Source organism: Equus caballus, chromosome 5 (genome assembly GCF_041296265.1).
Source record: "Equus caballus isolate H_3958 breed thoroughbred chromosome 5, TB-T2T, whole genome shotgun sequence".
Classification (NCBI taxonomy): Eukaryota; Metazoa; Chordata; class Mammalia; order Perissodactyla; family Equidae; genus Equus; species Equus caballus.
In genome coordinates, this window is record NC_091688.1 from 70,875,968 (window position 1) to 71,083,983 (window position 208,016).

General features: G+C 40.1%; 2 protein-coding genes across 46 annotated transcripts; both read right to left on the bottom strand.

The window, feature by feature from the left end:
- Positions 1–9,767: 9,767 nt before the first annotated feature.
- Positions 9,768–16,777, bottom strand: GPR88 (G protein-coupled receptor 88). Of its 2 annotated transcripts, none has more exons than XM_023641546.2 (2): positions 13,314–16,777; positions 9,768–12,909 (listed from the first exon to the last, which is right to left on the bottom strand). In XM_023641546.2, exon 2 carries the CDS (start codon positions 12,838–12,840, stop codon positions 11,686–11,688), a length of 1,155 nt encoding a protein of 384 aa, XP_023497314.1. In that variant the 5' UTR covers positions 12,841–12,909; positions 13,314–16,777; the 3' UTR covers positions 9,768–11,685. The 2 variants fall into 2 exon arrangements, with proteins under 2 accessions (XP_023497314.1, XP_023497313.1); XM_023641545.2 differs by having other exon boundaries at positions 13,261–16,774.
- A 12,808-nt stretch (positions 16,778–29,585) lies between these two features.
- CDC14A (cell division cycle 14A) lies at positions 29,586–194,170 on the bottom strand. Of its 44 annotated transcripts, none has more exons than XM_070268633.1 (17): positions 189,249–189,380; positions 187,231–187,321; positions 169,606–169,681; positions 163,638–163,682; positions 156,960–157,052; positions 130,059–130,138; positions 112,727–112,793; positions 109,622–109,684; positions 97,562–97,649; positions 90,110–90,340; positions 83,140–83,278; positions 64,291–64,450; positions 54,040–54,155; positions 51,755–51,802; positions 49,566–49,688; positions 48,506–48,839; positions 29,586–31,578 (listed from the first exon to the last, which is right to left on the bottom strand). In XM_070268633.1, the coding sequence occupies exons 1-17, from the start codon at positions 189,340–189,342 to the stop codon at positions 31,549–31,551; spliced, it is 1,878 nt and encodes a 625-aa protein (XP_070124734.1). In that variant the 5' UTR covers positions 189,343–189,380; the 3' UTR covers positions 29,586–31,548. The 44 variants fall into 44 exon arrangements, 43 of the variants coding, with proteins under 43 accessions (XP_070124734.1, XP_070124737.1, XP_070124756.1 ...); XM_070268636.1 differs by lacking the exon at positions 189,249–189,380 and adding an exon at positions 188,122–188,805; XM_005610397.4 differs by lacking the exons at positions 29,586–31,578; positions 163,638–163,682; positions 189,249–189,380 and adding exons at positions 44,082–44,273; positions 47,307–47,317; positions 188,122–188,810.
- Positions 194,171–208,016: the final 13,846 nt, after the last annotated feature.

Here is a 208,016-nt window from a genome sequence, read left to right on the forward strand (position 1 = left end):
CATCAAGGTGGGGTCTATTTTTAGCTATAGCAAATTACCGTTCCTTTATGCTTTCAGATTTTCGTCTCTGCAGATGAGTTCTCTTGTTCTTACATTTTTCGGAGTAAAATAAGACTCATTTCTTTTAAGAAGAAAGAAGATAGTATTTGAGACAAAAAACATTCCTCCTTTAATCTCCACCCCAGCTCAGAGGTTCAAAGAACCTTCTTTGGGCCGCTTGTTGCTTTCCCTGAGAATAGGCTTGGTCCTCTATCCCTTTTGTAACGACACTGCAGACTCAAACTTGGGTAGAGGAAATTCAGTCCAAAGAGAACAAAACAAAAATTTGACTGTGAGTCTAGTCAGAGACATAATGTTCCACACGATTCTATGCTATTGGTTAATAAGAAACCATTGTATAATTAAAAGGTTTTTTTTTTACTATATTTGTAAATATGGTCATGTCATATAAAAATGAGCTTCAGGCTCCCACAAACAAATGCAGTTTATATAATGTCCTGAAGATGATGGTGCGCTTCAAAGACAAGTGTGGTAGCTTCCTGGGTTGATAAATAATGTAGATGAAGTCAAAGTTGTCAGCTCAACCGTAGTGTCAGCACGAAAGAGGTGTCTCACAGAGAGAACCCTATTTCGTGGTGGTGGGAAGTAGAAAGACAACAGTGGGCCTGCATATAAGGAAGGCTGAGGTGGGAAAAGGATATATAGCTTTTTAAGTATATTTGAAGTATAATTTTCTATTTTAAAAAATATCACTTTTTAATACAAACACTAAAAATTAAAACTTGGTATACATTTCTTGATTAATAAGGATATGAAGAAAAAATTTCAGAATCACTAAGAAGGCCTAAGATCTTTATGTTTAGTCAAGGAAGGCATCAACCTAAGGAGACCAGTCATAAAACTGGCCCCAAAGTAGGATAAGTATAAGCAGTGTGGTTGGATCGGTACAATCTTACCTCCCACCTCATTTTCCCTATTTTAACTTTTTTCTTTGCAGTCAAACACATCATGCAGAGTTCTGCTTCCGTCTGTGGTAGGCAGAATAATGGCTCCCCCAAAGATGTCATGTCTTAATCCTTGGAACCTATGACTATGTTAGCCTACATGACAAAAGGGACTTTGTATTAAGGTTAAAGTTAAGGGCCTTGAGATGGGTAAATTATCCTGGATTATCTGGGTGGGCTCAATCCAATCTCATGAATCCTTAAAAAGTGCAAGAGGGCAGAAAAATAGGTGAGAGAGTTGTGATATGAGGATTCAACCCACCATTGATAGTTTTGAAGATGGAGGAAGGAGACCATGAGTGGGGGAAAGTGGCAGCCTCTGGAAGCAATGAGTCATTGTCAATTTACAGCCAGCAAGAAAACACGGGCTTCAGTCTACAAGTGCAAGGAGCTGAATTCTGCCAACAACTCAAATGAGCAGGAAATGGATTCTCCCTTACAACCTCCAGAAAGAAACCAACCTGCCAACGTTTTGACTTTATCTTAGTGAGTCTGTATCGAACTTCTGACCTACAGAAGTGTAAAATAATAAATTTGTGTTATTTTTAGCCACAAAGTTTCTGGCAATTTATTATGGCAACCATAGAAAACTAACACAATGTCTTTGCTTCTGCCTTTCTCTGTGTTTGCAATGACCTTCACTCTCCTACATTCTTCCAAATCCCACACCCTGGGTGAAGCCATCCTGACTTCACTGATCTCTCGCTACTCTTTTCTACTTTTTTGGGGCACGTATACTTAGGGCAGCTAGTTATTTGTTCTATCTCCATAATGAGATTTTTAAGACCCTTAAGAACAAAGATGATGTGCTAATAACTGTAGTCCATTGCAAAAATGGCCACAAATCCTTTCTCTCCCTGTATCCACACTCTTGCAATGTGACTTTGAAGATATTCCCATCAAAAGATGGACTATATTCCTCCACCCCTTGACTCTGGGTTGGTTCTATAGCTTGCTTTGATCAGTATAGATTAGCAAATATAGCAGAAGCAAAAATTTGACTCTGAGACCACCATCGTGTGAATGAGCCTGGGCGGGCCCAGCCATCCAGCTGCCATCCCAGCCAGCAGCACAGACAGGTGTGTGCACGATATACTACCAGCTGACTGAAGATTCAAGATGGGTTCAGCTGAGACCAGCGGAAGACCCACCCAAATGACCCCATCCAAATTTCTAACCTGCAGAAATGTGAGCTGATCAATGACTGTTGTTTTAAATCACTGTTTCGGGGTAGTTTGTTAAACAGCAGAATCTAACATATGTATAACTCAATGCTGTGCGTTCAACTTTTGGTGAATAATTTTCAATGACGCTCACGATGACGATGACAATGATGATGATAATGACAATAACGATGATAAAAATAATAAAGAAAGCCATATTCACTCCTAGTAAAACAAGAAGATCAGTGGCATCATTTTCATATCCTAATACCAGACATTTCAATGCTTATAAATTGAAGAGTTTTAAAATTTTGTTCAAGTAAATTGGAAAGTTCAATGTCTAACGGTTTCAGGTTTACATACACTAGAGTCTATTATTGGTCTCCAACAAATTCAAAATGACTCTGTATTAAGCTTTGTATTGGTAACTTTTAGTATTTCTTTTTGTTTTATGATTGGCACCTGAGCTAACAACTGTTGCCAATCTTTTTTTTTCTACTTTTTCTCCCCAAATCCCCCCCAGTACATAGTTGTATATTTTAGTTGTGGGTCCTTCTAGTTGTGGCATGTGGGTCACCGCCTCAACACGGCCTAATGAGCAGTGCCATGCCCGTGACCAGGATCTGAACCAGCAAATCCCTGGGCTGCCAAAGCAGAGCGCACAAACTTAACCACTCAGCCAGGGGACCGGCCCCAATTTTTAGTATTTCAATCTATCTCCCATTGTGTCGAAACATTGGGAGGAGCCAGATTGTCACTGTGCTCTGCCATTTCTGAACATACAAGTGGATTTTGGGTTAAATCTACTTGGGACTTTGTCAAGTGAGGAAAACTTAACCAGGAATTTTCATCAAAGGTAGCTCTTACATAGGAGCCAACAATAGATTATTTCTCATCCAAATGCCGTTCTCTAAAATCTGTTCAACTCCCAACAAAGTATTTAAAAGTGTTGTGCTTATAAAAGTTCTTACGTGAATTAAATAGTATCTAAGGCCCTAATATTTAGCTGGAGAAATTTTAAGTATAATGCACTTCGTCCAGCCTATTTTCCTTAAAAGTGTTTAGGAATAAGGTGAGAACAAAAAGGAGATGAACAGAGAGCAGCAGAAATGGGACAAAGTCACCAACAATGTGGAATATTCATGTCCCTGTGCCCAGGGAGGGACATCCCTAGTCACCGAGGCTTGTTTCTCTATTGGACAGTGTGGGTAAGGTTTTTGCCAAACACGTTCTTTCTGACTAATCATTTGAAATATTATAAGCCCAGGGCAAGAAACATGTGACTTCTATGCAGAGGAAGAAATATTATATAATCCTAGAAATTTGACTTGAAAAGCATCTCAGAGCTGATCTGATAAAACTTCCCACATAATACAGACATCCTTTCCAGAGTTTGTCCTCCACACCCTGCTTGAATTCCTCAAGTGTTAGGAAAGTCACAGTTTCCTGAGACAGCCCATACTATTTTGAGAATTTATAATTGGGACAGAGTTCTTTTTCATATTAAACTGAAATCTATCTCCCACCCACTGAGCCAAATTTTGCTTCTAGAACCGCACCCCGCACACGTTTTCTCCCTCCCCTGAATTGGGTGTTGTGTTTACAAGTCCAGGCTTTGAAGTCAGCCCGACTTGAGTTCCCTTGCCAGCTGTGTGTACTTGGGCACGTCTGCCTCTCAAAGGATCAGCATTTTCAGCTATAAAACTGCAGTCGTAATACCCGCCTTTTGGGTCATTGTAAAAATCAGGAAAAGTAACATGTATAAAGTGCATAGCACAGCGTCTGACATAATATGTTATCAATAAATGGAAGCTGGCATTATTATTCTGCTTTTATTTTCTCATTTATTATTTTTTTATTATCATTTATTTTATTCTGGCCTTTCAGATATTTAAAAACAACTTTATCTTTCCATAGAGCCTTCTTTTCTGCAAACCAAGCATCTCCTTCTTCAATCATACTTCAGAATATGGCAAAAATATTCTTTCCCGGAGCTGGATTACACTTGTTTACAGCTTAGGTTTGCATTTGGGGTCTAGTTTAAATGATGCCTGGCTGGCACTCCCTGATACAACTGGCAGTTTACCTGTTTACAGAAACTGGGAGGCATTCTCTCTAATTGATAAAACTGGGTAGGAAAACAGGCCCAGGGCTTATCTGAGTGACTACACCATCAGCCTGGCCGTCCCTCCTGACTGTGCCCTGGTTCAGTATCTCAGGGTCTATACTTTCAGAGGAGAATGCCTTTCCTCATTCGTCTGGTCTCCATGAGAAGGGATTTTTGATAGACGCTCCTGGACTCTTGCCCCATCTTTTATTCTACCCTTTGGAGGCGAAGCGAGTTATCTGGTGGATAGGCGATAGCCACAGCCATGTTGCATATTAGAGTGGAACTAATTTAACAAGGTCTCGAGCCCAAGAGATGCAATCTCATTCTCCTTCCCTTTCTTCCTGGATCAGTGAGAGCTAGTTGACCTGCTTATTCCAAGGACTGGACTGGTAGGGAGGGAGTTAGGAAGCCCATTTTGACATTCACCCTAAGTTACATCCTCTAACCTCACCTTTATCAATACAGAGGTGATATTGTGCTTCACCATTTGCACACTACATGTTCTTCTTTATCACATGATTCAAAACTCAGAAAGTGAAAAGGAGTGCTATTCACTGGCCACGTCCAGACCCCAATATGTTCTGACCATAACCTGGAAACAACCGTCCTGCATGAGTGCTGACGTCTGAGGGAGCCCCAGAGCTGCGCTCGGCTTCCGCCTGCTCCACCCCCAGCAGGAGCTCTCTTTCTGCAATCAGTCAGAACACAGCTATGAGAAGGGTAGAAGCAGAAAGAGGCCTGGCTGGTTGCAGTTTTCCACATGCTCCATCTGTTCACTATCAAAAACTAAGTAATAGGGGCCAGGGAAGATCCTATTTTAACGCAACAGACTTAAAATAAACAACTTCGAGACACTGGAAATTGCACAAGGGCCTACTTATTTTAACCTGCAGGCCAGCTGTAAGTTCTGAAAAAGAGACAAACTCCACTGGGTAGACAGAGAGCAGCACAAATGGCAAACCATAAATCATTTATGTTGACAAGCACTGAATAGATTTCTCATGATAACGTTTTTTATGCCAGATATTCACAGCCCAGCTCCTTTAGGGGTGGTCATGTGACCTACTCTGGCCAATGAGATGAGAAGTCTTTTGGGGAAGCTTCTTTGAGTTTCCTCTCTTATGAAAAACAGAGACAAGCAAAGAGAGGCTTTTTCCCCTCTTCTGTTTTGGGTGCTGTCGTGTGATCAGAGCAGTCATCTTGGATCTGTGAAGCAACAACCTTGAGGTTGGGGGAGCAGAAGGATACAAAGTAACTGGGTGCTTGATGACATCCTGATGCTGCTGAACAATTCTGGAAGCACCTACCTGCAGACTTCTCATTTGTGTGATGATTAAATGTCATCGTTGTTTAAGGCATTTTTAGTTAAATACTCTGTTACTTATAGTTAAACATATCCTAAAAGCTCTAGCAGCAAATACTGTCTGTCTCTAGGCCTCTCTTTATAACATTTTTCTTCTGCTTATCCTTTTTTTTGTATAGATAACTGTACAAACACACACACACACACGTAAAAATATACGACGGTATATAATTTATGCTATAATTATGTAGAATTCAATATATATAGGAAGAGAGAAAAAAGGAGGCGATGAGTACAGTGAAATGTTAAGAGTGGCAATCTTTGGGAAGGGGAAATATGGATGATATAATTTCTTCTATATTCTGCATGTTACAAATTTTCTGTGAAGAAAGACACTAATCTTCAGATGGAAAAAATAAACTGTATTTTCAAGAAATAAAATTTCCATAAGGACAAATTTTTGTAGTAATAGAGGAATTCAACCATGCCAATATCTCACAGAACTTTCATTTGGCTAAAAGCAGAGTATCTGTTACAGCATTACTATACAAAGGATGCTACATAATTTTCTACTCCCCGAAAATAGGAAAATTGGAAATGGGCCTAGTTAATACCAAGAAAAATTAAAAATCAAAGTACTTTCTGTCAAACAAAAACAGCAGGGAATTAGGCTGGATAATCTCCAGGTCTACCATCCGGTGAACTGACAAGGAGAGGTAAAGACATTCCCACAGACATTTCTCTCAGGGTTCTACCAAAACTACCTGGCCATCAGTTAGCAATGTTTAATGCTTTTACATATCAAAAATACACAGCTTTTCTAGGCAAGGCCCTGAGAAATAATTGCACGTACGCAGTAATTTGACCTTGAATTTAAAGGAGTAATTAGGACTGAAACTTCTTATTGTTACTTTTGTTAGTGTGAACAGAGCTTGGATAACAGGAGCATAAATCTCCCCCAAATGACAGCAACGACAGCATGTGATTTATGCACATGGCTCATAATCCCATACATCATTATTCTGGGATATCCTCTGGCAAAATACGAGTTGGGAAGTAGGATTTATTCTCGGGTCTATTTCATTAAGAGAAAAATAAACATGCAAGGGAAAGGACCAAATCTTCTTTCTTTCAAAATTACATTCTTTAACTATAAACATATATTAATTATCTAATATATTTCAGGTAACTGGCTACTAAAAGAAAGACATTATTTGACATAAAAAAAAATCAAAGGATTGAAAAATAAACCAAAAACCTTTCCTATCTAGTTTTGAAGCTGACGCACACATTAAGACAGAGATAATACAAGAAGAGAATATGCGGTAAGATCGAGTGGCGCAGGAGCTCCGTGGAGGCAGAGCTTTACGTTTGCGGGGAGGAAGGGCTCTAATGAGGAGATAGAAATTAAGTGAGCCTTCCTGGAAGGACGGATGGAGGTTGGGCAGGCGATAAGATGCGAGGACACTCCAGGAAGGTCCTTGAATGAACACGGCTCAGACACAGAACATGGGCCATGTTTAGAAGGCAGCGTGCGGACCAACTAAGCTATAGCGAAAGATGCATGTAGGGGAGAGAGATTAGGGAACTGGGAATGGTCACCTTCTAAAGGGAATTCCACGCAACTAAAAAATACTGATTTTATCCTACAGCATGGTCGTTTCCACCTCACGCTCTAAAGTCAGACAAAATCCCAGCTCCTCCATTTAACAGCAGCGTGAACTTTAATTGCTGCATGACTTAAGGCACGTTGATTACTTTCCTTTATTTGCTTTTTTTCTTCCTTCCTTTCTTCCTTTCTTTTTTTTTCCCCCCTCAGTGTGGCTTCACTTTTTTTTTAACTTTTCATCATGAAGATTCTCAAAGATACACACCAGTAAAGAGAACTGGGCCATACATCCCATGTACCCATCACCACTCTCCTTCAACAACCTTCAACCTCTGACCTACCTTGTTTCATCCACACCCTTCCCACTCCCTCCTCACCGTCCTCCTTACCTGTTGCATTAGGCCTGATGGGACTCAGTATCTGGGGAAACCCTATGTGTGGCACCTGTTTAAGGAGTCCCTGCAGGTGGGAGGAGCTAAGAAAGGATGCCTGAGAAGGACCTACGTGAAAGTGGTCTGGCCCGACGCGAGACACTGGGATCTCAACCTGGGTCTCATGCTTTAAAGGGCCTGCTCCCACCCTCCTCTGGCCACTCCCCTTCCCACAGGGAGAGGAGTCCCAAGGAAATGTGCCCACCTGGAGCTTATGCCTCCTTCAATAGGCACTGGTACCTGGAACCTAGGAATTCCCTGCCCAAATGGCTTGAGGCCACTTCCAGGCCATACTCTGACCTCTGTGTGTTTGCTGCTAGTTCCTAGAGGTGGGCAAGGTGGCTGGCTGAGAGCGAGATGTGAGCAGAACTTGGACCCGGGGTTTGAGTCTACACACGTGTATGTAAGGCCCCTCAAAGAGCTGAAAAGGGGGCCGGCTCAGTGGCACAGCGGTTAAGTTCACACATTCTGCTTCGGCGGCCCGGGACTGGCTGTTTTGGATCCTGGGTACAGACATGGCACCACTTGGCAAGCCATCCTGCATCCTGTGGTAGGCATCCCACATATAAAGTAGAGGAAGATGGGCACGGATGTTAGCTCAGGGCCAGTCTTCCTCAGCAAAAAGAGGAAGATTGGCAGCAGATGTTAGCTCAGGGCTAATCTTCCTCAAAAAAAAAAAAAAAAGCTGAAAGGGAGAGTAGTAGTGGAAAGAAAGGCCCCCTCCTTGTTCTGCAGAACAAGACTTCCCATCTGGAGCTCCATTCTTGCCGTACAACACACAAACATTAAAAAACGGCTAAAAGTGAGGGACAGCCATGGTATTTCTCAGTGTTCTTGAATTTTAATTTGTGTCATTGATGCCCGTAGTCAGGTTAGTTCACAGGACTGCTAACGAGCCAGACGAGCACTGTTTGAGTTCCTGGGAGAACAGAACAAAAGCTACACTTCAGACAACGATGTTGGCCAGTACAGTTGTCATCAGAAGAACAGGGTTGCGCTGAATCACAAGGCCAAAGCAGACCAACATTCCCCTGGTAAGCAGATCTCTTCAAGGGCTATCTCTATCAGAGTATTAAAGTAAGTCTCTAGCCCCTTCCTCTGCTCCACCCCATCCTCCCACCGGGTCCTCCTAAAAAGAACAATACCTCCACGAAAGAAATCTTTCTCCCTAATTCTCAGACACAAGGGAACTTGTCCGACCTTGGAAATCTCCCTAAAGTGTTTAAAACAAAAACCAGCTATGGAGGCCTCTGTACAAAACAGAATTCTTGTTTATGCCCATACTTCATTTTGGAAGGAGAGGAGTGCTAGGAACAATACCTATTACATCCTAGAACTTAGCCATTAAAGTGTAAGGGGGGGAGGGGCATGTTTTAAAGGCATATACCTAAAGAAAAAAAGTAGAAAAGGCAATGTAGGGCAGCCCACGACAGCAATTAAGGTTTTTTATCCCTGAGTGGATAATATGTGGTTTCATTTAAATAAGAACACAATCTCCATTAACTTAATTTGTAGAAGCACTAACTCCAGCACTCCCAGCTAGTGCCCTCGTAAGGCATTTTTAGACGCATCATTGCTAATTCGAAATTAAAAGTGAATCATTCCTGTGGAGTTAATTACCAGTAAATATAACCTAAAATAGGTCTCCCACATGGCACTGAGCCAGCATAAGATGGTTCTCGGTGTCAGCCAGAAACATTGCAAGAAATCAGGTACTTGAAAAACTAAGTTTACACATGTGGCAAATGTTTATAGGAATGACAGATGAATCGTTTGCAGCATCCACAATGAGAACAAGGATAAAGGTCTAATTACAAGACCTTTTTGATAGACATTTAGAAAAGAGCCCCGGCATCTCCCCACCCCAAAAAAGGAAACTCCTCAGCTCTCTGTTGTTGTTGCACCTTATTCCCCAATTAATTATGCTTACAGAAAGGAAATTGTCCCTATTTCTTTTTAATGCTGGCATATGGACCCTATTTAAATATACAACATAGAAATAATTTTAGAAACCAAAAATGAAATTAAACAAAGCCAGAAGAAAGAAGTTACTTTCATCACTAGCGCTTTGGAACACAGTGTCTTCGTTATAGTGTTCTCAAGGAGGTATGCACAAAGACCAGAGACGGAAGAAAAACACTCAGAAGAATGGTTGTCTGAACTTTAATTAAATATTTGAATCAAGGAAAATGGGAACAGATGAAACCCTAGTAAGAGAGAAATTATGCATGCGCAAAGGGGATAGATTAATAAAATGACTGCTGATCCATTACTTGTGATGAACATATTTGCTTTGTTTTGTTTTACTACAAACATGTTGAAGTTTCCTGCAGCTTCCATAATTATTCAAATGCATAAGTGTTGCCACTCTCCTGGCCTACAAGGTCCAGGAGGGCAACAAAGCAATTACACAGTTAATTGAGGCTGGGTGGTTAGCAAGATTTGATGTAGTTAGCAATCACACTGATGATAGATGATTATTGAAAATTACTTTCTTCCCATCTTAATTTATAAAGTGATTTCACACGATTGTGTATTTCAACTATTTCTAAATAAATTGAGTAAACCAAAGACAGAAAGGACAAACCTCAAATCAGACATTTTAGAACAGACTCCCATTTGAACTGTTAGATATATATAACCAAGTTTGTTACACCTCTTTTAACAGACACCATATTAATGTTGTGTCACGGTAATATATACGAACTACATAAAAAACAGTGTTGCTTTCTAACATGTGGCTTGTCTAAACCCTAAAAGAGCACAGATGGCTTTGCAGAGCCAAACAATATTATTGATCCATCTTGACTGTGGCTCCATTTGCAAGATAAAGTCCCAACTGGGAGTTTTCTCATAAATTGGGTCAAGACAAGAAGAACTCTAGGTAGCCAGAGGTGTCTCTGTGTCTCTTTTCAAATAATTGCAGGCCACTTCTTCTGGTGTCTGGAAGAAGTAAAACGCCCTTGTCTAATGGGTATTGCTTTAGTATACCACATGCCCAGTAAGTTCTAGCATCTAGGAGCATGCAATAGCAGCTAATAGTAGCTATGCAGTCATGGTATTGTTAGTGTTTAATTATATCATGTGCATTGAGATATTTTAAATGTTAAAGAGAAAACAGAAGGATTTATTCTTCTTAGCAACCAATATAGTACAGAATGTTCACAGCTATGATCGCACTCATAAGGCAAGTAAATTGATTACAAAATGAGGGTAGCAACAAGTTGGCATGCTATATAAAACGTGAAACTGGTACCTAAAATAGATAACCCTCCTATTTGTTTTCAAAGTTCCATTGCTGGCTCAGACCATCAATCACCACAATGGAAATTTTTCATTTTAACACTCAATGCCAATTTTCAGTCTTAGAAGTGCAAAAAGGAGTGTAAAATAATAAATCTGGTTCCCCCCTCCCCCCCCACTGGCTAAGGTTCTATCTCATTCGGGAATGATTTTGCTTTATCAACATCCTTTTAAGAATAAGGGGCTTGAGGTCTTAATGGCAACTCATACTGGTGCGCACATCTGTGGCTTCATTCTTTAGGTTAATATACAAAAGCTAACTATAACAGAAGCATCATCAAAGATAGGTTACTTTCTAAAATACTTAAATATTATTTCTTTCATCAATAGTATTTCTTTTGGCTCATGCACACTCAAGGCGCTTCATATATATCATAAGACGATGAAGGTGAGAATGGTAATACGTTATCAAAGCTCTTTCAAAAACAGAGTTGAAATAAATTAACCGGGTTTTTTTGTGTCAGTTGGCAAGTTCTTGAAGTTTGACTTTAGGATTTGACCGGTGTTTTGACTTTAGGGTTTCTCTAAAACACAGAAACAAAGAGTAAAAGTCAACCGGCCAAAAATGACTTCAAGGACCCCATTTAGGGAGAGACCTTGGTTCAGGCATCCCATGGGGTCGAAGGCGAAATCTTCGCACCAATTTCCCGGTCTCCGCCGCAGGAGTCTTCGTTTGGGCAGGGAATGCTCCGCCAGGGCTGGAGGCGAGGTGACCAAGGACGCTGAATCCGGAACCTCCGCTTCCCTCGGGCCCTGGCCGGGTCACCAGTGCTGGCCGGCGGCGCGGGTGCCCAGTTGCGCCTGGGACACGGCGGGCACAGCAGTGGCGGCAGCGGCGGCAGCCGCCGCGTCACCGACGCCGGGCAGGACAGAGCGCACGGAGCGGCGGAATTCCTCGTTCCTCCACGTGTAGAGCAGCGGGTTGAGCGCCGACAGGGCGCAGCACAGGAGCCAGCTGGCCGCCTGCACGCCCCAGGGCACGGGCAGGGAGAAGCCGCTGGCCAGGCTCACCCACACCAGCGGCTGCGTGGCCAGCAGGAAGACGCAACAGAGCAGCAGCACCGACAGGCCGCTGAGCCGCCGCTGCGCCCGCCGCGGGTGCAGCGCGGGCGGCAGGGGCTGGGCCTGCGCCTGGTGCGCCGCGCCCCCGGGGCCCGGCGCGTGCGGAGCCCCGGGGAAGGCGGCGGCGGCGGCTGCGCAGCCGGGCAGCTGGTGCAGCAGGTGGAAGTTGAGGACGCTGACCCGCTTGACACTGACGCGCACGCGGCGCACGATGCCCAGGTAGCAGTGCAGCAGCAGCGCCGTCTGCGCCAGCAGCGCCGCGGCTGCCAGCAGCGCCGGGTAGTGGACGCGCGGGGGCGCGGCGCCGGGGCGCGGGGCCCAGGGCGGGAGCAGCAGCACGAGGCCCAAGGCGAGCGCCCAGGACAGCGCCAGCATGCCCGCCGTGTGGCGCCGCTGGTACAGCGCCTGGTAGGTGGCGGGCGCCCGGGTGATGAGCAGGTAGCGGTTCAGAGCCACCAGGCAGTGGGACAGGAGGGACACGGTGAGCCCAAGGCCTAGCAGCCCGCCGCGCAGGAGGCGATAGCTGCCCCCCGCGCCGTCCCAGTCCCCGGGGGGCTCCGCGGAGCCGGCAGGCAGGAGCCCGAGCACCGCCTCCTGCGGCATCCAAAGGGCGCAGACGCTGAGGTCGGCGGCGCAGCCGTTCACAATAAAGGCGTTGCTGGTGGTCTGCAGCTTTCGGAAGGACGACACTAGATAGATGACCATGCCGTTGGCCAGCGTGCCCCCGATGGCCAGACCCGAGTACAGGAGAGACACGGGAATGCGCCGGCCCGCCCACGACTCCTCTTCCTCGCAAAGCAGCAGCAGCGATCCCCCGGTGGTGGAGGAGGTGGACGTGGAGGAGGAGTTGGTCATTCTGGCCAACTCTTCACACCTCGCTCGCTAGCGACGGCTTCTCGAAGCGCGGCCCATCCTGACACCCGCCTGCAAAGAGGGCAAAGACATCCCTTCAGCCTTCTGCCACCGACACAAAAGTAGAATAATGGGCTGGGGGAGGGGGGAGAGGGAGCTCGAGGAGAACAACGGGGGTGGCAGATGACAGGTGCTTGCCTCGGAAATGTCTCTAGTGCCAGGGGAAAGGCCTCTTTGCCTTCAGCAGGCACCAAGGAAGCCCTAGGACAGAGCAATGTCAAGAACAGTCTCCTCTTCTCCCCCGACACACACAAATATACACACAGTTGAAATATTGCCAGATGGAGCCCCTAGTTTCCAGGAAAAAGCAGAGATGTCCCACTTGGGAAAAATCCCAGGGGAAAGGGGTTGGGGGAACCTTACTTTGGGGCTGGTCCGTAGCTGGCGGTAGCAGAGGGTGGGATGCCAGGAAATACCTCCTCAGCAGCAGCATCAGTGGTCCCGAAATCAACAGGAGAAACTCAGCTGGGATCGGTGCCAGGAGCAAGTGCCTGCTTCTCCCCAGCAGCATCCGCACACATGGTCCTAGGCACAAACCAGCAGCTGCAGGGAGACTTCTCAGCTGGCAGCAAGGCTGGGGAAAGTAAAGTGGCGGGCTGCAAGCCCCAGACGGGTGGGCAGGCAGGCAGGCAGGCAGGCAGCAGCAGCAGCAAGGATGCTCGGCTGCAAAAGCAGAAGCTGAGCTCCAGAGGAGAGCACCCTGTGCTCAGAAGCAAGAGTGGTGGCTGATGTGGTGAACCCACTCGAAGCTCTCTCCTGCTCAGTTATACATCACCCAGGGAAAAGGCAGCCTTTCCAGGCTTGGCATGAATTATTCAATAGCTTCTAACTTGTGAAAGGAAGAAAAATATCTTGCTCAGAAAATCCTGTAATTAACAAGTTTCTCTCTCCTCTTTTTCTCTTTCTTTCAATCACCTTATTTTCACCCTGCTTCATTTTTCTTTCCTTCCTTTTTTTCCTCCTATCAACATTAGAATAAAATTTAATATAGTCCCAATGTATTTCATTCCAGTCAAATGCATTCTGGAGGCAAGATTTTTCTGAGGGATGATATGCTCCCAATACCCCGGACTGATCTCTTTCATCCCACATTTTCACAGAGAATTAATTTATATTCTAATTGATATTCATCTTTTTTTTGGTAAGGTGGGACATGAGTAATTATCCACAGAAAATCCCCAAATCTCAATTTAAATCATAATTTCTATTTTTTCTTATCACCAAACTCCTTTCCAGAGTTTGGCTTGTGTTTCAGTAATGAAATGGTCAGAGGGTACAAACAAAATGGTCAGAATGTGAAAAGCGAGTGTCAGGAAGGAAGCAAAGGACATGCATTATCCACAGTGTAAACAACAAAGATAGCTCTTCCCTTCAGAACTCGATCTTGTGGTCTTTCTTAGATAGCAATTTGCAGTCTAATGTTGGAATCTGCTTTGGTGCAAGCATTCATTTGTCCATTCCACATGGGAAACTTTTCATAAAGTCACCTCCCCAATAAATCATTTTTCACTAGAAAAATCAGTTCTTTGAAATGTTAACTCAATATGGTATGGTAACAGGGCATAAAGGGAAGAATGCTAGGTGGGGTTTCAGGACACTTGGGTTCTCAGCTGAGCATCCACCAACTGGCCTTATGATGGATCATTCTCATCTTGTCAAATAAGAAGTTTCCACTCAGTGACATCCAAGGCCCTTTCTGTTCAAGCTGTCTATGCATCCCCACACATAAATGTAACATTTCTCTTCCCGAGTGCTGCCCCTTGAATATACCTACACTATCTAATGTGTAATGTAGTCCTGGGTCATATGGCGGGAGTCCTGTCCAGTCTGTCCCTAAGGGTGACATCTCAGGATGAAGTGCAAAATGCACGTCCTCTGCTTTCCTCTCTCTCTTTCAAAAATAGTTTTTGTTAATGACCGTGAAGACCTCTACTGGAGGTAGGGCTAAGCATCACTTGCTGGACTAAGGTCCACTTAGGCAGTATCTAAACAGAATTAGTCAAGTTGGGACATGAAAAGGAAGAACCAGAAATTTGCTCTTCAGAGGACTGAGGGTCAGATAGCAAGTTTATTGATGTTAAGGAGACTTGCCATCGTCCTTTGCCTGCTGTCATTTGTCTGTACTGAGGCTTTGAATCCATCAAGCACAGCAAGGCTGCAAGAGATTCCTTTAATGATTTGTAGTTAAAACTTGTTAAAATAAAAATTTTCCTCTCACATCAGGAGGTATTCGAGTTCCAGGTCCTTGGTTCCAGCTGCCGCCTTGTGTGTTGCCTGTAGGAAAGAGCAGAGTCCCTGCTGAGGGACCCCAGTGCCTTGTAGTCACACACACTCCTGCCAAGACCATGCCCTCTTTAGCCTTGGCCTGGCAGCGGCCAAATTTTTGTTTGGTTTTGGTTTGTTTTTGTTTAGGATTTAATTGTGTTTTTGTTTTAAGCTACTGAACTTACATAATATAGGGTAAGGGTTTTTCTATCTTGCTCCCAACACCAGAAGAGTGCCTGGCACGTAGAAGAAACTCAATAAATATTTGTTAAATCAATGAATAGATGGCTGTGTAAATGATTTCATTTGTTTTTTTCCATGGTGAAACAGTGATTTTGCTTAGCACCACTTCCCTCCTTCCCCCATCAGGAACTTGCTCCATCAACCACCCCTTCGGATGCATCTCCAGTCGCTCTGCTCTCCACTGCTTGCTCTCCCTTGGCCTTACAAAAATGCTGATTTCACCACAACCTAATAAAAACTTTCCCCGCACCTCCCCCTCCTTCTCTAGCTGCCTCATGTAGTTCACTCTCTTTCCTGGAGGAAGTGCTCCAGTTTCTGCTTCTACTTCCTTTCCTCCCCGAATGCCCACCCCATGCTGCTTTTGGCAGTTACCCCCGAGACACTTTCCAACTGGCCAAAGGCCCACCCATATATAAAATTGCCTACTGGACAGCTCCACTTTGGTGTTCCGTGGGCATCTCAAACCCTAAATGTCCAAAACCAATCTCCTCATCTTCTTTCCAAACCAGTGCCTCCTTCTCCTACGTTCCAAATCTCAGTGACCGACTGGCATTATCATTTCCTGGTGCCTTAGTCAGAAGCCCAGCTGTCATGCCTGATTCCTTCTTTTCTCACTAACTCCCTATAGCCACCAGTCACCAGGTGTCATCATTCCACCACATTAATGTTTTTTAAATCTGTATACTTATCTCTATTGACTCTGCTGCTGTCGGCATCAGACAACCATCATCTCTTGTCTAAATTATCCCAACAAGCTCCCAACTGACCTCTACTAAAATAGCAATCTTATCTCTCTCCAGCCAAAATGATCTTTCTAAAACCAAAAGACATCACTTGACATGTCAAATATTTTTACTTTTATCTGTTTCCCCTCTCTGCACTCTAATGTACATTACTTGGAAATAGGAGTTTGTTTTGATTACTACTATTATTGGCAGCTCCCAGAACAATGCTGGACACATAATAGACCCTTAATATTTGTCCGAAAAAATAGTGAGCAAATGTTACTATTATGCTTAAAATCTTTCATTAGGTCCCTACTGCCTTCAGGAGAATCATAAGCATCGTCATTGGTAATGTCACTGAGGACATTCCACGTGCACCAAGCATTATTTTGAGTATTTTTCATCTACTGTTTCATTCAGTCCTCATGGCAGGCCTACAAGGTAGCCAGGCTCAGCCCTAAATTTGTAGGCCAGGCAGTCCAGAGGGAAGTCTACAGGTCGTATGTCTTAATATTTTAAAATCATAAATCAAGCTATCAAACTGTTAAATAAAATATGTTCTATTCTCCTAACTTGACAAATATACTTTCATGACAACCAGAAGGCTGGGTTCCAGTTTAGAATTCTCAGATTCCTAGATTGTTTCATGCCACAGGAATGTGACAACTCCGGGAGCTTGCCTCTGGCCCACAGTCCATCTCCCTACACTGTGCTCTCTCATCACATGCCAGAGGGGCCTCATGTTTAACATAGGACACTCCAGCCTGCCCATCCAAGTGTCATCTACCCCCCTGTCATGCAGCCACCCCTTGGTATCATCTCAGACCTGGGGTGGTACCTAGAAGGCATAGTCAGCCATCAGAAGGACAAAGCCAGAGAAGAGATCCATGCAGATCATGGAAGTGTGTTCATGGCCACTGGGCAGGGAATTCTGGGGTCCTGGTAGTGAACATGGTCTAGAAAGGGGATGTGAGCTCTAAGTGACCTTGTCCCCTTGGCTCCATTTAATAGATGAGAAAACTGAGTCACAAAGAGGTTAAACAACCTGCCCAAGATCATACAGCTAGGCGTAACTAGGATTCAAACCCATTACACCATACTCAACCACTACACTGTACTGCCTCCCTTAGTAAAGTTTAATTTCCTTGACATGGATGAGCCACTATGGATTAAGCTGATGTAACAAGGAGATGCAAAATGATAGATGTTCAAAAAAATAAATAATTGATTTCTTTCTCATGGAGGTGAACAAGCAGTCCAGGTGGAAGGCAGATCTACTCCACAAGGTAATCCAGAAACCAAGGTACCTTCTTAGTGTTCCACCGTCCCTTAGGACAATAGTATTCAAAGTGTGGTCTCTGACCAGCAGCAGCAGCATCATTTGGAAACTTGTTAGACATTATTCAGACCCAATGAATCAGAATTTCTGGTGATGGGGCCCAGTGAGCTGTGTTTTAACTAGCCCTCCGGGTGACTCTAATGCATCCTAAAGTTCGAGAACCACTGCCCTAGGATGTTATATTTGTCTATGTGGCCGACATTGTTTCACCACTACTTCGTTCACATTCCAGCTGGCAGAGGTGGGGAAAAAAGAAAGAGGGGCAACCAGCTTCCTTTTTAAGGATGTGAACTGAAAATTTCACTTATCACTTCTGCACACACCTCACACACTCAAAACTTCAGTCACATGGCTGCTCCTTACTGCAATAGAAGCTGAGGCCACTCTGGCTGACTGCTTGCATGCCCTGCTAAAATGCAGGAAGGGCAGGAGAAAGGAGAAATTATTTTTAAATAGATAACAAGCCCCCCCGACACACACACACATCCCTGAGAGGATCCAGTGTGGACTTTCCTAGTACTCAATTTCATAATCCACCAAACATAGTCAAGCGACTGTCTCACATCCTTGGGAAACCAAAGGGTGAGTGGCAGCAGTAAAAAATTGCTCGCTTCCTGTCGCCCTTCCTGTCTGCTGTTAGCCAAGCCGCAGAGCAACCTCACCAAGCACACGAGACTGTCTCAAATCCCATTTCAAATCCCAGCTGTATTTCCTGAGATCTTGGTCTCTCAGAAGTAACACAACTGAGAAACCTGTTGGTATGGGCCTGTTTGGACCGTGGACGAGGTTTTTCAAAGGAACAACAGCACTATGTTGTTTTATAGCCAAATTTAGGAGTAATTCGACTGCATGTGAGCATTTAAAGCTCAGTGGTAGAGGTTTTAGCAATTATGAATTTAGAGAATGATGGAGCTGGAAATGACCTGTAGTTTGTTCTTTCCTGAAGCCCTTTACCTGGGGTACATGAGACCTTGTAATGATGGCTCCCAACCTTTCTCCTGCCCTATCAGACGCGAGGGATTCCCCGGCCTTGCCTCAGCGACAGCGACTCATTACAGTAGTGCTGTCAGGGGAGAGGACCATGGGGCGTGATTCTCAAGTGGGGGCTGTTTTGCCCCCCAGGTACATTTAGCAATGTCTGGAGGCATTTTTGGTTGTCACAACTTAAGTGGGGGGTGTTATTGGCATCTAATGGGTAGAGGCCAGGGAGCTGCTAAACATGCACAGGACAGACCCCACAACCAAGAACTACCCAGCACAAGACATCAGTGGTGCCCAGACTGAGAAGCCCTACCAGAGCGGTTAAGACCTCAGGCTCAAATCCAGGGCCTATTTGTATTAGCATATGACCTCAGGCAGGTCATTTCACCTTTACAAACCTGTTTTCTCATTTGTAAAATGAAGAGGTCACCTGCCTCTGAGGGGGTCTTATAATGATTAAACTTATGCAAACAGCTTCACAAAGTGGCCAGCATACAATAAGTGTGCCACACATATTAGTGACGGTGGTGACTCCCAGCAGGGGACCGGGAGTAGAGGATGTAAAGGGACACACCCTTCAATGGAATAAATCTGAATAATGGTGGGGGGGGCTTACGAAACATAAATTTAGATAAACCAATTCTCCAGCTCTGAGAGTCACTGCCACAGGAAGTCCCTGGAAGCGTTTAAGGAAATTGTGACCCTGCCTAAATTTGTGTGCAAAAATCTATTGTGTATTTGTGCATTGTCTGGAGAAAAGATTAAAGAATTTTGTTAGCTTCTGAAAGGAGTCTATAATCTCAAAAAAGTTAAGAACCATTGACGTCATCCAATCTCATTTTACAGAAAAGAAAATTGAAACCCCAAGACAGTGAATGACTTACCCAATGTCACCCATACAGTGATGGATCTATGCCTTGAACCATATTGTCCCAAGACCCTAATACAGGTGGCCACACTGAAGAGGACTACGAGATAAATACAATTTATAAACACATAACAAAATATAATGAACACAAATGCAATTTCTCATTGTAATCCTATCAATTTATATATCTCTACAATGAGGAATTAATTGAACTGTGAAATCAGAGTTAATTCAGCTGGGATCTTCAGATCTGTAGGAAATCCACTAGGTCTGGGTCAGAGCTACTGTCTGGGCCAAGGAAGCTGCATTTTTAACAAGCTCCCCAGGCAATTCTTTTCCACATTAGTATTTGAGAATCATCGAAGCAGAAGATATGTAGACTGATCTTGCTAGTTTTTGAGTGTTGATTTGTAAAGTTGCCAAGGCATTTCTTTTCTGAACTACATTTTCCGCTTTTCCAGGAAAATCAATTTGAACTAAAATTGCTTTGGCTTGGTCTCTGTCCAGAAGTGACTTTTTTTCCAGTAAGGGGTTCAATATAGTTTATTTTTTAAAATCTGCTTAAAAAATATTTCTATCTGATGGAGATAGGAACTGGATAGAGAACATCCAGTTTTGTATTTTCAAGCATTTAGGGATTATTTTAGGTAATTTAAACGATGAGGTCAAATTACTTCAAAAGAGTGCTCTGTGTGTGTGTGTGTGTGTGTGCGCGCACACGCGCTTTCTCACATATCACTGATGGGGAAAAAGATCATACACTTTTAGGTGCTGGGCCACAATTATTATCATCCTTAATTAGAGTTCAGCAGGATTGGCAAGATCACAAAGGAATAATTTAAGAAAAATCTAAGCAATGGTAATTCACGTAATTTTAAAGTCTAAATTAGATTAGGAAACAAGACAACTGGGACCTGCTATCCTGTTTCTACTTCATGGAGGTAATCATTGGTGGTTAGAAAAACCAATATATTCTATTTTCCTCATCTCAGAAGTTAGATGCCTGCTTCCTGCTTAGGAAGCAAATTGGCACTATTTCCAGAAGCCCTTTGCTCAGCATATTCCTTTATTTTTAATCCTTGAAAACCTTCTCTGGATGTTGGGCACAGTCCTCTGAGCCTCAGTGGAAGCAACTGTCAAATATACGTTAGAAGCTTCTCCGTTGTGGAATTTAAGAGTTGAGGACACCACCCTATTTCTGACTGCGTGTCAGACATCTCCGCTTAGATGTACCTCAAACACCATAGATACAACCAACCTCCCACACTTTCCTCTTGTTGAGGTGTGAGGCAGGCGGTGCTTCTCGGGTAGTAAACACCCTGTATGCACCACCTCATTTCTTCCTAACCACCTCCACATGTGGTGGGGAACCTAAACTCTGTGGAAAGCCAGCTCCACAGGCCCAGCTTTTATTTGGGTGGGCTACGGCAATATTCTGTACCATTCCTTTGGTCGTTACTTCTGCACCACACTGTTCTCCAGTTCTGTCCTGTAACATCTTTATCTTGCTATACAAATGTAGTGGACACTTTTTTTGTTTGCCCAGCAAACCCCTGCCTCCACACACTTTTTTGGGACTAGAACACCTATTGTTCAGAAAACTACTATCTTCCACTTGATTTCAAAGCGTAGTGCCCTGTTCTTGTGTGAGTCCAATCTCCCCAACCCACTCAGATATGGTTTATCAGTCCAGAAGTAAATGTGAGTCCCTTCCGGGGTGTGGACTTGGGACTGAGAGCCAGGCCAGTATCTCTCCAGGTGCCTGAAGCATAAGTTGCAGCATGCGGCAGCTGTCAGTAGCCATGCTTTCTGCCGTGCAGAGAGAAAAATAGAGCGTTTCTGCTGGTTTTGAGCTCCTAGTTCCAGCTGTATCTGAAAGTCCAGCCACTTCCCAGTCCTTGGGTTCTAAAAGCCTCTTGTTTCCTGAGCTAGTTAAAGTTGAGTATCTCTCACAATCAAAAAAGACCAACCAATACCTGATTATATAATTTCCCCAACTGGACGGTGAACTCTGAAGACATGGATGAAGTCATGGAGAAGACACCTTCTCATCCTTATCACCCTACTTTTTACTTCCCCTCAGTTCCTAGCGCAATCGCTTGAGCAACATATTTGTTAATGGGTAGATAAGGAGGACTATTTAGTCTGTTATTTCTCATCTAAATCTCAAATTTAACAGCCATCTTGAAGAATTAAAAATGTTACTTTAGAAAGACAGTGTTAAGTGGTTGAAAGTTTGGCTTTCTTCCCCCAATTTCTTAACCGTACAGTGCACCAGGCATTACTTGAGAAGCTTAAAAAAAAAAAAAAGGCAATCTCAGGCCGGAATCCACATTCTGCTTTAACTGGTCTGGCGTAGGGCCTTGGCACTACTTTTTTTTAAAAAAAAAATGCTCCCCAGGTGATTTTAATGCAGCCAGAATTAAGAATTATAGCTTCATATGAATTTCACTTTACAATTGTTTTAATGTTAAATTTAAATACATCCCTTAAACACAGCCAGTCAGGGAAAATGACAGTCAGGAAAGTTAAATTTTTTTTTTCCTGAGGAAGATTAGCCTTGAGATGTTAATCTGTGCCAATCTTCCTTCATTTTTTTTTTTTATATGGGGGTTGCCACCACAGCATGGCTGACGGGTGGTGTAGGTCTGCACCCAGGATCTGAACCTGTGAACCCCAGCATGCTGAATCCAACTACTATGCCAAGAGGCCAGCCCCAAGTTAAAGTGTTTTCATGCCTCTGTCAGGTCCATATGACCCCCTCCAGCCTGCAAAGCTGCCCCACTCCCTTAGTCAATTTTGTCCATTTATGGAAAAGGAGTAAGGATCCAGCAGGCAGTTCATTCCATCTTGCGAACCAGCTCTTCTCCTCTTGGGCCCACCTTTAAGTTTGGAAAGGATGGACCCTGCTGGGGCAGAGAGCAGGTGGAAGCCTCAGCACCAGATGGCTCCACTGCTCTGAGGACTGTTGTTTCTTCTAATTCCTTGCTGGGTGAACACATTAGCTTTTTAATTAGGAGAAAGACATCAACACCTACTCCTTCACCTCCCACGCCTTCCAAGCCATCTCAACGAGTGCTCGTTCCTCTGTGAAGCTCCTCTCACCACACGCTCCACAAATTTTATCCACGCTCTCTCCTCAGGACCCAGGAAAAGCGTGTCATCAGACTGGATGGTCATTGTTTAAGTGTCTGTATGAACTCGAGCACAGCAATTTTAGCTTTATATCTGTAGCTCCCTAGTAGCCTCTCAATAAACTTTGTTGAATGAATGAATGAAATATCAACCCACAGTCGACTTTCCAGTCTCTATGGGTCAATATGAGTAAGTTTCTTTCTTATTGTCTCCATTCTTTCTAGACCAGCAGAGTCACCAGAGAGAGCAGCCCATTAAACTTTCCCCACTACTTTCTGATAAAGCCTCTTCAAAGTTCTGCTCCCAGCAGGAAGTGGTCCCAAACCAGATCTCACTCAGACTTTTAGATCTAATGGCTGAGGGCCTCCCCAAGAAAATGAAATCTATGTCACACTTAATTTCTGAAGAACTCAGAGAAGATATGAAAAAAATAAAAGTGAAATAAAGGGTCCCACCTATATCTATTATGAGTCAGGTTCCTCAGGCTACAGCAACAAAAGGCGTACAACCTTGATTCAGGATGTTACAACTTAGTGAGGGGAAATAATTACACTTCACCAAACCCGAAAGAGGAAACGGCTTCCCGAAGAAGGTGGAAAGCAAGCTGACCACTAAAAGGATCGACTATATGTGGCACGTAAAATATGTGAGAAGGAGCCTCAGAGTGTAATTCACAAGAGAGGACAGAGCCTATTTTTATCCAGCACATCATTTGGAACACTGAGCATATTTGTGCAGGAACAAGGAAACACATAATATTTCAGGTGTTCAGATAGAGTCATTATTTAAGTACAGAACATGCTTTAGAAAAAAATCCGGAAGTATAATCTGTTAGTACAGTTACTTCAGGTTAGCAGATTTGAGGAAAAGGAAGATTTGAAGCTTTTGCTCTCATACATCTCTGATTTTTTACAAGAAGTATATTACTTTTTAGAATAAAAATACTACGTTGACTAAAAACCATAATATGTAGTCTCAATAAAAAATTTTATTAAATAGGATTCTAATTATCATATAGTCATGTATATTCATGCACAGCATCTGAAGCTATTAAAACCAAGAGAACAGTACACTTTGGAAAAGAACTGTCCCAGATTTATTATTAGGACTATGTTAAAACTTATATTAAAAAGTCCTCCACTGGTTTGTTTATTAGATGTTACTCATTGCTGTGTGAGCACAAAAAGAGAAGCCTTTACTGGTTCGTGTCAAAAAAGCACCCAGGCATGTTGCTCTGGAAACTTCAAACGTGAACTCTGCCTTCTGGCCAACAAATCTTTTCAACACAGTATTAAAACAATTTTTTAAAATTTCAAGAATTTCATTTTCTTCCCTCGGGTCCCAGTGTATGAATTCTTGGCCTTCTTAGGTTTTTCACGCCAGCTGAGAATCAGCAAGAGATTATTCCTTACACACGTATCTCTAAGACACCTTGCTTCGAAACATGCTCTACTTTCAAAGCAATAATAGCTTTTGACCAAACTTTTTCCAGGCTTACCAAGGTGTGCTCCAACCCAAAGTTTTAAAATGCTGAGAACCGTCTTGCTTGAGGTGTTTCTGGCATTATATTTTGATGTGCTCTTTCACAGCAATCAGGCCGTATTTAACAGACTGGCTACATGTAATACAGCAAAAAATTAGGAGATGGGCTTGAGCGTTAAGGCTGTGTTTAAATCTGGGCTGTACCACTTGCTAGCTGTATGACCTTGGGTAAGTCACGTTGCTTCTCCACTTCTGTTTCCTCCACCGAAAACCTCTTAAGATGATACAAGTAGATAGCTTATAGATTTACTCATAGGTTCATGTCACTTAGCACATAGTCTGGCTTACAGCAATCACTCAAAAAAAAAAACAGTCTTATTAACATTGCCCAAAGGCTGAATAGCTTTTGCAGGTCTGCAGATGCCAGGCTGAAAATCTACTTGGAATAATTAGAGCTGACAAAATGTCTTGCTCATAGGTCCTTTCCTTAGAATATTCTCCCTGGGGATTTTGACTATCATAAGGCCTGTCCGGGAAGCTCAACCTTGGGATTCAGGCCAAATGGGAGGCCTGGGGCATCTGTAACTTTCTCTGTTCAAGCAGCTCTGTTGCTGTGTGAAACAGTGTTTTAATCTTGTCTTTATGTCTTATGTTTTAATTTTTTTATTTTTAAAAGTCCAGGTCTTTTTTGATTTATTCTTAATTTATTTCAGATTATTCTACCTCATTCCTTTAAATCTTGAATTCCTTAGTGGTATTATTTCACTGCATTTTATTCTTTAGATTTGCCTTTTATATTATTTTAAGCAGTTTATCAACTTACATAAATATTTTAATTTACATCTTTATTGTTTAAAGTATATCTTTTTAAAAGCCTCAGTGCTGACTTTATTTTTACTGTAATCATTTTTTTAGCTTTAATTTTCTCTATATGTTTTTACTTTAATATTTTTGAAATTATATTAAAAACTATTAACCCATATTTTTATTTCTTTTGCTTATTAAATAATGGGGAAACAATAGAACAAAAATTTTTAACTAGTTCATCTCTTAAAGGAAAGAAGATTCTGGGAACCTTTCCTACTCTTAGTGATACCAACCCTGGTGTTAGTTTCCCCACATTAAACCCAGCATATATGGGGTTAAAACCAAAACACTCATTCCCTGCTTACTCTCTGGCTTCCTGGCTCCAGAATCCACTATCCTCCATGGAGAGAGACAACGTCAAGGACAAGCACCTGGACTATCTCCTCCCCACAGATACAGGCTGGTGGGAAAGCTCCGACCAGCAAGGCCATATGCTCCCCCTCATCTACCTAAAGCCCCAAATAAAAACCCTTCCTTTTAGCTTTTCGGGGAGTTTGAGATTTGAGCCTTAGCTGCCCTCTCTCCTTGCTCAGTGCTGTGCAAAAATAAAGTTCCTACTTTCTTCCACCACACCCGGTGTCAGAGATTGGCTTGCTGCGCAGCGGGTGAGCGAACTCACTTCAGGTTCGGTAACATTAGTTTGCTCTGAAAGGGTTTGGCATATTGGAGACCTGGGGTCGTGGCATGTGTCCTATGACCAGTAGAGTGTTTACGAAGGGGAGGCTGTACAATTTCTGAATTTATCCATTTAAAAACAAAACAGAAACCAGAATTCTGGCCCATCTGGAGCACCGCAGACCCAAAAGGATAGAGCTCCTGTCTCCTAGCTCACAACGCCTTCCCTCCACAAAGAAGTCTTCTGAAAACAGGGACTTTGGGTCAACTTCGTAAGGTAAAACTGCACATTAATTTAAGCAGGCTTTAGTTACTACAAAATTGGCTAGGATACAGAGTGTACAAAAGGTTACACAGCAGGCCTGAGACGGGTGTCCTCAGAAAGGCCTGCTTTCAAGTTTGGCCTTGGCTTACACTTGGGAGCCTGCTGGTAAACAGCTCCCTACACCAACGTCAAACTCCCCCTAGTGGGAAGGGTGGTTCGTTGCGCCTAGACCGCGCAAAGGTTTATGCGGAACTCCTGCTTTCCTCCTGAGAGTCTGGGATTTCGCTTTGCGCTGGGCAGAGGGTGCTTACCTGACCTTCCTCTGATAAAAAACCTTGGGTGCTTAGTCTCTAATGTGCCGTCACCACTGGTTGCTGGAGAATTGAGCACATTCCATCTGACTCCACTGGGAGAGGACTCCCGAAAGCTTGCACCTGGTTTCCTCCAGACCTCACTCCGGGCACCTTTTCCCTTTGCGGATTTGGCTGGGTCTCCTTTCACCGTAATAAATGTTAGCTGTGAGTGCAACCATATGCTGACTCTGCGAGTCCTTCCAGCAAATCACTGAACTTGGGGGTGACCTTGGGGATGCTGACAAACAGTGCTTCTCCTATCTCTCGACTGCGTGAAAAGTAATTAGTTCCTGACTTAGTAATTGACTTTTCTCTCTCCTCCCGACCAGATGAGTGAACTTTTCCTCTTTTGGTTTACCTCAAAAATTAGCAATCCTAACCACCTGTCACTTAAACAGGAATCCTTAATTAGGGTTGATTATCCCAACAGATTTGACTTTAAAATAGATCAAGATATTCTGCAGTCTCAGTTTGTTAGCTTGGTTGATTATCAAGGTCTCTCTCAGCAGTCCCACTTCTTGTCATGCCAGGATAGCCATCTCGGGGCCAGCGTCCCTTTCAGTCTCTGGGGCAATATCTGAGACAGAGGACTCCAAGGCTGGCTCTGTGGTGATGGGACATGAGAATCTGAGCCCAGTGATTCGGCCACCCATGTCTCTGCTCTGTTTTATGGTTTCTGCTGTGTTGTCATTTAATGTGGCCCCTGGCCATTTATTCCTTGGTCTTTGAAGGCATGTGATATAAGTGGTAAGGTAAGCTATTGGCTAGCTCTTAAGCAGCAGGAAAAGTCTGGGATTGGCTGTTATACTTGTGAAAGAAATTGGTATGAATAGTGGCCAAGGGAGAAAGAGGAAATGAATATTACATATTTCCTCAAATGAGGAAAAACTAGGCCTATCTGACTGTGCTGGGCATGCTCAGCAGCTGTCATATTACTTTACAACCCAAGCTACATGGGAAGCCAAATGGTTACGACTTTCTGGAATTTAAAAAACTGCCTGGAACATGCATCCTGGGGTATGGTATATCTCTTAGAATGTGCAGTGTGGCATTAAAAGTCTGTCTGCAAGAAACCTAGATTTTTAAAAATGCCTCCATCTCCTCCAGAGTTTTACCCTTTTTTTTTTTTTAACAAAGACAAGAATGGACTGGTTCCCTTAATCTCCCATAATGGACCCCTGTTTCTTCCAAGTTTTCTTTTCAGTACAAAAAGTCATATGTTATACTTTACAGCTTAGTCTCCGTTAGTTCTCAGTAAAGGCCAGATCTATTACCAGATGGATGGATGGATAGAGAAATAAATAGATAAATACTTACATAAACTACCATTATCCTATTCCGATCTCTGGTTTCAATTTGTCTTTTGAACTCTATTCCCTGTACCTGACATAGTCACTTTTGGGGATCTGAATGTCAAGATTGACAACCTCACCTGGAGAGAATCTCTTATTTAAACATTTTTAAAACCACTCTATTGAGGCATGACTGGCATACAAAAAGCTGTGCATATTTAATGTGTGTAACTTATTGAGTTTGGAGGAAAGTATACATATGTGAAACCATCACCACGATCTATGCCATAAACATCCATCACCTCCAAAAGTTTCCTCCTATCCTCTTTATTTTTTGTAACATTATTATTTTGTGGTAAGAAGACTGAACATAAGATTTACCCTTTTAGCAAATTAGTCAAAGGGTACCAAGTTTCAGTTATGCAAGATGAACAAGTCCTAGAGATCTACTATATAGCATACAGCCTGTAGTTAATAACAATGTATTGTGGGGCCGGCCCTGTGGAGCAGCGGTTAAGTTCGCGCGTTCCGCTTCTTGGCAGCCCAGGGTTCGCCGGTTTGGATCCTGAGTGCGGACATGGCACTGCTTGGCACAACATGCTGTGGTAGGCGTCCCACATGTAAAGTAGAGGAAGTTGGGCATGGATGGATGTTAGCCCAGGGCCAGTCTTCCTCAGCAAAAAAAGGAGGATTGGCAGCAGTTAGCTCAGGGCTAATCTTCCTCAAAAAAAAAAGTAGTCTTTCAATAGAAGTTTCTCCTTGCACCTACCAAAAAGAGTTTGAAACTCTCTGGAAAAGCTATTTTTCTCCTTCTTGATATGATTATCATAATTCAATCCATAGAGAAGAAACTGGGTGGGAATATATTAACATTTCAATGCCGCTCAAAATAACTTAATACAATTATTTTCTACTTTCCTTTCCCTGCCATGGGTGCCACCCCTATGCAACCTATGTGTAAATAGAAGAGGTTCCTCTTATGCTGTAAATTATATCTTGCTGTAATTGGAAATCTTCCTGATTAATCTTCTGAGGAGACATGCAGTGACCAATTCTTGCTTTGCTGAGTGTCGCAAAGAGAACTGCAAGGCTTTTGTGGGCACCATTAACTCTGCCTTACAAGGGCACTTTGGGAAAGAGCACAGACTTCTTCTATGACAGGAAACATCACAGAGGACAGTTCAGCTTATATACCAACAATTGATTTAAGTAGAAACTTTTAACATATTGATGGTTTAACATGTCACCAAGGAAAGCATACAAATGAAAATAATTTTGAAAATATTTTTGTGTAGCTTATCGTTGGTAAACTCATGTTCCTGCTGTTACCTGAATCACAGCTGAATACATACACATTCGGTAGCTTCTCCAGGTGTGTTTTGAGATTTATAAATCATTCGACATCTAAGGGTAACAAAACCATGTGAACTCAATGACCAGTAGGTGAGAAAATTTGTTGAACTAGTTAATTGATTTTTTTCATAAGAACTAAATTTGTAGAAAAAGATTTTCTGCCCTTCTAGACAGGTTCATGAATTCATGAGAAATCTCCTTCTCTAAGATGTGGCCCCATGACAGCCAAGGTACCCCAGCTGTCTCATGCAGTGTCGTGAGGACAGCTCATTGGCTCATTCTCAACTCAAGAAGTGAAAGGACCTTCCCACCCACCACCTCTCCTCTGTGTTCTGAAAAAATTTACAAGACAAAAGAGAAGGGAAAAAGCTCAGAAACATCACAACCCAAAGAGATCCAGTTTAATGCATAAAAATATTTCCAATAAATAGTGCAGTTTCTTCCAGGTTGGTACGTCAGGGCATAGATCCAACAGAGGTGAGGTCTGTTCCATCTGATTTATTTCTGTAATTTCTCCTTTAAAAAAATACAGCCATTCTTTCTCGAAAGGAACCGATAACCAGTGTATCATACAATAGTCATAAATGACCAAGCAGGACCCAAAACACTGATCATCATCATGTTGTATTAACAGAAAGGAAAACTACAGAGAGAGAAAGACAGCAAGAGGCTGACATTATCTGACTTTTATGAAATTTGAAGTAAAAGATTTCTTTGTGCTCAGTGTCGAGTATTTCAAGAAATGGCCACAACCTGGAAAGTCAATAAAAGATAAACTAAAAGTTCAAAACAGAGATCTTGAGAAACTCAAAAGGCACCAACCAGATTGAATCATCTATAAAATTAGAGACAGACTCCAGTACATTGATAACTGAAAATCCAAATTATAAAAGCCAAGGAAAACGTAAATTGCACAAAACTTTTATTATTTATTAGCAGTGTATTCTTCTACACTTTAAAATAGAACAAAATATCTTTTGGAAGGTAAACTATTCATAACAAAATATGTGTCAAACAATTTTTATTATTGGAGTAGAATTACTATGCTATACTTTCTATATTATATACATACATTTCTTGGTTTGTCTATGTATGCACATGTGTATAAATAATTTTAAGACATACACATGTAGATACATATGACTAATATACACACATAATTGTGGAAAATTTACAGTAGTCAATTTTACGATCATTTAATAGCTGCACACAAATTAGTGTTCACAGAACTAAAACTGTCAATATGGTTCCCTTTCCCCCACTTCTTAAATGTCATCTGAATTACTTTTCACGGATAATTTTTTTAAAAAATACTATCATCTTCCTATACAATTAACCAATCTATTTTTACAATAACTCATAATAAAATATTTTGCTATTTCAGCTTTAGAAAAGGTACACAATTTAATTCCACTTATTTTCGTTTTTGATTCTTAAAACGTACAATTCATTTTTCATCAGTTTAGTGCAATTATTTGGTACTGTAGTTATTGAAGTCAACAAACCTGAGTCAAACATTCATTCAAATGCCTTTTTTAAAATGTAAAACATGAATAAGATGTTTTGCTGAAGCACGTACAATAGTCTCAAGGTAGCCCTCCTAATAAATACATTATAAATAACTCAATGGTTGAGAGAAAAGCACTTCATGTGAATCCATTTAACTGTCTCTGAGTAGTCCATTCGCAAGCAGCACGGAAGAGAATTGGAGTCAAAGGCTCCCCAACTCCCCACAGAAATGAAGCCTACGGGCTTCTGGAGTCTACATACAAGCTAACACTTGCACGGAAGGGCTGCGAGTACCTACAAGGAGTCCCTTCATTTTCATGTTAGGTTTTTGACACGCTAGCTTGTGCGTCAGGGGTTTGCAATCGTTTTAAACATAACTCCTTTAATACAGAGAACTCCTTAGCAGCATCTTTTTCAGTTTTATCTCTTCATTGATTTAAAACTGGTGCCAGACCATGTGTGATTACAGGCAACAACCACCTTGTACCAAAAGCAGAATATTCTAATTGAGTTAAGAGCTCTTTTGAGAGGAGGAAAGAAATAAAAACATTTGGAATGTTGAGTCATTTCATAGAGAAAAACTATGCTTTTGAGGGAAACACCCAACGAATTCTGATCTTCAACCGGATGTGAAATTTTGTTAGAGCCCCAAGGATGCCAAACTAACTGGCTCAGAAGCAAAAACAAAGGGAAAGGAAATGGTCTAAATACACCGAATCAAATCATTATACTCTTGCTAGAGATAAATTTGGATAAACTCGTTAAATTAGACTGACTTCCCAAAAGAATGAACAGATCTGCCATACTCATAGTGGGAACATAAAAATCACTTTCTAAACACATTCTCCCTTACTTTTTCTTAATAAAGAGGAATTATTTATTCATTGTAGACAAAACCATACTAAACAAATTCAAAATACAAATTTTTTGGTAGCAAACGGCAAGAAAATCTAAGTCAAAATATAGTCTAGTTTTTACATAATTTTATATATTTATAAATTTATCAAAATAGTCTTTTAAAGTTCACAATACATACATAATGTAACACTGTACATGTAATAACAAAGTATTACAGAAATACATTAAAAATAACCTTTCGAAATACCAAATTCAACATTGAAACTATCTTAAAAAGTGTTGACGTCTCCATAAACACAGTTTCAGTGCATTTATAGTAGTCATTAGCCCGAGTTTTCTGATTTCAAGTCTCTTGAAGGTCTTATCTTAGCGCTCTCTTTAATTAAAGGTAAGAAGGCAGAGGTATTCTTCCAGCAAGCAGCTGCTCTCCCTCGACATTGCTCGTCCAGATGAAGAAATTGTGTCTAAGGGCGGAACAGCTCTCGCTGGAGTGGCAAGGCCTTAGTAATGAACATACTCAGACTGAAGGGACTGTGCGGGGAGAGATACAAACCGAGGTTAAATTCCATCACATACAAAACATCCAGCACATCATGCAGCTCCTTCCTTCACACAAGGCAGTTTGGGTCTATTATATAAAAGATAAATGAAATACACTAAGAGAAAAACAGAAAAAGATGAGGGAAACAAACCATCTGCTAAAAATGAGATATTCAATTATGTAAAGTGATTACAAGAAAACTTTCTATTTTAAAAGGCTTACTAGTTTATTAACAGTGATTAAAAATTAAATATTAATTGAAAATTGCACTGAACTAACTTCTAAGCTTTCGTGCAATAATATTGAGTTTTACTCAAAAGTATTAAATGACACTTGTAACTAAACTGAAGATTATTAGAGTACACTTTGAGAAGACGTACTTTTTTATTTAATGCAATACATATCAAACAAATGTTAATGCTTCTAATGCAGTAGAATTAGCAGTCATTTAAAAAATTTCCTTAGGAATGTTTGAATTTAATCAATACCTTACAAATCTTTTCCATTTAGGGTGACACAAAGCACTACTAGCCTTGAAATCTGATCTTAAGACCCAAAAGCATTTGTGCAGGAGAAACTTGCAGTCATAACATAATAAACCATGGACAACCTTCAAGAAAAGCAAACAATGCAAGTTCCTCCCACATCATATTAGATAATAACATATAAAAGGAGCATGATTGGGATATGTAATCAGAATGCATTGATAATAGACATAAACAAGGAAAAGAAAAAGAGAGGTACAGAAAATCTGCCAAACAGTTATTTTTGAGCAGTAAACAGTAGTTAGAAAGAGGGAATATAAAGTAAGTCTAAACACTGAAAAATTTTTCACACAATTCTTCTAATCAAATACTTCAGATCAACAAAGTTTACTTGATTTGCTACCAAATGCCCTTTTGTCCTCCCTCAATAATTATTTTTCAAATTGACCTGCAGCATTTCATTAATAGGTCCTAGTAATTCTGAGACTGGTTCATTTTGTTGATGGGATAGGCAACACTAAAAAAGAATCTATCCAGAGCCAGCCCTGATGGCCTAGTGGTGAAAGTTCAGTGCACTCTGCTTCAGTGTCCCGGGTTCAGTTCCCAGTTGCAGAACCACACCACTCCTCTGTCAGTAGCCATGCTGTGGTGGCAGCTCACACGGAAGAACTAGAAGGACTTACAACTAGAATATACAACTATGTACTAGGGATTTGGGGAGGAGAAAATAAAAAAAAGAGAGGAAGACTGGCAACAGATGTTAGCTCAAGGTGAATCTTTCCCAGCAAAAAAAAAAAAAGAATCTGTCTATTTCACAAATAATTTACAAAAGGATTCAAACTATCTTTTTTCAGTTTCAAAACCCCAGTGAATTTTAAACTCTATCAACAGCCATGTATTAAGTAAGTCTCTATCAACACCATGAGTCAAAAATTTATGGTCCCCGCCCTGAAAGGGCAAAAGACCACACTGTCTTACAGACACAAAACGAAAAGACAAACGTATCAACATTAAATAATAATATACGCAGGGTAAGAGTAACGTTGTGCACAAGCAAAGGATTAGGCAAAAGGATGAGGGCAGGTCTGCACAGGGAGGTCTCAAGGCTGCAGGTTTCAAGGGAGAGGGTAGATGTCAAGAACTGCTAGGAAGAATGGAAAAGGTTTGGCAAGTTGACTTTCTCGCTACAGGATGTGGTTTATGCTTCAAAACAGGAGAGATGATCAAGAATAAGGGCACTATAATAAAAATATACCAGAACTCAGACAGAATAAACGAGGTAAGACTCTGAGCCAGTCCAGTGAAACTGGTCCAGTGCCTTGAAGCCCATACACATTCAACTCGCAGGACATCAGGTGCCATCCTGGCAATTAGAGCTTAAAAGCAGACTATCATTTTTCTAGCTGCTTCTTCCCAGTTTCTTCTCTGGTCTGGGAAGCAGGCAAAGAAGGCAGAGCCAGGTGGTCTCCCCGGCTGCAAGAATGCCACACGTGCACGCTGTACATCGGTCAATGCTTTCTTGGAAATATTTAACCTTTCCTTTTGTTCTAATTAGAAAAGTTACTTGTGTTATCACTAACAGAAATTATAAAACTCCTCAGATTGCTTTAAATTTAGAACAAAATGGTTCTGCAAGCACCTCTAAAGTTCCATCAATTCTCAATAAACAGAGATAGAGCAAATGAACAGATACTAGGTAAGTGACCTTTGTTCAACTAACTTTCTTCCAGGGCAAAGTATTTTATACACACATCAACATGTAGGGGGTAAATATGTGTGTGTACATACATTTATTTATTGTATAGAATCATGACACCTACTGAACAGGAAAACAGAAATAGCCTAGAATAACTTTAAAGATTTCTATCATTCATACAAAGCATATACTCATTAGTCTTCTGGCAGAAGCCTTTCCTTACACACAGCAGAGGCCGTAAACTCTGGCTGGTATGTAATCCTGTCTTCAGATACCATTTACCACAGTCCCTCACCCAATCTGCTCACTTATGCTGCCTGAGTGGCTCTGCAGACCTCTGTAAACAAATGAAGACATGATTTGGCCAAAGGACCTTCTGTCACGCCAGTTAATTCATTCAACAAACATTATTGAACATCAGTAGTATACAGTAGGCACTGGGGTATAAAAGTACAATACCCAAGTTCTCAAAACAAAACAAATTACATGGTTTCTTTATATGGTGTAAAGAAAGTTAAAGCAAACGAGAGATCACTAAGAAAGGTTTACCAAATTATTCTATCAGTATTTTGCAACAAATTATCTTCCTTTCATTTTCAATCTAAAACAAAAATCTTAATGGAAGTGGACTTAGGGAAGAAAGAATTAAAAGTTAAATTCTACAAGATCTACCCGCTTTAAAAAATCATAACTAATATTTCAAGGCCTTTTCACTGGAAAAGCAATAGCGTGGGATGATGGTAGCATTTCAATTTCAAGCACCGCATGATGCAGTTGTATTGAGGGTCTCTGGTTCATTTTTTTCCAAATGTACAGATATTCTAAAGTAACTAGTCCCAGAAAACACAATAGCCAGTTATTACCATTTTTAATTTTTATAGTAAAAATTCAAATGTATTTTGTACTCCATAAATAATATCATTATTCAAAAATAGATTAATTGAAGCACAACTATCTGGAATTCTTAATAAATCAGATACATTACTTAACAAGTCAATTATTCGGCGATAGATACTTATTGAGTACTTTCTATACACCAGGCACACTTTAGATGTACTAAGTCATTAAATGCTCCAGACAACTCATTTTACAGATGAGGAAACTGAGGCACAAAGCAGTGAAGTAGGTTGACCAAGATCACGCAACTAGGAAGTGGCAGAGCTGGAATTTGAACTCCAGCAGTCTGGCTGTAAAGCCCAAACTTTTAGTCACCATAATAAGCCTCAAGACACTTCTAGCATTTGTTCTGTGATCACTGCAAATTTAGTCGAATATTCTCTCACCCTGACACAGACAAATAACAACCTGAGGCAAAGGATGATCCTGAGGGAGGCAAGAAATATTAAATTTCAAAAAAGAATGTAATATTTATTAGTGTAAAAGAGACATACATTTTAAAGTGATTTTCAATAGGACTGAATCCAAAAGAATTTTCAAGAATATTCCAAAAAGTGGGGCCAGCCCAGTGGCGCAGTGGTTAAGTTCACACGCTCTTCTTCGGTGGCCCGGGGTTCACCAGTTCGGATCCCGGGTGCGGACCTACGCACCACTTGTCACGCCATGCTGTGGCAGGCGTCCCACATATAAAGTATAGGAAAGTATACTTTCCTTTATAAAGTAGAGGAAGATGGGCATGGATGCTAGCTCAGGGCCAGTCTTCCTCAGCAAAAAGAGGAGGATTGGTGGCAGATGTTAGCTCAGGGCTAATCTTCCTCCAAAAAAAAATAAAAAGGAATATTCCAAAAAGAAATTCTCTTTATAAGAACACCCATGCTTAAGTATTCTGATGAAACTTTTAATCTTGCTTGACCAATATTATTTTTATCACTATCACAAGAATTAATGCCTAATGCACCCAAAACATTAAAAAAAAACTCCCTCAGCAATGACAATGGATATGGTTACGAGGGAAGTGAAACCTGGGGTGTTAATATTATTTTACAAGGTAGCATTTATTTATATAACCAATGGATTTTAATCTCTCAAATACAATATTCAAATTCATGTGGCCAGTAAGTTTAACAAGATTACAGTGAGTAAAGAACAGATCAAGTTTATCGTGAATATATGGTACGAATACCATAAAACTAATAATATAGCAATATTCAGCCTGCAAAATAAGGATAAAATTACCTTACACATGCAGCCCCCAAAATTTTTATGTCAAAATACAAGCTTCCATCAAGAAGTCTCATTCCCTGAAAGCAGTTAGATTTGACATAAAACAAAGTGTTAGGTAAGGAGATCAAGACAATTTGTTCTGTTCTAGAAATCTGCTACTAATCTGTTTTGGCAGATGTAGGTAGTGACTTTAAAAATTTAGGTATTCTGGAGGTGTCTCTTTTTTAAACAGCCCAGTTACCTAATCGTGGTAGAAAAATGTCTCATAATTATTGATATAAATACTGTACAGATGGTTAACAAATAAAATTATAAGCTATCAAAAACAGCAAACTGTAAAGCATAATGAAAGATTAAGGTCTTTGCCAGCAAATGAATAAAACAATGTCTTAACGTGCAAATGATTTGGACCAAAGGACCCTATATGTTAGCGTCTTACTAGGTCAAAGCCCTGCCTCAAAATCACCATGTGCTTTTGCCACACTGACTTTTTCTTTCCTGCATATCCTCATTTTCCCAAGTTCCTTAAGGAAGAAAAAATAGTCCACTAGTTATCCTTGGTTTGAGTTCTAACTACAGAGGCAAAAACTACCTTAATAAGTGGTTTCAATGGCATAGCTAATTTAAAAATAAAAACACATTTGGCAATATGGTATCTTATTTTATATATAACTCTAGTGTTTTGAGTGTTAAAGAACAACTGGGGAAAAATAAACACTGGGGAAAAATCAGTTTATCTCTAAATGCGTCTATACTCCTGGGCCTTTCACGGCTTTGCAATACAATTTCCAGTTTTTGTATTGCTGGTAAGTTAATACGTAAAATGTGTGCATTAATCCATATTTCCACAAATGTGGTTTCACAATCCTGAAAGTACTTGCCTTTGCTAACATAATAATATTCCTCCGATAACACTAGTAGAAATGTAGCTGGATAACATCTCATTGACATCATATTAACACAAAAAGACTAAGGTTTGTGATAAAATCAGATTTGAAAGATGTGTATACATTTTTCTATAGCGTTCTCTAAGCATTTCAGGGACCCTAAGATTTAACAAGCCAATTGTGGTTAATTAAAATGCTATATAAAATATTCTTTCACCTTCCTACATGACTTTTAATAGATTCTTTTTATCTGTGGGAATTTAATCTGTGCTTTTCAACAATCACAAAGAGCTCAATTGTTAGATGACAGATTGTTGACACCCAACTTGACTCAGTCAACCATTACATGAGTGTTTTCAGTTCATCTGAACACCAAAATTATACTGATGCAAACTCCGTTAAAATTTATTTTCTCTTATTTTAGTAAAGCCACGTTTCTAGAAAAAAAATAAAACTCTCAGATTACTGTATATTAAAGCTAAAGCTGAAAACTTGTTTTGCTTTTTGTTGATGCTTCCTTTGCTAACAATGATAAGGGGCTCTTAAGCATCGAGCTCTTTGCTTAACATTCAGGAACCTGGATATCTTATCCAACTGTTAGTTCATTAAGTATTTATTAGGTGCTTACTATACTTTGGAACCTGAGAAAACAAAGATGCCTCTGAGAAGCTTAAAAGCCAGCGGAGGAGAGAGAGAATCAGGTACAGCTGACTACAACACGAGAGCAACCAGGAGGCATGAACAAAGTCCCATGAGAAGGAAAAAGCACAGATGGGTCACGAATGCTTCATCAAAAAGATAACTATTGAGCCAGGCCAGGAACTATAAAACCTACAGAAACAAGAGGAAAAGCAGAGTGAACCACATGTGCTAGGGTTTGGACATGAAGCAGAGTGTGGCACTCTTGCAGAATGCCAGTCAGGATCCGGTAGAGCTGATGGAGGGGACACAGTGGGGAAGCGCATCGTGCGACAGGGAAGGGCCCTGAGTGGCAAGCCAAGGAGTCCAGACTGGACCCTGTAGGCAAAGCGGAGACGGTGAAGATTCTAAACACAGAAATGCTTTAATCAGCTGTGTCTTAGAAATCTAACACTGGCAGCAAAACTGAGGAAAGATTAAAGGCAAGAGATACTGAAGGCAGGGAGAAAATTTAAAGGGCTAATCCAATAGTCCATGAAGACCTCAATTAGGGCAGCAGTGATAAGAATGGAGGGACAAAAACAGACACTTCAGACTTACAATAGTCCACGAAGACCTCAATTAAGGCTTGAGTGATAAGAATGGAGGAACAAAAAACCAACATTTCAGAGCGAGAACTGATAGGACTTAGTGGCTAGACATGACAGAAGGAAAGGCAGAAGTGGTGTCAAAATGATTGCGAGTTTCTAGCTTGGATGATTGGATGCATAAAGACACAATTACTAAGCTAGGAAACTAAAGGAGGAGCAGGCAATTGAAGGAGCCTGTTTTCTCTCCCAGGTAATGCCCACAGGAATTTAGAAATGTAGGTCTAAAGCTCATGAGATGATTACCCAGAGAGAGAAATGGGCCAAGGTCAGAGCCTTGGGAAAAATCATTAAGGACAGGCAAAGGAAGACAAACAGGTAATGATTTAAGGGGAGGAAAGGAGAAATGGGAAAATAATATTGCAAAACTGAAAGGAAACAAAAAAATAGGAAACAAGGGTGGTCAATATTGTCAAACGCTGCAGAAAGAAGAAGAAGAATGAGGACTCACAAGAGACCATGGGATCTGGCCTTAAACAAGTCAGTGGCAGCCTCTGGGAGAGACTCTCACCAGAATGGGGGTCACCTCTCTTGTTGCAAGCTTGGCCATAAAGGAGACATTGTGAGAGGTGACAGGACCGAGGGAAGTAATTGGCAAGACACGCTGACCAATTCGGATATACTTGTTTGCAGGTGAGGAGACAGGCAAATGGAGGGGAAGAGACTGAAAATATAAGAGAGGGAGGGAGAGGATGGGGCAACTCCCTAAAAGAGTCTGGAAAGAATAGTACAGGTAGGTGGAGTTACCATTGGAAAACAGTAGGGTTTCTTTTCATCTAAAAGGGAAGAAAAAAAGGATAAGTCCAGATGTAGATAAACTTTGAGGTAGAGAAGAGGACAGTTAAGGGAAATTACTCCTGATAAATTCTATGTTCTTGGCAGAACTCAAGGCAAGGTGAACCAGCCCTGGAGGTTGGAGGGGTAATGCTGATGAAGAATGTTAAGAAGTTTTAGAACAGCTAGTATGGGGAAGAGAAAGTGAGCCAAAATGGGCTCCGTAAACGAATCATGAGCACTAAAGGGCCAGGTAAATTAGAAATTTATTTGAAATGGAGCCAATTGGCAGAGTAATAGGAGTTTCTCTAACAATGCTTAGAAGAGAAAGCCTAAGAACAGATACAAGATAGTTGAATTGATCTCATTTTGGAGGCTAGCGATAAAGTGACTTTGCGAAGAGACTTTGGGCAAGTCACTGCCTCTCTGAGTATTTCCTCATCTGTAAACTGTGGGTTAAATAAGCAACATAATGTCTACATAAAGCACCTAACACAATGCCTGGCACATAGGAGGTACTCAATAAATCATTGATGGTGATGGCGATGATAATGATAATGATTAGAAAAATGTTACAGTTGTTGAGAATGTTGGCAGTGGCCTGGTAGCTAAAAGTAAAGCCAAAGTCCTCAAGGAATGAAGATGAGTAAATGACAGTGATGAGGATAAAAGGTACAGAACATCATTGGATGGTGTTTTCAAAGGAGAGGAGAGTGTTGAAACGAGGTGTCTAAGAAGTCAGAACACAGCCTTTACCTCTTCACTATAAAGATTTGGGAGTTACCAGACAGTAAGCAATTTGCATTTAAGGGGTCAATAAGGGGAATCAGGTTGGAATGCGACAACCTTTTTTTGCTCACTTTCAAATAGAGACTTCTGGACTTCCTCTTTTGGTGTACTGCCTGCAATGGACTTAATGTTTGTATCCCCTCAAAATTCATCTCTTGGAATCCTAACCCTCAATATGATGGTATTAGGAGGTGAAGCCTTTGGGAGGTAATTAGGTCATAAGAGTGGAGACTTGAATGGGATTCGTGTTCTTATAAAAGGGACCCCAGAGAGCTCTCTCGCCCTCTTATATCCGTGTGAGGATACAAGAAGATGGCAGTCTGCAACCCACCAGAAGGCCCTCACCAGAACGCGATTATGCTGGTACCTGAGCTCTGACTTTCCAGCCTCCAGAGCTGTGAGAAATAAATTTCTGTTGTTTATAAGCCACCCAGTCTATGGTATTTTGTTATAGCAGCCAAGCTCCTTAAGATACTGCTTTTTTTATATCCTTCCTTCCCATTCCAATCACTTTCAATCAGAGACTGAACCTGAGGATGCTGAAGCACCTGTGGAGCCCACGTAGAAGATGACCTCTATAATATCACAGAAAGCTGAGGGGCTCACAATGGTCTGACCAAGAGAGGGAAACATCTGCTTCTACAGATAAGACACTTCTCACTCACACATATTAGCCATCTGAGCTTAGACAGTCGCCATCAAACAGAGCCTGTGTCATTTACCAAAGACTTCCAGTAGGGGCAAATCCAATGATCTTACAAGTAGGTGCATGTGGCATCTATGCTTGTTTGCACATGCATGCACACTCACATGAACGTGTGCCTGTATGGAGGAGCAGGTTGCAATAAAAATATGCCTTTCTGGGTTAAACATCTTACACATACACACAGTAAATTTCAAGTTTTGGAAAGAAATAAATGACCTACTCAGTATTAGAAAAGGTGACAGTATGGAATAAATAAACCAATAATCATAAGCCTACATAAGCAGAGTCCAATGCTAGATGCCATGAAGATAAAAATAAGAGACTATGTTTTCGAACATCATGTTTCTAACCTCAAGTTTATCAGCCAACTCAGTGGGGATCCAAGGCCCAGATGCAAAAGTAAAAGCAACATTTTTATGGCCCAGAAACAAACCAAGGCACAGTGGCAAGCCACTGGCTACAGAGCTGGAAGCTGGCAGAGGTGACTGGGTTGTCCATTCCTCGGGGTACACAGGCCAAGGAATGAAACTGGAGCTGGGGTCAAGCCTGAAACTGGGACTGGGGTCAGGCTCTCCCACCCATGAAAGAGGCTGAGGAAGCTGCAACCACTGCCCTCGGGCCAGGGTTTATGCAGCCCTGCCTGAGAAGCCAGCCTGCCAAGCTCACCCCGGGAAAAGAACCTCGGTGATTAAGATCTGTTTCTAGACTGGAAGACCCAGGGGCCAAGTAGAGCCAAGAAGAAAGCCAGTAGATGAGGAGGGAAAAACACAGAGAGAGGGCAGAGAAAGAGAAAACTCCCATTCGGTGTGAACCTACAAAAGAAAATTCCAAAACACACAAGGAATATGAACATCAAGAGAACTGACAAAGCCTGCAACCAAGAGATGAATTCTCACAGGCTGAAATGCAAATAAAAAAGCAATCTCAAAATGACCTATCGTCTGAGATCCTCGAGGTGGAAAAATGAAGAATACCCAAAAAAAGAAAAAGAAATTATGAGACAAAAATAGGCAGGTCCAAATAAAAAACAGATGGCTATCATAAAGAACGAATTATAAATGCTGGAAATGAAAGATACAGCCATTGAAATCAAAACGCAGTAGGTTGGGGATACATTCCAGAACAGACACAGTTGAAAGAGAATTAGTGGACTGGAAAATAATAGGAAGGACTCAATCAGAACACAGCTAGAGCAATAGTAATTTAAAAATATAAAATAGAAGGTGAGAAATACTGAGGACACATTAAAAGGCTCCAATGTAAGTCTAGGGGGTAATGCAGAAGGAGAGAGTAGGGGAAAAGACAGAAAAGTAATATCGAAAAAGATAATGGCTGAGAATTTTCCAGAATTGAAAAAGCCATTCACTCTGAGATTGAAAGCACACACTGAGGCCAAAAAGGATAAACTATAACAAATCCATATCTAGACATATTATGATGAAACTGCAGAAATTCAAGGAAAAAGAGAAAAATCTTATAATAATTGTTTTTATTCTTCAATCACAGAAGCTTTTTAAGCAAAGGATGACATTTAGAAACTGGTATTTTAGGCAGATTTTAGCGGCAGTGCAAAGACAGGTAGAAGGGACCAGAAAAATGAGGGTAGAAGATCAATTAAGTGAGAAGATACCCTCACAGAGCTTTCAATCCAGTGGAAGACAATGGCTTATACTCTTTCTTACCTTCCTCCATGAAAACAGTACAGCACTCATGGTGAACACTCATATAAATATTAGATAAATTTTTAAAAAGTGGATAAGCCTTTATACATATATGAAAAACACTTACTCATTTTTACTCTTGGCCAAAATAAATAAAGATTAAAATAAGACTCTTTTATATTGACTTAGCAGTATTATTGATAAGATATAAGAAAGAAGGTGTCAAAGTTGAACAACCAAGGCAATAAATAACTCCAACGTATTTGAGATTAAAGCAAGTTCCGTGTTTGAAAGAGTTCTTTCAAATGGAAAGTCAAAGAGAGCAGACAGGCTTTACACAGCAAAGTAATGTAGACCACTATTTAACAGTGGAAACCTAAATTACCCTTAGCTCTATCTGCAAACACTGTGTGTACCTAAATAGCTTATATGCAAATTTAAAGGCACTATCTGAACTATGCTGACCTCAAAATAATTTGATGCTTTAATTGTCAAGTAACATTCCCAAGTCCCCTTGGGAATACCAATGCTGAATGAATAAGAAAGATGTTGTACAATACTGAAATTGACCTCATGTTCTTTTCTTGGTATTATTAGCATCCCTTAGCTGAAAAATGGCATTAAATTTAAGGCAATGCCACAACAAAGAGGAGAGATGGAAAAACCACAGCAGCTTAGAAAGGTAGTACTAATCTTCAATATTAAATATAATGCTTAATATTTAATTAAATATAATGTTTAATCTTTGTGATTAAACATTATATTTAATTAAATATAATGTTTAATCTTTGTGATTAAACATTATATTTAAAATCAGGACAGGGAGGGGGCAGCCTGGTGGCGCAGCGGTTAAGTGCGCATGTTCCACTTCAGTGGCCCGGGGTTCACCAGCTCGGATCTCTGGTGCAGACATGGCACCACTTGGCACGCCATGCTGTGGTAGGCGTCCCACATATAAAGCAGAGGAAGACGGACACGGATGTGAGCTCAGGGCCAGTCTTGCTCAGCAAAAAGAGGAGGATTGGCAGCAGTTAGCTCAGGGCTAATCTTCCTCAAAAAAATTAAAATAAATACAATAAAATAAAATCAGGACAGGATGACCGTTTTTAACATGGAGAACAGGCAGAGGGAAAAGACATCAAGTTTAAATCAAAGAAAGCTATTACATACCACTGGACAGTAGGAGCATTTTATTGGGAATGGAAGTTCAGACAATCAGTAAACAGGTCATCACTGTCACACTAACATTACTCCCAGGTAAAAATGAACCGTGTGCCAATGACTCAGGAGATTTTCATCAAACTGGTTATTTTACCAAGCTAGATCTAATATTTTTATCTTATTCCAAGTCCTGCTTTAAGGAACAATAATTCCTTTAAAAAAACATATTCCACCTGCTGCTAGAAAACAGAAAGACTTTCTCTATTGGTAGGCTACCAAGGTTGTTCTGACACTCGTCAAATCTGAGAGGGAGAACTCATCCAGAGTCTTCAAACCCAAAGAGCAGACTAACAAGCTGGGTATAGAAACAGCTTTGGGAGCCGGCCCGGTGGCGCAGTGGTTAAGTGCGCACGTTCTGCTTCGGCGGCCCAGCGGCCCGGGTTTCTCCGGTTTGGATCCCGGGTGCAGACATGGCACTGCTTGGCAAGCCATGCTGTGGTAGGCGTCCCACATATAAAGTAGAGGAAGATGGGCACGGATGCTAGCTCAGAGCCAGTCTTCCTCAGCAAGAAGAGAAGGATTGGCAGCAGATGTTAGCTCAGGGCTAATCTTCCTCCCTCTCGAAAAAAACAGCTTTGACCACTGGGACCGGGAACTGCATTGGAGCCAACGTCAACTGTGTCACAAGGAGAATGCCAAGGCAAAGCAGTAAGTACACAATATTTCATTTCAATTTTATTTTCAACTTTAAACCAAATAAGTATTTTTGATTTCCTTCTGTGTCTAGCACTGTGTTAGAAACCATGAAATATAAATAAGAACTTTATGAAATGTCTGCACAAAGAAAGTTTAAAATTTGGAGACAAGTCTTGTATATAAGGACAATACATAAACAAATACAGATGCTCATGTAAGTAAACAGCTATGTCATATATGGATAAAATAAAGCACTAAATTTTCATCACGAATGGGAACAGAGGTTAAAAAGGAAAACGTTGGGTGGGTTCAACTTTTTGAGGAAAGAGTCAGAGAGTAGATGGTAATATATGTCTTCAAAGATGAGAAATTGGTGAAGAGGGCAGGGAGCTTCCAAGAAAGGGCTTCCCAAAGGACAGGACATAGGCGAGAACATAGTTGGGGAAGAGGATCAGGGAAAACCCATTCAGGGACAAGCAGGGTAAGTAATGTACAAAGATACAATAAGAGGAACAGAGTACAGAGGTCCTGAAAGCTCAGCAAAGGAATTCGGGATTCATGTTCTAGCATTAGGGGGTCACTGGTCACTTTTGAACTGGAGAGTAAGATGATAGGATCAGTATCTATTACCTGGAAATGCTTTAAAGTGGGATGGGCAAACTACCGCCCACGGGCCAAATCCAGCCCACCACCTCATTTGGAAATGAAGTTTTACTGGAACACAGCCACACCATTCGTTCCTTACCACATAAGCTTCAAGGTCCACAGTCACACAAACCCCTTTCAAAGTACGTAGTCATATGTTTGTATAAAAATTTACAAAATAAATATTTTGTATTCTTTATCTTAAACAGGTCCCACCAAATTGTATAAGTATCAAGGTGCACAAAACCTAGATCTGCCCCTGATTATTATCCCCATTTTACGGAGGCTTAGAGAGGTTAAATAACTTGCTAAAGTACTCACCAGGAGGAAGCGGCAGAAATAGGATTTGACTCAGGTCTACCTGTTTTCAGAATCTAAGAACTTAACTACAATACTAAGGATGTGCCCTGTTCTTGCTGTTCCAATTGCCTGAAATGGCCTTTCCTCCTTTTCCTATTTTCAGCACTAGATTACTAGCAGACTCCTAATCACCCTCCAAAAGCCTAACTAAAATGCTACCCCTTCTTCACAGCTTTCCCTGATCCTTCATGGCAAAATGAGATATCATTTAGATATTTCAAACACCTACCACAGTATATACACGACAGCATATAATCAAAAGAATATGCTTTTTGGAGTCTAACTGACCTAGGTTCAAATTATGGCCCTGCTACATATTTGTGGCACAATCTGGGGCAAAACATTTAACCTCTCAAACCCTCAAGTTATTTATCTTTAAAATAGAAGCAATAATTCTTACCACATTCATTCATTTAAACATCCAACCATCCATATATCTATTCAAGAAATACTTAGAGTGTCTACTATATGCTAGGGACAGACATATAACTATAAAAAACAGAGGTACAATGCCTGCCCTCACAGAGCTTACAGTCCAGTGGAGGATACAGACAAATGAGCAGATGATTAAAATGCAGAGTGAGATGAGTATCGCAATGAAGACCAAGGCTGGGTACAAGACAAGCTTATGGTGGAAGCAGCATGACCTAACATAGACTTGCAGGGTCACGTAAGGACAACGTAGATGAAGAGCAATTCACTGGAAAGGCTCTTAGAAATAAATCAGAGCAAATATTCAAGACAGATACCTCAAGTAATTTCGATTTAATAAAATACTTCCACCCCACCCACACCATAATCACACGTCCCTCATTTCTTAAGTATTTCAAAACTCCTCTGAACGTCAGAGAGGAAAAACTGATTTTTCACAGTAAGTGGGTCAACCAAAACGAAACCTTGCACATTGCACTGGGCAGCAGAAACCTCAAGACTAACAGAAGAGGCCAAATAAATACAAATAAGATCTGACTGTTTCTCAACATTCTGTCACAACCATAAGGATTCCTTAAAATCTGTTCTTGTTTTCTGTGTTAAAGCATTTAATGACAGAACACGGAAATCACTTTTACATTTTTCTGGGGGCTGAATTGCTGCATAAAGTGAGAGAGCAATTGCAGCTTTCAAAAGAGATGCTAATTGTAGCTTTTAAAATATTAGACACCCTCTAAACACCCGCCACCCCATCCCCTAGGAGTCTCTGGGTCTTTCTTAAAGGTATTGAGAGGATATTGCCAAATAGACTTCATTTCCTACTTAAGGACTTAAAAACATTTTTGTTGAGTGATTTATTCCTAGTTCTTCAAGGGTCACATGTCCCACATCTTCAGAAGCACTGGAAAGAAGGACAAGAAGCCCACAGCAATGAGAAAAGCTGCATTGGACTGATGAATGAAAAAAACTCACAACCTCCTACTCTTATTCCACATGAAATGGGAATTTCCATCTTAATTAGACTTTCTGCCAGCAAGCCAGCAGGGGTAGGACTTGGAGCCCTCCTTCCTCCAGAGGTTTTCTAGGCAAAGACAAAGGAAGGAAAGTCAGCTACGGGAGACCTGCTCCTTCTGACTTCTCAGGAGGGTGAGAGGGAGGAAGATGTTGTCATGCTGGCAATTGTATTTATAAATGCTTTTCTTTACAATAAGATGACAAATTTAAGAGGGAGAAGAGGGGAATCGCAGCAGCCGCCCACACAGACTATTACTTTAAATTTAATTATTGGAAAGTCATTCTATTCGGGCCAGAAGGTGGAGGAGGAGAAGGAGGAGAGGTGAAGAAAAATAACAAAATATGGGACGAAACCAAAATTAAGTTATATAAACATGGGAGGGGTATCAATGATCATCTAAAGCAAGCTCGCACTAGCAAAGAGGAATTCAGAGAGCCAGAAAAAGTAGAATGTTATTCTTGTCAAACTACCAGTGCTTCTGGTATTCAGCTATAAATGTGGATTACACAAAACCTTTAGCCGTGAAATCTGCAAGATATTTATATAATTATCCATATATCCATAAGTATTACACTTTTTTCTGAAAATGGAAAGACCTATACCCAGGTCTGAAAAAGAGGCTGACCCACAATCAGTCTGTGAAAATATTGACTGAACTCAACACCTGCTGTGAAGTCTATGACTTGTAAACCTAGTTAGGAAAATGTAAACACACTAGCATTTTCCATCTAACCCCAGTTATAAGGATTCCAGTTTAACTGACACATATATACTCATAACATAGTGGGATTAGTGTCAAATTAAGAGGTGAGGTAGGCTGGGGCCCTAATTTACACAGGAATCCAAAATAATGTTGAAAAACATCACTCAGAATAAAATCAGATGAGGAAAAGTATAAATGCCAGAAAGGACTGTGTGTGGATAGAAAAAAACTTTGAAAAGAGGCCTGAGGCAGGGATGGGAGTGGTAATGAGTCCAACAAACACACACACACACGCATACACACACATGCACACTGCATCCTCATGTTAGAAAAGTGGTTTCTAAACTGCCATTTTAAGGAAAGTGGGTCCTATTAACTCTTGCCTTGGGGCTACTGCTTTGCTGAGTGGGCCAGGAGAGGCCACTGCCACCGGCTTCTCCTCAGCCCTTCTTCTCCCCTGCAGAAATCAGCCTCTCCCTAGATAATGGCTGAGGAAATGTTCCAGAACAGTGGGCATGAAGGGTGCCAGAACGCAGCCTTCCCAGGACACCCGGAGCTTGCATGTGCCCCGGGTGGAATCAACGATGCATTCTGACACTGATTCACATTTCCTTCATCTGTGGGATCTATTTCTGCTTTACATTTTGTCCTTGTTCTCTCAGACCAAAACTCATAGATCCCATGGATTCCCATAGATCTCAATTCCCTTTGAGGCAATCAAAATAAGTGACTAAAGTGATTCCTAGCAGGGGGTAAACCAACAGATTATACCCTAACAGGGGTTACTGGTTGAAAAGGGGGCTTGGTAACCTAAATAAAGAGCAGATGGGTAAAATGTGTTTGGAGAGCTTCCATCCTGGTCCTCTGCCTTCCCCTCCCCTACATCCCAGGTGCCTATCTATAAGCGTTCCTTAGAAACACCTTCCACTTGCCATTTAATTAATTCTGGCTCAGTTCTCTGCAGGAGGTGAGATATTCAAGGGGCAAATGGGTAGTCCTGAGAAGATACTGTTCATTCAGCACCTTCCCCATTTAAATATTCCAAAATGCATTCATTAATACACGATACAGAAAAAGCCATGATTCCGACCGCCACCACAGCCAAAGCAAATACTGTCTATCACACGAATCAGCTCCTGGCTTTGCACCAGATAGTCACAGTGATTTGAAAACTTAACTAAAAATTAACTTAACTCAACAGTGTTCTTGATGAAGGGAATGAAAGCTATTTCCTCTCTAAAAGAAACCACTTAAAAAGGAGCAAGGGGAGGAGAAGAAAAAGAAGGAAGAAAGAAACCCGGTTGGAACTTGGCATTTACTTGAAGAGGAGCCAGCAGAATGGACGTGCATGGACAGTTGCACAGCACAGAGGGAAGGCATCTATCAGAAGGCTTCCTTGGCGCTATTAAATTTCTTGGGTGGCAGCCTCGGCTGGGAGGGCAAGGCACAAAAGTTGCGTTCAGGGTTCTGAGGGCCAAGAGGTGGTGTCTGCGAACTTACTGGGATTGAGCGGCTCAGGAATCTTGCTGAGGAAGAAGACAGGCCGGTGTAGGAGGGCCGGAGGGCGGTGGCGTGCTCCTCGGTCTTGGAGCCCTGGGTGCTCGGCTGGGTGCTCAGGGGGCTCCCACTGCTGCTGCTGCTCTGGCTGTACTGGTTGTTGTTGAGCTCGGGGCAATTTCTGGCGGGCGCCTGGGAGCTGCCATTCAAGAGGTTGGTGAAGGGGTTGGCTACGAAACCCAACTTCGAGGTCGAGCAGGTCTGCTTGTTCTCTGGATCATCTATGGCAGCGTTCAAGTTCCCAAGAGAACTGGCCAGCCGGGAGTTTATGGAAAAGCTGAATGGAAAACACAGGTGAGGGGCAAAACAGAGACAGCAATGGACCCTCACGCAGAACTCACGCTTCTAAACACAGAATGATGACACCAGGGGAATGTGATGAAGACAGCGCTGATCAAGGCAAATGGTGACAGAAAGGCTTCTTTATCGCTTGTGGCAATATTCTATACAGCCTTTCATTACACATGTCAATTTCCTCCATCAAAAGCAGTTAATTAAGACCCAAGGAGCTGGCTAAACCACTTTGACCAGAGATCTTGAAATAGAACATCTGGGCGTCCTATTCATCCAAAGCAGGAGGTAAATGAAAAGGGGTACATAATGGGAGAGTAAAAGCAGACTAAGTACAAGATTTAACTTATATATATTCCTTCACACGACTCTACCAAACGTCCCCACCCATTTTACTTCCGTCCATACACAGCAGGGGAGAAATGACAACACCATACATCATTAGTATGTGCAACTGAACTCTGTTTTCTGGATCATGTTAGACAAGCTGGAGACCTACCACAGAAAGGGATGCTATACAGTATTCCCTCCACAGCCTTGTCCCTTGCAATTTGACACAGGAACAGAAGCCCCAGATGGTCACAGAGCCTGTTGTGGTTTCTCCCCTTCTCCGTGGTCCCCTCCTCTGACAAACTTCAGCCAAACTCATTGTTTGCTGCAGAATTCCTTTACTCCCCGCTAGTACCTCAGAAGAGAGAGAGAGAGAAATTACCTTCTGACGCCAGCACCTGAGGACAAAGAGCCTCTGCTTATCCTCTTGGCTGTCGCTGAAGGAGACAAAGCCACTTTTGAGGTCTTCAAGGTAGACGCAGATCCTTGTGGAGAAGAACTCGATCTTTGTGGAGAAAAATGGGCCAAGTGTCACACAAAAGCTGTATCATCTTAACATTCAGCAATCAACTAGAACAAGATAAACTAATAAACATTAAAATCATCATGGCAGGTCCTAAAAATGGTGATAGCAGCAGCAGCCAACACTGACAGAGCCCTCACTATGTGCCAGGCCTTGTACTGAGCACCTTACAGACCTTACTTACCTCAGCTCATCCTCACGACATCCCTCTGCAGCTAAGATGCTATACCGCTCTGCAAGGGAGGAAACGGAGGCCCAGAGGAAAAGCTCTTCATCCAAAGTCACTCAGGGAGCGAGTGGCAGAGCTGGGATTCAAATCCAGGATCCCGGGTCTGCCCTTTAGCACAATCCGGCCATGCCGGGTCACTTTCCTTCCTTGCCGCGGCATTCATTCCTCCCATGTCCTTAGATTTACTACATCTTTATATTTTAAGTCTATCCTCTCCCTTCCACTCTGCAACTGCCCTCGGGGAGGCTATTATTATTCTTATCCCTGACTACTAGAGTAGCATCTTTTAATCTTATTTTTTAAAATTCAAATTCTGAATAGCTTCCAGGGAATCCAAAATATTTAATGGTGTTGCTTCACTGTTTAAGCCATTTAATCTTTCCTCGGTGCCCAGAAAGGCAAAACTCCTTGACTTGGCTTATAAAACCCTCCCAAATCGGGCATTAGCCTCTCTGAACAAGTCTTTCTGTCTACACTTTCCCATGAGACACCTGTACTCCAGCTACACAAAATGACCAGAGCTCCTGAATGGACCACATTCATATCTTTGTCCAGTTGGCATGTGCTATTTTTCCTGCCAGGGCATCTTCTCCTCTCCTTACCTCCCCTCCACCTCTTCTCTTCCACCTCCATCTGACGCACTCCTATTGCTCATCCTTTAATGGTCCAATTAGCTGGCACCTCTTACAGGAGGCCTTCACTGAATTCCCAGGCTTAAGCATCCTGTTTCATCATACTACTCTCATAATAAATCACAGCTCTTCAACCTATTCCACTGTCGGATATTTGTCTATTTCCCTTCATATAAGCTCCATCAAGGGCAAAGAACTGTCTCTCATTTCCATTCTTAGTGGCCAGCACAGTGCCAGACTCAGAGTGGCTGTTCAATAAACGTTTGCTGAGTGCACAAAAAGGAAAACTTGATTCAAATCTCGACAGCCAGGGCCTGGTCATGGTTTTAATACCAAATCCATTTTATCCTGGACAAGTCATTTAATGGAGCTGGACCTTGTTTTTCTATCTGCTATAGAAAAGCTTAATTACTTATAGACTCTTTCCTTCATCATCCTCCTGCAAACAGCAGCTTATGACATAGTTTGCCTCTAAAACAGTGATGGGAAAAGTTGTACAAGGAAAACAGCTCAAGCTTCTGGAGAAGTCTGGCCTCTCTCAGAAGTACCTGCACTAAACAACCCTAAAACCTAAGGGTGAATAAGAACCAGAGGTGAGGAATGGGTCAGCTTTTTTCCTCTATGTCATCAACAGTTTGGGCCAAATGTTTCTACTGGCCTCACCAAGCCCTCCACTGGCTCCTGGTACCACTGGTACCCTGATACCACCCAGGGAGTGTTCGGCGACATTTTTCTAGAGAAAGACACTAATGTTTCCTCCTCAAATGAAGGACAGGGAAGGACATAAAACTAGAAAATAAAGGAGGGGAACAAATTCATGCAAAATAGGAGGAAAGAGGACTAACAGAAATGTTAAAAACTCAAGGCAAAATCTATCATGAGATTGAAAGGCATGTTGCAGAGCAACTGTAGTTTATTAGAGGTCCCACCACGTGCTGGGAGCCCAGAGGACACTGACATCACTACCACAGACACACAGCCCTGTGGGCACTTCGGTAAAACAAAAATCCTTTCCACGGTGAGCGTTAAAAATAAAGGGTATCATAACGATCTGGAACAGAAAGGAAAGAATTTAAAAAGCGAAAAGCTGTGTGCCTTCTGTTTTTATCAGTTTAAGGGTTGGGAAATGTATCTAAAAGATAGCATTTATTTACAAGCCACTAGAAATTCAACCTCATTAACAGTACCTGAAAGGCTGGGACACCGCTCTTGGGGGCCCTTTCATATCATCCAACCTGCGGAAATCAAACACAAGTGCTCAAACATCACCAGGTTCACACAGTTAAGCGAAGACCAAAAGGGACACCATACGGAGTCAGATGACTAAAAATATTAAATTGGCAAAAGGGAAAAACCTTGCAAATAGATATGAGTACTTATTCACTTTATAAAATAAACCCTAGAAACAGCAGGAAATCCCTATTAGTTATTCTGTTTCATCTTGCATTTCATTTACAGCAAATGGCTTTTTAAGCAGAAGGTGGTATTGCATCCACTCAGGGTGAAAAATGTTTGGTGATGGTACCATGATGCTGTTAAGAAAAACTACATTCCAAAAAAGTAAGAAACTTTCTGAGAAGACAAAGAAAATAGAAAAACCATACTGGAACGAGCCTTCTAAAATTTGTGTTGTGGAGATTCTCTCACTTTTTTAGCCTATTTATTTGCCGAGTTATACTCTAACTTATCCCTGCCTCCCCCTTATGATTTCTTAAGAATCAAAGAAGGGCTGGCCCTGTGACCACGTGGTTAACCTTCCACGTACTCCACTTTAGCCGCCTGGGTTCACAGGTTCAGATCCTGGGCGTGGACCTACTCTACTCATCAGCCATGCTTTGGAGGCACCCCACACACAAAACAGAGGAAGACTGGCACAGATGTTAGCTCAGGGTGAATCTTCCTCACCAAAAAAAAAGAGAAAAGAATCAAATATAAATCTGTTTGAAACTAATTTTAATCAATATAAAGTAATTTCTTGGAATTTCAAAGAAGTAAATGGTGAATAAAAGAGACTGGCAATGTAAATCGATCTTGAAGACCCTTCCACTGACTTAGGTCATATACACAGTGAAAAGAGCACAGACTTTGAACAGTGCTGGGTTTGAATATCAGCTCATTCTAACTCCACTCCACTGGGAAGGATTTAACCTCTCTAACTCCTAGCAACCCACTCAAACGTGGGTGACGATGCACAGCTTTTGCGTTATCTCAGTTAATCCTCATATCCAAACTAAGCACCTAACATGGCTCCTGGCCCATAGCTGCCACTCAGCAAATGGTACGTCTCTTGCATTTTCTAGTGGCAGCTGGTGGTTATTAGGAAGCACCAGGCTTGCTATCCCATCTTCTCATCTTACTATAGAAAATGATTAACTCCACTCTGAGCTGTATGAACCTTTATTTCTCAAGTCAGGAAACCAGGACTCAAGGCCCAGGCAATGGTGTGACCAGACCCAATCTGACTTAAGTGCTATAATGCTCCCAAATAACACACGGAAATTAAATTCCCTGTGAGTCTGTTTGACATTTGTCATACTGGCGAAACATTCTTCCTGGTATGCTTGTCTCTCACTTAAAAGTCAAAGAAAAGTAGCTATTTCCAATTATATTCATTTGTGGACTTGCTACTTCTTTCATTACAATAAGGAATCTTAATAATATCTACAGATTTTTGTACCTACATTGATTCTGAAACCTTTTTTTTTAACCTAATCTGAACTATCAGTAGGTTTCAAATGTTGTGGTTAGAAGTCAAGTCCCATCAATTGATTCCAATGAGTAATTTCACACCTCGAAATGAAGATGGTTTATAACTTTACAAGTACAGATAGGAAATGCTTATTCAATTCTTAAAAATAGAAGGTAAGGCTAAGGAGTCAGGATACACCAAAGCTTGGCATACAGTACTTTTCTGCACACTCTAGATTTAACAAAAAAGTCTCAGCACACCTGTGAGGATTCATCACAAGACAGGAACCCCACTCACGGGAAAGGGAATTCCAAATGGAACTTGAAACAGAGTCCCAGATACAACCAACTGCTTAGCAGTTTAATGCAGAAGTCCAGAGACTGAGATGCAGCCGTTGCTTTCAATAAGCTCCTAAAACTTAGCTACTCACCACAGTGATAAAACAATACACAATTCAAAATGGTGATAAACCAAAAAACGAGACGTAAACGGGGTACTCATAGAATGACATTCAAAAGAGAGGATTAAATATTCTATCCACAAATGAAAGGACAATATAAATTTAAGAGTTTAAGACGCCGGCTCAGTGGTATAGAGGTTGAGTTGATGTGCTCTGCTTCGGCAGCTGGGGGTTCGCAGGTTCGGATCCCAGGCACAGACCTAGCACCGCTTGTCAAGCCATGCTGTGGCAGCCATCCCACGTTAAATAGAGGAAGATTGGCACAGATGTTAGTTCAGAGACAATCTTCCTCAAGCATAAAAAAGAGTTTAAAATGGATCTACCTAAAAGCACAGGATGGTGAGGAGCGTGGTTGTCTCTGACTTTTTAAGGCACGTAGTTTGTCTCCCTGGGTTATACTATTTTTCATTTCCACATCTTCATCCTCTTCAAAATTATTCTGGAAAAAAAAAAATGCATGTTCCATAGAAAGGTCATTATGAATAATTTTGTTTTATATAGATTTCTTAATAGATCATAGAGTATCTCATATAGATATATTTTATATAGATTATCTTAATATAGATTATTTTAAATAGCTTTAGTGCACTATGAATTCAGCAGTGTCCACTTATACACTAAAGAATGCTCGACTATTCGCCAATTAAATATACGAGTAAAACTGCAAATCAGTGAAGCACAGATGTGAATGTGGTAAAATTTAAAAGGAGCTGTTTGCTACATGGACCACAACCGAAGAGACTTTCACACAGATAAAATCATGCTTTGGAATATAACTCAGACATAGGCTAGCTCAAGAGACACAGTACAAATACGCTTCCAGATACTACCGGGATCCAGCACTCAAATTCATAACTTGTTAAAAAAAAAGAAAGATAAAACAATTTAGGGTATCTATACCGAAACTTATTAACACTCGTAAAAGCACTCAAGACATTTCCAGAAAGAGTTAAAGCTTACTAATTGGGAAAGTGTGTTTCCTGCTGAAAAAAGTCTTAGAGTTTGAAAAATATAAGTACCATGCTAGGTCTTTTTGCATGCCAGCACACATTTAATTCTCACAACCAGCGGGGAAGGTACTGTTAACCTTAATTTAAAGATGAAAAAAAAGGAGGTGCTTATGGAAGTTAAAAATATTGCCCAAGTTCCCCCAAACTCTTCATGACAGAGCTATGATTTTAAAATCAGATTTCTTGCCCCCAGATGCAATGTTCTTTCTAAAATATCTGCCACAGCACACTAACATTGCACCAGTAAAGGATGTATTTTGCCCATTTCCTCACCTGAAAATATCAAAGGGCTTGAATTTGCTAAGATCCCTTCTAGCCATAATAGTCCCCTCTCCTCTTCAAAGCTAGAACTCTAATTTCATGAAGAATACACAAAAATATACTTCCTTCTGTCACATTCTAGTCATTTCTGACAGCCATTCCTGGATCAAAATACCTCTCCATTCTCTGCCACCTATGTTGGGTTCCATGGATACCTGTGGGGCTCAGTATGCATGCCCTGGGTAAAAAGACCACACCTCACTACTACAGCTCTGAGTTTAAAAAAGACGTAAAAAGCACACAGCCAACAGGAAAGAAGAAGAAATGAGAATGATGAAGATGAGAGTTTCCTAGAGGAGGCCAATCCCTTAGCTGAGTCTTAAAGAATGAGTACCAGTGAAGCAGGCTAAGATCACAGCAAGAGTCATCCTGGCAAGAAACACCAGTTCAACAGTCACAAGATCATGAAACCTTAACGTCAGAGGATTTTCTTAGAGTTCTAAGTTGCCTGTCCACAAAGTCTCCAGGAATAGGTTATATCATTCATCTCTGTCCATACAATCCCAGTGGGGGAGGAATCCATTTCCACCCAAGGAAGCCTGCAGGAATAGAAACCAGGAAGGCCTGAAGGCTAGGCTTGCTAGCGGGATGGTACACCGGAGAAGGTGAGCTTAGCTGCACCCACCCCTCAATATTCTGGGTTGTTACCTGGTGCTTGTACCTGATGGAAGGACCAGCACATAGCCAGAGTCTCCAGAATATAGAGCGAGGCCAAGACGTATACAAGCAATGATGAGATACGCAAGGAAAGCTTCCTGAAGGATGTGACAGGATCCTCATTCCAAGCAGTCAGTTTCATTGCCTAACGGGCGCCTTTGTGGGAAAGCCAGGAAAGCTGGTTTGTCCATCCAACTGGAAGGGTCTTTGTGTTCCCAGCTCTGAAATGCCTTCAAAATTCTAAGGAAAAGTGATCCTCAATCTAGAATTCTAAAATTCAACCTATCAGTCAAGTATAAAAGTAGAACAAAGGTACAAAAATTTACATCCTACACAATCTTTCTAAGAAAACTCTTACAGAATGTGCTTCAGGCAAAAGGAAAGAAGACAACACGAGGGCCAGGAAAATAATGGGTTCAACTGGAGAGCGTGAAGAGAAGGCTGCGGGTCAGAACAACATACTCAGGCCAGAGAACAACCAGGCCAGGCAGGAAAGAAGTGTCTTCAGGAAAAGACAGGACTTGGTAAGATTTTTCGCTGTGTTGAGATTTTGAAAAAATTTTAAATTGCTTGGCACAATTTGTTGGGGGGGGAGGCGGAGGGTGGGATGAGAGTAGCATTATCTTTTCCCAAATACATAGAAAACTATGCAAATAAAAAGGGCAATTAACGCTAGGAAAAACAAAGAGAGTTCAACAAAGAAAACAGTCCTAGTGGACAACTAAGCTTAACAGTGAACAACATTTACATAGTAATAATGTACACATTATTGGGTTTAACCAAAACTTATGATATAGCTATACTGGGAAGCTAGGGGGAGTAAGGTGACAGTAAGGTAGGAGAGCTAAATGCCATCTACCATAACCAGGAGGCAATAGAAAAATGTCCAAAATTAATAAATTTTTCTAAAATAACATTATAAGCAAAATATTTAGAAATATGACAGTGAAAATATTAGTATAATTTGCTTAGAGTTTCCCCACTTTGGGAGTGGGTCTAGGGGTACAGAAAGGTGGGATAGGGGACTGGCATTTTTTAATTAGAATTCAATACTTTTGATATTTCTAAAAGTGTAGTCATGTATTATTTGAAAAAATAAATACTAATTTAAAAAGATCTACAGTTAAACAAAAAAATTAACAGTATATTTTACATTATAGTTACTTTACATGTGTTTTTGTCTCCCACTCTATTGTGAATCTTGAAGGTCAAGTCTTCTTTTTTAATTATAATACAATTCAAACATGAGGAAAATGACAAAAATACTGCAATGGCCATGCATCCAACTAGCCAGATTTTACTTTTTCTTTTTTTTTTTTTAGAGGATTTACCCTGAGCTAACATCCATTGCCGATCCTCCTCTTTTTTTGCTTGAGGAAGACTGGCCTTGAGCTAACATCTGTGCCAATCTTCTTCTACTTTGTATGTGGGATGCCTTCACAGCATGGCTGGTGAGTGGAGTATGTCCACACCAGGGATCCGAACCTGCAAACCCCAGGCCGCAGAAGTAGATCGCGTGGAACTTGAACCACTCGGCCACAAGGCCGGCCCCCTTACATATTTTTTTAAGCTCCTTCTCTTAAGGAGTTCACTTAAGTATTCTGCTCTCAAGGAAAAAAGAAAACATCACACACAAAGTCCTAGCTCTCAACCTCCGCAGATGAACACCATGTCTTTTCTAAAGAAAAATACATATAATTTACCATATAATACTTGTTTGTCATAGGTAATGACAAAATACAGACAAGAGTGAAAAAAATATTAAAACCACCTATATCCTTACTGTCAAAAGCAACGCACATTAGCATTCTAGCATATAGTCTTCCAGAACTTTCCCTCTGCTATCCATAGCCCCTTCACATATTTCTTCCTTACAAAAAGAGGCTGAATTATACATGCTGCTTTGTGACTTACTTTCTCACTTAAAAAATATATTGTGGAGGGCCTGGCCCCGTGGCCAAGTGGTTAAGTTTGCACGTTCCGCTGCAGGCGGCCCAGTGTTTCGTTGGTTCGAATCCTGGGCGCGGACACGGCACTGCTCATCAAACCACGATGAGGCAGCGTCCCACATGCCACAACTAGAAGGACCCACAACGAAGAATATACAACTATGTACTGGGGGGCTTTGGGGAGAAAAAGGAAAAAAATAAAATCAAAAAAAATATATATATATTGTGGAAGTGTTTCAGGGTAAAGTAAAACACCCTCTACATTATCATTCTTTATGGTTCCATAAAATTCCACTGTCTAGAAATACCAAATTTCATTTATTTTACCGTTTTCTTTCATCACTATAAACAGCTCCAACAAATATCCTCCTATACACACATGGGTTTTGAGCACTGTCCTATGACTGCCTTAAGATAAATTCATAGAAGTGGAATTGCTAAATTCATTTTAAGTCCTCTGCTACATATTATCAAATTGCCCTCCAGAAAAGCTGTACCATTTTAAACTCCAATTAGCAACATGTAAGAGCTTTTTATTCCCCAAACTCTTGCTAATGCTGCGTACACTTATTTAATCTCATACAACTTGATAGGCATAAATAGCATCTCATCATTTAAAATTTTGATTCCTTCATTTCTAGGGAAGTAGAACTTTTTTTTTATGTTTACCAGCCATGAAGATTCCCATTTTTTGAAATTTGGGTACATGGCATTTTCACATTGATTTTTTAGAGTTCTTTACACCAAAAAACCTTAATTTGAATATGTTGCAAATTTTCCTCCCCGTTGATTACCGTGAGGAGAATGAATTGGAGAAGGTCAAGAGAGTGGAGCAGGAGGAGGGGGGAAGCACAGGTAAGTGGCTACTGCAGGGGTCTGGGGAGAGAGGATGGATCAGATTAGGGTATTCGATGCTGCTTAGAAGGCAGGTCTGGGTGGCAGGGGAAGGAAGATCTAGACATGCAGGTCTAAAGAAACCTACTAAATATAAATCACATTATTTTTGTCTTCCTTTATTTTATTTCTGTGACTATTATATGAAGTTTGGGGCATTTTTAGGACTAAGAAGTATAGAACACATAAGCTATAAAATTCTCAGTAATTAATGCTACTTAGTGTTATTCAAAACATTTAAATTAAACTCTCAGTAATTAATGTTATTCAAAGCACATTTAAACTAAACTACAGAATTAAAAAACTAAAAAGCTACAAGAAAGAGGACTTTGGCCTCCAAGAATCTTTTTTTTTTTTTCTTGCTGAGGAAGATTCACCCTGAACTAACATCTGTGCCAATCTTCCTCTATTTTGCATGTGAGCAGCCACTGACAAGTGGTGTAGGTCCACGTCTGGGAACTGAACCCAGGCCACTGAAGAGGAGTATGCCAAACTTAACCACTAGGCCAACGGGGCTGGCCCCAGGAATCTTGAATGTGATACACAAACATGAATATAACTAAGCCCTGCATTTATTAGGGGCCCTATAACATATACTAGGTCATAAGCACCTGGGGGGTGGGGGTGTATATTAGAAAAAACAGTTCCACATATCAGGAGTCATGAATCAATCCCAAGAATTGGTGGACTTGGCGCAGTTTGAGGACTACTCATCAAGTGTTTTTTATACTAAACTCATTCCTCATAATGAACACAGTCATAAATGATGAATGCAGAAAACCTAACCCGGGCCTCCCTTACACCCTGGGGCTCCAGCCCCTCTCCCCAGAGTCCCAGTGCAGTTCCTCTCTCGCCCTAGGCTGCTCAGGGAGCAGCAGATTCCCTGAAACAAAGCCACATGGCTGCTGGTGAGCAACAGTGAAGGAGCCTAGTCCAGGTAAGACCCTCATATCTTTGCTCCCCAAGGAGAGGGGCCTGTTCTCAGACTCCCCATTGCCCTCTGGAGGGTCTGAGCATCAGCACTCCTTCTTTTGGATACCAGCCTGCCCTACATTAAGGCAAGCAAATGAGAGCAAACTAAAATACATAAAGAAGGACCATTTTTAAAGATATACTGGGCTGGCCCAGCAGCATTGTGGTTAAGTTCACGCGCTCCGTTTTGGCGGCCCAGGATTTGTGGGGTTCGTGGGTTGGGATCTCGGGCATGGACCTACACAGCGCTCATCAAGCCATGCTGTGGCAGTGTCCCACATACAAACAGAGGAAGACTGACACAGATATTAGCTCAGGGCCCATCTTCCTCACCAAAAAATAAAATAAAATAAAAATAAATAAAATAAAATCTTAAAAAATCAAAAAAAGGTATACTTATTTACAGACAATGATCTAGCTAAAGAACAAATAATAGCGTAAAGAATGAAGATTTGTCTTATTCTACCAGTTGTTCTCTATGTATAGACAAGATGAAAACCAAAATAAAACGTGTCCACAGATTTCAGCTGGATAAAGTAATTACCTACTACTTACCAACACATTAATAAATGGTGATAAAGTCAGCTACCAGGGAGGCCCTGGTGTGTGCCATTAAGAAAAGATCTATTGGATAAAATACAGCACACTAGGGAATAAAGATTGAAGAGTTATAATAGAAAAATGACATAAAAGGAGAGTTTGAAATAGATATGAGTAAAAATAGAAGTCAAAGGACTGGAAGAAAAAGACGAAAATGGAATTTTTAGTAGATTTAAATGATTTGGCTAGGAAAGGTGGCTGTGTCATTTCTAAAATTCTTTTCAGCTCTCAGATGTTGAACCAGGAATGTAAAAGTTGGTGAAAGGCAGAGACGTCATGTTCATAACAAGCTGCTTCTGATCAATAAAAAGTTTCGATTTACTAGAGCCCCTCCCCTCCGCCCCCAAGTCCATCTTCTCTCTCTCCTTGCTGCCACTGGTTCAGAACTTTATTACCCGCACCACTGCCCCATCACCACCTCCCTGGCCTTCCCCCGCAGCTGCACACAGACTCCAGCACACATTCCACACCACAGCCACAGTGATCTCCCCAACCGTGAACCTGTGTGCGGTCACTCCCATCTAACAGCCTCTGGCGGATCCCAGAGGCATTCAGATTGGAACTGGAATGCCTTAGTGGTCCTCAGAGTGGAAAGGGAGGTGCTCAAAAGTAGAACCTTAGAGACTTAATTTTTACTTCCTAGATTTTTTCCTAAGATTCACCCTTCTCGTGAGCATTTGACGTAAAAGGGCGAAGGATTTTATAAGTTACAGTATCTCAAAGATGTATTTAAAACACTGCATTTTTATTTACCTAATTGTCAATTTATGTGAACTCTGCTGAACATTAGCAGCATCTGTATCTAATTAATAACTCTAAGTCAAGAGCATCTACTGATTGGTGCGCTAACATTGGACTGCTGCCCATGTAAGAAAAGAAAAGGTAAAAACAATTGCAATTCCAGGAGAAATGTATTAAGACAGGCTGGCTAAGGTTATGTTCAAAATGACTGCATGTGACATACAGCCACACTGAGGACCTCACGGAGAGGCGTAGGGCACAGGGAGAGGCTCAAGGTCGGGTGGCTGAGTACGGACTCTGGAGCCAGAGAGCCTGGGTTCAAATGACAACTCCACCTCATATTTTGTGATCTTGGACTGATGGCTTGATTTACCTCAGTTACATCAGCTGTAAAACGGGCTTAGTAATAGTGACTATTTCACATAGCTGTTGTAAGGAGTAAAAGGGCTAATCCACGTAAAGGCTTAGATCAGCGCCTGCACATAGTGGGTGCTATTTACATTGTTGTTACACTCTAAGCTCCTCATTTAACTCCTTAAATATCTACACCTTAAACAAAGTGCTTTAAATTCCATCTTCTTAAAGCACTTTTTTTATAACCCCAATCTGTAACAGACCCTTAGACCCCTGAACGTCAAAATGAGCACTTACTGCTGGTGCTGTTTTGTGTTTCAGCATATGCTACCTTTGGATAGCCTAGATTATTACCAATTCTAGGCCTGTGTTCTTGTTTTTCTATGAAACTGTAAACCTTCGCCATATACTCCAGTGATATTCACGAAGGCCCTGTGGGTTGGGAATGGACTCACGACAGGGCAGACAGAAGCTGTGGTATTTATGGAACACCTCACCGAGCAGGGAAAGAGAGGGGAGGACCACGGAGGACGAGGACAGGCAAGGCAGGAGCTCGGAGCAGGGAGCCCGACCTAGACCCACGGGCTGGGCTGTGTGTAGTCACAGTGCCTATCCCAGCGCTGAGGACCAGGTTCAATAAAGGTAAAGCCTCCGTTTTTGAACTCTACTAAGTGGGCTAAGAGAATCCATTAAAGCCACAGCCTAGCCCCTTACTATGGCCTGACTCATTCTGGTCGATACTTTTGGTTATTTTCCTTTCACCCACCTCCTAAGTACTGAAAAAGTATATATTCAAATTCCCAAATCAGGTAACGACAGAGCTTCCTAATAATCAATCCCTGGAAAGTTCCTGTGGGCCTAGAAATCAAAAAATTATTTAATATCTTTGCTTTCAATCTGACTTAACAAAAAAAAAAAAAAGAAAAAAGAAACCTCTAGAGGAATACTGCCCTTTTGTACTTTCTTTATGTACAAACTAAATAAACCCACACTTTCCATGGGCTTGTTCTGAACACAGGTATGGAACTTGAAATATACTAAAATCCTCACAGCATCCTCAACTTATTTTCCCACTTGGAATTCACAAGAACGATGAAGATAATCACTCACTCTATTACATTCACTTTTGAGCAAACTAACTCCCCAAATTCATGTAGTGTTCTGGAGCTGGCACCAGATAAGCATGGCCAGAAATGGGCTTAGAGGAGTTACCTGCACAAAGCATCATCTAACTATAGAGTGGTCCGAAACCCGTATATATGTCCCTGTCTAAAATCTCAACACACCATCGTTCTCTGGTATTTCTGAATCCGTTCATTTCTGTCCTCTAATTTCTAAAGCAACAGCACTTCTGAATGGCTAGAGCTAAAATCACTATTTTGGGGGGTGCAGGGAATAGAGAAGAGGAGGTAAAACAGCCAACATCTAAATTGTAAATTTCAATCCTATTGCATTCCTTACCCTTTCAGTGATTAAAAAATGTTAATTATTCTTAAATTCAACAAATTGGGATCTAAAACAGTATGAGAATGAACTATTCTAACTACCAGATGTGAATTTAATACAGATTATGATATAGAAGGCATTATGTTCCTACGAGATAAATATTTCTCAAATAGATGGATAAATTCTGAGCGTCTTTTCAGAGGTCATAACTCAAAGCCCTATTTACTTGACCTTAACCCGGGAAGGAAATGCTGACCAGGGCAAGAAAAATGTTCCCACTTAGCTGTATTATCACATAAAACTGTCAGTTCAGATCCCTTTTGTTTGCTTTGAATAGGCCAGCCTACAACACAGAGACAAGAATATGTCAACAAAGACTCTGAACATCAACATGACCTTGGCTAAGATTTATATTTGCTCAGGACAGATGACTCAAACAAGTAAACTCAGCCACTTCATCAGGGGCTGTCCTGGAAAATATACCACAGGGGCTGAAAAATCAGTTCTTTCAGCAGTCACCATCCTTTGTCCTGCCCCTATCTCCAAGCCCTCCGGTTATCTTTCTTGGTGAAAGAACCCTGTTGGGGATTGCTGATTTAAGAGAGCCGTGATGCATTCCTTCCATTCTGCGTTCCCTGAGGGCGGGTCTAATGGGTCACTGCCTAAGAGAATGTAAATCTATACTTGCTCCTTAATAAATCTTTTTAACAGCTTTTCTTTGCTCCTTTAGGGACATAAAAATATAAATATAAATCAGGTGCTTAGCTTCACCTCAGGCACACTGTGGTAGAAGAGCTAAACTAACAGTTAGACCCCCCAGCCTCAAGGTGGTTCTACGACTAAATCAACTCTGTGACGTTGGACAAGCAACGAATTTTGTGAGACCTTGGTTTCTGACCTGCACAAGAAGGGAACAAAAACAAATGATTCCAAGGTTGCTTCTAGCTCCAAAAATGCCCATGATCCTAACTCTTAGTAAATCACTTCCACTTATATTTGGAAGTAGCAGAGTAGAATAGAAAAAACACAGATTTGGAATTAGACAGACAGATTGGAATCACTGAGGTTAGGACTTCTCTGATATTCAATTTCCTTACTGTAAAATAGAGATAATATTGCCTAACTCACCAAGTAATTACAGAATCAAATCAGACAACGTACGTCAACTGTTTAACAGTGGTTTGTTTATAAGAGAGACCCAATAAAAAAGAGTTGCCCCTAGTTATGTTTTCAACCCTGGACTTGCTTTAGAAATCAACATGAATTTGAGGCTTTCAGGGTCCCACTCATGCAGTATACACTCTTTCTTTAATTGTCAGATTAAAATTTTTCTTCTTGATATCTATTCTCCATTTTCAAATAGAAAGTTTGCTTTTCTATTTCCTTTTGGAAATATTCTCCAAACCAGAGTGGCCTCCTTTAAAACTGTACTCCTTAAATTACAGCTTTTCCTTTTTAAGGATAATTGCTTTCTTTGCTCTGATTCTTGCTTTATAGGTGAATGATTCTACACCTAACAATTTGGTACTCTCAGCATCTCAGAGAAGAGATACTGCTACGTTATATGTGTTCAACTGGGAAACAAAGAAATGCAGAACGGAGACACAAAATCTTCCTGGGGAAAACTCACCTCTCCAAATCTTTCCACGTTTTGTATTTTAGATAAGTTTCCACCAATACACATATCATCCAAGCTAGAAAGAATTTTATTAATACTTCCATCACTGGATGGTCTATTTTTCAGTTTAGATCGGAAAATGTCTCCTTGGACCCATAATGATGCCTGTTTTCTGTGAAAAGGAGAGAAAACAAAATAATCTGTAAAATAAATTACTATCATCTCAGCAGCATGATATCTTATAGATAAAAAGATTAGTGGATAAACATTTACAAATCAGACCAGAGAATTATGAAATTTTAGAATAAAGAAAAATAGTTACTTTCTGAAAGCCAAAATAAATTTTATTACAGTTCTATATTAAACACAAATACCCATCTCCCAGTCTATCTCTCTACAGCCATCCATGGGTTGACTACTAATGTTCTCAAATGCTTAGAACAAATTCCGCAGCAATAAAGACTGTGAGCCTATTTGCCTTTTAAATATGAATTTGAAATCTGTAAGGCATCTCTCAAATAGCAATTTGATATGTTTATAAAAACAGCTAGAATAAATTGAACTCAAAGATATACGAGAAGGAACTTGAGTTAGACAGATATATTACCTGAAAAGTACTCAACAGCTAATTATGTGTGGCACAATGAAAGACACTAAACACATAACTTTAGAAACCCACGCTGAGAATCTAAAAGCAAGACTTATAATCTCAGTTAGATTATCCTTTGAGAAAAAGAAAACATGTTTAAAGTTCATTTGTAAGTTTTCTTTCTTTCAATAAGGCATAATGCAACTGTTTTCAAGGTTATAAGAAAAGAACTTAAAATCTGTAAATAAAATGACGTACTGGGGCTTTTATTTTTGGTTGGTGGAGTCACCTTTATACATTTCTGGTAAGATATATGACCCTGTAGAAGTTTTCATTCTTTTCTATGCCACACTGTACGGAATAGAATTAAACTAAACACATTGTGATTCATCATAAGGGATATCAACATCCAATGAAATAATAGCATTGTCAAGGAGATGCCACCAAGAAGAACATAGCTTTATTTTTTAAGACAAAAGGAAGACTGAGTAATACCTTCTCTCAAAGGTTCCACATATCACATAAAATTCAGGTTAAAACTTGAGGAGAAAAAACAACAACAAAAAACCCTCCCTGAACTGTATTGTCTCTGTGGGACAATAAAAGGAAATCCATCTTTCCTTTTAAACAAAGTTTACTCTCAAATCAGAACTTTATTGTGTATGGTTAAACACTGTTGAAAGTCTTGAAGAAAAGATTAACTTTTAAATTACAGCAAAATGTTACATGTGCAATCCCTTCCACCAAGCAAATCCACATCTAGGTATCATCCTATAGAAATACACACTTGTATACAAGAGACAAAAACGCTTGTTGCAGCATTATTTGTAACAGCAAAATATTGCAGACACCCTAATGGACAACCAGCTTATTAAATTATAGTAGATCCATTCTGTGAAATATTATGTAGTCAGTAAAAAGCCTGGGATGGACCTACACGGGGTGACAGGGAAGAGTGGCCATGATATAAAGCATTAGTGAATGAAAAATATAAGTGACAGAGTGCGGGAAGTGTGATCCCATTTAAACAAACAACAAAAAAAGAGGGAAAATGTTACAATGTTAACGAAAAGTTCACAATTATCTAGAAGAATATACCCCAAAATATTAACTAGTTACCCCGAAGAATAGTGACAAGGGAAACTTTGGCTTTCTACTGCATAATGTCTACGTTGTCTGACTTTTTTAAAACAGTGTGCCTCATTTGCTTTTGTAAAAAATAAGTGATCTGAAAATTAATGAACAAAAATAGAGATCAAAGCAGAATAAAGCTAGAGTAAGTATGAAGAGGAACCTTGAAAGTTGATATCACAAAAGACAGCAGGCAGCACATCACTGCATTGTTTTAACATTCTTCATAAGTATCTTTACAAGTCAGGAGAATAAGTGCCAAAATGTTAACAGCGTGGCGTGGGACTGGATGGCTCAGGGGCTTTCTCTTTTTCAATATAATATCATAACTTACTTTCAAACAAGAGGTTTTACTTTTTGCTCATTTCTCAATATTTTCCAAATAAGGCAAAAGAAAAAGAGAAATACCTTTAGATCCGATTTCTGAGACACCAGCATAGAGGCTCGAGATATAAAATATGCTGTCCCAATATAAGACTAACTTACCACTTATAACATTGTTCTAAAATCAAAACTAGCTTAAATCACCTTTAAAAACTCCCAGGATGTTTCTAAATAGATTAAATTTAAAAACAAAAATCTGGTGAATTTTTAAATACATGAATAAAATTACAACTCCAGGAATCTATACAATAGGAACCTATACACACCAATTCAATAGGGAGTGTGGCAGGATTTACCTTCCATTGTGGCAGATTTTTTTGCTTACTGAAAGCAAACCACTGAGGAGTATTTTCTCAGCTTATGACACGTAAACCGATGAGACTGGCATAACCACCAAGTCATGTTTCATTTTTCGATACCAGCTGTAAAAATATGTATTCAAAACAAATTTTCTTAATTTTTTCTTCCCTTGTAGAAATCTCCATAAAACCATGGAACAGCCTTCCTGATACTTTGCATCTTTAAAAATTCTTGCATTTGTGTTTTTATTCCTCCAGACTTTTTCCAATTAATGTTATATTTAGCATAACCCTTTATCTGATGCTTGAGTCTTATATCCTTCCAATACTAGGAAACAAATAGCACAGTCCTTGATAGAGTCTGAACAGTTAAAAAAATAACTATTAAATTCATAAATGAATGTCTTGGGCCTCTGGTCAAAATTCCCACTAACAAAGAACTACTACTTCACAGGGAGAAAAGACTCAGCTCTGGCAGATAGTGAAAAGTTCAGTTAGAAGAAACACACACACAAAAGATAGGGATATGCAGATAAGACAGAATTCCTGTCTCTCAAGAAATCCCCAGTTTACTATGAGAAAAGTCAACAACTGAAATCCAATATTAGAGCCCTATGACCAAGATTTACTTAGGACTCTAGGAGAAAGGGCCCCTAACTCAATCTGAAAGAATCAGAGAGAAGTTCTCTGAGAATCCAGAAGTATCTAGAAAGATGAGCATGACTTAGCCAGATAAGAGTATTCCCAAAGCAAAGAAAACAATGTGGGCTGGAAGAAACAGTGGTATCAAAGCATACAATATGTTTTAGAAACCGGGTTGTCTGAAGCAGAGGATTTGAGAGGAGAACGGGGTGGGAACCAGCTCATGGATGGGCCCTGCATGCCATGCTAAGGAATTTGAATTTGATCTCAAAACTGAAGGGAAGACTCTGTAAGGGTCTTTAGGAATAAAAAACATGAAGTGGAAACAGAGGCAGAGAAGTTGGAGGACCTAAGAGGCTAAATTGAAAAAAATTCCAATTCCAAAATGCTATAAAATAAAAACTCTGATGCTGCTGCCAACCTAAAGATGAAAATTACAAAGTGACACCTTTCACTTGCGCAGTTTAAAAGACTCAATCTGTCCCGTCACAGGAAAGACTTGACTTGAACCTGAATATTAAAGATGAATAAGGTGTCAAAGTTGATTTGTGTGTTGCTAAGCGATGCTGTACGCAAGTGCTTCTTAAGAAAAAGCAGCACTTCCTGCAAATACCTTTTTTATTGACAGTGGAAACCACGCTAGCTTTTATTGTGGTGTCTATTACTCCTTAAAAGCCTCATCTCAAACAGAAAAAGTAAAACATGTATTTTTAAGTATTTAGCATTTACAAATCAAATCCTATGAAGCTAACACATTCGCTCAAAGTAAATCCTCCAGTAATGCAGTGCATTTTCTAAGAGAGTGGCATTATTGACACTTTACCAAAAGAACGTGTGCTTCGAAATGACAGGAAGAGATCTGTCTTGACTTGCATAGAGAGCCAGTATTGGGGTCACTGTTTTTGGCCACGTCCTTGCCCTGAGTTAGTCAGGTTTGGGGCTAGCCAGGCCAGAACATAAGAAAATAACTAAGTATTATGAGCCAAGTCATTGTTAATTCTTATAAAGAGGCTTCATGAGTCTTTTTAAAAATCTGATTTTAAAATTCCTCTAAAGAATGTCAAGTCAGTAGTATTGTTATAGATATTTCTGGTTGTGAATTCAGAACACAATGACAGTCATCGCGCAGCTTCTTCTGTTTGTAGCTGACCCCTTCTCCCTCACTTCCTTGAATGCTACCTAATCCTACTTCCACACCATCCTCACTCTTTATCATTTCTTCATCCTGGACACATATTTTTCCAGTACGCCCCGACCCTGACCCTAGTGTCCAACCACAGCCACCATCTGTTCACTTTGTACAGAGAACCAACCCACTTTCCGGCTCAACCTGGACCTACTCTAGCTGTGACTTGAGCAGCAATCTGCCCTGAGTAACTCCTACACCACAACCCCAAGACTATTACGGAAACTGAAGTAGTTCCTGTTTTAAAGAATTAGGCTAATGAAATGGTCTAACTTGATATCAAGAGAAGACAGACCAGAAAGCAGTACCCAAGATTCAGGAGGTGGAGGCGAGACAGGCATTCAAGGAGTTGTACGTGCACTTTGGCACAAATGGAAGATTTCATAGCAAGATGTTTAGAAAGAAAATTTATGAGGGTATTGGGGAAGGCTCTCGATTCTGAAACACATACAAGAAAATGCAGCTAGAAGAGGAGAACTGAGCTGGGGAATTCCTAAAAAAGATTCAACTAGCTAATTCTGGTTTAGGTATAGAACCCCACAATCAGGGGCTGGATCATGCATATCATGCTAAAATACAAACTTGACAACTAAAACTAACGCATAATTGCTTACTTTTTTTTTCCACTCTAACCCTTTTTACACAGGAAACAAAAAAATGATTCCATCTTCAAGATTATCTTCAGTAATTGGCATGAGTATTTCAAGATAAATTTCTGATGCTACCATTGCCAAAAATCCTTATACATACTTTATCCTTAATATTTGAACCCATACTAGGATTTTATTTTTGCTTAGCTAATAGATTCGATGCCAACTGACAGTCAATAAATGGATCAAGTGATTTAACAGTAAATACTGAAAAGCAATTCAGAAGTTTTTATAACAGTGTTACTGAAAAAATGTGACTGTCAAATAAGTAGTGCAACTCAAACCTATGCAATGTACTTTTTATTCTAATAAATAAACCACAATATTATCTACGATTATTTTAAATTCTTCTGTTTAAAGCATTTCAGATTTTAATTTCTATATTTTAGGAAAAGAAAGTTCTTAAATCTCTAAAATAGATTATTAAAAAAAAAATCCACATTCCTTGACCTATTACATGTATCTCAAAATGACAATAAAAAAGAAAATAGTAAGAATTAATTATAATCAAAAATTCAAGCCGCTATTGTTAGACATAGTCAAGCATTTTTCTCGAACAAGTTTTCTTCATCTTATTTTTGGTAATTTCCTGAAATATAACGCAATGGTTGAACTATTAATTTCTATGGTTGCTCAATCCAACTGTGAAACTTACCAAATGCTGTAAGCACCAAATTGAATGTGGCATAAGCTGATAACCACAAACCCTTAATATACAATGTGGTTGGCAGACCAGTAGCATCGCATCTGGGAGCTTGTTAGAAACGCAGAATCTCAGGTCTCACTCCAGACCCACTGAACCAGAAACTGCATTTAACAAGATCTCCAAATGATTCCTAACACACTTCAACATTTGAGAACTGCAGACAAGTGAAGGGTTACAACTAAATTAGAATACCGAACAATATCCAAATGACTGCAAGCCGATCCATGATGATAAAGCAGAATGGGGAAATCTTTGATTTATGGATTTAGGAATGAAAAAGAGTTCAACCACAAAATTGTCATTTCCTTAAAGATAACTTCATTCAAAATGGAAGCTCTACTTCGCAAAGACAGAACTCCCTGCAGGGCCAAGTTTTGGCTTCATGTGAGTTCTCTCTGTCACAGGAGGAAATCTAAAAATAAAAACAACAAGATCATAGCAGGTCCCATAAGTAAAGGATCACTGTGAGCTGAAAGTCTCCACAGGAACCCGATCCCAGGCCTTCAAGGATCCCGTTCTAATGAATGAAAGCTTTAATGGATCATGATCCAGAGGTCAGCACAGTGCCACACAGTGAATGTTCAATAAATAGAATTCAACAGATCATAAAAGCAGCCTGATCCCATCTTTAGACTTCTACAGGCTGTCTCTGAGAAGGGTGAGTTTAGACTTGCTCAAGAATAAAGGAGATGCCTTGTGCATCATTTTAAGAACTTTGGGGATGTTTGGTAAAAGACATATTTTGGGTTCAGAATGGTATTTTTAGCTTAAAAACATCAGCTTTAAACATAGAAAAAGACTTGATGGTTGTTTTGCAAACAACTTTATTTATATCCTAGAAAAAAAATTTAAATCTAAAATTTCAGACTATAACAAAGGAGAGGTCTTGATCTGCCAACACATAAATTCACAAGGATGCTAACAAACATTTCTCTTGCTGCTGGTGACACAGAGGAAGGTTTCCTCAAGACACAGAAACCAAATACCTGGACATGTTTTGGTGTTCAAAGACTAGCAGGATGTGACAAAACCGCTTTCCTAGTGTCATAGATTTAGAATTAACATTACCTAAAAAGCACTGAGTGGATTTTTCACCTCCAAAAGAATACAATCCCTCTAACTTGTTCAGTCATTTTTGAGAGATGAAAACCTATCAGAAAACTTTTTAATCCTTTTATTTCTTTCCTAATGAACCTGTTACTTATTCATGCTTTTGCGCCATCATTGACGTCACTCTCTTCATCTCTCCTATCATTAGTCAGTCTTCAAAGCTCTTCATCTCTCCTATCATTAGTCAGTCTTCGAAGCCTGAGATTTATTTCCTTGAACTGTCCCTGGGACCCATCTCTAACTCTTCAGTCCAACTTCCAGCCCCTTCAGCAAGTCCCCAACCCCATCTGGATTACAAGTCTCCTTTTTAGCCTCTCGGACTCCAATCTCCCTCCATCCCATTCATCTTACACATTGCTGCAGCCCAGTCTTCCCTAAACAACATGTGGATCACAGGGCTCTCCCATATCAAACACTCCAAAGGAGAAATATGATGAATAAGAGAAAAGTTCAACTATGCATATATTACTATAAATATATACTGACATTCTACACAGATGTATTAGTTTCCTGTCTACATAAAGCTGCTGTAACAAATTACCACTAACTCAGTGGCTCAGAAGAACACATTATTTCCTTTCGCACAGTTCTGGAGGTCAGAAGTCCAATATCAGTTTCACTGAGCTAAAGTCAAGGTAGTGAAGGGTTGTTTTTTTCTGGAGGCTTTGAGGAAAGAATCTGTGTCCTTCCCTTTTCAGCTGCCAGTGACTCCCTGTTTTCCTTGGTGTCTGGCCCCCTCCTCCAGCTTCAAAGCACATTAGTCCATCTCTGTTTCCATCATCATATCACCTTCTCCTCTAACTGACTCCTCCTGTGTCCCTGTGATTACATGGAACCTACCAGAATAATCCAAGATAATCTCTTCAAGATCCTTAACTTGATCACATTTGCAAAGTCCCCATTTATAATATATCAAGTGGGGTTTATTCCAGGGATACAAAGCTCATTCAAAATTAAGGGAAAAAATATCAATGGAATCTGCCTTAGTAACAGGCTAAAGAAGAAAATCACATGATCATATCAATCAATGCAGAAAAAGTATTTGACAAAATTCAACTCCCATTCATGATAAGAACTCTCAGAAAAACAGAAATAGAGGGGAACTTTCTCTACTTGATAAAGTACATCTAAAGCAAACCTCCAATTAACATTATACTTAATGGTGAATGCCCAGATGCTTTCCCCTCCCAAGACTGGGAACATGGCTAGGACGTCTGCTCTCACCACTCTTCTTCGTCATAGTGCTGGAACTTCTAGCCTGTGCAATGAGGAAAGAAAAGGAAATAAAAGACATACAGATTGGAAAGGAAGTAAAACTGACCCTATTTGTAGACAACATGATTGTCTGTGCATAAATCCCCAGGAATTCATACACACACGGTCCTAAATTTCAGGATACAAAATAAACATATATAGAAAAGCCAGTTGTAGGGCTACATACTAGCAATGAACACATGGATATGGAAATTAAAAATATAATACCATTTATAATCCCTCAAAAGCAAATAAATACTCAGGAGTGAATCTAACAAAACAGGACTTGTATGCTGAAAGTTACAAAATGCTGATGAAAGAAATCAAGGAAGATCTAAATAAGCGAAGAGACACATTGTATTTATGGATTATAAGACTCAACAATAGTAAAGATGTCAATTCTCCCCAAACTGATATAGAGGTTTAGCACATTCCTATCAAAATTGCACCAAGATTTTTTGCAGATATGGACTAGATTATTCTAAAATTCACATAGAAAAGAAAAGGAGGGTGAGTCCTGGTGGCCTAGTGGTAAAGTTTGGCACGCTCTGTTTCGGTGGCCTGGGTTTGCTTCCCAGGCACAGACCTACACCACTTGTCTGTCAGTGGCCATGTTTTTCAGTGACTCACATAGAAAATAGAGGAAAACTGGTAACAGGTGTTAGCTCAGGGTGAATCTTCCTCAGGAAAAAAAAAGAAAAGAAAAGAAAAGGAACTGGCGTTGCTAAGACAATTTTGTTACAGATGGAGAAAATGAAAGGAATCATTCTTCTAATTTTAAGGTTCACTACATAGACTCAGAAACCAAGAGAGCGTGGTATTGGAGGAAGGATAGACACAGAGATAATGTAACAGGATAAAGAACAAAGTAAATAGATCCACACAAAGAAGACCATCCTATTTTTGACAAAGACACAAAAGCAATTCAATGGAGAAAAGATAAACTTTTCAACAAATGTGCCAGAGCAACTAGACATTCATAGGCAAAAAAAAAGAACCTTGACCTAAGTCTCATATCTTATACAAAAATTAACTCAAAATGAATCACAGACTTAATGTACACATATAACAATAAACCTTTTAGAAAAAACGTATGAGAAATTATGGGGATTGAGGACTAAGCAAAGAGTTCTTAGATTTGATACTAATAGCATGATCTAAAAAGGAAAAAATGATAAATTGGACTTCATCAAAATTTAAAACTTTTGCTCTGCAAAAGACCCTATTAAGAAGATGAAGACAAGTTATACACTGAGAGAAAATATTTGCAAGCTATTTATCAGACAAAAGACTAGTAGCTAGAACATATAAAGAACTCTCAAAACTCAATAGTAAGAAAACAAACAACTCAGTAAAAACAGGACAAAAGATTTGAACAGACACTTCACCAAAAAGAAATATGAGTAGCAAATAAGTACACGAAAAGTTGCTAATTGTTACTTACTAGGGAAATGCAAGTTAAAACCACAATGATATATCATTACACAACTATCAGAATGGCTAAAATAAAAAACAGCGACACGGCCAAATGCTGGCAAACACAAAGAGCAGCTCGATCACTCACACATTGCTGGTGAGAATGCAAAATGGTACAGCCACTCTGGAAAATAGTTTGACAGTTTCTTATGAAACTAACCATGTAGCTTACAACTCAGCAATTGCACTCTTGGGCACTTATCCCAGAGAAATGAAAACTCATAGTCACACAAAAACCTGCACACATTTATAGCATCTTTATTCATAATGGCCCAAAACTGTAAACAGCCCAGATGTCCTTCAACAGGTGAATGGTTAACAAACAGTGTGTATATTTCTACCTTGGAATACTACTCAGCCATAAAAAGGGATGAATTATTGATACATGCAACAACCTGGATGAATCTCCAGACAATTACACCGAGTGAAAAACACCAGCCCAAAAGGTTACATACTCTACGATTCCACATATATAACATTCTTGAAATGACAAAATATATAAAGGGAGAACCGATTAGCAGTGGTCAGGAGTTAAGGAGGGGAGAAGGGCAGGAAGGAAGTGAGCATGGCTATAAAGAGGCAATGTGAGGGATTCTCGTGTTGGTGGAAATGTGTATCTTAACTGAATCGATGTCAGTATCCTGATTGTGATATTACATTACAATTTTGCAAGATGTCAGCACTAGGGGAAAGTAAGTACTCCCTCTCCTCTGTTATTTCTCACAACTGTGTGTTAATCTACAATTAACCCAAAATAAAGACTTTAATTAAAAATATGTGTGTGTATGTGTACATATCGGATCACATCACTCCTCTGCTCAAAAACCCTCTGTTGACTTATCATCTCACTCAAAGAAAAGCAAAGTCCTCAAAGAAGGCCAAGAAGAATGAGTGATCTGACCCCTTCACGTCCTTGCCTCATGTCCCATTGCTCTCCCTTCAGCCATAGTGGGCTCAGGCACATCCCATTCAGAGCTTCAGCCCCTGTTCTTCCCTCAGCGTGAAACCTCTTCTCCAAAATACCCACACGATTTATTCTCCCACTTCCTCAAGATCTTTGCTCAAAAGTCTTTTCAGTAAGCACCCCACCACCACCCTATTTAAAACTGCCTTCTCTTCCATTCCCTATTCTTCCCTGCTTTATTTTTCTGCATAGAACCTATTATCATCAGAGAAACTATACAATTTATGTATTTGTCTATTAACCACACAATCAACCAATCTCTCTCTCTCTCTCTCTCTCTCTCTCTCTCTCTCTCATGTGATCTCCATAGGTCAGAAATGAATATTTTACTTCAACTTCCCAGGTGCCTATAACACATAGTGGCTTTCAACAAATATTTGTGGAAGGATATGAGGGAGGGAAGAAAGGAGGGACCCCTGTGACCTGTGACAAGAGTGATATGGACAGATATATTAAAGACCACTGGGAAAAACGTAAAACCTACAGATACCTGTAACAGCAAAATTCAATATGGGAAATTATTTTAAAGTTTTATCATTAGAAGCTTAGGGACACGTTTAAAAAAAGATCTCTGAAAGACCAGAGATGAAATCTTTCCCTCTCTTCTAAATGGTTCACATGTAACAGAGGAAGTAGACTTTTATCAGCTAAAAGGAGGAACATGGGAAAAGCAAGAAAAAAACATTATTGGCATAAAATGTAGCTTAGGAGAAGGCTTGAGGTTGTGTTTAGAAAGGTTAGAGAAACACATGTGAAATAAACTTTCCAGGCAGGATGGTTAGAAATAGTCAGGGAAGGAAATGAACAGAATTGCTTCGCCACCACAGCACCTCAGGCTCCCTGTGAGCCAGCACCTCGCCCAGGGGGCCACAGCACTGGCAGCAGAGCAGAGATTACCTTGGACCTCACGTTCCCCTCTCTACCCACCTAACCAAGTGGTCTCAGTAGAAAGCTTGCTCATCCCCTTGATCACCATTCCCCTAGGAGTTGCTGGATAGAAAGTCACTTGATGCCCTATACCCTGTGGCCTCTACTGATGACCCACCAGGCTCTAAGAGACATTCAAACCAAACCCATCATGGCTCACATCCTGGTTTACCTCCGTCACACCACACGACCAACTCTTCCAGGTCATCCAACTGATGTATCAATTAGACCCTTATCTCCAGATGACACTTACGTCCCTAATTTCCCACCCCACCCCTCAAATCCATCTTATAACATATCCTTTTTAGAATATAGAGAAGGAAATGCTTCACAACTCATCCTATGAAGTCAGCATAACCCAGATACCAAAACTTAACAAAAGTATTACAAGAAAATTATACATTAATATCCTTCATGGACACAGACACAGAAATCTTTAACAAATATTAGCATATCAAATCCAGCCATATGAAAAAATAACAGCATATCATGACCATCATGGCTCCACATTTGAAAATCAATGTAATTCACATTAGCAAAATAAAGGAGAAAAAACTATATAATCATCTTGATAGATATAGAAAAAACTGACAAAATTCAATACCTATTATTAATAAAAACTCTCAACAAACTAGAAATAGAAGGAAATTTCCTCATTCAGATAAAAGCCATCTATGAAAACCCCACAGCTAACACCATATTTAATGATGAAAGACTGAATGCTTTCCCCTTAAGATCAATAACAAGACAAGGATGTCCATTTTCACCACCTCTAACGCGGTACTGGAAATCTTAGTTATAAGGAAAAAAAGAGAAAAACTACAAGAGCTAATAAGTAAAGTCAGTTAGCTTGCAGGAGACAAGGTTAATTTTCATCAGACTAAAGAGCTTCTTCAAGGCAAGGGAAAACAGGATTGAAACAAAAAAACAGCCCACTAATTGGGAAAAAATATTTACAAGTTATTTATCCAACAAAGGGTTAATCTCCATAATATATAAAGAACTCACACAGCTCAACAACAATAAATCAAACAACCCAATCAAAAAATGGGCAGGGGACATGAACAGACATTTCTCCAAAGAAGATATAAGGATGGCCAATAGGCACATGAAAAGATGCTCATCATCATTAATCATCAGGAAAATGCAAATCAAAACTACACTAAGATATCACCTTGCACCTGTTAGAATGACAAAAATATCCAAAACCAAGAGTGACAAATGTTGGAGAGATTGTGGAGAAAAAGGAACCCTCATACACTGTTGGTGGGAATGCAAACTGGTGCAGCCACTATGGAAAACAGTATGGAGATTTCTCAAAAAGTTAAAAATAGAAATACCTTATGACCCAGCCATCCCACTGCTGGGTATCTATCCTAAGAACCTGAAATCAGCAATTCAAAAAGTCCCATGCACCCCTATGTTCATCGCAGCATTATTTACAATAGCCAAGACATGGAACCAACCTAAGTGCCCAGCAACTGATGATTGGATAAAGAAGATATGGTATATATATACAATGGAATACTACTCAGCCATAACAAATGACAAAATTGTCCCATTCACAACAACACGGATGGACCTTGAGGGTATTATGTTAAGCGAAATAAGCCAGACAGAGAAAGACGAACTCTGTACAACTCCACTCATAGGTGGAAGTTAACACATAGACAAAGAGAACTGATAGGTGGTTACCAGGGGAAAGGGGGGGGGTGGCGGGAGGGCACAAAGGGTGAAGTGGTGTACCCACAGCATGACTAACAATAATGTACAACTGAAATTTCACAAGGTTGTAAACTATCATAATCTTAATAAAAAAAATCAATTTCAGCAAAATTTTAAATTCTGCTTATTAAAAAACATACTATATACATATATATACATATATATATGACAAAGGACTGATATCTAAAATATATAAAGAACTACTACAAATCAACAATTTTAAAAAATTAATTTTTTTAATGGGCAAAAGACTTGGCCAAACACCTCACAAAAGATGTATATGTGTATGAAAAGGTGTTCAACATCATGAGCCATCAGGAAAATACAAATGGAGATATTATTTCACACCAACCAGAATGGCTTCCCCCCCACCAAAAGAAAAAAAGGTTTACAATACAAAATAGTAGCAAAGATGTGGAGCAACTAGAACTCTCATACATTACCAACTAGCATATAAAATGATTCAACCACTCTGGAAAACTGTGTGGCAATTTCTCGTAAAGTTAAACTACATGTAACCCATATGATCCAGCAATTTCATTCCTAGGTATTTAAATAAGGGAAATTAAAACATATGTCCACAAAAGGACTTGTAGAAGAATATTTATAGCAGCTTTATTCAAAATCGCCAGAAACTAAACATCACCCAAATACCCATCAACAGTTGTATGGATAAATACATCATGATATAGTCATACAATGGAACACTCAATAATGAAAAGAAAAGAAACTACTGACATACTCAACCTAGATGAATATCAAAAACATTGTTCTGAGAAGAAAAAGAAAGCCAGACACAAAAGAATACATATTGTACAGTAGTCTCCCTCTTCCTGAGGTTTTGCTTTCCATGGTTTCAGTTGCCCATGGTCAACAGCAGTCCAAAAATATTAAATGGAAAATTTCAGAAATAAACAATTCATAAGTTTTAAATTATGCTAGTGTGATGAAATCTCGCACCATTCGGCTGGATCATCCCTTTGTCCAGCAGATCCACGCTGTACACACTCCCCACCCACTGGTCACTTAGTGGCCATCCTGATCATCAGACCAACTGTTGCAGTACGGCAGTGCTTGAGTTCAAGTAACCCTTATTTTATCTAATAATGGCCCCCAAGCCAAGAGGAGTGATGCTAGCAATTCAGACATGCCAAAAAGAACCCGAAAAGTGCTTCTCTTAAGTAAAAAAATGAAAGTTCCCAACTTAAGAAGGAAAGAAAAAAAATCGTATGCTGAGGTTGCTAAGATCTGTGGTAACTTTTATTACAGCATATTGTTATAATTGTCTTATTTCATTATTAATTACTGTTGTTACTATCCTATTTATCTAATTTATAAGATAAACTTTATCATAGGTATGTATGCAAAGGAAAAAACATAGTATACGTAGGGTTCAGTACTACCGTGGCTTGAGACACCAACTGGGGGTCTTGGAGTTTATCCCCCACAGATAAGGGGGACTACTGTACATATAAAGTTCAAGAACAGGCAAAACTAATCTATGGTGTTAGAAATCAGAAAGTGATTGCTTCTGGAGTGTGCCAGGGGAAACTGAAAAAGGAACACAAGAGAATTTCCTGGGTGTTGAAAATGTTCTATATCTTGCCTTGGGCTGTGGTGACAAGGGTGTACACAAGTGTGAAAACTCATGAACTAAGACCTTTACATTTTATTGTATGCATATTATACCTCAATTTAAAAGCCTATGTGAATATATACTTTGTAGGAAAAAATCAATCAAATTGCTAAATGCCAGCTTTAAACAAGTAGAAAAGAAAACCTAAAAAATGATACCTTTTATAGTGCATTCAATAACTCAAACATCTAGGAAAAAATATGCAAAAGATGTGCAACACCTCAACACAGAGAACTAGAAATATTTTAAAAATTGAGAGAAATTAAAGAAGACCCAAATTATGGAAGGATAAAGACAATCTTGAACAAGATCAAAGCTGGAGGACTCACATTCCCAGACACTAAGACTCATTTTAAAACTGCAGCAATTGTGACATTGAGGTATTAGTGTCAAGAGAGACAAATTAACAAAGAGAATGGAATATGGAGTCCAGAAACAAACCCACACATGTACAAGCACTTGGTTTATAATAAAAGTGACACTTTAGAACAATGGGAAAAGGGTGATCTTTCCAATAAATTCTGCTGGGTCAGATAGACATCCATATGGGAGGGAGAGAGAACCTTGGCTCCTAACTCACAGCATATTTTTTTAAAAAGCAATTCTTGATGAATTGTCAATCTAAATACAATGGGAAAATCAATAGAGCTTCTGGAAGATAACACAAAAGAATATATTCATACGTTGGGGTTGACAAAGATGTCTTAAATAGAATACAAAAAGCATTCCTATAAAGGAAAAGATTAATAAAACCAGACTGCACCGAAATTAAGAAATTCAGTTCTTCAAAAAGCACTACTGCGAGAATGAAACAGCAAATCTCAAGACTAGGAGACTATATCTGCATTACATGGAATGGATACTGTGCTTGTATCCAGAATATTCGACTCCTACAAATCAACAAGAAAAAGACAAACAGTCTGACAGAAAGATGGGTAAGGGACATGAAAAGATATTTCATAAAACAGAACATACAAATGGCCAATAAATATATGAAAAGATATTCAACCTCACTAGTCATAAGGGAAAAAAGCAAATTAAAACTACCAAACAAATTACTACTACAAACAAACAAAACATAATGGCTTGAATTTAAAAGACTGACAATACCAAGCATGAGCAAGTACGTGAAGACTGGAACTCGCACACACTGCTGATGGGAGTGTAAATCCACACACCTACTTTGGAAAACTCTTTAGCAAAATCCGCTATGGCTGAATGTTCCACTTATAGGTATACATCCAACAGATAGGTGTTGGATTTCATTTTTTATATCATTTCCAAATAATAGAAAATAGCCAAAAACCGGAAACCACCTAAACATCCATCAACAGAAGAGCTTATATGTCACATATTTGAACAACGGAATTTTATCCAGCAATGAGAATGAACACAGTATTACTACACATAACAATAAAGACAACGCTGAGTGAAAGAAGCCAAACAAACATACTGTCTGGTTCCATTTATATGAGGTTCCAAATCAGGCAAACTTCATCGATGGTGTTAGAAGTAAGAATGATGGATGCTTGGGCAGAAGAACTGGGTAGTGAATGGAAGGAGCACAAACGGGGCTGCCGGATACTGGCAAATGTTCTCTTTCCTGATCCAGAGGGAGGTCACATGGGTACGTCCACTTTGTGAATATTTACTGAGCCTAGCTCTCAACCACCCACCAGCTCATTATACTCCATCCACACTAGCCTCTTTCTGGGCTTCAAAAGCGGGAAGTTTGCCCCCATCTGAGGACCTTTGTGTGCCTGCTGCCCAGGACGCGACTCAGACTGTGACAGCACTGGCTTCTTCTCACCCTCAAGGTTCTGGCTCTGCTTAAAGAAGTCTTCCTTGCCCACTCAACCCAAAGGGCTCCCCCCCCCCATCAATCATCCCCCGCCACTGCGTTAGTCTCTATCGTCATGTCACCATCAGAAATCACCTGGCACATAAACTCACACACTCATTTATTGTGTGCTCCTTCCACTAGCAATACTGGCAACCTGGGATTAAAAGACCTTGTCGGTCATGTTCACTGCTGCATCCCCAGGACCAGGAGCACCATCTGACAGAGTGTGCACCTAATGAACATCTGGTGAATGAATGAACGTCACCAATGCAAGTAGGTCTTCTACCAAGGAGTAAGTCAAGACACAGGCTTAGAAAGGAAAAAAGTGAGAAAAGGAGAGAACAAAAGAAATGTACACAGTCAAGGAAGGCAAAATACTACCTCTGGTGCCACTGAGAGGCATAAAGCAGATTAGGCCATAGACCGCCACCCGGAAGGAGGCCGTCTAAACGAAGCCTGGGGAAGCCCGTGAATAATGCAGACATTTTTCCACATTGGTGCTGTAAGAAATACCGCAAAATAGAGAAGGCACAGTGCCTCAGACAAAGAACCTACCTTCAGGAAGCTTCCAAGCTAGGAATTAGCAATGAATGATTTTCATACTTCAGCTATACAAGGAAGTCATTTCTGCACCTCAGTTTTTATAGAAAAATATCTGGAAAACTCTAATATGGACACACCTAAGGAAATATCTTAAGTTTTATAGTTTACGTATCTATAAATGAAAAAAAAAAACTTTCTTCAGCCTAGTGTGCCCCTGCCTCATAAGCCTCATTTCTTCTGTTATTCTAAGATGAGGCAGAGAGAAGAGGCAGAGTAGGGAGGGAGGAAGGAGGAGCGTGCAGGCAGGAAGTGGTTCGCACGCCCTGAGAAAACTAAGTGAACTTGACCGTGGTCTCCCCATCTTGTGAGCTGCACCTAACAGAGCGCCAAGTGCAAGGTGAGGATTCAGTAGGCACCTAATGAATGGACATTCTTCCAAACAATGACATTAAAAGGCTGATTAAGCGGTTTAAGAACCAGGATTAGGAATGTTTTGGTTTTGGTTTTCTAATTCTAAAGATATTTATTCAGCATTTATTCAAACAATTAGTACAACAAGCACCCGCAGGGGACACAGCTCAAAGCTCCCGCTGCAGGCGCACAATGCAAAACAGAGGGTGGCGGAGGATCTTATAAAGCACACAGCTCTCGAATCACAGAATTATTTTATTTGTATCTCATAGGCAAAAACCTAGGAACTTCTGTCTTCTTAATGATCCTGTGCTTAGGTATTTTTTCTTCTGTATTCATCTGACTTCTGCCTCATTCTTTGAAGCTAAAGTTTAACTGCCCACTTTCAGCACTTATTTTCTTATCTGTTATTCCCTCTGGGATTGGCAACTAAAGTAATTCCTCAGCAGGCTCAAAGCCTTTTATCATTTCAGAGACTTACATGGCTTACATATGGCATCCTTCTGTGAAATTCTTGAGCATTTGTTTCTCACCAACATAAGATGATTTAAAGGGGAAAGGAATTAATTATACGGAAAAGAATGCAATTCAAAGTAGAGTCATCCCAGCATAAAAAGAAAAACAATGAAATTTCAATGTAAGATATCAGTAACTGATAACATTTCAGAGCTGGACCTAAACGAGCTAGTGCTAATTTCACCTCCTCATTTTATTAATGGGTAAATTGATGGAGATTTCTAGCATTTTTAAGGGGAAACTAGAAAGGGTTGTGCCCTTACAAGTTAAAGCACTCCCCCTTGTAGGCTGAGGTTTGACAAATTGTGAATGAATGACTGATGGAATTAACTAATTAATTTATAAGTATCCTTCTAAGAAACGGTCACAAAGCTAGTGGCAGGGCCAGGACTAAAACCCAGTTACTTTTTTCTTTCCTTGGTAACTCGTAAGTTGCAGCTCCATTAGCAGTTTAGTTAGTTCTCAGGAGAGCAGCAATGTCACGGAAATCACTCACTGACCTTAGTTGTGGGGTTTTTTTTCATTCCGCTTTTAGACACGCAAACAAAAGAAAAGAATGAAAAGCGCCAAGTGGGATGACACAAGAAAATTGCACCGTAGCCAGATCACACATAGAAAATGACAGAAAAAAGGTAGGCAGAGATGGCTCTGTGATTTTCCTCTCTCTCTCACCTGATCTAAAAGATACAAAAGTTCGAAGTTAAAATGCATTAGCTGTCAAATCAACAATATTCCATTAGAAGCACAGACTCCTCGAACAATGCAGCCATTTTATAACCACACGCTTGACACAGGCCACAACCGGAGGAAAAGAGGTGGCCCTGATCGGGAGCAAGGACGGAATGTGATGATGAAGACAATATACTTACTCTTCCAGGAAGTGCTGCTGGGGTCCTATAATGGAGCCTGGCCGGCAGATTCTGATCCAAGCAATTATTTCAGCGTGTGTAAACCTGTAGTGTTTCATGACATAACAGGCTATCATCGTCCCTGTTCTTCCAAGACCAGCTGTAAGAGAGGGAGACAGAACAAGAAATACAAAATACAACAGATGCACCCACAAAAACACTGAAATCAAACACTGTCCGGCAACTGCAGTGGTTTCAAGCAGAATGGAAGACTTTTGAACCCAGACAATAACGTAATGCTTTTTACACGATGTTAAAAAGGTTAAAAGATAATTCTACCTTAAGAAATCTTTAACAGATAGATCCCATGATTAAAATAAACATATATAAGAAAATATAAAAATCAGAGCAAGGGTCTTGAAAATCCATGGAGTTCAACCCCTGAGGGGCTTTGGGAATGACTGTCATTGTGAGTATTGTTAAGACAAGGCTGGTTCCATGACAAGCCCTTATAAAGGTCCCCTGTCCATTGTCTCCATGATCCTCATCCTTGGCCCCAGCCCAGGCTGTAGATGAACCTACGGTTAACAGCCTGTGTGTGTGACCCCTGAGTCAGTAGTATAACTGATTATATTATCATGGCCATGGTTTTTAACCTATTTAAATGGTTAGTTTTTTTAACTTATTTTCCAATAAAGGATCATAGAATCAAAGTTAGAAGACACCACAGACATCATCAAGCCCCATCAATTACCTCACCCACGATGGTTTCAATACTATCTCTATCAGGCGGCAAATCTAACCTCTATTGAAGTCAATCAGAGACCAGGATTTCATTATTTCCTCCATCAACAGGTATTGATGGAGCACCTACCACCTGCCAGGTACTGTGCCAGGAGCTGGGGATTCAGGGCCAAACAGAACAGCCATGGTCCCTGCCCTTGTGGAAGCACACAGCCCACTGAGAAAGAACGAAGCAAACAGAAGTGCTCCAGTTTCACTTCCTGAAGCTCCTGCATTTTTAAGTAACTTTTGTGTCAGTGTATTTTCTTTATGTTGAACCCAATTTCTGTTACGTAGGATAAAGTAATGCAATTAGAAATGATTTTCAAAGAAGTTTTGGTTACTAACATGAACTCTGATTTCTTCAAAGTGTTTTTACAAATTGTTATATTTTTTTCCTGTCTCCAGAGAAATAAAAGCGATAGAACTTTACATTTTAGCCAATCTTTAAAAAAAAAAAATACACACACACACACACACACACACACACACACTAGTGACCTCCTTTCCCAAAAATACTCAAAAACTTGATCAAACTGTAGGTTTTCAAATATAGTGATTCTTGTCCATATACCAGAACAGCTGATGCCCAAAGATACTAACCCATTGACTCATATTAGTATAACAAGTGAATGTGGAATTCAGGACATAGATCCCCCAAGTGTCCTGTTTCTCATCCCAGATTCTTTCCACTCTTGGCTCATCCGTTCACTTACTCATTCTACAAACATTCCACAAGTATTGACTAGGACCAACTGTGTGTGAAGCACCATGAGAGATGCTGGGGATAGAAATATGAAGACAAGCAGATGCCTGCCCTCGTGAGGTTTATAGTGCTGAGCCAATAATGCTTATTTACAGGCATTTTCTAAATCTTTCCATATCTGGATTCTTGAAAGTAAATTCAGTACTATAAACTTTTAAGTACCACCCATGAGCAAGGCACTGTGCTGAGTTATTTTTCTACTACTTAAAATCTGTTCCCATCGTATACACTTTTCTTATAGAAAGACAAAGAGGCTCTGTCTTTTTTTTTTTGTAGGGAAAGATTTGCTCTGAGCTAACATCTGTTGCCATCTTCCTCTTTTTTCTTCTTCTTTTTTCCTCCCAAAGCCCCAGTGCATGGTTGTATATCATAGTTGTAAGTCCTTCTAGTTCTCATATGTGAGCCGCCCCCACAGCACGGCTTCTGAGATGGATGGTGTGGTTCCACAACCGGGAACCGAACCTGGGCTGCCAGAGGGGTGAGAATGCCAAACTTTAACCATTAGGCCATCAGGGCTGTCTCTAGTGTTAAACACTAGATTTAGCTAGTCAAATGTTTATTCATTGCCTACAAGATATGCAAGACAGGGCTCCGCTCACAAGATAAAGATATAAGCAAGGATATGTTTGACCACAATGAGTTATCACAGTGGTTGTAGACACAAGAATATTAACCAAGAAACAATAAGCAAAGAAATTTAAACTGAAACTGGGCTCCCAGAGAAAGGAGGAGGGACTCTGTGAGCTGCTGGTGTCTTCCAAGAATGTGTCATGGATGACAAGGACTTCGTAGCAGACTAAAGAATAGGAAAGTCACAAAACATTTTGGGCAAAGGGTCTAATGAGTGAAAGCCTGGCTGGTCTGGGGAATGCGTCAGTGTGTGTCGAGTGGAAAATAAGGAAAATAAGGGTGGGGAGGGGCCAGATTAAAGAGCGCCTCTGAGTCAAGTGGAGGAGCCTGTACTTAGGAGAAGCAGGTTACCAATCGTGGGCCAAAGACAATGAGGATTGCTAACGCATTATCGGGAGTCCCCAGTTCCAGACGCACGGTGCTCTGAGCGCTGACTAAGTCACAGCGCCTGCATATATGTGTTATAACTCCTCAAATGTATGTAGATGATGCTTCGAGCAACAAAATTCAACTCATTTAAAAAGTATTACAGAATTCATGATATTATCAACAGCTAATAAACATACAACTGCTATCATATAAAATCTGTTATTTTCCCTTTAACCAATGGAAAGGGCAAAAAAAAAGCACGATATATTTGGGGGGCAAGAAAGCGAGATGATAAAAGCAGATGGATCTGGGAGCAGCATACCTCTGGATTGGAAAAGGCCGAGCCAGGAGCCAGAGAGAGGAGCTGGAAGGCTGGGCAGGAGAGGAGGGGTGGACAGCGGTAATAAAAAGGGAGAGCTGAATTAGAAAGACGCTTTGATTGGGTCACAGGGAAAGTTAAGATGACTGATAGTTTTGGCCTGGAAAACTAGTACAATGTCAATTTCATCTGGGAAAACATTTAGGTAGAAAAAAATAGGGGAAAGTTGATGGTTTTATTTTTCATATGTTTAAGAATCTTCCCCGCAAAGGAGGGGTCCTTCTGTCAGCTTTCCTTAGTGAAATGATACAGAGAATCATCTCTAACCTGCTCGGTGCTTTGAAACACACAGTACGTCAGCAAATCTAAGACGGCATCAAGTCGTCTAATGGTGTCATACACCAATAAGTTTCACTAAGGAAGAAAAAATTAAACCATGACAAGCTATCAATTTTAAGGTCCATCCTAGTTTCATGAACATGAAAATGTGAAAGAGCTGTCTCTAAATCAGTGTTTCTCAACCTTTTTTTCATTACCGCCTCCTCCAAGAGCCTCTTTAGACTTTTTTTCCCTTAATCATCCCCCATGAGATCTTACTGCCACAGATATACTGTATATCTGTTTATGTACTGTATGTAAATCTGTGCTTTACACCAAAAAACAATGTTTTTTACCCCCAAAAAGCAGTTTTTTCACCTTGTGGGCAATATCACCTGGGATTGAGGAATACCTTTGAAAAATGCAAATGAAATTACAATCAAGCACCTGTTTATAGATGCCAGGCATTCCCTTCCCATTCACCCTCCCTTTTTAAAAATTCTATTTACACTGTTTTATTAGACAAGGTCTGTGTTGGGGGGAGGGGCTGTTTTCGTCTCAATCCCTTTTGCCCCAGATCAAGCATCAGCATTCTTTAGAAAAGAGGGAAGTTTAATTATGCTCTCAGTGGGGTTTTTTCTTTAACATAAGAGTTAAAAGTGATTTGCTTTTCTGTTTCCGTCCGGGGCGAATACTTTCTGTTTCTGCAAAGTTGTTACCTCCCCAGACCTCTGACGAGACCACAGGTGATCACATTGATAAAACACAGCTGGACAGCCTGCAGCAGGAGCCAGGGCCCAGCTGGTTTCCAGGGTCCCTCCCTCGAGTCACCAACTTGGGTCTCTGTCTGGAGAGAAGACGGGCTCTGTGGAGACAACACTACCGCTCTCTCTCTGCTCCCCTCTCTGTTCCAGGGGCTGTCTGGGTCCCTCAGTTAAGCTCCTGGTCACACACACTCACGATCAAAAAAAGGTGGTGCAGAAAATTTTCAAATTTCTCTGAAACTAAAGTTGCTTCTCCCTTTTAAAAAGAGTCTATAATTTAGATCTATAAAAAGAACCTACTTAGCACTCAATAGTTAGGAGCTCTTACCACAATTCAACAGAATAGGAACATTTCACTAAGTTTCTATAAAAACTTTAACAAATTTTTTAAAGCATTCATAATTAAAGGGCTCCCTGGTACAGCAAGAGAAGACGTTGAAAAGTATTCTATTTATACTAAGTTAAACGCCGATTGCCTCACAGTTCCAGGCATTTTCTGAAATCCCCATAGAACATCAACAATCACATTCCAGGACGTCACAATGTTGCCATCTTTTAAATTATTATTTGTGCTGGAAAATTTCAAGAATTCATAGCCATTCCTTTTATCAACCAGAAGGCAAACTGCAGATACTGAATTCCAAGATTTCACGTGTTCCTGGCAAACTAGTTTCTAGTTTGTCTCTATATATACAACTCTCTTTATGTTGAGACATGACATATTCACTCTCTTTCCAGCAGCTACCAAAGTTCACTTGACATAAGATGAAATCCTCTCTCCCTCCTCCTTGTAGTTCAATTAAAATGCTCACTGCTGGTTGACTCCCCAGAAAATTAAGCTGACTTAATTAGGGCAGATGTCAAAATAATTAACAGGCCTATAGTAGATAAGTACGCTATTAAAAGCAATCCAGCTGTAATTAAATCAAAAGTGTAATCCTTATAAAAGAACCCTACATGTGTATACAAGTGGAAGCAAATGAAATAACACTCTCAAAAAGATGTCACCACATGTAAATGTGACCTTCCTATACAAGAACCGACCTCAATATTAAAGGTTCTGATTTTAAATTTAAAAAATGTAAAAACCTCTGCTATATATATTTCTTAAAGTATCAACATTCACAGGTCATGGATGTAACACAGAGAATACCTGTAACAAGAATGTTTAACACCACAGAGTTTTATTTTCACAATGTTTGTTAGGTGAAGAATGCTAATTAAGAGAGATGCTGAGTTTTAATGAAAGCTTTGAGTTTCTTCTCCCTTGAATTTGTCAATCTAAGACATGACACACAGATAAACTATAAGACTTCTTAATCATAAAACTAATTGACAAGGAAACAAGGCCGAATTAATCACAGGAAAAACACTGATTTTTATGACACCAAAACTTTGAAAGAGACCATGTGAATATCTCCCACTAAACGTTGGTAGCTGCCATCGTCCCACCAATTCTCAAGTTCCATGATATTTGAAATACACGAAACGCAGGTTTTTGTTAGGCCTGGACAATCGAACAAAATGGGATGGAAAGGCAAAGTTAGGGTGCACATGCACCACACCCCACTGTGACCTGAACAGAACTGAAAGCGGCAGTTACAATGAGGGAACAAAAGACACCTTCCTAACAGACCCACCACCCCATCCCAAAGGCAGGAAATCCTGCAAGTCAGGGCCCCAACCTGCTAAGAAACAGGGAAGGGGAAGGTGGAGTCTATGTCACCGTGGATGAAGCCCAACATAGGAGCCATCATCTAAATCGGGGCCACGTGCAGCTCATCTCCATGTCTCTGGGTCTCTGGAAAAACGCAGCTTCCCGTTATTGCTCACATGTTCAGCAAAGTACCTCCACCTACTCGAATCTTAAACATAGAAACAAGGGCCTACAAAATGGTATTTTAATTTCTGTCAGAACCAAAGCCACGTTTGTGTGAATAAGTCAGTTTCAGCAGCACTAGGCACATGAAAAGAATGGCACAATCCCCAACACCTACTAGACAATTAGCACAAAACTCGACAGAAACCGTTTCTCAGACCCAAAACCATAAGAACAGCACCCCCCAGTGGCATGAAAAAGAGCTGCTTGTGAGGAACTAGAGGCTCATCCCCAGGGGTGGTCAAAGGGATTTCTCTTCTCCTCACTGAAACCAAAGACCCAGCGAAAGAGCTTCCACCGTGCTGGGAAATCTAACATGGAATTTGAGCTTCCTCAGAGTCTAACGACTAGGCTTAGAGCAAATGTTATTTCATACTTTCTGAGTAGCTGACTCAAGGTTGCCAGATAAAATACAGAATGAATGTTCTGTGCTATATTTGAGACATACGAAGAAAGTATTCATAGTTTATCTAAAATTCAAATTTAACTGGGTGTCCTATATTTTCAGTTGCTACATCAGGCAACCTTATGCCTCCTATCATCTGAACGATCCCTATCCCAAAGTACCCACCTCTGGAGACCAGAGATTCACTTTTATAATGAAGTCTTTCAGTTCCTTCAAAGAAGCAGTAACATGTCTGCGGCAAGTAAGCCAGACAATGAATGACCTGTCCCCTGGCAATGGGCAGGGAAGACACGCTGTGCCATGGTGCAGAAGACTAGTAGGGGAAGGGAGGAGCAGAGGGTGAAATGGGGGTCCGGAGAGCCGGATCATAAAATGAGGGCATTCACGATCAGATGGGTTTTTCCAGAGGAGGACGGAAAAGAGATGGGCAATTCTGGAAGAAAAAGAGAAAGGGGAACCAACAACCCCTGCTTCTTAACAATTGTGGCCCCATCGTGGTCCCTGGTACTGGTGGGCATGAACTTGCTAAGGTCAGGCCAGAAACACTACCTGTCCAGGAAGCCACACCACCACCGACTATCCACATCCAAGCAATCTTTCTTTAGGAAGCGGTGATCTAAACAGGCTTGTGTTCCAGTTTTCTGAAACAAACCAACCTCATTTTTTTCCTAAGACGCTGGTTTCATTTTACACGACTTGCTGGTTTTTGGCTCACTCACTTGCAGAAACACAGTGCCCCCCGCAGCCTCGCACGCACCTTTGCAGTGAACCGCGATCGCCCCTTCCGTGTTCTCACAGATGTTCAGGAACCTTCGCACGATGTTGTCGCTGGGGGTGCTGCCGTCTATGAAGAAGAGGTCGTAGTGCTCGAAGCCAGCGTCTGTGAAGCGCTTCGCCTCGTAAATCTTTTTGTTCAGCCTCACGATGGCAGTCACGTTATTCTTTTTGAAATAAGGAAAGTAGGCTTCAGGGGCGTGAAGAGGGTAGCCTGTAGGAAAGAAGGAGCTGTCAGCAAAAGGCACACGTGTCCTCTTCCCCAGCCAGGGGGACACGAAAACCTTCTCGAGGAAGTTTATCCATCTCAACTGTGCTTAGGAGGAAAAGGCATTTCAGGAGAGAGCAAGAGGTGGCAGGACATTCCTGAAAGCAGCCGTCTGAAGAAGTGTAAAAGACACTGGAGGAGGGGGACCTTCTCTACCAGGAATCGCTCATGAAAGTTCAAAACCTCAGCCTCTGGAATTCAAATCCTGGAGCACTCCTCTCGAGCCAACACGGAGGCATTCTGGAAGCCCTCAAATGTGCACAGGAGGCCTGCAATGATTCTTCGTGATTTTTATTCCACTTGACAAATGCTTTTCAACTACAGTGAAAGCTTTTGGGTCAGAAGTATAGCTTTAAGGTAAAATGCAATCCCCCACAAAAGAGACTGATTACGAGACACGTGCCATGTACACGTCACAACTGCATACCATTTCTTTTAATTATCAAAACAGCCTGTTAAGAACAGTTAACCCCACTTAACGGATTAAGAAACTAAAAGAGGTTGCGTCATTTTGTGGTAGATTTTCTTTTTTGAGGAGAACGGGTGGTCAGCCTCTAACACCCCTTCTATTTTGAGTGCATTCAGCATCACGTGAGTATTCCTAGGAGCTACGGTGTCAGCTGGGTTACAGACACATGACCTAGACTTGGCCAATCAACCAAGGTGACACTGGGGGCTTTGGCCACTATAGGCCTTGTCCAGCAGCCCCAGGGGCTAAGGGGGCTAATTTCCCAGCACACTGATCATCACAGCTGTACCCATTCTGGGTTTACGGGCTCCCGGCATTTCAGACAATACGATCTCACTGAGAGCTCATCCATGATGGTGGGCTCCAGGCGTGGGGAGCAGCTGTTTCTGCACTATGCCCTCGGCCATATTTCCTGTGGCCTCGAACCCTGTGTATGCTGGTCATTTCCTATTTTCTCTCAGCAGCAAGACCATTCTCCTATGCCCTGCTCAGTGATACTAGGGTTGGGGTCTGCATATTACATTTCCCAGACTGCCTTTCCAGCTGGCTTCCTGTCAGTTCTAAAAATGGGAGGCACTGAAGGGCGACTGGAGGCCAGAGGAGGGAGAAGGCACTTCTGTCTGGGGGCCAGCATGAGCTTCAGCAGCAGAAGAGGGGAGCAGCCGGAGCTCCCAGCTTAGCCTGGCACTCTCAGCACCAGCCTGCAGCCCAGGCTCGCAGTCTCCACTCCTCAGCCCCCAAGTGCAAACACCAGCTGTGTGGCATGCCCTTCAGAGCTCCTAGGTTCTGGGAACCCCACTTTTTCCCTTCTGGCCCCCCAGCCTTAAAGGCAGTAGCTGTTTCCTCCATAATATTCTAGTTCTTTTACTTTTTAGGTCTCTCTTTAACAAATCCCTTGTGTTACATTCCCTCTGTTTGAAATAGCGTGGTTTCCATTTCTGCCTGGACCCTGCCGATGCCTTATCTCCCCTGGATCCTGTTCATTTTCTAAGCCTCATTCTCCAGCCTTCCTCTGCAGGCTGTGAGCTACCCAACATAATTCCAATAGATGCCTTCTTCTTTTTGGTTTAATTTACCAGAATTGGTTCTGCTGCCTGCAACCAAAAGCCCTACCTGGTACACTTGGCCAGGGTTACACAAAGGATGGAGGCAGCAGGGGAAGGCAGGCCTAACCAATCTGCAGCCCAGATGCATGGTGTTCACAGACCATGCTGCTTTTGAGCAAACAGGTAATACAGAGCTTATTTACAATCCTCTGTGTAGAAACACTGACTTATACACACACGTTTAGAGAAAACAGATGTTTTTCACCTTGGAAAAATTAAATCTGTTTCCTCAGTTCGTTGATGTGCTCAAAGTATTTCCCAGCCTAAAGGGAAAAAGAACTGCAGTTGGCATAAGGAAACAAGAGCTTTCCTACCATGTAGAGAAAGGGAAGGAGAGCGCTCAGGAACATATGGGAAGCCTTCCCTTCATGTGTCAGGCTGACAAGCGCTTCTGCTCCTGGGTTCCTAGCATTCCTGGCACCTCCACGATGGACCTGTCAGCCAGTGGGCTAATGCTTGGTTTGGTGTCTATCCCTTCCCCTCCTCCACCGAGCATTTAAGAAATTCTCTATTCACATATGGATTTCCATCAGGAGTAAATGGCATTATAGATAACACACCTAAACCGACTATTAAGAGCAACTCTGTACGTTTTTTGAGAGAAGAATGCTGGACAGTTACCAAACATGGCAATAGGACATTGAAATAACTACAATCATGATAACAATTGCACCTCACATTTATTGAGGGCTTACTATAAAGTCAGGAACTAAACTGAGTGCTTCGTGTGTATCAACTGATTACACCTTGCAATTACTCCATGACTGATGGCTGGAAAGTGAACTGGCCCTTGCACACACAGCTGGCAAGAGACGGGGCAGCATCAGAACCCTGGTGGCCGGATTCCAGGGCCTGTACTGGGGCTGATTTCGGGTAAGATCCAACTTGATTCTATTTGTTGGGTTTCCAAATAAGGGAAAATTATATGACATTAGGTGCTGCACTTTCTAGAGCTGGTGAGCAGGTTTCTTAAAAATCTTCCAAATTGTTTCAAATGAGTTATAACCAACAAACGTAACAATATTCTTTGACCTCTGAACAACTGTCTGTGGGTGTTATCAGTGCATTCGGATGCTTTTGATGGGCGACTGGTTTCAGCAATGTGCAAGGCGGAGCACTCATCGACCCTTACTCCATCTGGCCGCTAGAGGGTGCCCTAGCATCAGTAAAGCACAGGCAGAACCCTGGCGCCGAGCAAACGCAGAAATGGAATTTCAGAACTAAGAGAGATTTTAAAATTCATCTCTTCCCAGCTCCTCATTTAAAGTTAGGAAACTGAAGGGTAGCAGGGTCAAATGAATAGTCCACCAAGTCATTATTAAAAGTAAAAACTGCAAAATAGGCAGGCAAATGTAGAAGACAATAAAATATATTTACTAGGCTCATTAACGATAAAAATGTAATCAGAATATCTCCTACCTAATAAGCACCTATTATGTGCCCGACACTGTGCAAGGCCCTTCATCTAATATCTCCGATCCTCACTAGGTGCCTGCAATGTTTATCCTATCTCCCTCGTTTGATATAGAAGGAAACTGATGCTCAGAGAAGTTGAGAGCTCACACGGCCAGTAAGTGGCAGAGCCAGGCTTCAACCGGCCAGGTTCTTCACACCTCACTTCTCTCACCAGATGAGCAGGCTGACGCTTCAGATTGCTGGGATTCCCTGGCTCAAGCTGTCTTTCTCTGTGCTTTTTTCTTAATTTTTATTTTTATTTATTTTTATTTTTTTTCTAAGATTGGCACCTGAGCTAACAACTGTTGCCAATCTTCTTTTTTCTTCTTCTTCCCCCAAAGCCACCAGTACATAGTTGTATATTCTAGTTGTGGGTCCTTCTAGTTGTGGCATGTGGGACGCCGCCTCAGCATGGCCTGATGAGGGGTGCCATGTCCACGCCCAGGATACAAACCAGCAAAACCCTGGGCCGCCATAGCGAAGCATGCGAACTTAGCCACTCGGCAAGCCTCTTTCTTTTTTTTGTTAAACAGAGATGAGAAGGACATTGCCACCTGAGAGTTTTGGGGGTTTTTTTGGAAATTTTGAAATCTAAAATATGTTCCATTCTACTGCTATATTATTATCAATTCAAACTTGTTTAATCAAAAGAAAGTAGGGGTCTTCTCTTCCCCACTGTTAAAACAATGTGAGCCAGGGTGGCTGAAAGAAACTCCTAGCTGCTTTGTTGACACAAACACACACTTAAGACTCTTATAATGCATTCTGCCCCGACATCAAGATTTTAGCCCCTCTTTTTGCTACATCCTAGCAACAGCTATTTGAGTGTTAATTCCTTGAAAATCTACCTTTTCTACTAACCCCCAAAATGACTTTCAGCCTCCTCAGGAAACACAGGCTTTCCCAATTCAAAAAAAATAGAGAGAGGCCAGCCTTGTGGCCTGGTGGTTAAAGTTCCACATGCTCTGCTTTGGTGGCCCAGGTTCGGATCCCAGGCGTGGACCTACACCACTTGTCAGCCATGCTGTGGCAGCATCCCACATACAAAATAGAGGAAGACTGGCAGCGGATGTTAGCTCAGGGCAAATCCTCCTCAGTAAATAAATAAATATGTGTACCTACACATATATATGCCAAGATTTCACTGTAATTGGATCAAGTTTACTAATTCCATCACAAAATTATTATTATTACCATTTTTTGGGGTGAGGAAGATTGGCTCTGAGCCAATATTTGTTGCCAATATTCCTCTTTTTTTTTCCTCCCCAAAGCCCCAGTACACAGTTGTATATCCCAGTCATAGGTCATTCTAGTTCTTCTATGTGGGATGCCGTCACAGCATGGCTTGATGAGCGGTGTGTAGGTCCACGCCCAGGATCCGAACTGGTGAACCCCAGGCTGCTGAAGCGGAGCGTGTGAACTTAACAACTATACCACCAGGCTGGCCCCACAAAATTATTTTTTAAGTTCAAAAAAGATTTACAAAGTTAAAGCCCTTTACAGAAAAATATGATGAACCTTCTAGTGAATATCAGATCTTAAAATGGTGATTCCAGTAAAACATCACTATTTCACTAATGACAGCCTTAAATGAAATTGTTCTAGACATCATAAAAACAGATAAATATTAGGTAAGCAGCACTGTCAGGGTGCTTAACTTAATAGCAGTTATTTCTAGATTATATAATTACAGGTGACTTTTTATCTACATTGCTTGAATTTTCTTCTTGAACATGTACTTCCCCTAACATGTAATAAAATAAAAAAGAACACAGAATTTGGAATCAGAGACCTGTGTTTGAATCCACACGCTGCCACATTCCGGCTGTGTGAACCTGGGCACGTAAACCAACTCCTCTAACCCTCCATCTCGCTGTCACCTACCCCAGAGGGCAGTTCTGATCAGTGAATAGATGATGTGTGTCTATTTAGCACCATTCCTGGCATATAAGCAAATGGCAGCTCTAATTATTTCTCTATATTGCATTATGGGACCAAAAAGAATTTTTTAAGATTTTTGACAATTAAGAACTATCACACAAAATATTCATATCCTTTTATCTAGTGATTCTACTTCCAAGAATTTAGAGAAGAAACTGGAGCTGCAAAAAGGATGTATAAACATGTAGGCCAACAACAACAGTTTTTATAAAATGAAAACCTGTAAACAACTTAGATCTCATTCAAAAAATTAATTAATTAATTGGGAAAATTATGGCACAGTCATTGAATAGTATACAATGTGCCATGGAAATTTATAATGTAGCTCTACACTTACTGCCACGGAAAGAAGTCTGTGATATGTTAAGTCAAAAAAGCTGCTATAAGCTAATAATTATGTAATGATCCCATGCTTATAAAAATTTTTTTTATAAATGTGTGTGTATTCATTGAGAGAGAAAAAAAATATGTGCAAATAAAAAATACAGAGAAGCAGATGGGAGAAAATTAAAATCCCCAATAATCCCATCACCAAATATAAACCCAGAAAACTTGGGTAGAATTATAGGTCATTTTTATGCTCTTTCAATAGTTTGTCTGCATTTTCTTTTCTTAAAAAAATCATGTATTACCTCTATAAAAATATTTTAAATGATTTTTTAATTATGTCTCTCATCTCCTCTTCCAGAAAATTTCATAAAACACATGACTCCCAAATGGCAAAAATCTTTCAGTGTTGCCAGATGAACACCCAACAACAAAGGCACTACTACAACCATACACCTACTAAGATTTTCTGAGTCAGATCATTTTGCACAGAAGGCCAAAGCTGGATTTAATCAATCCTGTCTTCAAAGACCAACTGTCAGAAGGCAGCTTCCTGAGGCACTCAACGTGTTGTTCCCAACAACCCAACATGACAGAGGTTAATTATCAATGTCTGGAGCAAAAGAGATTCATCAGCAAATTTGTGAATGAGAAGATCTAATTCTGGCTTCAGTCTAGAGGCTTTCTATTTGTCAGCTTAACTCTCTAGACCTGGATTGCCCATCCACAGAGGAAACCATGACTCCAGCAGAGTTCCCTGGTCCATACGTAATAGTTGGGGAAATGATAAGCACATCTGCGGAAACTCAAACAAATTATCAAATCTAAATGCATGAGTAACAATATACAATGAAACTAGACTTTAGAATAAATACTTATGATGATGATGATGATGAAAGAAGAATAAATCTAGACTAGGGGTTTCAAATTACGTTCCCTCAGGGTACTAGTGTTTCAGCTCTGCAAGCAGATAAGAACAAAAAAAGAAGCTATATGTTCATGGGTAATAGTTTTCAATTTTAAGAACTTCTCTCATAAATTATTCTTAAACCCTTGGTACCTATCATTACTCATCTTCTAGGGAGTGTTACCAAATGGAAAAAAATAATAAAGTAGAAAATAAATACGAATGGGAGAACTCATATAGCTGATCACGTTTCATTCAAGAGAATTATTTTTTGTTTTGCTTTTATTTATTTTTCCTGATTATGTATGCCCATGGCTATCCATATACTGCAAATACATAATTTAATCACTGTCAGCTAGAAAACTGTTCCAAGTTGTCATGATGGAACTCAGTATCAGTGCAGTGGCAATGTTTAGGAAGCTTGGGCAAATTCCCTCTTCATAACCCTCAGTAAAAGGGAAAGAATAGTACCTACACCTCACAGAGTCATGTATGCATTAAATGAGATAACGCTGTGATTAGCTAGTAACTAGCACCTGGTTACTACTCAATAAAAGACAGCTATTGTCATCATTATCGTCATTATGCAACATGGTGTTCCCCAAAGACCTTGATGTGTAGCACTCTACCACCAAACACATGTGAGAACCAATGATAGGATTCAGCAATCTGCTTATTGATGGACCAGTTTCTTTCTCAGATTTTTCTTTGATAATTGGGTCAAGTAAAGTGAGCATCCTATTTAGGGCAACCTAAAAATTTGCTAGTTTTAAAAGTGATTATAGCTCTACCTACTAAACTAAAATATTTAACACACTCATTACTACTGTTCAATTTTTTAAATTAGGAATAAATATTCTTTGGCAAATATTACCAAAAGAAAGGATTATCTGAGGAAATAAAGAAATTAAAGAAAATGAACTGAAATAAATTTTTGGATGGTAAAATAAAGAAAAACCTACCATTTTCAATTTTGCTTTTTGGATGTGGTCCACTAAATGCTAAAAATTTTCCTGGAACAATCCAGTTGAAGTCACCATTTTCAACTCGCTGGAAGAATTTTGTGAGAAAAGAAAAGAAAAATATTTTATAATTCTTATACAATTTACAAAACCCTTACAAATAAAACTGCTTTTTACTCTATTCGTATTAGACTAACTGGACATACATGAAGGCAAAGTAATTTAGCTTAAAATAAAAATACGCATCTGATTCTCAAAATAATATTTATGAATTCAATCTGCTTCAGAAAAATTTTTATCTAGGCTATATGAAAAGTTTAGAAAACTTTATTTAAAGTGGAGGGACTTAGCTTAAAATAATTTTGTCTCTTGGCTACTCTGCAATGAAATGAAATGAAAATAAACATTGCTTTTTGTCCCAGCAAAAAATAAAAGGGAAATAAGAGAAAATGGAAAACATAAGCACTTTCCACGAACATGGTAAACGTACTTTAAACAAAGAAAAAAATCTATAAATATCAGGGTCGTGATGAACACACTTCCAGGTGTTTCTGTGTTTTTATAGATTGATATCTGTTGTCAATGCTGATTTTTAGACTGGGAAATGGAAGGAGGCAGGAGTGAGGGACAGAGGCTCAGCAAACCCTCCAGGTAGACCACAAACCAGAGACAGCCACGTTCTACCACAGGGGCTGCAAACCCAAAGAGTGACAAGATCAGGCAGAGACATAAATAAGGGCAGGTACTCTTCAGCTCCGGCCAGTCAGTCACCTTGCAAGAAAGCAGACTGATTGTGGCCGATCTTTCAATTGGATTTTCATGTGAAATCTCTCTATATGTGAAATGTTGACTGTTTTTAAATTAAGTTTTTAAATACCATGAAATCAAATAAAACACACCTGCAGGCTGACGGATTACCAATTGTCGGCCTCGTCTACACACTCTAAGGAATCCTCAGAAAGGCTTGAAGACCAGGGAAGGGGCTGAGCATCCTCCCACTGCTCCATCACCTCCTCCATCTCCTTCCCTTCCCCAAGTCTCCGTGAACCCATGGAACACTGGGGCAGGGCTGAGGGTACCTGAGATCTTGCAGGTAATTGGGAGACATTTGTACAATGCATCACAAAATATATGTTTCACCTCTTCATGTAAGCCATCTTTAGCCCACCCCCATCCCCACCACAAGGCACAGCTCAAGTCTCCAAGTGCCCCCTCAGGGCTCTCATAGCTCTGCATGGATAGTTCCCAGGCAGGGAAGGAAGGCAGTTCTCTTTCCTGGGCTAAGGCTGTGCACACAAAAGGCTCTCTCTTCTGCTACGTGGCACAGACCTCAATGGTAGCAATCTGAGTCAAATACAGAGTCCGCGCTCTGGTGTGAGAGCTCAGCAAGTACTCGTTAAATAAACTGGAGTAATGTCATAAAGGAAAACTGGAGCCTCCACTTTAATTACTTATACTACACATTATCAGGTCCACGATAATCAAAACTTAGCTGTACAATTTTCATGTTTAAAATGCAGATGTTTCTTACCAGTTATAAAAGGTTATAAATGAAACTTTATATGACACCCTATAAATGTCTGAATTGCATTAATCTAATTGTAATAAACATGATATCTCCACAATGCCCTAAATAAAATCTTAGAGATACTATGAGTGTTATGAGCACACACGCCAAATTAAATCTCAAGCATAATTATTTATAACAATATGAATATAGAATCTAAACTCTTTATGATAATTAAACATTTTCTTGGTTAAATAAAGCAGTCTCAAATTAACAGTCCAAAATCCCTCTTAAGTAATTATTAAGCTTAAAACATTATTTAAAATTCAAATATAAAAGCATGCTCTAACCATCAAAAGGCTAAAACCAATTCTTTGTGAACAGTCGAAGAAAACAGGTTTCTACGTTCACTATTTCTGTATCTTTGACCACTAAGGAGGCCTAAACAAATAAATTGTCTTATGCCTGTTTATTCGGATGATAGACATGCATTGGGTTAAACAGTAACCTTTCATCATCAATGACATGGAGACAGGCAGTGGACTCTCTAGGACACATTCACTCACAGACAAAAAGAATGTTTGCAAATCTGCCCACCCAAAAAGATAAACATTAGATATTATTCATCCATATTCAGTAGCTTAGATAAGGTTGATGGAGTAAACAAAAAGATTTAGGACTTTGATTCAAATCCAAAAAGAAGTTAGTAAAGTCATAGCTTTTAACCGACTAATATAAGCTTACTTTGGTAAGCTTCCAAAATTAATATCTGTGCCTTCTTTCATAGTGTTTTATAAGAATGTCAATATTTATCAATAATAGAATATTTAAGATGAAAAATTTGTTTTTCTAATTAAATGCACACACACACACACACAGTTCAAAGAATCTAGATCAGACGGGAACTTGAGGTACTTTCCCAAGCCTACCACATTTTATAAACAAACATCTAAGCAAGGATAAGATAAGAAGGTATTTCACCTCTTCCAATCTAAAGCCTACTACCTACCACGTACTATGTAGACAAACTTAGGATGTTCCTCACTCTATGAAAACCCCAAAATAAAAATCTGAATTCCTGAAACTGACACATTTAGGTGTTACTATTCACTTTACCAGGATTCTTCAGTCTACAAAAGATTTACCAGATTTCTTTGGAATAGCTAACTGTCCTGGTGCATTTAAAATATAATTGAAAAAAAAAATCACAGTTGCTTACAAAGTAATTAACAGTTTTAAAATAAAATATAATTGACTTGAAAACATAAATTTTTATAACTTCTAAGAAATACATCTGTGCCAGTAAGGCATACCTCTGTTGTAATGGTTACAAACATATTTTTCAGACCAAACACTGAAAAACGTTTGGCCTTATTACCATTGTAATAAACAGACAGTAAGATAGAAAAGATAGACCTTGAAGTTGACAGTTACAGGATTATTCCCTTTATCAACATATGTTTTCTAAGATAACATGGCTAAACAGGTTTCAAGCACAATTCAATACTCATTGAACCATGTGCTGAGCCTTTATTATACATCGAGGATTATAACTTGGTGTCATACAAAAAAAATTAAAAAGCCTTCCCTCTGTGCTCTAAAGGAGTCTGAAAGCAAGTGGGAGTGACAAACAACTGTAATAATAATAGCAGCAAATCACTGACTCTGTGCTACGAACTACTCTATTACATGCAACTCATTTAATCCCTACAGGAACCCTATGAATGCAGGTGCTATTATCATCTCCATTTTACCCATTGCTATGGTCTGAATGTTTGTGTTCCCCAAAATTCATATGTTGAAACCTAATCCCCAATGTGATGGTATTTGGAGGTGGGGCCTTCAGGAGGTGATTAGGTCATGAGGATAGAGCCCTCACGAATGGGATTAGTGTCCTTGTAAGAGAGACCCCAGAGAGTTCCCTTGCTCCTTTCACCACGTGAAGACACAAGGAGAATATGGCCATCTATGAACCAGGAAAATGGCCATCACCAGACACCAAATCTGCTGGCAACTTGATCTTGATCAAGCCTCCAGAACTGTGAGAAATAACTGTTTGTTGTTTAAGCACACAGTCTATGGTATTTTTGTCATAGCTGCCCAAACTAAGACACCCATTAAAGGAAAAGTTGCATTCAGCCTTGATAAGTGCTATAACAGAAGTATACAAGAGGTTTAATGGTGGCACGAAGACTATTGTAAAAATCAAAAAGACAGAACTACAAAGTTCTTTTTGATTCATTAGGAAAGTGCCTTGTTTATGTTTTCCTAACTTCTAAAACAATAAAATAGAGTTGACAGAATAATTGTATTACATAAATGCAAACATGCTGTAGTGATTGGCACTTTATGAGCTTAAAGCAAAGTAAATATTTGAGTTATTTGGTTTAAATTGTTACCATGCCACATGGCTTAAATAATAATCCAACTCTAGATTATTAATTTAGATTTGCTTTTGAGAGAGACAGTGTGGCGGAGGGAAAGAGGAGTGACCCATGTGGATGATCGCTTCACCTCCACTAGCAACAGTGGGGGTGGGGAGATGCTGGTGGGAAAAAACATCCAGGGTACTGCTCCAACAGCCCAGACCAGGGAATGCATCTGCCAGTTGCAGAGTGCCATTCCAGTGCTCAAGACATGAAGATCTGAGGCTATCAGGACTAGGTGGTTACTGAAACTTGGAAACAGGTGCTCTCACTCACAGAGAGCGTGCATAACGAGAAATCATAAGGCCCTGGAGAGCAGCAGCATTTCAGGTGGGAAAAGGAAGAGAAAGGACTTATAAGGGGACTGAGAAAGATGACCAGAGATGGAAGGAGGAGAAATGCAGGAGACAGAACCTTAGAAGTTAGGGGAGGAAAGTGACTTTTCAGAATTAGAGAATGGCCACTGAGTCAATCCAGTAGGAACAAGACCACACACAACTATTTGCTGGTGCGAACTCTTGTGTTAGCAGGACCAATTTCAGTAGAGTCACAAAGGTAGAGGCCAGGCCATCATCAGATGACTGGCTGAGTAAAAACAGACTCAAGACTGCTCTCTTAAGACATTTGGAGGTAAAAAAAAAAGGAACAGAGACCAAACAATAATTAAAGAGGAAGAAAAGACCATGAGAAATTTCTCAGGATAAGGTAGACCTCAAAACATTTTATAGATTTAACCAACATGATCTTTGAACCACACCCGCATTAGCTGATGTGGAAGCACTGGGTCCCTCCACTCTAGCAGCTGCAGTGTCTGGGAAGCAACTTTGCTTCCTTAAACTGGTGACCTTTGAGTGGTGCAATCAACACCACGGGATGGCTCCAGGGAAATGCTTCTAATAGTTCTTTGAGTAGTCAAATCACCTTGGCAGACACACCTCCATAGTTCCTCCAGGTGGTGAGGACATACCCATATACCTCCATTCTGGAACTCGCCTGACCCCAGTCCTATGGCAGGAATTCACAATTACAGTGGCAGAAATTCACATTTTTCCAGTTCTATAATCCATGAACAAGCAAAGACAGCAGATCAAGCAATGTCCAGATTACATTTTAGTTTCCTGTACAAATTCTAATCCAAAGCAAAGCCTCGAAACATCATACCTTAGGTCTTCAACAACAATGACTCCCGCTGCTGACCTGGGATGACACATCAAGAGCTGGGAGACCTAACAAACATTATTAATTCTCAAGGTACATGCAAAAGGGCAACCTCGGGAGTCTACACCACCTGGTCAGTTTGACAATTTACTTACTAACTGTAATGAAGGATGACACAGTCAACCTGGAGACAGTCTCCGTTCAAATATTAAACTAAACTGACATTACATGCAAGCCCTGATCCAAGGTTACAATATCTAGCAACCTGTGTTGCAAATAATTCAAAAACTCACTCTTGCAGCATAGATTGGTTGGTGATGAAAGACAGAAATATCATTACAAGAAGTTGTCTATTACAGTCAGTAAATTTTTCCCTGGAGTGTTACTGCAAAATCAGAATGGATTTTATCTATTTATTTATTTGTTTTTGGTGAGGAAGATTGACCTTGAGCTAACACCTGTTGCCAATCCTCCTCTTTTTGCTTAAGGAAGACTGTCCCTGAGTTAATATCTGTGCCAATCCTCCTCTATTTTATGTGTGGGACACCACCACTGTATGGTTTGTTGAGCAGTGTGTAGGTTTGCACCTGCAATCTGAACCCACAAACCCTGGGCTGCCGAAGCAGAGTGTGCAAACTTAACCACTATGCCACTGGGCTGACTCCCAGAGTGGATTCTTAATTAAGACGTCTTGATCACTTTCCATTGAAAAGTAGTTACATTTAATAAATTATATAAAATATCTTGGAATGTGCTCTACTCCTGTTTTTAGTATTCACTTATTTATTCCTTAGTTCTTTCATTCTACAAACAATTAATGACAGTCCACTATGAGTATACTATGCTACTGGATTACTTATTCATCCAAAGATGAATAAGACACAGTTCCTGTCCTCAAGGACCCAAAGCACAGAGAAGACACAGATGTGTAAACAGAGTTTCAAGCAACACTGTGTGAGAAGAGCTCCCACAGAGCTGAGAATGACTTAGCAGTCAGCCACATAAATATGACGGGCAGGTGAGAAGGGATCACAGACAGGAGGAGGGCCAAGAGTATGCCCAAAGGCACAAAAGCATGAAGAAGCACTGCCATCTGGGAAGCTGCATAGACTTGGGTATGAGGAGGGAGGGGAAAGAGATAACCGTGGAGAGGAAGGAAGAGCTCAGTCAAGAAGGGCCTTCTGCGCCGCATTAAGGGGTTTGCAATTCTTCCCCGCTTTCAGTCAGCGTGGAGTCCATGAAGGACTTAAAGCAGCAGGAGAGTGATACAATCAGACAACTTCTGAAACATACACTGACAGTAATATGAAGACTTGATGGAAGAGGCCCAAGATTCCAGAAAGACCCAATCCTAGGCATCCAGAATCAACCAACACTTTCTAATAAACAGTTCTCAGACGGGCCGCATTGTAACGTGGCTAAGATAATGTGAAATCATCTTTTAGAAGAGCAATGCTCTTTTCCACAAAGAATATCCTTTGTGAAGATAGCAATAATAATGACTTAAGAATTGCTAGACTATCTCAGGAGCCAAATTTCCCACACTCAGCCTGTCCCAGATCAATGAGAAATTCTGTGTAGAGAACTAATTTGTTAAACACGAAGATCGGGGCTTGCGGCAAAAGTCAAACATAACTTCTACACAAGAATATACGGAGTCTATGATAGCAGGCGACAAGAGCAAAGGCTCTAATCCCACACATGAAGAGATGAAATTACAGGATCCTCCTAAAAAAAGAATACTATTCCTAGCAAATACACTGAGCAAATAGGAAGCACATAATAAACGTTCAATAAACGAATTGAAAAGTTATCAAATTGAAGCCATTAAGACTGTAATGCGGCTTCTTGACTCTCATATAACAAAAGTTTATCTGTACACCATTATTTCTGTAGAACAAAGCTTCCCAACCAGTCTAACAGAATGGAGTTGCCTGGGCAGGGACTGGAGCAGCCAGAGTCCCCAGCCCAGTCGCCAACAGCTGTGAGCTATGATCACAGGGTGCTGAGCAAATATTATCATTCTCCACGTGTGCCATGACAAGAGAAACAAAAGGAAGCCCTGTGCAGTGACTCCACTCTCAAGGAGGCAGTAACCAGCTTGTCTGTCACCAGGCCTGCAGCAGCCAAGCACAGCTCTAACCACTTCCATCGAGTAACCAATGGCAAAGAAGTGGCTGGGGTTCGTCAGCATATAAAAGCACAGGGTCAAGTCAATAATAGCTTGATATTCTGGGAAATATCCTCATACTGACAAAACTACTTCACAGAATGCATTTTTTTCTCAAAAAAGGAATTTTATGGTGAGGAAAAGATGATGGCAGATAGAAAATAGCTCAAAGAAAGAAGTCAAAACAATTTTTTCATTTTTGAAGTGGGCTCTCCATGAACTTTAAGCTCCATCTAATCCCCTAAAGGATATTTAAGGCAGCGCTTTGAAATTGCATGGGCCACATTCTGGATGGGGAATAAATGTAAGCCACAGCGATGAGGCACCCCCAAAGGATGCCACTGAAGCTCTGTTTTTTTGCATTTCTCTCTCTTTTCCCTCCCCCTAAGCAGGAACAGGGTACTGATACTGGATAACTCTTGCTCGCTGTTGTTCTGCGAGTTCATCTGTGTATGGCCAGCACAGGGGCATGATCAAAAATGGCAAGCCTACTAGTAAACAGTGGAAAGCCCCTTAGGGAAAACCAAATAAACTAAAAATACAACTTCAAATTCTCTTTGATGAATAATGACTACTTAAGAGCAGCGTCATTAATGATAGGTGGTGTTCAGACAAGGTCTTATTTGGTAAGGATAGTTCACTCAAAAAGAAGAGAAGTTGACTGAAGGCAGACTCTTTCTATGGGTGCTACTTTCTGAGTCTTTTAAAAGCAGAATATTAACCTACATGAGCATTAACTCTATAGAGGTATGTGAGGCTACAGGTCCTCACATACCTGCAAGTGCATCACTTGATAGAATACTCAAGCTTTTTCATCTCCATTGTTTTTCCCTAGGGCAAAAAGTCTGTTTCTATTTTTCAAGTGAACTGATCCGTGGCTAGATATCAAAGGAGTGGCCGCGCTCTTAGATCTTTGAGAATACCATAAGAAACCTGCTGGGAAAGTATGAATGTTTGACACTGATTCCTAGGAGAAGCTTTTGGACCACCATCCTGCACAATTTCTTCATCAGACCGTCATCGCATAGTGCCAGAATGATGTCTGTTTGATCAGTGCAAATGTGAGGAAGCCACAACTCCACAACAGCTTGGCAAAGGACCTGAGAGGCCACATTTTAGAAGATACTTTTGTTTATCAATACTTAATACAATGGGCCATTTGTAAGTTACACAAAAATAAAGCAAGAGCCTGAGATACTTATCCCAAGCCTTCTAAATATGACAGGGCCTTGAAATCAACACTTAAGTGAACAATTAAATCGCCTCAGAAAGCAGGCAGACCCTGTTCTGCTTATCTAGGCTTCATGCCATACTGAGGGACTATGATAGTTCTCTGTCAAGGCTGTCCTTGCAGAATTTGCACTCTAGCTACATGGGGCTACTGGGCACTTGAAACGTGGCCAGTCCAAACTGAGATGTGCTGCAGTGTCAACTACACGCTGGGTCTTGCAGGCTTAGTTCAAAAATAAAAAGGTAAAATACCTCATTAATAATTTTTATATTGATTACATGTTGAAATGATATTGCATTAAATAAAATATATAATTAAAATTCATTTCATCATTTCTTTTTGCTTTTTCTAAATGTGGCTACTAGAATGTTTAAAATATATAAACATACACGATTCTCACTATATTTCTATTGGACAGTGCTGCTCTAGACCCATGAATTACAGGAAGAAGATGGAGATAACCTTTTGCACAATGAGCAGAGGTTTATCTGCAGACTTTATAAAACAAGTACTTCCCATGTTCTGCTGCCCCTGTCATTAATAGCATTTATAAATGACATTCTTATCATAAGCCTCCCCCTTTTAATGTCACAGAGAGATGCAGTGCCATTAATTTAGGCTTTTTCTTGAGCCGCCGTATTATACATTAAATGTAGTTTAGTCAAGACGTGCCTTTCAAAAGCTTCACCTTGAACATCCCCCAATCATCCACGACTTACATTCTCATAATATGCTGTCAATGATAAAATTTTACTTTGAAAACTATGTCTTCCTGGGAATACTGACTTCGTTGGAGCTAACGAAACATGTAAATTTAGCTCTTCCACAAGTTCTCCAAATGTCCAGACTCATAAAGCAGGTGAGGGAACAGAGACAGAAGTTATGACAAAAATGACTGGGCCCACAGATTGTCAGGAAGAGAGTTCCTTTATTTAGCCACTTATTCATTAAGCAACATTTATGAAATGCTTACTACCTGCCAATCACACTTCTACTTGTGATTTTCTATTTTCTAGGCTTTTTGATAAAGTGGACGTGTCATTCTCAAAAAGAAAGTAATTTGACAGAAAACTTTCCAAATGTTCGCCAACTGCCTCCTCCCCTCCCATTACCTGAGTGGTGGTGATGGTGGTGGTTGATTCGGGTGAAGGTATGACCACATTCTTAGCAGATTTTTGTTTGGTTGGTTGGTTTGCAAGAATGAAATTGCATTGTCCGTTTCAGGTTTCTCAATAGCTTTTTCAACTAACTCTCAACATCATCATTAAAATTTTTTTAAAAAGGGAGGGGATAAGTAAAATGTCAACTAGTCTTTTCTCTGTAGTGTGGTATTTGTTCCTTCCTCTCCCTCTCTAACCCCCACCCCACTATCTCCTTTAACTGAAACGGCTTTAGTGTTCTGCCACATAATTTTCTCCATGCTCATATACATGGGGCAGAAATCCAGGTTTTGGGGGGTGCCTGAAACATCTACTTTGGAGGCCCACTTTAAGAATACAAAATTACAAACACAAAATTAGGTATAGGACTTTAAAAGGTGCCCATGCGATTGAGGGTCTCTAAAGTTTAGGCTTCATTAGCTTCACAGGAAATCACTTCTGGTCATATAATACAGATATACATATATGTATATGGGGTGGAGGTGGATCTTGTTATTGTTTGTTTTATTAAAAAGGGGGGATTATATTGTAAGCACTCTGCTATATCTTTTCTTCTCAACAACGTATTATAGAAATCACTCCAAGACAAGTGATATAGCTCAAATTCATTTTTCTAAATGACGACATAACATTCTAAGGTACTACAGGTTATTCAGCCTTCCCCCTTACAAGTACATAGCCTCTTCGTCTCTAGTTTTTTGGGAATTTTTTAGGGGGTTGTACTTTTTTTTTTTTGGCACTACTAAAGATGCCATGATAACAATGTTTTTATGGTTAAAAAAAAATTTGAGGTCTTTAACAAATTTCACCCAATTTATTAATTTTGGAGAAGAGGCAGTTTTATAATGTTAAACCTTTCTATCTGAGAACTTGGTATGTATTTTTCCATTTAGTCATGTCCCATCCACAAGGAATCTGCAATCTTATAGGGAAAATAAAGCTTGTATACCAATAGCTATGATGTAAGATAAGAAAAATGGAAAGTACAAATTCTAACACGTGAAATTGAGGGAGAAAGAATACTCTAGAGAGTGAGAGCTGACCAGTGTAGGATTTGACACACACTAAATAGAGGAGAGGAAAGGTTAAAGAAGATGGGCGCCTAAGAGAAAGGAAGCTCAGCCAGGGCACAGAGACATTCAAGAAACAGTAAGTACACAGCTCAGCAGGGATGACTGAGGAAACAAGCTGAGGCAGCTAGGTGAGCTGGAGAGCAGCCATGCTAAGAATGCCGGGACAGGGGAGCTTCTCCTTACTTCTGCAGGGGAGGAATGGGAGCAACAGCCAGTTTGGGGCCAAGACAAGCCAAGATAAGAGCTCTGTTTTAAGATCTCTCAGGCAAGTGGGTGAAAGACCAAGAGGAGAAGGGTGAGGGCTCCCTTAGACAGTGGTTATAATAGTCCACGAGAGAGGATGTGAGACCTGAGCCAGGGAGAACACAAAGGGAAGGAGGGAGGAAACACATCCTGGGACACTGGCAACAGGAATTCAAATACTTGTTAGATTAGGGAGACAAAGAGAAATGTTTCTGGCCTTGAGTCTGGGTGAACGGTAGGATGGTGACGCCATTAATACTGATGAACAATGCAGAAGCCCATGTTTGGGCGAAAGATGATCAGTTTCTTTTCAGATATGTTAAGTCTAACATGTAAGCAGGATACCCAAATAGACATGTCCTGAACTAGAGCCCAAAATGTGAGGGCTGCCCTTGTCCAGCTAAGGATAGTGATAAATTTTCTAACTCCTCTGGAGAACCCCAACAGATGAGCCCACTTTCTTAGAACCTTGAGCCTACTCATGGTCTACAGGCTTCTCATCTTTCAGGAAAAGTTAACTCCTAGATTCCTCCTTCTACTCAGAAAGTGCTCTTCTTCAATGCCTCCTTATAAAGTGACCTAGCTTGGACAGCCTTTGCCTAAAATCTACAACACTGAGCAGGCAAGGCATTATTTGAAAGCTTTGTGATGGTGCCATAGGAAAAAAAATCAGCCAACTCTTAGAAATAAGTAAATTCAGCCATATTTCAAAATAAAATTTACGCAGTCGAAAATATTACAAGGCACAAATCTAGTTTTGTTTTAAATGAAATTTGAATTTTAAAATAAAGATAATTTATAATTTTGCTACCAAATTATACTTTAAAATTATTTTTTATCATAAGCTAAAGACGCAAAGTAATTGTGAATCAAGGTTTGATAAAAGAATATATACAGATATAGGATTTTACCAAGCTAAAATTTTGGTGACTCCTGGTTCAAAGGTAATAACCAAAGATAAAAGAAGAAAACTGACACCTATAGAAAACTCCAGAATGCTTTTATTTAGCACCCATTCAATTTGCAATTCCTGAGTGTTGGGGGGGTAATCAACACGAAATTATATCTTGCAAACAATTAAAATGTACAAACCTCATAATGTTCATATTCATCCACATCAAATGTTTCAAAGTCAAAAAATCCATGTTGTAATCCCTAAAAGCAGAATTTGAATTAGTTTTTCCACACTAAATTGACAAAGTCTTCTAGCCATTCCCAGAATTCCTGCTCACAAAATCATCCTCACTAACCTGGAGAGAAAGCCTGAAATCTTTGATTTTTAATGCATAACATCTTCTAACATTCTTAATTTTAAGACCGTCGTACATATAGGACTAGGCACTTAGAAAAACAGGAAAATATGTCCCACAAAATATGCCTCTTGAATTCTAATTTACATTTGTTTTGCACATAAAATTAATTATATATATAAAATGGAACATATTAGCAACCTTATAGTTAAAACCTATGCAATTAATTCATATTTAACTGTGACAGAATATATAATAGTGATTAACTTCTCAGATAGCAGCAAAATCAATTATTCCCAGGAGACTTGTTTTCCTTTTACCATTAACGAGATATTTAGCAAAAATGGCATTTTTACTTAGTAGGCTTACTTAATTTGTTCCTAAAATTCTACTTCGGGAGAACTTCTTTTATGTCGTGATAGTTTCCGACAGAGTAAAAGTGTAACTGACTGCTGTTACAGTTTAGAAGGAAGACTGATATTTTTAACAACACAAAGAAAAACTTCATGCTGCTTTTTGTAACTAATGACTTAGAACTTTTCAAAACTATCTGGCTTGCTCAGATGTAATATCTTAAAGAGGACAGAGCCTTTTACGTTATAAGCCGTGAAGCTAAACAGATTACAACAGAATACAAAACCAGTTACTTGGAAAAGTTACATGATCGAGTCATTAAAAATAGAAGAAACCATTAAGTCAAGCTCGAGTACATCTATCTTTGAAAACACTTTACAGACCAACGTTTTTCAAAACGTAGAACATGGACCACCTGTAACAGAAGCACTTAAGTAATTTATATTTAAAATACAGATTCCTCGGCCCCATCCTAGAAGTATTAAATCAGATTCTTTGGGGGCGGGGTCAGCATTTTTAACATGTCTTCCTAGGTGATTCTTATAAATGCTCAACTCTGACAAGACTGGATTAGACAACCTCTACAGAATAAGCCGAACAACTTATTTAAATTATTTCACCTTTAAAGAAAGCAATCTAGTTCATCCATATGCACCATTCCAGAGAAAACAGTGAGAAAAATATACCCTGAACTAGCCACTTTCCCTTTCTTTAAAGTGTGTGTTTGTGTATGCCTCTGTATGCAGACGTTCACACACACATAAACTATGCTGCTGATGATGTCAATACATCAAAATCAAAAAGATGCGCTTCCTAAAATAAGGCAAAATGTGGCTATAGTCTGTCTACATTCTTAGGAGGTATGGTACTTGTCACAAAAATGGCCCAGAACATTCGAGCCCTATGTAAGAGAGTGTACAGAGGGCAATGTGTCTCGGTGTTTAAAGACATGGTGAAAAATCTACCAGATCCCCGGAAACCTCCTCTACATTTGGGTAAAATACACTGCAACACCTAACAAAATGAGTTTACAGACGACCCTCTTCATGAACAAAGGCAGACCTTTCCTCTACAACACAGAGGATGTCATAAGTTTCTGTATCAAGTTACCATTCACTATAATAATGGGCAGGATAATAATGATACTCCAGTGTGAACTCTTTCTGAATTTACTAAGCGTTAGAAAAGAAATAACCACTACCAGATGGCAGGATAGGCAAAACAACAATAACAGTGACAATAAATAAATTACTTCTTTTCCCTCAGGGGTATTTTTCAAAGGCTGTAATCGTGGATTCTATGTTGGGTACCATCTCCATAAGGGTCCTTAACTGGTGATACTGGAAGTGCTTGTTGGTGGTATTATTTGCAGGGGGTGGGCTAGAGTCTCTTGATAGTTTTTAAGTGAACAGAAAAATATTTGAAAACTATTTTAAAGTTGTACAGAGTTTACATGCATTTTTAAATGAAATGTCAAAAACAAACATACATAAAACAGATAGCATATTTAGCATACCAATTTTCTCAACTCAAAACACAATGAAATCAGTTTTACATTACCTCAGAGAACAGAAACTGGAGCTAGAATTGCTGCTAATACTATACTTACAGTCCACGATGACCCTTGCCAATGGGCTGTGTCATACGTACATTCCTGACTGATAAATCATGGCTATATGTTCAAGGTGGAATGTTGTACTTTGAACATTCATTAGAATTCACAGTATAGCTTGCATGACTTCTCAGATTGTAAACCAATGTTTAACATGTCCCAATAGTTCTCAAGAATCTTCTAGATTAACTTCTGCGTTTTATATATATAAATAACTCTGACTCTGAACTTTAGTGTGCATCAAATCACCTGGAGCGACTGTTCAAACACAAACTTCAAGGCCCCACTCCCAGAGTTTATGATTCTGCCGGTCTTGGATGAGGACTGAGAATTTGCCTCTCCAACCAGTTCTCACACTTTGACAACTGTTGATTTACGACATACCCTGAGAGGCTATGAGAAAGAACTCTGGATTGACAGGGAAATGTGAGTTAAAATTAGTCCTCCTAATAACTCTGTGACCCTGAGAGTGACTTAACCTCTGTGGAGTGGTTTCCTCCTCTGTCAAAAGGAGATAATAATAACTGGCCTACTTACTACTTCATGGGCGTGTCATAATATTCAATGAGAAAACCAATGTGGAAATGTCTCCTCCACACTAACAGAGGAGACCAGTGGCTTAGGCAACTTCCTGTCTCTCCCACGCCAAGATCTAGTTTGATAATGAGGCTGAATGGCTGACAAAGCAATACCACAGGCACAGCAGTAGATGGAAGTGATAAATCTGCCCCAGAACACAGATAGTTTAAACAGAAAGGGAGGCCCCTTCCACCCTATAAGGAGTTACAGAGTTACCCTCCTACCCTCTCCCCGTTTGCCCTGTAGTTTGTATTCTATAGATCCATCATTGTTCAAGAAGTGGAAAGCCTTCTGCTTACTGGCTCCCCTCTCTTTTTTCCAGCAACAAACAAGATGTTGATATTATTTCTTTTTCATATTTTTAAACTAGTGTGTCAGCTACAGCAAGGAGAACTGTATTACCTTTCTGATTCCCTGCAAACAGTCGAGGATGGTGAGGTTGTAAGAGCAATTTCCAAAGGAAGCATCCCTACAAACAGAAAAAACTTCACATTAAAAACTTGCATCTAGAATATCCAAATAATAAAATACCCAAGTCAGAGGGAGACATGCCAGTTTGGCTTCACAGCTGTCAACACGGTAAACTGATGTAACATATCAGCTCCTACTCGTTAACTACTCCTGCAGCTTAACTGAAGCACTTCTGAAGTTGCTTTAATCCAACAGGCAGAATTAATAAGAAAGCAGATTTAAGAGCCTGAACTCTGCAGTGAGGCTGCCTTGGTTCAAAGTCCACCTCTGCCACATACTGGCTGGGACCTGGAGCAAGTTATTTTCTTTCCCTCTACAAGTCGGTTTCCTCATCTGGGAAATGAAATTACTGATAGTAGCTAACATTCATAGGATTGTTGTCAGAGTCATTAAAAAATATGTCAAGTCCTTCATGTAGTGCCCAGCACATAGGAAGCACTTAATAAATATTATGACTCATTAATATTTTATTATTATTATTATTAATTAACAGTGAACCGAGCTGTTTCATTAAGTAAAACATTCATCATCAAGAAAGGTATTCTGACAGAGGAATATGGTAAACAGAAGCGTAAAAGAAAAGTGGGACAAGGTATGCAGGTCAACAGAAACCAGCAGTTATTTTCATGGATTAAATGCCACCACTCCCATACCCCTCCCCCCAACAAACTAAGAAAAATGCAGTCATGCTTCCAATCTCCTCAGGATCCATAAGAGCTTCCAACACACCATGAAGTGTTCTACCAAAGGAGTGGGAACCTACTGCACTGAAAATTGAGTGCTTCATACTTTATTTAAGTTTTTAGAACAACTTAGCAGACCTGCTTTAGGCAACTTAAAACTAGAGTATCAAGTTCAGGTCAGTTAAGCAAGAACTGGCACTGGAGCTCTAACACTAGCAATGTTCCAAGGTGGCCAAGGCAAGAAACTTGACCTCAAGGCTCTCAGTCTCCCTGCAGAGGCCCCACTGCTGAACCAAAGGCCCAGAGCTGTCAGGCACCTGCCAATGACAAAGTCCAATGCACCACACCAAGTCGGTCCAGGGACAGCTTGGGGGAGGGTGCCAGAAGACGTTCCATGGGGAGAAAACGACTTTTAAGGCCTTTAACGTATAACTAACATGAAACCAAGTTTTATATCATAACTGTCCAAGGTAAGTTGAACTACGGCTGCAAAGCCATGAATTAAAAAGGTAACATCAACGTCACTGAGTTTCAGCATCCTGATAAGCTAATATAAAAATAGTAAGTTAGCAAAGCAGCTTAACAGAAATGTTTCTTAAGTCCTGAAACTTCAAAGTTGCCCTATATAAATAGGAAGAGTTAGTCTAGATATTTAAGTCTGATTTCAAGAGTTCTTCTTTTAATGCCATCTGAACTCACGGGTCAGTGAAAAACAAAATAGCTCCTTTTTCAAATATCTTGTAAAGATGTAAACCACATATGAAGAAGCAAATTTCAATGGACTAACCCAGAGAAAGGAGCAGCTGGGGAGCTAAGACAAAATATCAGTTTATATAAATCACTACACATGCCTTTGTAGGCACTGGTCTTTTTGGGACAAGGGTTCAGAATCTTTTGTGTGCCCTGGACCCCTGCAAACAATCTGGTGAAGCCTATGAACCCTTTTTCTCAGAATAATGTTTTTAAATGCATAAAATAGAATACACAGGAATAATAGAAGACCTATTCCATTAAATTTAAGTAAAGTTATCAAATTATTAAAAAAGCAAATTTATAATACCTTATTATGCAGTTTTTATTTATATAACAATATCTAGTAGGAGGTCTGATAATTACTATAATTTTGAAGAAGGAATGAACATAAATAATAAGATATAGGAAACAACTGTAATGGGATATAAAAATCTCTATGATTTCTACTGTGACAAAGTCATTTATATTACTAATACTTCTAATAGTTTATTTACAACCCTTATAATTGAATACTATCTCATAAATTATAAGGTTAGTGAAAATAAAGATATAATTTTTGTCATCCAAATTTCATTCTACAGACCCTAGATTAAAAACTGCTGCTTTAGTAAAAAACAAAAAAGGAAAAGAAAAAACCCATCTTTGTATTTAAAAAGAGTAAAAAAACATAAGAATTGGAAGTGCTCTTTATTCCCCCAAGTGTATCTTCCCACACCTAGACTCAGCTAAACAAATTCACAGATACAAGTTATCAGGAAAGCTCCAGACCCAGTCTTTCTGACCATCTGCTAAGTATAGTGAGACTGTCGTGATATCTCCTCCTATAGCCAAAATTTTTACCAATGACTGAAAAGACAGCTGTGGTGACTTGGTGACCAACGCTGAAGACCGGAAGATCTTCGAGGGAGAATTAACATGCCATCTGACAGGATTTGGGCACAAAGCAGTCACAGCAAGCTGGGAAGTCAGGCAGAAGTTTACAAATTGAAATATAACAAGGCATGGAATAAAATTAAGTCACATCCTCAGGACCGAAGAAAGAAGATCCCACACCTTTTTGAACACCTACTAGGCCGGGCAATTTCGATGCATTGGTGCATTTAATCCTCATGACATCCACGTGAAGCCAACAGGTTCCCCAAACCTGCCCCACAGTGGGCAAGAGACAAATGGCTTACTGCATGTGGCTCATACACAGTCACAAGAGAGTAACTGTAAAAGTGAAGGAACCCAAAAACATGTAATATACTCTTTAGGAGGAAAAAAAAAGAGAAAGAAAGTAAAGGTGGCAGACTGAACCCGTTCATCTACCAAAACCCCACTAAAAAGAGAACTTTAAAAGGCTTTCTAAAAATGGAATCCAACAAGGTCAGGGAGAATGAGAGAGAAGACAATAGCAATAAAATTCTGAAAGCTGGAAATCAGATAGATAAGCAGCAAAAAAGTTAGAAGACCAAGAAAACTGAATACAAAGCTGACAGTGAAAAAAATCAGAGACTACACAATTAACACCAGATAATTCTCAAAAGGATCAGTTATTGACTGCACTGGGTTCTTCTGGACGTGAGAGTGAGGAAATGACCAAAATGAGACTGAAAGTCCATTTAAGAAGCTGAGAGGGGCTGGCCCAGCGGCAGAGCAGTTCAATTTGCACGCTCTGCTTTGGTGGCCCGGGGTTGGGCAGTTCGGATCCCGGGCGCAGACCTACACACCGCTTATCAAGCCATGCTATGGCAGGTGACCCACATATAAAGTGGAGGAAGATGGGCACAGATGTTAGCTCAGGGCCAATTTCCCCCCCCCCAAAAAAGAAGCTGAGATATTTTACTCTCTAAAAGTAACATTACCTCCCATTTTATAAATAAGTTTTCCCAAGTGATTTTCCTCAACCACCCAATATTGTTAGAACCATCAGAAAATGGAATGGTTGGCCCTGGAAGGCAGCAAGATACCTACCCCATACAATGTTTGAATTGAATGATGGCTTGTGAGGAATATTTTTCACCTGCATTGTTACATGAAACGGAAGTCAAGGTTAGGAAAACACCTCAAAAATCCCTTCCCACTGGGGGCTGGCCCCGTGGCCGAGTGGTTAAGTTCGCACGCTCCGCTGCAGGCGGCCCAGTGTTTTGTTGGTTCGAATCCTGGGCGCGGACATGACACTGCTCATCAAACCACGCTGAGGCAGCGTCCCACATACCACAACTAGAAGGACCCACGACGAAGAATATACAACTATGTACCGGGGGGCTTTGGGGAGAAAAAGGAAAAAATAAAAAAATAAAAAAATAAAAATCCCTTCCCACTCTGAAATTATATTATTCAGTACAATTGATGATCTCTTTCCTCTCCATATCTCTCTCCTGGGTCCTTCCCAGCAGAATTTAAACATTTTCAGGTCTCTACCATCTATTTTAAAGAAAACCATCCAAAACGTTCTTGACTCTACAACTGCCTTCAATCACCACCCTCTCTTTGGCCTCCTCTTTAAAACAAGACTTCGCTAAAGAATTACTCATCTTCCTGCTTCCATTTTCTCTCCTCTCACATCTTAACCTCCTCTCTTCTGTTTCCACCCTCATCCATGCCATGAGCACTCCTCACCAAGGTCACCAACGATCTCCACTGTGCTAAGCCCAGGGGACGTTTTCTTAAATGAGAGAAAATTCACCATTTTAGCCTTTTTGAAGTGTACAATTCAGTGATTTTCCTATATTCACGATGTTGTGATTTTTAGTACATTCACAATTCACATCACCACTGATTCCAAAACATTTTTATCACCCCCAAAAGAAACTCTATACTTATTTGCAGTAACGCCCCATTTTCCCTTCCCCACCCTACCCTCAGGCCCTGGCAATCACGAATCTATTTTCTGTCTCTCTGGATTTGCTTATTCTAAGCCCAGGCAACATTTCGCAACCATCATTTTATTTACTATGTCAGCAGCAAGTAACTCCCTCCTTTGAATACTCTCTTCACCTGCTTCCTGGATTCTTCTTCTACCTCTCTAAACACTCCCCTTCCCAGTCTCCTTTGCAAAGTCATCCTTCACCGCCCGATCTTTAAAAGTTAGAGCCCCCCAAAGTTTAATTCCAGACTCCAATTCTTCTCACTCCACACTCTCCTAGACCAGGGTTCTCAAACTCTAGCACGCACCAGCATCACCTGGATGGTTCCTTAAAATACACAAGGCTGGGCCCCACCCAAGTTTCTGATTCAACAGGTCTGGGGCCCGGCCTGAGAATCTGTGTTTCTAATAAGTTCCCAGGTGGTGTTGATGCTGCTGGTAGGAGGAAGCACATTTTTGAGAATCACTGCCTTACACAATCCCATTTATATAAATTACCATCCATCTGCCAATGACCCTCAAATTTATCACTCTAGCACAAACTCCTAAAAATTCAAAAATGGTATAGCCAACCACATGCATGACATTTCCACTTGGGCGTCTTAAGGCATCACAAACTCACTGTGTAAGAATCTCTTGAACCTGCCACCACCCCAAAACAACAACAATAATCTGCCTCCAGCACTCCCTATCTGGGTAAAAGTCACAGCTTCCACAATTGCTCAAGCTAGAACCCGGAAGTCCCTCCACCTCTCTCATTCCCCTTATCCATCTGACACTACGTCCCATTGTTTTTCCCTCTCAAATGTCTCTTGAATGCATTCACTCCTCTCCACTTCCAGTGCTCCCTATCACGTAGACTACTGCAGCAGCCTTCCCACATCCACTCCTAGCCTTCCTAATCAGTTTTCCTCACGGAAGCCAGTGGTATTTTCAAAAGGCAAATCACAACGGCCTGCTCTGAGCTGCTCAGATGGGGCACTCTGCTCTCACCACAGAACCTTTGCTCCTGCTGGTCACATGTTCTCCTGCTCACCTTAGCCTGGGTTACCCTACTCACGCTTCAGATCTCAGCTCAAAGATCACTCGTCTCAGAGGAAAAACCTCTATCTCCACCCTGGCTAGACCAGCTCCCTAACTTTTTTTTTCCATTGGACTTAACCACAGTTTGACATTATATCCTGGTGTGCTTATTTGATTCTCTGCCTGCCTCTCTGGAATAGTCTGGAAGAAGGCAGGATCTATACATTTTTCACTCATCATTGTGTCCCTAATATCTAATACAGTGCCTGGCACAAAATAGATACTCAATAAACGTTTGTAAGCAAACATTCAAATTAACTAAAGGAGCTTAGGAGCTCATCTCAAGAAAATTTTCTATAATATTCTGTGGCCACTTTTGTTAACTCAGTAACCTAACACCTCAATCCTCACTAGCAAGAAAAGCTTTCTTTGCATTAACCCAAAATTCCTTCTGTCCATTTAAGACCATTTTCTTTTGCTCTCTTTCCCAGAGTACTAATTGAATAGAGCTAAAAGCTCAAAGTAGTTTTCTCTTCCTTTGTCAAGTGGTATTAAACATCATTTTTTATTCTAACACCTTTTCGAGAGGCTACAAAGAGCTTTCGGAATTTAAATCACTATAGCAATGTGCTACAAAGTTTTAAACTCCCACAGTTTTTATTGCAGTTACAGTTCCCAGTTGTTTACTTAACTCCTGGTTTGCTTTTTCACTCATTGATCCATGCATTCATTCATTCATTCATATTTATCCAGCCAAATATGTACTGAGTTGACTAAGAGGACATGTATTTTTCCACCTCCCTCATAGAGGACCACTGAAATCCCATAGACTTCAACAGAAGGAAAACGTTTGCACACCCCTGGCTTGCCTGGGAAAACTACAGCTCTTACTCTTATCTGTCATGATGGTTTTACCATGGATTGCATTCCTCTCCTAAACAGGTAAAGACAAGGCTGCTCTTCATTCAGGAGATAAGGTAACACCCCAAACACCCAAGGTTTCTAATCATTCATCTCTGCTGAAGAATAAATAATGTGTCCCTAACCCCCAATACAGAAGACTAACGTTACAGCCGACAGCTGTCTATAGACATCTAAACACAAACTGAGCTCAACCCCATGCTTGACCATCTAAACTGCATCCATCCTGATAATTCTTTCTAAATGTGACTTGCGGCATAAAGGCAACTGATCCATAAAGCTATTATGAAGTGATTATAAAAATCCATATAACTATTCCAAGTCCCTGGGAGGGATTAGAACTCAATAAATATTTGTTGAACGAAAAACTAAATGAATGAATATTTAAGTAGATGGAACAGATGGGTTTTTTTTGTTTATTTTTATGCTTTTGCATTTATTTTGCAGAGATGCAGCAGAAGAAAAATTAAGAAAACTAGAATCAACATCCTCAATTAGATACAAAGAGAAAGGGCTTGATTCACTGTTGTCCTAGAGCTGTCTTTCTACAGGCTCTCAAGAGTCAATTGTTAAATATTCAGAAATTTTGGGATCCCAAATCAGCATTGGTGGGAAACTTTACACCACAGAAATCAATAAACACTTTTTACTTAAGAGAGCCAGTTTACCAACACACCACTGTTTGTAACCTAAGAATCTAAGAAATCACTCAGAATGAAGCAACCTTGTAAACACTAATAATGAGAAGATGAAACCAGAGATGAAAGAACATATTTACACAAAACAATAAGAAAGCATTTCTGGTAATGAAGTTGTTCGAAATGAGAAAAGAAAGAAGAACGGAGGCACAGCCAGTGTTTACAATGTGGAGACCACATTAAAGAAGAAAAAAGAGCCAAAGGTAAATGGACTAAGAAATATTGGGAAGGACTATGATCTACATAGATGATTCTCTGTAAATTCTCTGGATAGCAAGTAGTTAGGAGGTATGCAAATATCTGCAAAGCATGGATTGGAAAGGATCTGAAAGGTCATCTAAGCACCTTCTAAGCACTGAACTGAATCCCATCTACACAAGCACCACAAGATCATGAGCTTCTTAAGGACAGCGAATGTGTCCTTTACATCTGGATGTCCAGAGTCTAGTACAGTTTTGGGTATATCACTACGTTGTAGATGTTGAATGAATGAATGAATGAATAAATGATCGTTACCAGGAGATCATTTGACTTTAGCCTGAACAACTCTAATGGCTGGGAACTACTGACCTTTGAAAGCAAAAGTTACATAAAACAATCTTTAATCATAAACTATGTACAGTAACAAAAATATAATCTAGATCATTGCTGTCCAATGGAAATATAATGCCAGCCACAGAAGAGAGCCAAGTATAATTTTAAATTTTCAAATAACCATACTGAAATAAAGTAAAAGGAAATTACATTAATTTTAATAATATATTTTGTTTAGTCCACTCTATCTGAAATAGTATCATTTCAGCATGCAATCAACATAGTTATAAATAAGATACTTTACCTTTTTTCTTAAATAAATCTTTGAAATCCAATGTGTATTTTAAAGTTACGGTCTATTTAAGTTTACACTAAACAAATTTCAAGTGCTCAACAGCACATGTAGCTAATAGCTACTATATAAGACAGTTCAGTCCTAGACTATATTGTTTGGATACCTGGGAACTAGACAATGCCCCAAAATACTTTACACAATTGTCCAAAGTACGCCTGGCTTCCAGAATCTGAACACATCCATGCCATATATGTACCAGATCCAGGGAAAAGAAAGAGCTGACTGCTTACATCATCGAGGTCTACAAGAGAAGAATTAGTGGGGAGAACAGAGCTCTCTCCCACTCATGAAAGAGCAAAATCAGCTGGCTTCATGGGTAGGACCAAAAGCTGAGCACAACCAGTACTTAACAAAAAATGGAACACGGGATCACCTGCTCTTCAGACTGAACATAAAGCGATACACTAATCACTTTGCTCATCTAAAGAAACAGAGATATGTGAAAATTCATTTCTAAGTCATGGTTTAAAAGGTCACATAAAGTCAGCAGAATGGAATCTGTCTAGAACCAGCAGTAACAGGCACCAGAATTAAGACCAAGGGCTGTGTTCTGAGCCTTTTATCAGCACCTAAGTGCTACTCATTTAATCACATTAGTTTTGCTATAAAGATAAAAATAATAGTAAATTGTCTTTGACTCAGGTATTGAAAATAAGAGCTTCACCTAATAGGCATTCCACAAAATAACTATGTTCGTTAATGTAAATGACTGTCTCTTATTCCAAACCACCTTTATCACCTAAGGCTGGCTATTGGAAATGTACTATAAAGAGTACAAAAAGTTTGGTAATACTGATCTGGGACCGTAAAAATAGGAATAACCAAAAAAGTAGTCTGAGCCAATTTTCACAACTCAAACCACTTAAGCAATGCCATGTTCCAAAAAAAGAACAGATGTAACTCACCTCCTCACACATATTTAATGGGTATAAAGACCCTGACAGTTGTTTCTGTTCTCAGATCCTGTATAGTGGCGCTTATTTACCGCTTTAACAAGAGAAAGCTGATAAAGCGTCTGCTTTTCATGGTGGTCCATGTTACTCAATATGCTCCAGCTGTTGCGAATGGAGTCAACGTTTGGACTGGATAAGCTATCTATGTCCATCTGTTTTCAACGCTCAGGGAACTGGCACATCCTCACTATTCAAAACTAACACAGATTCTTTCCCATCATACCAGGCATCGAAAGCAAAGGTTTATTAAAGATCCATGGGAAGCAGAGAGGTACCATCACAAAGAAAAGCTGCGAATGAAAGGGAAGTCTTAAGAGAGCATAAAATAAGTTCTGCTTCTATATTTTTGATACTCAAGAGAAAAACAGTAAGGAGAACTTTCCCTTTGAAGTACAAAGTTAACTGCTAAATAAACTTTGACAAAAATCATAATATCATATTTAAACTAACAAATACCGGTTCAATGTTTTATGTAAAGAGATATACTTTATAATTACATCTAACATCCACAGCACATGTTTACTTTGCTTAAGAAGAAGGAAGGAAGATTAATGCCAAGTTCTAAGTGGTTGACCCCTCTGAGCCTTTGTTAAGAGCTCTACAAGTTCGGGCATGCCCAGATGATCCAGAGCAACTGCTTCACAGATTTCCCATTAAGACACAGCTCAGCAACGGGGATATCACTAAGGGTCATCCCCCAAACACAACAAACCCCTCCCTTAATACAAACAGTATGGATTCATTTTAATGACAAGTGTCGTTAAAGGAAGGCCAGTGGGAGGTTTATAGGTCCTCTCTTAAGGAAGGTTTTCTGCCCTCATATCTGTTCCGAAAGAAAACTTGCATATTCCTGTTCCTATTAGATAAAATAGCACTATTTGATAAGCCATTTATTTCCAAGACTCTCAGGAAACAGCACAAAAACAGTTCCACAAATGGCAGCATATTATTCTAATCCCAAGAGATCTATTTTGTCCCACACATGTGTGGATCAGGAAACGTGCTCTAGAGTGTTTGAGAACATGAGTTCTGCCGGGTGTTCATAGAAATTGAGGGGAGTGGGAAAGGATTTGCGATGAAGTACTTGGGAAAATTCTGGGTTAAACCAAGTTAAACAGGTTATTTTGTGACTAAGAACCATTCAGAATCTTTAAAATGAGAATGTACTTTACAAATCTCCTGAGAGTTCTAAATGTATTTGATCACTGAATCTTTTTTTTATGCCATGGTAGATATTATAGAGCAGTAGCTCTCAACCTTGGCAGCATATTGTAATCAAGTCGGTAGTTTTTATAAATCCCAATACCCAGATTTCACCCCAGACCCATCATATCAGAATTTCCAGGAGTAGAACCCAGGCATCAATATTTTTTAAAGCTTCCCAGACTTTTTAAAACCAAGTTTGAGAACCAACATAACTTTGGGAAACACTGATCTGAGTTCTAGCCTCTTCTCCAAGCTAAAATAAAATAGCTACACAAAAACGCATTCATGGACCTATCCAGGAAGAGACCCACCAAAAAAATAACCCTAAACTAACAACTGAAGATAAGACATCCAGCTCATCCAGCGTTATCCACTGGATGTCAGCGCAGCCCGCTACCCTCACCTCACCTCTGCACCCAGTCACTATTTTTCATGTCAAGCTTTCTGTCTTCAAAACTGGGACCCTGGATATTATTTATTTTCTGTATAGTTTTATTCTGCATTTAATTTTATATGTCATTGAAAAATATGCTTTGAGCACATTTATGAATCATCATCAATACAAAAAACTTACCAAACTGATACATGTGGATTGATAAACAAAAAAGTAAGCGCAAAATGAAATTAAAAAGCACAAAAGAGACCTAAAAGATTTGTGCTATTTAGCTTGATTACCTTTGCAATGTTTTGTGAGACTTATAGTTTTCACAAATGCTGTTTTTATGAACACCCAAGAATGTACATTTGAAAACCACTGCCGTTGACTGCCAAGAAAACTGTCTGGGAATTCCACTCAGGGTTGGTGGTCTTATGGGGCCTTAGACAGCTGTGATTAATAGGACTTTGTAGAATGATTGGCCAATAGTATAGACTATAAATTTACTAGTACACTGAAAGGAAGAGAATCTAAAAAGATTCGTACCAGGCTTGCCAATTCAAATGCTGCTGACTCTGACCCCAGAACTGAAAGGCCCCTTGTTCCTTGAAGGCCAACTGCTAAGCCACCACTAAAGATAGATGGACTCAAAGAATTAAAGTAGGTGAAAAACACCCTATTCCTCTAGTTTTCAGCTAAAGTCATTCTTGATAAACACGCCGGCTATCCTTAGTACAAGTAAAAAGTATAGTTTTTGACGCTACTTTACAATTAAATCGGAACACCCTAATACTGACTTACAAACAGTAACATCAGAACAAACACTTCTTGAGTGTCACACCAAGCCAGAAATTCAACTCTCTCTAAAGTCTACTATACCTAATGTAATCCAGGATAGTCAGTAAATGAGAGCAGGGGGTGGGGGAATTGGGTGGAAGTGGTCAAAATGGACAAACTTCCAGTTATCAGAGAAATAAGTACTAGGATGTAATGCACAACATGATGACTCAGTTAACACTGCCGTAAGATGCATCTGAAAGAGGATAGAAGAGTAGATCCTAAAAGTTCACATCATAAGGAAAACAAAAAATTTTTTCTAACTATATGAGGTGACAGATGCTAACTAAACTTACTGTGGTAATCATTTCGCAATGTATGTGTCAAGGCACTGTGCTGTACACTTTAAACCTGTGTTGTATGTCAGTTATATTTCAATAAAACTGGAAGAAAAGAAGAAAAGGAAATAAAGCTACCCAACTCTTTTTCTTTTAATTTGCCTCATCTTTAGAGAATGTTTAACTAGGTTAATAGAAAACTATAATTAAAAATTTTTTTAAGATGAATCCAAATAGAAAAACTTAATCAGATATCTTTTTTGGTTATAATAATGTACCTACACTGCAAACACTGTATTATACAGCATTCTACCGAAGCTACCATTATAAAAGACAATCTGTACCAAACAAATGAAAACTCACAGCACCTAATATCAGCACCTGGATTGCTATTCTCCAGTTTTCATCCTAACATGAAATGCATTCACGGGGCCTACCTCTAACATCTCCTCCAATTCGCAGTTCCCCCCGGTTAAACCTCTTTCCTCAGTACTCCTAAAATACCAATCTCCTAACTCTAATAAAGCAGTATAGTTGTTTTACGTACCTACGCATTTACAAGTCATATAGTGAGTTCCCTGGAGCAGGTACCTAGTTGTCCTAAATCATCTTTAGATCCCTAAGACTTTTACAGTGACTGGCACAGAAAAAGCAATAAATAAATTAATGTATGTATTCCCTGGCACACAAGAAAAGAGCCCAATCTCGGCCTTCAAGAGAAGAGTCAGACATACTTGGTGGTAAGTCAGCCGTTCAAACACATAATTACAATAGAAGACATATGCTTTAATGGTATACATAGCAAATGTAATGGTGTATGAACAAAACGTAATACACAAAATGTAACAGGGAATTCTAGGCAAAGGACCTGCTAAGCCTCTCTGGAAAAATGAGGAAAGGCTTTCCAGAAGAGACTGCTCAGATAAATGTTTGTTGAATGAATAAATCTTGAAGAACAGCATTATTTAAATTCATAGTAGCCTTAAAACTCCCTTATTAGAAACACACTAAAAATATATAGCACAAAAGGGAACATGGGCATTTCAGTGAAGATAGTACATAAAGATGCCAACCACACCTCAACAGCCTTCAAAATAGTCTTCATTTTTAAAAAATTTTAAACCAAAAAACAATTACACTTAAAAGGAAGTTCCTTTAAGGCTTCCTGTTTTTTAAATAAAAGTGTTAATGCAGCAGCAGATTAAATAAAAATCTAGACAACAAAAATAAAGGTGTCATTTAACAGCAAACGGCGTAAAAAACCCAGTGGATGACAGAATCCAGATTCTAAGTGAAGGCCAAGGCAGTGAGGGCTGACCAGAACCAGGATGAAGATGATTCTTGACGCTACTGCATTAGCCTTAGTCGGCCTGGGCTGTGGACTAAAATCAACTCACATCTGATCCTAGCGTTGGGGAAAAAAATTCAGTTTCTTTAGTCAAATTCCAGCCAACTAGTGGTATTCAACTAAGTTTTTCACTAAATTATACACACTAATTTGTGATATTTTTTGCTTCAAATGCATAGCTTATGAAAAGTCTGGATTTAGAAATGCAACTTAATGTAAACAAAACTCTTTGATGTCTTGAGTTATCAGAAAGACACAACTCAGAGTTACACTCAAGGTCAAACTTTTAGTAGGAAATAGATTCCCAAAGCAAGGAACAAATGCCTCATACTTGCACTTAGCATTTTGTTTCATATAATGAGTATCTTTATGCAAACGGATTACTAAAATCTCTTTATCTCTAACAACAATACTATAATTTTCCCATAGTATTGTCTCAGTTTCTTTCCTCTAAAACACACTTGAGACCATATGAATTAAAAAACTGCAATTAAAATGATAGGAAACAATCTAAATTTCTACTTGGTAGAGGCCAGTTAAATGCATTCTTGTACATTACACAGAAATAAGACAGAATGAGGAAGGAAGCTCTCTATGTACTGATAGAAAAAGATACCTAAGATGAGGTAAGTGAAAAAAATTAACGTGCAGAATAGCATATATACTAAGCTATTTTGTGATAAAAATAGGAAAAATAAAAACGTGTATCTTTATTTTTTATATGTGCATAAAGAAATTCTAGGGGCCAGCCCCATGGTCAAGTGGTTAAGTTCATGTGCTCTGCTTTGGCAGCCCAGGGTTTCACGCTTCGGATCCGGGGCACAGACCTAGCACTGCTCATCAAGCCATGCTGAGGCAGCGTCCCACGCAGCAGAACCAGAAGCACCTACAACTAGAATATACAACTATGTACTCGGGGGCTTTGGGGAGAAGAAAAAAAAAAGATTGGCAACAGATGTTAGCTCAGGGCCAATCTTTTTTAAAAAATTAAATACAATAAAATGCTTCTTAAAAAAAAAGAAATTCTAGAAGGATATGGAATAAACAGAAGTTATTGGAATACTAGAAGTTATTCAGAAAGGACTAGAGAGATGAGGATAAGGATGGGAAAGGGCATTTTCACTGTAAACCTTCTTATATATTTTTAAAATTTTTAAACCATGTTAACATATTTATGTTTTCAAATATTTAAATAAAAACAATCTGGAAAAACAAGCTATAACTTTAATAACTTTGATTTAATTCTATGTTAAGTAATAATAACTTTCTTACTATCTTTCCTTCCATTCTAATCTTAATTATTTAAAAATTCTAGTTCTCAGGAAACAAATTAATTACCCAGGCCATTATAAGCTAGAAATATAATTTTGCTTAAAGGAAGAATTTATTCTTTCCTCCTTTTCCAACATTTTCATCTAAATTGACAAGGACAACAAGGGTCATCTGTGTAGTGAAATGGAAATACATCTCCCTTGACTTCTGAATGGATATCACAAGCATAAAAATTAATATACATTTTTCACTTAAACTGCTTAAATAGTTATATCCTCCATTGGACTTACTGACTGGCACTACAATTCTACAAATGTTAGAGCATTACAATTTCCAGGTGCGTGTGGTATTTTTCAAAATAACAAAAAAAAATTGCAGACACTTTTTTTTTAAATTGGCCCTGAGCTAACATCTGTTGCCAACCTTTTTTCTTCTTCTTCTTCTTCTTCCCAAGGTCCCCCAGTACATAGCTGTATATTCTAGTTGTAGGTCCTTCCAGTTCTGCCATGTGGGACGCCACCTCAGCATAGCTTGATGAGTTGTGCCATGTCCGCGCCCAGGATCCGAGCCTGCGAAACCCTGGGCTGCCGAAGCGGAGCGTGTGAACTGAACCACTCGGCCATGGGGCTTGGCCCTGCAAACACTTTTCTTATTTAGAAAAGAAATTTAATGAGCCCTCAGTGTCTCCAGGAAAAGTGCCTCAGTAATCCCATCACCGTTACTGGCCCCTCTCTCACCACAGACACTGTGCTCCTACCACAGAGAACTTCTAAAGTTATTTTAGATACGGCATCCTTTCCAGGGCTTTCCGTAGGGTATATCTGTGCCTAACCTCCCCTCCTCCATTCCCAAACCCTTATCTATGTTTAAAAGCTCAGTTTAAATGTCTGATACTTTCCCAAATCTCTGTCAGAATCTTTTCTTCTATTTTTATAGCTTATTATGTACCTGTAGAGCTACTCACTCCTACTAAATATGTGACCATTAGAAGAAATACTTCCTATTCATATTTAGCATATCCTTGTGGATAATTCTTGTTTCTTATTAGTAACAGTACTAACAACACTGAGAAAAACAAAAACCAGGTACTACACCAGGCACAGTGATAAACGCATTACCTCATTTAATCCTCAAGAGAGCCCTAAAGCCATTTTACAGAAAAGGAAACTGAGGTTCAAGGAGAAGTAACTTGTCCAAGTTACTACGCTTGCTATAGACAGTAAGGAGCAGAATGAGCCTTCAAACCCAGTGTCTCTGCCTCCAAGGCATATACTCAACCACTTTGCTCAGAGCTTAGGCAGAATGATTACTATTATCATCAGCAGCACAATAGACTGAAGGTTGCTGTTCTCCTAAAATTCATATATTGAAATCCTAACCCCAGTGTGACGTAGTAGGAGGTGGGGCCTTTGGAGGTAACAGATCATGAGGGTTGAGCACTCATGAATGGAATTAGTGCCCTTATAAAACAGACCCCAGAGATCTTTCTTGCCCTCCTTCCACTATGTGAGGACACAAGGAGAAGTCAGCAGTCTGCACCCCGAAAGAGGGCCCTCGCCAGAACCTGACCAGGCTGGACCCTGGGCCAGCCTCCAGAACCGTGAGAAATATATTTCTGCTGTTTATAAGCACTCAGTCTGTGGTACTGTGTTAGAGCAGACCAGACTGACTAAAACAATTACCCATTTCTAAAAAATACAACTGTGTTTTACCAAAAGCTTTCAAATTATAGAAGCCATTAGAAGCGGAAGAAAAAAATTAAAAGCTTTGTTTTCATCATTAAAACTCTCCTATACATAATCTGTCACTTTTTAATCTGCCCTTCAATAGCTAATTAGCTCAACTCTAGACTGCTTGAGGGCACTTTCCTCTCACTGCTTCACTCCTCGATTTCATTGAGAGATCGAGCACACCGGGTGTCATCTGCCCCATTCCTCCTCCCCACCTTGACACCCACCCTGTGCCTCATAATGCTCCCTCCTGTGGTCTGAGAAACAGAGGTGGGAATCCCCTGGATCTTAAGGGATTTAGTCTTAACTTATTCATTCAAATATTTACTAAAAACACTTTTTTATTTATTTACTTTTTTTTGAGGAAGATTAGCCCTGAGCTAACATCTGCCACCAATCCTCCTTTTTTTTTGCTGAGGAAGACTGGCCCTGAGCTCACATTCGTACCCATCTTCCTCTACTTTGTATGTGGGACGCCGGCCACAGCACGGCTTGCCAAGCAGTGCCATGTCCGCACCCGGGATCCGAGCCAGCAAACCCAGGGCCACTGAAGCAGAGCGTGCGAACTTAACCGCTGTACCACCGGGCCGGTGCCTAAAAGCACTTTTAAGTATCAGGCACTGTGACCTGCCCTCTTACAGGAGAGGAAGGAAAACAGACAAGCAAGGAGGCCTCCTCAATCCTTCCCGGTCCTTTCTTTCACTGTTGTTGGTAATTATGGTATTAGTAATAACAACCAATCCAAATGCTTGGAGATTTCGACACACAAATAAGCAAAAAGGCAAAAATATTAGAATCATCTACAATTCTATCAGAGATGACTGTTGTCGGAGTTTTGACGTATATTCCCTTCTATTTTTTAAACAAGTTCAAGTTTACTCAAAATTTTTAAAGACCTTTTTCCGGTGATACTTAGAAAATATTCTTTCCCAACGTTGTAATAAAGACAGGCTTCCTCAGGATGAAAGCTGGTTTTGTGCGCTAAACAGATGATTTAGGGTCCCCACTAAGGATGTGCTCCTGGAAGGAAGGTACTTGGAGGGTCTTATTCTATATACCTAGCCCCTGATATTCAGTCAGAGCTCAATCAGTGCTCATGAAATGAAAGAATGAATGGATGAATCAGTGATGTACATTACTGAAATCCAACGAATCTTGACAGGGTTGTTTGCTCATAAATCAGGCACTGTTTGTGCTTAAGTTGTCAAGATATAGAAAGGATTCAAGGAAAAAATTAATTCCTAAAAGGAGAAAGCTACTTTATTCTTACTAGATAGGGGGAAAAAAACTCTGCAAAAAGGAAATAATAAAAACTACCATCTCATTTCATCCCATATAACATAATGGTCACAGTGTTAAGACAATTTAAAAAAACAATAATCCAACTCTAAAGTCGCGAGCTGTCCCGCAGAGGGCTATAGCCCAAGTCTCAAAAGCAGTTATACCTGAACGGAAGATAAGGGGCGGTTGAGCCAGATAGCAGTGCTCTGTAGGCTTCTTCTGGTGTCTTCTTTAAATAGATTACCTAAGACAGATAAACAACAACATTTAGAACACCAGCAAAAAATGACGCAAAACTAATTTAATTACTCACCAAGTTTGCATTTCACGTCTTCCACTTTGAGTGTCAACTGTCATGGCGATAATGTTGATCTTTAGACGGCAACCGAGCTGCCAAAATTTCCTTTTCAGCTTGAAGCTGAGCAGCAGCCTTTGACTTAAGCATGGGTAAGAGCTTAAAGACAGAGGGCAGAGCCATCAAGAGGCCGCCCAGGGCTGTCGACAAGGCACACTGCACAGATACAATGGCAGGGTTTTCCCTTCTGGGAACAGAACAATCATACCTCCATTACTGTACTCTGTGCTCAACAAAGATCAAGAGTCCTCCCTGTCCTACACAGAAGATCTGCCAGAGGTAATTCTGTGCCTGGTGAACTTTGAAAGAGACATCGCAGGGTGATGACAATACCCAGGGAGGGTCTACGAGCGCTCCCTCCGCCCTGAGGAAAGCCCACTCAATAATCCCAAGGAAATGAGCGGAAACGCCTGCAGGTGAGGGCGTTGGAACACACAGTGGCTTGGCTCTTGCTATCAAGGATACTTATAATTCCTCCAGTCCAGCATGATAAACTAATGTTAAACAAAGAAATAAACAAAAAAAAGAGCTCTTAAAACTAGTAAACTTCTAGTGAATCAACTTATTGACTATATAATATGTGCCCGGGTTCTATCAGGTACTGGTACCTATCTTAGAATTTACATTCTTATGGGAATGTAAATTCCTGGAAAAAGAATAGAACGGCTGCTTAAGGCAAGGTAGCCATGGAGGGGTCTCTGGGAGCCTTTAGGGTATCAAGATGCAAACAGTGAGAGCCGTGGGAAGAGCTGAGGGAAAGAGGAAGGGCTTTCTAGGCAGTAGGAAGAACAAGCGCCAGTTTTTGCTGGGGATAGAGAGCCTGGTGAGTTGGACAGAGAGGAGATCGGTGTCACTAGAACAGGAGAGAGAGGGAGAGCCAGGCAGTGGCCAGATTGTGAAGAGCAACACAAACCATGGAGTTTGGTTTTATTCCAAGTACAATTTACTATTTTAATTTTGAGCCAAGGGCACTGGTCCTTTTCCTCTATAGTTTGAATCGAATTTGATTCCTAAACCCTCTCTACCTAGAATTAGTGGCATTATTTTCTTAATATGTCCCAACATCAAAACACTATGCTTTTCAATGACAAGAATGAGAGTCTCAGTTCTTAAAAAGTAGTCTTCCTCTCTACTTACAAAGTTTCTTTGAGCATTACGCTTTTCCACTAGCAATATATTGCATTTAATTATTTAAAATTTCAAGTCTAGAAAACACCTCGATTCTAAATTCTCTAAAGAAAGAAAACTAAAATAAATACACAAAAGATACTACTAACTTTAATAAGAAAGGCTCATATTCATTTGACAAGTCAACATAAAGGTCTGATAAACCAACCAACCAAAGCGAACTGAACATGAAACAAAAACAGCACAGAAAATGAAACCACTGTGAAAGAATGCTCTAGACATGAAGCACTCATTCTACAAATGGAGAATCATGACCCTAGTTGCAGCTCAAACAATTAAAAAAATCCATTTAAACCAACCCTAGCTTGAAAGACCATTATCAGTAACCAATATTAAAACAGGATTTTGCTGCACCCTAATGAGTAGGTTATATAATATAAACAGAGTTGCTTATAATGCAGTGATTTCTCAAGCCTAAAAATGTAGCAGTATTTGAAAGTTGACTATGGCTGCTAAAAGGGAAAGCTGCTTGGAGAAAGCTTCTGAGTTTGGATTAGATAATTAAAGCTTATACAACAACCTTTGAAAAGCAAAAATACATTTCCCTTCTCAGGAGCAATTACATTAATTCCCTGTAATGCTGAGGCAGTCATTCTGCATGAGGGAGGCAACAGGCCACATCAAATACTTCTTTAGACTGCCTACCCCACGGGGTTTGCTACTCATCTTACCTGCATGACTTAGCACACATGACCCATGTTCTCACACTGTAAGATGAGAGTCTTTGTTTTTATTTTTATCCCAGTGCTAAATTATTAATAAGTGCAAAGTGAAACCCAACAAAGCCATCTAAATTCCCAGGAAGATTCCAGGAGCAGGTAAACGCAATGACCTTTCACAACCTCATGTCAGGCACTTGTAGAGTGGTGAAATGTAATAAATGAGTGTGTTACTGAACGCATGCACGCTAAGGTCATTAAAATATGTTCCATTTTTCTAGGAGAAAATATGTCATGAATTCTTATGATAGATCTTTTTAGATATGTCTCCTATTAAAAAGAGAGAGAGAAACTAGGTCTGATTAAAGCTCAGAAGGAAAACAATATTTATTTACTGCTGAGCAATCCAAAGCTCAGAAAGGTAGAGAACTTTCCAAACTCACATTGCTGCTCTGTGACAGGATTAGCCCACACTAATTCCATACATCACATCTGCTTAAAAATATAAATGCGGGCAAAAGCAGCACAATCTGGAAAAAAAGATTCCTACTCCTCCAAATTCCTAAATCCCATTACACTTGACTTTTAAAATTAAGTGACTTCAGGGCTGGCCCCATGGCCGAGTGGTTAAGTTTGTGCGCTCCCCTGTACGTGGCCCAGTGTTTCGTTGGTTCCAATCCTGGGCGTGGACATGGCACTGCTCATCAAACCATGCTGAGGCAGCGTCCCACATGCCACAACTAGAAGGACCCACAAGGAAGAATATACAACTATGTACTGGGGTGGCTTTGGGGAGAAAAAGGAAAAAAAAATAAAATCTTTAAAAAAAATAAAATTAAGTGACTTCAAACTGTTAAAGGGAGGAAAGAGTACTAATTATATTTTCTACTCTCTCTACATTTCCTGTATTTTGTAAAGATGTGTATTAATTTGTTTTTTTGAGGAAGATTAGCCCTGAGCTAACATCTGCGCCAATTTTCCTCCACTTTACACGTGGGTCGCTGCCACAGCATGGTTGACGAGTGACGGAGGCTCACACCAGGGGACCTGAACCCGTGAACCCAGGCCACCAAAGCAGAGTACACCGAACTTAACCATTATGCCACCAAGCCAGCCTCGTAATTTGTTTTTCAAATGTGGAGTAACTAAATCAGTTATGAAATATTAAATGTGTACTCTTTCCAAAAATAAAATCTATATTTAATTAATACTCAAAAATGTATTACTATATATTCTAATATTTCTAAAAATATTTTCTAAATAAAATTAACTTCAAAGCATCTTCTAAATATCCTGATTTCCCTTTTCTGATTCTCAGGGGAAAAAAAATACGCTACTTTTCTCACTAGATATTAGCACATATGAACCCAAACCAAAAGAATCTTCCCAAACTTTGATTGATAAAATGTAACAAAGCCCCGTGCATAGTGCTTGGTGTACCATGCCAATTTATCCCTGGAATAGTGAGTACATGCATTACTTTTATAAAATTGCACTATTCTTGCCAGGAAGTCTTAGAAACCTTCTCAATAGAAAAGCATTTGATATATACTTTCTTATTTTTAATTGTCTAGGAGTCAACCAAAGTGATTTTTTTCTGCTTAATTAACTTTGATGCCAGATACCAAAGACCCAAATAAGTCAATTTCTCTAAGAAAAGATTCTTAAAAAGCCAGCATTCTAACTTATATATATATAACCAATAGCTATGAGGTTTTTATTTAACAGCATAATTAAAATTACAGTACTACAAGCTAGCATAATATATGTTGTTTCCCAATAAACCAACGTTTGCCAAACTTCAATTAATCGTGCATCAACTTTCCCACTTCTGCCACCACATGTAGCACCACATACTACCACTTCTCTTTAAAGAGACATACATACTCTTTTAACTTAAATCAACTTATTCTAAAGTGTTTTACATCATTGCTACCAATGGAAAATCATGTCACTTGCCATAGAGGCTACACATAAATGAATATTAAAATATATAATCTTAAAATTTAAAAATGCTTGTGCACACCACTCACTGAGAAAGAATGTAATAAATATCAAGTTTGGACTAATTTTATAGAAGAACAGCAGATCAACCTAGTAAGTTAAATAAAATCCTCTTAGAATTAATCTGCAAATACTTCTAAATCATTTCTTTAAACTAAATACTATGGTTGTTAAATCCTTAAAGCCCGTCAAAAAATAATATATGTGAATTTCAGAAGCATTTTGGAATTTACAATTATATTTCTCTACTCAGTTAACTTAATCTCTCTGATACACAAGGGGTAATTCTTAAAACAACAAATGGCTTAATATAGTAGTCTAAACCAGACTTCGAGTCACGAATTTGCTAACGGTCTTTCCCTGGGGACGTCAGCCTCAGATCTTACTATGTTTTTAGTTTTATTTTTAGGTGCTATTACTTCCCCCAAAAAAAGGCTCACTGCAAAGAGCAACACACACACACACACATATCCCTAATATTTAAAAATGAAACCTGTGCTGCTAGGTTAATTATATCTATATTTTACGATCTGGAAAGTGGAAATACTCTTGAGGATTTGATTTGGCCATCCAAGAGAATATTCTCGAGTTCTGGCATTTAATTTCCTGTAATTTGTTTAATATTTTATTTGTTTATAAAAGAGGAAACAAATGCTGAGAACAGCCTTTCCCAGTCAGGTACTACCAGCAGAACGCTGACATGTTAGCTGTGAAATCAGCATTCCAATCATTTCTGAGTCAATTAAATTTCTTCGAAATAGAAGTTTCCAGAAAACAGATGTTATAACTTAAAAACAGCCTAGAAGCACTAAGATTTACCAAATATAGAAGACTTACATCAAAAAGGAGAGACTCTTTAAAAGTTTCAGACAACTAGGTTTAGCATATGTACAGAGTTCTAAATGCGGACATTATAAAGATGTCCCTATGGTATGTGCTCTGGGTTCTAGTCCATTAATTAGCAGTCATGCTTGTGCTCCTTTGCCCAGCCCCATATCACTTAAAATTATTATGCTTGTAAGACAAGAGTTAAGGATGGGGAGGGGCAGAGGTTAACAAAGAAATGTTTCTTTCCCTGGTAAAGCTAACTAGTATAGAGCACTGGCTTGGTCTGAAACCACTGCTCCTTAACTGGCTTCTCCCATCGTCCCCCTTTCCCATCAGGGGTTCCTCCCAGTCAGCCACACTCAAAATTTCAAAAGTCATCTTTGACTGGCCATTCCTTCACTGCACCCACTCATGTCACATCAATACTCAGACTGATTCTTTCCCCCACAGACTCTTTCAACTATGAGGTAGATCCAGGATTGAGGGACTGAAACATATCATTTGGGGTGACCAGCAAAAAGATACAAATATCTTTTCTAACTTTACAAAAATATCACTAAGGTCCCTCCAACAGCCTTGAAAGAGGGGCCCAGGCAAGTGAGGGGCCCCAAATCTTAAGTTTCATTAGCTTCCCAGTGAATCTGCACTTGACCTTCATGATTATCATTATCACCTTATTTCAAACCCTTATCACTGCACCTCACCATTCCCTAAACATACTTGACACCTTCTGGCATCTGAGGTTTTTTTCTGGAACACTCTCCACGCCATCTCTGCCTATTCAAATTCTTCCTATTTCATTAGACCTAACTCAAATACTGCCTCCACAATGGATTTCTTCTTCAGCTCAGAAACCCTTCCCCTCACTCTTTAGACTCAATTCTAAGAGAGATAATGACCACGATAAAGATGATGATAAATACAAAAAGTTATATAGTGCATACTATATGCCAGGCACTATTCCAAGCACTTTACGTAATTTGGCTCATTAATCCTCATAATCACCCTGAGATGGGTTCCATTAATCCCCATTTCCATTTTACACATGAAATGCTGAGAATCAGTTACTCAAGGTCACACTGCTAGGGTGTGGCGGAGTCAGGCAGTCTGGCTCCCCATCCGTGCTCCTAAACACTTCCTGATGGGCCCCTTACAGCTCTGTTGTGATTAACTTCCTTTATACTAATGTGGAAAGCTCCTTGGGCTCAGTAACCAAGTTTTCCATACTTCTATAAGCATTACAATGCCTCCTGTCAGACAGATGCTCAGTAAATACATGTTTAGTGAATGACAGCTTTAAACTTGTAAGGTACTGAGAGTGTATCGACCCTAGAGAGTTAATGCAGTTTAATTAATAATTAGTGAGTGAGATTTTTAAAATATGTCACTACAACTTCAGTTGTAATGCCCAGGGGAGCTAGTGAAATTAACTTTTTGAGCCCAGTTGTATGAGAGCATCAAATTAGGTATAGTCAATTCCTCAATGATTTGCAAAAAAAAGAAAGTAAGAAAAAGATGATTTTAAAAATAAGAGCTCTCACTCAAATGATCTGTATTAGCTTATAGAAAGCATTTCAAGAGCAAGGCATACTACCTGACCCAGACATTCATTCTCCTACTTCCCCTGTGTCTGTTCTGAAGCTACACTCAGCCACTCTCAAAACCTTAAAAAAGGCAGGAAGCAGGAAGTGGAACAGAACACAAGTCACCAAAGATCAAGGTGTATTTACTTAATGCTTACAATTAGCACAAGATCCCATACGTATATATGTGGACAGAGGGAAAGTCTGCAATCTCATTACAGAGCTTAAAGTTATTGACAACAAGGGCTCTAAAGGGGCCTGGGGAATGGTCCACGAAGGGACCAGACTCACCGGAGCCTTCCTTGCATGCTGGTAGCATTTAGACGGCCACCTCTCCTCTGCCTTGGGACCACAGCTCTAAGTCACTTTGGTAAGGCAGACTTCTTCGCCACTCGATGAGATCAGGCCCCTATCTTATGTTCTCAAAGCTCCCTGCCCTTCTCCAAACTCTTCCCCCGGTTTGTCATCACATGTTTCTGTGGTTATTTTAGTCTGCCTTTTCCTGTCTAGGCTGTAAGTCAGAGAACAAGATTTCTGTCTATTCTGTATCTGCAGGACTCAACACTGTGCATAGCACACACTCAAAAAATGTCTGACAACTGCATGAACAAATGATGGAGAGAAAGACAGCATTTTATGTGAGAACAAGTGTGACACAGTCACAGAACATGGGTCATCAACTAGAGCCTAGGTGACAGAGTGTAGTGGTCAGGCACCCCAAGTCTGCAGCCAAGCTGCCTGGGTTCAAATCCAGGCTCTTTTACTTATGACCTGTATTACATTAACTCTACGTGCTTCCATTTCCTTACTTATGAAGTGGGGATCACAACTGTAGCTGCCTCATAAGGCTGTTTGTTGGGAAGATCAAATGAATTAATAATATACGTAAAGTACTCAGAATTTGATCTAGCACATTGCTCTCTCCCTAGCAAGGGACCAGAGAAAGGAGATAAAACTTTGGCCCCAAAATATTTTTTTTTCTCCTTTTCACCACCTGTATCCTTGTGAATCTGGACCCACAACTGTATTATTTCTGACACCTTAGCCCTAAAGCCTGTCTATGCGTACAAACATCAAAACATGAGGTTGTAAAGATCCCTCATGATTGCCATACACCAAAACCATAACATATAGACCATATAGAGCATCATTTAGTACAACCTTCTCATTTTAAAAGTATAGACATTGATCCTCGTCTCAGTTCCGCCTCTTCCAATAGTCTCCTGAGTCTCCTGGTGACTTAACATCAACAACCATAAAATAAATGCCCTGGCTCCTGTTTTATCAATCTGTGGTCAAAATATCAGAAGATCCCAAGGTGGCCCACATCTCTCTCCAACAAAGTACATGGAAGCAGGAGGGAGTTGACGCTGCACTCATTTTTTCTTATGTGAACTTCTCATGAACAGAAGAGTAAGATTACCAGGCTGGGTTTGTTTTTAGGAGAGGAAAGCAATTACCAGCTACCTGCAAAGAATGAATCACAGAAGTCCACGGGGTGAACATCTGAAAAAACACCCTCTCAGATGATGGGGGGCCAGCCCTGTGGCCTAGTGGTTAAAGTTCCACACGCTCCACTTTGGCAGCCCAGGTTCGAGGGTTCGGATCCTGAGCATGGACCTATTCCACTCATCAGCCATGCTATGGAGGCAACCCACATGCAAAGTAGAGGAAGACTGGCACAGATGTTAGCTCAGAGTGAATCTTCCTTAAGCAAAAAAGGAGGAGGATTGGCAACGGACGTCAGCTCAGGGCGAATCTTCCTCACACACAAAAAATACTAGTAAAACAAAAAATAAAAAACACACCATCAGGTGAGAAACTCTGCAAAGATTTGAAACATAAAACTTTTAAAGTCTCCTTCTTGGCTCCCAAGATTTTGTTTCTCAGACTTCTTAAATGTCAAGGCACTTAATTTATAAACCGCTTTTTCCGGAAGACAGCATTAAGTCTTAATTGTCATATGCAAGCACAAACAAAACGTCTAATTTTATTATTTTTAGCAACATTTTTTTCTTAATCATTTCCTCCCATTATAACCAGTGACTGAGAAAACAATATCTGCATTCAACTTTAAAATTAAAACAAAAAAAAGGAAAAAGGCAAATATTTCTCAAATGCACAACTTATTCTACTTTTGTTCTAATTGCTTACGGAAATAAAAATATTCAGTGTGAAACAATCACTTACAAATCAGATAGGTAAATCTGATTACAAACCAGAAATGCAACTGTATATTTAAAACAATCTTATTTTATTCAGTCTATTTTAAATCTATTGTACTAATAGTCTAATTAGAACAAGAATGAATGCATCTTGTCTTCTACAGTCTTTGAACACATTGTGAAAGAAGGTAAGTCATTCTTCCTGTTCTTCAAGTTTTGAGTCTATTATAAATCATGGATTATGAGGCCTGCAAAGTATAAGACAGTACTTAACAAATGTGGAGGCAACACTAATTACAGAAGTAAGGCAGAATGTGATGTTGAGTCTTTATCTCCATCCCTTGTCTCTGCCCTAAAAATACTTAACAATCCTTATGAGAACAAGGTCTAGAAATGATTATGCTTTTTGGTTGAGGTGATGTTTGCTCGGAAATACTCTTATGTGACATCTCTTAACACTTTAATTTGAATTTGAGATACGATATACAGTGAACAAGCAGGGAACTTTATCCCATATATTAGAGAATTAGTTCAGAATAGAAATACTCTCTCCACCACTCTCATGGGCGTAATTACAGTAAAACCAGTGGGAGCTCTTTGAAGGGCAATTTAGAAGAACTGCAGACAACGTCAGCCATGTGTGTCTTCCCAACTAATCTGATGGGAACCAGAATCTTCATAATCAGCCTGAAAAGATCTCCTTCCAGAACTGACAGCCACAGCCAGGACAAATATATGTCTCTTGCTAGCAGAGTCTCAGTAACACTTACAGCCTTCTCGAGCCTGAGGAGAGCTCATGTTCCAAAACAGACATGGCTAAGCTGGTTGTATCTCATTGAACTAGCCCAGCCCCTTATTAAGCAAACCAAGGAAACACTAAGCCAATGTTCTCAGCACACAGCAGTTTAAAAGGACCCTTTAAAGCAGAAAAGGAGAAAATATTTGGTCCCAAGAAAACGTGAGCGCCTAGTCTCACACAAGCTGAGTACAGGGCTGCTATGTTACAACACACAGGTAAACACAACACTGTATATCATCTATCTTTCAGAGGCGGCCTCTGTATAAAACACAAAAACAGACTGGCTCCAGAAGATCACTTGAATAACACACACTCTCAAACGGAATGGTTTCATGTTAAAAACTCCTCGAGCTGAATTTCACTGCGTACTTCTGAGTAGTATGAGTTGTATTTCATAAAACCTTTCAAGTTAAAGAAAAGTGAAAAAAAGTGGGAAGAACATGTTCTTTAAACCAAGGACTGAAGTTGATCAAGCTTAGAAGGCAAAGAACCATAATTTCATTTATGATGAAGATGTAGATGAGAGATCCACTACAATAGACCAAGAACCAGTGTTTAAATCCTTTTAACACCTATTATGAATTACAGAAAGTCCTTAACTTGTACATGAATTATATTCTAAAAGCTTATTTGTTAAGGCTAATATTTAGATCTCTGGAAAGAGTTCCCCAAAGATAAAAACTTACTGTTGTTAGTTTCCAAGGCTGGTCCAAAAATGATAATATATTCCATATTACAATTAAAATTATATATCTAAAATAAAACTTGGGAGAAAACATTTCAAAACTAAAACAAAATAATTCAACTAAATAAGTGTGTTTACTTTTTAAATTATCTTCCCTCAACACTAACACTTGAGGAAAGGCTGGATTAGCAAAACATGAGGAACCCAATGCACATGTTTATGACTCTAAAGTGAACTCTGGATTATTTCAAATGTTTTGATTGGTACTTTGTTATATCTAATTCCACTTGGAAATGCATAGCCTTCTTCAATATTTGGCATTATGATTAGGATGATTTAAAAATCTGAGGCAATGGCAGTCAGGGCAAATATTAGAGGGGAAAGATTTTCTTGACGTAACCAGAGGGAAATAATTGGGGAGAAAAGTGAACAAGAAAGATCAAAAACTTCCTGGACATGCACAGGAGGAAGACTGCCAAACTTGCCAGGGATGGAACTCAACCAGGGTGCAAGCGCACTGAGATCAAAGCGTGCTTTTTTCCCCGTGGACTTATGGTAACTTATGGCAGCCTAAGATCTCCTAGAAGGAGGGAGGGAGGTAGACCAGACAATCAATTGTATTCATTTTAGTAACTAGAGCATACAACTGAGGGACAACAAACAAACAAACAAACAAAGCCTTTTCCAATGTAGTCATCGTATTCTTGTTCAAATTGAAGAAGTTAGTAGGTGAGGTGTTATCCAAATTTCTAAGACAGAAGCCACACAACACGTGAACTAAATCTCAGATCTAGATTCTCACAGTGACTTGTAAGCTAGTGTTCTTTGAATTGACTCAAGAATAGAAAACTAACAATGAACACAAACAAGGCACTGGCTGTTCTCTTCCAGTATTCACAAAGTGTTGTTGCTTAGAGAAAGCAAAAGAAACAAGAGCTCTGCCCATCCGTCAGGTGTTTGCAGAAAAGATTCTGTGGCAATTTTACTGTGCATTAGCCCAAACTGCTCAAATACATGCCACGTGACAGAACTGTCCTTCAAGAACATAATAGAATTAATCACTCTTAAATGTGTGTACATTTTTTTAAGAAGTAAGCATGTTCCCCAAATATTTGAGTTTACTAATTTCACAAACAGTGGAATTGAAACAAGTGAAGGCAACTTTAATTTAAAGCAACTAAATCCAACCAACAGCTCTATTGTGCACAGGCCCAACATATATAATATACAAGAAGTCTGTCCACCTTCCCTGCAGCTACTGGGAATTTCCCTCCCCTTCTGGCTCACCCCTCTAGGCAGAACCCACTACTTCCAGAGAAAACACCTCCCCTTCACTGTTGGTCAGCGATTTCTCACCCTTATCTTTTTTTTTTTTTTTTTTGAGGAAGATTAGCCCTGAGCTAACATCTGCCATCAATCCTCCTCTTTTTGCTGAGGAAGATTGGCTTTGAGTTAACATCCGTGTCCATCTTCCTCTATTTTATATGTAGGACGCCTGCTACAGCACGGCTCAGTAAGCGGTGCGTCGGTCCACACCCGGGATCCGAACCAGCCAACCCTGGGCTGCCGAAGCAGAACGTGTGAACTTAACTGCTGCACCACTGGGCTGGCCACTCACCCTCATCTTTTGATCAGCAGCAAGGCTTGCATTGCAGATTTACTCGTCGTAGCAAGGAAAATGAGGAAGAGGAAGAAGAAAGGAAAAGAAGGAGATGAGCAAAGAATTTGCCAATTCTACACATTGGTGATTCATTTCCTCATTCAGCAGAGTGAATGGTACCAGGCACCATGGATAATATCAAGAACAAGGCAAATATCTTCCTGATCCCATAGAGCATCCCTTGTATGTAACTTCAGATCTTCCAAGTCAGGCAATCCCAACTTAAAATATTCCTCAGAAAAACCTTTAAAGCTATTTAAGATATAGATATCCTGACTTCTCCCCCCTGAGATTCTGATTCACCAGATATGAGAGGTCTGGCCCATGGGTATTTCTAATACATAATTAGGTTGAGAACCAATGTCATAAATATTATCCTTACAGAAGTCAGAAGGCTAAATATCTGAATTATATCACAGAACTACAAATATACATTATTTTCTTAGCTTTAAGTGATAGCTGATATAAGAAAAGAGGTCCACCTTCTCAATGAAATTCCAAGGGCACAACAGGCTTTGCCAATGTCGTTGACAACCCATGTGACAAATCCACTTCTCCATGCATGTGTCTACTTGTAGACACTGAGTTACATTTTAGGGATACATAAATGAAGATGATAGGGAAGGCAGACATGTAAATAATCAGATGATTATGGCACAGTTTAAAAGAAATTTGAAACACACAGATAACTATCATGGAGAGCTTTCAGTTGAGTTCTAAAGGATGAGTTTAAAAAATCTTTTTAGGTGCAAATCAGATCATTTCAACTCTCTAACAGTTTCCCATGTCATGTAGAATGAAATCCAAACTCTTCCCCTTACATACAACCCCTGTCAGAGACCGCAGACTCATCACCTACATTAGCCTCTCCACCCTCTGTGCTCCAGCCACATCGGCTTTCTCTTGGTCCCTCAGTCACACCCAAGTTCATGCCCACCTTAAAGCCTTTGTACCTGGTAATAGCTCCGCCTACAGTGTTCCTCCTCTTTATCAGCTTAACTGTCATCACCTCAAAGAGGGCTTCTCTGAACTTCCCATCTGAAGTAGCCAGCCAGTCCCTAGCACGTCGCCACACAGCTGTTACCGCTGACCTTTCATTCGTTTGTCTCCCCCAGTAGAATATAAGCTCTATGAGGACAGAGATTTTTCTCTCATTCATTGCTGTATCTTTAGAGCCTAGAAGAGTATCCCGCACAGCTGCTCAATAATTATCTCTTCAACGACAGAATGAACAAATGAACCAGATGGAAGGGGAGAGGGAAAGACTATTTCCTATTAAAACTAATAAAGAGTTTTTATTAAACAGTGAAGGCTATGGAGCCCTCTACTTCCCCCTTTTGACTAAGCTACCAGGAAATTCACTACAAAGTTGTGAGCTTGAGCAAGTCAGAGCCAGTTTCTGTAACATGCAACAAAAACTTCCAATTATTAAAGTACTGCTATCCAATATGCAAGCCAATTAAGAAAGAAGGACTGGGGGAAAGGAAGGAAATAAAGCAACAGGAGATAAGCGATCAGAAACACAGGAAGGAGAAAGAGGGGGAAGTAGTCCAGGGAAAAAGCACAGACAAAGATGAGGGCTACACAGAGACAGCCCAGGACTGCTGGATGAGCAACAGGCATAAAGGAAAGCTGAGAGCAAAGGATGAGAAAAGGGGTAACTGGTTATTTCACACAATGGTGTTAACTTGGACTATGGGTGTCTAAATAAACTAGGGGTTGCTGACAAAGAGAGCAAGAAGGACTGGAATGCCAACAATACAGGGGAGTTCTTGTCGCTCCCTTTTCTGCCTCTTGTGACAAGTTACTTAATTTCTCTGGGTCTCCTAGCACAGTGAGGAGGAGGAGGGGAGAAGGATGGGGGTGGGCAGGCAGGGCAAGAAGAGATCCTCTCTAACCTCTGTTTCTGTAACTTAGTGAAGAATCACTGTGTACAGCTCCCATGATGCAACTCTTCAGAGGAGAAATTATCCTCTGGATTGCCAGAGGAGACACGGTAAAGGCCACAGACCCTCTAATCTCATTCTGAAGTCTTGGATTTAACCTGAGGTCCTGGTCAACCAATGTTCCTTAAAAAAAAAACGTAAAATAGACTTTACAGAAGGAGCCCCGTGGCCCACATTCTGGGTAAATCTCAAAAATTTTAATTGCAATAGAAGGATCTTAATCAACAACTTATATCTGACTTCCTCTTCCATGAATTCAGAAGTAAAATATTGTCATCAGTCAGTACACATATATCAAATTTAACATCTAATATATTTTTTAAACTTTGTGCTAATAATGGGATAGTCCCATGCCAGGATTAGGTGGTGTTGTTTTTTAACTCATACATCTGACTTGGAGGCAAAAACACAGAATGATTTTAGAAACTGGTTTAAAATGTTAACCCCATTTTGTCACTATTTCCATTATTTCACAGATGTGTTTCCAGAAAAAGACTAAAATTTAAAATCTGGTTCTGGGTAAAATACATGGCTTGCTCCCAAAACTACAACTCACTTGCAGCACTAAGAATTTTCTCAAAATTTCAGACATTTCTGAAGGGAACATAAACACTTTGCCACATTCAAACTAGTGGGATTTAGGGCTTCCTCAATTCCAAGACAGACAATATCCTACCATGCTATTAGGAGAGTTACAGCATAGCCCTAAATTCTTTGTACAGGAGGGGTCCATTCCTATAGGTTCTAACAAGCAGTCAATTTCAAATTGAAGGCACTGCAGCTGAGGCCCTGGTGACAGAAGCCAAGGGCAGGGCCTGGGGGGAGGGGTGATGTGATGAAGATCCTGAGCTTGGAGTCCGTCTGCATCGTTTCTTACACACTGTTAATACGAGATCAGCCACCATGGGAAATCTGAATTCTCTCTGGGGCTGTTTCCTATTTCGATCATCTCTTTATTCTTAAAACAAAAGAGACAGGCACTATGTTGAGCACGGGGGATACAAATATGAGTAAATCCCTTTACCCAAGGAGCTCGTTCTAGGAGAGAGAGATGGCAAAGCAAGTAACTACAAAGAGCTCATTCTAGTAGATGATATTACACATAATTAATTGCAAGACAAGGGGAGAAAAGCTATAATTAAGCCATGCTCTGGTCAGATTGTAAGAAATGACAAAATAAACAGCTTGGGGTGGGAAGTGGGCAGACAAACTACAGAGAAAACATCACGAAAGATTTCTCTGAGAAGGAATTATGTTGGTTTTTTTGTTAACTAAGAAATTTCCCAAAGCAGGTCCCACTAAATGACTCACATACACCCACTTGAGAAAGAACTGTAAAGTCTGATTCACATGGAAAGGCTTGTCTGTCTGCTCATTAATTTGAAACTAGGAACCACAAATGTTACTCCCCTATGAAATTAATTCTCTGAGGCACTGCCACAACTCTGAACATTTCTTTTAGGCTAAAGTTACCCTTTCCTAGCCCTACTATTTACATACTTTGATTAACCGTGAATTGCTATCTAACTACATCCCTGCCTTTAGGTGCTCATCATATAAGCTTGGTTTTTCATAATGAAAATTCAAAGGCCCTACAAGCATTTGTCCTGGGGGAATGAGACGGGTGGGGGATGGGTGGGCACAGGAGAAGCAAGGTGGAGGCAGAAGAGCAATGAAGAAGAGAACTAAGCAAAACTCAGAGACAGGCTGCCGCTAACATGGGAACCTGGTAGGTGACGTGGGCTTGGTCCAAGTTTATTACCGTGGTGACCATATTTTGGGCACTAAAAGTCTTAGGAATAACTCAACGCACAGCAACCTCAACAGGAGCTACAATTAGCTCCTGCTTTATTTAAAATTTCAGAAAGTAGGGGCAGGCCCTGTGGCCAAGTGATTAAGTTCACCCGCTCCACTTTGGGGGCCCAGGGTTTCACCGGTTTGGATCCTGGGTGCAGACATGGCACTGCTCATCAAGCCATGCTGAGGAGGCATCCCACATGGCACAACCAGAAGGACCTACAACTAGAATATACAACTATATACTAGGGGGCTTTAGGGAGAAGAAGGAAAAAAAGATTGGCAACAGATGTTAGCTCAGGTGTCTATATTTCAAAAACAAATTTCAAAAAGTATGTGTGGAAAGGGCTTTTCATTTATTAATTCACTGTCCATAATAGAGAAAAGGCCACTGTCTTACTATATCAAATAGAAAAAACTTTCTTGAAATAAAATTTACAGAGATTAAAATTATGCATTCAAAACCCCTTATAAACCTCAGGTTTAAGATGAGATGGTCTTGAGGTGACTAGAGCATTACAAACCATCGGCGTAAATTTAGAAACTAAACAGGATGAGGCTCTCACATAACAGAACCAGAGGCAGGCTCCGCACCGGCTCCTCGGGGCCCCAAACGCTGACCCGAGCACAGGCTTCTCTCATTCAAGTTTGTCCCCAAATGAATAAATACACATTTTGGCTGCCAGGAAGAAGGGGACGTGGAGGAGAGGAGTTTGAGGGAAACAGTGATCCAAAGGAAAGCGTGATAAGATAAATTGTATTATTTGAGGGCTTAAAACAAACTCAGCTTTTCCTGACAATCAAGAATCAGCTGAATCAAGGTCACATGGCAGCCAGCCGCACATCTTGATATTCAGCGATAAGAGGCTCTGAGTTCAGAACACTTTCCATCTTCCTTAAGCTGTTCACATTAATTGTAGACTAACCCAGACAGGCCAAACAACACCTCACACGTTCAGTGCCACAGCAATGCCCTAAAAACACAGAAACACATTTCCGATCTGAGCACAGGAAGCAGCTCCTCCAGTGGCTGCGCTTTGCAAACTGCAGGTAACTACCCACTAGTGAGCAGCAAAATCAATTTAATGGGTAAAGACTTTTTTAAAAATAAAATAGAATAGAAAATGTCAGTATTCATTCTAAGGTAAGAATTGTCAGGAATCTTTTGTTTCAATTATACATGTGAATGGTGTGCATGCGTGTGAGCGTGTGTACTAAGCTGCAGTATAAAATGTTTCTTACTGTGGATTATAGTGAAAACAGCTTTAAAACCCTGTGGTGAGATTCAGCCTAAACTGCTTCATGTCGTTCCTTGGTTCTCGCATTGCCCTATCACTGGTGACACTTAGACCTCCTCTAAGACATCCACGGACCTCACCAAAGTAAATGTGAGAACGGCCATTTCGCCTGGTTGGAACACAAAGGTACTTTGGTTGTTAACACCATTAGCTAGACTTACATCTCAGACGCTACCTGGAAGAGAAACTGCATGACTAGTGTATTTGAAACACTGATTTCTAACTGGAAAATTCTACTTGTCCACACTACATGTTGTTTTGAATCTTCTGCATAATATTATGGTTTACATGCAGTATTATTCCAAGACCGGCACTGCTCAGTTACGTGCTGAGCGGATAAAGCTCCAATGGGGAACTTAGGGATCTCTGGTCTAGTCTCTCTCTTTCACCATCTGGATTTGACCTTGGGCAAGGCAGGCGATCTCTCTGGGCTCAGATTCTCCAAGCAAAACCTGAGAAGACAGGACTGGAGCAGGGTTTTCCCTATCAAGTCTCTTGTAGAGATACATCAATGGTTCTGCAAAAGTGAGTCTTTTTTTTTAAATTAACATACGTTTATTTTTAAACTAAGAGAAAGTAATAAACACAATCAAATGCATCCTCTATCAGATTTTACTGCGGTAGAAATCACTGGGCAGCCAAATAACCTCATTTTGCATAAAACTTGGAAGTATTATCTACGGTTTCTGCATCTATTCTAGTAAATGTCTCCTTGCTTCGGAAGCCTGGAGCTCTGCACTGTGGACATGTGTAAATGTGAGCCTGTTCTGTCCAGATGGCTGTGTAAGATTGAACAGAGATGGCTCACACTCATGCAAGCGCCTGGGGAGGCCCAGGCAGACATACACAGGACTGGTTAACTGTAGACTAACCCAGATGGCAGACCTACTCCCACATCAGGCATTGCAAATACATTTCAAGTCACACTCTGATGAAAGATAATGTCTTCGGGCCTTCCGGTGCCTCTTTTCTAATTTTTTTCCATAAAAATGCATACAGTTAAAATTTTTAAAGATTCAACTCTGATTACAAATTTTTCTAGTATTCTTTTTTCAAGGTTTTGGATTGCTTCTTACTAAAAGTTATCCTGAGATTGTAAGGACAGCTGTTAAAAAACATTATTGACATTCATTAGCAGCTACTTACCTACTGAGGGAAAAATCCTTCAATATAAATAAAGGAAATAATTCCAAAATTTTAGAGATCTATATAAAACATCTTGTTTTATTCAGCAACTTTAAAAAAATAAATTAATGCCTCAAAACACTGTCATTCTTGCTGCTATTTTTACAATTAGTACTGACTTCATAATTCATTTTTAAGCACTCCAGTTTTTAAATTACTCCACACCAAACTTTCAAGAACTATGGATACAACCACTAATTTAGCAATGTTATTATTAATGTATTTATCAATGTTATTATTGTTTATTTATAAATTAAACATTCAGTCATTCATTCCACAAATATTTATTGAGCACTTAGGATTCGTCAGACACTGTTCTAGATACTGAGGCTTTGGGAACAAAACAAAGTTCCCTCCCTTAAAGGGAGAGATAATAAACAAGTACGTAAATAATTCCAAGCACTAAAAAAATATATTCCCTTAATTCATTATATAAGCGAAACAAATGGACATAAGCTTTCCACACAGAAAGTATATGTCATTTCAAGGCTACTAGTGAGATTCAGAAATGTGTGAGTAAACAGCATCAGCATACGCAGAGTATCAGTACTTAAATACATGGTACTAAAAACAGGGTGAGAGTGTATGTGTGTGTGTGTGTAGATAAGTATGTGCATATAAATCTGAGAGCTTATTTACGGCACAGAGGAAGCTTGTTATCAGGATACCAAAGGGACAATAGAAAAAAAAATACTGGAAAGGTTTATTCAGTTTAACTTGAAAAACAAACCTTTCACAAGTGAAAAGCAAACAGCTGATTTTCCTAGCCCACAGCTGAATGATACATCCAAGGAGAGTTGAAGAAAAGACAATATTGCTCTACCCCTATGCAGAAGACTAACAGGACTTTCAAACTGAAAATTCTGCACGATTTTAGGGAGCCTGATCTGTTTTAAAGTCAGCAGACACAGAAGCCCACGAGGAGAAAAGCCTGTCTGGCCTATTTACAGGCAATATCACAAAAGCATTCTTGCCCATCAAACTATAAAAGGAAAGAACTGCAAACAGGAAACTGCCCTGCCCCAGCCATGTGCCACTCCTCCCTTCCTCTCCCCAGTATCTATAAGCTGAAGCAAACACTATCTGTCACACTTACCAAGAAACCACAGGGGGTTGACAGAACACTAGTAGCTGACATCCGCTATAATACTGTTTTCATAAATATTTAATGTAAATGCCTTTATTATTTTGAATCAACATTTTCCTTGATAATTTTACCTACACTTTAAGTGACATTTGTTTAACCTATAGTTTATTAATGACAATATAAAGCAGTTCTGAAACTGCAATTTACAAATGAACTGGAAGTTTGAGAGTAAGGAAACTAAGTAAACTTGGTCCAAACAATGACAACAAAAACAAATTCAGAGTGAGTTGGCCTGGTTTATCATTTTCCAATGGTTTCAATACACATACACTAACCACTTTTAAATAATACTGTTCTGAAGATAATTTTCTGTATATTCAGTAGATCACTCATTGTTGAATGATCAACAGGTCTATTGTCTGCAGTTCCAATTAACCGTCTTTGAATTCTGGTATTCAGAAGTAGTTATTAATACATCATTTCAATGAGAAACAGAATTTAAGGTATACAGACTTCCTGATTTCTTACAAAAACGTGGACCAATGGGAGCCAGCCCTGATGGCCTAGTGGTCAAAGTTCAGTGCTCACCACTTCAGCGGCCGGGTTCACCTCCCAGTCCCAGAACCACACCACCCATGTGTCAGCTGCCATGCTGTGGTGGCGGCTCACACAGAAAAACTAAAAGGAATTACAACTAGGATATACAACCATGCACTGGGGGTTTGGGGAGGAAAATTAAAAAAAACAGGAAGACTGGCAACAGATGTTAGCACAGGGCAAATCTTTCCCTACAAAAAGAAAAAAAAAAATCCACTCTCATAAAACAATAAAAAAGAAATCTGGACTGATAGGTATGATTTCCCATCTGTGATCTCTAGGGGTGTATGTCTGGATACAAATTAGACACAGGGAAATGACTCCTTTTTTTAAAGGAAAGAGACTGATAGCCACTTTTCAACTTTTAAATGGTTCAAATACAGGAAACAAATTTAAAAAACACAAACTAGTCAAAAAGTCAATAAACATATAAATAAAACTATAGGAATAATAATCCTCAATAATCAAAGAAATGATTAGTAAAACAATGAGTTATTTTTCAGCAATCAAATTTCTAAACCTTTAATGTTTATAACTAATATGCAAAAGTATATGAAACTTGAGACTTCACATAATACCAAATTTAGTGCGAACTAGCATAAATATACCAACCTGCTCCAAGAGCCTAAAAAATGCTGATTTTTTTAACTCTGTTAATCCTACTTCTGGCAATCTAAAGATCAAAAATCCACGAAAAGAAACATTTATAATGCCAAAAGATGTATGTTGCATTGTAAAAAATTTTTAAAGGAATCTAAAATGTTAAATAGTGATATGCCCTCTAAATGGAATATTATTTGGTCACCAGAGTAGCAAAAAGGCAAAACATACATAGGCCAACTGAAAAAAAGTTCACAAAACTACAGTGCAATTACACGTAAGTAAATAGTTCAGGCTTAGAGTGCTGGAGAATTTTCCTACTTTTCTTCTATACTGTGGTTATGCCACTTTTTTAATTTAAATAAGTTTAATTTTAATTAAATCATCCTCTTTTCAAACTAGATATTTAAAATATATTTAAGCATCTCCCAACCCCTCTCCTCGCCCCCCAAAAAAAGCATCCTCCCCTCCAAGTTATTCCCCCTGTCGGATCTTCCCTCACCACTTGGCCTGCTGAGGTGGCCATCCTTGATCCCACCCTCCCTCCAGGTTTGATTCTGGTCCCCCAACTCCCACCCCAGAAGGCAGGAGTTATTCACTTTAGCATCCTCTACTCCTAGAACAAGGCTGTGTGTATGATAAGGGCTAGTAATACACTTGTTGAGTGAATTAATATTTATCCAAATTTGGCACCCACTGCACACTTTTCCCAATTATTTATTGCTCAACTGTCCTCTATTTTAAGCTAGGCATTCATTCTTTTTTTTCTATTTTTCTTCTATTTTTGTATTCCCTAGAGCCCACTATAGTGCTGGGTAGAGCTCATCTGAGCTAAATAAACATTTACTGAACTAATAAATGTCTGAACACACATCTCAAAAATGAGAAACTCATTTGGTTTAGACAAGTTCTTACTTTAAAGTTCAAATAACATCCTAGGAGGGAAAAAAAAAAAAAGCTCATACCCACACCTTCCAGTAAATTATCTTAAGCAGTCGTCAGATTAACAACCCTCTGCATGTTAAATACAGGAAGGATGTCAGTGTAAAATGGGTGGAAAGGAGGGAACATAAGCAGACAGGGGGAGCAGCCTTCAACTCTTCAAAGGAGGTAAGACAATGGCTCTGAGAACCTTCTGGAAGGCCACACAACTTCCCTGCATGGAGCCACCAGCCATTCCTAAGCGCTTAAAATGCCAGGCGCTGCCTCAACACCCTCATAAGCATGACCTCCTTCAGTCCTCACCACAACTATGTTAGGCGGGGTGTTATTATCTCCGTTTTAAAGATGAAAAACACAGGAGTTTGGATGAGTTAAGTAACTTGCTCAAGACATACAAATACCAAGTGGTTTCAAGGCCAAGCCTGTGGTTCTGCCAAAGTGGTTGCTCTCAGCCACTGCTCCAGATAGAGAATGGCCTCTTTGCAATTAGTAGTAGACTTAGAGGTGGAATATAACTACTAAGGCCTTAAGGGCAGTCTGCAGAATAAATAGCAGACACAGACATGATTACAAAGTCTACACACCTTAGCCTTGTCATCTCTAATCCAGACATGACATCTGGTTCAGACCAGTCCCAGTTAATCCATAATTAGACCCCTTATTTAGCAATTCGAGTACTTAACAAGTGGGTTAAGGAAAATACAACATGGTTACCACCTCTGTGGAAGCATCCTCCACACATCTGAAAAAAATTCTTAATTCTTTAACTCTGAATTTAATTTTCTAAGTTAAACCATCACACTTATTTTAATTTCTCCTCATACATATTATTTTCCAATCCTTCAGTCATCATGGCCCGATCCAAATTCTCCGTGACCTCTTTATCATAAGTTCTGTGAACTCAAAACGATACAGTAACTAGTGAAGATTTGGTCTTTAATCACACGGCAAGAACTTAATTAATTCATGCTTATTTTTTAAAGTCATCTTCTTCAAATTCATATGAGAGTATTTTGGTTGTTCTGATGGTCCAAGCATTCTATTTCCTAACTCTAACATTGCACTGAGTATTGTGCTGAAAGGGAAATACCTTTCCAGCAAAGTTGATCATCTTAAACTCTGAGCCGTCCACCTCAGGGAGCACACCATCACAGCTCAGGAATAAAGAGATGCTTCGTGAGCAGGGACTTCCCTGAAACGGGTGTCTGTCATCTGTTAAGGGGCACTGTGATCTCCAGTGGCCACATCATCCCAGCAACCCTGGCTTTAGGATCACCCACAGAGAGGGGTTTGTGGATTTCTTACTGAACACGATGTTCTATATTTTATGATGTTCTGTGTTCTACAGGAGTATTTTTGATACTCAAACAGCTCTCCCAGATAAAACATAAAAAGCCTCTCCTCCACTTAGAGATAAGGAAATAGAAACACAAAAGCTTCTCTGACATACTTAAAGGCATGATCTAACAGAGAAGCCACAAGCAAAGCCCTGACTCTGCAGGTACACAATGTCTGCCGCAAAATGTCACACTCAAAAGCAAGGTATGATAGTTGCACAACAAGATGGATGTACCTAATACCACTGAACTACACACTTATAAATGGTTAAGACTCATCACAAGAAAAAATATTTTTTTTGAAACTACGTATGGTGACAGATGTTAAGTGGACTTAGTGATCATTTTGTAATATATGCAAATATTGAATCACTATGTTGTACATCTGAAACTAATATAATGTTAAGTCAATTATACCTCAGTAGAAAAAATAGTAAAAAAGAAAGAAAAAATGGTGGACAGTAAATTTTATTTTATGTATATTTTACCACAGTAAAAAAAATTGGAAAAAAAAGTTTATCAAAAAAAAAACACAAGGTCATGATGTGACTTTGTCTACCAGTACTGCCCTTGGTCTATGATCTCTGCTTTGATTCTGCATCTCAAACACCACAGTGGGCTCATCATTACCACAAATATCCTGGGGCGATGAGGAAGACACCACTTTACACTTTATGTCCAATTTGATCGTTTTCAGAGTTTCCCTCTTAAGTTACCTAAAAGAAGTTACCTTCCTTCTTTCTTTCATATTTTGTCATCAACAGCTGCTGCCCACAGCACCCCAACCCCCTCCACAGTGGCCACCTCATCTCTTCCCTGGGTCACCCTCCCCCCCGGACTTCCCCATGATTCAGCAAGGCAGGAAGGTTCCACTGTGGCCAGCTTCCAGTTCAACTGGTGAATGCCTGGGCCTAACCTTTTGTTAAATATTTGATCACCTCATAGACACAGCAATGAATGAAACAGACAAGGTCCCTACCTTCTAGTCTAGGAAAGAGACAAAAAACAAGTAAATACATAAATGAATCAGATAATTTCAAATAGTAGAGTGCTGTAAAGAAAATAAAACAGTAAAGGGCTAGAGGGTGACTGGGAGCAGGTGGAGGATGGCAAAACTTGAAAGTCTCTCTGAGGAGGTGACATCACAAGGAACCAGGAATGCAAAGTTCTGAGGTAAAAACATTCCAGATAGAGAGAACGAAGTATCAAGGCCTTCTGGTGGGAACAAGTTTGGGATTTTCATGGTTAGAAGCCCAGTGTGATGGGAACATCTAGAGCAAGGAGATCACAGTGGTAGGCAGGGCCAGATCAGGGAGTATCTTAATGGCATTGGTAAGGAGGTTGAATTTTATGCCAAGAACAGTGAGCAATCATTAGACAGATTTGATACAGGGCAATGACATGATCTAATTTATATTTTTAAAAGATTACTCCGACAATTGTGTGGCAACTGGATCCAAGGGAGGCAAGAGTGTAAAAAGGAGACAATGTGTGAAGCTGTGGTGGTCATCCGGGTGAATAATGATAGTGGCTTGGGCTAAGCGATAGCAATAGAGATGGAAAGAAGTATTCTGACTCAATATATGTTTTAGAAGTAGAGCTGACCAAACTTACTGATGAGGATAATGTGGGAAGAGGAAACAAGAGAAATCAAAATGACTAGTATCCTTTGATTCAGCAAGTCACTGATGGTAGTTCATAGATAAAAAAAGGCAATGACTGAGGGAATAAATAGATTTGTGGAGAGAAGGAATAAAAAGTTCTGTCTTGCCACAATTAATATGAGATATCATTTAGATACATAATGTGGAGCTATCAAACAGGCTTTGGAATTTCAATCTTGATACCAATCCAGTGAGGTACACCAGAAAATCCTAGTATTATCCAAATTTTACAAATGAGAAAACTAAGGCTCAGAGAAAAAGACTTGTCTTAGAACAAAATATTTTCTATTAGTCAATGCCACTTGATAGCTGATTCCACATTTAAAAAAGAGGAACACCTTCACTGTTAAGGAATTCTCTCTGAAGAAACACACCTCCATAGCTTGCCCCATATAGGCTGTGCGGCCGCTCCAAAGATAAAAGTCCTTCCCATCCAAGAAGACTCCTCCAGGAGATTATGACTTATCCAAACAGCAACATTTAATACATGCGAAACAACTGAGACGGATGTATAACGCACATTACTGACTATCTTCTTAGAAGACTTGCGTGAACAATTAAATGCACACACATGATATGAAGTAAGCCACAAAATTCTCCTTAAGGAAAGATTACAATTCTTGGTTTTTATTTTTACTAAGTGTTGTGTCAAAAAACTTTCTGGGGAACGCATTTCCAAAATTAGCAAGGAAAATCAACTGGGAAATGACCAATACAAGAATAAGTACTTTACACGGCTTCTCAGGACTGGGACTAGCGTGTAAGACAAGCGCACGCTGCCCTAAGCACTTCTTCCCGCCCCCCCCCCCCCCCCCCCCCCCGTCCCCACGCCGGGACTGCTTTTCCTTCATTTGGTTACTTTAAAGTGGCGGAAACGTCTGCCTTAGAAGACACATTTTCTCCCAGGCTCAATGCATCTATTATAATGAAAGTTCCTTTCCAAATTCTAGAATTGCCACACTGAAATTAAGGATGACACTAAAAACAGGACAGACAGGTGTTAAAAAGTAAAGAAGAGAGAGAAGGGGCGAGGGAGGAAGGCAGGGGAAAGGCAGAAGAGCAGCAGGTGATCTTTTCCTGATGGCAATCCCTTATGACAAAAGACCCATGAATAACATGCTCACACAGCATCACAAAACCCCTCAGGAAAGACACGCTTGTTTATGTGGCTTGAATCCAGAGATTATTACACGCTTTTCATATTGTAAACACAGTGTCAATTATCAGTTTCAAGTAAGTAGTAATTATCAATATAAAGTGAAAAATATGCATGCCTGCATTCAGCTGATCAGCACTTCACTATCCTCCCTGCCAACAACCAGCTTTTCAAGGATGCTCTTAAAATAAAAGCAATAGACTGGCTGTGGCAACAAATAATCCTAGTATCCTCAGAATTGGAAGGAAACTTAGAGGTCATTATATCCAACCCTCTCATTTTACAGATAAGGAAACTAAATAAAGCTAAGAGAGATAAAGTGGCTTAGCCATCATCACAGAGCCACTTCATGATGAAAAAATGTGTTTCTGATTCTTAGTCATGATTCCTTGTACTATACCATGCTGCCTACAGAGCGAGAAAGAAGAGTTCCACAAGGGATGGCAGAAGGCTTTACTGCAGCCACATAAGGTGGAGAAAAAGTGGGCAGGGTTGGGCATCTGAGGCCTGGAAACAAGGCTCTGGAGCGTAGTGTGGCCGTTAGCCTGCCACTGTTCTCTGCCTACTCCCAGCAACAGCTGAGTCTTTCCAACAACACCACCGGGTTTGTTCCCCCAGAGCTTTTGGTTTGATGTGACAGAGTTTGATGTCTAGTAGCTGGTGCCTCCTTCTGTCAAGATCTTTAGAATGAGGCCCCTGAAAGGTCATGCAGCAGTGTGCTTCCAGGCTTCAGAGAAGCCCAGACCCTCCCCAAGGAGGAGGGGCAATGACATCCCAATGGCATCCCTCTGCCCTGCCCTTAAACCAGCATATTCCTAACTGGATATCACACATGTCCCTAACAAGCTATTATAGATTGCAAATGCATTTTAGCCTCGATGGCTTCTGCCTTCCAAGTTTTTGCTCAATCCCAGTATATATAGAAAATTCTAGAAATCCTCACACCAACATTCTGTAGCACATTCACGTTGAACTCACATTTACATTCTAGTGCTTACAGAAAACAAAATTTCTAATCAAAATTATTTTTGAAAAATCTTCTCTAGTTATGAGGGAAGTTGTAATATACACAGAATTTATATTCAGTTTGCCTACTACAAACACTTGTATAGATAAATGAATGAATTGATAAAAATAATAACAATAGCCTCCCCCACCCCGTGCAATCTAGGATTTCCTCTTATCCCAAAAAAGGAACTACTCAACAGTCTTTAAAAATCTCCCATTATACATAATTTTTTTTCCTGGAAATATCTTTTCTGGGTATTCTTTTTATTAAAACATCTATACGACTGTGGAATCCAAGCTACACATTGCAGTTCCAAGATTCTCTCATTAGCCTCGAGTAAATAAAGTCCAGAGAAAAAAGCCCATCGACGCTAGTCCACATTTTCTATTCCACATCATTTCCCAAGCTGCTAATCATCTTCGCATCTCCCAGTTCCACTGAAAAAGTGGCCCAGGTTTTATCTGACAGTGTTAGCACTCCACCGGCTTGATTATAAAATAAATCATGAAAAAAGTACTTACAGCATAAGCACCTATCAAAAATGCTGCATTGGCTCTTTTCCGTTGATCAAAACAGGTGTAGTGCACTATTTTCTTTCTTGATAAACTGTATGACTAGAAAGAAGGAGTAGAAACAGTAAGCGTAACCACAGAGACAATGTTGAAATGTACAGAAGATAAACATCATCTCTTCCAAAGAAATGTCACAATCAGTTAAATTTAACAACTTTCAACTTTAATTTCTATGACATTTGGACACGAGCATTTGGAGGGTGGAGGGTCACTAGCTCAGATTTTTTCCAGCCCAATCAGGATGTAAGAATTGACGATGTAACAAATATGTTTTCCTCCAAGAAAGGAGACTGATACAGTGGGAAATACTTAAATTATTGGCATCTCTAGTAGCAGGAGCCATTTTTGAAGATTTACTCTTCATCTTATAAGTCAAATCTATTCACCCTTTTTCATTCCTTACATACCATCCCCACTCCCAGAAAAGTTATCTAGACTTCTCATTTTATAGTTTGTTTTTAAATGTCAACCAGTCTATTTTCCTCTCTAAAGTTTTTAAATATATTAGCTAAATTATAATACAATATATAAATTATTAATATATTAACCAGAGCAGAAATAGTAACATTTTCTTTCTAGAATATTCTATAGTGATCTCTTTTTAATTATCTGAAAATAAATGGTTAATGGGAAAAGCTAAACTATCAAAAGGATTATATCAGCAAACATCTTAATACAACAGTCATATGTTAAATTCATGGATTCAAACAGTTATTAAGCACCTGCTATATGCCAGGCAATATGCTGCATGCTCAAGTATTCAGCTAAACCCAAAATAAGCAACATGGTATGTTGAATACATGCTAAACATGAAAAGAAGTGTACAAATAAAAAGATCCGTTAAAATGAAATCAAATTATTAATCAAAATACAAATAAATATAAAACAATGAGAACACAGATACAGCTCAATGAAATCTGCTCAATGTTCTCATATTTCAAAATAGTTATAGTATTTTGACAAATGGTTTTCAAGATACAGGCACATAAGCACATTTAAACATCTGTCTATAAATTCATACCGACTATAAAATAGCAGCTTTTTATACCTCACACATTGACCACAGCTCACAGAGTCTCGACTTTTAGAGCCCCTGTAAAAATGTCAACAGAGTTCAACTACATACCTTCTTTCCTCTGATATTTTCTACAAGGAAAAGAAACTCTTCCAACTGAAGTCTATGCTAAGATGAAACTGCAACATTCTGGCTTTAACATGCAACCACAGAGAACGTAGCTGTGCGTACGTATCCCTGCACCGAGCCCGAGCCCGGAGACCCTCCCAGCCAGGCCAGGCAATTCTTCGATGACAAAGAATCACAAGCTCTGAAAATGGCATTGCCCTTCTTCATTGAACTTTGAAAAGTAAGTGTTTGCTACATAGAGGGCCTCATTACCAAAGTCCTTATTTCCTCACAGGCTGACTAAAATACGCCTATGAAATAAACAACAAAAATGTATAATATTTTATTCAGTTCAGCTTAATCAAGTTAATACACTGAAGTTATCTAAAGCTTCAAGGTCACTGTCAATGGTGCTGACACTTGTCTACTTGCTTTCTCAACTTGGAACTATTGTCTGCCTGGCCATTTCCTCTTTCGTTTTATTATATTTGTTTGTGTTTGCCACTTACTGTTCTCCACCAATAAGTTATGTTTGATTTACTGAAAACAGAGTCAAGGCTCTTAAGACCTAAGCAACTTTTATGGTCTCTGAATCCCAAACATCTAAAGCCCACCTTACACAGGCCAGGCCCCCATAAACCTGCGTTTGACTGAACATAAGGACTCAGCTCGGGGTGGCCCGGTGGCGCAGCGGTTAAGTTTGCACGTTCCGCTTCTTGGAGGGCCAGGATTCACTGGTTTGGATCCCAGGTGCGGACATGGCACCGCTTGGCACACCATGCTGTGGTAGGCGTCCCACATAGAAAGTAGAGGAAGATGGGCATAGATGTTAGCTCAAGGCCAGTCTTCCTCAGCGAAAAGAGGAGGACTGGCGGTACTTAGCTCACGGCTAATCTTCCTCAAAAAAAAAAAGAGAGAAGAAGGACTCAGCTCTTCTTGCTCCCAGCCTCTCACTCTTTACACTTCCTGGTTCCCTAAAACACCTATGGGGAAGAACCAACAATCTACCTTGAAGTTCAGATTATCTGTTTTGATGCTCTTTTCTACTAAGAATTTAGGTTTCATAACCAACTCTTGTTATAATTTAATAGTGTGGAATTAAATTTATTTTACAAATCACTTGCCAAAAGTGACAAACACATATTGGTGTTCTTTCATCACCAATGGTCTTTTCTGTGTGTTTGTTTTTGAACTTCTTGTGTTTGCTTGGGGTTTTTTTTGTTTTTGCTGAGGAAGATCCACCCTGAGCTAACATCTATTGCCAATCTTCCTCAATTTTGTATGTAAGCCGCCATTACAGTGTGGCCACCGATGACGAGTGTGTAGGTCTGTTCCTGGGAACCGAACCCAGGCCGCTGAAGCGGAGTGCACCAAACTTAACCACTAGGCCACCAGGTCTGGCCCTGTCTTCACTTGTTTTTTGTTTTTCTCTCTCTTATTCTAAAGTATATGGAATGCAGAGAACAGAATGGGAATCATGAAGCTGGAGGACAGAATTCTGAAAGAAAATTTTTTTCACTGTATATCTACAAGTTTTTTAAGTAAATATAATACAAATTAAAATTTTAAGGACTTCAGAAGAACTTTACAAGCTTTCAGAAATTATTTCAGATAAAGAATATTCTTCACAAAATTCACCTAGAAATTTTAACCATTTTAAAACACCACCTGTTGGAAACGGCCTACAGGATGGAAACATAACCGACTTTTTGTTTTTTTAACATCCATCATCAGACATAGTTAGAAAACTTTTTTCTTCTGATGAGAGCTTTTACGATTTCTCTCTTACCAACTTTCAAATATACAATACAGTTTTATTAACTATAGTTACCATGCTGTATATTACAATAACCGACTTTTTTAAATGAGAGTTTTCTACTTGATTTTTAGGAAAATTTTTAAAGCTCCTAGCATTTAGCTTACTTAGATGTTTTTGGACTTTAAGCGTTTTTCTCAGTTAAGTCTCAAAAGCACTACAGTCAAGAAACGACCTTCTGCTTAGTGAAGTGTGGCCCCTGTCTCCTAGGTCAGATCACAGGGAGCTGAGTTCTCACTCAACGAATCAAAACTAATTCAAAGTGAATGATAAGAGAGAAAAATCTTATGGACTACTGGCCTTGTCCTAATCTCCCTCCTTGCCACAGCCAGGCCTGCCTCTTACGGGTCACCCTGCCCCAGTATCACAATGCTGCTCAACAGAGGAGATATTCTGGCACTGAAAAAAAAACTCAGGGACAGCAAAACATTTTGCCTTAGTTGATGCTCTATATGATTGGGTTGTTATATACAAACTGTTTAATGTTTTATTCTTTCAAATATTAAACACGTCCCTCTCTTCAAAAAAAAAAAAACTATCTATTACATATCAAAGCAATCCAGAAGAAACAATACTATCCATTAGAGACACTGATGACTAAAGTTCTTTACAGGAACATTTGGTTCATCCTTCCAGATCTTTCATGGAAGAACGTTAGCATGCTGGGAGAGAAAGGCCATCTGCAGACAATAGGACTCTATTTTATGAATAAGCCTAGTAGATACTTTCTTAGATCCTGCCCTAATACCAGGAGAAGTTCATGCCTCCGAACTGGACAGCTGCCTCTTTCTTACTCTGACCTGTCTCCTCTGTGGTCTGGTAGGCTGACCAGGCCCCTCAAAGGAGAGCACCTGCAAGGTCATGCCATCTCCTCTGGCTGTCAGTGAACTGTCTGATCTCTTATAGATTCTTTTTGCTTTACATGAGAAGCTTAAAGGTTACAAAAACACTGTACAATAGCAAAGTCAAGCCAGAAATTGGTAAAGGAAATGAATACAGTCTTAACTATAAAGGGGAGGATGTCACAGAAAGAATACTGAGATCTCTGGACCATTTGCCTGCTCTGCAGCAAGGCTGCCCATGACACATTACAAATTATAACCTGCAGCTACTATATTTTAGATTTCTACTTGGAAACTCGAGTGTACAGCCTTCTGAATCTTCTTAACCTAAGTGGACACAGCCAGCCCCTATAACAACAGCAACAACAACAACAGCTAACATTTATTGGTCATTTGCTACATTCCAACATTTCTCAAAGCAAAAGGAACAGTGCCAGAGGGATCTGACTAGACACAGAGTGACTCCCAAACCAGAGGTCCTGGGCAAGCCTGAAATATAATGAGCATAATGTGTCTCTTTTTTACCAAAAGAACATAATCCAGGAGCCAGAGAGGGCCTGGTTTATCACACTTGGCCAAGATCTCCTGGGTCAGATCACAGAGAGCTGAGTTCTCTCAGCAATTGCGGTAGATGGGAGAAATCCAGAACACTCTCACTGAGCTTGAAAATTTGTGTAAATCTCAATTATTAGGCCATATCAAGTTTCATGGTTGAAATTTTAAATAAGTCTCAGGCTGCATTGTTCAATATTATTCAAACTTTTCAGAAATAAAAAACAAACTAAACATCAATCTAAATTATATGTTATTATTACATTATTGTTATACTTCATCCTCTTAACAGACTGGTCCGTCACCTGGAGGGCTTACTGAAATACAGATTGCTGGGCCTCACCCCCAGAGTTTTCTGATTTGGTGGAGCAGGGCCTGAGAATCTGCATTTCTAACCAGTTCCCTGGTAATGCTGATGCTGCTGGTGCAGGGACCACACATTGAAATCCATGACTCTAAGATACTGCTAAATTTTGAAGAGCTGCCTGAAAACGTGACTGGTCACACCCCTGGAAATGTTCTGTATGGATCCTAAACACTGTCCATCTGGTCAACCAGCCTCAAAAGACATTTAAATTCTTTCAGAAACTCCAAATCTGCCATATGCCTTTTAAAAGCATGGTATAAAAAACACATTTCCCCAGATCCCTCAGAAAACTTTATCATAATTTGTAAATTCTTGCATTCCAGGCAAAAACACCTTAGGAACAAGTTCCTTCAATGCTTCAGTAACTAAGCTGCCTTAAAGGATGTTATCACAGAGGGTCCACTCGGATGCCCTCGGGGGCCAAGAACTTGAAGTGGGTCAGGTGGCAAACTAGAAAAGCGTGCCCCATCCAAAGCAGACCTGGCTCCAACCTGCTGTTCCCATGCAGGAATCTGGGCCCATAACCAGATACTGCAATATTTGAAAGAAGCCAGAAATCCAGAATATAAGGGAAATTTTCATAAATTGCAGATTTTTGACCACGAATTCAAAAATTTTAAACAGCATTCATGCCTAAACCAAGATGTCTGTGGACTGAATGCTGCCCAAAGGCAACCAGTTGGCTGAATCTGGGTGATGGGATACTGTGGCCGAAGAAAGTTCTGGTTGGTTCTAGCAGCATGAACTGAGCAGCTGCTGAGCATCAAGCACAGTGCTGAGCAATGTGGTAATGAGGGGAGCAGAACCCCAGTCTCATGGCTCATAAGCGGTCACAACCTAATGAATATTTGATGCTAAACAAGGGGAAAATATTGGCCAAGGCTTATTACAAACAGAAGAGAGTAACTACCTAGAGATGCATTCACAGCACAGCAAGGAGCAATGGAACGATCTTAATTACAGGTACAGTAACTGTTTCATTTAATGAGATAAAAAACAGTAGATAAAAAAATGGGATTTAGTATTGAATTTCTATCAATTAACATAATCAAACCTATAGAGATTTCCAGACCTGTATTGCTTACCTGAGTGAAAGTCAAAGTTTCACCACTCTTAATGTAAATCATGACAAGTGTGTAATATAGCATATAAATGTTTAATGGTACTTGTAAACCAAAGTACAGGACTGCTGCGATAGAACAATATAAATTAAGATGAGGGTATTGACCTCAAACAGACATTTTCTACCTTGGAAAGACAAGCTATGTGACAGGTTGCATTCTAGTGGGATCACTCCTTGTGAGAAACAAGTCACAGCAACTCGAAGAGAGAAAATGATGAAACGCTACACAGATCACAAATGGCCCAGGCTATCCTTGGATTATGATGACATACACAAATCTTGCACTTGTTCGGCTTAAATCAGGAGAGCACCAACTACCTAACTATTCAAAAACAAAAGGTGATGCAATTAAGCTCAAAGCCAAAAACACAAAAACAAAAGAATTAATGGCCAATTTAAAGAAACAGATCTTTAAGCAGCCTTTCAGTAAAGTTGTTTGCCATGCTTAAAAATAAAATCCTCAAGTCATTTGTTTAGAACACCGTGTTTAATGAAGCTGTGTGAATCAGCCTGATGGAGCTAAGGAAGACATTAGTATAGGCGGGATAATATGCTCTCTAATAAAAAATAGAGCCCATGCATTTTCCTAAACAAGCAAGCTCTGCCAGTGATGGTGGCCAGATTAAGTAGATTACAGCACAGGGACCATGGTGACCAAGGCATCATTCTCTTACAGGTGACTAGGCTAGCCCAGTAATGGCCGCAGCAATCAGCGTCTCCATAGCAATTGGTAGTCATCTCATTGCAAAAGCGATAAAATGAACAGGTCTTCCTGAGAGCAGCCATGACCTCTACATGTTTTACCTCCAACTTTCCCAGGAAAGGGATATTCTTGAAAATTTTCTTTGGCTGTACAAAACAAAATATGGTTTATGATTTATTTACAGCTAAAATAAAATAGATTGAATAGTTTCTTTAAAAAGAAAAAGGTGTCTCTGTATGGTCTACTTCGTTTCAAACCCATTATGTTTCATTAATGAAATGACACATTTGATTAAAGGAGAAGTCAAAAATGTCAGAGAAAAGTTGCTTATAAAGATTACTTGATCGTGCTGATAATCGAGTTGAAGGCATTTGGGGATTCTCTGTAAAAGGGGTTCTTCTTGCCTGAGGATTTCTGAATGGGGATAAGGGCTCCGTGCCTTGTGAACTAGGTATGCTCACTCCCAGGGGAATTAACACTGCTTTCGAACCCTGGAGACCGCTTTAAACTACATGAACTGCGTCCAGAGGGTAGCTTGCTTTTTTCCTCCCAAAGCCCATGAACCTGAAACAGAAGATAACCTCATGAAGAAATCTTTGACATGTTTTTGTAGTTATAATAGGAGGGTGGTCTGATCATTATATCAAAAGAGTTCTTGTGTACAACCACCTGACACCATGGCAGGTGCCTGGTTACCAGATAGGATTACTGCACTGATTCGTCCAGCAACAAGGACATTCCCCAAGCCCCACCACCTGCCAGGTACCTTCAGTGCTATAATACAATCGTCCATTTCACCGCACCCACCTCCCTTCTACTTTTACCTGAAAGGGCTATGTGGGATGTTGGGTACATTTAAAATTACACTTGTCAATATTCTTTCAAACCTTTTTAAAATCATCCTCAAGATTACTATAATTGTCCTGTTGATTCATAAGAGCAGGTATTAAAAAAAAAAACACTGCCTTTGAAAATGTCCCCTTTTGTCAGTGATGCTCTTAGATATTTTTGCCCCAGGCTGGGGTTTTATTTTTCCCTGAGAAAAAGGCAAATCTGTATTGACTATTTTAGGAAAAGCTGGTTCAATCATATTATCTTTATAAAACTTTCAGATTATTGAATCAATAACTGAAAGATTTTCTTAACTGAGTAATTTTGAAGTAACTGAGTAATTTGAATTTTGTTTTCTAAAATACTACTACTTTGTCTTTTCTTAGTAAGGCTTTCTCTCTTAGAAGACTTAATATTCTAGCCCAGTGTTCTTGGCATTGTCTGTGCCAAGAATCCCTTTGAGAATCTGTTAAAAAGTTATGATATAGAAAATATTAGGGAAATGCAAATCAAAACTATAATGAAATATCACTTCACGTCTGTCAGAATAGCTATAATTAAAAAGATAAGAAATAACAAGTGTTGGCAAAGATGTGGAGAAAAGGGAACCCTCATACACTACTGATAGGAATATAAACTGATGCAGACACTATGCAAAACAGTATAAAGAGACCTCAAAAAAATTAAGAATAGAACTACCATATGATCAAGCAATTCCACTTCTGGATATTTATCCAAAGAACATGAAAACACTAATTCAAAAAGGTATTTACACCCCTGTGTTCACTGCAGCATTATTCACAATAGTCAAGACTTGGAAACAACCTAAGAGCCTATCAATGGATGAATGGATAAAGATGGAGTAGTATATATAAACAATGGAATACTACTCAGCCATAAAAAAAGATGAAAGTCAGCCACTTGTGACAACATGGATAGACCTTGAGGGTACTATGCTAAGTAAAATAAGTCAGACGAGAAAGCCAAATACCATATGATTTCACTCATATGTGAAAGATAAAAACAAAAACAACAACAAATAAACACACAGACACAGAGATTTGATTGATGGTTACAAGAAAGAAAGGCGGAGGGGGGCAAAGCAAAAGGGGCAAAAGGGCACATGTATGTGGTGATGGATGGTAATTAGTCTTTCATGGTGAACATGATGTAGTCTATACAGAAGTCAAAATATAATTATGTACACTTGAAATTTACATAATATTATAAACCAATGCTATCTAAAGAAAATGAAAAAAAAAGTTATGAATCCTCTCAGGAACAAATTTAAATACACACAATTTTACATCTAATTTCAGGGGATTATGGATCTCTTGAAATACCAGATTAATAATTCCTGGTTAAGCCGATCAATCATTGATGACATTTTATATTAAACAACATACACTGTTTACAAATTGTTCTTACTGCAATAAATCTTCCTTTCTTTTGACTGCTCCCTCATTATGGTAACTACTGACCAGAAATAGCAAACAACAAACTACTACTGCATAACTCTTAGTACTTACACTTTTTAAAGTATAGTTTAAAATAAGAAACAGGATTTTTGTTAGTGACAGTGGTTTCTGCTTTTAGTTTTTTAACCTAAGCAGATGTTTGATGAATAATTTTCCATTCTAATCAACAGAATTAAAACAAAGGCCATTGGGAATAGAACGCATACTGACACAGAGAAAAACAGCAACAAATCACCACCTCAAAACGTCAACTTGAAAAAATACCTTTTGATATATAATAAATAAGAAAGTTGGGTTTAGAATAGAATGTACTGCAAAATATTACCTATTTACCTAAGGTATGAAATAAAGGAGAAAAATCGTAAAAGCTTTCTTGGAAGAAATAAAAATTTCCAAAGCAGAAAATAAAACATGTCTAAAAGAATTAGGAAACCACAAGAGAAATATTCTAAGAAGTTGTTATTGGTTAAAATAGTGCCAAATTATTCAGAGAAGTAAAGGAATTTGAAGACAAAGTAAACACCCTCCGATTCAGTGTTAAGATGTCACCAGAGCAGTTTCAGTAGAATAAAGAAGGCCAAGGGAGACAGCAGACAATGAAGAAATCTGTGCGTAGAGAGGATGTGAACATGCTGGGGGTGGACTACTCTGAAACTTCTAGAGGCAAAAAGATAAAAGAGAACCTGTAAGTCAAGGGCATCATGATTAGGTCAACAGAAGTTTCTGCATATTTGGTGACCCTGTGCTGGACACTAGGGACACAAAATTATATCACACGTCACCATCCTCTAGAAGCTCATAGTTTATTGAGAAAGAAAGATGCAAACAGGTAATTATAATTCATCAATAACAGAGATCTGCACAGAGAACTATGGGAAAACAAGGGAGGCACCTCCAACCCCGTCCAGAAGGACAAGGAGACATACTAGAAGCAGAGGTGCCTAACCAAGGGCTCAAAGAACAGGGTTATCAAACCAGAAGGAAGGACATTCCAGTAAGACCGGGCGTCACAAGCAATTGTGTGGAGCAGTGGTGTAGTTCAGAGTAAAGTGCAAGGCTGGGAGTGGCAGGGACACTGCAATCGTCAGTAGATCAGTAAATGAGTGCATGAAGTCACCCACTGGGAAGACGGCAAGGGTGAGAGTTGTCAAGGCAAGCAAGACAAAAGGCATGGATGCAAGGTGCCCAACGATCTTACCAAAATGAGTGCCACAGGCTGCAGACAAGAGACATCAGCAGGGAGCCGATGGACTGAGAGAATAAGGAGAGAGACGGTCTGGAGATTACACGAGGGTGAGAGAGACAAAAGAGGGGGAGGTGTAACAAGAAGGGTACATTCAAAGTCTGGTTTCCTAGAAGCAAAGCAGCCGGAGTGGCAGTAACAGTCACTAAGCAAAAGAGGCAGAAGAGCTCAAGGCCACTACGGAACAACAAGGTGAAGCCAGTCAGGGCAATGCCATGAGTGAGCATGGAAAGATTATAAACCCGAGGCTGCAGCTACCACTGAAGGTGGGAAGAAGGAGCATGAAGAAAGCAGTCAAGAGCCCTGAAAGTTAGCCCCGACTTTACCTCGCAGCCTTGGGCAAGTCACCTGCCTCTCCCAGGCCTCTCTTTCTGCACCTATAAAATCAGGAGGCTGGACTAAATGGTCATTTAGATACCTAAAATTATACTGGAGACGACAGCTATGAGACTGCGAATGTGTTCATAACCTTTGTTGAAGAACTGTCTTTAATGTATTTCCCATCAGAATGCACAGGTGTCAATTACATTAGTAACTTTCTTCTGTTTAGGACTTTAAAATTTACAAAGGTCTTTTACATATATTTTCTAACATAATCCTAACCACCTCCCTGTGAGAGCTCTATAATCCCTATTTATAGCTGAAGAAACTGAGATTCCACAAGGCTGCAGCAGTGGCGGCTTTGAATTGGTCTTTTTCTCCTAATAGAGAGAGTCTACTTGGTATGCTTTATTGAGATAACCCATGACTTCTTAACCTTTGAGCTTGAAAATTCATTCCTTCAGCAACTAACAGGATGCCCACTGATTGTACGAAAGCCAAAAATGTCATTCCAGGCATTCAACATTACCTCACCACTGAAACGAACCCAGAGAACTACCTGAATGTTATTAAACTTTCACAGTGTTGTAAGAAAGCTTCGTAAATGAAAACAAATCAAAATAAGTCCTTGTGTATACTTACCCATACTGTTCAGTATAGAATATGGTAGAAAATTAGTCTTAATTCAATCCACCTACACTTATATAATTGTTATAAGTACAACACTGAGTCAGACCAAAAATTTTGTTTTCCTAATAACGAATCCTTTCTCTTCAATCACTCCAGATAGTAGACAGGTCTCAAATTGTTAATTATAATACCCAGTTCATACCAACTACATACTAACAGGACTAACAAAGAAAGCAAAGAGATTCCTAGGTCCTCAAAAGGAAAAAATGAACTTCAATTATTTATGAATTATTCTTTCTCTGCTAATTCTTCCATTAAAAGTCCATTTAATATTTTTACACTAAATTCTTGTTAGAATATTATTTGCTTCCTTGGTGGTAACAAAAATTTCAACTTTATTTTCTAAACTAGAGGTAGTAGCTTCTTTTCTGAAAAAATGTAGAGTGGTTTAGTTAAAGGAATTTACATACATCTTTTCAAGTCAGACAATATTTTACAATTAATTCCTTAAAAAGTTGATTGCAACAGATTTTATGTTATATGATTATTGACAAAAAAAAAATCCCTCTTTGGTATCATTCCATGAGCATTTAGCATTTTGAGATCAATGGCAAAAATTTCTGAATTCGTAAATACACAACATACTACGGGAAATTTTCCACCACAGACTTGTATTCCTAAATTCAATAAAAATCAATCAAATCTTAAGACGATCATTAAGTAGTTAATATGTACAAGGTGCTGTACTGTCACACCGGTAACCCAGCAGAAAGAATAAACTACCCTGGGGTATACTTTAGCGGTTATCTGTAAGAGCATGCTATGTAGTATTTCACCTTCCAAACAGAAACATTACATTTAAGATCCTCATTTAGAAAGGTGGAAGAAAAAGATAACTTTTCTTTCTATACGATAGAAATAAGTTTACCAAAATTAGAAGTAGATGTCACTTTTCCTCAAATTATGCTTAGAACTTAAGAGAAAAAAAAAGCCATAAGTAAAATCAAAAATATACATGAATACTGAACGTATAACCTGAATTCTGTCATCACAAGTAAAGTCCATGCTCTGTAACTACTAGTTCGTCAACCTTACTTGTCAACTCTACAGGGATGACATTCAAGAATATGCAAAAATTTCAACGTTGAGCAGACAAACAAAGCTTATGTTCCAGAGTTCCTGCTGTGCAATAATGCTTTGAGCCCCTTCAAAGCCTGGTGACATTATCTAGAAGCAGAACTGAAGGTTTCAGAAAAATCATCCTAAGAGGGAATTCGATAGACTCATTAACGATGATCTGAAAGGATTTGTGCTTTCTTTCTTGGATCACTATTCCAATGACTTCATTCAGCTCATATTTCAATTCATCCTGAAAAATGAAAGAGGTTAACATGCCCTTTATGGGGTAATCAGATGGATCGATTTCAGCTGCTAGGTGAACTACTCACATAAATTTCCAAAGATCAAGATGACCTGACCAAACGGTGTGTGTGCAGCAATCCCATTGGTTAGAATTCACAGTTCAAATTTTTAATACTAAAATGTAAACATCACCACAATACTCACTTTTAGTTTCTTGTTTAGTTTACAGCAGTATCTGTACACCATTGCCAAGTTCAGAGGTCCAAAATCTGCATAGAAACTGAAGATTTTCAAAAAATGTAGCATTTAGTAAAAATTTAATTTTCAGTAACATCAATGCTCATTTTTATTTTCATTAAAGTTGGAATGAAATTTCAATTGTCTTCAGGAATAAGGGTCAGTATATAACTGATTCTTAGTAATCCAAATAACTAATGGTTTCACCCTACTAATGCCATCCAGTTACCATAACAAGTCTCTTAAGAGGGAACTAATTGGACAGTTTTGAGTTCTACCTCCTTTTATTCCCCTGCCAGGACATTAAGTAAAAGGATTAAAAAGCAGGCAAAGAAAGAACCAACATGAACATAAAATGTATGTGGCCTATGCTTCCTGGTTTTATTTCTTTACCACCAAGTATACTTGCATCATAAAGCTCAAGTACTCTGGGTTCCAATTCCAACTATTCCATCCAAACCTTGCTCTCAGTTGTCAAGTATCTTAAATCCAGTCGTCTTTTCTTTGAGTTTCACTCTCCCTGGACTTTCTGTATTATATGACACACCGGCTCATCTCCGTCTCCCCCCCCGTACCTCTCCAGGATACAGTCATCAGTCTGCAGATCATCCGCTGCCACGAGTTTAAGTGATAACCCTATGGAAAACAGATGGCTCCTAACTCAAGACCCAGCATCAATCTTTTCCATCCTCAACTACCCGCTAGACTTCACATCTACAGGTCCTTCCATCAGCGGAACTCAGAAGGTCTAAAACTCACCCATCTTTCCTTCTAATCAGCCCTCCAGACTAAAAACATTCGGCTTCTCCCAGCCACTCAAACATGAAACCTCCTACTCAAAGTAGGGCAACAAGTAATTATTAATTTAATTCTTATATATCAAATAAGCTACTACTCTAAGTTATCCTTTCCTTTTCTTTTTTTTTATCTTTTTTTGGGGGGGGAGGACTGGCCCTGAGCCAACATCTGTGCCAATCTTCCTGTATTTTTTTTGTATGTGGGATGCCACCACAACATGGCTTGATGAGCAGTGTGTAGGTCCGTGGCCAGGATCCGAACCCACAAACCCAGGGCCACCAAAGTGGAGCATGTGAACTTAACCACTCTGCCACTGGGCCAGCCGCCACCCTTTCCTTTTCTATTCCTATTTTAGCAATAGAAGTCCAGATCCTCTTCTTCCCACATCTTTAGTGTTTAAATTCTCTCTCTCCTCTGCCCTGTCTTCCACTGGAGAAATTAATCTTCATAAAATCTCACGTCTCATATATCCTCCACTATTCAAAAATGTTTAATGGCTCCTTACTTCCTTCAGAATAATTTGGTCCAGCAATCAAAGCCCTACACTTCACCCCTCTAGCTTCCAGGCTGACTTTATCTCCTCATAGGTCCCATAGGGAATCTTCATTCTAAAGAACATGTCCATTTCTTATTCCCAAATACTCCACGCACATTCTGAATCCCGCCCTCTGCTCACATCGGTCTCCTTGCCTGGAGGGCCCTCCTTTTCTCTTTCTACTACCCTCTAGCTTCCTCAAAACCCAGTTCAAATCCTACTTTCTCCATAAAGTCTTTCCAATCACCCTTAGGGAACACTAACTACCCTTCTCTCAAATTGTGGGTGAACTTACCAAAACTTACCATCTGAGACACTCTTTTGGCCCACTACACATATCACATCCTGTGAATACCTTTTCAAGCATAGATACTACCTGCCCACCTACAGTGTAAGCCTCCCACTCAGGGACTATATCTTATACCTTACACGCTTAGAAAAATATCCTGCTCATAATATCAAACTTCAAAAAATAAGTCTTTATAATGAACATTTTGCTCATTAAAGCTCAATTTAGCCTAGACCATAAATTTACTAAATATCAACAAGTTTCCCAAAAAACCTTGATTTCGAAATACTAATTTAATTTTTTTCTGCCACCCAAATTACACTATCATAGATATTATTACACTACATCGAATCTGCGAATAACCACTTGCCTCACCTAAGTAAAAAATACTAAACCAGTGTATTTTACCTAAGGTAAGTAAGTTGGTAATATTTTGGAACCTCTATTCCAGGTAACACCAAATTAGCTGTCGCTGTACACAGGCTTCATAAGAGTAAGAACACAGAGTTGCCAAAAAAGGAAACCTGCAATGATTTGAAATAAAAGTTCTGGATTCATTTCTAAAGTTCCCAGTGTGATGCTATGTGCTAAGTATAAACAAAATATGCATGAATCCAAAATGAACTATGCCTATAACACCTAATTACTGACAAGTCCAAGACCTGTCAAGAGGAATCCACTCAAAAAAACAAAATAAAAAGAGTATAAAATAAGCACCTAGGCATTGATTAAGGCAGCCCTATTTCTATCACAGAGATTTCCTTGTCCTTGGGTTATTGGAAGCAACACTTGACCAACATACCTTGTTTTTTTCCTACTTGAACATGAATACTGACACCTAGAACTTTAAAGTAAATCTGGAATTTTTAGTTATGGTTATTTCAGCTTTTTAAACTCACTTTCAACAAATTTCTGGAAAGCAGAAAGAATTCAGGTCACATCATTCCAGTTTCATACTAACCATTACAAGCCAACTTCAATTTCAAACTCAAAGCTGTACAGTTTCTAACGATACAGTCAGCTTAGCCATGGGCACTTTTGGAAGCAACATGGCAAACAAACACATCTGTTTCACCAAACACCAGGAAAATAAACTGGTGTACTCTAAAGACACGGGAAAAAGTAAATCAAATACAGACCTCGTCCTTAAGTTGATCTGCACTCTCCAACACGGTAGCCACTAGCCACATGTGGCTATTTAAATTTAAATTAATTAAAGTTAAGTAAATTAAAAGTCAGGCCTCTCCTTTTGAACATTTCAAGCCTTCCAAAGCCACATGTGGCTAATGGCTACCAAATTTCACAATGCAAATACAGAAAATTTCTAGCAAGGCAGAAAATGTTCTGTGCTGATGAACAACACTGATCAAGATAAAAAAATAAAATAAGAACAAAAATAACCATAAAACACTAGAGAAACTGCCAAGGACCATTGGCATGAGATATAGATAAAATGTTTAAAGACCATGGCCTTCCCCTTCAGGGGCCCACATATTTCCCAACAGTGAGATTAGGCCCTGGTAATTTTTGTTCCGTTTTGTTCAAGGGAGTCATATTTCCAAAAAGCCAGTTTGTGACATAGAACACAGGAGGACAAAAAAATAGAAGAGGATCTAGTCCCCACTCTGCTTTACTGTCCCTCAAAGAGACAGGTTTCTCTAAGAACATGGCATAGCTACAATGAAGAAGGTACACCTCTACCTTGCGCCATGGCCCCAGGTTAAGGGCAGAAGAAAAAGAAGCACTCCAACCCAGAGGGTTTCCCACCTCACCATATCTCGAAGCTTAATGGGCTAGCTTTTTACATCCTACAAAAGGAGAGACGCGTTCTAAGAAATTCAGTCCAAAATTTTGCACAGCCAAGAGCAATTCAGAACAGGTCTTCAAAAGTCAGAATTGTCACAGACAAATATAGAGCCAACAAACTCTATCTTAAGGTCATTTTATACATCCTTACAATTCTTACAGTTCTAAGAATATTCATATGTATTTATAATAAAATAGTTTGACAACTATATATAGTTTTCTAACCAGCTAAACACATTTCTGAAAATGTCAAGATCACTGAAAAAAAAATGGTCATAGCTGCTCACATCATGCTGGGTTACCACTCATTTTGGTATAATAAAATGCCACAAATGAAGAAGACACCTTCCAACAACATGCTTCTTTGCAAGACTCTTCCTCATCAGAGGTGGGGGCAAACGCAAACACATTTATTAGCCAGACCATTCACTAGAAAGAAATATTGAAAGAAAAAATCAATTGAGGGGCTGGCCCCGTGGCCGAGTGGTTAAGTTCGCGTGCTCCGCTGCAGGCAGCCCAGTGTTTCGTTGGTTCGAATCCTGGGCGCGGACATGGCACTGCTCATCAGACCACGCTGAGGCAGCGTCCCACATGCCACAACTAGAAGGACCCACAACGAAGAATACACAGCTATGTACCGGGGGGCTTTGGGGAGAAAAAGGAAAAAATAAAATCTTTAAAAAAAAAAAAAATCAATTGAGATAAGTCAGATGTGCTAGAAAGTATAAAATAGGTACTCGGGTAACTTGGAGCCGAGGCAGGAGAATGGAAGAATTGGGCTTACGGTAGAAGAGGAGAAATGGATTGTCGTCAACCTGGGGACAGTGAAAAGGGAAGGAGAAATGTTAGAGATAAGCCTTACAGAGACACAGTAAAGACACCCGAAGGCTGACTCGGCCCCAAAGCCTGAAGTGAATGAGCCTGGAGAGCGTCTTCCCCACTCTGGCAACTCCCTGGAAGAGGCCTCCAGAGGCACAGCCAGGCAAGGGCCCCCACTGTGTCTTGGGTGGGGGAGTAAAGGGAAATGTGGTCTCATTTGGGCAGGGAAACCCATGGATATATTATTTTATTATTTCAGAGTACCCTGAGCTCCCCCTCCAAATGAATGAATGAGCAAATAAGTGAATAAATCTCCCTTATCTATTTGTAAATTCCCCCTTGTGAGGTTGGCAAATTATGGGTTAATAACTAGAATGAAACTCATAAATTATTAAGTGAAAATCAGTCAATCTGTCTCTTATTCAGTAAGTGTAAATAGCTAAAATCAAATTCTTTCCTGTTTTGACAGGAAAGAATAGAACTGGAGTCTGCAAGTGCGGAGGGGAGGGAAGAGAGAGTCATCTGCTTCTGACGAGGACAAAGAAATGGGAGCCCAAGGATCAGAGCAAACATTTACCAGGGCCACCGACTACCCACGGGGTCATCCACTACCCACAGTACTGGTCCTACAGATTCGAAGGGGAATAGAAGTCGGGCCTAGAAGTCTTTGTTATACCCAACATGTCTAACTCTTCTCACAAGATTTATGAAGTTTATGATGTATCATCATTTTGTGTTTGGTTTTTCTAACATACTCTAATTTAAGTGGGGCCATTCCCAAAGGAATCATTGTTTAAGGCACTGTTGTACCTTATTCTACATATCAGAAGTTTTCTTTGAAAATGTTCAACTCCTCACCAAAAAATAAGCTACAGTCCAAGCAATACTAACTCCTTCAACAAAATTTATGACCATCTATGCTGAGCAAGGCACTACAAGTTAGCATATAAATCAAAGAGTGTTGACAATACAAAAAAAATAGGATGAAAAGATCCTCTAAGTTCATTATAAGGCATGCCACTCTTCAATTTTTTATCAGCACTGCTGACACTTCTGTCTGTTCATTCACTCACTCACTCAAATATTTACTGAAACCTGCTACCACCAGTCCCTACCCACCAGGAGCTCACCACCTACTAAGAAGACAAGTAAACATATTATTACATTGTGCTAAATGCTAAGATAGCAGTATCCCCCAAAGCACGGGGAGATCGTGTGTGCTTGTGTGAGTGTGTGCAAAATTTTGGTGAAATTAATCAGTACAGCCCTCTAGGCTGCGCACACCATCTAAGGTTTTCCCTAGCACTGGAATGCTATCAGCACCCCTCCGGTCAGATGATAAAGTTCCTGTACATGGCTGAAATTGATAACGATCAAATTCCAAAAAGGCCTCAACTACTCAGCAAATCTAAGACCAAACTCCAAGGCTGAGTTTTTGCTCAAGCCCTTAGAGCATAACAAACCAGTCACACTGATGTCGACTTCCTAGGGAATAGAGGCTGCACACCTAAGAAGCTTCCCAGCCCCACATCGGTCACAGAGACTCTGATGGAAAACCAAAGACCACTGGGAAGCAAGGGGTTCTAGGCCCAACTAGACCATTCCACGTCCCTGGGCCGATGTCTTAGGCTTTCTGGAACCCCACATCCTCTCTTTCAAACGGAGCTGCTGAATTAGATGGCGTCTAAAGTTCTTTCCAGGCTATGATATTATATTACCCCATTATACAACATTTCTAGCCATGTATATAATAGATTATTATATGTATTATCTATGAGAGTCCAGAAAGTCAATGACTCTGGTTATCCACATTGGACAAACCCATTCAACAGTTCAAATGTTTCTCAAGGACTCCTCGCACGATCTGATGCGCTCTGCCCTCTCAATGTGCTGGGTCTGGGTACAGAGGCATTTCCCTCAGAGTGTCTCCTGGGGAAGAACCTCACAGTTTTCTCCCTGAAATTCACTAGGCTTTGCACACAGCCAGAGAACAAACCCAGAGTCCAGAGAGCAGCTTCCTAAGGTGGGAAGCTTGACATCTATTGACTACTAATTACGTACTTGCATAAAGTTTGACATCTGTCCAGACCACAAAGGAAGGAGAGAACCCCAATATCAACTCTCACTCCTGGTCTTTGGTACCTTATCTAGGGTTTTAGGAAAGTTCAGGAATGCAACACTGGGAGTATGAGGAACCCTTCTCCACTTAGTAGCTTCCGAACCTGCGGCAAGTAGCAGGGCCACTTAAGCATCAGCTGCTGCTACTGCAAAATGGGTTAGTGTTGCCACTTTGCCTTAAAGCCAAAAGACAGACTAGACGGTTCAAGGAACCTCCCAGCATTGGGGTCTGTAATTCTGTGACTTCCCTCTTTGGAGCAAGTCAATTAATGAAAACCCCCTTTGAGACTCAGATTAATGAAAACAAAAGGAGACTTCTTCAGGAATGCACTGGTAAGATTAAAATTCACTCCTACAGAAACATTCCCAAGTTGTGTCAATTAACCCCTTTACTCAACGGCGGGTACTGAAAGCAAGAGGGCTCTGCAGACAGTATTCACAGGGCTCTGGTGGAAAACAGAGTGACGACTGATCCCTGAACAGGAAAGACTAACCCTCCTCACCTTTCATAAAGCAACTGAGGCCCAGAGAAGGAAAAGAATTACTCTCCACCCTGGCGATGACCACATTACCTCTCTAAGCTCTTGGAATTAAAACCAAAACCTGCAAACTTACTTGTGAGGCCCCGGTATAGCCCTACCTATCTCTCTTTGGGGCTCCATTCTGCACCATTTCCCCCATTTTATTACTAGTAAGCTCCAGCCAAGATATTACTTTTAATTCCTGCCTCAGGCCTTTAGCACATTACTCTCCCTGGCCTAGCTAACATCTACTTATCCTTTAGGTCTCAGCTCCCATCATACTTCCTCAGGAGCGTCTTCTCTGATCCCTCCCCCACCCCTACCTCCACCCCCACCCCACTTCACACACACCCCCCCACACACCACTACCGCCACCCCACAAGGCCAGGCTCCATTGTTATGAGCTTCCAAAGAACTGGAGGGCTTTTCTTCGAGCAATGACAAATAATCCTATGACCAAATATTTAATTAACATCCTCCCTCTGCCCACTGGACTATAAGCTCCATGAGAACAGGGCTGGGTTAGAATTCATGCACTATCGTATCCCTAGCCCCTGGCACAGAGATGACTGACTAAACAAACGAAAGATTGAGACTTGGTTGGTTCATCTGCAAAAATACTGCCTTCTTCCATTAAATCCTTCTAAACTATAGACCAGGTTAAATGTGGGGAGAGCTATCAGATATCACACTTTACTAAATTTGGGTACAAAATAAGACTAAGTTGACAAAAATGACCTAAGAAGGAAGGGACAGCAAGAGGGATGGAGAGCAGTGAGATCGTCCACCTCTCCAGGGCAGGGAGAGGGTCGGAGCACCCCAGCCCTGTCTCCCCTACAGCCTGCATCTTTATCATTGGTCTACTCCAAAGGTGGCCTGCGCCAGAAGTAACCCTCAATCTACACAGACTCACTCCAACTAGACATTACCCCAACTCCTTTTTGCTTCGGTGCCCCTTCAATTTTGTCTCAGAGTTTTGCCAAGTTAAAAATCATCCTCAACAAAGAATATACAACTATGTAGTGGGGGGCTTTGGGAAGAAAAAGGAAAAAAAATAAAATCTTTAAAAAAAAAAAGAGGGGCTGGCCCCGTGGCCGAGTGGTTAAGTTCGCGCACTCCGCTGCAGGCGTCCCAGTGTTTCGTTGGTTTGAATCCTGGGTGCGGACATGGCACTGCTCATCAAACCACGCTGAGGCAGCATCCCACATGCCACAACTAGAAAGACCCACGACGAAGAATATACAACTATGTACTGGGGGGCTTTGGGAAGAAAAAGGAAAAAAATAAAATCTTTAAAAAAAAAAATCATCCTAAACCTTTAAAATTATCCATTACTTTTGGGTTTTCTAGAAGCTGTTGGAGGGCATGTGGAACAAAGCACAAGACTTGACACTAGAGAAAAGGTCTGGCAGAACAGGAAAGGCACTATTTTACAAGCCCACCATTCACAGCTTCCTACAAGAGATCTTTTTAAACATTTCTCTTTATCTCACACTTAGAAAAAAATAAAACATTTTTAACATTTCAGATTGACTCAGCGGGGGAGAATCAACAATTTGACTCCCAAGACTAATGTAAATGCTATATTAGTTCCACACTCTCTTAAAAGGAAGAGAAATGTAGAGGATAAGAAATCAGTTATACAAGGACCCCCAATTCAGAAATCTCAATCTGGAATACAAGAGAGAGTCACAAGTAAGCCAAAACACAAAATCTTATTGCTTCTTCGAAAGCCTGCCACAAAACGCAGAGCCTTTGGCTATGTTTATAAGAGAGTCTATTTAGTGTTATTTCGTATCAAAGGCTAATAAAATGTGATGTCTGGTTTCTATGCCCATAGTATATTAGGACAGCTTATAGGGACAAGGCAGCTTTTAGGGGCTGGTACATCAGCAGCAACGTCAAAAGCTACACTGACAGTAAGCAGCACCTAGAAAGTACTCAACTCATAGCAGTTAGTCGTCAATAAAAACTGACTGAATAAATTAAATCCACTAAAGGACACAAGATGTTTAGCAAACAGGCACCATCTGCTATATAAGCAGAGGGCCCTTTATTCCTTAGGAGCTGCTGAAACCATCCCTGAATTACAGTGAAACTGCACAACCAATGTATTCAGTGAATCTGAGTGTTACAGAAAAAAAGCAACTCATAATCAGTAAATTTTTTTCTTTTCTTTTCTTTTTTTTTTTTTTGGTGAGGAACATTGGCCCTGAGCTGACATCCGTGCCAATCTTACTCTGTTTAGTATGTGGGATGCCACCACAGCATGACTTGATGAGCAGTGTGTAGGTCTGTGCCTGGGATCTGAACCCACAAACGGCAGACCACCAAAGCAGAGCACACGAACTTAACCACTACACCACCAGGCCAGCCCCAGTAAATTCTTTAAGAGGGCAGATATGTAGATTCATTTTAGCAAGGTTTCCATAAATTATAAAACTGCTTTGAGGGGCCAGCCCGTAGCCTAGTGGTTAAGTTCAGCATGCTCTACTTTGGCAGCCCAGGTTCAGTTCCCAGGCGCAGACATATACTACTCATCAGCAGCCATGCTGTGGCAGTGACCCACAAACAAAATAGAGGAAGACTGGCACAGATGTTAGCTTGGGGAAAATCTTCTTCAGCAAAAAAAATACAAAAAAAACCCCTGCTTTGATATTTCAAGATGTGATTTTCCAACTGTTTGTAGAAGCTGCTTCACTGAAATGACACATTCTCCAACAACACTGGATAAATGCATTACTAGAGTATATCCATCAAGGAGAGCAAATTTGAAATAAACCATCTCTTCTGGTTCTAAAAGAAAATTAAACTTTATAACAAAAGAACAAGTCCAAACTAACAAATTCTTCAATTCATCAACAAGATGTGAATACCTTTAAGACCAAAATATTACATTATTAAATGAAACATTTTATTCAAAACGTTTTATTCAAACATTTTATTCAAAAACTATTCATACAAACTATTTTCTATAAAGGAATTCACTGTCAATCACAAATAATTGTGATCATTTACCAGATGTTTCCAAGTTGTTAAGGACTGGGAGGATTATGTGCTTCCAATAAATAGAGCAATATTTTTGATGGTTCTCATTCAACATCTGATTCTTTGGTGGTCCTGGAAGTATTTAGTTGATTAACAAAACCAACTCTTTTTTTTTAAGTAAATGGAAACTAAAGCCTCAAAAAATTTTTTAAAGAAACAATGAATTCCACACTGAAGTGCAGAAAGCCCAGCTCAAGTCACTGAGCCAGAAAGGAACTTGAGATCAGCTGTTCCACCCACCACTCGAGATTTTAAAAAAGCAAATATCTAAATACCCAGGACAGGCATTGTCTATTTCCTACTTAAAAATCACAAAAAACAAAGACTCCTCTTTTACTTTCATTATAGACCCCTCTCTTTTTACATGTCTCCCCATCCCCAAAATAAAACAAAGCAACAAAAAGCCGGCCCCTGCCCCCAATTTGCGTACGTGGCCTACTTTGAGGTGTCACTTTCTCCCAATCACCCAAGCCAGATACCTTGAGTTCACCTTCACTTCTTCCTTCCCTCCTCATCTGGTCACTCCCAAATACAGTCAACCCATCCTGTCTAGCCCCCGAGTCTGGCCTTCCTGTTCCAATTACTGCAACTGTAATCCAATTCACCAACAGGCTAACACACCCACACCTCCCAGCCATGAGTAGTTGTCCTACAGCAGAGTTCTGATCAGTCTCTCTGTCATTCTTAAGCCAGCAAATGGCTTTCCATAGTCCAGTCCCCAACCGAGTGTCCAGACTCACCTGTGCTCTCTCTGCATCCAAATATTTTGCCTCACCTACCAGAACTTTGCTATTCCCAAACACTAAATTCTCTTTCTTTCTTTCCTTCCTTCTTTCTTCACCATTCATTCAGCTAAAATTTCTTGAGCATCCTCCCTAGGGCAGGCACTGTACTGGGTGTAGGGACACATGGGAAGCAAAAACAGGTAGTACTTGTTTTCACAGAGATCATAAAGTATACTCTTGGCTCTTACACACCCTTCAAAAGCTAGTTCAAACATCACTCTGTGTCTTTATCACCCTGGGCAGTAATAATCTCTTCCTTTCTTGGATTCCTAACATCTACATGTGCAGCTTTTGTCACATATTGTCCTGCACTGTATTTGTTTTCACTTCCTTCTTTACGTATTTGTGTATCCCCATAGCACTAGCACAGTGCTGTGCACCAAAATCTACCCCGTCTAAACGGTAGTTTCTTCGGTAGCGATTTTCAACCGCTTACAAGTTTTAAGTTATGCTTTTTTCACTTCCCATAAAAATATGTCAAGTCTTTGTTCTTTTTCTTTTTTTTTTTTAAGCACAAAGGTGTATTGAGCTGTGGCTAAGTAGAAGTCACTTACTTTTGGCTTTGGAATGTGTTTATGAACTTACAAATGAGAACATCTGATGTCTTAGGAATCTACTTCAAACAAAATAATGAAGTCGCCCTGTGGTGACTTGGCTTGGAAAGAACTTGGACAGCAGACAGCTCCCAACTGGACTCTCCTACAGCCCATTCGGATCCCTCTCACCGGCTGCCTGATTGAGACGAGCCCTGTTAATTTTACCTGAGTCCTTAGCACCTCAGTTAAATTTTGGATTTTCATCAAGCTTATCACAAGCAAACTGAAAGCAGTGAATAACAGGTTGCCTTTTTGAAGATCAGAGACCAACTACCCACTATGAATGCCTAAGAGAGAAAAACATTACGGATTTAATAAATCACTATCTAGAAAGCAAAATTTGACTCTAGTGGGTCAGAGAATTAAGACTTGACTGGTGACCGTACCCCGATATGTCGGTTTCCTCATCACGTATCCTACAGAGGACTGCTGGCCACACACGCAGGTATGCAATACACAAGCACACGCCTAAAACTCGTGTTCAAAACAGAGGATTAAAAAAAGTGGCTCTGAACAATACTGGGTTATTTTTGCAAGGTTAGTTTGGAAGCAAGGAGAAATGGGGAAGAAAGTATAAACCTACCATCTTTTAAAAGCTAAAGAGTTTTCTGAGTTTTTAGGAGAATTCTATGCAGAAATCATTACATCTTAAGTTATACCAGTTAAGCAGCAAGAGTATTTGACCAAACAGCCTGCAAAAGCCGTTTTTATAGGCTTACAAAAACTGGGCTTCCTTTGTTTTCATCCATCCTATTAATATACAATGATAATTAATTAATTGACTTTTTTTTTGGCCATCTGAAAGGAACAAAAGCAAAATTACACCCACAAAAGTGGAATTGTGAAAAAAACATTCCCAGATACGGCCTGAACATAAAGTTTGTGCACACACTGTCAGTGGCACATTTCTTGCAAAAACCATCACCACCCAAGTTAGAGGGGCCAAGCACACCAGGGAGGGGCAATGCTGTTCTGCACCCTCCTCACCAGCCTCAGACTCAGGACAACTGGGAACCTGCTGGAAGCAGAAGAGCTTAGACTCTAGGCTCGACTGCCTGTGGCTTGAATCTCGGCTCAGCAACTTACTAGCTCAGTGACCTTAGGCTCTACTTACCCTCTCTGGGCCTCAGTTTCCTCATCTATAAAGTGGCCATAATAATAGAACCTAACTCCTTGGGTTGTTCTGAAGATCGAGTTAATGTGTGTAAAGTACATAGAACTCTCTGGCACAGGACTATAAAGGTTTAGCTGTTGTTATGATTTTATTTTTATTCTCATAGTGAAATTTGTCTCTGAATTCAACTAAATCTCCTCTTCTGTCCACATCGTAGCAACTCATAATGAGAGCCGAGGTATCAAATGATGGCCCTCAGGCTCCATAAATCATATATACATGTATATGTGTGCAGGTGCCTAAATGGCATTCCCCTTTCCATTAAATTAACCTACTTGCTACATATTAAATTTGAAATGAAAATTGAAAAACCAAAAGCGTTTCTTCTCACCTCTATCTAACCTAAATACTTCATTCCCACAAACATTTCCTGGCAAAAAAAAGCTTTTCTGTATTTCTCTCAAAGATGCCCTAGGTTCACACTTTGACTCAAACCTATGCTACAGACTACATAAAAGAAATCATTCTTCTAAAATTATTTATCCAAAAATTCCTGGTTGCATTAATATCAGGCTGCTTTACCAAAGTTTAAATGAAAACTGAACATTTTAAATTACTTAAATCTTCAGTTTAGTTAATTAGTCCTCATTAGAGGCTGCTCATTCTTCCATGCTAAAACATTTGGTGAAATTCTTTGAGTCACTTCAGAAACTGCTTAATATTCAGTCCCCAGAGTATGTCCATGAAGAGTTCTCGCCTGCATATTCAATACCTTCCTTTTGCAAACATAAGAGAAGAAATGAAAACAGACAAGGCTGAAAAGGAAGACCCTCTACACTACTCTTCACAGCAAACTGGCGTTCTATGCATTAACATCCAACCCTACACCCATCAACACCATTAGGAGGGGCACATAAAGCTTATAACAATTCACATATTTCATTTTGCTAAGTTTTTTTTTTTTTTTTTTTGGCTGAGGAAGATTGGCCCTGAGCTAACATCTGCTGCCAATCTTCCTTTATTTTTTCATATGTGAGTCACTGCCACACTATGGCTGCCAACGAACGGTGTAGATCCACACCCAGGAACCAAACCAGGGCCACCACAGCAGAGCACACCAAACTTAACCACTAGGCCACAGGGCCAGATCTGATTTTGCTAACTTTTGAACCAAAAAAATTTGAGCCAAGTTATAAAAGTAAGCCTCTATTTGGATTACAGGGCCCAATTCCAAAACCAAAGAATTAGCTTTTCTGGAGAGTTGTGCATTATTTGTAGCTTAATCAAATAGACATAAATCTCTGAAAGGCTCCCTTTTTATGGGGCTATTTTTGTCCACAAGTGTGATAGGATATACTCTGATTTTAATTCTGATCTGGGAAATCATAACCCAAGGACAAATGTATGCTTTCTAATCAACCCCATTTCACCAAAACTGTTCAGGCCTTTATACTGAGATAAGTTCTGTTTAAAAATCAAGCAGAAAATTCAGACTTTCATTTCTAATAGCCTGACCTCATGAGGCCACTGAAATTTTCTCCACCAGCTTCTCAGAAGGTTGCCATTTTAATCATGGAGCACTATCATCCTTTTAGAACTAAATAAACATCTGCACAAAACACAGCTGTGTCCAGGGTACCCACAGTCTAATATTTAAAGTCTACTTCCTGATTCAAAAATAATAGATGCATTTCCAAGGTGACAATTTAGCCAGAAAGGCAACATTTCACTTATACATTCAGCAAATAAGTACACAGGTACACAGCTGTACAAGGCCCTGTGTGGTAATGGACATAAATATACTTCTTTCCTTAGAGACATGTACACTCTGATAGGACAGTCAAGATTTTTCTCACCACAAGCATCCTCCACAGATAGAACCCAGGTTACTACACATCCTTCTAGGGGCCTTGCAGTCTCTCTTATTCTATACTTCCAAGAAGTGGAGCTGACAAGACAAGATGGCTTCCACAGCTCCTGGCCCTCTCCCCTTTCTTCCCTCTCCTGCAGCGTCTGTGCACCAAAGTCTCTGGCTGCTTATTTCCACCACTTTCCCTTGCTCCTCTCATCCTGGCCCTGCCTGTGAAATACAGACCTTGATATCTTCTCTTTCTCTCCAGAAATCAGACCATTCTCACAGCTTTACCTTCTCTTTGGGGAAAATTCACACATTTAAGAACTTCGAATTTATGTGAGATCCAGCACTGATGTGGATATCCCTTAAACTCCTTAAATTCAACCTGAGCAAAATGGAATGCCTGATCTCCCCACTAAAGCCAGGTCTTCTGTCTTAAGGACTTCGACGACTTCTTTTCCTCAGCACCCCGCCAACCCACCCACCTGATCTGTTGCCAAGTGACATGATACACATCCCTTCTTCCCATCACTATTGCTACCAATCCTAATCGAGGCACTTGAATATTCCAGAATTTTTCCAAGTGGGTTCCTACATCCTCTCTAACCCACCTTCAGTGATGCTATCACATTAACTTTTTGAGAGAAGATATATGTACTCAAGAACCAGAAGGCTTGGTTTCAAATTCCAGCTCTGCTAATTCTTCCTTCTGTGACCTTGGGTGAGTTACTTAACCTCTCTGTACCTTACTCTCATCATTTGCACAATAATGATGATAATAGTATCTGCCTCATAGAATTGTCATGAAATGAAATAAATTAATAATTGTGGAGCACCTAGAATAGGGTCTGGCATGCATTTAAATTCTCAATAAATGTTTGCCATTATTTGCAATTAGCACAAACCCAGTCATACCATGGCCTGCCCCAAACCCTCAAGGGAGTCCTACTTCGTACCAAGGAAACTGTGGTTCCTCACCTCTGCCCCCAACTGACCTCTTAGCTTCATATTCCACATCCCCATGTGACTTGTATGCACATCAGGCAAAGTGGAGGATGTACTGTTCCCTGAACACACTCCAGAGCCTCCCTCCTCATCCGTGCTGTTCTCGCTTCGGGGATCTCACATCTCCGCCTGTCCTCCTTCAAGCCAATCCTAATTCTTCCGTGACGCCTTCTCTGACCCCCTCAACCAGATGTGCTCCCATCCACCTGTGAATTCCTCCTAGCACAGGGGTTACGTTTCTCTCACTGCAGTTATCTTTTCTATACCTCTCACGGCAGCCCTGTCATTCTCCCTACAGGTTTGGAGCTCTCTGAAGGTAATACATGCGTTCATCATCATTGTATTCTCTACATCATCTAGCCACGTGTAATCTGTTGGGGTAACAAGAAAGATGGATTTGTGGGTGATCAGAAGCACAGCCACTCCTGTAGCACAATAGTTGGGCAAGTCCAAAGGCAAAGAAGTACACACTCTCCCCGGACTGAAGTCCTCATCATAGTTTCAAATGACATCAAAACTCACAATATAAATTGGGTGGTCTCTCCAGCAAGAAACACAGTAGTATAAATATAAGAGGAATGTGATTTGTAGCCCTATTCTTAAATACCAACATTAAAATCACACCAAAAATGTCCCTCACCTACCAACACTAGAATCAAAAAACCAAGGAGCCCTGTGCTTAGTTGGCTAAATGTAATTTTCTGCTAGATCTACCATCTAGCAATCCCAAGACGAGCAACTCAGACCTCAATGACTGGAGCTTGATCAATGACACATTAACCACCTCTGGTACGTTAGTCACTACAGAATTGAACAGAATGGCATATGCACAGTCCCTACCCTCAGACTCACGAGAGGTTCCCAAACCCTAAACTCACAAACAGAAAGCCACAACAACGCACATTCCCAACAATAGCGTGAATACTCAATAAACACTGCAGGCAGTGACATCATCCAGGTACAAGGGTCAGAGAGCGGGAGCATTACCCCATTCTGTCTGGGAGCAGAGCTGTAATCTGACACCACAGATTTAGACCTCTTTGCTGCAGCAACTCTGGGCATTCATGAGCAGCAGCAAAGGGCTCTTTCATTCCCACTTTCACTCCAGCCATTCAAGAAGCATCCTGCTCCCAGCACCACTAAGAGAAATGTCCCAAAGACATCAGTTTCAAGAATCCTTATGAGCAAGTGACAATTAAAGACTGTTTTCCCTCAAATAAAAGATACGTTCTTGAAGGTCAAGACTATTCTCACTATTTGAATGCCTGGTGGTACCCACAAATTCATAGGCATAACTGCCAAGATCCCTTTAAACAGGACAAGTCCTAGGAAGCTTACTAGCGTGACAATGGTTCATGTAACGATGTTCATTTAATTGCATGTTTGGTTAAAACAACAAGAAAGTAAAATTAAATGTTTAAGTTAGACTATATTAGACTAGTCTGAAACACCAGCTCTTTTAATAAAAAGACATAATCGAGTCAGTTCCTCCTTTTTATTCCTTATTATCTCTTGCTTTTACTGAATAGAGATTTATCTCTCTTTACTTAAATTTTTACTATACTTAAAGAGTTAGGGTATCTTTTTCCTGTAAATTAACGGTCTTTCACAGAAAACAGTTCCCTACACTTATCTCCCACTCTCAAATCCTAATCCCACAGAAGCAAAGTAACCAAAGAAAGTAACTCAGCACTCCTCGACCAGCTCTTCACAGGCAAAGAAAATAATACTGTCAGGGAGGGGGCACCCAAATAAAGTCACTCAATCAATAACGTGTCATACAGGTGAAATCTTACTCATAGATATGACTTGGATACTGTTCCCTGCAGCTAATGTGTCCCACTTCCCGAAAATGAGCTGCACAAACAAAAACCTCCTGGGAGACACCAGAAGCCTTGTGACCCGGAGAGCTGAAGCACCTGTAAGACACACAGCGCCCTGTGCTCCGCGGCTGCTCCATAAATACTCGGTCACTGATTCACAGGCCCATGACGGAGTCCACCAGCACAGAGTGCGTGTCCCCCTGGGCCTCCCCTGGGGAGTGGGAGGAATCGACAGCCGCAGTTGCTGTGGCGGCAGGAAGAACTAATACAGACAAATGTCTAAAAGGACTGAAGTGCTGACAGGTTCCAACTACACCAACTTTCCCTGCACCTCTCCCCAGGCACCTGAGCCTAAACAAATGATACTGTTACTTGCAACACTGGGGGAAAGAGAATAAAACTGCCATAAAGGTGCACAGTGTCTGCTCACCAAAGAGCCAACTAGCTAAATGGTTGAGAAAAAACAAAATAGAAACTTACTTTTCATAGACCAGCTCCTCATCGATGGAGAAATAGTGGGTATTTACTGTGCTTTTTGGTCTATTCCTTAAAGTAGCAAAATATAACCGATCTGAAAGACAAGTTTAAAAGACGAGAGAAAACATATGAGAAGCAGGGAAGCTGGAGGTGGCGGGCGGTGATAATACACGAAGGATCAAAATAACTGCTACCCATTATTTAAAGACCCCATGAACACGCAGAATTCTTGCAGAAACCTGACCTCTCCCAGAAAGCGGCGGAGACCCAGGAGCACAACAATTAGAAAAGCAAGAACATCTGACTGAGGGACTCAGCGAGGGCCAGAGCTCCCATACGTCCCTTGGTTCAGGCCAGCGGGGACAGATAGAAGCCGGGGGTGCCCGTGGAACTGGAGATGCAAGTTTGGTTCAGAAATCTCCAGATCTCAGCAGCCGCGGAAGGGGAAGAGAGAGGCGCGCCTCTCCCCTGCAGCTCAGGCGACTTCAAGAAGAGGAAGGGAGGAGAGACAGGGGGGTGTGGTGGGGGGGGGGAGGGTCCTGAAAATAGAGGCCAGCAATAGTAGGATAAAGGCGATCTAAAGGATCACCCGGAGCAGGATCCCCACGAACTGCGTGCAGGAGCCCGGCGGAAGCCGGCGCTGTCCCATTACCGAGCGGAGAGGCCATCTGAGGGAGCTGCAGAAGGAACGAGGGACGCAAGAAAGACAGAGAAGCCGGAAGCAGGGGGTCCTCGGGGAGAGGATAGTGCCGAGAGGGGACGAGAGCGCGCGCAGCGGCTGCAGGACACTGGGGGCCCAAGGAGAAGCCGGGGGCAGCGGTTAGGATGTAGGGGCGAGAAGTGAAGAGTTGGGGGCGAGGGAGGGTTGGAGGATGCGGGGCGGCTGCTTCTCACCTTTCATGAACTCGCAAGCCCCGATTAGTTCCCCTGACTCCGCTGCCATCTTAAGCGAGATACGCACGGGGGAGGGCTGGGTCGGGGCCAGTTGAGGTCACCCGCCCCGGGGGGCTTCCCCACTGCCCAGGAGCCGGGAAGCTTGCAGACCCGAACACCGAGCCGGCCCGAGAGAGGCAGCAGGCGCCGAAGGCGGCGGCGGCTGGGGGGTCAGCGCGCCAGGAGCCCCGGGGACATTCCGTGGGGAACCCGAGCCCGCTCCGCGCGGGGCGCACACGCCCCGGGTTGTGGCCGCTCCGATTCGGACCGGGCTGCTGCTGCTGCTCCGCCGCCGCTGCCGCGCCTGGGAAACGCAGACCAGCTCTCACGGCCGGGCAAAGTCTTCCCCCGGCTCCCAAAGTGATCATGGAGGAGGAGACGTCTGGCACCGATCGCGCCCGTGGCTACTCGTGCAGCAGCGGGCAGGACCCCGGTGCCCGCGGGCTGGCAGCAGCTGCTCTGGCTCCTCCTTCGCCACCTCCTTTCAGCAGCAACTCTTCCTCCTCCTCCTCCCCCTAGGTCCGCCCCCAGACCTTCCTCCCCGCCCTCCCTCGGCCCCCTCCACTTTCACGGCTCCGCGGCCATCCCTTAAAGGGACAGCCCCGCTCCTTTCTCCGTGTCGGCCCCGCGCCCCAGTTACGAGGCGCTCTGCGGGTCACTAGGAGCCGGTTGCTAAGGCTTTGTTGTCGTCCACCAATTGCTATACAGGAAACGGGGCCGTCGGCCCAGAGGAGCCAGGCGGGGCGCCCGGACCAGAAACTTATGAATGAAGCGGTGGAGTTGGGAGTGGATGTCCGGGAGGGCGAAGTTGCAGCTTCACAGGCAAGGATGCGCCGACGCCCCTTTCCTGCACCCACTAAGTCTTCTCCCACTCCAAATTTTTCTTCTCTGTCTCATTATTTTTCTCTCTCGCCCCACTCACCCACGTTCCTCTCAACTCTTACATGTAAGCGCACACACACACACAATTAAAGATCTCAGATCTCCGTGTCCTGCCTTACCTATAGCTAATCTTTCAACCAACCCCCATCCCCACCACTGATGGATCTCCTTCTCTATAAAAAATAAATTTAAAAAAGAAGCACTACCTCCTAGCTCAGAAGAACACGTACTGGTTTCCTCTACACATTCTAGACTCTGGTATAATTTGTGCTTTGTTCTTACGGAGGAAAACGTTCCCATCCGGTTCCCCACGTCCTTTCATGTGGGCCGCCACTGTGGGCTCAAAATCATCACAAATGCCTAGCCTTTATATTGCTCTGGTCCAGGAGGGGGGCGGGGCAGGGGAACAAGGCCAGCGGGGGGAGGGGGGAACGGAGGAGAGCGGGACTCTAGTCCACGGGGGAGGTTAACACAAAAGAATTGCTTTACGTAGAGTTGGCTGAAGCGCTGCAGGGAGTGGTTCCTCTCAAAGAAGCCCTTGAGGGGTTTCTGTGAGGCTCCTCATACGGCCTGAACAACTGCAACGCCGAGTGTCCTCTACGGACGTGCCTAATTAGAAGGCAGTCCCTTCGATATGAAAATGGCGCTACAGACCCATCATCAGAGGAGCATGCGCTCTGAGTGGTTTCCCCGCAAACGGGGCTTTACGCCGGCCGTGGGATTCGCAGTCGGTTGTTTACTTCTTGGGAGAAAGGGGGCGCGCAAGTGAGGAGCCGACTGACTGAGTTCGGAGCAGCGCTTTGAGGCCAGCGAGGAAAGCTCAACTCATTGGTCTTAGCCCGTTATTCAACTTTGCTGGCTAAACAGTCACAAAATGATAAACGAATGTTACTTAGATATTCGGAAAAAATATTCACAACATCTCGGTGATTTTAATCGGATATGTTCTTGTAAGATAGTAAAAAGAAAAACCTATCCGAACATCCAAATCTTCAAACTCTCAGGCTAGAACCATATAAAATTGAAGCTGGAAGAACCACTAAAGAGGACCTTCTACCGCCCCTAATCTTCACGTGAGAAAAAAATATCTCAAAAGAGTTTTTAAAACTGTAAAAAGTCCTGAAAAGATGAGTTGTAATGAGTGCGCCACTCTTTTGAGATGCATTCATGGTTTACGGCCGCCACAGGGAAGCACCTCAAACATGTTGTGCATATTCACACAATGAGTTGAATTTTGCCTATTTGTTCCCTCTAATCTTGGTGTCAACTATCATGTTGTCCAATTCAAATTATTTTACTGAAATATTCTAATTGAAATTTTATATGTGAAAGATATGGAAAAGCAAAGTATATAAATATACTCAATGAGGTCTCAATAAACGTATCTACTTTGTTGAAAAGGCTAAATTAATTCAAAAATGGCGATCTATTTCCAAATTTATGATTTCAAATTCATGTAGTCACTTAAGAAATTTCCCAACAATTTTTCATCCAAGTGTTGTATTAGAAAAAGATGTCCAAGTTCTCATTCAATGCGTAAACTTTTAGTTTCACAAAGTGCAGTCTTAGAACTCTAAATCTACACTTTCAGAGAAGGCAGATTTAATTGAATACCCTCTCGTTATTTTCTAAAATGAATTTACAAAAACGTTTTCTTTCATATAATTCTCCAGCTTAGAAATTTTCGTCATGAGGAGTGAATCATGAGTTGAACAAACAGAAGTCCTTAAAATTAAGAACTGAAAATGCAAAAGTTTATCTTTCCTTAGCATATAACAATATGAAATTTTTGGAGTTAACAAGACTCTAAGTAATTTTTTTATTGTTTCATGAAAGGAAAATAAGTGATTGTCAGTATAATCAAATTTCTCTAAACCAAAATCCATACCATCTAAATGGTATAGAAAATTCTATAAGAAAAATGGTGAACAAGATAGTACGCACACAGCACACACATGTCAAGGTTCTAATGAGATCATAAAACACTATTCTCTCAATTGTCATACAGTCAAAGTTCCTATTGGTTGTAGTTTCATAATAAAGGCATGATTTCACAGTCTCTGGAGGAACATAATGGAAGAAACTTCTTGCCAATCACCCAAATTAGTATAAATATTAGGAATTTACTTTTATTTTAAACAACAATAAAGAAAGGTGTTTCAAGCATTAAGGAAATACTAAGAGAATTAAGATATCACTCAACTGCAGAAAAGGAAGGTAATGTTATACATAGAAATTTAGCAGTTAAGTCTAGAAGTGTCTCAGGCTTAAAAACGACAACATTTGGTCTCACTGTGCAAACATTACTTGAATTCTGCCTGGGACACCCAGAAAGACAGTCTGCAGCCCTTGCCTGTGCACCTGCACAGCTACAAACTCACTGCTGGAGGCAGCTTCAACATACGGCTCCACCCTCTGGTTCTCATTCTGCCCCCTCAAGCTGCAGTGAACGCCCTTAGGCACCCTTGCACACAACGACTCTTCAAAAATGCAAAGGCAGCTCCCTTGGACCGCTTCTTCTCTTTTCCCCAGATTAAAAGCTCTCTTTTCTTTAAGCTCTTCTTGAATTACATGGCTTCACGCCTCCTTGCTGTCCAGTCCTCTCCTCTCCAGTTTGTCTGTGTCCCTCATAAAGTGTCTCAGAACTGAACGCAGGCCAGTGGCGACCTGGTGTGTCCAGTTCTGAGATCAGAAAAAAAGCATTAGTGGGAGAATCAGATGGGAACAAAAGCAACGAAAAACATAAAAGAACTAACTTGTCATTTAGCTTCAAGAGAAAAGGAAAATATTCTCTCTTGTTGGAAGAGGGCAAAGAAAAAGTCACCTATGATTGCCAAAGGCCTGACAGCTGTGATATTTACCTATTCTATTCTTTTAAATTATCATTTCTCATTAGAACAGGCTCTTTCAGTTGCTTGTTCAGTCATGATGATGTTATTTAAGAAAGTAAAAGAAAATATAGAATACGTACTTTAAATTCTTTCTAAAACTTAATTTTCAGTTTAACTGTGAAACAAGAAGTAGAAACCTGCACTGCTGAATGATATGAAATTCAAAGTAATTTGAATTGTTTAAATATTTTGATAATTAACTTCTTGACTGATGCCGAAAATAATTTACAGCAGCTTTTAGTGAAATGTAGATACCAAAAAGAAGTTATTACAGTACAACCACAATACCAAAAGTACCTAGACCATGTGGCTTATGAAATAGCTGCCTGCAGACGCTAAGATCTTGGCCTAACCCAGCCATAATCTGCATCACACTAATCACCAATGCCTGTTTAAGAATTGCAAAACAAAATCAAAGATAGTAAGAACCAGAAGGGACCTGAGAGATCAGCTAGTTCCAGTTTTCAAACAGCTCCATGGAGCACAAGGTGACAGAGGCCTCACCTGGGGATGGGGGTGGACAGTGATGGGTGAGCAGGCAGGGATCCTACAAAATATTTCACTAGTAAAAGATTATGGGGCAAAATAGAAGAAAGAAAAGGGAAGAAGAAACTGAGGTGTATAGTGGGTAAATGTTTTCCAAAGTGACAAACGTGATTGGTGGTAAAAATAAGCCCAGTATTCATTATTTTCTCTAATACCAACTATTGTTAGCTTATCTTACATTGTTTAGCTCATAGGTTCTTAAGCTTTTGAGATGATAAAATATCAAGCAATAATAGTGTATATGTATAATATCTTAACTAATTTCTTCAAAATTTTAGGGAAAATATCGAAAGAATTTAAACAATGAAAAAATACAAGATGTGTTATCTGCCATTACTATTGTTGACATGTGGCCTTTACAAAAATTTGAATTATTTTCCCACCCTTGTGAATTATTAATTGCATACCAGCATTCTACAGAACATAATTTAAGAAATACTGGTTTTGTGAGCAGTAAATAAAACAATTCACTTCAATAATCATCTCATCCTTGACTAATGCAGCCAGTAAAGAAAGATGAAGTTTTAGAAATTAAATGGCCAGGTCAATATACTTAATAATGCTCAATTTATTGGCCAGTTTGCTATATTTTTCAAATAGGCTAACGTCTCAATGCAGTTTTTAAATTTAAAGAATTTATCCATGTATATTTATTTGTCATTCCTACTCTTTTTGGAGAAAAAATAAAGAAGGGAACATTTTTTTCTCCAAAAATATATAAAATAATATTCCTCACCCCATCACCACTACCTCAATTACTAACACTCTCATCACCATCACCCTGCTGAGAAAGATCAAGTGAAGTTTATGCTTTAATCTCATGTTTCTAATATTCGCTCCCATATGCCTGTTTAATACATGTCCCTACTATACTCTGTACATTTTTCTATCAGGAAAATAATGATAGTTAGTAGTTAAGTTTTATTGAAAACCAAGCACAGCAATTTATCTCAGTTCTCACATCAGTTTCCTATGAGGTAGATACTATTATTATTCCCATTTTACAGATGAATAAACTACCACAAAACAGATGCTCAACAAATATTTGGAGAATGAATAAGTAAATGAGTAATGAACATGTTGGGAGATGAACTTATGTGCATCACTTGGATAATAAATCAGTTCCTTTATAGCTTAAAGCAGTGGAAATAATACTGAATTTACAAACAGAAACCCGGGTTTCAGGCATTACACTATCACCAACTGTATATGCATTATCTTAGACTGTTTCCTCTGGCATTAAATAAGGATTATAATAATTTCTAATTCCCAGGAATAATAGTAGAATTAAACAAGTGCCATGCTGTAATGCCATAGTATACGTATATTTGTTATTAATGTTAAAGCCTATATTAAATACTAAATTATTTCCAAAATCCGATGTTCACAAGCCTCAAATTATTATATTTATTTGAATCTAGGTATTGTTACTTCGTTTACTCCTAGCTAACAACATAAGCAAAATATACACTCACAGAGAAGCTCTTTTTATCAACTGAAGACAACTCCACAGGGTACAGGTTACTGTCGTCTTTCATTTCTGATTGCCTGTGGCCGTGGTGCTGTCTCTAGGGTGTGACTGGGGATGACCCCATTCAGGCAACCTCAGTGGATTCCTAAATTCCCCTGCTGTGGCTCACGTTCTTTCAATAGTTCTGTTTCAGAAGCCTGGGACACAAATGTTGTTCCCCGCGGTTCCCGTGGTGACCCTTGATGTCCCTTTAGAACTCTAGGTTTTCTGGTGCCTGATCCTGTGCTGAAACTCCAGGAAAAAATGATATTTTCAATAAACTAATGAGAGACCTTTGGTTTCCATTTTTCCAATCACAAATACTACGCAATTATTGAACAGATTCCTGATGGTTCTTCTTGCTGCTGTTGTTATTAACGCCTATAATTGTACTGATTCCCATGGGAAAAAACACACTTTATATCTTCCATGTGCCAAGCCTTCCTGCATGAGGAGTTTGTTATTCTTCAGATTATTTCTAAAGTACAATTTGGATTTGTTAATGTAAGATAATAGTGACATGAATAATCTAACAGCCACGCAAACAAGAGTAATTTCCATTTATTTCTCTTCATAACTGTGTTTTCTTTCCTGTAACATCAAACATACGTTTTTATATTTATGCCATTCATTTATTCAGCAAATATTTACTGTCTACTGTTTGCCTGGCGCTGTGCTAGGTGCTGGGATTGCAATCAAGAACAAGGCAGATTTCCTGTTCTTAAGGAATTTACATTCTAGAAAGGGATATAGATAAGCAAGCCGGCTCCATAAGCACGATACATGATAGGTTGGAGTAAGTTCAGAGCACTAGGCAGCTTTTGTGAAGAGCATCAGTGCTGAGAAGCAAGGAAAGAGTTCCCTGCAGAATCCTAGACTTGAAAGTTGAAGAGGAATTAGCCCGGTGGAGGTTGCCAGATTACAGAAGGAGCAAGGTGGCAGGGGAGGTGGGAAGGAGGAAGACACAAGGAAAGAGTCCTAAGTTGAGGGAACAGTATGTACATAGGCTGGGAAGCAATAGAGAGAAAGGTTAGTTCAGGGATCTGAAGTAATTCCATTTGGATTCAGCATAGAGTATGAAGTGGGAGGAGAGGGGACAGGATCTTGGTAACAAAGGCTAAAAATTTGGACTTTATCCAGATGGCAATGGGGCACCAAAATGAAATATATTAAACAGGCAAAGCCTAGTCAGGTGTGGATTTAAAATTGCCAGAAATAGTCTGCAAAGTAGTTAAACTAATTGTAAATAGATTGGAGCTTACTCCGTTAATCTCCATAGAAGCAGAATTATAGCAAGAAGATAGACTAAGGCCCACTTAATTGGATCTTTCATTCTTTTTCCTCTCACTATTAAAAATACAAAGTAGAACTTGCTCCTTTTTTCTTCAGCAGAACATAATTAAGTGCATAAAGGGAAGAGTTGTCTGAGATTACAGAAATTTAATTTGCATATATTGGAGATAAATGTTGATGAGACAATGTATATTTCCTCTAAATTCTTAGTAAAATGACCCTAAGGAAATATAAAAAACAGAATATAAAAGAATTACACTTTATTAAAATATTTTAATTAACTAACAAAAGTTAATTTGGGATGTGTGAGAAGTTGACTTTAAAAATAACTTTTAGAAATAGTAAATTAACATGAACAATTTGATTACTTGACTTTGTAGAGGCCAAGTTGACTGTGCCTAAAGATTAAAAACAAAAGCAGAGAGGCTATACTGCATGACATGTACCCTGGAGCCCCCAAGGGACAGCCAGTCCCAGTCTTGCCCATCTCCTCCCGAAGAAAACATTCACAAGCGTACAGACATAATTCTTATCTACACACACTATCTGTCTGTGTATCGTGGTGCCTTTCTTGGTGCTCTTGGGTGCTTTACCTAGTCAATTTTTCCCAATAGACTTTACCTCATTACTGCCATTTACAGCATTCCTCCAAAAGTGATTTTAGTTCTTGGAGTATCATTAACCTAAGCATTACCAATTTGCCCACTGGAAAGAAAAAAAAATTACAAGAAGAGCACTGACTTACTGAGCTGACTCAACCCTTTCCAAACACTTCGTTCCTCGCCAGAACTTTTTTTTTCTTTTTGCGGTAACATTGGTTTATGACATTATATAAATTTCAGGTGTACATCGTTACATTTCAATTTCTGTGTAGATTGCATCACGTTCACCACCCAAAGACTAATTATAATCCATCACTATACACATGTGCCTAATCACCCCTTTCACCACCCTCCCTCCCTCCTTCCCCTCTAATAAGCACCAACCCAATCTCTGTCTCTACCTGTGTGTTTGTCATTTTTGTCTTCTACTTATGAGTGAGATCCTACAGTATTTTACTTTCTCCCTCCGACTTATTTCACTTAGCATAATACCCTATAGGTCCATCCATGTTGTCACAAATAGCCAGATTTCATCATTTCTTGTGGCGAAGTAGTATTCCATTGTGTACGTATGCCATATCTTCTTTATCCGTTCACCTGTTGATGAGCACTTAGGTTGCTTCCAAGTCTTGGCTATTGTGAATAATGCTGCAATGAACATAGGGGTGCATATGTCTTTATGCATTTGTGTTATCCTGTTCTTTGGATAAACACTCAGCAGTGGAATAGCTGGATCATACGGTAGATCTATTCTTAATTTTCTGAGGAATCTCCATACTGTTTTCTATAGTAGCTGCACCAGTTTGCAGCCCCACCAGCAGTGTATGAGAGTTCCCTTCTCTCCACATCCCTTCCAACATTTGCTGTTTCCTGTCTTATTAATTATACCCATTCTGACAGGAGTGAGGTGGTATCTCATTGTAGTTTTGATTTGCGTTTCCCTGATAGTTAATAATGTTGAAGATCCTTTCGTGTGCCTATTGGCAATCTGTATATCTTCTTTGGAGAAATGTCTGTTCAGATCTTTTGCCCATTTCTTAATTAGGTTGTTAATTTTTTTGTTGTGGAGATGTATGAGTTCCTCATATATTTTGGATATTAACCCCTTATCAGACATATGGTTTGCAAATATCTTCTCCCAATTGTTAGGTTGTCTTTTCTTTTTGTTGATGATTTCCTTCACTGTGCTGAAGCTTTTTAGTTTGATGTAGTCCCATTTGTTTATTTTTTCTATCGTTTCCCTTGCCCGGTCAGACATGGTACTTGAGAATATGCTGCTAAGACTGATGTCAAAAAGCATACTGTCTGTGTTTTCTTCTAGAAGTTTCATGGTTTCAGGTCTTTTTTTCTTTTTGTTTTAAGACTGGCACCTGAGCTAACATCTGTTGTCAGTCTTCTGTTTCTTTCTCTTCTTCTTCTCCCCAAATCCCCCCCAGTACATAGTTGTCTATTCTAGTTGTAGGTCCTTCTGGTTGTTCTATGTGGGATGGTGCCTCAGCATGGCTTGATGAGCAGTGCTAGGTCTGTGCCCAGGATCTGAACCAGTGAAACCCTGGGCCTCCAAAGCAGAGTGCACTAACTTAACCACTTGGCCACTGGGCCAGCCCCATGATTTCTAGTTTCATATCATTGTGTTCAGAAAAGATGCTTGGTGTTATTTCAGTCTTCTTAAATTTATCGAGATTTGTTTTGTGGCCTAATGTGTGATCTATCCTGGAGAATGTTCCATGTGCATTTGAAAAAAAATGTGTATTCTGCAGTTTTTGGATGGAATATTCTGTATTATCTACTAAGTCCATCTGATCCAATGTGTCATTTAAGGCCAATGTTTCCTTATTGATCTTCTCTTTGGATAATCTATCCATTGGCGTAAGTAGAGGGCTAAAGTCCTCTACTATTATTGCATTTCTATTTCTCCCTTTATACCTGTTAATAATTGCTTTATTTATTTAGGTGCTCCTGTGTTGGGCACATAGATATTTACAAGTGTTATATCCTCTTGTTGGATTGTTCCCTTTATCATTACGTAGTGCCCTTCTTTGTCTCTTGTTACACTTTTTGTTTTAAACTCTATTTTGTCTAAGTATTGCTACCCCAGCTTTCTTTTCATTGCCATTTGCATGAAGTATCTTTCTCCATCCTTTCACTTTCAGTTTGTGAGTGTCTTGAGGTCTGAACTGTGTCTCTTGTATGCAGCATATATATAGGTCTTGTTTTTTTTTATCCAATTGGCCACCCTATGCCTTTTGATTGGAGCATTTGGTCCATTGACATTTAAAGTAGTTATTGATAAGAATGTACTTGTTGCCATTTTGTTACTTTTTTCTGAGTGTTTTAGTAGTTCTTCTCTGTTCCTTTCTTCTTTTCTTGCTCACTTCCCCTTGTGGTTTGATGACTTTCTTTAGTATCATGTTTGGGTTTCTTTCTCTTAATTATTTGTGTACTTATTATAGGTTTCTGGTTTGTAATTACCATGAGGTTCATATTTAATAACCTACATATATAGCAGTCTATATTAAGTTGATGATCTCTTTAGTTTGACCTCTTGCTAAAAGCTCTACTCTTTTACTCCCCTCCTCCCACATTTTATGTTTTTGATATCATATCTAACCTCTTTGTATGTGTGTGTTTGTATCCATTACCCTCTTATCATGGAAATAGATAATTTTGGTACTTTTGTCTTTTTACCTTCATATTAGCTTCATACATGGTTGATCTGCTACCTTACTGTATATTTGCATTTACCAGTGATTTTATTTTATTTTTTTTTATAATTTTCTTATTCCTGTTTGTGTTCTTCTCTTTTCCACTTAAATAAGTCCCTTTAGTATTTCTTGTAAGGCTGCTTTCTTGGTGATAAACTCCTTTAGTTTTTGCTTCTCTGGGAAACTCTTTATCTCTCTTTCCATTCTGAATGATAACCTTGCTGGGTAGAGTTTTCTTGGTTGGAGATTTTTGCCTTTCAGCACTATAAATATATAGTGCCACTCCTTTCTAGCCTGTAAGGTTTCTGCTGAGAAGTCACCTGATAGCCTTATGTGTTTTCCTTTCTTGTAACTTGTTGCCTTTCTCTTGCAGCTTTTATGATTCTCTCTTTATCCTTGATTCTTGTCATTTTAATTATAATGTGTTTTGGTGTGGGCCTCTCTGAGTTTATTTTGTTTGGTGCTGTGTTTCTTGTACCTGGATGTCTGTTTCCTTCCTTAGATTAGGAAAGTTTTCAGCTATTATTTCTTCAAGTAGATTCTCTGCCCCTTTGTCTCTCGCTTCTCCTTCTGGGACACCTATAATACAGATGTTAGTGTGCTTGATATTGTCCCAGAGGTCCTTCAGACTGTCCTCATTCTTTTTAATTCTTTTTTCTTTTAACTGTTCAGCTTGGGTGATTTCCTCTAGTCTTTTGTCCAACTCACTGATCTGTTCTTCTGTATCATCTACTCTGCTATTTGAGTCCAGCTAGTGAATTTTTCATTTACAGTATTGTATTCTTCATTTCTGATTGGTTCTTTTTTCCAATTCTTTGTTGAAGTTCTCACTGAGCCCATCTCTTCTTCTCCCAAGATCAGTGAGCATCCTTATGACTATTAGTTTGTACTCTTTGTCAGGTAGATTGTTTATCTCTGTTTTGTTTAGTTCTCTTTCTGGCGTTTTGTCCTATTCCTTTACCTGAAGCATATTCTTTTGTCTCCTCATTTTGCCTCTTTCTCTGTGCTTATATCTAGGTATTAGGTAGGTCAGCTATGTCTCCTGATCTTGGAGAAGTGGCCTTATGCAAGAGGTTCCTTATGAGGACCAGCAGTGTTCTTCCCTCTTGTCAGCAGTTCCAAGTGTTCCAGGAGTGTCCCCTGTGTGGGCTACATGTGTCCTTCTGTTGTGGCAGGGTTGCTCCTACTGCAGGTGCCTGGGGAGGCGAGGCTATGCCCCTGGCCAGACCTTTGGATTTCCACCCCAATCCTCTTCCGTCTCCAGACTTCCCAAGCTCACTACATATTACCACCATTCACCTAGTTGCTCAAGCCAACTCCAAGTGTCATCTTAACTTACCCCCACCTCTAATCATTCCAAGTGAATTGCCTGTTCTGCCTTTATAATGTATCCTGAATCCTACTTTCATCTCCATGGTGACATCATCCCTTCCCCTAGACCTCTGCAATAAGCAAGAGTTGCACAAATTTCTCTAGTGTTTTGATCTGTAGGTAGGACCCAAGGACTATTGGCCAAGGAACTCCTCCACTGTTATATCCTTTAAAGGTAGGGGCAGCTATTTTGTCAGTTCTTCCCTTCACAATCCCAAGAAGGTATCCTGGGGAAGGGATATCTAGGTGTCCACTGCCTACAGTTGGTGTGGGATGGGGTCATTGTCAAGTCTACCCCACCCTCCTGCCTTGCCTCATTCTTCTCGAGCTCTGAATGATGGGGCCTTGTAAACCTGACCTAGGATATTTGGTCAGAGCATAGGTTCCTGTGCTTGGTCTTGGAAGAACTTATCTTCCTGTTTGGGGGAAGGAAGGTGGGGTTGAGGCTAGAAACATGACAAGAGCCAGATTGTATATGGCCTCATAGACCATTCAAAAGAATTTGGACCTTTATCCTTCAAGCAATGGGAGTCACAGAGCATTTCTAGAAGGGGAAATCACATAATTATTTGGACAGTTTCTGGTGCAGTGCATAGAAAATGGTGAAAAAGTATTAAGTAGAAGTGAGAATGATGGGGAAGGACATGAATATTAGTACCTAAGGGCTGATATTACAAGATCCAAACCCATCGTTATTAGCTGGGATTAGCTTTTTCTCTGAGTGTTTATGGGTGACGTAAGAACTCCAAGGTAGAGAAGAAACTCTACTGTGGGCTCTGAGCTCCATGGAAAAATTTCAGAAAAGGCTCTTACTGTTTGTGACTAAGCATGGACTGTCATTGATGAAAGGAGTTAGTTGATGAGAAGACAAATTAAAAGGCTATACTTCAGCATTTGGGGCACTGATACTTTCTTTGAGTGGAAAGCTGTTTACATAATGAGATGGAGTTTACAAAGAGCAGAGGCTAAGATAGTGTTGTGAAACTCTGAGATATATAGTGATGAAATTGGGTCACAAGATGTTTTTGGATACTAATTTTGGTTCTGAAATGACCATACAAAGAATTTGAAATATGGAAAGCAATTTTGAACATGATAGAGGACTGTCCAATAAATGATATTAGGATAATTGGTTAGAAATATGGGGGAAATGATTTAAATGCCTCACCCACACTGGAATGAATTTTGCATGAGTGAAAGAGTTAAATATTTTAAAAATCAAATAATCAAACCAGAGAAAATATATTCAGGAAATTTGACAATAATGAGTTATTATGTTTTCTGTATAAAATGTATACAAATCTATAAGAAATCACAACTATCACAAGAATGCAGACAACAATTTACAAAAGAGTAAGTTCAGTCAGTAAACACGTGGTAAAAATCCTCATTAATCAAAGAAACAAGTTGGAACAATAGGCCATCTCTGTTTTTGATACAATAAATTACAAAAGAGAGAAGGGTTAAGTATATAATATTATAACTCATCTAATAAATTGACTATTATGCAAAAGTCAAAGTGATGATTAGGAAGATTATGTAAATGCATATCCGTAGAAGATAATTAGTAATAATAGTTATTATTTTTGAATACCTATTTGTTCTAGACTGTATGGCAAGTCTTTCACATACATTATCATTTAGCCACAATATTTAATCACACATAATCATTTTCAGATGATGATACTGAGCTCAGAGATGTTCAAATGTGCCCAAAATTGAATAGTTAATGCATCTGGGACTGGAATTCAGGCATGACTGTCCCCAAAGCACATCATCTTAACCATTACACTATTGCCTTCTGTATCAAGTTCTACGTTCAGTTTTTTAAAGGCATTATTAAAAATTGTAGGGGCCGGCTCCGTGGCCGAGTGGTTAAGCTCGTGCTCTCCGCTGCTGCGGCCCAGGGTTCAGATCCTGGGCATGGACATGGCACCGCTCGTCAGGCCACATTGAGGCAGCGTCCCACATCCCACAACTAGAAGGACCTGCAACTAAGATATACAACTATGTACGGGGTGGGGGTGGGGGGGCGGTTGGGGAGATAAAGCAGGAAAAAAAAAAAAAAGGTTGGCAACAGTTGTTAGCCCAGGTGCCAATCCTTAAAAAAAAAAAGTAACACAGCCAGGTCAAGCTCATTATTGTTTCCTCTTTCCTTCACATTGAGTTCTCCTGCCCCCCTCCATAGACTTTTTTTTCTTTTTACAAATAGACTTTTGGAGGGCTTTCCCTACTAGTTCATCAGATATACCCAAGCCTGTATGAATCCCAGTGGTGGACATGGTTTATGTCCAAATTGGAACCCCTACTACTTGGTAATTCAGGACGGAAATGATGAGGGTAAATGGCAGTGGGCATAAAGAGAAGCCCAAATTCAAGACACCTTTAGGAAGTGCAATTGACAGGATATGCAAAACAGATGTATATAGAAATTGAGGGGGAAGAAGGGAGCCAAGGATAACTCCCAGAATTGTGACTCTTCACTGGCTGGATGGTGAGGCCATTTTCTATAGGATGTTGATGGGGAATAAAATAAGGTCAGTTTGTGTTATCTAGAATTTGAAGTATTTGCTGGACAATGAGATGGAAATACATATTAAGTATTGGAATATATAGATCTGAAGCTCAGGAGAGATAGATGGGCTTGACTGACAGGTAGAAAATCTCCAAAGAATAGGCATAGTCTATAAATTGCAGGATAAGCAGACTGAGGTGATAAAGAGCATGACCTCTGGAGACAGACTCTCCAAGGCCACGCCCTGGCCCCTCAAATGGCCAGTGATGGCAACTTGGGAAAATTAGTAACCTCCCTGTGTCTCAGTTTCCTAGTCTATAAATTGGGAATAATAAGAGTACTTACCTCATAACACCATGGAGACAAAACCATTTTGTTTGTAAAGCGCTTAGAACAGTGCATAGCACACAGTAAATATCATAGATATGTTTTTCAAAAATCTCCAAGGAAGGGGCCAGCCCAGTGGCGCAGCAGTTAAGTTCGCACGTTCCGCTTAGGTGGCCTGGGGTTCGCCAGTTCGGATCCCAGGTGCGGACATGGCACCATTTGGCAAGCCATGCTGTGGTAGGTGTCCCACATATAAAGTAGAGGAAGATGGGCACAGATGTTAGCTCAGGGCCAGTCTTCCTCAGCAAAAAGAGGAGGATTGGCAGCAGATGTTAGCTCAGAGCTAATTTCCTCAACAAAAAAAAAAATCTCCAGTGAAGAGTGTATGTAACAAGAGTCAAAGAAAACCAGAATTAGCCATGGGGAATATCAACACCTTAAGGTGTATGTAGGTAGAGAAAGAGGTACTCTTGAAAGAGAATGAGAAGAAGCTCCAAGTAGGTATCCTCTTCTCACAAGACACCACAACTGAGATATTGAGACACAGTGGTGCTAAGAGAATTGGAGCTTAACTCCTGAAGTCAGATTCTCTACAACTTTCCTGGGCAGGCTCTCAAATGATTCTAGAAGTACAACATTCTCAGGTTCTATAGAAGTAGAGAGAAGGAAAGTATGTCTTTAGCTACATTAAAAAGGGGGTATCTAGTATCCTTTCTCTACTTATAAAGAAGCCTCACATTTTAAAAATTATTGAGTTTGCTGCACTGGGAAGAATCGCAGACTCTTAAGAGGAGTATAGTTACTCTGACCATAAAATAATTTGTCTACTTCACAGATTCTAGGTTGAATAATTAACGTTCATAACGTGTTCCAACAGGAAAATCACTTAAAAGAACATTATTGTCTAATTAATAATTTCCTAGACTTTATATGATTAAAAACCACACATACAAAAGGAACACATCTGACATGAAATCAGACTTTTACTCTCATCCCCACACCAGGCAATTCTCTCAGGGTGCCAATGCTTTCAAAATGTAGGCAACGTACCATTTTAAAAGAATTTAGTTCTTGGTAGTTCTCTAGTGTTTCTACTCACAACAATTCAGACACCAAAGTCTAGGGAGGGGCTGAAAGTTCCAACCCTCTAATGACGTGGTTTGTTCCTCTGGTCACCAGCCTCCACCGGAAGGTATCTGGGGGCCCACCAGAGGTCAGCACATTAGCATAAACTCCGATATGACTTGTAGTGAATAACAAAAGATGCTCCTCTCACTCCTATCACTCAGGAAATCCCAAGGGTTTTAGAAGCTCTGTGTCAGGAACAAAGACCAAATATTTCTTATTACCACAGGAAGAAAAACCCATGGATAATTTGGGGAAGGAAGCTATCTCAATCTCCCCATTTTGTAATGCCTAGGTACATCGCCCAAAACTGTTTTTTAGGAAGGGGACTTTAATTGCAAATATGTGAACTGTAAGCCAAAAGTCACTATTTGAGTAACATGGGGCCATTTGAGCTGTATCAAGTTCTAGATTATGTCTAAATATGCAGTGTCTTAGCTCAGGTTCCACAAGAAGCAGATTCTGAAACAAGGATTCAAGTACAAGTAATTTATTTGAGAGGTGCAGAGAACACCAACCGGGGAGTGGGGAGGCAACCATTAGAGGGTGTGTCTTCAAGCCCAGCTACCACTGTGGGCAACTGGAGCTTACTCCCTGTGTGTACCAGGTAATGGTGTAAAACCACCTGCCCCTGAGAATCCCCAACTCTCCCAAAGGGCAAAGGAGCTCTGTTTTTTGTCTACCACCTCCCACCAGCTGTTGGTTGAGGGCTGCTCCTGAGGATGTTAATTCTCTGACACTTCTCTTTGGTACATGCTGGATTCAGAGAAATTCCTTAGGCACAGAGATGCAGAGCTTGGCAGATGGAAGTCTTAGAGCCAGGGGAGGTTAGAGTACACAGTGTCAAAGTTAACAGATAAACAAAATCAGAAATGACACGTGTCTTTGGATTTGTCTACTTGAGATTGTTTCACTGCTGCTTTTCATGGCAAAACTCCTCAACATTTTCCTGTCCTCCCTGTCTCCAATTCTTACCCTCTCATTCTCTCCTGAACACATTTCAACCAGGCCTCTGTACCCACCATTCCATCAAAACTGCTCTTGTCAAGCTCACCAGTGACCCACACAATGCTAAATTCAACAGTCAATTCTCAGTCCTCATCTTACTTGACCTATTAGTAAAATGGAACACTGCTGTTTACTTTCTCCTCCTTGAATCTCTTTCTTCACTCGGCTTCCATAACACTATGTCTCCTGGTTCCCCTTCTGACTCATTGGCTGCTGCTTTTTCAGACTCTGTTTCTTCTTATTTTCTTAACCTCCTAAAATTGGAGTACCCCAGTGCTCGGAGCCTATACACGTCTCCATCTCAGCCACTCCCATTATGATCTCAGCTCGTCATGTGGCTTTAACTCTGATCTATCTGCCAATCTCCACATGTTTATCTCTGACCCTGACCTCTCCACTGATCTCTTGACTTGCATATCCAACTGCGCACTAGACATTTTCACTTGAATGTCTAAAAGGCACCTCAAATTAGGTGTGCCCCCAAATGAACTCCTGATCTTTCTCCCAAAACTTCCTCATACAAGCTTCCTCATCTCAGTTAATGGCGATTCTACCTTTCCAGTGGCTCAGGCCAAAAACCTTGGATTTATCCTTGAAGCCCCTCTTTATGTCATATATCACATCTAATCTGTAGCAAATCTTGTCACCTCTACCTTCAAAATATATTCAGAACTGGAAAAGTTCTCCACTACAGTACTGCATCCAAGCCACCACCATCTCTGAATAACTGCAACAATCTCCTAACCGGCTTCCTTGTCAACTATGGTCTAGTCTTAACAGAGCAGCCAGAGGGATCACTTTAAAATGCTAAGTCAGATCATATCAATTCTTGGCTCAAAACCCTCTACTACTGTCCCAAATCATTCAGAGTAAAAGCCAAAAATCCTTAAAATGGTATGTAAAACTCCAAGTGACCTAGACTCTCATTTCCCCTCCAGCCCCATCTCCTATCACTCTGCCCTTTATTCCTACTCCTCCAACCACATTGGTCCTTGTAGTTCCTTGAACATTCCAGATACACTTTCATCTCAGGGCTCTTGACTCTGCTGTTCCCTCTGCCAGAGACTCACTCACTCACTTCCTTTAGGTCTTTGCTCAAATGTCATTCTCTCAGTGATCCTTCCATGACCACATCACTCTTTTAAAACATGAACCTGACATCCCCCACCAGCACTCCCTAGCTCCCTTCCCTGACTGATTTTTCTCCACAGCGTTTATCACTTTCTAACATGCTGGATACTTTGCTCACTTTGTTCATTGTTTGTCTCCCCTACTAGATTATAAACTCCACATGGCAAGAATTTCTGCCGATTTGGTTCACTATTGAGTCTCAGAGCCTGGCACAGAATCTACCATATAGTGGTACCCCAACAAATATTTTAATTAATTAGTTAAATGGTTTAATTAACTAATTAGACCTATTGACTTAAATAACTAACAGCAAATAGTGAGAACAGAAACAAGACTTCACTGATTTGAGAAGTGACTGGAAGGTGAGGAATATGACACCGATCATGTAAGCACCACTTTTAAGAAGCCTGAATGAGAAGGGAAATGAGCTATAAGGCAGGGTTCCGAGAATGTTGAAGGACTAAAGGAAAGTTTTGTTTGGCTTTCACTTTGTTTTGTTTTAAGACTGGTATCTTTGAGCACACTGGTAGGATGAGGGAAAGGGGCCAATAGAGTTGGAGAGGCTGAGGGCAGAGGAAAAGCCTAAATAATCTGAAGAAACAGAAGAGAATGAGATCAAGAAGGAGAAAGATTAGACTCAATCATGTGAAGATCACCCCATCTTCCAAGACAGTGATCAACAAACTTTATCTTCAAGGGCCAGATAGTAAATATTTCAGGCTTTTCAGGTCACAGAGTCTCTATTGCAACTACTCAGCTCTGCCTTTGGATTGCACAAGGAGCCATAGATACATAAACAAATGGGTACAGTTGTCTTCCAATAAAATTTTATTTGCAAAAACATGTGACAGGCCCACAGGCCATAGTTTGTCAACTCCAACTCTAAGTTTATTGGAGGGGAGAGTAAGATGAGAACAAGTGCATGTAAGTTTGTGAATTGGATGGGCAAGCAGTAGAAATGGTATACTTGTCTAATTGCTTCTATTTTCTTTATGAATTGGAAGTTGAGATCACCTAAGAGAGAAGAAGTGGGATCAGGTAGGAGTTTTGTGGAGAGTGGTGAGTATTTGAAATAGCTACAGGAAGGAATAGGGGAAAAATATTTTCCAACTGAGATTAGAAACCAACCCACAAAGTAGTGGTCCATCAGGACCAAACTTGGGAACACAGAAAGTCAATCACAGGAAAGAGAAAGGACGAAGCTAGTCTTATGTTGGCTGTCTGACTAGCATCTACCTTCCCCCTCTTCCTCCTATAGCAGCCTAATTTTCCTTTGAAACACTTACCCCTCAACCACTCTCAAACACATGGTTGTGGTAGCATTAACCTCATCCTCGCCACTCAGCTTTAGAGGTGGGCTCTAGCTGGCATAGCAAATCAGCAAGTCCTATCCTCCACAGGGGTCACAGTGACTGAGTTGGGGATGAAGAGAGGATACAATTTGGGCCAGAGAGAGAAAGAATCCCAAACTCTGTGCCATAGCAGCTTCAAAAAAGCTGTTCCTTCCCCTCAGATGGACGGTGTCGAGAGAACTGTAGCTGCCTTTTTTTGCCACCAAGTGGAATCCAAAGCCAGCCAGTGGAAGAAAGAGTAGAGAGCAATAGAAACAGGACTTAGGGACATGACTGGATCAACAATGATGGAAGAAACTACACATGAAATGTTTTACTTTTTATTTTGTGAGCCTTTTTCTTTGAGCCCATTTGAGTTCTATTGTCTGTAACTAGCTACATAAGAGTCCAAACTGACACAGATCTTACAGTTTCTAAACACGTGATCAGAGGATTATCTGCATAAATATATCTCAGGGTGAGTGCTAGGAATCTGCATTTTTTAACAAGCACTCCAGGTGATTCTTTTGCACATGGCCTTAAAAGATAAGAAAAAAAATTTTTTTTTAAAGATTGGCACCTGAGCTAACAACTGTTGCCAATTTTTCTCCTTCCTCTC

What these genes read in the sequence shown, in the direction of transcription:
- GPR88 (XM_023641546.2), bottom strand. Translation starts at nt 12,840, where the DNA reads ATGACCAACTCCTCCTCCACGTCCACCTCCTCCACCACCGGGGGATCG.
- CDC14A (XM_023641547.2), bottom strand. Translation starts at nt 189,342, where the DNA reads ATGGGAACGTTTTCCTCCGTAAGAACAAAGCACAAATTATACCAGAGT. An exon ending in GTGTTCTTCTGAGCTAGGAG is followed by an intron (nt 187,322 to 189,248) that starts GTAGTGCTTCTT and finishes CTTGTCTTTCAG; the next exon opens with ATCGGTTATATTTTGCTACT. An exon ending in GAGGAGCTGGTCTATGAAAA is followed by an intron (nt 169,682 to 187,230) that starts GTAAGTTTCTAT and finishes GAAAATCTTCAG; the next exon opens with TTTCTATGCAGATTTTGGAC.